This window comes from Bos javanicus, chromosome 29 (genome assembly GCF_032452875.1).
Source record: "Bos javanicus breed banteng chromosome 29, ARS-OSU_banteng_1.0, whole genome shotgun sequence".
NCBI classification, from domain to species: Eukaryota; Metazoa; Chordata; class Mammalia; order Artiodactyla; family Bovidae; genus Bos; species Bos javanicus.
In genome coordinates, this window is record NC_083896.1 from 48,811,258 (window position 1) to 49,055,050 (window position 243,793).

Here is a 243,793-nt window from a genome sequence, read left to right on the forward strand (position 1 = left end):
TGATGGTGGTGATGGTGGTGATGATGGTGGTGGTGGTGGTGATGGTGGTGGTGATGGTGGTGGTGGTGATGATGGTGGTGATGGTGGTGATGGTGGTGGTGATGGTGATGATGGTGGTGATGGTGGTGGTGGTGATGATGGTGGTGATGGTGGTGGTGGTGGTGATGATGGTGGTGATGGTGGTGGTGGTGGTGATGATGTTGATGATGGTGGTGATGGTGGTGATGATGGTGGTGATGGTGGTGGTGGTGATGATGGTGGTGATGGTGGTGATGGTGGTGATGATGGTGATGATGGTGGTGATGATGGTGGTGATGGTGGTGGTGGTGATGATGGTGGTGATGGTGGTGATGGTGGTGATGATGGTGATGATGGTGGTGATGATGGTGGTGATGGTGGTGGTGGTGGTGGTGATGGTGGTGATGGTGGTGATGGTGGTGGTGATGGTGATGATTGTGGTGATGGTGGTGATGATGGTGGTGGTGGTGGTGATGGTAGTGGTGATGGTGGTGGTGATGGTGATGATAGTGGTGATGGTGGTGGTGGTGATGGTGGTGATGGTGGTGATGGTGGTGATGATGGTGGTGATGGTGGTGGTTGTGGTGGTGGTGTTGATGGTGGCAGTGATGATGGTGATGATGGTGGTGATGGTGGTGATGATGGTGGTGATGGTGGTGATGATGGTGGTGGTCATGGTGGTGTTGGTGGTGATGGTGGTCGTGGTGATGATGGTGGTGGTGATGGTGGTGATGGTGGTGGTGGTGGTGTTGGTGGTGATGGTGGTCGTGGTGGTGATGGTGGTGATGATGGCGGTGGTGATGGTGGTGATGGTGGTGGTGGTGGTGGTGATGGTGATGATAGTGGTGATGGTGGTGATGATGGTGGTGATGGTGGTGATGATGGTGATGATGGTGGTGGTGATGATGGTGGTGATGGTGGTGATGATGGTGGTGGTGGTGGTGATGATGGTGGTGATGGTGGTGGTGACGGTGACGATGTTGGCGTTGGTGGCCATGGTGATGACAATGAAGATGGTCGTGGATGAATGAATGAGGATGGCAAAACCTGGATTGATACCCTGTTCTGACTCCAAAGCCCCGGCTCTTCCTGGAATCTTGACTCCAGCTTCTGTGATCCTCTGTGTCAGTGGTTTTCAAAGCTTTTAGTCTCAGGATTCTTTTCATTAAAAAAGAAATTATTGGGGACCACAGTGATTTGTTTCTGTAGGTTAGTCTATCAATATTTACTCTGAGTTTTAAAAAATATTCATACTTATCCCTTTAAAAAGAAAAATGAAAGACGCATTATGTTGATAACACAAATACCACATTATGTATGAAAACCAGCTATATATTCCAAAATATAAATAGTGAGTGAGAAAAGCAGTATTATTTGACATTTTTTTTGACAGTCTTTTTAGCGTCTGGCTTAACGGAAGCCAGTTGGAGTCTCACGCCTGCTTCTGTGTTCCTTCTATCGCAGTCTCACACGACGTAGCCTCCAGAAAGTTCCACTGTTAAATTGTGAAAGAATGAAGTGAAAAATGAAAACAGCATCCTCGTATTTTGGGAACAGTGGTTTTCATGTCTTGGACCCTAGAACAGTCTGGGGACCCACCAGCGTACCAAGTTCACACCATGAGAAGTGCTGCTCTAGGTCCTCCAAATCTAGTGGAACGTTCTCAGCTCCCGTTGCCCCCGCATTCCTGCAGGGCCGACAGAAATGCCTGGCGCCCCAGCTCGCTTCAGTGCGGACTCACATGTGACCTGGGTGACGGCCTTCCCATCTCCAGTCCTCGGCCCCCTGTACATAATATTGCTCGTCTTCTCCAAATTCTGCCTGCTGACCCAACCCAGCCCATAGGAGAGGGACTGGTTGGCAGTGGCCAGTGAGTGGGAGCAGGGCCTGAGACCACTGGCCAGACCCAGCCCTGCAAATCTGCAGGGCATCCCTGCTGGGCAGGTTTCCACGTCTTGAAATGAAAGGTCAGCGTGGCTGGCTCCACGCACAGCTTCCTGCGGGCAGATCTTTTGCTTCCGTGGCGCCAGGCAGCAGCCCCAAGCCCTCCTCCAGACATCAGAAGGGAGGATGTGCCGCAGTCCTTGCAGTCCTCCCAAAGTCGGGCTGGAGAAAGCCAGCCCTCAGCCCCAGCATGTGCTTGCCAGAACCCCGCGTCTCCTTCGGAACACTTCAGGCTGGCTGGAGATCACCAGCCCCAGAGGCAGCTCTCCACCAGGACTCAGGGCTTCTGTGTCGGTGGGGGTGGGGGGGAAGCCCTTGCTGCCCTCCCATCCTCTGTAACTGAGAACAAAGACAGACTTCTCACTTGGGACTGAGACCAGAAAGGGCAAAGCCCGGATCAGCTCTAGTCTATGGCTTTCAGGACCCTGATGCTGTGTCCTCAAATGAAGACTCAGAACAAAAGTATTTAGAACAGGAAAGAAGTTCAGCAAACTTGGGGCTGGCTCAGTGAAGCAGAATGCAGGCCTTCAACACGAAAGCAGATACAGGACGCCCGGGGTCCCTGCTGCAAGGGGTGAGTCACGCCCCCCAAAGATATTCCTCCCAAATCCACGCTGGAGCTGAGGGCTGGCTTTCTTCAGCCCGACTTTGGGAGGACCGCAAGGACTGCGGCACGTCCTCCCTTCTGATGTCTGGAGGAGGGCTTGGGGCTGCTGCCTGGCGCCACAGAAGCAAAAGATCTGCCCGCAGGAAGCTGTGCGTGGAGCCAGCCATGCTGACCTTTCAAGACGTGGAAACCTGCCCAGGAGGGATGCCCTGCAGACTTGCGGGGCTGGGTCTGGCCAGCCGTCTCAGTGTGGTCTCATATCCAAACCCGTGCCTGTGAGTGTGAGCTTACCCGCACAAAGGTTCTTTGCAGGTGAAATTGAGGACTTGTACAAAATCCTAGATTATCCTGCTGCTGCTGCTAAGTCACTTCATTCGTGTCCGACTCTGTGCGACCCCATAGATGGCAGCCCACCAGGCTTCCCTGTCCCTGGGATTCTCCAGGCAAGAACACTGGAGTGGGTTGCCATTCCCTTCTCCAATGCATGAAAGTGAAAAGTGAAAGTGAAGTCGCTCAGTCGTGTCCGACTCTTAGCGACCCCATGGACTGCAGCCTATCAGGCTCCTCCGTCCATGGGATTTTCCAGGCAAGAGTACTGGAGTGGGGTGCCATTGCCTTCTCCGTGGATTATCCTGGAGGGCCCTAAATCCAATGACTGTATCCTTACAGGAGAAAGGAGAGGAGAATTTGAGACTGGGACACACAGAAGTAGAGGACTGTGTCAGCGACTGGAAGGATGTGAGGGTGAGAGGAGCATGGAAAGGAGCCAGTGAAGACTGAAAAAAAGAAAGCATGATGTAAAAGCAGAGAACTGGGGTTTTGTTAAAAACATTTTTTGGCTGCGCTGGGTCTTCCCTGCTGTGTGCGAGTTCTCTCTCGTTGCCGGGAGTGGGGGGCTACTCTCTAGTCACGGGGCCCCCGCCTCTCACTGCGGTGGCCTCTCGTTGCAGAGCGTGGGCTCTAGGGTGTGGGCTCAGTAGCTGTGGCACACGGGCTTAGGTGTCCTGCGGCACATGGAATCTTTCTGGAGCAGGGATCAAACCCATGTCGCCTGTACTGGCAAGCTGATGCTTAACCACTGGAGCACCAGGGAGGTCCAAGAACTGTGTTTCATTTGGCACTGGGCCTTGACAGATGTAATTAAGTTACTTCTCTAAGAAATCCTGGATTATCCTGGAAGGCCCTAAATCCAATGACTGTATCCTTATAGGTAAAAGCGTTAGTCACTCAGTCATGTCCTACTCTCTGCAACCCCATGGACCCCTCTGTCCTTGGATGCTCCAGGCACAAATGCTTGGAGAAATGGGTAGCCATTTCCTTCTCCAAGGGAGTTTTCCAGACCCAGGGATCGAACCCAGGTCTCCTGCATTGCAGGCAGATTCTTTACCATCTGAGTCACCAGAGAAGCCCGAAAGTAGGCGGTGTGTTAGTTGCTCAGTCCTGTCTGACTCTTTGTGTCACACGGCCTGTCATCCACCAGGTTCCTCTGTTCATGGGATTCTTCAGGCAAGAATACTGGAGTGGGTCGCCGTTTCCTTCTCAAGGGGATCTACCAGACCCAGGGGTTGAACCTGGCTCTCCCACATTGCAGGCGGATCCTTTACCAGGCTCTCCCACACTGCAGGCGGATCCTTTACTGTCTGAGCGACCAGGGAAGCTTATAGGATAAAGGAGAGGAGAATTGGAGACTGGAACATGCAGACGTGCTAAGGACTTAAGCCTGGGGGACAACCTCTCAGACTGCTCAGAGAAACTGCTCCGAAGAGTTAAGGGAGCAGCCAGGATATATAGGAGTTTTGTGACAAAAACCAGGTAATCAGAACATCAAAATATTGCTGTTAATTTAAAAAAAAATTAGACATCTCAAGTTAAGGAACTTAGCAGTTTTCTGTGTGTGGGAATGTGCAAGAGTCTGGGCTCACTGGAGCCGTTCCTTTGATTAAACCTCGGCTGTCTGGGGCCAGCATCCTGCTTTTCTCCATCCTGAGTCCCCGTGGGGTGACAGTCAGGACAGCTGCAGTGGCGGGCGGCCTGGTGGCTGCAACATCCTTTGTCTGCCGATACGGCAGGTGACATTCTCTGTCCACACCAGCAAGCATGCGGTGGGCTCTGTCCAGCTCGGGGACCTCAGGCATTCCCCAGGCGTGTGCCCGCCCCCCTCACAGCAGTGCCCACCTCCATCCACACAGGAGGGCCAGAGGCAGAGTCTGCCGGCCCAGATTTCACCCCTGTGACCACAGGGAGGTCTGAGCGTGGGCACATGGCCATGTCCATGCGGCATCCAGCATCGCGCATCCCACACACAGCCTCTGGAGCCCACGTCAGTGGTTCCTGTGGAGTCCCTGAGAGTCTTGGTAAATAACACCTTCCTGTCCCTCCAGGTAGAACAAGTGCTGGGGTTTGAGTGTGTCCTCCTGAAGGACAGGGGTGCATATGTGAGAGAGAGAGACAGAGGCACAGAGAGGGAAACAGAGAGACCGAGAGGGAGCCATCCAGGCCAGGACGGCTCAGGAAGCCCGGGCCTGGTGCCCACATGACTCAGAATGCCCAAGGGAGCTTCTCCAGCTGAATTTCACAGGTTTCCCTGAGAAAGAGCAGAGAGCAGCCCCTCCCAGCCCCCACACCTGGCTCAGTGACTCAGCCCAGGAAGACAGTGTCTCCTGGGACGGAGCAGGAGGGACAGGCATAGGGGTGCAGTGCCTCTCTGCGGGAGCTGAGGCCGCAGGGACGGGGCTGGAGGATGACCCCTCTCGGCACGCCCAGCCCCAAGGAGGGGCACGGACAGCTGGCCTCCCGCACCTCAGCTAGACCTCCAGGCGTTCAGTCCTGCCTAAGCCTCTCCCGGGGCTTCCCTGGTGGCTCAGCTGGTAAAGACTCCGCCTGCAATGCAGGAGACCCAGGTTTGATCCCTGGGTTGGGAAGATCCCCTGGAGAAGGGAACAGCTGCACACTCCCAGTATTCTTGTCTGGAGAATCCCATGGGCAGAGGAGCCTGGCGAGCTACAGTCCATGAGCGACTAACTTTCAGTCCATGAGCGACTTTCCCTTTCAGGCCACTCCCGAGCTGCCTGGCCTGGAGCTGGTCACTTCACCTCGACAGGGTGGGGATGGTAACCCTTGTCTCCAGGCAGAGGAGAGGTTGCAACCTAGCATGCCCAGAAAGTGAGGACACAGCGCCTGGCACCTGGCAAGCTGGCGATCAATGCCGCAGGTGTTCTTACGATGGACTGCTGGGCTGTGGAGACCACACTGGGGCCTCACGTACCCCTCGCAGGAGAGTCACCTCAGCCCCGCTGCACAAGCGAGGAAACTGAGGCTCAGGAGCTGAGGGTCTCCTAGCAAAGAGGCTCTGAGCTGCCCCTGAGTGTCCAGCAAAGTCCACAGGCCGCATGCTAGGGATGGATCTGCTCTGCGGCCAGCAGAAGACAGCCGGCCCAGGTTGGCCTGTCCTGGCCGATCCCTGGGCCACTCCGCTGCTGCCCTGGGCCCAGTGAGGAGGCGGGGACCCAGCTGCACCCCTTATACCTGGGCCTTATTTTCCTTACCTGAGAAATGGGGAAATAGTCACTGCTGCCTCTGCCGCTCCGCAGGCATGAAAGTACCCAGCACCCACCTGGCTCAGGCCCCTTCCGGGGGGCCAGCCCAGCCAGCTCCCGCCGCAGCCCACCTGGGAGGCACCCTGTCAGACACCCCTGTTCCTAAGCGTTCTGGCTGCTCTGCCCTGCCCGGTGAGGCAGCCAATGCAGCGAGGGGACAGGGGCCCCCAAGGGTTTCCCTCTGGGCCTGTGGTCTTCTTCATCAGCAGGGTGGAGGGGCAGAGCTCAGAGGCTCAGGGACAGCTCTGGACCAGGCTGTGGGGAGCAAGAGCCTGGAGACCTTTTGCTGGCTCGGTGCCTCTGTCTCCCCGCCTGTAACCTGGAGCCTGTTAGGACCTGCCTTCTAGAACTGGGGGGAGGATTGGAGTCATCATTTAGAGCCCCTTGGCATGGCACTGGGGACAGGGTGGCGGTCTACCTGCAAGACCCGTGGGGGCTCCTGCAACCCCCATGGGTGGACCACCCAGAACTAAGAAGCGACCCCAAGGGTGACAAGCACACCCCCTCAAGAGCAGGGTGTCTTGGCCTCGGAACGGCTGACATTTGGGGCCAGACTGTTCCCACCGTGGGTCTCTCTCCTGGGTGTGATGGGTGTTTGCTGGCCACCCTGGCCTCCCCCAACTGGAGTCCAGGAGCACCCTCAGCTGTGACAAGCAAGGGTGTCTCCGGACACTACCCGAGGTCACCTCGAGGAGGAAGGCAAAATGCGCCCAGCTGAAGACTGGTGGAAACTGTGGAAACTGTCTTAACTTTAAACTGTGTTCACCTGAGAAAGAGTTAAGTCCTCCGTACCTGCTGCTGCTAAGTCGCTTCAGTTGTGTCCGACTCTGTGCGACCCCATAGGCGGCAGCCTACCAGGCACCACCATCCCTGGGATTCTCCAGGCAAGAACACTGGAGTGGGTTTCCATTTCCTTCTCCAATGCATGAAAGTGAAAAGTGAAAAGTGAAAGTGAAGTCTCTCAGTCGTGTCTGACCGTCAGTGAACCCATGGACTGCAGCCTTCCAGGCTTCTCCGTCCATGGGATTTTCCAGGCAAGATTACTGGAGTGGGTTGCCATTTCCTTCTCCAATGCATGAAAGTGAAAAGTGAAAGTGAAGTCTCTCAGTCGTGTCTGACAGTCAGCGAACCCATGGACTGCAGCCTACCAGGCTCCTCGGTTGATTGGATTTTCCAGGCAAGAGTACTGGAGTGGGGTGCCATTGCCTTCTCCGTACCTGCAGGGGGCCTTTAAAGAAATCTTACCTCTCCCAGGCAGATCATGGGAGATGTCCTAAACTCAGAACCAGGGCTGCTCTTCAGAGACCTGCAGCCCCTTCCTCTGGGTTCACTTGAGGGGTCTGTTGCTTCCCCGGGGACTCACGGAGTCCTGGCCCCTGAGACAGGTGAGGAGACCGAGGCGCAGAGCTGCACGGCAGCTCCTGGATGTGAAGCCCGCCCAGTGCGGCCCCACGGCCCCTGCGGCCAGCCCCCGGGCTTCTCTGCCCCACACTCGGCCAGGTGCCCCTTTGACCTCAGCGGTGTCGTTTCATAAACGTGAGCTGGCTTCAAGCAGCCAGCATCACAGTGACTGGAGACTCTCCCTACTTCAGGCCCCTGAGACCTCCACCCCAGGGGACGGCGGCTTTGTTTTCTTCCTCCATTCCCTGTGGGTTGGCCCTGACAACCAGCCATTGGCCAGGCTGCCGGCAGCCGCACCCAGCCCCAGGCAGAAGCTGTGAAGAGCCTCCAGGCTGGTCTCCTCAGCCCGTGTGTGTGGAGCAGATCCCACCCCGACGAAGCGGAGAGGTCCCATCATGGCCCTGAGCATCTTGTCTGAGCAGCTCTGCATCCAGAGGCCTCGCAAGGTGACGGTGAGGTGGGACGAGTCCCGGGGGTGAGGCCAGACCCACCCCGCACACCGCACCCCTTCACCCACTGTGCTTTGATGCCCTGGGGGAACCACCCCTGGCCCAACGGGGTGGCCATGAAAATGGCCATGGTCTGAGGCCACCCACCTGGCTGGTTGGGGCAGAGCTCTGGTAGGAAGTCCTGCAGCCGCTCCCCTGCGAGCCTGTTCAACTCAAGGGGCCGGAAGGGGCCTCTCTGGGCAGCCCCCCAGCTCCGCCTGGCAGTCAAGCTGCTTCCTTCTGACCACCAGGCTCAGGAAACGCTCCAGCAACATGGGGCGCCAGGGCTCAGCCGAAAGTCAGTCGTGCCCCTTAGAAGGGAGCAACTGAGACTTTGGAAACCCTATCTGGTCTGCCAGGCCTGGAAGTGGGTGGGCCTGGCTCCAGCTGGTCTGCCCCTGGGGGACAGGGTGAGAGGAAGACCCCAGCAGGTCCTGGGGCACCCGGGAAGGGCTGGGGGAGACCCCTGACCTCCTCCACTCCCCCTGGGGTTGTTTAGCAGAATTAGAGCCTCTTATGTGTACAAGAAGGTTTCAGGGTCTAAAACGGTCTCTGAGGGCAGAAGGGGTGAGGAGGACACAGGAGGAAATTCACAGGAAGGCAGGCTCCTGGCAAAAAATAAAAAAGAAAATAAATATATATATGTATGTGTATGTATATACATCCTGAGAAAGAGGTGCTGTTAGAAACGCCAGTGTGAAGCAGTGTCCATCTAACCACACACGGCGGACAGGGACAATGGCCTCGGAGTTCTGGGCTTCCTCTTAAGCTCTGGTGCCTTCCACCTGGGGGAGAATTGGTAAGAGCCTTGGGCTCAGAAAGAGAGGGGTCTCCCCACACCCTGGCTGGGAGCGGGGTGCTGGAGGCCTGCAAGCATCTGTGACCACGACGGGCCCTCCCACACCCCTCACCCTGGAGGCTGACCCCAGTCACCGCCAGCACCCCTTTTCCGGAGGAGGGTCCGCACCCCCGTCGCGGGGCGGGCTGGGGGTAGGGGAGGAGCCCCGCAGCGGGACGGGTGAGCGGGGCGCAGCCCGGCAGGGGCGGGGGTCCGAGGCGCGCCGGCTCCGCACTGCGATCCCGCCCGGGTTTTGCGGCCGCCGCGCCCTCCGTCCCTCCGCCCTGCCTCCTCTCCTCCGCCCCGCGCTCCCTCCCTCCGCTCCCGCGGTTGGATCAGTCTTTTGGCATTTCCTGCAGCCGGGCCGCGTCGCCAGCTGAGCCCCCGCGCGCCCGGCCCGGCCCGGCCCGGCCCGGCCCAGCGCGCCCCGCTTCTCACGGTAGGAGCGCCGCGGGCGGGGAGGGGGCGGCAGGGCTGCGGAGGCGCCGGGGAGCGGGCGGGAAGGGGGCCGGAGGGGCTGCGGCCCGGAGGGTCGGGAGCGTCCAGCCGGCCGCCGGTTGGAGCGGGGGCGGGCTGCGGGGTCGGGGGAACCCCGTGCCAAAGTCTGCGGACCCGGGGGACAGGGGCGCAGCCCTGCAGCCCCCGAAAGTGACCGGCCCTGGGGAGCCCGGGGTGACGCGGGGACGATCGCAGACGCGGGCGGCTTTGGGGGGCGGGTGGTGCTGAACGTGAGGTGCGTCGGGTAACTGGGCTCCCAGTTTGGGGGGCTTGAAAGAGGCAGCCTGGAGGAGCCGCTTCTGTGTCCCCGCTCAGCCCAGACCCAGGGAGTCTTGAAGGGGCAGGGACTGCGGGGAGGGCGCGTGCTGCCTTTGCTTGGGGTCTGTATTGGGGTCTGGATTGCGGTCTGGCCTTCCAGCTCCGGGCTTGGTCTGTGTTCCCAGTGAGGCTGCCTGAGCTCGGGAGTGGGGGGGGACCTTTGCTGTCCCCACCCCCCTCCTTCTCTAGACCACTGAGCCCCTGAAGACTCGGAGCCTCCAACATTGTTCCCGGGACATGAGTCTGCATGAGGGTCCTGTGCACCTGAGGATGCCTGGGTGTCGGGGAAGGGTGGGATGTGAGGTCGGGGTGCCAGCAGCCCTGGGGGGCAGCCACTGCCCCCTGGGACCCCCAGGGACAGCCTGGACCAACCCTCCACCCACCCCCCACCCCCGCCCAGCTCGGCAGTCTGCTGTGGAAGACCCTGGAATCGGGGCTCTGAGTGGCCCCCGGGGGGTGTGGACAGGCCCCGCCATGGGGAGGTGGGCTTCTCTGCCCCCAATCATCATGGGCCAGGCCCCGGCCAAGCAGCTGGTTGGGTTTCCTCTGTCTCACCATTTGGAGGTTTTTGCAACTCGCTACTCGGTCTGCACCAGAGATAATCTGCCGGAGCCCCTTCAAGGTGCTCTTTACAGGCTGACCTCTGTGGCTCCCCCTGCCCCAGGGACGCCCCCAGGCCGGGTCCAGCCGCAGTCTGGTCACAGCCAGGGTGGGGACCTGTGTGGGCCGGGTGGGCCGGGTCCCAGACGTCAGAGCCCTGCCCTCAACAATGGCAGGCAGAGTGGTTGGCCTGTGGCTTTTACCCATTTCCCTGGCTGTGTGAGGCCACGCCACTCCTTGAACTTGACGGGCTTTGTGGGCCACCTGCAGTTGGCGGGTGCGTCTGGACAGCTCCCCTCGGGCTCCAGGTCTGTGGTCCCATTGTCTGCCTGCACCCATGCAGGGCAGGGCCCGGCTGCCAGGAGGGCAGGCACTCGGTGCGTCTGTGTGGTCTGTCTTGCCAGCTGTGTTTAGAGATGGTGACAAAGCAGATGGGCCAGGTGGAGGCCCGCCAGCTGCCGGGAGTCCTGGGCCCTTCCTGGGGAGGCCGCAGTGCCGACGTGGACCCATGTGGGCAGTGAATCCTGGACACCGGAGAAAAGCCCCTCGTTCCTGGACCTGGGGGTCAGGCTGGCCTGAGTCGGGCTAAGGGGTCAGCTGAGTCTCCAAAGGTCAGTTCCGGCTCTTTCCAGAATGCCGGCCGCAGTCCTTCCCCCCTAGGATGGTCATTACGGTGCTCAGAAGGTCCGGGGGTCAGTTTCTGTCCTGAAATCTGTCTTCCTGGAAGCTTCCTGAACTGTGCAGTCAGGTGACACGCTGCACTTGGAGGAGGGAGAAAACCTGGGTGACAGGCCAGTGCTTTCAAGGTTGTTGGGTGTTTTCAGCAGGTGTTTGGGGGACTTGCGCTTCCCGCTGATGCCGTGGTTAAGCCAGAGTGTGCGCGTGTGTGGTGGTACACACACGCACACCCACACAATGCACAGGTGGACGAGACTGCACCCAAGGTGATGGAAGCGTGCCCGCCCCGCTTCCCGTTCACTCAAGGGACAGGTGTGCAGCCGTAGTTAGGAAGAGTTACCCGGGTGAGGCCTGAACCCTGGGGCTGGGGGCTGTTCAGGGGCGCATGGCGTGCGTCAAAAGGATCCCCATCTTTTGGATTTGAAGGGAGGGGTCCACAGGTCGGGTAGAACCGCCTGGCTGCTCTCAGGAGTGGTGGGGAGCCAGGGCGGCACAGTCAGGGAGTGGGGGCAGGGTTGAGTGGCCCCTCCGAGGGCCGGGCGTGCTGTTCGAGGCCGTCACAGAGGAGCAGAGGGCTGCTGTCGGGGCTGGACTTGCCCTGTGAGCCCTCGGGTCGAGGGAAAAGCCCCGGGGATGAGCTCTGTGCAGGTCTGCAGCTGGCCTTGGTGGCTCGTCACCTTCAGTGGCTGGGGAGCTGTGTGAGCAGATAGAACTCGTCCAGGGAATGGTGGTGTTGAGGACAAAGGCCTTGGACTTTGGATTGTGTGTCCTCCAGCGTTGCAGCTGCTCCAAGCCAGGATTCCTGTGTGCCCGTGGGTGTAGAGTTGTCATATCCTGGTATCCCACTAAGGGGAGTGGGCACCTGCTCTGTGGTCAGGATTGAAGTCAGGCCCCATCGAAGGCCAGGGCTTAGATGCGACTTGGGTCTGGGACAAAAGGACTCTGGCTTCGAGTTCTTTGTCCAGTGAGGTAGCTGGGGAATCGGCCGTCAAGGTAAGAAGCGCTGCACACCCAAGACATGGAGCCACCTGGAAGTGCCCCTGGGAGTCCCCGAGGACGGAATCCCTGCGCCCGAATCACAGGCCCTTGGAATTCAGAGAGGGAGGCTTGAGGACCGTTGGGAGGGGCCCTGGAACCACCCGGCCGGGCCCCGGGAAGCCGCAGGGCCGTCAGAGAATTGCCAAGGTTATCTGGGTCATGAAGCCAGTGAGAGACTGTTCCCACGGCGCAGGACACGAGCGAGCCTGGTTGGCCAGCCCCAAGGGACCCACTGGGCCCTTGGCAAAAGCCTCAGAGCCAGCACTGTGCTCACCTCTCAAGTCCACCCTCCACCCACTCCTGTCTCCAGACTGGCCTCTGTTCCTCCCTTCCAAGGTGCGAGGCTTCGTTTTCTCAGCACCGTGATCCGTCGTCTCTGAAACCATCTCCATCCTGCATCCGTTCAGTTGAGTGGATGGATACAGAGAGAGCAGCTGGGCCCACGGCAGGCAACGTGTTGGCATTTGGGTTATCCTTCACTCGTTGCCTGATGTACCCTGGGGCTCTGACCCCCAGCCTGGCACACAGTAGGTGCTGGTGTTCCCTGGGGCTCTGCCCCCCGGCCTGGCACACAGTAGGTGCTGGTATCCCCGGGTCTCTGACCACCAGCCTGGCACACAGTAGGTGCTCAAATGAAGCAGTAGAATCGTCTTTGCCCAGGGACACCCCATCCTGCCTTTCCCTCCTGGTCTGTGGGCCTCACCAGCATTGGCAGGTGGGACACCTGAGTGGCCTGTGCCCTCGGAAGGACGGACCCAGCCTGCCCCCTTCCCAGGGGTCCTGCCATTCCTGGATTGGAAGTATTGTGTGCAGAGTAGCTGACCTGGGGGAATGCCTGATATTTACTGGGTGAATGGAAGGGGGCCTAGGCTGCCCAGGCCCTCTCTGACCCTGGCTGAAATGGAGAGGGGGGAGCTGCAAGGGTGTCCAGGCCCCACAGCTGGGCAGTGCCACTCATAACCCAGTGAAGGACTGCTTTACAGGTTAACGAGCACATGAAGCGGGGGTTATGGGGCACCCCCTCCCACAGGCCGCTGGCCAGCCTGACTGTTGTGACCAGCTGGGGGTCACTTTCCTTTCTTCAAGGCCAGGGTGGGATTGGGGACCAGGATTAGACAAGTCCCCAGGAAGGAGGAAGGGGCGATGGCCCAGAGGAGATGAACCAAGCCAAGGGCCTGCTTCTGAGCCAGGAGGGAGGGAGCCTTTCGGTCCTTGACAGACAGTGGGCAGGGGCAGTGCCTTTGTCCCTTCCCTTGCTGGCTGGATCACAGCCAGCGCGGGCCCATTTTCAGCAGCTTCCACTTGAGTAAAAGTGCGTTTGCTGTGGGAGGGTTCAGGTGGCGGTATTGATGTGCCCGCCTATTGGGGTGAATACGGCACAGGGGAAGTGGCTTAAAGGGCCAGGCCTGTGCAGGGCGTGGGGAGGGTGGGGCGGTGGGGCAGTCTGTGCCCGCCTGTGCGAGAGCCCTACAGCAGAGCCCGTTAATGGGCCGGGGTCTCCCAGGGGTTTGTCACTGGGGCTGTGCTGGCTGCAGGGGCAGCTCCTCGGGGGCTCTCTCCAGCCTGCCCTTGCTGGGAGAGCCGCGTCCCCAGGAGGCCAGAGGGAGTGGCCGGAGGGTGAGTGGGAGAACAAGACCTGCCTGGCCTGTCGGGGAGGGTGACGCTCACCCACCCCACTCAGGGGTCACCGTGTGGGGCGGGGCGGAGCTGGGGAGGGACCGGCCCCTGAGGTCTGCAGACTTGAGCACGGAACCTTCCAGGTCAGAGAGCCCAGGGACAGGCCTCCGCTGTTATTTATTGACACGTTTGCTCAATGTGTTTTTATGGCTTTGCTGCTGGACTGGGTGTGGGGCGGGTGTCACAGCCAGTCCTCACTCACCCTCGGGGGGACACCCAGAGGTCCGGGGCCCTTGCACATCCTCCTGTGGACCTTGAGCTTGTGGGGCTCGTCACTCCAACCCCGAGGACAGGGAATGGGAGGAGTCCCCCTTCCCCCACCCCGACCCGCCTCCCAGGGGGGACCTAAAGGCCAGTGTGGCATCTGGGGCAGGGCTCTGAGAGTGTGGCCAGACGTGGCCACGGACGAGCCCCTGCCCGCTCGGGACGCCTCTATGTCCACATCCTCGGTGCCCCGGCCGAGGCCCTCTCTGGATCAGTGCTCAGCCACCCAGAGGGACAGGACAGGCCCTCCTGCATAACCCTGTCCCTGCGGGGAGTCTGGATCCCTGTTAGCCCGTCTGCCAGCTGGCCTGGGCTGAGCTGGCCGGCCCCCAGGGCCCTGGTGCAGGCCTGGGGTTGGAGGTGGGCCTGGGGTAGATAGCGCCAGGCATCATGGTGGATTTGGGGGCTGAGCCAAGGAAGAGGCTCGGGGATTCCTAGCCCAGGCCTTGGGGCCAGCAGTTTCTTTACTCTCCAAAGCTCCGTTTCCCCTTGTGTAACCCGGGCCCTCCGCAGTCCCAAGAGAAGTCAGGAAGTGGGTGACCATCGGCCACGTGTTGGTGATGTTGGCCAGGCACATGGAAGGGCCTGGGGGTCTGGGGAGGGCAGGGGGGCTGAGGCTTCATTTTAAAGCCCAAAGGTGAGCGCAGGTGGGGAGAGGACTCCTCCCGCAGATAGAGAGCTCCAGCTCCCTGCACCTAGATGGCCTTTAGCATTTAGCATCTCCTGAGTGCAAACTGACCCACAGAAGCAGCCTTTGTCCCGATGTCCTGAGTGAGTGCAGACACTCACCTGAGGCCTCCGTCTCCCCTCCCCAAGCCAAGCTGGGCTTGAGGGCCTAGGGCTCACAGGGTCCATGCAACTCCCACTAAAGAGACAAGGAAACCATTGCCCTGAAAATGCAGAGATCACCACATGTCCTCACCAGGCCTCAGTTTCCCCATCTGTGAAAGTGTCAGTCACTCAGTCGTGTTTGATCCCCATGGACTGTAGCCTCCCAGGCTCCTCTGTCTGTGGGATTTTCCAGGCAAGAATACTGGAGTGGGTGGCCATTTGCTTCTCCAGGGGATCTTCCTCACCCAGGGACCAAACCCAGGTCTCCTGGATTGCAGGCAGATTCTCTACTGTCTAAGCCACCAGGGAAGCCCTATCCGTAGGTCTCCCTTAAGACCCCCAGATCTTTGCCATCCTGTGTCCCACATTCCTGCCCGCCTAGACGGGGAGTCCCAGGGCAGGAGCTTGAGAGAGGGGGCATCCAGAGGCCCATCTCTAGAGGGCTTGGGTCCCCAGCACCTGCCCTTCCCACTGCTTTATAGCTGAAGGTTCCAGCAGGTTTTACGTGGAAGAAAGTGTTCACTCATTTTCAAAAGTGTGAATGCCATAAGACTTGGGGTTGGAAATCTCTCCCCGAGCCCCTCGGGTTCACCCAGGACTTGGTGTCACTGAAGCGGATCCCTGCTGCTGCCCGTAGTCTCTGCAGTCCTGGGGCAGGACAGGAGGGGGCTTTGCTAGTCGCCCACGAGGGCTGCCCCGAGTGAGCCCTTTGGGGGGCCTGGTGCCCCTCCTGCATCCTCCACCCGCTTCTGGAGCGAAGCCGGCAGCCCACTTTGAAGAGCCCTGACCCACTCCAGCCCACCCACACTGCTTCCGCTTGGGACCCTGCTCTGAGTTCTCCACGCTGCCTCTGGAACTCAGCTCCCGGCCCTAGGGACGGGTCCCCTGGGGGGCAGGACCCACAGGCAGGACCCGAAGGTTGAGTGAGTTTTATCTTTCCCCAGATCCCAAATCCAAGTACTGATGCTGTCGTAAACAGTGTGTATCGTGCCTAAAAACCGTATGAAAATCCTTTTACCGTTTTAATCTAGGTGTCTAACCAATGTATTTATTCTAATAAGTATACTCTCAAGCTTTTTAAAAAGAGGGGGATGGGAAGAGCCCCAGCCCTTGGTCCTGAGAGGCTAGGAGAGTTTGGGGTTGCCAAGGCAATGGCACCCCACTCCAGTACTCTTGCCTGGAAAATACCATGGACGGAGGAGCCTGGTGGGCTACAGTCCCTGGGGTCTCTAAGAGTCGGACACGACTGAGCGACTTCACTTTCACTTTCATGCATTGGAGAAGGAAATGGCAACCCATTCCAGTGTTCTTGCCTGGAGCATCCCAGGGACGGGGGAGCCTCGTGGGCTGCTGTCTGTGGGGTTGCACAGAGTCAGACATGACTGAAGCGACTTAGCAGCAGTAGCAAAGACGACACGTTGACCCAGAAACATCAGAATTCAGCCCCACTGGGTGGCCCGGAGGGTGAGGACAGTCAGGAATGGGGCCCGGTTGCTTGTCCATTTCAGTGGCCAGGGTGGGTCATCCTTGCTGGTCGGTAGTGAGCTCTGGAGGCCCCTGGAGAGAGGGGAAGGCGTCCCCCCCACACACACACCGAAGTGGAGTTTCAGTGCTCAGCTGGCCGCCGGGACCTCGGCCACGCAGTCCCGCTTTTTTTCCCACGCAGACCTTCCCTGGGCTGGGCGTCTCCCCCACCAGCAGCAGCGGAGGCCTGTCCTGCAGGAGAACCTTCCAGCCGCCTGGCGCTGGGCCGGTGCCCTCTCAGCCTGGGGCAGCCCCCACCCCCCAGCCCCGCCCTGCTCTTCCAGGTTGCTGGGCGCTCACTCTGATGTAATCGGCACCTCTGTGCCTTAGCAGGTGCTGAACCCCTGCCTGGAGCGCCCTTCCCGCTGGCCTGGCAGCACCCAGCAGGCCTGCGGGGAACACACCAGGCGTCTGGGCAGCGCAGCCCCGGCCCACCACCTTGTCTGCGGGCCCTGCATGGGTCCACCTCACCCCTTATCTGCGCTTCTCTTTTGCCCGAAATATACTATATTAAGGGTGGCTTCCCAGGCGGCGCTCATGGTAAAGAACCCGCCTGCCAGTGCAGGAGTCATGAGACGTGGGTTTGATCTCTGGGTCAGAAAGATCCCCTGGAGGAGAGCGTGGCAACCCACTCCAGGATTTTGCCTGGAGAATCCCATGGACAGAGCATCCTAGCGGGCTGCAGTCCATAGAGTCACACAGAGTCGGACACAACTGAAGCGACTTAGCACATATTATATTACATTTTATAAATATTTTTTAAACCGAGGTGATGCTGATTTACAAGAGGATGTCGGTTTCATGTGTGTATAGGATGTGTATGTGGTACTTCGAGCTCTGTATCCTCCGCGGCGTGCTCACACAGGGTGGTCTGCACCCCATCCGGCACCGATGACCCCTTTACCCATGTCACACGCCCGTGCCCCCCAACCACGGCCCCTCTGTATCTTTTTGGCTTGTTCACTTGTTCTGGCTTTTTTGTTTGTTGCTTAGATTCCACATACGAGTCAGACCCTGCAGGGTTTATCCTTCTCCATCTGACTTGTTTCATTTAAGCGTAATGCCCTGGGATCCATCTGTGTTGCCTCAAACAGCAGGCGTTGGTCTTCTCTCGTGGCTGAGCCGCGTTCCACTGTGGACACACCACCTCTTGGTCCAGACCATCCCTTCTCCCCTGGGGCTGGGGCGGGTCTCCGGGCCAGAACCCTGGGCCAGGCCCTCGCCTCCGCCCGCTTGCTGGGAAACTGTCCCTTGTTTCCTGACGGGTCAGTGAGCCGCTGCTCCTGTTTGTTTGGTTTGGGTGTTTTGTTTTAGGCGGTGGCAGGCGGGTCACGGGAGCTCATTAACCCAGATGCCCTGAGTCTACTGTGAGCAGCGCCCTGGAGAGGGGGCTCCTGACTTGCCATGGGGGTTCTGAAGCCTCCCGTCCGACCACATGGATGCCGAGCTGTGCAATGGTTGCATCGTGGGCTCAGTGGTCCAAGAACCAGGCGAGAGCCCCCCAGCTCGGACACGTCACTAGCCAGGGGGCCCTGGGCAGGTCCTGTAAGCTCCAGGCCTCAGTTTTCCCATCTGTGAAAAGGGCGCGGCAGCACTGGCCCCGGAGACGAGAGGAGGACGCGTCTGAAGCACAGAGCTGCCCCCCCCCCCCGCCGATGGCACAGCCGTCCGGCCCACGTCGGCCGAGGCTCTGCCAGCCGGGAGGGATCGTTCCTTATCTTTGATTTCAGTTCTGATTAATGATTAATGGCTGGGAAAGGTTTACACACAGAAACCACACAAGAGAATACAACCGATCCCGCCTCATCGAGGTCCTGACCTCTGGCTCCGCTTGCTTCAGGCCGGGAGCCCAGAGTTCCAGCGTGGGAACTGACCCCCGCCTCCGCGGTCCCCCCACGGGGGCGCGGAGCTGACGCCCCCCGTGCGCCCCTGCGCCTTTGCCGTATTGGGGCGAGTCCAGAGACGAGCGCAGGCCCTGTGGCTGCATGACAACTGTCGCGTGACAGTCACGCTGCCTTCACGCCCTTCTCGCTTCCCGTAATCCCGGAGTCATGGAGAAGGTGCAAAAACCCGAAAACGCAGCCTTTGCAGCTTCTTTTGGCCGTGGTGGTCTTGAGTGCCCGTGCCCCGTTGACTTTCCTTATTTTCCATCACTGAGGGAGCTCTTGGGCCTCTGCTGGCTCAGACCATAAAGAACCCGCCTGCGATGCAGGAGACCTGGGTTCCATCCCTGGGTCAGGAGGATCCCCTGGAGAAGGGAACAGCAACCCACTCCAGTATTCTTGCCTGGGCAATTCCGTGAACGGAGGAGCCTGGCGAGCTACACAGTCCATGGGGTCTTAAAGAGTTGGACACGACTGAGCGACTAACACTTTTCATAGGCCCACTGTTCGGTCGAGAGGCCTTGGGTCAGTTCCATCTGATCCCGTCTTACGCTGGGTCTCCTGGGGCACGTAGGCAGGCGCTCCTCTGGGGTATGGGCCTGGGGCGAGGTCTCGGGGTCCCAGGGGGAGCACATAAGCAGCCCAACTGGATGGGGCCATGTGCCTGCCATGGACACCCCAGCGCACGTAGAGGGGAGCCAGCCTTTCCCCTGGAGAAGGACACCCAGCCACGGGTGGTGCTGAAGAGTCATGGGGTGGGCGTGGGGACCCAGCCCGGGTGGGTAGGTTGGGGATGCGTCTCCTGGTGGATGAGGTCCTCGGCTCACTGTGCTGTCTGGGTTCAAGATGCCCTTTCCTAGCGCATCGCCCGGCGTTCCTGGCCTTGGAGACCCGCCAGGACTGTCTGTCGCCTTGAATCCCTCTGGAGGGAGGTCTTTCTTCCACCTCTCCGTGGGCTGCAGGCTGACAATCAGCTCCCAAGTGCACACACAGATGTCAGCCAGGGTCCCCCGAGGGGTCGCTCAGGGACCAGTCATTCTGTTAATTAAAAGCAAGAACTACATGTAAAGTGATGACTGTAGTTGATACACTGTTGTAGAATTGAAATTCACTGGGAGACTGGAACGTAACTGTTCTCATTAAGAAAAAAATAAATACCAATGTGAGCCGATGGATGTGCTAATTAACTAGACTGGAAGAATTCCCTCTCACTGAGACATGTATCGGATCAGCATGACCTACAGGTCTTTAAATGTCTCGCTGTTCTATTTGCTGATTATACTTCGGTTAAGCTGAAAAGCATAGACTGAACCTGTGACGTCAATGGTCCAGGGAGGGTGGCTGGCTGAGGGTCTGCAGGTTTTGCCTGGAGCTGGGTGGAGCAAGGAGGGGCCCAGGCTGAAACACACCCCCGCCCCACGCCAAACCTGGGACCCAGATGGCGGCCAAGACCGAGACCACGGTATTTCCACGCGGCTGTTCCGTGGAAGCAGATTGCTGGTGGAAGGCAGCTGCCCAGTCGTCTGGTCTCCTGGGGCCTGGGTGCAGAGGGCCATTGGTGATGCTGGTACCCCAGGCCTCTGGGAGCTGGGGGACACCCTGGGCCACGGCCACCAGCTGGGAAGTGTCCCCGGCAGGACTCGGGCCCCTGTGCTGGGCATCCACCCTGGGAGAGAAACCTCCTCTCCTGCACTCCCCGGGTGTGGCCAGGGAGATGCCCCTGTTCCCCGGGTGCTGGGTGCTGATCCATCTGTCTCGGGGAAGCCTGCTCGTGTGGGCATATTAGTCAGCTCTGGCTGCTGTAACGGACGCTACAGATGCTCGTCATCTCCAGTCCTGGAGGCTGGAATCCCAGACCCAGTGGTGGGCAGGGCTGGTCCTCCTGAGGCCTCCCCCTGGGTGTGCAGACAGCCGTCTCCTCCCCGTGTCCTCACAGGGTCATCTCTCTGAGTGTGTCTGTGTCCTGATCTCCTCTTCCTGTAAGGACCCCAGTCCTGTGGGATTAGGAGCCCACCCTAGTGACCTCATTTTACCTTAACTACCTTTTTGAAGACCCTGTCTCCACATACAGCCACATTCTGAGGTCCTGGGGGTCAGGACCCCAACACAGGGCTTTGGCTGGTGCAGTTCAGCCACGACCATGACCTTGGGCCCCCAGCACAGGGGGAGGACTCATCAGTGGGTTCTTGGGGTGTGTTTCTATTTTTATTTCCTGCGAGGCCCAAATGTTTGTAGGGAGTAAGATTTTGTGGTGATCAGAGCCTCTTCCACCCATAAATGTCTGGAAATGTTTTCAGACTTCGCTCCCTTGGATCCTGATGGTCTTATATCCGCCCGGGATCCCTTGGCCAGCATTTCCAGTGCCTGGACTTGGGATGGAGGCAGAAGCCCACACCATATGAGGTTCTCACACAAACACCCAGTCACGCTTATCCGCGTCTGAGCTCCACCTGTGGGCAGGGAGTCGTGGGCGTCTGTGGGGTCAGCACGGCTGCGGCCACCAGGTCCTACTGCTCCCTGGCCTCCCACCTGCCGGACAGCACCCCCTGCCAGCCTCAGCATCTGGGCTTCCCCTCCCCACTGCCTGCTGCCCAGTCCAGCAGACACCCTCCGTGTGGAACCAAACGTGGCCTTTCTGGCGGGCTGGGTGGCCAAGCGGATGCTGAGCCACCGGGCCATTCGTCCCGATGCTCGCAGACCTTTCTGTGCCCGCGGCCGTGTGCAGAGTCCTGAGGGCGGAGCGCGTGCTCCCTACCATGCTGGTGGGGGTCTTCCCTGGGGTCCCCTGCTCCTCCCTGTTACCAGACCTGATGGGCTCCTGGAGGATGCAAAGGGAAGCCCATGGAGACCTCCACCCAGAGCCCAGGAGGGGAGCAGACCCTTAGCTGGGAGTAGCAGACGCTGTTTCAGGGAGTGGCCCCGGGCGCACCTAATAGGTCTGACCTTATGGGCTTCCTACCGAGAGCTCCCAGTGCAGAGGGAAAAGAGGCTTCTTCCGTGCTGAGTGGGCCCTTGAGGGGCTTCTCCCACGTGGGGCCGCCTCTGGCCCCCACAGCTCGTGTTCCCACCAGCTCGTGTCCCTGCCGTCCAGCAGAGCTGCAGATTGTTTTTTAAACTGCGGTTTAACAAATGCTGGGAGGAAGACACACAGGCAAATGACTGTTCTCCCGCCTGTTCATTATTTTTAAACTGTGTCGTTTTCCAGTTTATTTTTAAATCTCAAAAGCATAAAGAACATGCTGTTTATCTCTGGCGAGCCTCTTCTGCCCGACGTGGCCATTCATCACTTCCCAGTCCAGTCCGGAGCATCCCACCTCTGGTCAGGCCCCAGTTGGCCTGCCAGGCAGGAATAACCCTGTGGAAACTGTGCCCCCAGGAACCCACTCCTTCAGGCCGTGGGGGCCTTTCCCCGGCCAGAGCAGCATCCCCTGCTCAGCGCCAGACCTTTAAAAGCCTTCCCACGTTCAAGGAAAATCTTTCTAAAATGCTTTGCACACAATGCCTTGCAGCCTTAGGTATAAATGAGAAATAATTTAACCCTTTTCTGGAGACTTGGGTCATTGTTGTCATTCATTCTCTAAGTCGTGTCTGACTCTTTGCAACCCCATGGACTGCATTACACCAGGATTACCCGTCTTTTACCATCTCCCTGAGTTTGCTCAAACTCATGTCCATTGAGTCGGTGATGCCATCCACCCATCTCATCCTCTGTCGCCCCCTTCTCCTCCTGCCCTCAGTCTTTCCCAGCATCAGTGTCCTTTCCAATGAGTTGGCTCTTTGCATCAGGTGGTCAAAGGATTGGAGCTTCAGCTTCAGCATCAGTCCTTCCAATGAATATTCAGGGTTGATTTCCTTTAGGGTTGACTGGTTTCATCTCCTTGCAGTCCAAGGGACTCTCAAGAGTCCTCCAGCACCTCAATTTGAAAACATCAATTCTTTGGCGCCCAGCCTTCCTTATGGTCCAGCTCTCACGTGACTACTGGAAAAGAACCATAACCTTGACGATACAGACCTTTGTTGGCAAAATGATGTCTTTGATTTTTAATGCTCTGTCTGGGTTTGTCATAGCTTTCTTTCCAAGGAGCAAGCATCTTTTAATTTTGTGGCTGCAGTCACTATCCGCAGTAATTTTGGAGCCCAAGAAAATAGAATGTGTTACCGTTTCCACTTTCTCCCCATCTATTTGCAGTGTTTTTAGAACATGGCTGAGTTCACTCATTTATTTTTACTTAAGTACATGTGCATCTATGAGAAACCTTAGATTGTCACTGCAACTGGAGAATCACCCTCACCTGTAATGAATAGCAGGTAATCTAAAAACACAGTGAGCTCGAAACACCAAATTATACCGTGGGTCACGCTGCCCCGTTTTGTCTGCTGCAGCTTTGCGCCCGAGGCTGCCCTGCTTCTGTTAAGTAGAGAGGTTCGTGGAGACGTCGCTGCGTAAAGACCCAGACTTCTCTCCCCTGACACCGTCAGGAGGCTGGAAAGTGAACTGGAGAGAGAGGCGCTTTCCCACTGAGACCCGTGATGACTCACGGTCCCCGCGTCACCCGGCTGCATCCGGCGTCTGCCCACGTCGTAGGAAAGTGTGATGTGCTCTTTTGGGTCTGGCTCGGGAGGCAGAGGGGGCTTCAACGGCTGATTCCAGGGGCTTCTGAGCACCGGCTCTTCCCTAGGAGTGGGCGGGGTGGGACGGAGAGCCTCCTGCTCGGAGCCTGGGAGGTGACCCCAACACAGCATCCCTGTTGCCTGGAGACCCTCCCCAGCGACAGCAGGCCGTTCTCCAGGGAGCACCGGCTTTCTCTGCTCGGTTTGGGCCAGAGTGGTGTGCTCGCCTTCAGTCTCGCTTCTCGTGGGAACAGACCAGGCAGGGCCGGTGTGGATGTGTCCCAGGTGGGGACAGGGGAGAGGCGCCTGGTCAGCTCCGTCTGAGGTCTGTGCGCTCTGCTGCGTGGAGAGGCCCCCTTCCTGCCATCTCAGCAGGGGGCCTGGGGGCACAGGGTGTCCCAGGCACATCCTCGGAGCGTCCACACTCACCTTTGGTTCAGGGCAGCTTTGAGCTCCTAGTGTGAGAGCCTGGGGCGGCCCTGACCAAGGACTGCAAGCTGGTGGTTTACAGCAACCAAAACGGACCCCCAGGTCCAGAGGCGGAAGCCCCAAATCAAGGCCCTGGCAGGACAGGCTCCTTCCCAAGGCTCTGAAGGAGGGGTCTTCCTGCGTCTCCCCGCCTCTGGGGGCCCCGGGTGTCCCTGGACTTGTGGCCGCCTCCCTCCAGCCTCTGTCTCTGTGGTCACCTGGCCTCCTCCTGGGTCTCTGTGTCCTGTTCTCCTCTTATAAGGACACGGTCGTTGGACCAGGGCCCCTGCTCCAGGACAGCCTCATCTTCACTCGGTCATGTCTACAGAAACCCTACTTCCTAAGGAGGTCGCCTCCGCAGCCCGTGAGGTTGGGATGTCCACATATCTTTTCCGGGGTGCCATCCTCCAGCCTGCCACACCCAGGAGAGGGTGGCCACAGTGGGCAGGGGCCGGGAGCTTGCGGAGACTCCTGGAGAAGCAATGGTTAGGAGCCGGGCTCGGGCTGACTGCTGGGTGGGAAGGGGATGGCGTTCCGGGGACATGGGGTGACATCCCAGGACCCAGCGATCCTGGAGGTGGGGTCAGGGAGCTGCCTTACTATACAGATGAGATAACCTGTATACAGATGAGGCCACCTCGGGGTCTCCAGAGAGGCACAGACCCCTCAGGTGCCTGGCTGAGCGCCGGGCCTGACCGCTGGGGGGACCTCCCCACCAGGGAGGGTGCGTGTTTGGCTTCCCTGGGCCAGCGTGCATCTCACGGCGGCCAAGCTCGCTGGACACAGGCTGCTGACCAGTGTCTGCAGGTGGGACACTGTGGTCCTTGGCCTCTGGCCGCTGACCTGCCCCTGAGACGTGCGCCCCTCCAGGCTCTCTGCTGCCTGCGTCCTGCGTCCTGCTCAGCTGGGAGACCTGGGCACACCAGGCGTGCCCGCTGCCACACACATCGCTCCGCCCGTCCCTGCCCGGCTGCCAGGCTCCCGGTGGGTCCAGGCCTGGGGAGTGAGCCCGGGGAGAACCGCTGCGCTTGCATCACCCATGCTTACCTGGGAACCGAGCAACACTCTCTCAAAAGAGCCGTCTCAGAAGGGGAAAGTGCCAGCCCCTCCCTGGAGCCCTGGGACTCTGGTTCCTGAGGGTGACTTGCAGCTGCCCTGAGCACACTGCCTGTAGTCCCACAGGCCTTTCTGCCCAGACTTGGGGCACTGGCACCCCAAGGCTGGGGTGACACTCCTGGGGGAACTGCTTCGTCCCTGATTTGCTTGTGTGTGTGTGTGTGTGTGTGTGTGTGTGTATGGTGAGCACTCAGGGTGGGAAAGGGAGACAAGGGCCTCGCACAGTCAAGTGCCAGCCCCTGGCACTCGGGGCACACTCGGCAGTGCCCAGTGTCCAGGCTGGTGGTGCCCCAAGCTGCCCAGTGGCTGGCCAGGGCAGTGACTGCCCATTGCCACGTCATTGAGAGCTAGGTCGTGACCAAAGAGGAAGGAAGGGAGTAAGGGGGTGGCCTTCACCCTGGGGAGGGCATGTGTGTGCGCAGGGGCTGAGGGCTCAGGCCACCGACCCACCGGCGTCACCTCCAGGCAGCTCCTGGCTTCAGGTCTCGCTGGTGGGGCCACCTCCTAGGAGGCCCCAGAGGTTGTACAACCCGGAGCCCGAGAGAGGCTGCTGTGGGCACCCAGCAAAAGCGGGCACAAGTGTGCTGTTCAGTTGTGAAGCTTCCCCGTGGGCTGCCAGGGCTCCGAGCTGGTGACCGGCCACGCGGCAGCCCAGCGGAGTTCTGGGGGTGATCACGGTGGTGGGGAGAAGGTGACGGGGGGCTGGCAGCCAGCACCCTCTGCCCCAGCTCACATCATGGCCCTCTCCAGGCTGCCCGGCAGGAGACACGCTGGACCAGTGGTCTCCCAGGGGTGACCACCCCCAGCCCAGGCCTCTAGGATCCGAGGGCAGCACCCGGACCCCGGCTCCCAGTCTTCGCCAGCTTCCCAGCTCGGGGTGTCTGGCGTGGTGTGGTTGACCTTGGGGAGCCATTGTGAATCAGGGGGCATATCTTGGACCCCTGGGAAAGCCAGGTCATCAGGCTGGAGCCTCCCAAAGGCCCAGGGCGGGGCTGGAGGCCCCAGGCCGCTCTGCAGTGGGCCAGGCCGGGGCCCAGCTCCGGGGGGTCCACGCTTTCGAGACTCTGCAGCCCACTGGGGGCCAGACACTGTGGACCCCAGGCGACGCCCCCGGCTCCTCTTCCCTCTCGTATCACTGCTGACGCTGAGCCTGCATCACTGTGTCTCTGGCCGTCCTCGTCTCGGGGGGCGTGCGGCCTCCAATCCACCGATGTCATCCGTTTGGTGTCCTCAGAGGCACCTGGCTTGTTGCGGGGGAGGATGGGGCTGTAATCTTGCGTGTATTTCTTCTCTCGCCTCAAGGCTTTTATGACTTCTCCCCTGAAGCCTTCAAGCGCGAGCTTTAAGGCCATCCCTTTTGACTTGGCAGCATGGAAAATGTGAAATATCGAAGCAGAGAGGTCAGTGTAACCGAGGCTCCCGCAACACCCCGTGGTCCCCACTGCCGCCCCCGGGTGTGGCTGCCTCTCATCTTCCTGAATTCTGGTTTAAAATAGACCTTTGTCTTCACCTCCTGCCTGGCGCCCCTGCTTCCTCCTGCTTTCGTTGCCAGCCTTTATAGCTGCCCTCAAAGCCCGCGTTTGTGGTGGGGGGTCCGGCTCTCTGGGCGGGGTCCTGGGACAAGGGCCCCTGGCCATCCACACACGGCCCTGGAGAGCAGAAGGCAGCAGGGAAGGTTCTGGAAAGTCTCACTCCGGACACCCCGTGACCTTGAGGAGCTCCTGGAGGGGTTGAGCCCACCTGGAGGGGTTGAGACCCCCCAGGAGAGACTCCAGCGCTGTCTTCTCCACACCTGTTGGAGCCCTGCACGGGCCTCTGGGCCATGCGTCCCCAGCCTCGGCCTCTGCAGTGTCCCCCGTGTCCTCCCCACCCCCTGCAGTCTCTTCTTGGCCCCTCGGAGCAGCTCCGAAGGTGGAGAAGGGGTCACGGCCTCAGTCAGCCGAGTCTGGTTCCTGGGTGCCTGCTGTATGCATATCCCTCTGGGTTAGATACCCCCTCCCACCCAGCGAACGTCATCGGTAGAATCTGCTACACACCGAACGCTCCCTGGCACTGGGGCTGCAGGGACAAGCCAGGGACCCCACATGGGCGCCCTGCCCCCAGGAACAGAGGAGGTTCTGCAGCAGAGATTCTGAGATGTCGGGGAGGGGAGGAGCGTGAAGGGCGGGATGGGGGAGCAGTCCTGGGCTGCCAGATGGGGTGCCAGGAGCTGATGGCCTCTCAGTGGGGCTGGCGTAGCCGCAGGCACCTGGAGAACAGGTCCTGATCCACTCCAGCCTGGAGGTAGGAGACCTGCACATGGGGCAGCTTGGGGGTTGTTGGCTGCTGAAGAGGGGGTCCAGGTGGACCCGATGGAGGGGCCCCAGGCCAATCCACACTCCTCTATGACCCTCAGCCACCTGCCCATGCAAAGACCATCTCCCCCAAGCCCAGCTCCAGGCCCAGCATCTTTGGCTTCTCGTTTATTTTCGGCCAGGTGCCAGCTCTGCTGGGGGCGTGCTCTGCAGTAAACAGGGTGTACGCTTGTCGTGGGGACGCATACAAGACTGAGAAGGTCAAGTGGGCTGTCTATCGTTTATGTCACCCTGCCCTGGAGTCGCCGTGTCATGGCCCCCTCCTCCATGCTGTGGCTGTGGCGTGGTCTCTGTGCCTGTGGCGTGGTCTCTGTGCCCGTGGCATGGTCTCCGTGCCAGTGGCATGGTCTCCATGTCCATGGCGTGGTCTCCGTGCCTGTGGCGTGGTCTCCGTGCCTGTGGCGTGGTCTCCGTGCCTGTGGCATGGTCTCTGTGTCCATGGCGCGGTCTCCGTGGCCATGGCGTGGTCTCCATGTCCATGGCGCGGTCTCCGTGTCTGTGGCACGGTCTCCGTGGCCGTGGCGCGGTCTCCGTGGCCATGGCGTGCTCTCCATGTCCATGGCGCGGTCTCCGTGTCTGTGGCACGGTCTCTGTGTCCATGGCGCGGTCTCCGTGGCCATGGCGTGGTCTCTGTGTCCATTGCGTGGTCTCCGTGCCTGTGGCGTGGTCTCCGTGTCCATGGCGTGGTCTCCGTGGCCGTGGCGCGGTCTCCGTGGCCGTGTTTAGCATCTGCCGCATCACCCTTGGTTTTCTCGCCTCCTACCTGCCGATGGGTGTTTTCACTCCTGAAAATATGCCTGCAGAGCGAATCCTCCTGCATGGCTCCTGCCACAGATATCGACTGTACGGATCTCACACCCTGTACTAAATTTCCAGAATCACCCTTGAGGGGTGATTCACGTTTGATTCACGCTCACAAACTACCTTCCAGAGGTCACACCTTGTCCTCCTTCCCTCTGTCCGTCTATCTCAGGGCCGTGTGCCCACAGGGTGTCTGTCGGGCTGACCCATGGGGCACAAAGGGGTGATTCCTGCCTACCGGCAGGCCACAATCTATCATCCTGGGATACTCAAGGTCAAGTCAGGTTGACCAGCAGAGTCCGAGGCTCTGTCAGCCATCTGGGGACATGGCATCCAACCCCGAGGGCTGCAGACAAGTGTCCCCTCCCCCCAGGCCTCCACGAGGGTCACCTGGGCCCTGCAGGCCCCAGTCCAGCCCCAGTCCCCAGACAGGGCCTGGCCGGACCAGATAGGCCTCTGCCACTCGAGAAGGCTTCCTGAGGCCACACGGAGGGCAGGTGGCCCAGGGCTCAGCTGCAGGATGACACCACCCTGGTGTCCTGGGGACCTGGTGAGCTGTCCGGCTGGTCCTACACCCGGCGTCTGCACAGAAATCACCTTCCCTGTGACCCACGGTCTGTCCTTCTCACTCTGGAGCTGGGGGAGGACTGAGCCCTCGGATCCGTCTCCCTGGTCTTGGTTCTGGAAAATAAAGCTTGGGCAGGACCCCCGGAGGCAGAGCTGGGGCCTGGACCCACCCCCACCCGCTGGTGTCCCCAGCCTGGGTCCCCTGTGCACACCCTTGCCCCCTGGAGAAGGACCCGTGTTCATCTCTGGGCGTTGAGGGGGCACCGGAGCACTGAGACCTCTCTGAGCTCAGCCAAGCCGTGTCTCAACTCCCCGCCCCAACCCACGCACAGGGCAGGGATGGGCAGGCAGGGCTTCAGGGTCACATGAGCAGTAGAGGCGCCGGGCCCCCTTGGTAAGTGGGCCCTACGCCCCAATCCTCTCGGGGTCCCTGCTGCTCTGGGCCAGGCCCTGCGGAGGCCAACGCCACCCTCTGGCGGTCCCAGGATCACCCCTCTCCCCAGGGGAGACCCACCCGCTTCCCATGACCACACGCTGGCGGCTCACAGGCTCTATAGAAACCAAGTGACCCAGGGCCCGAAACAGGCGGGCGGTCGGAACCAGCCAGGCGCTCATCCCCAGGTCCAGAGCCGTGCCCGTTGCCACAGCCCAGTGCCCTCTCACGCTGGGGTCTCACATTCATTCTCTCCCCCTCCCTCCCAGTGGCCCCCAGGTCTTTAGCGACCCCCTCTCCACCCTCCCACAGAGCGCACCGCTCATCCCCTGCCCCCCATGAGCTCCAGATGACTGTCCAGGGGTCTCCCCGATGTGAGCATCAGCTAGAAACGACCGTCCGTTGCTCTGGGTGCCTGGGGCCGAGGCTCCTGGGCTGGTGGGGCCCGGGCAGGGGCGGGCGGTCTCCTCCACCGTGCTCTAGCTGGGACGCCTGGACGGCCCTCAGCCCACCCAAACCGTCGGGGGGCACCTCTGGGTGATGCGACTTTCCCCTCGTCCCAGGAGGCCCACAGGCCCAGGTTCCGTCCAGCCTGGGTTCTGGGTCAGCCTTGGGCCCCCTCCCTGCCTGACCCACCTGTAAGTATGTAAGTAAGTGTTAGTCGCTCAACTGTGCCCAACTCTTTGGGACCCCATAGACTGCAGCCCACTAGACTCCTCTGTCCGTGAGATTTTTCAGGCAAGGATACTGGAGTGGGTTGCCATTCCCTTCTCCAGGGGATCTTCCCATCCCAGGGATCTAACCTTGGTCTCCTGCATTGCAGGCAGATTCTTTACCGACTGAGCTATAAGGGAAGTCCGACTCACCTGTAAAATGCCCCTCAGCTCTTGATGGGTCAGGGTTGGGGGGAACTTGAGAGTGTGATACCTCCCTTATATCTCATCTGTGACTCTCAGGCCCCCAAGAACACGGCCCTGGGATGTGCAGGCTCTGGGGACACGGCCCCTCCCAGCCTCAGGGTCCCTAGCCAGTGCTGGGCTTGGGGGCAGGGCTGGCTTGCTGAAAACTTTAGTGCGTGTATATGGGGGGGTGGGGGGTGAAACGGGGTGACGCCGAGCTGCATGCTGCGGCCAGCACCAGGTCTGGCGGGGAATGGAAGGAGGGGACATCCAGTGCCGGCCCAGGATCCAGGAGACCAGGGGCAGGGACGTGTGAGGCTGCCTGACATCTGGGACCCGGGGCCGGGGCCACTGGCTCAGTGGGAAAGCTGACACCTCCCAGGGGCTTGCGAGGGGAGGTTGGGGGGCACTCCATGTCAGGGGCAGGGCCGGGGGGTCTGGGGCTGGAGCCCTAGGAGGTTAATCAAAGGGCTGACGGGGTACAGGTGACAAGGCTGAGGGGGATGGGGACGGGTGGGTTCTGGTGGGCGCTGGCCTGACCCGGGCGCGCAGGAAGGGCCTGCCCAGGTGGGCGCTGGCCTGACCCGGGCGCGCAGGAAGGGCCTGCCCGGGTGCGGGCGGAGGGACAAGGGCCCCCGGGGCACCTGCAGGCCAGGCGTGGGCGGCGGTCCCCCTCACCCCACCCTGGGTCTCTGCTGGGCTGGGTCCCCCGGAAACTCCTGCAGTGAGTTGGATGGTGGCCCCGCTTTTGGGGTCTGAGTCCTAAACCCGGAACCTGTGAACGTGAGCTTCCTTGGAATTAGGAATTCACAGGTGTGGTTCAGTGCAGAGTCTCGGCCAAGGTCATCCCAGACTATGTGCTGGAGTCTTGAGTCCAGTGATTTAGGAGAAAAGGGAAAACGAGGGAGGTGTGAGACCCGCAGAGGAGGCAGAGACTGGAGGGAAGTTCCCGCAAGTCCTGGGGCACCTGGGGCCCCGGATGCCGGAAGCTGCAGAAAGGAGCCTCCAAGGACGCAGCCCTGCCCAGACCTTCATTTCGGACCCTGGGAGAGAATCCGTTTCTGTGTTTACACTGCCCACCTGAGGTCCTCTGTTGCAGCCGCCCCAGGACTCCAATACAGCCCCTCTTAGAGGAAACTTGCCAGTTCTCCCCCAAAAGCCTCAGGATCCAGAAGCCACCACTGTCACAGCCACCTCTACCGTCAGCAGGGGACAGGGGACCCTGGCTGCTGTGGCCCCCAGCCTGCGGAAGGAGGAAGGCCCTGCTGGGTGGAGCCACCCGGCCTCTGGCTCTTCCCACTGGCCTTCACTGCCCGGGGGAGGGGGATTGTCGAGCCTCCTGCCCCCGTCGGAAAGGACAGCCTGGAGGGGGTGGCCCAGCAGTCGCGGCACATGGGCCCCCCACACATCAGATAATCCAGGGCTCTGACCCCTCCTGAGACCAGGAAGGGCGCTGCCCGTGGGGTCTGGGTTGGGGCTGCCCCTTGAAACCAAGGGACAGCGTTTTAGGGTGAATGAGCGCCCAGAGAGCACCGACTGGCAGGCTGGGGACCCTGAGGTGTCCCCGAAAGGCAGGCGTAGACGAAGGGGCAGTGGGCTGTCTGGCCGCGGCCCAGCAAGCAGGTATCCGTAAAGCTCAGCCCCACCAGAGGGACGTGCTTGACCCTGAGCCGGCCTCCAAGCGGTCCCTGTGTCCCCCACCACTCTTGCTCTCGTTTTCAGCTGTCACTTGCTGCTCACAAGGCGCCTGCACGCCTCAGAACTTGTCATTTCATGGTGTGACCAGCGTGTTGGGAACAGACCCAGATTCAGGTCTCGGAACCTAAGGACATGCCCTGTCCTGTCTCCTCCCCTGGGTTCAGTGGGGGCATTTCTCAACCCCAGGGGGGGTTGTCAGGGGTCTCAGGACCTTTCTCCAAACCTCACTGGGGGCTCAGATGATAAAGAATCTGTCTACAGTGCAGGAGACCCACATTTGATCCCTGCGTTGGGAAGATCCCCTGGAGAAGGGAATGGCTACACACTCCAGTATTCTTGCCTGGAGAATCCCATGGACAGAAGAGCCTGGTGGGCTACAGTCCATGGGTCGCAAAGAGTCAGACACAGCTGAGCGACTAACACTTTCAGTGTCTCCACTGGACAAGACACGGTGGTGGGACTTGACCTGGGCGGCCGCCAGTGGGGTCTGCAGACCACAGGCCTGGTGAGGGGGCCATGGGTCCATGCTCCGGAGCTTGAGATTGGCCAGAGGCTGGAGGGGCCAGCGGCCCCTGTGATTGTGATCGATGAAAATCTTGAAAATTTGAGTTGTTTTTTTTTTAAAGAAATAGCATCCATCATTGCTTCTGCATCGGGCCGTCTAGGCAGCTCCTCTCGGCGCTCCACTCCTTTCCACGTCCACGAACTCTCCATAGTGCGCGTGGACCGCAGATGGGCTAGCCACGGGTCAGCTGACGGACGTCTGGGCTGCCTCCACGTGCTGGCCGCCGTGGGCGTGTGTGTGCACACGTTGCTTGTGGACGTAGGTTTTCATTTCTTTCTCGTTTTTCTTTTGGTCTCACTGGGGGCCCTTGGCGTGCCCCCCGCCATGTCTTGTGGGTCAGGCCAATGTCACGCCAACACGTTGGCCCCAGGAAGCTGGGTGCTTTCGAGGGGGGTTTGCTTGGGGCCAGACGGTGGGGTCCGTTGGAGGGTCCGGTGAGCGAAGGGGCTGCAGGTGAGACCAGAGGGCCTGCAGAGGTGGGGGCCACACCCCCGAGATGTCAGGTCACCTTCCTGGACCATCCCTACCGCGGCAGGATCTGTGGGCACCCTGGGCCCAGTGCTGGCCTGGTCCCACCCGGCTGGCGAGGCCTCTTTCTCCACGCGGCCGACAGAACTGGTTTCCCCAGAAACCACGGGGACGGACAGGTGGAGCTGTGACTGGGCGGCCCGCAACCTGACGAGGGTTCCCCAGGGGCTGCCCCCTTGGTTATCCCAAATGGGCCTGGAAGGCGGGGCTCCCGTTCCTGCCCAGGTAGTCAGCAGTGAATAAGGCCCTTGAACCGGAGGCTGGATGGGGCCAGGAGCCATGCAGGAAGAGCCTGTGGGCTCCCCACGGAAGTGCAGACAGCCCCTGGGCTGTGGGAGGACCAGGGCCGCGCACAGCACACAGTGGGTGTTCACGGATCGGGCTGCAGAGGAGCGGCCACCCCAGCCCAGGACCGGAGGCGAGAAGGGCGACCCGTTCACCCAGAGGGTCCAGGCAGGGCAAGGACAGATCACAGCCTCGTAAACATTCTCCAGAGTTCCTCTCCTGGCTGTCAGGGCAGCTCCAGAGTTCCTCTCCTGGCTGTCAGGGCAGCTCCGCCACGGTGGGGTGGCCCCCAGGGTGGCCCAGCACGCCTGCCCCGGGTGACCTGGGAGTCGGGGCTGGTGCCAGCCGGCCGCATGGTCCTGGGCGAGCCAGCTCACCCTCGGGACCTCAGTTACTGCATCTGTAAAGTGGAGAGAAGGCAGGGAACTGGAGCTTTGGGTCTTTGTTGCTTCCAAGAGCTAGCATCCTCCCAGCCCCTGCAGGGGGTGTCAGGCAGACAGGATGGGGAGGGGCTTGGTGCCTGCTGCCCACCCGCCAGCTCCTCTGGTATGGGGCAGGGGGTGATGCAGGGGTGCATGCGCCCTGGGGGGGCTGCCGCTGTCGGGGTATTAGGACTGTCCGGCAAGAGGGAGTTTTCAGTTTGCACAAGGATTCGCCCCTGATGTTAGAGAAGCCAGGCCCCCTCCTGTCCTCTTCTTGCACTCAAGTTGTGATGAAACCCCCCCAAACCCAACTCCTGGAAACCTCGGTGAGTCCTGCACCCCAGGGCTAGGTAGACTGGGCTCCAGCCCTACGGGAAACCCCACGGTGAGGGGCCACGGTGCTGGGCGGGAGGGTGTCGGGGGCCCACACCCGGTGCAGAACGTCCTGAAGGAAGCAGGCGACGGCTGATCCCAGGGGAGCAGGAAGCCCAGGGGCATTGCCCTCCAGAACTTGGGTCCCCAGAGCAACATCCTTCCCTGCCAGGAGCAGTCGTGACGTGGACCGCACCCTCCTGCTTAGTGAGTCCCCGGGACTCTCAGTGATGGGGGGACTGCTCACTTGAAGGCCTCAGAGGACGCCGGTGCCACCTCCGTAAGCAGGGGTGGGACCAGGGCTCTTCAGGGTCCCAGGAGGTGGTCATCCGAATGAGGCTCTGTCTCTCCTCCAGCCTCGAGGCGCTGAGGGCAGGGCCAGCAGCTGCGTCCAGGGTGGACAGGGGGCTCCAGCCTCGGATCTGGAGCCTTGTTCCCTAAAGAAGAGCGATTCTGGGGGCACAGCTGGGGAAGGAGGCTTCACCCCGACCCAGACAAGGCCAGGGAGGGGTTTTATGGAGTCCAAAGCCAGTTGGGCATTAAAGAGGAGGCTGTAGGATTGCATGTTAAGTGGGTGCCCTTGGACGTGTGGCTTCTACATTGTCGTTAAGTCACTCCGTCGTGTCCGACTCTCTGTGACCCCATGGACTGCGGCAAGCCAGGCTTCCTTGCCCTTCACCGTCTCCCGGAGCTTGCTCAAACTCACGTCCATTGAGTCAGTGATGCCATCCAACCATCTCATCCTCTGTCATCCCCTTCTCCTCTTGCCCTCAGTCTTTCCCAGCATCAGGGTCTTTTCCAATGAGTTGCCTCTTCCTATCAGGTGGCCAAAGTGTTGGAGCTTCAGCTTCAGCATCAGTCGTTCCAGTGAATATTAAGGACTGATCTCCTTTAGAATGGACTGGTTGGATCTCCTTGCAGTCCAAGGGACTCTCAAGAGTCTTCTCCAGCACCCCAGTTCAGAAGCATCAGTTCTTCGGCGCTCTCACGTTCTTAAAGGCCAAGGTGGCTCCTGTAGTGTTTGTTGGTTTTTTTAATTTCAGCTTTTAAAACTTGAAATACGGTTAATTTACAATGTTGTGTTAGTTTCAAGGTACATCAAAATGATGGTTATCCATACACATATGTTTTTCTACAGATTCTTCTGCATTATAGGTCATTCTAAGATGCTGAGCGTGGTTCCCTGTGCCACACAGTAGGTCCTTGTTGTTTATTTGCCTTATATATAGTAGTTTGTATCTGTTAATCCCAAACTTCTCATTTCTCCCTCCCCATTTCCCCTTGGTAACCATAGGCTTGCTTTCTGTCTGTGAGTTATAGTGTGTGTGGTACGTAGCTGGTTCTTAGCACAGTGAAAGTGAAAGTTGCTCAATTGTGTCCGACGTTTTTGCGACCCCATGGACTAACTATACAGTCCAGTCCATGGGATTCTCCAGGCAAGAATACTGGAGTGGGTCGCCTTTCCTTTATCCAGGGGCTCTTCCCAACCCAGGGACTGAACCCAGGTCTCCCGCGTTGCAGGCGGATTCTTTACCAGCTGAGTCACAAGAGAAGTACATAGTTGGTTCTTGGCGTAAGCTCAGTTTTTTTAACCCAGACCTCTGATCACGCTTCTCTGTCTCCGCCCTCCGGGGCCACACCAAATAGAAAGGGCTGCATGCCTTCTCTGTATGCCGGGCTGCGCGCCCGACAGAGCGTGGGAGGCAGGGAGGGGGATCGTCAAGAACCGATGCCCGGCTTTCCTGCACATCGTGTGACCTGATGCCCGGCTTTCCTGCACATCGTGTGACCCGATGCCTGGCTTTCCTGCACATCGGGCAGGGCGCTTCTGCCTGCAGTGTGGCCGTGGCTGGTTCTGGGAAAAACTGGAGCATAATTACTGCACGGCGTCCATCCGTCTGGATGCTCAGGGCCGTCGTGCAGACCAGCTGAGGTGCTGGCTGTGGCCCACGTGTGCGTGTCTGACTCACGTTCCTGTTCCGTGGCGTGGTGGCGTCCACAGTCACTCTGGTTCCTCCCAGCTCCGTCGGGGTCCCGCCTCCCAGCCCCTGGTGTGTCCAGCGCTTCAGGTCAGCAGCCAGACTCAGGCATGAGGTCACCTGGGGGCCCACGTCCACCTGCTGCTTCCAACGCTGGACTGAGAGCGGGCAGGCCGGACCTCAGCCCGGTGTCGTGCCCTTGGCCCTCTCCACCCCACCCCAGAGCCCCATCCCCAGGATGCAGTTTGCATCTGAAAATCAAGCTCTCGGTGGGACCGGCAGGCAGGGTCGGGGCGGGACGGCCTGGGATCGGGCCTGCCGCGGGGCCCACGTCGGAACAGGCCACGGTGGCCCCACTCTCTGGAGCTGGGCGGGTCGGCTCTGCCGCAGGGGACGTGCACATAGGCGGCACTGGCTGTGCCAGTTGGCCCGGTGCTGGTCAGGAGGCCAGGTGGGCGGTGCCAGGGCCTGGCCCTGCCCGTGGCCACGTGACCCGGCTGAGTCAGCCGAATGCCCAGGCAAGGAAGGGCAGGCCACTTCCGGCCCCTCTCCCCGGGGCTCAGCCGCTCTGAGGTGGCCTGTCCGGGAAACATCTCCCTGGGGGAGGCTGGGCTCCCACCCCGTCCCTTGGGATCCTGCCTCCCCTCCTGGTTTCTATCCCTGCCCTCAGCCGTCTCCGAGGTACAGGGGGGCAGGGGGCTTGAAGCTGTGCCACCTTGATGGGACCTTGGCCCAGTCTGAGCCCTCGGACTTCACATGGCGCTTTCCCCTCCTGGGACGTTGGTTTCTGCGCCTTTAAAATCGGGTCATGACATCTGCTCCCCTCATCCCTCAGGTGCCATGAGAATCGCATCGCGTGGGACAGTGTGTGAAAGGACCCCAGGGCCCTCGGGGGGCCTGTCCTCAGCACAGAGCCCGCAGGAGCCCCAGGTCCAGAGTTCTGAACGGTGGTGTGCCGTGTTGGGGTGCTCCCCCGTGTTCCCATGGGGGCTGCTCAGGCTGCCCAGTTTGAGCCCCAAATGCTGGGACCAGCCAGGGGACAGTAGGCAGGGTGTGTTTCTGGACCTTTATGAGGCTCCTCTCGGCAGGGACCCCATGGTCGCCAGCCTTGGGGCCCCAGCAAATTTCTGGAATGCAGATTGGTGTGGACACGGCGGCCGGGGTCCTTTCCCTGACAACTGCCATCCTTCCCTGGGCTCTGCTGACCCTCCGTTGGGTGTGCAGACAGAGAGCCAAGCAAGCAGGCTTCATCCTCGAGCTCATCTGTGATTTGGGGGCATTTCGCCCCTCGCCTTTCATAATCATTCCGTTCAAGCAGAAGTGGATGCACTGTGAGTGTGGGCACGTTGGTGGTGTGGGGGCCAGGCTGTACGTGCCTGCTTCTCCCACCTCCATTGATTCATGGAGAGCCCCCAGCAGCCCAGCACCGCCCCTCCACTGCCCAGGAACACCTCCCCTGCTTCCGCCAGCACAACTGGGCCGGCGTGACCCTGGGCCAGCGGTGGGAACGCTAACCAGGCAGCCGTGGGCACCCTGGGTTGGCCCGTCAGCCTCTGCAGGGGACTTTGTCACCTCCATTCAGAGCAACCCCCACCTTCACAAATAGGGACCTAACGGAGGCCACGCAGACATTGCAGGCAAGGCGGGATGCCCCCCACCCACTTCCATGCCGCAAAGCGGGAGGTGCAGCAAGCCCGGGATTCTGTGGGATTCCTTCCCAGAGCCTCAGCCCTTCCCACCTGCCCAGGCCACTGTGGCCCAGCGGATTCCAGCCCTGGAGAAGCAGGCTGCGCGTCCTTCCAGTGTAGCCGCCAACGCCCCAGCGACCTTTTGTCACGAGGATCGCGTTGTTCTGGCTGGAAAGTGGGCGTCGGAGGGTGGAGGGAGGGGACAGCGTTTAGAGGCACAGACTGCTCGGAAGGCAGCTTCCAGCGGGTCGGCACAGGCAGTGTATGGGCCCCCAGGTGGGACACTGTGGGCGCTGTGCCTGCTCTCCCCGCCTAGCTGTTGGCCACTCGGCCTTGGCTCAAGACAGAGAGCTTGTCACCTGCCAGGTGCCCGAGCCGGTGCTGGAGCTCAGAGACACGGGGCTGGGCCAGGCAGCTCAGAGCCTGACCTGTAGTCTGTCTCTGGGCCGGCACTGCGTGGGACCCAGCTGCCCCCGACATTGGGGAGCTTTCAGGCCCTGGGGGGACACGGAACTGAGGAGCCTGCTCAGACCAGGGCAGGTAGGGCGGGGAGAAGGGGCCGAGCCAGGAGTCAGGGCTGCCTCCCCTCCTGGGCTCCCCTAATGTCCCCCACCTGCACCCCAGGGCTGGGGTTCCTGCCCGCTGGGTGGGCCCCCAGCAGCACCCCCTCCACCCGCCGTGGAGGTGAGGTGGAAGCCTGCCGCACCTGCGCCCTCAGCTTTGCAGCTCGTGCCTTCCCAGGCCGTGGGTCCAAGCTGGCAGTGTAGTGGCTTCCCTGGGGGCTCCCGGTCTGCAGACCCCTCCTCTGCGCTCGGCAGGGATGGGCTCCCCTCCCCACCTCCGCCCCGCCTCCTGGCCTCCACAGTGAGCCCCCCTTGGGGCCCCCGGGGTCTCTGGACTGTGGCTCCCCTCTTGAAGAAATGCCCGAGGCTCCTCACCGGGGTATCAGGGCCCCACACACGGGCTGTGCTGGGGACCATCCCTCCAGGCCCCACAGTGTCCACTCAGACCCTTGGACTCCGTGATCATAAGCACCAGATGAAGCCACAGCCGGATGGTGGGATCGGCGTCCTTCATGGCCCCTGGGGAAGGACTTGAGGGCCATCGACCGAGGGCCAGCTGGGCAGATGAGCGTCGTCCCAGTGACCAAGGGCAACGGGAGGCTGTTACTATCACAAGAGCTCAGCCCGGCCCTCAGAGGCCAGAGAGGCCAACGAGAGGAAGGCGCACAGTGGCCTCGGACAGCCCAGGTGGGAGGAATCAAGGCTCCAAGTGCCCACGGCAGGGCCAGAGAGAGTGTGCCCTCCAGAGAGAGTGCCCTGAGTGCTTGGGCAGCTGGCGCCCAGGCCAGGACAGAGGGAGAGGGCTGCCCACCGTGGGTGTGGTCCTGACTGCCGCTGGCCCAGCTGGGAAGTCTGTTTCCTCACCCATCCATTCTTCCTTCCTCCATCCTTCTCTCCATCGTCACGGACTGGCTCCCATAGGGGTCTCCCCTTCCAGCGCTGCGAGCCTTCAGCTTTCCCCAGGACAAGGGGAACCACCGCCCAGGGCTCAGTCAGCCCAGCATCAGGCCGGCGGTCCTCCCGGCTCGGAGCCTCCGAGGGTCTGCAGATCCTCCAGGCGCAGCCGGATTCCTCCTGCCTCCTGGCGGTGCGTGGAGGGCAGGGCCTCATCTGCACCAGGCGTGGCAGGAGGAACTTCACCAGGGTTCCCGTGGAAATTGGCCCCAGACCGACCCTGACCGCCTCTCTGAGGTCCCCCCTCCATGGACCCGCGGAGGAGGAGGAGGCCCTAAGCCCAGGGGCAACTGGGCTGCCTTCTTCACCCCAGGTCCCAGGGTCTCCTTGCCCTCATGCCCCCTGCCAGTCCCTGGGCCTGGCTCTATGGAGACACAGCAGACAGGAGGGACAGCGCTGTCCCCTCCCTGGAGCTTGTGTCCTGTGGGGGAGGAGAGCTAACAGACGAAGGAACGCGGAGTGACACGGCAGCAACTTGGACTGCGCCGCGGGGACGTGGGGTCATGTGAGACGGGCGGGGGGCGGGTGGCAGCCTTCTGGGAAGTGACATTTGATCCAAGGGTGGAATTCGAGAAGGACCCGGCCACCCAGACAGACGGAGATGTGGGTGAGGGCGTTCGGGGGGGGCCGCGTCCAAGCAGAAGCCCCAGCAGGCACGGGCATGTTTGAGGAGCATAAAGGGGACCAGTGTGGCTGGGGCAGAGTGGGTGATGGAGCCAGGCAGGGAATGAGGTGGGAGGAGCAGGCCGGGGACCTGATGGTCTGGAAAACAGGGACCAGGAGACAGAGGCCGGACTGTGCTCCAAAGGCACAGAGGAGCCCTGGGGAGAGCAGGCCCGGATGTACCTCTGGAATGAACAGAGCAGCGTCTCCGCCTCCACGGCCTTAAAGGAGACCATGGATGGCAGCCAGGGGTGGGCACTGCGCAGCCCCTGAGGCCCTGCTGGAGAGGAGCCACCCCTGCCATCCAAGCAGGTCAGTGGGGGCCTGCGGAGGCCTGCGCCTGGTCTGGGGAGTCAGGACACAGAGCGGGTATCCACAGGTGCGTCCTGGCACTGCCCTCGGATTGGGGCTGTCTGCTCTGGGCCAGCAGTTCAGCCATGGAGATGTCACCACTGATGTGTCTGATGGAGAAGGCAATGGCACCCCATTCCAGTGCTCTTGCCTGGAAAATCCCATGGGCGGAGGAGCCTGGGAGGCTGCAGTCCATGGGGTCGCTGAGGGTCGGACACGGCTGAGCGACTTCACTTTCACTTTTTACTTTCATGCATTGGAGAAGGAAATGGCAACCCACTCCGGTGTTCTTGCCTGGAGAATCCCAGGGACGGGGGAGCCTGGTGGGCTGCCGTCTATGGGGTCGCACAGAGTTGGACATGACTGAAGCGACTTAGCAGTAGCAGGAAGGAAGGGAAGAAAGGAAATGAGGCTGCTCACTGACTATCTAGAGAGATTCACCAAGGGTGGTGGAGGGGAGAGACTGGATGGATGGATGGATGGATGGGTAGATGGGTGGATGGATGGATGGATGGGTAGATGGATGAGTGAATTAATGAACGGATGGATGGATGGATGGACAGATGACTGGATAAATGGATGGCTAGGAAGTTGGTTAAATGGATGGACAGATGGGAAGGTGACTGGATGGATGGGTGGAATAATGGGTGGATGTAAGGGAGAGAGGGAAGGTGGGAGGGAAGATGTTGTGGACAAGCAGATGGGGGGCTCCCAGACCAGTGAGGCCACTGGTCCCCCATTGTTATCTGCGCTGGGGGAAGACATGCCTTAGGACCTGAGGAGAGAGGCAGCCAGGGGCCTCTGTGCCCGCCCCCCAGTGGAGCCAGGGCCCGTGACCAGATTGGGGAGCTGAGGGCAGGAGCCCCTCTGCCCGCCCCCAGTTTGCAAGACTCAGCCCCTGAGAGACGAGAGGCTCCTGCTGAGGGCAGCCTACCCGTGTCATCCCTCATCGCACACCCTGGGCCCCTGGGCAGGACCACATCGGACTCACCTTGGCTGCCAGCCCAGTGCTTGCAAGAGCCCGGCTGCAGGAGTGGGAAGGCAGCGCCGCCTCTCAGGTGCTGGTTCCCTGGCCTGAGATGCACCTGGGCAAGCAGTGAGTGTTCACCAGGACTCCGACCAGCAGGGGCTGGACCCCAGACGCCCACCCTCACCTTCCCCGGCAGTGGGTTTGCTAGAAACCTGGCTGAACCGATGGGGGTGGGGGTGGGAACTTCAGGAGCCAGGTTTGAGATGATTCTCAGAAAAAAAAATACCCAACCTCTCTGAAACCAGTATCCCCATCTGTAAAACGGCGCAGGTAACCAGCTTGGCCAGGTGACACCACAGTGGTGAGGAAGGGGAGGCCACTAGGCCCAGCTGCACCTCGGGGGCCCCAGGACCCCTGGGCAGGAAGCACAGAGAAGGTCCTGGGGCTGCGGATGGAGCCCTGGGCCACCCTGCCCCTCCAGAAGCCCCACCCAGGAACCCACTGTCCCAGCAGGAAAGGCTGCTATCTGCTGCTCCCACCCCAGGAAGGCCCAGGGCCGTGGGAGAAAGTGGGGCCTTTGTTCTGGGCTTGGCAGGAAGCCATCGCCCACCTGGGGAGGCGGCAGGGGGCACCCCCAGGCTTGGAAGAGAGGTTTGTCAGCCAGCCTCCGTGAAGCACGTCCTCAGGGAGAGGACAGAGTGCAGCATCGGGCCCGAGTCCCCGCTCTGCCAGCACCTGGCGGCTGCGACCACAGGGCTCTGGGGGCCATGATTTTCTCTTCTGTAAATCGGGCTGACGTCCACCGGCTGGCCCTGGCCCTGCTCAAGGTGGGGCTGCGAGGGTCGAGGGGAGATGGGGGCGGAGCCGGGAAGGCGTGGTGGGGGCAGAGCCGGGAGGGCGTGGCCCGCCAGACCGGGAGCGGAGCGCGTGGCGGGCATCGCAGGGGAGCTGGGAGGCAGGCAAGTGACTTGGGCCGACCTCGCCCTAAATTCACCTGCACTTTCTCTCCAGGCGCTTTGGGTGCAGGTGTCGGAAACCCAACCAAGGAGCTGAAGCAGGGGAGGGCAGGGGGTGGTCTCACGGCGTCCTTAGGTGGGCTGGGCAGGCCGGAGTCAGGGCCAGCCCCAGCCCTCACCCACAGCCCCTGGCGCCCTGGGCCGCCTGTCTCGCCCTCCTGCGACCCCCTCTCGGGCAGCGCTCCGCCCTCCCCATGTGCATCAACGCTGACCCCCAACCCGGAGCTCCATCCCCAGGGAGGGGACGGCGGGTGGCCCACGCTTCGCCGTGTCCAGGGTCCGACAGGGCCGCTTTAGTGCCAGCCCTTGGGTGGAGGGCAGAGGGTCCTGCCATAGCTGTGATGGCCAAACTGGCTGGTCGGGGCCTGGCTTCCGACTCGGGCCCTGAAAAGCCTGCACTGTCTCGTGCGGCCTCCCTGGGTGACCGCCCCGCAGGCCCCTAGGGCCCTTCGTGTCCCGTTTGGACCTGACTGTATGATGGGGCCCTGACTCTGGTGTCTCTGGTCCCCTTGCCGGGCGGGTGGCGGATGCCCGCGGCCTCCAGGCCACAGGCTGTCCCAGGCTCGGCGTAAGGTGTGACCAGCGCCCCCCTCCTTCCTTCCAGAAGCCGCCCTGCGCCCACGCCATGAAGGAGGAGGCCTTCCTGCGACGACGCTTCTCGCTGTGTCCGCCCTCGTCCACCCCGCAGAAGCTCAGCCGGAACCTGCTCGTGGGTGGAGAACATGAGGTCGATGTGGGTCCAGGTCAGTGCCCATGGGGGGACGCGGTCACCTGGAGGCCGCGGGAGGGGCGGGGTCATCCCGGACCGTGTGACCTCGGACAGGTCCCTTGCCCTCTCTGTGCTGTCCTGGTCAGGGAGGGAGGGCATCCACCATGCGGGGTTAATGAACAGAAGGCTCGTAGGGCCGGAGAACTCCGTGACCTAGGAGGCCAGGTTTCGCCCACTTGGCTGTGGAGGTCGAGCAGGGGGCTCCCCGTCCAGGCCTGGAGGCAGATCCTTGTCCCTGCAGAGGCAGTGCGGTGCGGTGGTCAGGCACCCTGACCGTAGCCCCCACCCTCAGGCTGGGGGACCCCGGTCCAGCGACAGGGCCTCGGTTTCCTCATCTATGAAGTCGGGGAATATTAGGACCCGCGCTAGCTGCAGCAGAGTCCTGGGCCCTGGGTGGGGCCGGTTCAGACCTGCTGCTGTCGTGCTTGGAGATAAAGCGCGCAGGCCACCTGAGCCGGCCGCTGCTCTCACAGCTCCGGGCCTTGACCACCCACCCCCATCCCAACGCCCCACCGCCGCCCCCACAGAGCCCAGCGCGTCCTTCTGGTGGCCCCGAGGGGGTGGGAGAGGGGCCCCCTCTGGTGCCGCCCACCTACCCTGCTCCCATCACCTGCTTTGGAGCCGAGGAGGGGACCCCAGCCCCTCCAGCCCCTGGAAGAAGCACAGGCCCGGGTGGCAGGTGTGATGGGCAGGGCACGGAGGTGGGCATGGACAGGCAGAGAGAGGAGCCGGTGCCAGCCTCTGACTGTGGGGCAGCCCGCTCCCCACTCCCACGGGGCCCCTGCATCCGCCCAGCCCAGGTGGTAGCATCCACTCTGGGAGGCTGCCCCCTACAGCCCCAGGCCGGGTCCCCCACAACAGCTCCTGAATCCAGTGCGCCTGGATGACAGGGCCCCTGGGGCATGGAGGGGGCCCCCGTCAGCAGCCAGCCCCGGGCTGTGGTCAGGGGAGGGGACGCAGGGCCGAGTGCAGGGGCGCGTGCTGCTTGGTGACCTCTCTGCCCCAGCGCGCCTGGCTGCAGGACGGGCTCACCACTCCCCATCTCCACGCTGGCTTTTCTGCAGAGCGAGGCTCTCAGGCCAGGGCTGCGGGGAAGGGGGTCTGCAGACATTGCCCTCTGTGGGCCCTCCTCTCGCTTCCCAGTCAGCATGGTTCTCCCCTGGTCATTGCCATGTCCGCTCCCGCGCAGGGACCAGGCAATCAGCCACCAGCCGCAGGAAGCAGGTGGGAGTGTCGCCCGCTTCTTCCTGCCTGTAAACCTGGGCTTTAGAAACGAGCGGCGGGTGGGGCAGCCACTCCCCCCAGGATTGAATCCGGGCACCTCAGGCCCCTCTCCCACCTTTCAGTCAACCCGGAGAGGACTCCTGCTGGGAAGGGGCATGGGGACAGTATCCACCCACCCCTCTCCGAGAGGCCGGCACTGGGGGCACTGGGGCTCCAGCCGGAGGACTGGGCTGTGGGAGGGGGTCAGCTGTAGTCTGGGTGCCCTGGACCTGCAAACTGGGGCTTGCCTCGCAGAACCCCAAAGGCCAGGCCACCCTGGCCTGGGATTCCCACCCAGCAGTGACCCCCCCTCCCTGAAGTGACTCCCATCCCAGTGGTGATACCCCCTCCCAGCAGTGACCCCCCTTCCTCCCAGCAGTGACACCCCCCTCCCAGTGGTGATACCCCCTCCCAGCAGTACACACCCCTCCCTGCGGTGACACCCCCTCCTAGCAGTGACCCCCCTCCCAGCAGTGACCCCCCCTCCCTGTGGTGACACCCTATGTGGCTGGCTGGTGGTTATTAGATCTCTGGTTCCGCAACCGCCTCCCGGGCTGGCTTCCTGCCCTGCCCAGGCTGCTGGTGCCCGAGCCCTGCCTGCCGTGCACTGGGCAGCCCTGCCCCGGGCCTCACACTGGCCGCTCTTTTGCAGGGAAGGACATGGAGCCCCATGGCCCATCACCGACCCGGGATGAAGGGCCCCCAACCCCAGGCTCTGCCACAAAGGTGCCACCGGTAAGAGCCCGGCTGTGGGGGGTTCCGGGACAGGGGGCCTGCCCGAGGGTGGCAGGAAGTGCCCGAGGCATGGGCAGTACGCGCCTGGCCCAGCTGCCACCCCAGCTCTCTGCTCCAAATCATGGAGGCTCCTGGAGCCAGAGTCACAGCGTGTGAGCTGCCTTCTCCAAGCTGCCTTTTTGAGTGACACAGGACGGGAGATGGGGCCCAGAGAGGGCTTGGGGACAGAGAGTCACGGCACCAGGGGGCCGGGCCTGCTGTCATAAGGAACCCGCCCGGGGCTCAGCACTTCCCCCTCTGGCTTTGCCTGCACTCTGCCCGCGCCTGCCCCCTCTCAGGGCCATGCCATGATCTGGAAAAGCACACACATGGGCACACACACACAGATACACACAGATGCACGTACATAGAAATACATATACTACACACAAATAAACATACACACAGATATACACGGATGTGCCTCCACACACAGATACGCACACATACAGATACGTGTACTATGCACAGATAAACATATACACACAAATATGCACACAGATATGCATAATTATCTTCCCTGGTGGCTCAGACGGTAAAGCGTCTGTCTACAATGAGGGAGACCTGGGTTCGATCCCTGGGTCGGGAAGATCCCCTGGAGAAGGAAATGGCAATCCACTCCAGTACTATTGCCTGGAAAACCCCTGGATGGAAGAGCGTGGTAGGCTACAGTCCATGGGGTCGCAAAGAGTTGGACACGACTGAGCGACTTCACTTCATGCATACATACACAGATACTCACAAATACACATACATACAGATACATATACCACACACAAATAAACATATACACACAGATACACAGACACGCATCCACACACACACACACATACAGATACGTGTACTATGCACAGATAAACATGTACACACAGATGCGCACAGAGATATTCCTGCACACACAGATACACATACACACACATACAGATACGTGTACTATGCACAGATAAACACATGCACACAGAGATACACCTGCACACACACATACACACACGCATGTGGATGCCTGCGTGCACACACATACAGACACATACACTATGCACAGATGAACATATACACACAGACACACGCACACACACCCCACATGCTCCACAGCCCAGTGCCTCTCAGGGGGACCCAGCCGTACCCCTCCAGGCAGAAGCTTCAATCCAGGGAGGGTGCGGGGGCCCAGGCACAGGTGTGGGGTGTTAGACATGCGCTTCCTCCCCGCAGAGGGTCTCGGGTCAAGGGAGCTGTGGCCCCTGGCTTGGAGACCCCAGTTCTGGCTGTGGGGCTGGGGGCACACAGAGGCCAGTTCTCCCCACTCTGGCCTCCCATAGGACCCCGTGACTGCAGCCTGGCTCCTCTGGGACCCCATGCCCCACTCTGCCAGACAAGGGGTTCGTGGGGGACACAGCCAGTGTCCCCCACCTCAGCCTCCAGGGCTGCCCACTGCTAAGAGCACACTGGGAATGCCTGCATTCGTGTGGAATTTGTTTAATTTAAAAACTTGTTTTGATTACAGTGAAATGTATGTAGCGAAACGCACCATCCTAACCATGTCAGGCGCACGGCTCAGGGGCGCTAAGCACACCCGCACTGTCACCACCATCCCTCCTGAGAACCCTAGCATCTTAGAAAGCAGACGCCCTCGCCTCCGCCCCCACCAGCGCTCGCTCCCCGCCCCCTCAGCACTCGCTCCCCCCCAGCACTCGCTCCCCGCCCCCCCAGCCCGGGCTCCCCGCTCCCTCCAGCACTCGCTCCCCACCGCCCCCCACCCAGCACTCGCTCCCCGGCCCTCCGGCCCTCCAGCGCTCGCTCCCTCCCAGCACTTGCTCCCCGCCCCCTCCGCTGTCTCTGTCACTGTGAACTTGAGGACTTTAGGGACCTCATGTGGGTGGATTCCCGGAGGATTTGTGATCGCCTTCTTTGTGTCTGGCTTATTTCACTGAGCATCGTGTCCTCAAGGCTCGTCCAGCTTGTAGCTGTGTCAGAATTCTCTGCCTTTTTACGGCCGAGTAATGTTCCATCGTGTGGTCGGCCTATGTTCTGTTTCTCCAACCATCTGTCAACGGACACATTTATTAGTTTAGATGCAGATTCACAAAAACCGTGAAGACATGGTTACTTGCTGGGGTCCAGCCCCGGTGGATCCAGGGAATTCCAAGGGGAGGGCGGCGGCGAGGATCAGAAAACAATTGCTTAATTAAACATTAATTAAGGATATAAAGAGTGGTTAAATAAGGATAGCTCAATGAAGAAATTCAGTGGAGAAAAGAGGCTGAAATAAGGATAGCTCAGTGAGGAAATTCAGTGGAGAAAAGAGGCTGAATAATTCAGCCAGAAGGTGAGAGAAAGAACGACATGGGGAGACCAAGTTTTGGTGAATGGGGAGACCAAGTTTTGGTGAACAAGGCCCGCACTGTATTTTCCAAAGTAGTTTTTATACCTTAAGTTATGCATAGAGGATAATGGGGGAAGGGGTAGAGTCATGCAGTAAGCCAGGCTTTCTTCCTGCAAACTTATCATATGCAAAAGTTTAGGTGATTTGCATCATCTTCTGGCCTGGAAGCCTGTTAACATTTTAAGAAACATATTTTTCTCTAAAGGTGATTATTCTAAAGTCAGGGGCCACCCTCCAAAAGCATTAGATAAAGTTGCATTCCTATAGGGCAAAGGTGTGGTGGGCTCAATCAAGAAAAGAATTAACTCAAGGGTCCAAGGTTACAAACATTAAAGCTACTACTTACACCAATTATATTAATCAATACACTGCCAGGGACACAGCAGGTAAGGGATATGGAAACTTAGCAGCAAACATTGGCCCAACAAGTGAAAAACCCTCACCAATACAATTTCTAATCAATCTTTTAACTGCTCAAAGGAATCTGTATTCAGACAGTTTAGAACATCTCATGCCTCTCACAGTTGGGAGGCTCTGAACAATCACATGTGGTGGGAAAAACCTATTCAGGCAGGCTAGAGGACTTGCAAAGGAGTTTGTAGGTTGAAACACTGTCACACCCAGGAAGTATTAACTGGAGCTGTAAGCTAACTCTTTTTCAGAGAGAGGTAGTGGGGGACAGCCCCCCGTAAAGTCAGAGGTGTAGGTGAGAGCACAAAGCATAAAGTAGGCAGACTGTGGTTTTGGGGGCAGATGCTCGAGAATTTCCAGGGGGACTCCTGAGGTTCGATCCCGCCTTTGCGTATCGAGCTTCCTTCCTCATGACCTTTGCCAGGGGCGGAGCTCCTGCTCCCGGCAGTTACTCCTTCTACAACCCAGTGAAACACGAAACCCAGTGAAAGCACTTTAAATGCAGTCAGGAGCACTGGGTTCAAGTGTCAGATCTCACTCCCTCAGTCAAGACATCCGGGCATCCTGTCCAGGCAAGACCTACAGGTGCCAGGGACACAGTCATGGATGAAATGAAGTCCCGTGGAAGCAACCTGGGTGTCCATCGGCAGACGAATGGACGAGAAAGCTGTGGTGCAAACACACAGTGGAGTATTACTCAGCCATTAAAAAGAATGCACTTGAATCAGTTCTAATGAGGTGGATGAAACTGGAGTCTATTATACAGAGCGAAGTCAGAAAGAAAAACACCAATACAGTATATTAATGCATATATATGGAATTTAGAAAGATGGTAACGATGACCCTATATGCGAGACAGCAAAAGAGACACAGGTCTAAAGAACAGACTTTTGGACTCCATGAGAGAAGTCCAGGGTGGGATGATTTGAGAGAATAACATTGAAACATGTATATTACCATATGTGAAACAGATCGCCAGTCCAGGTTCGATGCATGAGACAGGGCGCTCAGGGCTGGTGCACTGGGATGACCCTGAGGGATGGGATGGGGAGAGCGGTGGGAGAGGGGCTTAGGATGGGGAACACATGTACACCTGTGGCTGATTCATGTCAATGTCTGGCAAAAACCACCACAATATTGTGAAGTAATTAGCCTACAATTAAAATAAATAAATAAATAAATTTTAAAATAAAGAAAATCACCCCCCACAAAAAAAGAAACGAAGTCCCCCTCTCCCGGAGCTTACGTTCCAGAGGGGAGATAGGCTCCAGACAAAACAAGTGAGCCTGGATACGTCCAGGGCCGTGGGAGGAAGGAAAGGACAGCTCTGGAAGCCCCAGGTACTTAAGAGAGACTCGGGGCTGCTATAGAGGGCGCAGTTCTGGGAGAGACACAAACTCTAATGTATGTATGATGATAAACAGAACGTTTGTTGTTGTCCAGTTGCTCGGTCCATTTTTAATATGGACACATTTTTAATTCATTAATAGTAGGTATTATGTTCATATAGAACATAATATAATATGTAATATTTAGTAGCATATTAAATATTTAGTGTATAGGTCTTTATGTATATATACACACGTGCACGGGTGTGCGCACAGTTACTCAGTCGTGTCCAACTCTGTGCCCCCACGGACAGTAGCCAACCAAGCTCCTCTGTCCATGTGATTTCCCAGGCAAGAGTACTGGAGTGGGTTGCCATTTCCTCCTCCGGGGGTGGGGCGGGGGGTGGTTGGTCTTTCCAACTCAGAGATCAAACCTGTGTCTCCTGCATTGGCAGGCAGATTCTTTACCACTGCCCCACCTGGGAAACCCATATATACGTACACACACACACACATATAATACATATATTATATGAAAAATAATTGTAATATATAGTGGAACCATATGTCACCTTGTTCTGTATTTTCCAGGTCTCCTGTAAATGTGTTAACATACATTCATAGTGTAGTGCTAGTCGCTCAGTTGTGTCCGACTCTCTGCGACCCCATGGACCATAGCCCTCCAGGCTCCTCAGTCCATGAGATTCTCCAGGCAAGCATACTGGAGTGGGTTGCCATTTCCTTCTCCAGGGGATCTTCCCGACCCAGACCTGCCTCTCCTGCATTGTAGGCAGACTCTTTACTGTCTGAGCCTCAAGCCCTAGATACTTCATAAATTTTTTAAAAATTAAAATAAAAATAAATATATATTATGTGGTTTTGCAGGATATAAATTCAAGTAATATGAAGTCAACCATTTTGAGTGAATAATTCAGCGGCATTTCTTGCGTCCGCACTGTGGTGCAGCCACCACCTCTGTCAAGCTCAGAAACGGTTCCGTCACCCCGGAGTGACCGTACGAGCGGTCACTCGCGTCCCATCCGCCACCCACAGCCCCGCAGCCTCCACTCTGCTTTGCGTGTGTACGGACTTGCCTGTGCGGTGTGGCAGCAGAGCCATGCCACGTGCGGGGCTCTGTGACGAGCTGCTTCCACCAAGCCCCGTCCAGGCTGTGCCGGGTGTCAGGGCTGAGCCATGGTCCACGGGCTGGATGGAGCCGGGCGGTTGTCCGCTCGTCAACAGGGCACACGTGGGCCGTTTCCCCGTGAACACACGCGTGCAGGTGTCTGAGTCCCTGCTTTCATTCTTTGAGTTTGTACCTCAGAGTGGAATTGCTGGGCCAGATGGCAATTCTGTGGCAAGATGGCTTTCTAGAAGATTCTGTATTTGGCCTCTTGGAGAAAGCGCCGAGCGGTCTTCCTCAGCGGCTGCCCCGCGTTACAGTCCTGCCGGGGGGAAGGCGGGCACCCGTGTCTCACACCCGCACCGACGCGGCGGCTCCGGTTCTGTCTGGAGTCGTCCCCGTGGCCGTGCCCATGGGTGTGAAGCGATGTCTCACCGTGGTCGGGTGAGCACTTCGCTGAGGACCGAGGGCGACGGGCGTTCTCTCACTGTCTTGTCGACCGCCCGAGAACCTTCTCTCCAAGCCCTCTGTCCACCTCTGCATCAGGCTCTTGTCTTTTGCCAGCTGCCCAGGTGGTGCTCGGGGTCAAGAGCCTGCCTCCCAGCGCAGGAGACACCACAGCCTTGGGTTCGATCCCTGGGTGGGGAAGATCCCCTGGAGGAGGAAATGGCAACCTCCTCCAGGATTCCTGCCTGGAGAATCCCACGGACACAGGAGCCTGGCGGGCTGTAGTCCATGGGGTCGAGAGCGACTGAGCGCACACCCACCCAGTTCAGCTCAGTCGCTCAGTCGTGTCCGGCTCTTTGCGACCCCATGGACTGCAGCACGCCAGGCCTCCCTGTCCATCACCAACTCCCGGAGTTTACCCAAACTCATGTCTGTTGAGTCGGTCATGCCATCCAACCATCTCCTCTGTCGTCCCCTTCTTCTCCCCGGTGTTCTTGTCTGGTTCGTCCCCTCCCCACCCCGGTGTTCTTGTCTGGAGAATCCCAGGGACGGGGGAGCCTGGTGGGCTGCCATCTATGGGGTCGCAGAGTCGGACACGACTGAAGTGACTTAGCAGCAGCAGTTCTTCACATCAGGTGGCCAGAGGATTGGAATTTCAGCTTCAACATCAGTCCTTCCAACTGTGTTGGAGTTCTTCCTGTGTCTGGACACTAGAGCTTTGTTAGATACATGATTGCAGTTGCTTCATCACGTCCTGTAGGTCTCTGTAAAGCACTTTTTTAAACGAGTTTTCCACAGCTGCACTTTAGTGGTCAGACCCCCACGTTCATGGTTCTGTCTCTTGCCCCTGAGGGCGCCGGTCCTTGCCCTGCTGTGCCTACACGTGCTGCGGCCTCAGGAGCCAGCAGGCGGGCCTGGCAGAGTCCCCATCCTGGCCCTTATGACGGAGGAGTGGAGGGCACTGCCCCAGCCCAGGGCTGCTGTGACCCAGCCCAGCAGCCTCGCAGGGCCCAGGAGGAGAGGGTGAGGGGCACGGACACCCCACCCCGTCCACTCCTCCCAGCCCCACGGCCCCCACACTGTCCCCTTCTCTTCCTCCGTCGCCCCAAACAAGCCCCTTCTAGCTGCATCTGGCGGAAAGCAGGTGGCCGGAAAGTGGCAGGGGAGGGTGTGTTCGTTCCTGCTTGCGTTCGCCTGATGTGCTCCCCAGGCTCCCAGCTCCTGGTGCCGGGGTGCTGGGCGGAAGCCGTCCACAGTGGAGCTCCTGGCAGGTCACCGAAACACGCGTGCGCCGGGACGGCAGGAGAAGCTGGGCCGGCCGGGGTGGGTGGTGTATCCGGGGTCTGATGCCAGCAGGGTGGTCCGAGCCATCTTCCTCCTGGGGAGGCAGCTCCGCGAGGCCTGAGGAGGGAACAGGGAAGAGCATTCGGGCGGGGGGAGTAGCATGGCATGTGCCCAGGAAACCGGGGCTCTGGGCACAAGAGCCCCCGCGCTCCAGGAGCTGGAGCGTCAGCCCAGACCCCAGAGCCTGCCGCCTGGCTCCTTGCCGTCACTCCTGCTTCAGTCCAGAGGTTTCCTCTGGACCAGCGTCCCCCAGGTGCCCTGACCATGCCCCTGGCTTCCCGGGCTCTCGAATGTCCTGACTGGTCTCAGAGAGTGCGCGCAGAGTGACGATGCCCGGGTCCAGCCCCCTTCGGAGCTGTGTGACGGCGGGCAGGTTCTGAGCCTCTGTGCCGCAGGGTGTGGCTGGGAGTGTGGGCAGAGCCGCCGTGATTCACACACACATCCGTCGTCTCCAGCGTGGCTCTCACCCCTCCTTACCTCCGTCCTAACCCCGCACTGGAGGCCCTGCCCAGCATGCGGTGCCATGGGCACAGCTGGCCCACTGGACAGCTCTGGTCAGAGCCCCGCCACCGGCTCCGCAGCCTCGGTGGGCACTGAGATGCCCAGTGACGATGGGGGTGGAGGAGGGCATGGCAGCCCGCTCCAGGATTCCTGCCCGGAGAATCCCACGGACAGAGGAGCCTGGTGGGCCACAGGCCACGGGGTCACACAGAGTCGTACACGACTGAAGCGACTTAGCACACAGCATGGCCGGGCCCGCCCCCGGGTGGTGGCCAGAACTAGGTGAACGAGGGTGGCTGCGGCCTCAGAGGATGGGGCAGCCAAGGGGTCCATGCCCCTCACCCTCTGCAGGGAGAGAGCCAGGGCCAGCCAGCCTCCGGGCCCTGCTCCCTGGCTTGGCGGCTCGGGGTGGGGGCACGCAGTCCAGCGGACAGCGCAAGGCAGGACGCCTCTGCAGGGGAGCAGAGAGGGAGCGTCTCCATCTCGGCGGCTGCAGGACTCTGTGCCCGGGGCCTGACGCGGCTCCTCGATCGCACGCAGCCGCGGATGGCGCGGAAGAAACGGGCATGGTCGGCGCCAGGAGAGCCTCCCTGGTGGATGCAGAAATCTGGACTGCGTGACTTCCACATCTCACCTTGATTTTTTTTCTTTCCCCCAATCCCTTAAAAATGTGAAACCCAGGACGTCCCTGGTGGTCCAGTGGTTAGGACTCCGTGTTTTCACTGCAGGCGGCCCGGGTTCGATCCCTGATTGGGAACTAAGGTCCCACAAATGCTGCCCCCCAGAAACGGTAACAGCCATCCTGGGCTTGCAGGCCTCACCTGCAAGCAGGCAGGAACCCGTAGCCTTTAGTCCTGACGTTTTCTCCCCACACCCCAACTCCGGCCTCAGTTTCCCCATCTGTAAAAGGACTGAGGGCCCGTCACTTCTGCGTCTGTGAACGCAGCTCCACCCTCCCCCCACCCTACAGCCTTGGACGGCTGGAGGGGGCCTGGGTGTTGCCCCCCGACCAGCAGCTGCTGTCAGGGCTCCAGGGACAGGGGTCCCCCTGAGCACACACGAGCCCTCCCTGCCCAGAGGCTGGGCGCACGACGGTAGCTGAGACGGGCGCCTCCTGGGCACCGCGGGGAGGGTCACTGCCGTTTGCCCAGTGTCGGCCCCCGGGGCCACCCCCCAGCTCCTGTTCATCTCCCCCTGGCCGGGAGTGGAGCGGGGGGAGCAGCGGGCTCCCACCTCCTGCTGCCTGCACCCCTAGCACCTCCCCTCCTGGACTGCATGCCCCCAACTTGAGTCTCTCCTGCAGGCAGAATACAGGCTGTGCAATGGGTCCGACCGGGAGTGTGTGTCCCCGACAGCCAAGGTCAGCAAGAAGGAAGCTCTCAAGGTGGGCCTGGGCCCGGGGAGGGGCCGCGGGCCTCATTTGCTTGATGAAGGGGCGCCTGGGCCAGTGCGGCCAGCCCCCACCCCCAGCCTGATGAGGGGAGGGGGGCAGATGGCACCCTGGCCCCCCCACGCCCCCGTTTCCTGTCCTCTCCCGGGACCCGTCCTTGTCCCCTAGCTGGACACCTGTGGGTGGGAGCCCCGGGGAAGGGCCAGTCCGGGGCCTTCTCCCCTGACCCCTGCTGTGCCCCGGGCCCAGGCGCAAAAGGAGAGCTACCGCCAGGAGAAGAAGCGCGCCACCAGGCAGCTGCTCAGCGCCCTGACGGACCCCAGTGTGGTCATCATGGCTGACAGCCTGAAGGTGAGCGCGGGCCCCCACCTCACGGCTGCATCAGGGGGCTGTCCCCAGGGACGGCGCAGAGTCACCAGCCCCTCGGGAGACGGCTGGGCGTGGGGGCCGCTGCAGGCTGTAGCCACGTCCTGGGGCAGCCCTGACCAAGGACCACAAGCTGGTGGTTTACAGCAACCAAAGCGGACCCCCAGGTCCAGAGGCGGAAGCCCCAGATCAAGGTCCTGACGGGACAGGCTCCTTCCCAAGGCTCAGAAGGAGGGCTCTTCCTGCGTCTCCCCGCCTCTGCAGGCCCTGGGTGTCCCCGGACTTGTGGCCGCCTCCCTCCAGCCTTTGCCTCTGTGGTCACCTGGCCTCCTCCTGGGTCTCTGTGTCCTGTTCTCCTCTTACGAGGACATGGTCATTGGACCAGGGCCCCTGCTCCAGGACAGCCTCATCTTCGCTCGGTCATGCCTACAGAAACCCTATTTCTGTTTAAGGTTGTGGGGGAAACCCCTGACCTGCGAGGGGCCCAGAGTCCGGTGGAGTCCCCTGCTGGGGACACAGGAAGGAGGCGAAGGGCTGGCTTCTGGGGACAGGCCTGGGCTGTGGTCAGAGGCCTGTGTTCAGACCTCACTGAGGCTGCGAGCAACTCCCTCAGCCCCAAGCCTCAGTTTCCCCCTCCATAGAGTAGGGATAAAGCTGTGGAATCCCTGGGGCTCCCGCCAGGGGCAGAGGAGAAAGCAGACTGGGGAGCCTGGGCGTCTGCAGAGCTCTGGGCCTTTGTGGGCTCTTTTTTCTTTTTGTTCTACAAAATTATGGATAAAAATTAGGTACAAAAGTGAATATTAATTTAGAATGAAAAAAGAAATGATCACAAATTTCAAAATCACAAGGCTGATAATTACAGCAGTCACCGCTTATTGCCAGTTCCTCTCAGGACTGGGGCAGGGCGTTGACCTTGAGGTGAAACTTGAACTTGAGCTCCATGAGCTTCGGTAAATCTGGCTGCAGCATCTTTCTTTGGATTCACCATCTTTTAGAGCTTCTGTTAAAAACTAAAAGAGAACCCTACCCAGAGCCTGGGGCCCCGTCCTTCTGCCCCTCCACGGCAGTTCAGATGCCCCGGGGTCCCCAGCCGGCGTTGACGGCAGTTCAGATGCCCCCAGGGTCCCAGCGTTGACGGCAGTTCAGATGCCCCCGGGGTCCCCAGCCGGCATTGACGTCAGCACCCTTCCCCCCAGATCCGAGGGACCCTGAAGAGCTGGACCAAACTGTGGTGCGTGCTGAAGCCGGGAGTGCTGCTCATCTACAAGACGCCCAAGGTGGGCCAGTGGGTGGGCACGGTCCTGCTGCACTGCTGTGAGCTCATCGAGAGGCCCTCCAAGAAGGACGGCTTCTGCTTCAAGCTCTTCCACCCGCTGGACCAGTCCGTCTGGGCTGTGAAGGTACCGCAGTGCGAGCCCCGGGGCTCAGGGGGCCAGGCGAGGAGAGAGCCCCACGGGGCGGGGGGTGCGGTGCTGGGCAGGAGGAGAGCATGGCCGGCAGTCAGGAGCCTCGTGCTGGGGCCCCAGGAGCAGGGGTCCAAAGCTGGGCTGACAGTTAAGGGTTAGTCACTCAGCGGCCGGGGGATCTGATGTGGTCAATGGTCTTCCATGTGGGACACACGTTGGGGTGGGGGCTGCTCGGGACCTGGGGGCCTGATGGGTTCAGATCACACGTCGAGCCCTGTCCAGAGGCTGGGGAATGGGGCCATGTGAGGGCGGCTGCTCCAGGCCCAGACGTCCCCCTTTGGAACCCGGGGGCAGCCCAGCCCGGGACCAGAGCGGGTCAGGTTGCCAGATGAAGTCCAGAATGCCTGGGTGCGTTCGGATTTCAGAGGGCAATCAAGAAGGGTTTTTTAGTATGTTGTTGTTCAGTGGCTAAGTCATGTCCGATTTGCAACCCCGTGGACTGCAGCCTACCAGGCTCCCCTGTCCTTCACTATCTCCCCGAGTTCACTCAGACTCACTTCTGTTGAGTCAGTGATGCTGTCTGACCATTTCATCTTCTGCCGCCCTCTTCTCCTTTTGCCTCCAATCTTTCCCTGCATCAGGGTCTTTCCCAGTGAGTCGGCTCTTTTTTTAGTATAAGTATGTCCCAAATAGTGTATGGGATATATTTAAACTGTGTATGTGTAATTTTTCTGAGATTCAAATTTAACCAAGTGTCCTGGATTTGCACGTGCTGATTCTGGCCACCTAAATGGGGTCTTAGGGAGAAAAACCCAGGGTGGGGCCTCCAGCTGAGAAGGGGGTCAGGGAGCGCCCACTCACCACTCTTGCTACCTGCTGCGTCTACATGGCCTGACCCCACCTGGGGGTCCCGAGGCCCCAGAAGCATCTGTGCATGTGTGAGTGTGGGTCCCCATGGCCGCCTGACCTGTGCCTCCCCCCGTCCCTGCACAATCCCTCGGGTGACACCGCCTCTCTGCCTCTCCAGGGCCCCAAAGGCGAGAGCGTGGGCTCCATCACGCAGCCCCTGCCCAGCAGCTACCTGATCTTCAGGGCTGCCTCCGAGTCTGACGGTGAGTCCCACCTGCCCTGCCGGTCTCCACGGTGACCCCATGTGAAGCACCCCCGCCCCTTGGTGGAGGGATCAGCCAGGTTCAGGGGACCCCGGTTCAGACCCTCCTGAAGCCATCCAAGGGGGCAGCCTGGTGTTGGGACAAGCCCACCAATCACCTGTTCCTTCTCTGAGCCTCAGTCTCCCTCATGGACAAAAGGGAAAGCGGTAACACCCTATCCTTAGCTGCTATGAGATCCGATGACCTTATTTAGCAGATAACAATGGCTGAGTGCCAGGCACCATTGAATCACCAGGTGCTGCTTTTACCAACCACCTGGGGAGACCTGTGGAGACAGGCTGGCTGAACTGCCCGTGACGGAGGGATGCGCCTTCCTGAATCCGCGCGTGCTTGGGGCTCCCTCTCGCGGCCTCCCCGAGTAAACGCCACTGTCTCCTGCCCCGGGGAGCCGGCGCAAGGCTCCCTCCAGTGGTCCGGGGCGGGCGAGGCGCTGCCCAAGGTAGCCTGGCCTGACCACGCGACTCTGGGCCTCCCGGCTGCCCCCTGGTGGCCAGACGCCGCATCGACACTCCTGAGGCTCTCGAATGCCACCCTCTGTCCCCAGCCCCCCTACTCGGTGCCACGCCCCTCCTGGGCCCTGGGATGGACAGGGCGGCCTGGGCTCCCATGGAGCTTACTACCTTCTGGGGAAGGCAAGCAGAGAACCTTCAGACAAGGCCAGCTCGGCTGAGGCATGAGCCGAGTCCCTGATGGGGCTGGGAGCCATGGTCAGGGAGGAGGGACGTCCACAGGCCCTGAGCGTATCAGGGTGGGCTTCCTGGAGGAGGAGAGTTAGGGAAGGAAACTTTCTGTCTCCAGGAGGGTCATACTTTAAAGGCTCGGAGAAGTAAAGAAATGAGTTCAAAGTGCTTGAACCCCAGGTCTAACCTGCTGGCAGCCTCCACCAGGAAGGCAGCAGGAGGCTGGGGATAAGGGCTGGGACTGGAGGCGGCTGGCTCCATCCTCCACCGCTCTGCCCTTCAGGTCGGCCCTCCCCTCGTCTCCCAGGGCTCTTCCAGCACCAGGAGCTGCCTCCTCAGCCTTGGTTCAGCAGGCCCCTCCCCAGCCTGCCACCCACCCTCCTGCCCTGAGCTCCAGGCCTGCTAAAGCCCTCAGCCGCAGAGGCCGGGCCCTGCCCTGACCTGTGGGAGTGGTTTCCATCTGGGAGGGCCCTGGCCCCGACTCCGTAGGTGGGAACTTGCAGGGCCTCTGGGTACAGAGGACGTCTCAGGGGGCACTAGTGGTAAGGAACCCGCCTGCCAGTGCGGGAGACGCCAGAGATGCGGGTTCCATCCCTGGGTCGGGAAGATCCCCTGGAGAAGGGCCTGGCAACCCCCTCCAGTATTCTTGCTTGGAGAACCCAAGGGACAGAGGATCCAGGTGGTCTACAGTCCATGGGGGCACCAAGAGTCAAATATGACTGAAGCGACTTAGCACACAGGGTCCTGCTTAGCGTGTGACCTTGAGGCAGTCACTCACCCATCCTGGCCTCAGTCCTCTGTAAGCAGGTGAATAACCACGTGCCAGGAGTAGGGGGTCCTGTGGGGGTGCCTCGTTGAGGAAGGGCAGGGTGGGCGTGGGCCAGCTCCCAGGCAGCAGGGCAGGGGGCTCGCCCGTGTGCCCTGAGTACCTCGCCCATGTGCAGCAAGCTAGGGGCCGCTCACCCCACCCTTGCCCGCAGGCCGCTGCTGGTTGGACGCCCTGGAGCTGGCGCTGCGGTGCTCCAGTCTCCTGCGACTCAGCACCTGCAAGCAGGGCCGTGACGGGGATCCCGGGTCCTCGCCAGATGGGTCGCCCTCCTCGCTCTGCGGGCTGCCCGCCTCGGGTGCCATCCATGACCAGGACCTGTTCCCGTGAGCAGGGGTGCGGGGGGCAGGGCCAGCCCCTCCCAGGAGCCTGGGTCTCCTGCCTGCTGGGGACTCCTGGCAGCAGCATGCAGGGTCTCCTTGTACGTGGGGAGGGGATGGGGAGCAAACGCCGTAGAGGTCTGGCCACCCACGCCCCGGCCCAAAAGGCAGGCCTCCTCCACTCCAGGTGGGCCCTGGAGCCTCAGTGTGTTCATCTGTGAACTGGGACTAACAGTATCCAGTGCCCATCGCCGAGGCTTTTAAACACGGGGATGGGGGTGAGGCACCCAGCAGGGAGGGGCGCCCCTAGTGGGCGTGCTGGGTGTGCGCCCAGAGGTGGGGGTGCCTGGCCTCACCGTGACCAGCCGCCCCCGGGCCCCATCCACCTTCCAGACTGAACGGGTCCTCCCTGGAAAACGACGCTTTCTCGGACAAGTCGGAGAGGGAGAACGCCGAGGAGTCGGATAACGAGACCCACGACCACAGCCGGAAGACCGAGAGCGGGAGCGACCAGTCCGAGGCCCCGGTGGGCCCCGGGCGCAGAGGGACCACCTACGTGGTGCAGGACCACGAGGAGCTGGGGGAGGTGAGAGCCCGCCCCGTCCAGAGCCCCCACCCCTGGAGCCGTGGAGGCAATGCCTGGCCGTCGCCTCCGGGAGAGCTCGTCGGCTCTGCTGCACCCGGAGGGCCCGGGACCGGTGGGCCAGGGTGGCGGGACTCGGGGAGAGCCCTGGGAGGGATGCGAAGGGCCCACTCGTTGGAAAAGACCCTGACGCCGGGAAGAGTTGAGGGCAGGAGGAGGAGGGGGCGGATCCTGATGCAGGGCAGGCTGTGGGCACCCCCATGCTGCTGCCTCCTGGGGAGTCAGGTCCAGCTACATACACCCCAGGACCAATACCTTGGATCCATAGGTCCTGGGGGTCCACAGGGAGGGGAGAGGGGCTTGGCATCACCCAGGGGCTTCGGTTCCCCAAGGGTGAGGGTCCCAGCCCTGACTGGGATCAGCCGTCCCACCAGCCAGCCGTCCTCAGACACCCACATGACCCTTTCTGAGATTGTTCTGCCCACCTGAGGGCCTGTGGTGGGCGTGTTCTGGGAGACAGAGCCCCCCACCCGGTCCCCAGCTTCCCTGTCCACCACGCCCTCAACCCCCTGCGCAGACAAAGCCCGAAGCTCCAGGGCTAGGTCTCTCCCTGGCAAGTGTTTGGAGCTATGGGGAGGGTGAGATGTCTCAGGGAAGAGAGGGGGCCCCCATGTGGTCCTGGGGGAGTGAAGGCCCCCTTCTGAAGCCGGTGCCGTCCCGAAGCACCGCTGTCGTGTTCCTGGGTGGAGACGGGCTGGGGGCAGGACAAGGTGTCTGTGAGCACGTGCCCCCTGCTGCTGCGGCACAGAAGTGTGCAAAGACAGGTGTCAGGCGGGGCACAGACTGGAGGCGCAGAGGGCGCCCAGGTAGTCTGGGCTGGCCAGGAACCGAGGCACAGGGCAGCTGGCCGGGGCCAGCAGGCGCCCCTCTGGGCCCAGGGGACACATGCCGGAGTAGGCAGGGGTCAGGTGGGGCCCGGACAGGCTCGCTGGGCATGGGGGCGGGGCTGGGGGGACCCCGAATGAGGTGGCAGTGCGCCCCTCGCAGCTCCCCTGGGCGCCGAGGCTCCCCGCCCGCCTGGCTCTGGCCTGACCCGGCCCCTCTGCCCTCAGCGGGGCGAGGCATCGCAGGTGGAGACGGTGTCGGAGGAGAATAAGAGCCTGGTGTGGGTCCTGCTGAAACAGCTGCGGCCAGGCATGGACCTGTCTCGCGTGGCACTGCCCACCTTCGTGCTCGAGCCGCGCTCGTTCCTCAACAAGCTCTCCGACTACTACTGCCACGCCGACTTGCTCTCCAGGTGTGCCACGGGGAGGGCCCGGCACCCGCCCCGAGGATGCAGAGCGTTCCGGCCCCTGCACGCTCTGCCTCCGAGGGGCCCCGACTCCGGGGAGGGGCTGCTGAGCCGGGAGGGCAGGGCCGCCCCATGTCCATCAGGGCCCCTGTCTCAGGGGAGCCTAGCACCCTCTGCACCTGAGCCCTGGCACTGTGCCCTCAGGCTGAACGAGGCTGAGGTTGGAAAGGGGCCTGAAGGCTCAGGAGCCCATGCACAGGGAGCTAGGTGAAGGGGAGAGCATCCCGGCGGTTTCCTGGAGGCGGCACCTTGCCAGCCTCGAGCCAGCCGCACCCTCGCTGCCCCGGTGGTGGAGCTGCCCCCGCCACCACCAACACACACACACACACACACACACACACACACACACACTTCCCATTGTCGGGACAGGGCAGCTTGGGAAGGGCCTGGGTTTCCAATAAGCCGATGGAGATTGAAACAGAAGGAGGGAGGGGCCCGGGGAAAGGGAGGAGAGAGGCCCAGGTCCCCGACCTGGAGTGAGGACTCCCCCGCCTGTGGTGTGGTTGCAGGGCTGCGCTGGAGGAGGACGCCTACAGCCGTATCAAGCTCGTGCTGCGATGGTACCTGTCTGGCTTCTACAAGAAGCCCAAGGTGAGAGCACCTTCTGGGGAGGCATGGGGGGCGGCCAGCGGGAGGTCCACTCAGCCCCACCCCCGGCACCCACCCCTGCCTGCAGTGGGGGGTGAGGGGCATCCTCCACCCCAGGATTGTCCCCGTAGGTCCTCAGAGATGGCGGGCCGGGCCCAGACTTCCCACCTAGGGACCTGCTGGTGGGGCCCGGCCCACAGGGTCGTCCCGATCCCTGAAAGGCCCGAGCTGGGCCCTCCGCACCTCAGAGAAACAGCTGCCACACAGCAGTGCCAAGAAGAGTATTTTGGACCCCGAACCTCAAGGAACCCTGGGGACCCAAGGGTTTTGGGCATGAAGCGTCTTTTGAGAACCAAATCCGGGTCTCTGATGAGAGCAGGGCTCCTCTGGCTGTAGTGATGGGAGGGGCCTGGGGTCCCATGGGACCCAGGATTCTAGTTCCACTGTGCAGGAGGGGAAACTGAGGCTCAGAGAGGGGAGGGGAAGGCCCAGAGTCACACAGCAGTTTGCAAATGGGACCAGGTCTCCCCACTCTTCCTGGGGCTTTCTGCATTCTGACGCAGGCCCTGGGCAAAGCCAGGTGTGCGCACGCTCAGCGGCCATTGGGACAGTGGGCGCACTCCAGAGGACTTCTCTGAGGAGGGGGCCCGTGTGCCAGGTTACCTACCCAGGACAGCACACTGGCTGCTGCAGAGTCGGCTCAGAGCTGGCTCTAGGAAGCTTGGGTCAGAGAAGGACTGATGGGCAGAGTGTGGAAATGTGGACGCGCAGGCACACCTCTGGAGGCTCTGCAGACAGTCACAGAGCCCCGGTCTCCAGGGTGAGACGCGAGTGTGCACACACAGCTGCAGTTGACGGACATCAGATGGGGAGAGGGGAGGCTGAGCTGGGCTACAGGATACTCGGGAGGAGGGCTCTCCAGACAGGGAGATTGTTCCCCGATGAACTTGGACTGTTTGGGGAGCAGAAAGGACGGGAGTGTGGCCGAAGCAGAGCTGGGGGCAGGATGTGCGGGAGGACTTGGGTCCCCACTTGAAAGGTCAGTAGAAGCCACTGGGGGCTTTGAGTGGGCGGCGCAGTGGCTTCCCGGGCGTCCCGGGAGAGTGTGCGGCAGTCAGGGTCTTGAGAGCCCCTCGGAGCCGAGATGTGGACATGCCACTTTGTAGGCTGTTCCCCCCGCCCCCGAATGGAAATCATGGGCAAAGCACAGTCTCCTCGGAGCAGGAGTGGGCTGTTGTTCCCGGACGCTGGCTGCAAACCGGGCGTCCCTTGTAGAGACCTGCCTGCCGGGGCCGTGGGCAAAGGCAGCCCCCTCACCGCCCCTCGGTCCTCAGCCCAGCCCAGCTGGCGTCCCTGGCCGCCCCCGCCCCCAGTGTCTCAGCCAGCCTCTTGTTCGTTGCCTGCAGGGCATCAAGAAGCCCTACAACCCCATCCTGGGGGAGACCTTCCGCTGTTGCTGGTTCCACCCCCAGACCAACAGCCACACCTTCTACATCGCCGAGCAGGCAAGGGCCACTCCGGTGGGCGGGCACTGGTGGCGGGTGGGGAGTGTCTCAGCCCAGGCCTGTTTCTGGGCAGCCCCGCCTTGGACCGGTGGAAGAGCTCTGGCCTCACTGCCGCCAGGGGGATTCTCCCAGGGGGTGCAGACCCCACCGTGGCTGTGACAGCCGTGTGTCCTTGGGGTTGCGGGGTGGGGGTGGGGGGGCCTGGGTGGGACACGGGGATGGCAGGCAGCTCCTGGGCCGAGTCCCAAGACGAGACTGTCCTCACGCCCGCTGCTGGGGCTGGAGGGATAGGGGGTGGAGGTTGCTGCCCGCTGCTGGGGCCTGGAGGGATGAGGGGTAGGCGGGGCCCAGAGGGTTGGGAGTGGGCAGGGCTGCCCACTGCTAGGGCCGTCGCATGAGCCGCCTCTCCATCCACAGGTCTCCCACCACCCACCCGTGTCTGCCTTCCACGTCAGCAACCGGAAGGACGGCTTCTGCATCAGTGGCAGCATCACCGCCAAGTCCCGGTTCTACGGTGAGAGGGGAGCGGCTCCCTGGGGTCTCCCCAGGGCCTCGGGGAAACGGGGTGGGGGGCAGGACTGAGCTCCAGATTCAGGGGTTACCAAGACCTCCCACGGGGGCTGTTTCGTGTCCCTCCCCACCTCTCCTAGCAGGGACCACGCGGGGTAAAGTGCTTAGAACCTGGGGTCTGCAGAGGCCCCCAGGCGGCTTCTCCCATCCCTCCCTCAGCCTTGGGGTTCACAGGGGTGCTGGGAGGATAGTGAGAAAGGAGCACGTGCAAAGGCGCCTGCAGGGCCGGCCTGCCGTCCAGCACCGCTGGCCGCACGTGGCTATTTAAAGTAATTCAGATGAGATGAAACGTACTGGGTGGCCGCTCAGTCACTCTGGCCACGGCGCAGGTAGCCACAGGTGGCCGCCGTGTCCCACGGCACAGGGTAGAGCAGCTTCGCCATCATAGGACGTTCCGTCCAGCAGGCCTCGAGAGCCTGGCACTGCGGGTTTCTCTGCATCTCTCCATCTGGTTGGCCTTGTCATGGCTCTCACTGGTGGAGAGGTGGACCAAGTGCTCTGTGTACCCAGCTGACTGCACAGGCCCTGCCCACCTTTTCAACCCCTGTGCCCCGTCACTGACTGTGTACCCTTGAGTGGGCCAGACCCTCTCTCCGGAGGTATTTAAAATCAGAGCAGAGGCCCTGGTTTGGAAAGGGTCAAAGCCTCCCCCTTAAGAATCCCTGCTTTAGTAACTGAAATAAACCCTAACACATGGCAGCTGAAGTAACTCCTCAGGATGAACGCCTTGTGCAACTTGGATGGGGCTTTCACAGAACCTGAGGCTCAGAAAGGTTAAGTGACCCACCCACAGTCACACAGCTCAAGGTGCCCGGGGCTCTCCCCACCTGTTGGAAGGGAGCTCAGGTCCTGTGACTTGGGGTGGGGGTGGGGGCTGAGGTCTCCAGGATCTGGCTCCACGCACTGTCCTTACCACCCCGTGTCTCTCTGCAGGGAATTCACTGTCAGCTCTGCTGGATGGCAAGGCCACCCTCACCTTCCTGAACCGGGCAGAGGATTACAGCCTCACCATGCCCTATGCCCACTGCAAAGGTGAGAGGCTGTGGTGCCCCTGCCCCAGGGGGCAGAGCCCAGGCTGTCACCCTCGGGGGAACAGCCTGGTTCTTGTCTGCTGAAGGGATCTGTTTCACACTCCCTCTTATGTGACTGTTCAGCGGGGTATGAACTTCTGGGCAGGTGGCCTGTCACTGCTCTGAAAGCTTGTTCCCACCTTCCAGCTTCCATCCTGCTTGGTGATCAGTCAGCGCCAGCCTGCTTGTTACATGATCTGCTTTTCTCTGTAGCTGCTTTTAGGATCTTCTCTTGTTTCTGGTGTTCTGCAGTCTCACTGCAGTAGTTCAAGGGTTAGAATTCCTTTTTTTTCCTGCAATGTTGTGTCAATTTCTGGTATACAGCAAAGTGATTCAGTTATAGGATTGCTTTTATTTTTTAATTAATAGGGTTTTTTTTTACAGTAGTTTTAGGTTTCCAAAAATTTGAGCGGAAAATGCAGAGTGCTCCATATCCCCCTCTGTCCCAACACATGTGCATGCATGCATGAGTATACACACACACACACACAAGTATACTCACACACAAGAATACTCACACACATACCTGCACACAGACACACAGGAGCATACTCACACACTCATGAGTATACACATACACACACGAGTATACTCACACACACAAGTATGCTCTGTCTCATACACAGACACTTAGGAGTACACACACACACACACACAGGAATTCCCTACTGTAAACATCTTTTATGAGTGTGCTACAGTGTTACGGTTGCTTAGCTGGTATTGACACATTATTATTGAATATCAACTTAAGTCTGTAGTTTACATTAGGGTTCACACTTTGTTGTGTAATTATATGGACTGGGACAAATAACTGTTTCTGTCATTACAAGATCACAGGATAGTTTCACCACCCTAAGATTTCTTATGATGGTTACACATGAATAGATGAATTCACCTCTTCCTCCCTCCCCCTCCCCCAAACCCCTGGCAACCACTGGTCTTTTCACTGTCTACATAGGTTTGCTCTTTTCAGGAGGTCAAAGAGCTGGAATCATAGGGTATGTAGCATTTTCAAATCAGTGTCTTTGACTAGTTTAGTTGAGTTCAGTCGCTCAGTCATGTCCGACTCTTTGTGACCCCATGAATCGCAGCACGCCAGGCCTCCCTGTCCATCACCGACTCCTGGAGCTCACCCAAACTCCCGTCCATCGAGTCGGTGATGCCATCCAGCCATCTCATCCTCTGTCGTCCCCTTCTCTTCCTGCCCCCAATCCCTCCCAGCATCAGAGTCTTTTCCAATGAGTCAACTCTTCGCATGAGGTGGCCAAAGTACTGGAGTTTCAGCTTTAGCATCATTCCTTCCAAAGAAATCCCAGGGCTGATCTCCTTCAGAATGGACTGGTTGGATCTCCTTGAAGTCCAAGGGACTCTCAAGAGTCTTCTCCAACACCACAGTTCAAAAGCATCAATCCTTCAGCGCTCAGATTTCTTCACAGTCCAACTCTCACATCCATACATGACCACTGGAAAAACCATAGCCTTGACTAGACAGACCTTTGTTGGCAAAGTAACGTCTCTGCTTTCGAATATGCTATCTAGGTTGGTCATAACTTTCCTTCCAAGGAGTAAGCGTCTTTTAATTTCATGGCTGCAAAGTCCCTTAATTGTCATAAATACATGTATGTTTATGTATGTGAAAGTGTTAGTCGCTCAGTTGTACGTGACTCTCGGCAACCCCATGGACTGTGGCTCGCCAGGCTCCTCTGTCCATGGGATGATCCAGGCCAGAATACTGGAGTGGGTAGCCTTTCCCTTCTCCAGGGGATCTTCCCAACCCAGGGATTGAACCCCGGTCTTACATTACAGGCGGATTCTTTCCCAGCTGAGGCCCTTTAACCCCGAGAACCACGCCCAATACCACCGTTTCCTTTACTCTCCTTTTGCCGAGGGTGTAGGGAGGTGAGAGCCCCAGTTTTATGGAAATGGCTCAGAACACACTTTCCTGGCTACTCTGGGGCAGCCCCTCTGTCCTGCTTCCCACAGGACACCAAGGGTCAGGTCAGCAAAGGCCTCGCTGCTCAGAGGACAGATGCTTCTCCTCCTCCCCTCCTCTTCTTATCTTTTTCTCCCAGAGGATTACTCTTATTTATTTATTTGCACGCTTACCCGTTCATCAGTGCATTTGTTTTTCATCAACTTTCTGTTACGGGAATCATCAAACACATGTGAAAGGACAGGGGTCGCCTCCCAACCACACCCCAGCACCCACAGCACTGTGTCGTGGCTGTCTTGCTTCCTTTGTTCTCACACGCCCCTCACCGCATTCGTTTGAAGTAGAGTCTAGATATCGCGTCATCTGCGCTTCATTTTGTCTCACTACACGGTAGTGACTCACTCACTACGATGTAAGGGTTCCCCTTCTTAGCCAGAACCACAAGACTGTCATTATGTACACAAAAAAAGTAACCAAGACTCTTTCCTTAAAATCATCAGATACACAGTCAGTGTTCAAAGACCCCTAATTGTCATAAATGCACGTATGTTTATATACATGAAAGTGTTAGTTGCTCGGTCAAATCTGACTCTTGGCAACCCCATGGACTGCAGCCTGCCAGGCTCCTCTGTCCATGGGATGCTCCTGGCAAGAGTACTGCAGTGGGCAGCCATTCGCTCCTCCAGGGGACCTTCCCGACCCAGGGGTCAGACGCCCGTGTCCTGCATTGCAGGCAGATTCTTTACCCTCTGAGCCGCCAGGGAAGCCGAGGTGTGTGTAGATACGCACACACATGTGTCGCAGTTCATTTGTTTGAAGAGGATTCCAGGTGAGGGTCACACTTGGTGCTCGGTATGACCCTGCACCTTTTTTTCCCCTCACAATGTATTTCTTGAAGGAATAAGATCATTTTCGTGTGGGGTTTCCTCCGGTCTGGATTTACTGGCTGTGTCTGTGGTGTAGCTGAACGTACTCTCTATAATCTGGAGGCTGACTTCATCCCTGGAGGCTTGATCACTTTCAGGCACAGTTCTTCCAACAAGACACCAGCAGGTGGTTCCCGCCTCCCCGCCACAAGGTCACGATGTCGAGTTGCCTCCATTTCTGTGGTAGTAGCAGCAGGGATCTCAAGGGTCTTTACCACTACCACAATTCGAAAGCATTAATTCTTCAGCACTCAACCTTCTTTATGGACCAACTCTCACATCCGTACATGCCTGCTGGAAAAACCATAGCTTAGACTAACTATACAGACCTTTGTCAGCAAAGTGATGTCTCTGTTTTTTAATACACTGTCCAGGGTCCTCATAGCTTTCCTTCTAAGGAGCAAGTGTCTTTTAATTTCTTGGATGTCGTTACTGTCCACATTGATTTTTGGAGCCCAAGATAATAAAATCTGTGACTGCTTCCATTTTTTCCCTTCTATTTGCCTTGCGTGAAATGATGGGACAAGATGCCATGATCTTAGTTTTCTGTGTTGAGTTTCTTTCAGTCTCTTCACCCTCATCAAGAGGCTCTTCAGTTCCTCTTCACTTTCTGCCATTAGAGTGGTATCATCTGCATATCTGAGATGGTTGATATACTGTTTCTCCCAGCAATCTTGATTCCAACTTAGGATTCATCCAGCCTGGCATTTTCAAAACAGTAATGAGTTTTCCTCCTGAACTCCTCCAAAGGTGGTCCTGGGTGAGGTCATGATGCTTTGAGCATGGTTTGATCAGAACATGCATAATCATAAAGAGTATTCCAGCTGGAATCATGCTGGCTGCTCCTTGTGTCATGTTGGCCGGCAGGCAGGCGCCCTCAGATTGGCCCTGGGACCTTGGTACACCCAGCCCGAGCAGCCTGCTTCCTCCTGCCGTGATCCCAGGAGACTCGGGCGTTTCCTGCTCTAGCCCATGAATCAGCCATTTCTCCAGGGAGTCTCTGGTTCTTTCCACTGCTGCTGCTGCTGAGTCTTTTCAGTCGTGTCCAACTCTGTGCAACCCCATAGATGGCAGCCCACCAGGCTTCCCCGTCCCTGGGATTCTCCAGGCAAGAACTCTGGAGTGGGTTGCCATTTCCTTCTCCAATGCATGAAAGTGAAAAGTGAAAGTGAAGTCGCTCAGTCGTGTCTGACTCTTAGCGACCCCATGGACTGCAGCCCACCAGGCTCCTCGGTCCATGGGATTTTCCAGGTAAGAGTACTGGAGTGGGGTGCCATTGCCTTCTCCAACTAGGAAGAGCTATTTTAGACTTAGGCACCATTGTCTGGAGGTGAGGTCTGCTTCCTATGAGTGGTCTGGTCTCTGTTTCCCTAGGGCTTTCCACTGAGCTGAACATAGAATGTTTTGTTTTGTTTTTTTAAGATTAAAACAGATGTGTTCACACTTACGTTTCCAATCCAGATTCAAGACAGTGGGTTTTTGTCCGCCCCATTTAGCACATGTGAAATGTCTTTCTCCCATACAAGACAGCCCATTTCCATGAGCCCACCACGATCACTTTCTATCTTATTCACACCCCACCCACAGCACTCACAACACAGCCCCGCCCGCCAGCAGGATGAAAGTTGCTCAGTCTTATCTGAGTCACTGCGAGCCCATGGACTATAGCCTGCCAGGCTCCTCTGTCCATGGGATTCTCCAGGCAAGAATACTGGAGTGGGTAGCCATTCCCTTCTCCAGGGGATCTTCCCAGTGCAGGGACTGAACCCGGGTCTCCTGCACTGCAGGCAGATTCTTTGCCATCTGAGGCCCCAGGGAAGGCCATGAAGGCAGCATGGGCTGTGATTTTTGCTCTCCTTCCCATCCTCGGTAGGTCCCACTGGGATCTGTAAGGTCACTGAATACTCCCCACTCAGGTCATGCCACCAAGGGACACTCATTCTGGGCTTTGGTTTCATTGCACTTTGGATTTTTAGGAATTGCTATTTCATCTTTAAAATAATTTTGTAAATGAAAACAGGTGCCTGGTTCCAAAGTCAAAACCGCAAAGCCGGCTATAGACAGTTCTAGGGCCTCTGATGCCTCACCGCACACACGGGGCCCTGCCCCTGCTTCTCTGACCCCACGCCGCCCTGTCCTGGAAAAGCGCCCGAGCAGTTCGGAGGCCCCTCCCTTCAGTGTGGCTTTTCCATTGGGTGCCTGGAGGATTTGGGGGTGATTCCCGCCATGCTGCTACTTCAATTAGCTTATGTTTTTTAAGAAGTTTCGAAAGACATATTTTATCCCACATCGCTAAGTGTCTTAGGGTGACAGTGATCCTTCCTTTCTTACTTCTCTTCTCCCCTTCCTTCCTCATTTCTTTCTTTCAGAGTAAGCCTTCCATCTGACCAGAAATAGAAGACTCATGCTTTCCTTTGCTAATTAAAACATTGACGTATTAAGTTAAAACAGACCCACGCAGGGCAGGGACTATGCAGCCAAGTGACCCACAGTGATGAGGGGCTCCTAGGGGACAGTGGGGCTCCTGGGAGCCTGGGACAGGGGCTTCCTGGAGGCGGTGACCCAGTAAGGGTGAGGGTGTCTCTGAGACTTAGCAACTCACACGAGCAAAGGCACTGGGGCCAAGACCCGTCCGCCAGGGGAGCAGGCCCGTGAGGAGCCAGCTCCGATCTTCACCCTCCTGGCAGCGCTGGCCCCCGGGAGCACCTGTCATCCCTGCTCCCTTCTCACCCTCGAGGCCTGACACACTCATGTCTGTCTCAGCGCTGCTGGGACTCCACCGAGGCCTGGGGCTCAGCGGGCCCCGGGGCAGCCCTGACCCCCGCCATGGCTTTATTGCAGGGATCCTCTATGGCACGATGACCATGGAGCTGGGCGGCAGGGTGACCATCGAGTGTGAGAAGAACAGCTTGCAGGCTGAGCTGGAGTTCAAGCTCAAGGTAGCGCAGGCAGCTCAGCCACCCCAGGGCTTTGGGGGGTGTGGGGCTCGGGCAGGGGAGAGGCAAGGCCTGGGGGGGTCCCCCACCACCCTCTCTGTGCCCAGGGATGGTTTCCTGAGCAGGGGCATACGGTGAGCAGCTCCTGGCCTTCCTGTAGCACAGCCGGGGCTGTGAGGGGTGCAGAGAGGGGAAGGGGCTGCCCGCAGACCACACAGCAGAGCCAGGAGAGGCCAAGGTCTGTCCCCACCACGGGGCACCAAGGTCTGTCTGGGACCTGCACCCTGGAGCTCTGGCTGGGCTGCGGGCGAGTGTGGCCGCCCCTGCTGTGCACCAGGGCTGGGAGCTCACACCCCCACGAGGAAGGAGCCCCTCCTGCTCCCCAGCTCAGTGCCCTCACCCGCATCCATCTCGGGCATGTCCCCACAGCCCTTCTTCGGGGGCAGCACGAGCATCAACCAGATCTCGGGGAAGATCACCTCGGGCGAGGAGGTCCTGGCACGGCTCACTGGACACTGGGTGAGACCCGCCTCTGGGCAGGCGCGGGCAGGCGGGCGGGCCTGGCTCCGGAGGCCACGGCCGGCACCTCTGACCCGCCCGGCCATCTGGGGCAGGACAGGGAAGTGTTCATCAAGGAGGAGGGCAGAGGAGGCCCCGAGCTCTTCTGGAACCCCAGCGAGGAGGTGCGCAGGCAGCGGCTGAAACGGTACACGGTGCTGCTGGAAGAGCAGACGGAGCTGGAGTCGGAGAGGTGAGGCCTGGGCGCTGCAGGACCCCCGACCCCAGCCAGAGCGGCCAGGCTGGCAGCTGCGATCCCCTGGATGTCCCTGGCACGAGGACAGACCCGAGGGGATCCCTGGTGGCAGAGGACACGTCCGGCTGTGGGAAGCTGGAGGGAGAGAAAGGGAGGCCTGGGGAAGAGCGAGCTCTGTAGGGAGGGCCCTGCTGATGCCAAGTGTGCGCCCAGCATAGGAAAGAACCATTTCATGGTAAATAAACAGTGCCCAGGAGAAATGGGCACCCTGATTATGTAGTAAGCTTCCTGTCACTGGAGGCAGTCAAGTGGAGGTTGCTCCGAGCCTCCCCTCTAGAATGAAGGGACAAGGCTGCCCAGGTCCCCTTGGCTCAGAGCAGGTGCTCCACTCGCAGGCTCTGGCAGCACGTCACCAGGGCCATCAGTGAGGGTGACCAGCACAAAGCCACACAGGAGAAGTTTTCCCTGGAGGAGGCACAGCGGCAGCGGGCCCGAGAGCGCCAGCAGAACCTGGTGCCCTGGACACCCCAGCTCTTCCACCTGGACCCTGCCACCCAGGAGTGGCGCTACCGATATGAGAAGTGAGTGCCAGCGGACTGGGCCTGGGCTGCGCGGCGGGCTGCTGGCAGACCCCCACTGTCCTGGCCCTGACTGATGGGGAGGGAGGTCCACGCGGGGGCTGCTCATGGGGGCAGGCTGTGGTCACTCCTCTGGGGGCTCCATCCCTGATGAGAGGCTGAGGGCTGGGCCGGGAGGGGGCCCCTCAGTGTGGGGGCCACTGCCCCTGCCAACCCACACTCTCTGGACGCCCCCAGCCACAGCCCCTGGGACCCCCTGAAGGACATCGCCCAGTTTGAGCAAGATGGAGTCCTGCACACCCTGCAGCGGGAGACCATGGCTGGCCAGACCGCCTTCCTGGGCAGCCCGGGGCCCAGGCACCAGGTCAGAACCACCCCGGGCCCGGCCTGGGCTCCTCCGCCCCCACTTCACACCCAGCTAACCTGGCCCTCCTCTTCTGGGTCCCCATCACACTCTGACCCACACACATCCCAGCAGGGTCTCCCCTGGTGTCCCCCTGGGTCCCTGTTTCCCACCCAGCAAGGGGCCAAGACCCCTGGACTTGCAGGACACGCAGTTCCTGGGACACCCCGATGTTCAGGGCACTGTGCTGGGGTGCACTGGCCCTGCCCCATCGCTCCCCAGAACCGCCCTCCGTGGTGTCGGCCAGGCGGTATCCCATTGTACAGATGAAACACTGAGCCTCAGGGCAGCCCAGGGGCTTGCCCAAGTAGCAGGAGAAGGAGGAGGTGGCATTTGCACAGACTCCTGGGCCTCTGTGGGTGGGTGAGGAGGGTGGGAGAGGCAGGGGGTGGGGGTGAGGTGGGGAGGACAGCCAGAGGCCCTGGGGAGCACAAGGGAGGAGCACTCTGGCAGAGGTGCCATTTCTGGGGGAGCCCAGGGTGGCCCCACGTGTGGAACAGCGTCCACTGGGCGCCCACTGTGCATACAACTGGGGGACACTCCCCCCTGGGCAGGGAGGGGTGGGCTCCCCCATTTTGCCCAGTGGCCCCAATTTCCCCAGCAAACGGGGACCGAGGTACCTCCTGAGCTGTGTGTGTCCCAGCCCTTCCCCCACATGCCACAGCCCCTCAGCCGGGGCGGATAGCCAGGTCTCTCCCACACAAGTCCCCTCGGGCAGGCCTCTTCACCCTCCTCCCTCTCCTCAGCCTCTCTGGTCAGCGCCGGCCCCACCACACCCCAAAACCTGCCTGTGTGGGAAGCCCCCCTGCCCCGGCTCTGACCACACTCATCGGGGCCGAGGGCTCCCATGCAGGGTGTCGGGCACCCCCCGGGCCCTCGCGGGGACGGCCTGCGGTCACGAGGCCACCCCTGTCCTCTGGAGGCTGCTCTGAGGCTGGCCAGCCCGGGGGTCCCTGCGTCCACGCTGGGGAAGCCCCGGCCGTCAGCGCACTGAGAGGGTCAGCCCTGCCGGCTCCGGAGTCCCACGGCCCCGACCCCGTCGTCTCCCCCTGTATTGGGGGTCGGGGGGTGGTGGTGGGCGCTGCGTCAGGTCAGGGCCAGGCCTGTCACCCGCCCAGAGCCAGCAGCCTCCGCCGCTGCCGGCCGCCTCTTCTACGGCACAGGTGGCCCCGCGGGTGCGGTGGGTGTGGGTGGGCTCCGGCTCAGCCGCTCCGTCTCCCCCCAGGGGTCCACCCCCAACCCCCGGCTCCGCAAGCCCAGCGACCAGCCTTCCGGCCACAGCCAGGTCACCGAGAGCAGCGGCTCCACGCCCGAGTCCTGCCCCGAGCTCTCTGACGAGGAGGAGGAGGAGGACGGGGACATTGTTCCGGGTGAGACCTGTGGGCCGGCCCCTCTGGCCAGTGAAGCCGGCGGGGGCGGGGGAGGGGGCCGGGCTCTGAGTCGGCCCTTGGCGAGGGGCGGGGCGCCCGGCGAGGGGCGGGGCTTGCCTGTCTGTGACTCTCCAGGTGGGCTCCAGCTTCCTGGTCCCCTGTCTTCAGGGACTGCCTGTCTCCCCGTTTGACCCCCCTGGACTTATCAGAGGCTGGCTGAGCCTGGGAGTTCCCTCCGGGGTGGGCACCACCTCCCTCTTGTGGCAGTGGCTGCAAGGAGGCGGGCCGTGGCCCCAGGCCCCCACCCGCCCATCCTCACCGCTCCCCGCTCCGTCCTGACGCCTGTAGGCTGCGAGAGCCCGTGCCCTCGGTGTGGGAAGGAGGCGCGGCGGCTGCAGGTGCTGCACGAGGCGATCCTGTCCATTCGGGAGGCCCAGCAGGAGCTGCACAGGTGGGCCGCCCTCGAAGGACCAGCTGGGGGGCACGGGGTCAGAGTGCAGGACAGCCGGGGCTGGTGAGGGGCGGAGCTAGATGGAAGCTGGAAGGAGGTGCTGGCGTCAGTGGCCCCCCAGCCCCAAGACCAGTAGGACCTCAGAAACAGCGAGTCATGTTGGGAGGCCTGGGAACATGTTGGGTTTCGCCCCCCGCGGGGAGACAGAGCCCTGCTCGCCAGCCCTGCCCCAGAGCCAGGCTCCAGTCAAGGCTGCAAGTCTCTGAACTGTAAAACCTTGGGCTGTCTGAGCCTCAGTCTCCCAATGTGTGGACTGGGATTGACAGCAGTGCCCCTGGGGCCGGAGGAAGGTCTGTAACGAGGCCAGCCCTACTCCCCTGCGACTCACCCAGGGGGGCCCAGAGGTGTTTCTCACCATTCGGTACCAGCTCCATCGCGATGCTGTGCAGGGCCAAGGGAAACGGAGACTCGACACCTTGTAAGAGTGGGGAAGGAACGTGGTCTCCATGATCAGGGAGCATTTCCTGGAGGAGGATGCATTTGGGCAGGGCGGAGCTGGAAATGGGGAATGCAGAGGTCAGTCCAGAGTGGCGGGCACCACAGGATGGCCGCTGCCAGGAGGAGGGGGAGTTGAAGTGAGAGGCCGAGACGGAGGAGCCGGGCCTGGAGGCTGTGGGAACCTGGAGGGGGCTTGGGGCAGCATAGAAGGAGATTTGCTGCTTTGCTGTGACTGAGGTGGAGGGAAAACAGCCAATAGCTTCTGCTTTTGGTCCAGACACAGTGATGTCAAGAGGCCAGGACGGGGCTGCAGCTTTCCTGGGCTGCCAACCAAGCCCCAGACCGGTAGCTTCAGATACAGACTTTTGCCCCTCCCCGGCTTGGAGGCTGGAAATCCCAGATCAGAGCAGGGCTGGTCCTCCCGAGGCTGCTCTCCTAGGCATGCAGACGACGGCCGTCTCCTCCCTGCGTCCTCACAGGGTTGTCCCTCTGTGTGTGTCTGTGTCCTGACCTCCTCTTCTTACAAGGACCCCCAGTCCTGTGGGATGAGGGCCCAGCCTAGTGACCCCATTACTTTATTTACCTCTGTAGAGGTCACACCTCCAAACAGTTGTGTTCTGGCTGCTGGGGGTCAGGACTCCAACACAGAACTTTGCAGACTCTGTTCAGCCCACAACAGTGGAGGTGGGAGGGGGGATGTGAGAGCCCCAGCTCCGCTAGCCCTGACCCCTCTTCCTGGAGGGTGTGCCCAGGGAGCCCCAGGCAGCCACTGTGCCCTGGGGCCCTCCCCTACGCAAGCCCCCCGGCTCCGTTTTCACCCGAGGGCCAGACTCCTTACCGTGCTGCTTGGCTGGCCTAGGCTGAACCGCCGCGCCCTCTCGTTCCAGGCACCTCTCGGCCATGCTGAGCTCCACGGCCCGCGCCAGGCAGGCCCCAGTCCCGGGCCCCCTGCACAGCCCTCGCTCTTGGTTCCTGCTCTGCGTGTTCCTGGCGTGTCAGCTGCTCATTAACTACATCCTCAAATAAGAGCCCGGTGGGGACAGCGTGGGCATTGTCTGCAGGACTAGGGGGCAGGGGAGGCCGAGCCTCCCTCCCAGGCACCTAGCACTTTAAGCCAGCCCCATGGAGGCAGAGACTCCGTGAGCACGGCCCCCATGGACAGAGGGACCCACGGCCGCAGGACAGCAGGAGGGACCTGGGGGGGTTGCCGCACGGGATACCCCTGGCGAGGCGCTGGCCTTTCCCACAGGGCCCTCCCCCCACGCTGGCCTTAATGCTGAAGCCAAATGCCACTCTCACCCTGGGCCACGCCCTCTGGCAGCCTTGCCTCATCACCCCCTCCCCAGGCAGCTGCAGGGGGGCTGATGGTGGAGGGGCAGGAGGGCCCCTGGGCTCCAGGTGTTGCCCCTCGGCAGGGGTGAGTGGGAGGCTCTGAGGAGCAAGCCGGCACCCCAGGTCCTCTTGGGGGCCCAACACACAGAGCGTTCCTTCCCGAGTCCCCGCCCACGCTGTCCTGGACGGGCTGCAGGTGGGCTCCGGGCGCCGGCTGGGCTGCGATGGGGCTTCCTTCTGCCCCCTGTGCTGTCTGCACGGTGGGGCCCAGTTCATACACTTCACAGGCCCGGCCCATCTCCCTCAGCGGGGACATGCCAAGCTGGGGCGGGCACAGGTGAGCATGGGGTGCCTGGGGGGCATCCCTGCCTGGGCCCGAGGGGGGACACTTTATTCAGACGGATGCACGATCTTCCCTTCACACACGTTTTTAATAAACGCAATTGCAATATTTTAGGCAGGCTGCAAACAGTGTCTGTCAACTGGCCTCTGTTCCTGTGTCAAATGCCGTGTGTGTGTGTGTGTGTGTGTGTGTGTGTGAAGCTCTGCACACGCAGACACCGACGGGGCCGTAAATTAAGCTGTGGTGGTGCCACCTGAGCTGACCAGTTTTGTACCCGTGTTCTTGCCCCTCCTCCAGTTTGGGGACACGTCTCCATGCATGAAATAAACAGACGCACGTGTGTGCTGCCTTCTTGGGGAAATTCTGGAAACCAGTAGGGTTAGGGTGTCTCAGGGGAGAGATTCGATGCCAGCAGAAGCTGTTTGGGGCTGGAGGGGCCCAGGGAAGGGTCGAGGCCTTGAGGATGGAGGGAAGAGGTCTGGCGTGGAGGGGCGTGCAGTTTGCAGGAAGCAGAGAGAAGCAGTCTGCCGTCCCCCGCCCCACCTCTGGGGAGCCAATGCAGGAGGCCGGGGACCCGTCCAGCAGCCGATGAGCCGGCTCAGGACACGGGGCCGCTGCCCACGGGGCACTCCAGGGGGCATTTGGTCTGATCCCTTCCCCACAATCACGACCCACTCCCCCCCTCTCCAGCTGCCCCCAGGCAGCCCCTCAGTTCCACTGTGGCCACCGTTCCCAGTACTCCTGGCCACCAGGTCCAGGGGAGTGGGCTGGCCTTTGCTGGGACAGCCCAGGATGCCCCTGAAGGGGCGGGTGGGGGCAGCTGCTGAAAACCACACCCCACAGTACAGGGAGACTGCAGCCCGGCCCCAACGGACAGGAAGGATACAAGCGAGAGGCCGCGGGACAGGATGAAGGAGGGCTGGGGCCGAGGAAGGGGCAGGTGTGCCCTGCCGTCCCACCCTCCCGCCCTCCCGCCCTCCCGCCTGCACCAGTCACATGGGACTCCCAGTACTCGCTGAGAGCACTGTCCCCACTGGCACTTATCCCTACATGGCTCCACTCCCTGTGGGGGGCTGGGGGGATACTCTCCAGGTTGAAGTGATCTGCACCTTGCCACTGGGACAGGCTACTCTGGACCCGACGCCCTGGGCCACCTGTCTTGCACCCTGGACCCTTCAGGGCAGACTGGGTCACCCAAGTGCAGCCTGACCCACCAGCCCCTCCACCCCCCGCCCCCTGCAGCCTCGGAGTCTCCTCCACAGTTCTCTTCATATCTTTGGTAAACGGAGAATTTGTCTAAGTCAACAATGACAAGAAAGCTGGGTGGGCATAGTCCCAGGGGAGCAGGTGGCCAGTGCCCAGACAGATGGTTACGACACGCTCCTGTGTCAGGCAGATCCTCCAAGCGGTGAGGACCTGGACTTGGTCTCTGGGTCCATCAGGTCAACTCTTGGGCATCCAGATGCTGGTGGTGAAAAATCTAGAATGATGTGGGGTTCAGAGCTGTGCTTTGCACCCCCCACCCCACTCAGCACCCCCTTCCTGGCCCATCGACAGTGGCTGGCCTGCCTCCCAGGGCAGCTGGGCAGGAAGAGGATGGAATGGCGGTCTGGTCAGGGAGGGTGGAAACTCAAGAGGGCCTGGGGCCAGGGCCACACCCTGCCCTCTAGGTTCCCCAGAGCAGCAGGAGGAACTTACACTGTGACTGTCGCCTCACCTTGTCACCCTTGGGGGAACTGACAGCAACTTCTAGTAGAAAGACTTTCTAGCAGACGCGATCCGGTCCGTTCAGGGCTCAGAGGCTCAACAGCTGGCCGGCCCCTCCTGGAGCATGGGATTCTAGGCGGGGGTGGGGCGCGGGACGCTGGAGGAGGTGCAGGAGTGAAGGGGCCTGACGCCCCCTGTTGATGTGCCTGGCTTGTATCCTGCTCTCCGCAGGAACTGTCTCCTCCCCTTGAACCCCGCCCCCACCCCCTCCGTCCATCTCACCCCTCCCCCACTCATGTGGCTCCCACGGGCTGCAAGATGCCACCGGTTGAGCAGGAAGTGGAGACAGACTCGCTTTTCGCGGCTGCTCATTTCAGTTCAGTCGCTCAGTCGTGTCCGACTCTTTGCGACCCCATGGAATGCAGCACTCCAGGCCTCCCCGTCCATCACCAACTCCTGGAGTTTCCTCAAACTCATGTCCGTTGAGTCGCTGATGCCATCCAACCATCTCATCCTCTGTCGTCCCCTTCTCCTCCTGCCTTCAATCTTTCCCAGCATCAGGGTCTTTTCCAATGAGTCAGCTCTTCGTATCAGGCGGCCAAAGTACTGGAGTTTCAGCTTCTGCATCAGTCCTTCCAGTGAATATTCAGGACTGATTTCCTTTAGCTTTGATTGGATCTCGGCTGTCCAAGGGACTCTCAAAAGTTCTCCAATACCACAGTGCGAAAGCATCAATTCTTCGGCGCTCAGCTTTCTTTACGGTGCAGCTGGGACAGCTCGCGGCTGCTTCTCGAGCCCAAGTCCTGGCCCCCAGAGCATTCGGGGGTAGGGCGCGGGAGCGCGCGGGAGGGCGGGAAGCCAGGCTGGCGGCGGCGCGCTCGCCAGGGAGGGGCTGCGTCTGGGGACCTGCGGGGGGCCGTGCAGACGCCCTCCCCGCCCCGCCCTCGGAAGAGACACCTAAACCTCGGGGCGGGCGGGGAAGGGCCGGCTCGGAGACCCCCAAGCCCGAAGCCCAGCCCGTGGCCCCGCCGCGGGGACGGCCAGGGCGACGCCTCAAGGCCTGGGTGTCCGGGCGGGCGGCCGAGGGAGCGAGGAGCTTGGTACCGACCTCTCCGTCCTCCTGGGGCGGGGTCGCCGAGGCCCGAGCCGCGGGAGCTGTCAGGAGCTGCTCTGCGGGAGGCGCAACTGACGAAGGGCGGCGCCGGGGCAGTACCTCGAAGCGAGCCGAACGCACGACGGGCGGCGCCCGCGCCCCTGCTATAAATGCCGCGCTCGGTCCCTCGAAGCACGAGGATGCCAGCGCTGCAGGCGGTGTTGCCGTGTCTCCTGCTCCTGAATCAGGTGGGACCGCGCTGCCGCGCCCGGCCTGGGCTGCGGGGCTCGGGTTGGGAGGACCCCGAGATCAGGGGAGGGGCGCGCGCCCCAGTGAGGCTGGCACTGGCAGGGGGACCCTAGAGGAAAACCGGATGAAGCGTGAGTTTTGAGTCAAGAAGGAAACCGGTAACACTCCGCACCCAGTTAGCCAGCTGGAGGAGGTCGAAGCGGGGAATCTTTCCCACCCAAACCCCCAGGCAGTGCGGGGAGGGCGGGGGCCGGCGGGGAAGGGAGCCCGACAGGGGAGGGTGGGGGGTCGCAGAGAAGAGAGAGAGGCGGGGGGGACGGAGGAGAGAAGGGACCGAGCGGGCAGGGGGGGCTTGCGGAGATTGTCTTTGCTTCTGGAGGAAGCAAAGGAATCCGTGGTGAGGAGCCCCCGCTCTCCCTTGAGAGTTTAGCCTGGTGTCCTGGCCCAGCTGGAGATCAGGCAGTTTACTGACCTCTCATAAAATTGGGTTTTTAATAGCGCCTGCCTATTCCAGCTTGACTTCCAAGATGAATTGAGTTATGATCATGTAGCTGAGAAACTGAGAAGGCAATGGCACCCCACTCCAGTACTCTTGCCTGGAAAATCCCATGGACGGAGGAGCCTGGTAGGCTGCAGTCCATGGGGTCGAGAAGAGTCAGACACGACTGAGCGACTTCCCTTTCACTTGTCACTTTCACACATTGGAGAAGGAAATGGCAACCCACTCCAGTGTTCTTGCCTGGAGAATCCCAGGGACGGGGGAGCCTGGTGGGCTGCCGTCTATGGCGTCACCCAGAGTCGGACACGACTGAAGTGACTTAGCAACAGCAGCAGCAGCTGAGAAAACCCCCACTACATCAGCACAGATGAGAAACCTGAACTTGTAGTGAAAATTTGTGGTTTTCTCTATCTGCAGGCAACCACTGATACCAATGTAGTTTCCACACAGGGCCAGGGGCCTCCAGGTTCCCAGTCCTGCAGCCCCAGGGAATACCGGGCAGTGGGCCGCTGCTGCAAGGCCTGCCCAGCCGGTAAGTCCTGGGTCCCATCCAATCCCGGGCAGGGTTCTTCCAACCCACGTCCCCAGGCCCTACCCAGGCCTGCAATGGGGGTCTATGTGTCTCTTTGCACTGATGGCCAGCGCATCCTGCAGCCCATCCTGGACTGGGGTCTTCCCCGTCTCCACGTGCTCTGCAAGAGGTGAGCCCTCCTGTGAGGGTCCACCTACTGTCCTCTTCCTGGCCCACTCTGCCAGCAGGGGCTGCACATTGAGCGTCCAGAAGCCTCGTAACTGTTTAGAATTCAAAGGATCCAGAAAAGCTGTTATATTCAGTTATGATTGCTTATGGCAAAAGAAGGCATGAATCAGTGTAGAGGTGGGTGGGTCCAGGATGTGGCACCATCTTCCAGCTATGCTCTCCCTGGTAGACAGCCAGGCCTTATTTAGCCCATACCCCTTGGGTGGCTTTGCATGGGCTTTGCTCACCTGAGCCAGGTGAGCAGGGTTTCCCCTGGGAGCCAGTCACAGCGGCATGGCTGCCCATCAGCATGCCAACAGCCCATGCGGCTGACCTTGAAGCCTCCGGAGGTCAAGGTGGTACAGTGTCGACCTGGGCTCTGAGCCTTCACAGTAAACCATGCCCGACCTGTCTGCCATGGTGTCTGTCAGCCCTCCGGTCCTTGCAGGGCAGCCTGGTGCGTTGTGTCATCTTTTCCAAGAGTGTGATACAATTGAGAGATTACTTTCATCAGAAGCGCCAAGACCTACTTTTTCCCATGTCCTCTTTGGAGCCACAGGTCCAAGGGCCTGCCTGGTGGGTGAGTGGCCCAGTTGCAGGCTCCGACCCCGCCCCTGTGTCCTTCCCAGGCCATCTTGTCGGTGAGCACTGTAGGAGGTCCCACTCCTGGGGACAGTGTCTGCCATGTCCGCCCGGGACCTTTATGGAGAGGCTCAACGGAATGGAAGCCTGCTTCAAGTGCTCCGCCTGCTCCAAGAGTGAGTCTGCAGCCAGAGCCCCTTCCTTGCCCTTCAATGCCCTTCAGTGCCCTTGCCCTTGAAGTCTGCCGCCCTTTGACCCAGTTGCAGTCAGGCCAGGAATGTGCCCTGAGAAGTCATTATGGTTGAGCCTACACATGCAGCCACGGACTGCTCTTCACCCACGAATATGTAGGGAAATGCTGAACACCTCTTCCCCCAGCATCTGAGAGAGGAAGGGTGATGTATCACAGAAGCCAGCCCTCAGCGGATACCGGAAGGATTTGGCCAGAGGAACTTTTATTGCTATAAAACACTATTTCCAAAGTGTCATGAAAATGGGTGGGAAAATGTAGAAAAAACCACAGTTACGCATAGATCTGAAGTTCTAAACAATTCTTTTTCATTGTTAATCTTTTTTTACCCCAGTTTTCAGGTTAATATTCAATTAGAGAAGTTTGAAAATACACACAAAGTGATAAGAAAAAAACTCAGCTCTCTGGGAAGAAACAGGTTTTCATGATGAAAAATTTCAAATGGGTACAGAAGTGGGAGGGCTAGGCAGAGGGCAGGTGTGTCTCCACCCTTTCCAAGGGAGCTGCAGATGTCATCGAGTTTCTCCCAAATCCCGCAGGAGGCATTTTCTGAGAGGGAAGGTACCCTCCCTTCAGAAAAAGGAAGAGTGATTCTCTAACCTTCTGTCCACATTCAAAGTTCCTGGGATCCAGGGCTTCGCAGGGGGTGCTAGCGGTGAAGAACTTGCCTGCCAATGCAGGAGACAAAGTTCCTGAGATCCAGTGTTTCTTGAAACTTTTCCCTTGTTCATCTTTGGAGAAAGAGGTGGAAACTCTGTCCCCACAGGCCCCAGGGACTGACTGCCAGGGGTTTAGCTGAAGCTGGATTTTTCTGTGACCAAAATGCAACAGTCCCCTGAGCTCGGGGCTGCGCTAGGACATCAGTGTGCCTGCTGGCCTGGATTCCATGAAGCTGACAAGTGAACAAGCTACTGGGAAAAGCGTTCTCCTGATTTTTTGTCTGCCACAAAGGGCTGCAATCCTGATAGTGTGGAGAAGCCAGTGAGTCAGATTAAACAGGGATCGGCCATAGCAGAGGGCTTCAGCCAGGGACAGTTCCCAGGGGCCTCTCTAGTGCGTGAGGAGGGGCTCAGGTTCCCAGGAGCTGAAGGGAGCTCAGGACAACAAGAATTAATATTCTCGGACCACTGTAGTGAACGGTGGTGGGCCTCACCCTGGTGATGGGTCTCACTCTGGTGATGGGTCTGCACGTCAGGACCACCTTGGGTGGAGGGCTGTGGGGGGCTTGATCTGTCTGGGACCCTTCTAGCAGCACCCTAGTCCTAGGCTTCTCCCTGGGGGTGGTGGGTGCACGTGGGGAAGGAAACCCCTGGCCAGTTCAGTGCTCAGCTCACCTGGAGGCTGGGTGCATGTGGGGAAGGAAACCCCTGGCCCACAGGTTCAGTGCTTAGCTCAGGGTGGGCCTCCCTGGGGGTTTCCCTTCAAAACACAGCATGGAGTCCCATGAACCACCCCTGACGGAACCCCCTGTTCCCTGGGAACCCCCCCCCCGCGCCCCCACCCAGACCTCCCTCTGCCCCCGGCCCCCCGTCCCCGACAGCCACCTCCCGTCCCCCAACCCGACACCCCCCTACACAGACAGCCCCCCACCCCACCCCCCCGCCGCTCCCCCGTTTCGAGGACTCCCTGACCAACTCCCGTCTGTCCGGCTCTGCAGATGAGGAAGTGTTAGAGGAGTGCACGCCGACCCACGACAGAGTGTGCCAGTGCCGATCGGGCTACTTCTACGCCCACGTGGGATCCTCTGAAAGCTGCAGCCCGTGTAGCACGTGGGTGATCCTGCTCGGGGGCCCTGGGTGGGGGAGGGGGCCCTGCGCCGGGGAGGGGGCCGTGGTCCCTCCCACCCTGTGTGCTCAGCCCAGCCGCAGCCCCGCCCACTCGGGGCGCGTCTTCGCTCCTCTCTGCTCACCTCCCCCTGGTGAGGGTTGTCTCCCTTTCCGGGTACTGCCTATTGTGGAAGCTCTATTTTCTCTGCTTCTTTCTGCCTTCGCAGATTTCTCTGCCTGCCTTTTCCTGATTCATGCCCCCCCTACCTCTTGGCACCACACTTTCTCCAGACCCTCTCGATCACGCTCTGTCATAACCTGCCATGAACACGAGGCCCGCGGTCATCAGCTAAACTCACCACGCTGCCTCCACCCTCTTGGGTTCTGCTCCCACCTGCCTCCGCCCTGCTCTGCTCCCTAGATGTGTCTAAGGGCATCACCCTTCCCATCATAGCCGAGGAGAAGATGCCGGGCCAGGCGGGAAGGCTGCCTGTGGGGAAGGCCGTGCTCCGCCCTCAGGTTATGCGGGCATCTCCCCTCTGCTTCAGGGCGCTGCTCCGGGGTGCTGTGGCACCTGCTTGCTGGGGAACCGCTAGTGTCTGGGCGCCGCGGTGTAGGCGGGAGTCAGGGCTCACGTGCCTGCTGTGGGCGGGGCTGGCTCAGTCACCTGGAGGCCGGAAGGGCCGGCCTGAGGGGGTTTCGCTTGCCTGCAGCTTCCTCAGCGTTTTCCGCTCTGTGATCCGAACTTTGGGGTCGAAGAATAAACGTGGTTTGTTCCCAGAATAGGGTGGGGACCTGGGGGATGGGTTCAAGCAGGGTCCAGGACATGACTTCTAGAGAAAACCACAGTCATCACGACGCAGCGCAGCGCCCAGAGCAGGGAGGCTGGAGAGCAAGTGAACAAGTCATCCTCCGTCTTGACAAACCCACCTGGGAATGAACACCGCTACAGTGGGGGATGATAAGCCTGTAATTTGCAGCCACTGGGGCAGAACTTTGGGTTCCTGAGCCTGTGTTAAAAGCAGGGCCAATTCCTTTTTCCTTGGTCCACATGCCTACCAGCAAGGCAACAAATATTCACAGAAAAGCCCTTACCATTTCGTTTCCTGTTTCCTCAGGGGACCAGGTTTATGGCATGCCCTCCGTCTCACTGGCAGGAAGGAACCCTACGTCTCTCTCCACCCAGGTGTCCCGCAGGGCACGTCATCATCCAGAGCTGCAATGCTACGGCGGACACGGTGTGCCGTCTGCCGGCCCCAGGTAAGAGTCATCCTTTTTTTTCTTTTTAAACCCTGTATCTTTTTTAAAGAGATGGAATTCACATAACGTGAAATTAACCACTTTTAAGTAAACTTGGTGGCACTCAGTGCGCCGCCTCTGTCTAGACCCAGCATCCACAAGACCCCCAAGGACTCCCTCCACCCCTCAGCCCTGGCCAAGACGGATCTGCTTTCTGTCTCCAGACCAGCCTTTTCCGGGCATTTTCTACAAATGCACGTGTCTTACACGTGGATCACTTTTGTCTCCGGATTCCTGGCTGCAGCACAGCATTTTCAAGCTCCATCCGTATTGTCACCTGGTTGGGGCTTCCGTTGTTTTTGTGGCTCCGTGAGATTCAGGTAATACTACGGATGTACATGAATAATATAAATGTACCAATTTTATTAGTCATTCATCTGTTTGCACTGTTACATTTAGAATCAGTCGGTTCATTTCACTCAGTCGTGTCCGACTCTTTGCGACCCCATGGACTGCAGCACACCAGGCCTCCCTGTCCATCACCAACTCACAGAGCTTACTCAAACTCCTGTCCATTGAGTCGGTGATGCCATCCAATCATCTCAACCTCTGTCATCCCCTTCTCCTCCTGCTTTCAGTCTATCCCAGCATCAGGGTCTCTTCCAATGAGTCAGTTCTTCGCAAACAGGTGGCCAAAGTACTGGGGTTTCAGCTTCCACATCAGTCCTTCCAATGAATATTCAGGACTGATTTTCTTTAGGATGGACTGGTTGGATCTCCTTGCAGTCCAAGGAACTCTCAAGAGTCTTCTCCAATGCCACAGTTCAAAAGCATCAATTCTTGGGCGCTCAGCTTTCTTTATAGTCCAACTCTCACATCCATACATGACCACTGGAAGAACTACATGGACCTTTGTTGGCAAAGTAATGTCTCTGCTTTTTAATACACTATGTTGGTCATAACTTTTCTTCCAAGGAGCAAGCATCTTTTAATTTCATGGCTGCAGTCACCATCTGCAGTGATTTTGGAGCCCAAGAAAATACAGTCTCTCACTGTTTCCAGTGTTTCCCCATCTATTTGCCCTGAAGAGATGGGACCAGATGCCATGATCTTAGTTTTCTGTATCTGAAAAGCCAAGTTTTTCACTCTCCTCTTTCACTTTCATCAAGAGGCTCTTTAATTCTTCTTTGTTTTCTGCCATAAGGGTGGTGTCACCTGCATATCTGAGGTTATTGTTATTTCTCCAGGCAATCTTGATTCCAGCTTGTGCTTCATCCAGTCTGGCATTTCTCATGATGTACTCTGCATAGAAGTTAAATAAGCAGGGTGACAATATACAACCTTGACGTACTCCTTTCCCAATTTGGAACCAGTCTGTTGTTCCATGTCCAGTTCTAACTGTTGCTTCTTGACCTGCATACACATTTCTCAGGAGGCAGGTCAGGTGGTCTGGTATCTCTTAAAGAATTTTCCAGTTTGTTGTGATCCACACAGTCAAAGGCTTTGGCATAGTCAATAAAGCAGAAGTAGATGTTTTTCTGGAACTCTCTTGCTTTTTCCATGATCCAGAAGATGTTGGCAATTTGATCTCTGGCTCCTCTGCCTTTTCTAAAACCAGCTTGAACATCTCGAAGTTCACAGTTCACGTATTGCTGAACCCTAGCTTGGAGAATTTGGAGCATTACTTTGCTAGCGTGTGAGATCAGTGCAATTGTGTGGTAGTTTGAGCCTTCTTTGGCATTGCCTTTCTTTGAGATTGGAATGAAAACTGACCTTTGCTGTGCGCCCGCTGCTCCAGAGACATTTAAAATAAATAGACGCATAGTCCTCCGGCCAGGGCTGTTCTTTCAATAAGCCCTTCGGTCGGTCGCTTCTGTGTCCCGGGCGGGTCGGAAGGCTGCAGTGCACTGGCGCAGGAGTCTCTCCGCGGCCTGCCTCTCTTCCTTTGGTTACACTCTGGGGGTGGAAGTGGTGAGTCTGTCTCTATTTTATCCTGTGGCTGCTGACCTCATGGGGTCTTCTGACTTTCCCCTTCAGAGAGGAGACACCAGCACTTTCTGCTTGGAAGCTTGGCCTTTGTCTTAGTCATGACGAGCCTGTGCTTCTGGGTCAGAAAACGAGCTGGACTCCCTAACGGTATAAGAGCACCCATGCCTGACCTCTGGCAGGGGCCAGCGACCACGTGGGGGAGGCTGAGTTCCAAGGACCAGGCCCATCGTCAGGGCCACCTGGTCTCCACGAGCTGGGCGGGGTCCTTGCACCCTGAACAAGCCCCTGCCTGGAACCTGGCACAGAGCTGTCAGCAGCTAGGCCAGGGCTGTGAGATGGAGGACCAGGGTATAGCCACACTGGCCCCTGAGGCAGCGGGTGTCGGAGGCCCAGGCCAGCCTCGAGGCCAGGCCGTGTGCGGGGCAGGCTCCGAGGGGACGCTGCAGGATCCCAGTAGTGGAGCCCAAGCCTCTTGGAAGGTTCTAGAAATAGCGGGGCCAGACGGCTGTGGGAAGGGAGGCGTGCCAGGCTCACTCCTGGGCGTCCCTGACAGGATCCCTGGGCCGGGGGAGGGACGCAGGGCACGCCAGCGGTGCAGGAGCCCTGGGGACTAGAGTAGAACCTCTTGCCCCTGGCTAACAGCACATCTGCTGCCTGTCTTCACAGGAGACGCTGAATGCGTGGAGATGGTGAGCATGGTCCCAGGCCGGGGGTGTGCCTCCTCCCTCAGCCCGAGCTCCATGCAGGTAGCCCCAGCTCCCCTCCCCTGGCCCCCATGGAGCCTTCCAATGCCTGCGCTTTCCCTCCTCTTGATTCAGCGGGAGCCATGGGCCCTGAGTTGGAGAAATCTTTGATTCAGTTCACAACGGGCACCCAAGCCACCCAAACGCTCTGTGTCCTGGCAAAGGCACCCGAACACTGGATCAGGGCAGAGCTGCGACCAGACCCGACCCATCGGCCCTGCTTCATTCTCTGCAAACCTGCCCTGCCTGAGCCTCCTTGGGACTCTCTTCTCCCCGGGGTCGGGGGACACCTGCTAAATCACACCTGTTAAAATATTTTCTTGTGTTTTTAGCTGCCTCAAAACTCAGTATCCAGCATGCCCTCAAATCAGGACGAAAGCGCAGAGTCTTCAGTACCTGCGAGGGGAAATCTAAACCAGCCCGAACACACCGTGGACATCCCGACTGAGGCCCCTGCCATCACCAGGGCCCTGCAGAGCCTGGCAGATGTCAACAGCCCACAGGCTGTGGCAGGTGAAGGAGCCCGGGCCCCGGAGTGGTCCCCACAGCCCGACCCCCCTGCCCCCGCTGGACCCGCGGAGACGGCCAAGCTCCCCGCAGATCTGGAACAGGTAGGACGGTTGTGAGTGTGGAAGTTAAGAGAGACGACAACAGCGTCTGTCCCAAATCTTTTAACTGAATCAAAGATTTCTCCAACTCAGGGCCCATGGCTCCCGCTGAATCAAGAGGGAAAGCGCAGGGAAACCCCTGCGGATATCCAAACCCTGATTTCAGGGGGGACCCTGCGTGCCCCGAGGTCCCCTGTGCTGGCCGCGCCCACCTCTGGGGAGCAGCAGAGCCTGGCCCGGAGGCCGCGTGTGCTCCTGGCGGTCCCCACAGTGGGGCTCAGGCAGTGTCGCTCCGCCAGCCCTGCTTGGTGTCCTCGCTCTGCCAGGACCGGGGGGCAGAGGGGTGGGTCCCTGTCCTTGGCTGCTTAAAACCACAGACACACACTGTCTTACCACCTGGGGGCCGGGAGTCTGAGATCGAGATTCACAGGCCTGGTCCCTCCAAGGCGCCCAGAGGGTCCTTCCTGCCCTCTCCCAGCTTCCAGTGGTCGCTGGTGGCCCTTGGCTGGTAAACCTATCCCTCCAGTCTCTGTCGCGGTCGTCCCATGTCCTCCTACTCTGTGTATCTGTGCCTGTCTCTCCTCTCTTGGGAATAAGTTGCTGCAGTTTGAAGCCACTCAGACAAGGGTGACATGTTCTGGAACCACTCACTGTGACACTGTGCAAGCTCCCCTCCATCTGCTGGCCCCTGTGACTTTGTCTGTGGTGTCCTTTTGTGAACAGAAATCTTGGTGTCAGTGGAATCGGGTGCATCAGGTTTGAGACTCACCAGCCGTAGGTTTTGTGTCTTGTTTGAGAAGCGCTTCACACGCCCCCGCCACAGGTCCGCAGCGCTGACCTGCGTCTTCCTACCCAGCTCTTTGGTTTTTGGTTTTCATTTGCATGTTCGATGCACATGGACTTCCCTTCCGTGTACTGTATGAGGTGAGTGTGAAAGTTGCCCAGTCGTGCCCAACTCTTTGTGACCCCATGGACTGTATAGTCCATGGAATGCTGCAGGCCAGAATGCTGGAGTGGGTAGCCTTTCCCTTCTCCAGGGGATCTTCCCAACCCAGGGATCAAACCCAGGTCTCCCACATCGCAGGCGGATTCTTCACCAGCTGAGCCGCCAGGGTGGCTGAGCCCCTAAGACGTGAGGTAGGAATCCACATGTACACTGGGCGCCTGGCCTCCATGGGGACACAGCCAGAGCACGCGTGCACACCAAGTCCTTAGTGTACATTAGGGCATACCCATTGTGTTGTACATTCTACAGGTTTAGACAAATGCTTAGGCCACGTTTCTACATTTACAGGGTCACAGAATGATTCACCATCCGAAGGTCTCTTAGGGTTATATGTAAATACATTAATTCACTTATCCATCCCTCCCTCTCCCCCCAACCCCCAGTAACCACTGATCCTTTTACGGGCTCCATCATTTTGCTTTTTCTCAGAATGTCACGGAGTTGGAACTATAACCAAGCAGGACCCTAAGGCCTTCCTAGAACAGACCCACCCCCAGGCACCATGTCCTCTACCTGTTCTCTACGCGGTGCCCTGTGTCACCTGTCTTGCATCCTGGACCTTTCAGGGCAGACTGGGCCACCTGAGTGCAGCCTGACCCACCAGCCCCTCCACCCCCCACCCCCTGCAGCCTCGGAGTCTCCTCCAGAATTCTCTTCCCATCCTTGGGAGGCCGAGAACTCGTCTAAATCAACAATGAAAAATGACAGGAAAGCTGGGTGGGCATAGTCTTAGGGGAGCAGGTGGCCAGTGCCCAGACAGATGGTTACGACACGCTCCTGTGTCAGGCAGCTCCTCCAAGCAGTGAGGACCTGGACTTGGTCTCTGGGTCCATCAGGTCAACTCTTGGGCATCCAGATGCTGGTGGTGAAAAATCTAGAATGATGTGGGGTTCAGAGCTGTGCTTTGCACCCCCCACCCCACTCAGCACCCCCTTCCTGGCCCATCGACAGTGGCTGGCCTGCCTCCCAGGGCAGCTGGGCAGGAAGAGGATGGAATGGCGGTCTGGTCAGGGAGGGTGGAAACTCAAGAGGGCCTGGGGCCAGGGCCACACCCTGCCCTCTAGGTTCCCCAGAGCAGCAGGAGGAACTTACACTGTGACTGTCCCCTCACCTTGTCACCTTTGGGGAAGTGACAGCAACTTCTAGTAGAAAGACTTTCTAGCAGACGCGATCCGGTCCGTTCAGGGCTCAGAGGCTCAACAGCTGGCCGGCCCCTCCTGGAGCATGGGATTCTAGGCGGGGGTGGGGCGCGGGACGCTGGAGGAGGTGCAGGAGTGAAGGGGCCTGGCGCCCCCTGTTGATGTGCTGGGCTCTACCCTGCTCTCCGCAGGAAGGAGGGGGCTCACCCCCTCGAATCCTCTCATCCATTGGAGGGCATCCCACCCACGTGGCTCTAACCTGCAGCTCGGAGGATCCGGGGGGTCGAGGAGGGAGGGGAGACACGTGAGGTTTGCAGCAGCCTCCGGGCACTCGCCGGAGCCCCTGGGGCATCTGGGCCCGAGGGCGCGCGCGCCGCGGGGACCGCCTGGGCGGGGCTGGGGGCTGGGGCCTGGGTCCCCGGGGTGTGCAAACGGGGGTTGGTGGCGCGGGCAGGGAAGAGAAGGGCCGATGTACGTGACCCTCACCCCACCCGCGCGCCCCTCATCCCACCCCCGCGTCGCTATCGCTGGGCTTGGCGAGAAGCAGAAAGGGCAGTTCTCTGCTGCTGCTGCTGCTGCTGCTGCTAAGTCGCCTCAGTCGTCTCCGACTCTCTGCGACCCCAGAAATGGAAGTCCACCAGGCTCCCCCGTCCCTGGGATTCTCCAGGCAACAACACTGGAGTGGGTTGCCATTTCCTTCTCCGGGAGGTTCTGGAGGACTCCGCAAACCGGAACCCCGCTCGCGATTGGGCGCGGCGGTGTCACGCGCCGGAGGGGGCGGTGCCCAGGTCTGCCTTCAATTGGTCGCGCACTTCCTCGGCAGCGTCACAATGCCCGGGATGCGCGCTGTGTTCTTGTGCTGGATCCTGATTGAGGTGGGACGGCAATGGCGGGGCCCGGGGCCTGCGCGGCGGGGCTCGGGGTGGGGAGACCCGGGGATGCGGGGAGGACGGTGTGCCGGGGCGCGCGCCCAAGTGAGGCTGGCACCGGCAGGGGGACCCTAGAGAAAAACTTGGACGAAGCGTGAGTTTCCTCATAAAGGAAACCCAATACCCAGCGGGGAATCTTCCCCATCCTGAGCCCCATGCGGGGTCCAGCCTGCTGCACCCCCTCTGCCTGCCGGGGAGCGCTGCGGGGGCAGGCGGAGAAAGGGCGGGGTGGGGGCCGGCGAGTGGGCGCGGGGCGGTGGGGCGACGAACGGCGCGCAGGAGACCGGCGGAGATGGGAACGGGGGAGCTGGAGGAGAAGGGGCGGCGCGGGGAGGGGAGCCCGGCGGAGATGAGCGCGCGGGTGCGGGGGGTGAGGAGGTGGGGGCGGGCGGCGGTGAGGCAGCGGAAACTGACCGCACCTTGCCGGCCAGCCGCGGCCTCAGCACTGGACGCGGTCCAAGTCGTTTTAAGTTTTAAAAGCTCACGCTGACTTCGTTGTGCTTTGGCCCCAGGGAAGATGCTTCGGTGCCTTTTCTTCTGCCTCTTGGCCAGGCATAAATCTTTCTTGGTGAAGTATCTGTTTTAATCTTTTGCTCATTAAGTTTTTTTTTTCTTTCTGATTTTTTAGTTTTAAGTATTCTTCATGTGCTTTGGATATAAATCTTTGATCAGATAGACCCTTTTAGAAGGTTTTGTCCAAATTTGTGGCTGGTCTCGTCATTCTCCTAACCGTATCTTTTGTAGAAATTCTCTGTTTTGATGAAATCCAGTTGATCACTTTGTCCCTCTGTGACTGTGCGTTTAGCCTCCTGTTTTCTCCTGGGTTTTCTCCCAGCAGTTCTTATAGTGATATCTTTTATTTTTTTAATTTTTATTTTATTTTTGGTTGTGCTCCCCCTTGTGGCTCAGCTGGTAAAGAATCTGCCTGCAAGGTGGGAGACCTGGGTTTGATTCTTGAGTTGGGAAGGTCCCCTGGAGAAGGGAAAGACTACCCACTCCAGTATTCTGACCTGGAGAATTCCATGGGCTGCATAGTCCATGGGGTCGCATCACTGACTCAATGAACATGAATTTGAGCAAGCTCCAGGAGATGGTGAAGGACAGGGAAGCCTGGCGTGCTGCAGTCCATGGGGTCACAGAGAGTCGGGCCTGACTGAGCAACCGAACAATAACAGCAAGGGTCTAGCTGCATTTTTTTTGCACGCAGATGTCTAGTTTTCTCAATACCGTTTCCTCGAAAGACTGTTCTTTCCCCATGAAATGGTCTTTGCGCTCTTGTCAAAAATCACTTGGCCACATACGTGAGGGCTTGTTTTGGACTCTGTTCTATTCCAGATACTTGTCTTATGCAAGTTCCTAAATGGAAACCCACTCCAATATCCTTGCCTGGTAAATCCCATGGACAGAGGAGCCTGGTAGGCTGCAGTCCATGGGGGCGCGGAGGCGGACATGACTTAGCAACTAGACAACTGTTTTGATCATTGTATCTTTGCAGTAAGTTTCAAAATCAGGAAGTGTAAGTTCTCTAACTTTGTTGTTCTTTTTTTTTTTTTTTCAAAACCCTTTTGGCTATTCTGCGTCCCTTGAGACTCCATATGAATTTCTGTGTGAATTTTCCTTTGTGCAAAAAACATTCATTGGGATTTTGAAAGGGATTCTGTTGAATCTTTCAATCACTTGGCATGGTACTGACGTCTTCACAGTGCTGAGTCTTCCAGCCAATGAACACGGGGTGTCCTTACACTTACTATGTTTTCTTTAAGGACTATTTATACTTGTCTGTGTACATCTTTCACCTTGCTTCTATTCATTTTTCACCGTCGTGTTTACTTTGATGCTACAGTAAATGGATTAAGTGTATTTCTTTTAATTGCTCACTGTCAGTGGATTGAAGTGCATTAAATGGATTAAGTTTATTTCTTTTAGTTGTTCACTGTCAGTGGATTGAAGTGCATTTAATTTCTTGTGTTGCTTTTGTACCCTGTAATTTTGCTAAATTTATTTTTGATTGCTAACAATTTTTTAATGTCACAAAATGACATATTTATGTTCTGTGCCTAAAACATAGACAAATAATTGCTTTATACATTTGCCTTTAAAATGTGTAGTAAAGTGGGGCTTCCCAGGTGTCTCAGTGGTAAAGAATCTGCCTGCCAGTGCCAGAGATGCAAGAGACTTGGGTTCGATCCCTGGGTCAGGAAGAACCCTTGGAGGAGGAAACTGCAACCCACTCCAGTATTCTTGTCTGGAAATACCAAGGGCAGAGGAGCCTGGTGGGCTTCAGTTCATAGGGTTGCAGAGAGTTGGGCATGCACATACAGCAAGGAATGATGAGGGTCACCAAAAAAAATAATTGTGTGGGAAATAAACGTTGAGTTACACAGCAATATTATAACACTGCCTTTTATAATGTCTGTGCATTTACCCTTTTTCTTTTCGTGTGGCCTTGAGTTACTGTGTAATGTCCTTTTGTTTCAACCAGACTGACTTTAGCATTTCTTCCAGGGCAGGTTGCATATCCGCAAACTCCCAGTATTGCTGGATATAGAATTCCAGGGAACAATATTTTTGTTTGTTTTTTTTTAGCATCTTGAATGTATCAAGCATATTGCCATCTTGAAGCCGTGGTTTCTGATGGGACATCTAGTAATCTGATTGAGGATTCCTATCATTTATCTTGCTGATTTCAAAATTTTCTTTGTCTTTGGACAGTTTGATTATACGTCTCAATGTGACTCTCTTTGAATGCATCCTACTGAGAGTTTGATTGGCCTCTTAGATTTATATCCTGTATCGAATGTAGGCTGTTTTAGGCCATCATTCCTTCTAATAATGTCTCTGCCCCCATTTTCTCCCTCCCTCCTCCACCGGGGCCTCACAGCTCGTGCGTTGGCTCCCCTGACGGGGGGCTGTAGGTACTCTAAGTGGTGTTTGGTGTTTTGAATCTTTTTTCCTTTTGGTTATCAAATGTCTTGCCTTAATGTTCTCTGACTCTGTCTTTGCCTGCTCACATATCCTTTCGAATCCCTCTAGTGAATTGCCCGTTTCAGTTGCTGCACTGTTTCACTCAAGGTTTTCTTGGTAACTTCCTTTTCTGCTTCCTCTGTTTTTGTTGATCTCCTTTTTTTGTTCATGTATTGTTCTGCTGACTTTCTCCCTGTTCCTTTGGCTCCTTAAGTATGTTTAAGACAGTTTTAGAGTTTTGTTCAGTAACTCTGCCCTCTGGTCTTGCTCAGGAATGGCTTCTATGGGGTTTGTTTTTTCCTTCGAGCAGGCCGTGCTTTGCTGCTTCTTTGAGTGCCTTGTGATGCTTTTGATGAAAATGGGAGGGGGCGGGGAACTGGTGCTGGTGGGTCTGCAGACCACCTTCAGATTTTTCCCAGTGAAGTCCTCGAGTAGAGTTGAGTCTTGCCTAAGCCTCTCTTTATCCTTTTTAATTTAACTTTAAAAAAGCAGCTTTCTTGACAAATAATGCACATATCAGGGCTTCCCTGGCAACACCTGTTCGATCCCTGATCTAGGAAGGTTCCACATGCCACAGGAAAGCTAAGCCTGAGCGCCACATTACTGAGCCCACGCTCTAGAGCCTGTGCTCTGCAATGAGAGACGCCGCTGCAGCGGGACGACCATGCGATGCTGCGGGACGACCATGCGCTGCAGCCAGAGAGCAGCCACCATGGGCATCGACCAGAGAAAGCCCACGTGCTGCGGGGAGAACCCAACGCAGCCCCAAATAACTAACGAAATAAAACGCACACGTCATACAATTTCACCCCTTTAAATACTTTTTTTTTTTTTTTTTTACTATTTTCATGATCTGTGTAACCATCACCACTGTCTATTTTAGAACATTTTTCCCCTCAAAGAAATCCCTTTTTTTTATCAACCTCTGTCTCCCCATTTTGTTTCCCTGGTGGCTCAGAAGGTGAAGAATCCGCCTGCAGTGAGGGAAACCTCAGTTCGATCCCTGGGTTGGGAAGATCCCCTGGGGAAGGGCTTGGCAACCCTCTCCAGTATTCTTGCCTGGAAATCCCATGGACAGAGGAGCCTGGCGGGCTACAGTCCTTGGGGTCGCAAAGAGTCCAGCACGACTGAGCGACTGACCACATCTCCCCATCTCCCCTCCGCCCTAAGCAACCACTAACCTACTCTTTGTCCCTAGTTTCCCGATTCTAAATGGTTCACATGAATGAAATCACATAATACACGAGCTTTATGACTGACTTCTTTTACTTGGCATGAGATTTTCAAGAGTCATTCATGTTTTTCAAGGCTCATCCATAGTATTCCATTGTATGGATTTATCCCATTTTGTGTAACTTTTAAACAAATCGGTAGGTAGAACTGTAGATGAAAAGAAACTGCTGTATCCATTTCTTCCCCTGTACGTAATGGTCCGCTCCCCCTCGCTGGCAGTTCCAGCAGTTTCGGTCCTTGTTCAGGCGCTAAGTCGTGTCCAAGTCTTTGCAACCCCGCGGACTGCAGCACACGAGGCTTCCCCTGTCCTTCACTATCTCCCGGAGTTTGCTCAAACTCATGGCCACTGAGTCAGTGATGCCATCCAACCATCTCATCCTCTGTCGTCCCCTTCTCCTCCATCTTTCCCAGCATCAGGGTCTTTTCCAGTGAATCAGCCCTTGCTGTCAGGTGGCCAAAGTACTGGATCTTCAGCTTCAACAACAGTCCTTCCAAAGGGTAGTCAGGGTTGATTTCCTTTAGGATTGACTGGTTTCTCTCTTTTGTCCAAGGGCCTCTCAAGAGTCGTCTCCAGCCCCACAGCGTGACAGCGTCAGTTCTTCGTTATGGTCCAAGTCTCACATCCATTTGTTTGTCCTCCACCCTGAGAGTAACAGGCATAGATTATTTATCTCTTAAAAATTTCAAAATAATTGGTTTATCCTCTGAAGCAGTCCGAAGTATATTTCTTCAGAAAGTAAAATTTCACTTTTGTGAGAACCTTCGTCTTGACACACTCCTCATCTTGATTGCGTTTCTTCGCATCCTGTCCTAACTGCCTTTGGGCTGTTTATTCCTCTCTCTCTCTCTCTCTCTCTCTCTTTTCTTTCCCAGCCTGTGGGATTCGTTCCCCTACTAGGGTCAGACTCCCCTCGCCCGCATTGGCAGCTCAGCTCTTAGCCTGGGAGTGCCGAGGAAGTCCTGTCTCTGACTCCCTTGACCTGTCGCTGTTGCCGGGTCATTACTGCAGAGTCTACCTCGGCAGGAGAATTTGCGTGACCAAGCTGGTGAGAGGCTCCGCCGGCTCGTTTAATGGTGCGTCCTTACCGAAAGCACCCTCTGTTCAGTTGCTCGTTGCATGAGTTGAATTTTTCAAAAGATGAATGAGCTCATATTTAACCTCCGTGGAACTAGCTCTTTATTCTGTAATCTTAGCACGGTCGAACGGCACGGACCGATCGTATAATAGCGTGTTTCTCAATTGGGGTTCATCTCATAGCTTCTCATTTACAGTGAACATACTGCCCTGGTGGTGGTGTGCTGTGCTCTAGCGGCTTAGTTCAGGCGGTGGTCGCCAGGCTTCTTTGCTGTGAGGTCACTGTCTTCCCTGTGTTGTTACCAAGTATCTTATGTGGAATTGCTTTGAAATCATGCAACTATTCTTTCCTCTCATACTTTCATTTATGAATGTTAGCATTTATTGATGATTCTTGCCTGAGAGAAGAATCATCGTTTACTTTTTTTGTAAATTAGATTTTCTTCTTTATTTTATTTATTTTTTATTATTTTTAAAATTTACAATATTGTATTGGTTTTGCCATATATCAACATGAATCCGCCACAGGTATACGTGTGTTCCGCATCCTGAACCCTCCTCCCTCCTCCCTCCCCGTACCATCCCTCTGGGTCGTCCCAGTGCACCAGCCCCAAGCATCCAGTATCGTGCATCGAACCTGGACTGGCAACTCGTTTCATATATGATAAAAAGCTATCCAAATACTTTTTCTCTGTGACTTTTTGCGTCATTTTTACTAAGGTGAAAAATAAATCAGAAAAAAAAATACAAATAGAGTCTTTGCCATTGGGGGCAAAAAAAAAAAAATGGATCTGGGAAGACAGGGCATAAGGGAAGCAGAAGTCGGAAAAGAAAGGGAGAAAAGAAATCACACAGAGAAAATGTGATATCAGGAACAGAAAAGGAGATGGTAGAAATTGACTGAGAGTACGAAGCCAGTGCATATAAATAGGCTAAACTCATTTATGAATTATCAGGATGAATTAGAAAAGTCTAGCGATGCGGCGTTGTTCAGAGCTATACCTAAGAGACAGTCTTACAGCAGAAACACAGCCTCCTGCAGTGCAGGCGGACACACAGAGGTATGAGCCAGGCGTATTCTCACTCACAGCCTTGTCACAGTCAGATTGGAGAGCGTGCAGGCTAGAAAGCGTCCACGACTCAGTGACCAGAGGGAGAAGCCTCAGAGGAAATAACCGCGGATCCTGCATTCTACTCCTCCCCTGTGATAGGATCGCTCTAGTACAGAATTAACCACACTGACCACACCCGGAAAGGAGACCGCGGTCCAGGCCCTGTGAGCCTCTGTCAGCACATTTTCACCAACCTGTCAATATATAATCTTGCTTTACATGTGTCTCTGTTTAAAGACATCTGATTTAATATATACTTAATTCACTAACTGGGAACTCACAGCCAGTGGCACTGTATGGGCTGCCTGTACAAAGTTTAAGATGCCTTTTGTCTACATATGTAGACACATCCAGCCTTCTGTCCTTCAGAACACCAGGTGAGACTGGCCAGGAGACCTTGCTTTTCTTTCCTTTTTGCCAAGCCACACGGCATGCTTGATCTTAGTTCCTCGGCCAGGGATAGTACATGCGCCCCCCCGTAGTGGAAACGCAAAGTCTTAACCGTTGGACCCTAGGGGACCATTTTAAACGTCAAAATCACCAACCAAAGACATGAAAACCAGGTGCAGAAATTCTGCAGTTTACACTGAGAGCTGGCAGAGGAAGGCAGCAGCGCCTGAACTGGACCTGTGTTTCCAGGATGTGTTGAGGGCAGACTCTTGCCCTTCTGTGCACGTCCAGGAAGGCATCAGGGGTCTTGACATTGGGGTAACGAACACATTTCAGCATGTAGGCAAGTTCAAAAACACAGAATTCAGCAAACAATTGAGGCTCAACTGTCCTAGAGAAACAGACGTGAAACCGTATGTAAACAGTAACACCTCAAAGTACAGAAAGCAAAGAATGATGTAATTACACGGTGAAGTCTAGAGCCCACAGACGTGGTATGAGAGCTTAGTATACCTCAAAGCCAGAAGTCAAGCAGGATAGGAAATCGGTGCGGATTTGCAGTTACTGGGACCTTGTGATCGATGGGCTCCGGTGTGTCCGCGCGTATGCACATTCATGGGCACAATGATGCACACATTCAGATACAGACGCTCAGATCCCCATTCCCAACACAGACGGTGTCCTCTCTTGACAAACTCTTGTGCACCTGCTGAAAACATGAACTGTATGCTAGAAGAAAATCAAAGACTCACTAAATGCCAAAGGCTCACGACCACAAAAGGTCTACTTCTGACCAGGCACAGGGAATAGACGTTAGCCACGGAGGTATCAACAGATGCACACGCATCTGAGGATGAAAGAGCGTATTCCCCACACAACCCTGCTCCGTACTGCGAGTGGGGCAGCAGGGAGCCCGAGGAAAGTCCCCGGCCTGAGCCTGCCCGACGACGTCCCCTCCCGAGGGAGGCCATACCCCGGGGGAGCTGACACTCCCTGCTCAGGGGTGTCGGTGCCTGCTCCCATCAGGAGCGGAGACATCTGAAAATGCCCGTGTCCCCTCTCTCATTGAAGGTGGCTGTGGCAACAGGGGAGACCTCCTGTAACCCAGGCGAATATGAGGTTCCAGGCGACCTTTCCTGTAGCAGATTCTGCCCGGCTGGTGAGTCTGGGGTGATTTCCAGAGCTTTCCAGGGAAGACTTCTGCTTGGGAGAGGGGAGGTCGGGGACACGTTGAGCTGAGCTAGGGGCAGCCTGCGGGAAGAACCTGCCTGTCTGGGATGGGGGAGAGTCTGTCCTTGGCAGCCACCAGCACCCTGAACCCCGCCCAGACACACAGACACACGCCCATGTGATCAGTGAAGTCCCTCCCCAACCCCCTCTGTGAGGGGCAGCTGGCCCGTCACCACGGGCATCCCGCCCCAACCCCCACACACACCTGCACACATGCCGTGCCTTCCAGGGGCCCGTGGTTCAGAGCCCAAGCACCTGGTACCTGGACCCGTAGCCCCATACCCTCCCCACACTCCCCAGCCCACCCACCTGTGCACACACTATAGACGTTCATACGCACACATCTCTGCACTCACACGCACTCCTGCAGGAACCACGTGTAGGGAGCAAAGGGAAGTCTTGTGACCTTGCTCCAGCGCCCACGCATTGCAGGGCATCGGTACAAGCTGGGGGTGATGTGGGTCCCTGGTCTCTGGGACGGACACCTGTGGCCTGGGGTCAGTCCAGCTGTTCCCAGGAGGCCGGGGTGGGTTGGGGGTACTGTGCGGGGGGTCTGGTCTCCAGGTGACTCAGGACCTCCTCCAGCCAAGGCCTCAGAGACTGGGCGGGGTCCCTATCTGCCCTCCGTGTCCCATCTCACGCAGGCTACTACGTAAGCAGACCCATAAACCAGGACCACCACATCGGAGCCTGCTCGCAGTGCGAGTCTGGAACTTTCAGAGCTCATCCCAACGAGCAGACACAATGCACGCCGTGTGCCCAGTGCAGAGAGGGTAAGTGGTGGCAGTCCCGCTCACGTGCCCTGTTGACCCGGCCCATGGGAACCTCCCCAAGGGCAGTGAACGGTCCCAGAGGAGCGCGGCGGGAGCCGTCGTCAGGGAGCGCTTGTTGGTCACGATGCGGTGTGTGTTGCCTGAAGAAGCAGCTGCAAGTCTTTAGGGTTTCAGACTTGCTGAGTATCAGTACGGTACACAGAAGTTCTTCTATCTCTGTGTATCGATGACATTGTTTAAATAGGTAATTTTCCAATTTATTTATCTTTAATTGGAGTGTAATTGCTTCGTAACGTTGCATTGGTTTCTGCTGCACAAAAATGTAAATCAGCTAAGTGTATGTTTATATCCCCTTCCTCTTCAGCCTCCCCGCCCCGACCCTTGAAGTGTAATTTAAAAATACCCACTTGCATTGGCAAAAAAAAAAGATTTTTGGAATAAATCTAGCAAAGCATGTATAAATATATATGTGAAAACACTACCTTTAATGAAATATAAATACAGAGAGAAATACCACAATATAGGAAACCAGAAGGCTCAGCGTTTTGCTTTCTTGTGCTGTGGCCGTGCTGTGTGGCTTGCAACATCTTAGTTCCCGACCAGGAGTTGAACTTGGGCCCTGGAAGTGAAAGCTTCCTAACCACTGGACCAGCAGGGAACTCATTTGGTGTTGTGTAAGGATCAGTTTTTCCTGGAATGGTGCTTAGATTTTGTGCATTCCCAATGAAAATTTCAGTGTATCAGTGTATAAATCAATTCATCTTGCCATAGATTTTAAACTGATACGGTTTTATTTTTAAGAGGTAAAAATAAGAGACTTCCCTGGCGGTCCAGTGGTTAACAATCACCTGCTGATGCAGGGCACGCAGGTTCATCCCCTGCTTTTCGAAGATCACACATGCCACCGAGCAGCGACTCCCGTGGGCCACAACCACTGTGCCCACGCAGCCTAGGGCCCGTGCCCTGCAGGAAGAGAAGTCACCAGAGTGAGAAGCCACAACAGAGAGTAGCACCCGCTCGCCACAACTAGAGTGTGCACACAGCAGGCAGAGCCGCACGGCCAAAAACAAATGCATTAGAAAAAAACGGTAAACACATCCCAGCAGGAGTCGTCATGAACTTGCTGTCCTGACGCCTGCTGGAACAGCTTCCTTCTTGGAAGATGAAAAAACGAGATAGCACCCTAGCTGCCCCTCGTCTTTGACTCAGCAGAGACAGTGAGGCGGAGTGACATTCACGTGGGGGCAGAGAGTTGGAACCCATGGAAACAGCTGCATAGACGTGAGGTGTGGGTGCAGCCCCAGGACCCAGCCCTTCGCAGGTGGAAGGGCGGAACCCTCCAGCGATGCTCGGAGAGACCGTGTTCCGTCCACACCGAGTAGGGCTGTTGTGACCTTCCTGGGGAAACGAGTGGACACATTGATTTGGGGTGTGTCTGAGCAGGTGGCCCTCTGCCTCCAGCCCAGATTGCCGGGGCACCCACAGCTCCTCCGCAGACACCCAGACGGCAGGGGTGAGGTCTGGAGGTGGGTGCAGGTGCTGAGCCTTTGACTGAGCCTGGACGTGGCCGGGGGGCAGGACAGAGTCCAGGCCCCGGTGACTGACCCTCGGCCCGCCTTCAGCAGATCAGGAAGTGGTGAAGCGCTGCTCCGCCACCAGCGACCGGGAGTGTCAGTGCCAGCAGGGCAAGTTCTACTGTGACTCCGTGGACTGCAGAGAGAGCTGCTTCCGGTGTACAAGGTGCCACCTAGCCGTGGGAGCCGGCCAACAGGCCCGGGCGGGGGTTCTCTTCTCCATTCACCTGTTTGGTTTCGGGTCACTTACTCAGCCACCCCCTGGCCGGAGCCTCTGTTTTCCCATCTGTGTAATGGGGCTAATGGTAACACCAGCCCCAGTGAGGAGCCCTGAGGATTAAGGCAGACGAGTCACCCGGAAGTTTCCGTGTGGGGGTGAACTGGAGTCATTGCTCATCCATTTCTTCCTCCTCTCATTCACTCATTAGTGCGTGACTGTGAGCCCCGCTGTGGTCTGCGGGGTCGTATTGCAGGCCTGGGCCCCAGCAGTGGTGGAGAGCCCCCAACATGTATGCAGTGATGGGCTCACGAGGGACAGAGAGGCTGCAGGAGACAGGGCCCTAGAGCGGAGGCAGGGAGGGCAGGACGCAGGGTGGAGCCGCAGGACGTCCAGAGGGAGGCCCTGTAGGCAGGGGGCGCCCCCCAGGCTCCGGGCCCGGGTGGGATGGCCAGTGCGTGTTTTCTGCCCCTGATGTTACAAATCACCTCGACCGGGAGGCTTTTGAAAAACAAGAAGAATGTATTCTTTCACAGTTCTGGAGACCGGAAGTCGGAAATCGAGGTGTCAGCAGGGCCAGGCTCCCTCCATAGGCTCTCGGGAGGAATCTCTCGCTTCCTCAGCTTTGCCGGCACTCCTTGGCGCTCCTCGGCTTGTGGACGCATCGCTTCCGTCTCTGCTTCCGCCTTCCAGGGATGTTCTCCCGTGTGCTCTGCCTCAGCATCTTCACATGGCCTTCTCTCTGTCTGCATACATCTTCCCTCTTGTGAGGACGCTGCTCACTGACAGGCCCGCCCTGATCCGGTGTGACCTCCTCTTAAAGGATTACATCTGCAGAGACCCTGTTTCCACATCAGGTTGCATTCTGTGGTTTCCGGTGGGCTTAGATTTGGGGCAGACTTTGAGGAAGACACTCACAGTGGTAAAGCCACTTGTAAAATCACCTGCATTTGTAGATTGTTAAATACAACCCAGGCCAGCTTGCGCTGTTGGCTGAGGAACCTGCCAAGTTCAAAGGAAGGACTGCCCCCAGGTCTGGGTCGGTCAGCTCTGGCTTGTCCCCTTCTCCACGAGCTTTCTCTCAGGCTGCTTTCCCTCCCGGTAGAGGTACGGCCACGTCAGGACCAGTCCCCGTGGCCACACACAGCTCTATTGGGGACAGAGACGGGGGCACTTCCCCCATCTATCAGAGATTCCTAAGTTTTCTTCTCATTGATCCAGTGTGGGCCAGATAGCCCGGCACATGCCAGACACTGGTGACCTGAAACCTCATGGGCCTGCTGAGGAGGTTGGGTTGGTCCTTCTAACCCCTGACCGGTGGGGTGGTGAGTAAGATTCTTTGGGTCGGCCCGAGTGAGGGGAAAGGATGCTCACAGTTTCTTTGTTCTTCTCTCAGGTGTGAAGGAGACAGTGCCGTCCTTCAGCCCTGCAATGCCACAAGCAATACCATTTGTGCCATAAATCCACAGTCAGGTAAGGGGCTGATTCCATCTCTTAAATTCATAAAGGCCAAAGATTGAGGCTCTGGGGGTCCCAAAGTCCCTGTTGTCACAACTCATCTCTGCTGCTGTAATGAAAGAAGCCAGAGGCTGTGATCAGAGGTGCTTGGCTACGTGTCAGTAAACTTTATTCGTAAAAGTGGGCTGTGGGCCATGGGTCATCGTTCATAGACTCCTGTGTTGAGTAAACAGAATCCTTGTGGACAAGTTATGGCTTCCCTGTCCTTGTCCCATGAGTTCTGACTGTGTGGGCTCAGTGTGAGCCCACCAGGCTGACCAGGTAGCAGGCGGAAGGGACTGACCGCCCTGTGAGACCTGTCCTTCCTGACATCCCAACACCTGGCCACGTTCCTGCTTGGCGGGACCTCAGATGGGACTTAGGAATGTGAGTTCGGTGCACGCCCCCAACAGAATTGATGCTCCACTACTGAGTATCTGTGCAAGACTATTTTCCTTTTCTTTTTTTAAATTGAAGTCTTGGTGATTTACATTGGTGCAAAGTGGTTCTGTTACACACACACAGATATGTACATGTGTGTGTATGCTAAGTCACTTCAGTTGTGTCCGACTCTTTGCGAGCACATGGACTGCAGCTTGAAGGCCACTCTGTCCATGGGATTCTCCCAGGCAAGAATATTGGAGTCGGTTGCCATGCCCTCCTCCAGGGGATCTTCCAAACCAAGGGATTGAACCCGTGTCTCTTATCTCTCCTACACTGGCAGGCAGGTTCTTTACCACCTACTTCCTCATAGCTCAGTTGGTAAAGAATCCGCCTGCAATGCAGGAGACCTCGGTTCCATTCCTGGGTCAGGAAGATCCACTGGAGAAGGGAAAGGCTACCGACTCCAGTATTCTGGCCTAGAGAATTCCGTGGACTTTATAGTCCATAGGTGGACACAGCTGAGCGACTTTGGCTCACTCAGCTCCACCTGGGAAGCGCCATAAATATATGTATACACATATCTAGTCAAAGCTGGGGTTTTCCTAATAGTCATGTATGGATGTGAAAGTTGGACCGTAAAGAAGGCTGAGCCCAAGAATTGATGCTTTTGAACTGTGGTGTTGGAGAAGACTCTTGAGAGTCCCCTGGTCTGCAAGGAGATCAAACCAGTCAATCCTAAAGGAAATCAGTCCTGAATATTCATTGGAAGGACTGATGTTGCAGCTGAAGCCCCAATACTTTGGCCACCTGATGAGAAGACCTGACTCCTTGGAAAAGACCCTGATGCTGGGAAAGATTGAGGGCAGGAGAATAAGGGGAGGACAGAGGACGAGATGGCTGGATGGCATCGCCGACTCGATGGACACGAGTTTGAGCAAGTTGCAGGAGATGGTGAAGGACAGGGAAGCCTGGCGTGCTGCAGTCCACAGGTCTGAAGAGTTGGACACGACTGAGCGACTGAACGACAACAACGAATACACACATATTCTTTTTCATATCCCTTTCCATTGTGGTTATTATCACAGGATACTAAATGTAGTTCCTTGTGCTATACAGTGAGACCTTGTTGTTTTTCTGTTTTGTATGCGGTGGTGTGTATCTGTTCATCTCTAACTCCTAATTTATCCTTCTCTCACCACCACTTCTTTGGTAACCATAGTTTGTTTTTGAGTCTGTGGGTCTGCCTTTGTTTCCAAAGTCAGCTCATTTGTGTCACAGTTTAGATCCTTGGATAAGTGATCTCACGGGGTGTTTGTCTGTCTCGCTGACATCACTTTATGTGACCATCTCTGGGTTCATCCAGGTCTCTGCTGAAGTCTTGCCCATTTTTATATTGGCTGTCTGGGTTTTTATTTTCTCATTTGTGATGCTTATCTAGAAACACTGATAATTGTTTATAAACGTGGGACACAAGCTCTTTGTGTCCAGTATCTGGGCCTCTTGTGGACAAAGTTCCTTCATTTTAACAAGTCAGGTTTGTGGCTGTTTTCTGCCAGGGTTGGTGTTCCTCCTGTCCTGACTGAGAAACTTTGTTCAGCTGGAGAGGGTGTTCTGTCTCATGAGCTGCCGGAAGCTCCTCTTTATCACTTACAGGACCGCAGTGGTGTCCGTGTGGTGTGAGGGAGGCGTTTTTCCCGCTGCACACACGGACCACACCGCATCGTTCTTTGGATCCAGTCTTCCCCGCCCTGAGTGTTCCTGGGTTGTCGTGAGCACCGCGGCCCCCGGGCGTCTCTCTGTTCCAGGGTCCGTGCCGCCTTCCTGCTGGCCTTCTCCTTGGGGCCGGAGTCCCCGTTGTCTCCTTCCCCAAGGTCATCAGGCCGTCCTTGGACTCAGCATAGACGTTTACATTTTAAAATAAGCTGCTTAATTTCCCTCGGATTTGAATAACCTAAAAGTGTTTGTTTTACTTTTTATTGGAGTACAGTTGAATTACTGTATTGTGTTAGTTTCAGGGGTACACCAAAGTGAATCGGTTACACATATATCCACTCTTTTTTTTAAAGATCATTTATTTAATTTTTTGGTTGTGCTGTGTCGTCTTTGCTGCACGCGGGCTTTCTCTAGTTGCAGAGAGCGGGGCTACTCTCTAGATGTGGAGTGCGGGCTTCTCATCGCCGTCGTGTCTCTTCTTGCCGAGCACAGGCTCTAGGGCACACGGGCTTCAGAAGTTGTGCTACATGGGCTTAGTTATCCTAGGGCATGTGGGATCTTCCCGGGCCAGGATTGAACCTGTGTCCCATTCGTTTGCAGACTTAGTTCTTATCCAGTGTACCACCAGGGAAATCCTGTATCCACTCTTTTTTAGATTATTTTCCCACATAGATCATTACAGAGCACTGAGTAGAGTTCCTTGTGTTACACCGTAGGTCCTTATTAGTCATCTGTTGTATATATAGTAATGTGTATGTGTCATTCCCAATCTCCCAGTTTATCCCTGCCCGCTGCCACCCCCCCCAAACACACACACACAAACACACAGATACTGGTAACTAGCAGCTTGATTTTGCTTCTGTTTTGTAGATAAGTTCATCTATAACCATCTTTTAGATTTCACATACAGGTGATAGCATATAATTGTCTTTCTCTTTCTTTCTTATGTCACTCAGTATGACAATCTCTCTATCCATCCATGTTGTTGCAAATGGCATTATTTTGTTCTTGTTATGGCTGAGTAATATTCCATAGTATATATGTGGCACATCTTTGTTATCCATTCCTCGTTTGTTTTTATAACTTTTCATTTTATATTGGAGTATGCATGCGTGTGTGCTCAGTTACTAAGTCATGGCTGATGCTTTGCGACCCCATGGACTGCAGTCCACCAAGCTCCTCTGTCCATGGGATTTCCCAGGCAAGAATACCGGAGTGGGTTGCCATTTCCTTCTCCCTGGGATCTTCCTGACTGAGGGATCGAACCCAGATCTCTTACTTTGGCAGGTGGATTCCTTACCTCTGTGTCACCTGGGAACCCATGTTGGAGTATAGCCGATTATCGTTTTCAGTTCAGTTCAGTTCATTTGCTCAGTTGTGTCTGACTGTTTGCAGCCCCATGGACTGCATCACGCCAGGCTTCCCTGTCCATCACCAACTCCTGGAGCTTGCTCAAACTCATGTCCATTGAGTTGGCGATGCCATCCAACCATCTCATCCTCTGTTTTCCCCTTCTCCTGCTGCCTTCAGTCTTTTCCAGCATCAGGGTATTTTCTAAGGAGTCAGTTCTTCACATCAGGTGGCCAACATTTTGGAGCATCAGTGTCAGCATCAGTCTTTCCAGTGACTATTCAGGACTGATCTCCTTTAGGATGGACTGGTTGGATCTCCTTGCAGCCCAAGGGACTCTCAGAGGCTTCTCCAACACCACGGTTCAGAAGCATCAGTTCTTCAGTATACAGCTTTGTTCATGGTCCAGCTCTCACGTCCAGACATGACTACTGGAAAAACCACAGCTTTGACTAGACGGGCCTGTTTTGGCATTACAGTTTCAGGTGGACAGCAGAGGGACTCAGCTATACATACACATGTATCCATTCTCTCCCAGTGGAGAAGGAATGGCATCCCACTCCAGTATCCTTGCCTGGAGAATTCTGTGGACAGAGGAGCCTGATGGGCTACAGTCGTGGGGTCACAAAGAGTTGGACACGACTGAGGGACTAACAGATTCTCTCCCAAAGTCCCCTCCCATCCAGGCTGCCTTGTAATACTGAGCACATTTCTCTGTGCTGTTCAGTAGGACCTGTTGGTTATCCATTTTAAATTATAGCAGCATATACATGTTGATCCCAAACTCCCTAACTGTCCCTTCTCTTCTGTCTTCCCCCACCACTAGCAACCATAAGTTCATCCTGCGAATCTGTTTGTGTTGTAAATAGGTTCATTTGTATCATTTCTTTTTAGATTCCATATGTAAGGGATGTCATACAATATTTCTCTTTCTCTGACTGACTGACTTCACTCAGTGTGACAGTCTGTAGGTCCATCCAAATTCCTGTAAATAGCATTATTTTGTTCTTTGTAGTGGCTGAGTAATACTCCATTTTAAGTATGTACCCCATTTTCTTTATGCATTCACCTCTTGATGGACATTGATGTTGCCTTCATGTCCAGGCTATTGTGAATAGTCATGCTATGAGCATTGGGGTGCATGCATCTTTTCAAATTAAGAGTTTTCTCTGGATATGTGCCCAGAAATTGGATTACTGGATCATATGAGAGTTCTGTTTATAGTTTTCTGAGGAACCTCTACACTCTTCTCCACAGTGGCTGCTTCTGCGGATACACATTCCCAAGACGAGTGTAGACGGTTCCCACTTGTCCGTGCCCTCTGCTGCATTTATTGTTTGTAGTTTTTGATGATGACCATTCTGAATGGTGTGAAATGATAGTTGATTGTAGTTTTGATTTTTATTTCTCTACTAAGTAGTGATGTCGAGAATCTTTTCGTGTACCTTTTAGCCATCTGTATGTCTTCCACAGAGAAATGTCTATTTAGATCTTCCACCCGTTTTTTGATTGCTTTGTTTGTTTTTTTTTTGGTGCAAACTGCATAAGCTACTTGTGTATTTTGCAGAGTAATCCCTTGTCTGTTAATTTCTTTGCAAATATTTTCTTTCATTCTGAAGGCTGTTTTTTTCATTTTGCCTATAGTTTCCTTTGCTGTGAAAAGCTTGTAAGTTTAACTGGGTCCCATTTGTTTTTGTTTTTATTCTAGGAGGTGGATCAGAAAAGATCTTACTCTGAGGTTTATCAACGCCTCTTCTGCCTCTGTTTCCCATAAGGATTTCATAGCACTCAGCCTTGCATTTCGGTCTTTATCCGTTTTGAGTTTAATAGAGTTTCTGCTCATTCTTTTGTATTTACCTGTCCAGTTTTCCCTTCACCACTTTTTAGACAGATTGTCTTTTCTCCATTGTGTATTTTTGCCTTTTTTGTCAGAGGTTAGGTGACCATAGGAGAAGGCAAAGGCACCCCACTCCAGTACTCTTGCCTGGAAAATCCCATGGATGGAGGAGCCTGGTGGGCTGCAGTCCATGGGGTCGCTAGGAGTCGGACACGACTGAGCGACTTCACTTTCACTTTTCACTTTCACGCACTGGAGAAGGAAATGGAAACCCACTCCAGTGTTCTTCCTGGAGAATCCCAGGGACGGGGGAGCCTGGTGGGCTGCCGTCTCTGGGGTCGCACAGAGTCGGACACGACTGAAGCGACTTAGCAGCAGCAGCAGGGAACCACAGGTGCTGGGTTTTCTCTGGACTTTCTGTGCTGCTCCATTAGCCTTTGTTTCCGTTTTTTGTGTGAGTACCGTACTGTTTTGATGACCGTAGCTTTGTAGTGTAGTCTAACTCAGGGAGCCTGATTCCTCCAGCTCCATTTTTCTTTCTCAAGATTGCTTTGGCAATTTGGAGTCTTTTGTGTTTCCATACAAATTGTAGAATTTCTTGTCCTGATTCTGTGAAAACTGCCATTGATAATTTGATAGGGCTTGCATTGAATTTGTAGACTGCTTTGAGGAATGCAGTCATGTTCACAATGTTCAGTCTTCCAGTCCAAGAACATGGGATATCTCTCCATCTGTTTTTGTCATCTTCTGTTTCTTTCATCAGTATATTATAGTTTCCAGAGTATAGGTCTTTTGCCTCCTTAGGTAGGTTTATTCCTCGGTATTGTATGCTTTTTAATGTGGTGGTAAATGGGATTGTTTCCTTGATTTCTTTTTCTAATCTTTCATTGTAGGTGTGTTGGAATGCAAGAGATTTCAGTGTATTAATTTTGTATCCTGCACCTTCACCAGATTCATGGATGAGCTCTGTTAGTTTTCTGTAGCATCTTTAGGGTTTTCTATGTATAGTGTCATGTCCTCTGCAAACAAGGACAGTTTCACCTCTTCTCCAGTTTGATTCCATTTATTTCTTTTTCTTCTCTGTTTGCTGTGGTGAGGCCTTCTAAGACGATGTTGAATATTAGCGGTGAGAGTGGGTACCCTTGTCTGTTCCTGATCTTAGAGGAAATCGTTCGTCTTTTCACAGTGAGTGTGATGTTTGCTGTGAGTTTGTTGCAATGACATTATCATCTTGAGGTAGGTTCCCTCTATAACCTGCAAACACTTTTAAAGGCTCTCTTAACAGCAGAACTAAGGCAGAATGAGGAAGGGCTACTCTGAGAATAAAGAAAAGCCTTTAAGCAGAGTGAGGGTGCTGCGTGGACGACTTGCTCCCTCCTGCTCGGTCCTTGGTGACAGACCACATCATCGCGGCCGAGCATTCCGAGCTCTGACGGGCCTGCACTGCACCCAGTGTCTGCGTGACCGCAGCTCCTGTGGGTGCTTGGAGCTCAGCAGGGTGAGGAGACACCCGAGTGCTCATGCCACGCGTCTCCCCGGGGCGGGCCCTGCCCTGCCCCTTGGGCCAGCGCGGCCCAGCCTGGGTGCCGGGAAGACGGGCATCTGCCCTCCCAGGCTCCTCCAGGCTCTGCCACCTGCTGGCCCAGGGGTGTACCTGTACCTGCCCCCACTCTCCCCTGAGCCTCTTGCTGCCCTGCTGGCAGGTCAGACCTGCTGCTGCTTCGAGGGACCAGAGCGAGATACCCCACGGCCTCTGAGCCCAGGGTTCCGTGAGAGCAGGAAGGATGAGCCTGGCTGCCTCCCACTGGGGAGGTCCTGGCAACCGTCAGCGGCGGGGAAGGAGTGCGTGGTGGTTTGGAGCGCATTGGTGCTGCCCCCACTCCTGAGATAGCAGGTCACTTGGGTGAGGAAAGCGTGCCTGACCCTGTGACCATGTCCTCTGTTTTGCCTCCTTCCAGGAAACTCGGGGTCATCACGCGGCGCCTACCTGGGTGTGAGAGTGGAGGTTTACATTTTCATCATTTTCATCCTGGTCATCGTGCTCATCGTGCTCATCGTCATTGGTGCTGTGTATTATTTTGTTGTCTACCTTGGAAGAAAAGGTTGGTCCGAGTCGTGTTGACCTGGAGGAAGCTAGGTCAACAAGAGCATCAGGAGCTCAGAGAAGGGGTCTGGGGTCGGTGTTACTGAACAGGAGCCTCTGGTATAAAATACAGATCAGTTCACATTCTAACGGGGCCTCACGTGTGTGTGAGCTCAGAGCCACCTGCTGTGTGCCTCCCGACACGCAGGGCTTGAGGCCAGAATCCCAGGTCAGCTGCTGGACACAGGGTGTCCTGGGCGCCCTGGGCCTGGAAGCAGAGAGAAACTGGTGCTTCTCCAGCCAAGGGGGTCCTGGGGGAGGCAGCCCTGCGTGCTGGGGAGGCTTACCGAGTGAGTGCCCCTCCTGTTTTCCCAGCTGCACAGGTGTTCCAGTCAATTTCTTTTTTTGCTGTAACTGTAAATACACTTTCTTTATTGTAACTTTAAAGTACTTCCTCTCGCCCACAGATGTCACTCTAATAGTTTATATGATTTGTTTTCATTTCTCTCTCCTTTTTGATCTGCAGGAAGTCGGGATAATCTAAGAGACTCTGTAAGTATTGCCCCGGGATTTGTCCAGGGGAGCCCCAGGAGACATCCCAGGTGGGCGGGACAGCCCCAGGCCTTCCCTCCTGCATCCACACCAGGCCTGTGCGGTGGAGTCTAGGCCCGGGGACATCTGTTCTGGATGACTTGAATTCTGCAGAAGCAAAGGGGGCAGGGGGCGCCCTGTGGGTCCCTGGGGCTGCAGACAGACCCCGATAGAGGGGGACTTAGAACGTGCGGCCCTTAGGACCGTTCCCACAGCTCTGGAAGCCAGAAGTCTGAAACCGCAGGTTGGCGGGTGGTCCCCTGGGTGCTCTGGGGGAGGGTTCTCCCTTGCTGCTCCTCGTGGCGGCTGGACGTGCCTGGCGCTCCTCGGTTGGCGGGTGATCGCTCTGCTTCTGGCCATCTTCCCTCGGCCTCTCCCGCTGTGAGCCTGTGTCTCTGAGTCTCTCCTTGTGAGGACACTGGTCTCGGAATGTAGGTCCCAGTCTTATGCAGTGGAACCTCAGCTTCACAGACGCTATTTCTACATAGGCCCTCTCACAAGTTCTAGGGGTGAGGATGTGAATGTATCTTTGGGGACCACCATCCAGCCCCCCACAGGTTGACCTGGGACCCCCAGAAGCTGGTGGCACAGAGGAACCTGACCTCCGGCAGTATTCCTTTCTAAAATTGCACACGCTCGCTTACCTGCCATTTATTCCCTAAAGTGGCTTGAGAAGGGCTTGGCCCGCAGGCTCCTGTCAACAGAAGGAATTTCTTTATCCTTTAGTCCCAAGGAATCAGCCAGTCCAGCAACCTTGAGAGGGGCCCACCAACCCCCAGTGACGACATCAGCCTAGAGTCGGTGGGGAGCTCAGCCCTGCTGGTCTCCACGGGCCCTGGAGGTGCTGAGCTGCTGCAGGGGGCCAACGGAAGTCTAGCAGTGCCAGGGGAGCAGGAGAACAGACCCGAATGCTCGAGACCACCGGGCCAGGCAGAGCCATCCACCTCCACTGATGGCTAGGAGCAGGTGCCTGGACTGTCCGGTGAGTGTGAACCAGGGCCCCGCCATGCGGCAGAGCGCTCTCTGAGGCAGGCCTGTATGGGGGGCTCCTGCCGACTTCCCGCCTCAGTCTCCTGGGCTGCTGTAACCACCCCACACCCGGGCAGGGAGTGGGTGTTCAAACACAGATTGTAGTGTCTCATGGTCCTGCATGGGAATACCAGACCGCCTTACCTGCCTCCTGAGAAACCTGTATGCAGCGCAAGAAGCACCAGTTAGAACTAGACAAGGAGCAACAAACTGTTTCAAAAATGGGAAAGAGATATGTGAAGGCTGTGTAGTCTCACCCTGCTTATTTAACTTCTGTGCAGAGTTTAACGTTATGCAGAATGCTGGACCGGATAAATCACAGGCTGAAATCAAGAGTTCAGGGACAAATGTCAACAACCTTAGATATGCAGATGATACCACTCTAATGGTAGACAGTGAAGAGGAACTAAAAAGCCTATTGAGGGCGGTGATAGAGGAGAGTGAAAGAGTTGGCTTAAAACTCAACATTCAGAAAACTAAGATCATGGCATCTGGTCTCACTTTGTGGCAAATAGAAGGGGAGACGAGGGAAACAGTGACAGACTTTATTTGCCTGGGCTCTAGTATCTCTGTGGACAGTGGCAGCAGCCACGAAATTAAAAGACGCTTGCTCCTTGGAAGAAAAGCAAACCTAGACAGCATGCTAAAAAGCAGACACATCACTTTGCCAACAAAGGTCAGTCTAGTAAAAGCTATGATTTTTCCAGTAGTTATGTACAGATATGAGAGTTGGACCATAAAAAGAAGACAGAGTTGGGAAGAATTCATGCTTTCGAACTGTGGTGCTGGAGAAGACTCTTTAGCGTCCCTTGAACAGCAAGGAGATCCAATCGGTCCATCCTAAAGGAAATCAACCTTGAATATTCATTGCAAGGACTGATGCTGAAGCCAAAACTCTAATACTTTGGCCACCTGATGTGAAGAACTGATTCATTGGAAAAGACCCTGATGCTGGGAAAGATTGAAGGCAGGAGGAGAAGGGGACTACAGAGGATAAGATGGCTGGATGGGATCACCGACGTGATGGACATGAGTTTGAGCAAGCTCCGGGAGTTGGTAAGGGACAGGGAAGCCTGGCTGCTGCAGTCCATGGTCTCAGGTCAAATAACAGGGAGGGAACACAGCCCCGCCCATCAACAGAAAATTGGATTAATGATTTACTGAGCACGGCCCCGCCCATCAGAACAAGACCCAGTTTCCCCCTCAGTCAGTCTCTCCGATCTGGAAGCTTCCATAAGCCTCTTATTCTTCTCCGTCAGAGGGCAGACAGACTGGAAACCACTATCACAGAAAACTAACCAATCTCATCACAGGGACCACAGCCTTGTCTAACTCAGTGACACTATGAGCCATGCCGTGTACGGCCACCCAAGACGCATGGGTCATGGTGGAGAGTTCTGACAAAACATGGTCCACTGGAGAAGGGAATGGCAAACCACTTCAGTATTCTTTCCTTGAGAACCCCATGAACAGTATGATAAGGCAAAAGGATAGGACACTGAAAGATGAACTCCCCAGTTTGGTAGGGTGCCCAATATGCTACTGGAAATCAGTGGAGAAATAACTCCAGAAAGAGTGAAGAGACGGAGCCAAAGCAAAAAGTACACCCAGTTGTGGATGTGCCTGGTGATGGAAGTAAAGTCCGATGCTGTAAAGAGCCATATCACACAGGAACCTGGGATGTTAGGTCCATGGATGAAGGCAGATTGGAAGTGGTCACACAGGAGATGGCAAGAGTGAACATCGACATTTTAGGAATCAGCGAACTAAAATGGCCTGGAATGGGTGAATGTAACTCAGATGACCATTATATCTACTACTGTGGGCAAGAATCCCTTAGAAGAAATGGAGTAGCCCTCATAGTCAACAAGAGTCTGAAATGCAGTACTTGGGTACAATCTGAAAAACAGCAGAATGACCTCTGTTCGTTTCCAAGGCAAATGTTCAACATCACGGTAGTCCAAGTCTGTGCCGCGACCAGAAACGCTGACGAAGCTGAAGTTGGGCGGTTCTGTGAAGACATGCAAGACCTTGTAGAACTAACACCCCAAAAGATGTCCTTTTCATTTTAGGGGACTGGAATGCAAAAGTAGGAAGTCAAGAAACACCTGGGGTAACAGGCAAATTTGGCCTTGGAGTACAGAATGAAGCAGGGCAAAGGCTAATAGAGGTTTGCCAAGAGAATGCACTGGTCATAGCAAACACCCTCTTCCAACAACACAAGAGAGGACTGGAGTGGAGTCCGTGAGTCGGGCACCCTTACGCATCGTCTCAGGGAGCCAGCCTGACCCCTTCTCCGATTCTCCAAGGGGCCTGAGACAAATAAAATGCAGAAGTTGGGACCCCCAGCTGGTGTCCGTGGGGGACACTGGGAGGGTCAGGGTGGGCAGAATGCCACCGTTTGAGAAAGGAGAAGCTTAGGGAGCTTTCTTGTGGTCTGAAGATCCACCTTTTCACATTCACCAGTGACATTGGAGCAACACTTATTTGTCAAATAGAACTTCTGTGGGGTTCATCAGGAAAAGGTAGATGTTGGTTTTATTTTATTATACATTTGTGGGGGGTTTTTTAAGTTTTGTTTTTTTTTTTTTAGTGTGGACCGTTTCTAAAGTCTTTTGAATTTCTTACAATATTACTTCTGTTTTATGTTTTGACTTTTTGGCCACACGGTATGTGGGCTCTTAGTTCCCCATCAGATGTCGAACCTGCACCCCTGCATTAAGAAGCCCCAACTATTGGATCACCTGGGAAGTCCCTACATTCTTGGTTTTAAGAAAAAACATGAGTCATGATCGGAATTCTTATCTAAGTGCAGATTATCAGGTCCCCGTTGGCTGGGTTGCTGTGTGCTCACTGGCACAGGAATCCACAAGAGTCAAGATTTATTGAGCACATACTTCCTGCCGGGTGCTTTTTATAATCTTATTCTCACAGCCCTGGGAGACTATGCCATCACACAGATTTAAAACATGACCACCCAAAGCTCAGAGAAGCTACGAAACTTGCCCGAGCTCTCACGACCTGACCTGGCCCAGCACGCACAGCAGGAGGCCTCCCCATCCCAAGCCCCTCAGCACATCTCTGGGTGGCAGGGCAGGGCAGGTGCCCACGTATGCTGCATCCGCAAGGCTTCTGACTTGCCTGAGTTTCCTTGGCTCCTTCTCCTAAGCTCACTGGCTCCAGTAATGAATGAGCAACGGACATGTAAGGAGACACGGCAGGTTGTAGCCAGACGGCCTCCTGGCCTCTTGGCTTGGTCCCTTCTTCAGGATCATCTGAGCTGGCACAAGGCCTCCCAGGTCATGGGCTGTGGTGTGCAGCCCAACGCCGAGCCCTTGGGGCAGGTGGAAACGCCTCTAGGAGTACTCTCCCAGGGCAGAGTCACTGGGTACTCTTGTCTTCCACGAATGTAAACAAACTCTTCCTCTTTTTTTTTTTTTTTACAGCCATCAATAAGAACTTGTGTGCCGGAGCCAGCCGGCAAACTCGATCAGGTCCCGAGAATGTGCACAACGCGGCTGAGAAAGAATACTACAGCAAATATGGGGTCGAGAGGCTCAGACACGTCCCCACAAAGGGAAGCGGTCTGAGCACAACTTTATACAGCATCTTATATTTTTACAGGAGAGCAAGAGAAAAACAAGACAGTTAACATTTTTCTTGGTTGACCTATACATCTTACAAAAAGTCACAAGAAATTTTGCTAGCATGGGAATGGCACCCTGTTATTATTTCTTAGACCAGATAACATTTCCCTGTGCGTGAGAAGTTTGCACAGAACTCCAGGTGTCTGCAGTTAATAGTCGCCTAATCTCTGGGGTGGCGGGACAGAGAGCTATATTTGCAAGCAAACCCTCAAGGACTGAGGCAGCTCCCAGGGCTGTGTCCTTTAGATAAAGGACCCCGTTCTCACGGGCAGCTCCCCGCATCTCCCCCTTTCTTTTTATATAGGCGCACGCTTACATTCTTTTAACCGCAGACAACTTCCATAAATGGAAGCTTTTATCATCTATAGATCATCAATCAGTTTTTTAATTAAACAAGGTGCAAGAAATAAAACAGTTAAAATTGTTAAGAATAGTCCTCCTATGGCTGCTTCCAAGTGCCAAATACTATTGGTGGTAGGTACATGTCGAAAAAGTTTTTTAACAAAAGACTCAGCTCTTTTTGTAACATCTAAATCAGGTCTGGGTGCATTTTCCATGTTTATTACTTTTTGATGTAGATGTAGCAAATCTAAGGAAATATTTTTATTATGTCAAATACTTTTTAAATGAGCTTTTACCTTATTTCAAGCAGTTATACTACCATTATATTTTTGGGGGGTAACACAGATCCATCGAAAATCGGCATGACATTGTACCCGTAATCTCAACTTTATATCTTGAACCTCTTTGCCTAAAAATTGTACAACATCATAAAGGGCATTTAATTGGTCCTCTAGCTTTTTGTCAATATTGTTTTTTGAGTCTCTAGGGTAACGGATACATTCTGTGTCAGATTATTAACAAAAGTTGCAGTTTGCACTGATTGTGCCAAGGAGACAGGGCTGCAGTAATCGAGGAGGCGATAAGGGTTACCAAAGCTATAAATCCCAGAATTATTAACCCTATTCCCCTGCAATAACACATTAAAGCACCCTCTACTTTTTTCCAAAGTTCAAGAGTTTTTTCATCATACCAAGACCCATTGATCTTTACAGGAATCATAACAAAAGCAGGCTGTCTTAAGACTAGAACCCTAGTTTGATTAGTAATTCTCCTAACGCAGTTAGATAAGGTACAATTGTTACAAGTTATATTATAATTTCATAATCCAGGTTGTACATTTACAGATCCTACTAGTAAAGCATAAGGGTGAGGCACACATGCACAAGGGTACCTCATGGTAAGATTTCATAAAAGACTGTATTTCTCTCTTGATCTCACCTGAAGATAGGATCCTTCACACCCAAGGGCGGCAGCTAGTTTCCAAATTTCTGTTTGAAATACTTTAGAGCCGCCCAAGTTTCAAATACGGGAAACAAAGTCTCTATTGTCCAGTTCCCGGGCTTTTGTCGAATCCAGAGACCAATCCCACAGTGACTCATTTGTCCCAAATGTTATACACCATAGCAGTTCCATCTCGACACAGTTTCCATGGTGCAGCGGTGGCTCTTCCCCTTGTTTCAGGGTCACAGAAAGGGATATCTAAAGGACCAGTTCCATTACGACATTGAGGAGTTCTAGATTTTTTTGTGACTCCAGGAATGTCCAGGTTCTAACTACTGTCAGAATTGGCATATCTTGCCTCCCCAACAAAAAGGCATCCTGTTGAATTAAAATATCTAGACAGACAGATAGGTAAACGATCAAACACTTCACAATAAGAGAAATTAACTTGATTAGGAATAATATGTTTTTCTGAAAAACCCCCCGAAGCCACAGTATCGTTAGTGTATATGGGAATGGACCGACCCTCCCAACCCACCGGTTGGAGAAGGGGAGGGTCGGGAAAATAAGCCCAGTAAGCACTTGAATATTCTTCAGAATGTGCAGTATTAATCTCATTTAAGATAATTAATAAGGTTATCAGGAAGCTTAAAGGTGATATCGGATCACCCTGCATAACAACGCGATTCTGTGCCTCTCGCATCAATGCCTGGAGTTGTTGCCGAGATGGTAATTCATCATGCTCTTGAATCTTCAATCTCCTCATCTGGTTTACTAGAGATCGTCTCCGCCGTGCGTACCAACCTTTCCGGCAGCCAGCGTGGCGCTTCAGCATCCTGTGGGAAAACACAAACATGCCCTCGTCCCCAAATTATTATAGGATCTGGTCCATACCATTTTCCTACAAGTGGGTCTTTCCAAAAGACTTTAGGTCTTATTGTTTGCGCATCAAAGTTCCAAAATCGCTGTGCTGCTGAACGGCCACGTATATCCAATTGTAAAAAATTTAGAACAAATAAAGCATGGTTTAGAGAGTTGGAGGGGGTATTGAGATACAATTTCCCCTTCTATAGTTTTTGTAATTGATGTTTGAGAGTTTGATGTGTCCGTTTAATAATTTTTTGACCTTGAGGATTATAAGGGATACCCATTTTATGTGAGATAGACAATTGTGTACAAAGTAGCTGAAAATTTTTAAACACGTGAAAAGATGCTCAACATCACTCATCAGAGAAATGCAAATCAAAACCACTATGAGGTACCATTTCACACCAGTCAGAATGGCTGCGATCCAAAAGTCTACAAATAACAAATGCTGGAGAGGGTGTGGAGAAAAGGGAACCCTCTTACACTGTTGGTGGGAATGCAAACTAGTACAGCCACTGTGGAGAACAGTGTGGAGATTCCTTAAAAAACTGGAAATAGAACTGCCTTATGATCCAGCAATCCCACTGCTGGGCATACACACTGAGGAAACCAGAAGGGAAAGAGACACGTGTACCCCAATGTTCATCGCAGCACTGTTTATAATAGCCAGGACATGGAAGCAACCTAGATGTCCATCAGCAGATGAATGGATAAGAAAGCTATGGTACATATACACAATGGAGTATTACTCAGCCATTAAAAAGAATACATTTGAATCAGTCCTAATGAGGTGGATGAAACTGGAGCCTATTATACAGAGTGAAGTAAGCCAGAAGGAAAAACACCAATACAGTATATTAACGCATATATATGGAATTTAGAAAGATGGTAACAATAACCCTGTGTACGAGACAGCAAAAGAGACACTGATGTATAGAACAGTCTTATGGACTCTGTTGCAGAGGGAGAGGGTGGGAAGATTTGGGAGAATGGCATTGAAACATGTATAATATCATGTATGAAACAAGATGCCAGTCCAGGTTCGATGCACGATACTGGATGCTTGGGTCTAGTGCACTGGGACGACCCAGAGGGATGGTATGGGGAGGGAGGAGGGAGGAGGGTTCAGGATGGGGAACACATGTATACCTGTGGTGGATTCATTTTGATATTTGGCAAAATTAATACAATTATGTAAAATTTAAAATTTAAAAATACCAATAAAAGAAAATTTTTTTTAGTGTATCTTGGACCATTGTCTGTTTTTATGGTCTTAGGGGTTCTCATAACAGCAAAACATTTAATGTAATGAGTTATACAATGTTTGTTAGCTTTTTTGGATTGTAGAGAGGCATGTAAAAAGCCGGAGAAGGTGTCAATAGTAACATGAACACATTTTTGTTTACCAAATTTAGGGATATGGGTAATACCTATTTGTCATATGTCGTTTGGCAACAGTCTTCGGGGATTAACTCTATAATGGGGGACGCTAAAAAATTGAGGACATGTTTGACATTGTTTAACAATCTGGCAGCTTTTCGAGTAATGTCAAATTGAAGTCTTAAGCTATTGTTGTTTTGATGGTGTAAGCTGTGGGAAGTTTTTGTCATTTGATCTAATGAAGGAAATATTGTATGTGTAGCTTTGTCAGCCAAAGCATCATCTCGTGTTAAAGGTCCAGGAGGCCCAGGGTGAGCATGAATATGACTGGAATAGCATTTATTAACTCTGGAGCCAATTAAATGCTGTGTATCACGAGAAAGAGTTTAGATAGTAGAATTCAGGGTACCAATAAATGGAACAGTCGCAATAGTGTTTAAGGCTTTTATGATATATTGACTGTCGGAATATAAATTAAACGGAGCAGAGATTTGTAATAGAGCCTGAAAAACGGCAAATAGTTTTACTTTTTGAGCAGACATAATTAGTATGCTGGGTGGCAGTTTTGTCCTGTATAATCAAACTAGCTATTTTATTAGAAGAGTCATTAGTAAATACAGTTAGGGTGTCGGCAAGGGGCTGAGAAACAACGATTTTTGGGAAGAGAAATTGGTGATAGTGAGCAAATTGTAAATTTTATCTGAGGGATAATGATTATCAAGCCGTCTACTAAAACTAGCTAAGGCAATAACCCAATTGTCACTAAACTGAAACAGCCAGTCCCGTTGAGTTTTAGAAAATGGAACACATATAAAATGTGGGTCTCTTTCTAGATATATAGTGGATTTTGACTGCCCAAGAGCTATTAGGGCAGCAACCAAATCATAATAGGGGGTTAGTACCCAAGAGGGAGAGGCAGGCAAGTGAAGCCATCTTAAAGGCAGTCTTTGGAATAAGACTGCTGTAGGAGCATGTTTAGTAGGAAGAATATATAAACCCCATTTTTGAGTATAGTCTCAATAAGTAGCTTGTTGTTTAGACAGGGCCTGTTCGACCCTATTTAAGGCTTGTCTTTTTTCCAGAGTCAGAGTTCGGGGGGAAGTCGGATCAGGGTCACTCTTTAGGATATCAAAAAGAAGCTTTGTTTTTCTTGTAGTTAGCTTTAAGTAAGGTCTTATCTAATTAATATCTCTTAACAGTTTTTGGAAATCATTTAAGGTAACCAGGTTATCTTTACGAATCTCTATCTTTTGAGCTTGAAACCATTAATTTTTTAGAAAAAAAAACCCAAATAAGAATGGGGGGGGAAGCGCTGCACCTTTTCTGTTGTGATAATCAAACCATAATCTTGTAATGCAGTTTGCATATAAGCGAATGTTGTTAATAGCAACTCTTCATCTTGGTATGTCAAAAGAATATCATCCATATAATGAATAATATATACTTGGGAGTACAAGGACCTAGTGGTTTTAAAGCTTGAGCAACAAATTTTTGACAGAGAGTACGACAGTTAGCCATTTTCTGAGGTAAAACCCGTCACTGATATCTTTTTATAGGTTTTTTATAATTTGTAGAAGGGACACTAAAAGCAAATCTTTGACAGTCATTAGTGGCAAGGGAAATAGTATAAAGCAGTCTTTTAAGTCAATAATCATCTTGTAAGTGTTTTTTGGAATGGCCATGGGGGTAGGCAACCCCGGCTGAAGGGGGCCCATCAATTCCATTGTTTTGTTAACCCTTTGTAGATTTTGTAATAGCCTCCATTTACCTGTTTGTTTGTTTGTTTGTTTTTTTTTAATGACAAAAATAGGTGAATTTTAAGGTGAATTTGAGGGGGCAATATGGCCGAGAGCAAGTTGTTCTAGTACAAGCTGATTGGCGGCCGTGATCTTTTTTACTGATAGGGGCCACTGATTAACCCATACTGGATCATCAGACTTTTTTTTTTTTTTTAGTAAAACATTTTTTTTTCAGACTTTTATTTTATCAGATCAGCATGGATTGCAGGACGATCAATGACCCCTCCTAAAAACATCATATCTTTTTTATCATTTTTAACTGTAGGGATCAGGGGTTGTAAAGGCCCTTGTGAATTTATCTCTAACCCCTGATGGGGTAAAAGGCCTTGGTCTAACAATTGATTACTAATTTGTTTATCTAGACTATAAAGATACACCCCCATATTCATCATAACATCTCTCTCCCATAGATTAACCGGCAGTCCTGGCAAAACATAAGGTGGAAAATGTCCTTCATGTCTTGTTTTGTTTCTCTGTTTTAAAAAGGTTGAACTCTGTTTTGGGTTATGTGATTGTCTAATGCCTTGTAAAGTAGAAATTACAACCTGCTTAGGCCATTCATCAGGCCAATGTTTTTGAGATATGACGGAAACATCTGTACCAGTATCCAAAATGTCTTTAAAGGGCTTTTCTTGAATATACAGTAGGAGCTCAGGGCGCTGTTTATTAATAGCCTGAATCTAATAAGTGTCTGAAGACCCGAAACCTCTGGATCTTTGTTCTCCCTTAACGGCTTTTTCAATTGGAATTGTAGGAAGTAGAATTAATTGAGTAACACGTTGACCACATTGTGTTACCGTTATGTCCTGTGGCGAATGGGCCATAATTTTTATCTCACCCATGTAATCAGAGTCTATGACTCCAGGGGCTACTAATAAACCTTTCATCGTAGTACTGTTTTTCCCCAATAGGAGGCCCATAGTGTTCTTTGGAAGAGGGCCAAAAATTCCAGTTGGTAAAACCTGCATGTCCATTTTTGGAGTTAATACTGGGTAGGTGGAGGAACTGAGGTCCAATCTTGCAGTCCCTGCAGTTGTTCTGAACAACTCGGTAACAGTTCTGTGTTTTGGCCCTGAAGCGTCTCTCATGTGGGCGGATTTTGTATCGCCCCATAACATTGTTTTGGGGCCTGGGGCTGGCCCCTCACCCAGTTTTCCGAGACCGGAGGAAGTGGCTTTCCCTGTAAATCAGTTTTAGAACGGCAATCTTTTGTCCAGTGTTTGTCTTTCTTACGCCTAGGACAAACGTTAGGGGTTTGAGCGGGACTCCGGGCCTGCTTTTGTGGGCAGTGGACGGCCACAAGAGAAGCAGCTCCCCGGCGGGCCAGGGACTCAAGACTGACCACTAGTTTTCTCGCTTTTGTTGTTGATACAGTACTTTTTTGACTGTCTTTCTTTGTAATGTCGCGGCCAAAGTTATGTCTTGAACGTATGAAGGGCCGATATCAGCGCAAATCCGTACATAATCAGATAAGCCTCCCTTTTTCCTGTAAGGTCTCAGGGCAGCTTGACAAGCCGAATTGGCATGTTTATAAGCAAGCTGTTTAGCCAACACCATTTTTGCCTGTTTATCTCTTATCATTTTACTAATTGTCTCAAGCAGGCGGGCAATAAAATCCTGATATGGTTCATCTGGCCCCTGGCGAATTTTAGATAAATCTTCGGTCTTTTTATCAGAATTTGGAAGTTTTTTCTATGTTCGTAGAGCCGCAGCATTAATCTGAGGGTACGCTCCAGGCAAATAATTAAGTTGATTATTAGTGTCTCGATAATCCCCCTCTCCCACCATCATTTTATAAGTGGTGTTCAGTCTCTGTCGCTGATTGATATCGGCTGTGATTCTATACTGTTCAGCAAACTCAGATTTCCATAGTAAAAAATCTCTTCCAGATAGACAAGCCTGAGCAACCTGTTTCCAATCATTAGGTGGCAGATTTTGATTTCTTAAAGCCTCTATAATAGCCTGAGTAAATGTCGCAGTTGGGCCGTATTGTGTACAAGCCATTTTTAACTCTTTTAGTTGTTTAAAGGGTAGCGGCTCATAATACCTCTGCTGTTGAGCATTTTCAAATACTGGATAGATTCTTGAAAACCCGGGAATATGTTCTCCTTCATCATTAGCTCGCTTAATCGTTTGTTGAAGAGGAGATAATATCTCAGTTTTTATGTTTTCACCGGGCAAAGAAGCAGGGATAGATAGAAGCTCTCGCGGTTCTACGAAAGGCGGAGGTGGGTCGAGCCCAGCAAAAACCGGGGGAGGATATGCTAGAGGCGCAGGCTGGCTGGAGTGGGAGTCTCCCTGTGCATCCATTTTTACTGCTATAACAATCTTCTGAATTAAATTTTCCAGCTGTTCTTCGGAAAGCCCTGAATGTTTTAATTCCCCTTTTCCTGAGGGGGATTGTATGCTAACCATCATCTCCCAAGGCATATCCTCTCTATGGTACTGAGCCGCTTGTTCATTTAACTCTTCCTGTTCACCAGAGCTTAACACATCATCACTCCCTCCAGCCTTACAAGCTGTTCCCTCAGGCACAGCATAAAGCGGCTCAGGTGATGGGGCGGAAGGCTCTGCAACTTCGGGTTTTGTGGAATCCCAGAGGGCCATTTGAATCTTACGTCCCTCATGTTTAAGATCCAGACAGTCTCTTATGAGAGTCCACAAAGAAAAAGTATCTACAGGGACACGATTGGGACCATGTAAGGAGTAATATGTCTGCAATTGTTTTCCTACTTTCTTACAGGTTTTTAGACTACCTGTTCTTTTCTCTGGGAACCAAGGACAAACTTTTTCTACAAAAAGTAAAAACTTTTCTAGCTGTAACTTATTTACATAAATTCCCCTGTCTTTTAACATAGTTTTCAACATATGTACAAATAACTGGCGGCTATTGCCTTGTCTCATGATTTATTACTCTCGACAATAACACTCCCTGTCCCTTCAATAATTAGGAATTCCTTGTTACTTACCTCAATCTTGACGGGCAGCGGCCGTCGTTACACTCCGATTTTCGAGTCCCTGTTCGGGCGCCACCTGCCAGAGCCAGCCGGTAAAGTCGATCAGTTCCTGAGAACGTGCACAACGCGGCTGAGAAAGAATACTACAGCAAAGATGGGGTCGAGAGGATCAGACACGTCTCCACAAAGGGAAGCGGTCTGACCACGACTTTATTCAGCATCTTATATTTTACAGGAGAGCAAGAGAAAAACAAGACAGTTAACATTTTTCTTGGTTGACCTATACATCTTACGAAAAGTCACAAGAAATCTTGAGAGCATGGGAATGGCACCCTATTATTATTTCTTACACCAGATAACATTTCCCTGTGCGTGAAAAGTTTGTCCAAAACTCCAGGTGTCTGCAGTTAATAGTCGCCTAATGTCTGGGGTGGCGGGACAGAGAGCTATGTTTGCAAGCAAACCCTCAAAGACTGAGACAGCTTCCAGGGCTGTGTCCTTTAGATAAAGGACCCCGTTCTCATGGGCAGCTCCCCACACCTGTGCAATTTGTCATTACTTTGCAGAAGTTAACTGGAAGATATTTATGGGCTTTACTGGATTTGAAGAAAATGACAACATCTGGAAAGACTCCTCAGGAGGAGGGATGGGCTGGCTAGGGAGGGTCATTTGTATGTTTTGTGGGTTTTTTTTTTTTTTTTGCTACATGGCATAGCATGTGGGACCTTCGTTCCCCCTGCAGGGACTGAAACTATGTCCTGCAGTGGAGCGTGGGGTCTTCACCCCTGGAACACCAAGGAAACCCCTGTGGAGAGATGTCTCTAAACTCCTGGCTGCCTTCCGTAAAATGCAGCTACAGATATGGTTGCAGAACGTTAGAAACAAATTGGTTGCTGATAACACCTTAGGTAGACCTGCAGAGATGGCCCAGCAAACACTTTTTTGGCCCGAGGTTGTGACTATAGCCGGTATCCTGGATGGATGGGATCTGAGTTTCTTTCCCAGTTCTGAGCCCATTGGAAACTTCATGAATCCCAGACGGAGCTGTGGCCCTTCTCCACACAGGTTCTCTATAACCTTCCGGTGGGGAGGTCAGCTCTGCATGTCAGCAGAAGCGCTGCTCTGCCAGGGCAGGGTGGGTCGGGGGCACTGCTTGTGGTGTGACAGAGCTGGATCCCGGGGGCGGCTCACGGTACTGGGTGAGCTCCCATTGGGCTGAGGCCAGGATCCCAGGGGGCGGCTCACTGTACTGGGTGAGCGGCCATTGGGCTGAGGCCAGGACACTTTGGTGGTTGTGACAGAGCTGGATCCCGGGAGCGGCTCACTGTACTGGGTGAGCTGCCATTGGGCTGAGGCCAGGACACTTTGCTGGTCGTCCCTCTGTCCCCAGCAACTCCTTGGTCTCAGAGTCACGGTGACGTCTCCATCACCTAGGCCTGGCATTGAGGAGGTGTCCATAGGTAGTAGGAGCAGTTGATGGCAGGCGGCCTGGCAGCCGCTCTGTGCACTCACAGATACTGGTCCAGACCTGGCGCTGCAGGCAGGCTATCCCAGTCAAAGATGGACACAAGACTCTCCTTAATACTCGGTGATGACCTATATGGGGAAAGAATTTGGACAGTAATGGATGCATGTATGTGTAACTACATCACTTACTTAGTGTGCTCAAGGACAGGCTGCAGAGCAGTAAGAACAACTCCCAGGGCACATGTATGTACATGGAGTATTCAGTTCACTTCAGTCGCTCAGTCGTGTCCGACTCTGCGACCCCATGAATCACAGCACGCCAGGCCTCCCTGTCCATCACGAACTCCCGGAGTTCACCCAGATTCACGTCCATCGAGTCAGTGATGCCATCCAGCCATCTCATCCTCTGTCGTCCTCTTCTCCTCCTGCCCCCAATCCCCCCAGCATCAGAGTCTTTTCCAATGAGTCAACTCTTCGCATGAGGTGGCCAAAGTACCGGAGTTTCAGCTTTAGCATCACTCCTTCCAAAGAAATCCCAGGGCTGATCTCCTTCAGAATGGACTGGTTGGATCTCATTGCAGTCCAAGGGACTCTCAAGAGTCTTCTCCAACACCACAGTTCCAAAGCATCAATTCTTCGGCACTCAGCTTTCTTCACAATCCAACTCTCACATCCATACATGACCACAGAAAAAACCATAGCCTTGACTAGATGAACCTTTGTTGGCAAAGTAATGTCTCTGCTTTTGAATATGCTATTTAGGTTGGTCATAACTTTCCTTCCAAGGAGTAAGCGTCTTTTAATTTCATGGCTGCAGTCACCATCTGCAGTGATTTTGGAGCCCAGAAAAATAAAGTCTGACACTGTTTCCACTGTTTCCCCATCTATTTCCCATGAAGTGATACGACCGGATGGCATGATCTTCGTTTTCTGAATGTTGAGCTTTAAGCCAACTTTTTCACTTTCACTTTTATCAAGAGGCTTTTTAGTTCCTCTTCACTTTCTGCCATAACGGTGGTGTCATCTGCATATCTAAGGTTATTGATATTTCTCCCGGCAATCTTGATTCCAGCTTGTGTTTCTTCCAGTTGAGCGTTTCTCGTGATGTACTCTGTATATAAGTTAAATAAGCAGGGTGACAATATCCAGCCTTGATGTACTCCTTTTCCTATTTGGAACCAGTCTGTTGTTCCATGTCCAGTTCTAACTGTTGCTTCCTGACCTGCATACAAATTTCTCAAGAGGCAGATCAGGTGGTCTGGTATTCCCATGTCTTTCAGAATTTTCCACAGTTTATTGTGATCCACACAGTCAAAGGCTTTGGCGTAGTCAATAAAACAGAAATAGATGTTTTTCTGGAGTATTGTATTATTTTCTTGGAGTATTACATGGAGTATTACTCAGCTATAAAAAGGAATGATATTAGGTCACTTAGTGATACACATAGTTATGTGTATAGACCTAGAATCTGTCATACAAAGTGAAGTAAGAAAGATAAAAATATTGTATATTAACACATGTGTATATAACACACATGCATATAACACATGTATATAACATGTATATAACATGTATACAACACATGTATACAACACGTGTATAACACACGTGTATAGAACACATACATGTGGAATCTAGAAAAGGTGCAGATGAGTGTATTGGCAAGGCAGGACTAGCGCTGCAGATGTAAAGAGCCGACGTGGACACGCGGGAAGGGGCAAGGTAGGACGAACTGGGTGACTGGGATTGGCTTGCTGCCATGTGTCAGATAGCTAGGCAGTGGTAAACGGCTGTGCAGCACAGGAAGGGACTTCCCTAGTGATCCACTGGCTAACACTGTGCTCCCACGGTGGGGGCTGGGGTTCGACTCCTGGTCAGGGAACTAGATCCCACATGTTGCAACTGACGATTTCTCACGCCACAACTAAAAGATCCTGTACACCAGAACGAAGATCGAAGATCACTACAATTAAGGCCCAGCACAGCCAACAAAAATATGTTAAAAAGAGCTGCCTGTAGCACAGGGAGCTGTTTGGTGCTCTGTGACTAAGGGGCAGGATAGGGTATGTGGGAGGGAGGGTCAAAAGGGAGGGGAAGTGTGTGTTTCTACCACTGTTTCGGTTTCTTGTACAAAAGAAACTAAGAATGTTGTAAAGTAATTATACACTTTTTTTTTTTTTAAGAGAATGACGTGCAATAGAGACCAGACTGTGGGTTGTCAAGGGGTAAGGGGAATGGGAAGGGGTGAAGTGGGAGGTTGGTGTTAGCAGATGGAAGCTTTTTAATATAGATTATCCACAGTGTCCTACTGTATAGAACAGAGAACTATATTTCCTATCATACTATATTTAATATGACAAGTCATAAGGGGAAAGAATATTAAGAATGTATATAACTGTCATTCTTGTACAACATTGTTAATCAGCAATTGTACAAAATGTTAATCAACAGTTCAGTGGCTCAGTCGTGTCCGATTCTTTGCGACCCCATAGACCGCGGCACGCCAGGCTTCCCTGTCCATCACCAACTCCCGGAGTTTACTCAAACTCCTGTCCATCAAGTCGGTGATGCCATCCAACCATCTCATCTTCTGTCGTCCCCTTCTCCCGCCTTCAATCTTTCCCAGCATCTGGGACTTTTCCAATGAGTCAGTTCTTCGCATCAGGTGGCCAAAGTACTGGAGTTTCAGCTTCAACATCAGTGCTTCCAATGAACATTCAGGACTGGTTTCCTTAACGTGAATAAAAATTGAGTAAAAAAAAATAAAAGATTCCCAGCATGCCCGGGGCCAGCGGCGTCTGCGCGCGGGTGGTTGCCTAGCGACCGGGCGGATCCCGGAAGGCCGGCGGCTTGGGGGCGGGATTTCCGGGGCGGTGGTTGCATCAGATTCTGGGAAGCCGCGGCGGCCTCCGCGAGTGCGGGATTCGGGTGATGGCAGGGTCTACCACGGAGCACGGTGAGCGCGCGCGAGGGGCGGGCGGGGCAGCCTGGGCCGCGGGGCCCGCGGGGCCACGCGGGAGCCGGGGGCGCCGGGTCTCTGAGGGGCGGGCCCCAGGGCGCGCAGAGGGCGGGCCCGGACCCCCGGGTTTTCCCGGCGGGTGCGCTCTTCCAACCCCGTCCGGGCCCTGCCGGGGCCGCCCCTCCCCAGGTCCTCCCAGACCTCGAGGCCTCCGGGTCCCCCTGCGCCCCGACCCCGGGGGCTGGTTCTGCGTTCCCCTGCCGGCCGCTGGGGCGGACCTCACCGCCTCCTGCCCCCTGGGATTTGGGGGGACAGGCACAGCCAGGGTCGTTTGGGGCCGCCCAGCCCCACGTTGACACTTAGGAACGTGGGGCCGAGGGAGCCGGACGCGGACGCACGGGAAGGGGTTGGGGTTTCACGAAGGCTGTCATCTGCGGCTGCAAGCAGTGGCCACGGGGACCTGCGCGGTCGCGGCGTTACTGCCCCGCCTTAATCGCCGCCCCCGGGGTTCCGTGAGCGTCTCAGGCTCTGTCCCCACGGGTCACTCGTGTCACCAGCCGGCAGACAGGCCGCCACCAGGCAGCCTCCGGGGCATGCTGGTTCCCTGCTCACCCTCCCTCCTGTAAGATCGCGGGGTGCCAGGCAGAGCGGATGTAGTCCCCGGATTCCGGAGTCCGGGGCAAGCTTTTCTTGGGAAGCACTCTCAGGGTGTCGTTTTATTCTCTGGCTGCCCTGCTTAGACTGTACACACTTCCCTGGCCTCTGGGGTCTCTCTTGTTCCTGGGGTTCCTGGCTGGGAGCTCTAAGCAGCTGGACCCGGTGACGTGGGAGGCCCCTGATGACAGGGTTGCTGGGGTACCCACCATCCCGGCACCCCACATTCCATCGGACAGGTGTGCCTGGATTCCAGCATTGGCTCCACCCACCCAGATCCTCGGCCTTCAGAAGTCCCCCCGGACTCCTGAAAAATAGCAGCTTGGTTGATAGCCCAGTCTCTGGGGCTGGCAGGGCTGGGGTTCCACCTTTGCCCCTTCCCCACGTGGGGCAGATTTAAAAAGTCGCAACTAGGAGGATGCAGTGAGCCTTATAGGGGTTGGTAGAGGTTAAGAATACTTGGCTGAAATGGGTGCTGTGTCCGGGTTGAAAGCCCAAGATTGTTTCTTTTTTTCCTTCCTCCGTCTCTCTCTTCCTTTTTCATTTGAGATCAGAAATGACATATTCAGTTTTTTAGTTGTTTTTAACTGCTTCAGAACTGGAGATTTTCATAGCCTTAGTAAGAATTGTCCTGTTTTTGGAAGATTCCTGCATACATTAAGCTGTCTGGGCGGCTAACAGGTTGTCCTGGTCCTAAAATTAAGGACCACGTCTCCTAGCCCACACTCTGCCCTCTCTTGTTTTAGAGCTGACGCCCCCCCCCCGCCCCCCAACCTTCCCACACACACCCCTTGTCTAGGCTTTTCTCAAAGACAAGAACCTCGCACCATCCCCTGAGGAAACAGGAAACGAAATGGTAAGGGCTTCATACAGCTTCCAGAGTTCTAGATGTTCCAGGTTTCCGAGTTCTGAATGCTTTTTCCCCATGAGGTTAGAATCATCGATAGTGACCATCTTCCCAGAATTTTTAAGGAGTCCCTCATTTAGAATAACCTTCCCATTCCGTATCGTCTTTCTTAAGTTGGTAGTCCCCTGCGATGCCACTGGGCTTAAAGCTTCTCCTTTGTACCCTGAACACAAGGCCCATTCCTGGGTGTTTTAGAAAGTTGAGTCTCATCCCTCATGACCCCCAGGGTGGACTGAGCACATCTCAGAGGCCTTGCCCTGCAGGTCAGGCCTCTTCGGTGGCCGTGAGTTAGGTCAGACCTGCAGTTTAATTTTTTGTACTGTAGAATTCCAAGTTGTTCATAATAACAGTTGTTCAGTCGCTCAGTCGTGTCCAACTCTTTGCGACCCCATGGACTGCAGCACACCAGGCCTCCACGATCTCCTGAAGTCTGCTCAAATTCTTGTCCATTGAGTCAGTGATGCTCTCTAACCATCCCATTACAATACAGGTGCATTTAGCATTTTTCTCAGCATGAGTCTGTGCTGAACACATCTGTGGGGGCCTTTCATCCTCAGAACATGCCTTCGTGGCTAATACTGCCCTTGCCGTGCAGACAGGAATCCTGAGGTTCAGAGCAGGTGAGTGATTTGTCTGAGGTCACACAGCTTGCCAGGGTCTGTATGACAGTAGCAGCAACCTTGACTACTCTGCCTGGGTGACTCTGTTCAGATTAGCACCAAATGCCCCAGTTCCAGAGTGGGTCACGGCAGACAAGGGGAGCAGGCTGTATTTTCTGTGTTTCCCAATGAAAAATGAAATGCACGTGTGTGTAGACTGCAGATATTTGCTCATCCATGCACTCACGTCTCCCGGTATTCCCAGTCTAAGGGTCAGGGGAGATAGTGTCCTTGGGTGGTGATGAAAGCGCCCAGTGTCCACGCTCCCACCCCACCCCACCCCTCCCCAGGCAGCGGTGCCATGCAGACACGTGTGTCCGGGCATCAGATGGTGATGCTCCCCAGGACCAACGAGTGCCCCGTGAAAGCTCACACCTGCTGTTTCGGGGGGAACTTGTCCAAGAGTTCTCAACAGTGTGCTCACATGGACGTGTCTCTTCATTTGTTCAGGAGACATGCTTCACAGCAGGGCACTTCCGTAGGTCTTGGTTCATTCGGGGATGTGCTTCAGGCACCGGCTCTGCCGGACGCTGCTGGGCGTGGGGGTGCGGCCGGGGGCAAGACTGGGCGTCGGGCTTTTGTGGGCTTAACGTCCAGCGGGAAGGGGTGGCCGGAGCGCAGAAGCCCAGTGCTGCCCCGGCATGGACCATTTCTTTCTTGGTCACTTCCCCGTGTGCATGCTGCTGGCTGGCCCGAGTCCGCGGAGGTGGTTCAGGGTCAGGGCCCCTTCCTCTGAGGCTGCAGAATCTGGCAGAACCTCGGTGAGTCCTCCCCTGCCAGCCGCCCACAGCAGGGTGGAGCACGGGTGATCACTGTGGAGACTCTGCTGGGCCAGGTCTAGACGCGGCGGGGGGCATCCATCCGTCTTCTGGCCAAGCCCAGCCCTGCAGCCCGGAGACGGAGCGCCGTGTGGACAAGTGACATCTGGACGTGCAGGGCTGTGCTCAGGAGGTGGGGCCCTCACTCCCGGGGGTGGGTGGCGTCGCCGCTGGTGCAGGAGAGCAGGGGTGCACGCGTCTCTCTGGTCCCCCAGATTCCTGTGTGTGTGTTGGGGGGGATGCTTTTGTTCCAGAAGGCTTCTCAGACCAGGAACCCCCTAGGAAAGAGAAATGGGCCTGAAGGGTCCCCCGGTGACAAATGGCAGCAGAGGCGGGTTTGGGAGCTGAAGGGGCCTTTGCAGGAAGGGCCTGACCCTCAGGGCGGGGTGCTCCCGGGGCCTCGCAGCCAGCGAGGGACGGGTGCAGACCCCCACTGCGCCCAGGCGGTCTTGGACAGAAACAGACCTGGCCTGGGCGCTTAGGAGGAAGGCAGGCCTGCGGGGAGGGGTCTGAGCATCAGCAACTGCCTGTGGGCTCTTAGCCACTGAGGTCAGCAGGGCAGGGGCCAGGGTAGCCGCCTTACCCCCAGGCTCTGATTCTGAAGGTCTCGGGAGGCCTGGATCAGGTGCTTCTCGTAGCTGGTGGTGCTGCCTTGGCGCTGGAGCTTCCCCAAGCAAGAGCCTAGCTGGAGCGCAGCAGGAGGTGGGGGGGGCTGTTGGCAGGTGCGGGCAGCTGTACACGCTGTGGGGAAGGAAGGAGCTGGGGCCACGGCCTGTGTGCCTTGGGCTCCTCACCTGGCTCTCGGATTTGTGTAAGCTCAGCTCAGCGTTTTCTAAACCGTGGTGAGCACGGTGCACGATCAGGGCCTTCCCACCGTTGGAAGCTGTGTGTCTGGGTGGCCACGCAGTGGGCTGGTGGATGCAGTGCTGGGAGTCGTGTGTGCGCGGGGCTCCCGGGGGAGGGGGGTCGGGGAAGCGATGGGCGCCCCGCTTCTGTGTCCACTCATTGCCTTTGGCATCACGGGCTCGCTGCCAGACTGCAGTCTGGCCCAAACCCACAGCCACTTGAAAGCTGACCTATTTTTAAATTTGTTTCCTCAAGTTAGGCTGGAACGCAGCTACCACAGTGACCTGATGACTGGCCCTCTGCCCTGCGGGCTCCCTGCTCCAGACGGGACTCTTAGTAATAAACGCGTGTGTGATCCCTGGGTAAACTCCTCCAGGGCCATTACAGCAGTAACAACACAGGAGCGAGTAAAATAATAATGATGATAATAATAGTAGCTGATGGGCGCTGGCTGTGCGCCCGGCAGTATTTCAAACAGTTTACAAGTGTAATCTCACTAACACCGCGGCTTTACGAGGCGTGTGTGTGTGTGTGTGTGTGTGTGTGTGTGTGTGCACGCACGTGTGCGTGCGTGCGTGTGCATCTGTTTACCTGGGAGGGGGTCCACCCAGCCAGGGAGGGGTGCAAACCCGCCGAGCCCTTGTCCCCTGACCTGCTTCGTTAGCGCTTTAAAGCCATCCAGTTGGTGAAACATTTGATGTGTTTTTCTTATTGTGAAAAGGACCTGTGCTTATTGCAGAAAACGCGGGCAGTGAGAGAAAAGAGGGAGCCTAAACGCCCCGGGAGCACCTCAGCCCAGGGCAGCCACTGTCCAGGTGGGCGGGTCCTAGGGGGTGCCTCTTCCCTGGCGTTCACCCGGAGTGAGGGCAGTCTGTCTGTCCAGTGCGATTCTGGGGGCACGAGGTGGGGGTCACGGGGGGCAAGGCTTCTTTGCGCTCCGGTCCCGGCCCAGGCGGCTGCAGCAGAGACGGGGAGGGTGGGCTTGGGGGGTGACGTGGGGCAGCCAGGTGCTCAAGGGCGATGTAGCCCCCGCGGGACGCGCACTGGCCCTCCCCCCAGCTCCATTCACCCGCCGGCAGGCCCTCAACGTAGCTTTCTGAACTGAGTCTCATCCAGCATGAAAGAGGAGCCCGCGGTCAGTGTAGGGAAGCGGGTGGGGGCGTCCGTGTGTCAGGAACTAGGGAGAAGAGAGAGCAGGAGGGGCCAGGCCCCGGGTGCGGCCGGGCCGGGCTCCTCCTGGCACATTCGGGCGCCTCCCGGCTCGGCGCCTCTGTGGAAGAAAGCGAGACCAGCCCCCTCCCCGCAGCCACGGGGCCTGTGCCTCCGCCTGCCCTGCCCCCCGCAGGAGGCGAGAGCACCGGACAGTGGCTGGAGCCGTGACACAGGGTCACGCAGTGACTGGGGGGCAGGAGCTGCGTGGCAAGCCGGCTCGGTGGGGTCGGGGCAGGATCTCAGGGTGGTCAGGGCCCAGGGCCTTCTGCTGGCAGAGGCTGCCGGCTGGTCCTCGCTCAGGCTGGGGTTCTGTCCTCCCACACCGGTCCTGTGGCTCCAGGGCAGAGCAGTGGCCTCGGGCCCCTGCCAGGGGCAGGCCTGTGCCAGGCGCTGGCCAGTTGGCTCCTCTCCGGGCAGGTGGAGCCGCCTCGAGCAGGCATTTCGGGGCGGGCTGCAGGCTCCTCGGAGCTGGGCCTTGGCCGCTGGAAGCCTGGCCAGTGCTGGGTTTAGAGAGCTCTGCATTTCTCACCGCTGCCCATAGCCCACCCGGCGTGAGGGGACCGGTCAGCACCGGCCGTCTGGCACCCAGTGCCTAGCAGGGGTGTGTGTGTGCACGCGCGTGTGTAATTGAGGTGAGCATCACCAGCCGTGAGGTTAGCCACCTCAGTGTGCAGCTCACGCATCTGTGACATTCACAGCCTCCTGCAGCCGCGTTTGTCTGGTTCTGAAACATCCTCGTCCTGCCTGGAGCCCACAGGCAGTTGCTCCACACCTGTCCCTGCACCCTGGGCTTCCGCCCGTCCTGGGTGTCTCCTGCCCGGAATGGGGAGCCCCGGCCCCGATCCTGGGCTCGCCCAGGTCCCCGGGCCCACTGACATGCGTCCTCTGTCTTTGCAGCTCCCGACTACACGGCCATCCTGGGCATTAGTGACGAGGCGGCCCGGTTGCAGGCGCTGGACGCGTACCTCAGCACGCGTAGCTACTTGCAGGGCTTTGCCCTGTCTCAGGCGGACGTGGATGCCTTCAGGCAGCTCTCGGGCCCTCCGGCCGACCCGCAGCTCTTCCACGTGGCCCGCTGGTTCCGGCATGTGACCGCGATCCTGGGCAGCCCCCCCGCCGCACGCCCGCCCTGCGGGCTCCAAGCAAGTGAGTAGCAGAGCAGCTTCTGGCCGTGAGACCCTCCTTGCTGGCCTGGGGGCCCTGCCAGCGCCCCGAGGGGAGGTTAGGATGGAAGCCGAGGCGTCGACCCCCAAGGATCACGACCCCGCACTGCTGTGGTGGAGCCGCTGGTGGGTGGGGGCCCGCCTTGGCCGTCAGCTCCCTGACCCCGCTTGGACTTGACTTGCTTCTCCTTAAGTTTCCCCTGAGGTCACAGGGGTGTGTGCATCCACCATTGGATCCTGAAGCAGTGTTAGTGGTGGGAACCCTGCGCACCCAGAGCGAAGGCATTTCTGGGCTTTGAGAGGAGGGGGCTCAGAGCTCTTGCTCCCCCCGCCATCCCGGTTGTGGTGTGCAGGGGGCGTCTGCCTGCTGGGTGGTCTCTCCCCTCCCATGAATCTGTAGATGAATCCGTAGTGGCCGGTGCCCTCGAGCAGCTGTCCCCCCAGCCTGGCTTGGGGTGTGCACCCCCTTGAGCGGGGGGCGGGGAGATCCACATGCCGTCTTCGTGGTCCCTGCTGGACCGGGCAGACTGCGGGGTCTTTTCTAGATCCTTCAGCGGGGACAGTCCCCTGGAGAAGGAAACGGCTACCCACTCCAGTATTCTGGCCCGGAGAATCTCATGGACTGTATGGTCCATGGGGTCGCAAAGAGTCGAGTGAGCGACTTGCACTTTCACCTGGACGTTGGGGACCTGCCCTCTGCCGGTCCCCTCTGTAACGGGGTGGAGGTGGGGTGGTGTTCCTCCTGGGTGGGGTGGGCTTTGGTTTCTGGGTGATCCTGCCGCAGACGCCCCTTCCCCAGTGGAGGTGGTGCTTCTCCCCAGGGCGTGGCCTCCCGGGTGGGGTCAGGGTGGGCGGGGCGCAGCCTTGGTGTGGCCATCTGTCTGGAGCTGCAACCTCCAGCCTGGAGCTTGTGGGGAGAGTGGCACAGGAACCCATTGGGAAGGGCGGGTATCCGCCCCTGCAAAGGAGGGAGTGGGTTCCCCAGGGCAGGGAGGCCTTCCTGGTGCCCCGACACGGATGCCTCCAGGGTGCCTGCGGGGACCCCGAGTGGCAAGATGCCTGGTGGACTGGGGCTCAGAACCCTCAGGGTCGGTGTCCTCTGCTGAGTCCCTGGGTGCCAGTGGCCGAGCGTCTGCCTCGCTGGTGCGTCTCAGACGTCCCCCAGCCTGTCCTGGGCGGGTGCCCCCCACCCTGGGGCGCTCTCTGTCGCCCCCCCACTGCCCCATCCCCCTCCCAAGAGGAGTTTCAGGGCCTGCTCTTGCCCACAGAGGGTGGCTCATGGCCCTGCGGGTCCCCAGGGTGTGACCCTCTGAGCCGCCCCTCTTGCGAGGCTGTGGTGCGTGTGGCGCCCGGGGTACGCAATCGCGGGCTGGCACGTCCCCTTTGTCCCCCCACTCCCAAAACCCTCCCTGCCCGGAGCCTCACTCTCCGGGCCTCAGTGAGCCGGGCATGCTGGTGGTGTGCTGGTGGGTCAGAGCTGCGTTTCTGCACGTTCCCGGACGGGGGTGCCAGGCGCAGGCGTGTGTGCTGTTCCCAAGCAGCCAGAGGAAGGCTGGGCACAGCTAGGGGGCTGCGCCCGGCAGAGACCATTGGTGCCGGGCGTGGGGCAGTGGGTCCCCCAGGGCCTCTGGCGACCCTCCCATCTCATTAAGCCAGGGCCCTGGGGACGCCTCCCGACTCTCTTTGGCCAGGGGATTTTGAGTGCCCATTTCTGTGACTGCTCACCAGCTCTTGGGCAGTAGCTGCTCTCCGGGGGACGCGGAAGTCCGAGTCTGACCCTGTGTCCTGGAGGGTGTCCCCCTGCATGTGCCCGCTGCTGGGTCCTGTCGCTGCCACCCCCTTGCACGAGCCTTCAGTCCTGCGAGCCCCGCCTTTGCCCCGGCTCCGGGCATGCGTGTGAGCAGCTCCGGCCAGCTCCCCGTCACCCCCGTGGCAGCGGCATCTCTTGTGTGGGGACCTGCAGCGTCTCGGTGGGGGGAGCAGCAGGCGGCGTCCCAGCGGGCTCTGAGGCATGTCTCCGGTGAGGCCTGGGCAGCTGCTGACCACAGGAGCCCTTCCGTGCGTCCGCAACTTGGGCCTGGAGTCGGGAGCTGCTGGGTGGTTCTGTCTGTCCCCCCGCACCCGCTGGTGTGCACACACGCACACACACACACAGCCGTCTCCCACCCCTTCACCGGTCAGTTGCATCCTCTGGGTGGCCTGTAGCCGGGCCCAGGGCTGAGTTCTCTGCGACCCTCGGGGAGCAGCGGGAGGTCCTCTGGCGGCAGGACGGTCGCCTTGCAGACGCGGCAGCGGGGTGGGGGTGGCGTTGAGACCAGGAGCCTGTGCCCGCAGGGGTGCAGGGGCCGCGCAGGCCGTTGAGCTCGGCCATGTTAGGCGTGCAGCAGTGCCTTGGGGTGGCAGAAGGGTCACTGGTGCCCCGAGTGGTGGTGGAGGGTGTAAAGACTTGGTGTCTCTCCCGGAGCCTTGGGACACAGCTACCCCCCAACCCCACCCACCTCCCAGGCCCTCGTTGCAGACCGTCAGGCCTGCCCTTCATGCAGTGGGAGGCTCGGGCTCACAGCCACAGGGCAGGGGAATGGCCAGGAGGAGATCGGGGTCAGGGAGGAGGGCGGGGCTTCCCTGGTGACTGTAACCTGAGGAGGCTGGGCTCCGTGAGCCCCCTCCCCGCCCCCGTGACATGGCCCGCGGGCTGTTCCCAAAGGCTCTGGGACCAGGTGGAGGTGCACCCAGGGTGCACATCAGAGCCATGCCTGGGAGCCTACATGTTTCGGGGGTGGGGAGCTGGCCGCCTGCTGATGGAGATGAGCCTGGGCTGCAGGCCATGCTACTGACCATCCACAGCCATGGGCCAGTGGCTCTTTCTAGCCTGATCTGGCTCCTGGGCCTGGAGATGGTCCCCATCCCCCGAAGCCTCCAGAGAGGTGTCCTCCTGGGGGCAGGCGGGCATCAGTCCAGCCGCGTGGCCTGCCTGTGCACCTCCGGCCTCACGGGTGCCCCGTGCTTGGAGCCAGCGGGGGGAGGTGGGTGTGGCGGGCCGAGGGGAAGGGGTTGTGGGACAAGCTACCGCTCAGACATGAGCAAGCAGAGCAGGGGTTTGGGTTGGTGGCACTGGATCGGGCCACACCATCAGAGCTCCGTGGTATCCCTTCATCCCGCACTGACCCAGCTGTGCTCTCCCCCAGCAGGCAGAGGGCGGCGTGCACAGCCCACATGGTCTCCTCCAGCTGGGTCTGAGCCATGCCAGCTGCGCCTGTACAACAGCCTGACACGGAGGAAGGTAGGGGGCTGCGGGGGGCAGGGGTGGCTCTGGAGGACCCCTCGGCTGGTGGGCGAGCGTCCTCCGCAGGGCTGTGTTCGGGAGCGTGCGTGCACACCCGTGTGGCACACCTTGAGGGGCTGCCCGTCAGCTTCCTGGCTCTGGGTGTGCTCAGGGCCAGGAGTCTGCGTGCCCTCTGGGGGACATGTGGTGGCATCTGCTGTCATGGTGCCAGCCAAGCGGAGCCATTGCTTTCGGGAGCCCGGCAGGTGTGAGTGCGAAGGCAGGTTGGCTCTGGACTGGCCAGGGCTTGCTCAGCGGAATCAGGGGCTCCAGGGGTTTTGCGCAGGGCTGATGGGTTTCTGTGGGCCAGCACCCTGAGCAGATGGGCGGCAGGGTCCCCCTTGTGGACTGGTTGGAAACAGCAGGCCCTGAACTGACCTGAGACCTTGGGCAGTTGGCAGGAGGCCTCACGCCCTAGGCCGGCTCCTCCAGGAGTGTGGGCCCCGGGCAGCTGGGAAAGGAAAGCTGCCTCCTCCCGTTGTTCTGGGAGTGAGTGCTGGACAGTCAGCGCGCTCGGCTCTGGCCTGGCTCACAGCAGGTGCCTGATGAACGGAGACTGCTCTCGTTAAAGCAGCAGAATCCAGACGCTCGTCTCCCTGACCCCCGGCCTGTGTCCGTGAGTGGAGTCCCAGGGAGGAGGGGGCCTGCTCCCCGGGCCCCTGGGTCGTGGAGCTCACTGTTAGGGGTCCGGTGCGGCGCCCCAGCCCTAGCCCGGACTGCGGCTTTCTGCGAGCTAAGCGATCCTGTGAAGGTGCGCGAGCCACTCATGGCCGCTGGCACTGGTCCTGCGCCCCTCGTGACGGTCATTCCCTCGTTTCCAACCAAGGACGTGTTTGTGCCGCAAGACGGAAGGAGGGTGACATGGTACTGCTGCGGGCCCACCGTCTACGACGCCTCGCACATGGGGCACGCCAGGTAGGAGCACCCTTGGGCTGAGCGGAGACGCGGTGCCCAGCTCTAAAGGTGGAAGCTTCTCATTCCGCTAGTACTCTAGAAAAGCTAGAGTCCAGGCAACCAAGCAGAAGTAGTTCCCGCAGCCCCAAGGCTGCCCTCTGGACTCTGACCAGACGCTCTCCTTCCTGCGCCTGAGAGTCCTCCCCACCCGCTTCCCTGGGGAGGGCCGGGCCCTTCTCCCGCCACGCTGCTGTGCGGGTGGAAAGGCGGGCTCCTCTACCCCCGCGCTGCTGTGCGGGTGGAAAGGCCTGCCTCCCGTCGCCGCAGGTCCTACATCTCCTTCGATATCCTGAGAAGAGTGCTGAGGGATTACTTCAAATTTGACGTCTTCTACTGCATGAACATCACGGACATTGACGATAAGGTAAAGGGAGTTCTTAGGATTAAATTTTAAATACAGTGGATGGCATGAGGGAAGAAATGACCTTGGGTGAGTTAATAAACCCATGTTGGCTTGAGCCAGCTCAGCTCAGTACACGCTGTTTGAACCCCCGGCCCCCCCCGCCCCGCCACGGTACTTGTATTGCGATTTATGAGGATGACGCTTTGTGTTAACCTGCTTTGATGCTGTTGAAAACCCCGCTAAATGTGAGCAACCCCCAGGGCAGGGGTCGGGGAGGGTGGGCTCAGGCTGACACCACCCCACCACCCCCACCCCCCACCCCGCGCTCAGAAGGGCGAGGGGGAGCCGCGTTCTCAGATATCGCCTGTAGCAGCTGTGCCCCCCGCACCCCGCACCGCCCCCCCCCCCCGCGTTGCCCTCTGCGCGGGCACCGAGCACCACCCGGCTGACCCCGCTTTCCTCCTCTGCTCCCAGATCATCAAGAGGGCCCGGCAGAACTACCTGTTCGAGCGGTACCGGGAGACGCAGCCCCAGGCAGCACAGCTGCTGGAGGACGTGCGAGCCGCCCTGCAGGTGGGTCGCTGCCGTTCAGGGTCCCCATGTCCCTCCCGTCCACCCCATCCCCAGCACGGGGACCGTCGTCAGCGGGCTCCGTCACACGCAGGGTCACGAGGTCACCGTCACGGAGCTCCTCCGGGCCGTGGGGAAAACCACCAGCAGAGGCAGAGGGGCGGGCGGGGGCGGGCGGCGGTGCCCACTCCTGCCACTTACGGGAGACGCTCAGCGCCGGTCACCCTGGTCAGCGCTGACCCGGGAACCTTCCACATGGAGTCACGACTGAATCAAAGGCGTGTGACCAAGAGGCGAAGCTGCCGGGCTTCTTAAGTGGGTGGTCCTGGAAGTTTTCACAGTTATCTGAATAAATTAGTTCTCTCCAGTCTAACATTTTGTTTTGAAAAAACAGTATTACAGATTATGGTTATTATATTTTGAGGTCAGATAAGGCAAGTTCTTTCTTAATCACCACCTTTAGTAATTACAGTAACGATTGCCCTTGTGCTTATGATGTATTATCTCCGCCAGAAAAAATAGGAATAAAATCAGAGCTTAGCAGTCATCCTCTAGGCTGAGCGGTGGGGCCTCTGTGATGGAGGCGTCGTGGGGGACACCTGTGTGTCCCGGCCGTGGCCTTAGGGCAGCTGCCTCAGTCCAGGGTCACATCAGAGGGACGGGCCCTGCGCCCTTAGCACCACCTGCCTGCTGGGGACACGCGGGATGACGCCCTCGGGACCCAGACCCCCGGAGGCCGCGGGCGGGGGGCAGGACCGGCCTTTTCCGCGTGGAGCTGGCAGGGAGCCCGGGGCTCTGCTGAGCGGGGCTAACGGTGTGGCCTCTCCTCACACACACAGCCGTTCTCCGCGAAGCTCCAGGAGACTGTGGACCCGGACAAGAAGCAGATGTTGGAACGCCTGCAGCACGCGGTGGCGCAGGCCGCGGAGCCGCTGGAGGGCGCGCTGCGGGCCGGGCAGGCCGGGCAGGAGCTGGACGGCCGCGTGCAGGTGAGGCTGAGGTGCGTCCGGTCAAGGCGGCGCCCTCGGCAGGCGCGGGGGGCTGGCTTCTCAGGGTTATTCCGGCCTCCTCGGGGTCTCTGGCCAGTGCTTGTAGCAGCACCGCCTGGAGAAGCCGAGTGGAGACGCCGCGGGCCCCCTTGGGTGTGAGCGTGGTCTGCTGCCCCTGAGGGCAGCGGCGTCCTTGGGCCTGAGTCGCACACCCCGTCCCCCTCTGCACACCCTGTCCACCTTGCCTTCGCACATCCCTTCCTCCGCGGTCCCTTCCTCCTCCGGCCTGAGCCGCACACCCCGTCCCCCTCCGCACACCGGGTCCCTCTCCGCACATCCCTTCCTCCGCAGTCCCCGCCTCCTCCGGCCTGAGCGCCCCCCGGGTCCCCCGGCCCTTCTCCTCGACTCCGGCGCCCCCTGCTGGCCGCTCACGGAAGGTGCAGCCGACCAGGCCGGGGAAGGTGCAGCCGTGTCGGGGTGCAGGCCTGCAGGGCCCCCGCTCCTGGGTGTGCATGTCCCGAGCGAGGTGAGGGGTCGGGGGCACAGGGTCATGGGGACGAGGCTTTCCCGCGCCTGCATCTGAGACCACACACAGGATCAGGGATGCCTCAGGCTGGCCAGAAGCTGGGTACATTTCTGTTTCCAACAGCGATGCTGGGAATTTTCTTCGGCGATTCCAGTAACGTCCTTATTAAAACTGTACAGTACGCGTAACATGCAGTTTCCCAGCTTAACCGTTTTTAAGCACATTCACGTCGTTGTGTGAACACCACCACTGCCCATCTCCAGAAATGTTTTTCACTTTCCGGAGCTGACATGCTCGCTGTCTCTGGGAAATGCTCACTGCTCGCCCACCCCCAGCCCCTGGCCCCACCTGGCTGCTTCCCAGCCCCGTGGATCCAGCTGCTCTTGGGACCTCACAGATGTGGGATCATTCGGGATTCTTCCTCTAGTGGCTGGATTATTTCACATAGCAAAGTGTCCTCAAGGTTCATCCAGGTCGTATGTCGGAAGGTCCTTCTGAGACTGAGTGACACTTCAGCTCGTGGGCTGGACCGCGTTTTGTGTATCCCTTCGTCTTTGATGAACGCTGTTTTCCCCTTTGTTGTGAATCTTGCTGCTGCGAACACGGTGTGCAGATCCCTGCTCTCTGTTCTTTTGTGTGTGTCCCCAGAAGCAGCTCGTACAGAAGCTCAGCTCAGCGTTCTGAGGGACCGCTGTGTTAGTTTGCAGTAGGAAGTGTTACTTCCTGGGTTTGCAGGACATGTGGTCCATGCCAAGAGGTCCTTGAAGTTTGGTTCCCTGATAGCTCAGTTCGTAAAGAATCCACGTGCAATGCAGGAGACCTGGGTTCTGTCCTTGGGTTGGGAAGATCCCCTGGAGAAGGGAAAGGCTACCCACTTCAGTATTCTGGCCCGGAGAATCCCACAGACTGTAGAGTCCACGTACAGTCCACTGTATAGTCGTGTGACAGTCCACGGCTGAGCGACTTTGACTTTCACACGTCCATGGCCATTCTTGGTCCATGCCAAATGGTTGTAGGTGCAGCCGCCCTTCAGAGCCTTTTGGTGTGGACCGATGCCTGCATGTGACTGCACCCTCCTCGCGTGTTCCCGTGTCCCGCTGGTGGGCCTGTACAGCAGCGCGCTGTGCGGCCAGGCTCGTCCCTGCGTGTCAGATGCAGACTGGCAGGTGGTGAGTCCCGCGGGGTGAAATTCCGTTTCTCTTGCCTCTTGTGGGACTGAGTACCCTTTCGTGGGTTCACTTCCTGGTCGTCATTCTGCACAGGCATCTTCCACGCCGTTTTCCCCTGGGCGGTTTGTCTTCTTACTGGTTTGTAAGCATGCTTATGTTTCCTGGACGCTAGTTGTTTGTCATTTAAATGTGTTGCAAACATCTTCTCCTAATTTGTGGCTTCTCTTTTAATAACACAGAGTCTTAGTTTTAATGCAATTAACTCTATCGAGCTGCTTCTTTTATCCTTAGCATTTTTGTCTTAAGAAATTTTTCTTACCCTGAAACACGACTACATTCTCCAGTATTTTCTTCTAATGAATTTAAAGTTGTACAGTTCACATTTAAGTCTTTGATCCCCCAGAATTTGTTTGGGTTTTGAGGGTTTTTTCTGTGTGTGTGTGTGTGTGTGTGCATGCGTGTGTGCATGCGTGTGCGTGTGTATGTGTGCGTGTGCACGTGAGTGCAGGCGTGTGCGTGTGTGTGCGTGTGTGTAGCTGTGCCAGGTCTTAGTTGCGGCACGTGAACTTTTTTTTAGCTGTTTATTTTACATCGGGGTGTAGCTGATTAACAATGTTGTGATGGTTTCAGGTGGACTGCAGAGGGCCTCAGCCATACGTATACATGTACCCACTCTCCCCCAACCCCCTTTCCTTCCAGGCTGCCTCACAGCAATGAGCAGAGTTCCCTGTGTCTGTCTTAAATACAGCAGTGTGTCTGCCTCAATCCCAAACTCCCTAGCTATCCCTTCCCTGCATTCCTTCCCCGGTGGTGACCATAAGTTCATTCTCTGTTAGTCTGTTTCTGTTTTGTAAATAAGTTCATTTGTATCATTTCTGTCTCGGTATAAGTGAGATTTCTGCTTCTCTGACTTCCTTCCCTCACTGTGACAATCCCCGGCTTCATCTGGCGGCATGTAAGATCCAGTTCCCTGACCAGGGATTGAACCTGGGCCTCCTGCACTGGGAGTGTGGAGGCTTAGCCACTGGACCATCAGGGGAGCACCCAGAATTAGTTTCGGAAGTCATCTGAGTAGGGATCCAGTCGTCCCCAAACATGGCAAGCCCCGCTGTCCTCGGGGACTGCATACCCGTCTGCTGCGTGTCGGGTCTCAGCTCTGCCCCTCTGGTCGGTTAGCCGCCCTGCATGAGTGTCGTGGTGTCTTGTCACTGATGCTGGGAGGGCAGGAGGCCTCACCCTGGTTTTGTTCTCCAGATGTGTTGTGAATGCTCCTTGGCTTGCCGATTCCCACACAAGACACCTTGGACTTTAAATGTTATGTATTGAAGGATCGTTTCAGAGATCCGCCTCTGGCTGTGTCGAGCCTTTCTTTCTGTTTCAGTAAGACTTTTAAAAAGAGTTTTTTCTTAGAGCAGTTTCAGGTTCCCGGTGAAAGGGACAGAAAGGCGCAGAGGTTTCCCGTGGCCCTCCCCGCCCCAGCCCGCCCCCACGCACACGGAGCCTCGCCCCCGTCAGCATGCCCCCAGAGCTGTTGTTTGTTACGGCTGGCCAAGCTCCACTGACACGTTGTCACCGCCCAGGGTCCCCCGTTTACCCTGGGCTCTCTCTTGGTGGTGTGCCTCGCGCAGGTCTGGACACGTGTGTGATGACACGTCTCTGCCCTCGTGTCCTCACACAGACTAGGCTCCCTGCCTGAAAGTCCTCTCTACTCCATCTGTTCGTCCCTCCTCACCCGCGAACCCTGGCGCCCACTGAGCCTTCTGCTGGCTCCAGAGTGTGGCCTCTTCTGAGTATCAGAGACGCGGACTGTTGCAGCGCGTGCCCTACTCAGATCGGCTGCTTTCACTTAGTGATACGAACGGGAGGCTCCTCCAGGTCTCGCGGGGGCTTGAGAGCTAGTTTCTCTTTAACACTCAAGGTTAGTCCACGACTGGATGGACTGCAGTGTACCATCCACCTACTGAAGGGCACCGTGCTTGCTTCCAAATGTTGGCAGTTACGCGTAATGCTTCTACGAACACCCACGTTATGTGTGGACATAAATTTTCAGCTCCTTTGGGTGAATACCAAGGCGCTTAACTGCTGGACCACGTGGTGAGAGTGTGTGTAGTGTGTTAAGAAGCCCGCAAGCTTCCGGAGCGGCTGCACCCCCTCCAGGGACGGTGCGAGTTCCAGTCACTCCAGCTCCTCGCCGGCACCGTGTCGTCGGTGGTCAGCGTCTGGCTGTTGCAGCAGCTGTGCAGCGGGCCCTTGGTTTCGTTTGTGTTTACCTGAAAACACGTGAGGTGGGGCACCTGTAGGGGTGTTTGCCGTCTTGTATCATGTTCGGCAGAGTGTCTGTTAGCATCTTTGAACCATTCTGCAATCAGGCAGTTTTCTCTTCATTGAGTTTTGAGAGTTCTTTGTTTGTTTTGGATAACAGTCCTTTATCAGACGTGTCTTTTGCAAATAGTTTCTCCTGGTCCGTGGCTTGTCTTTTCATTGTCTTGACAGTGTCTTTCCCAGAGCAGAAAATTTTAAAATCGTCAAAGAACCCAGCCTATCAATTCTTACTTTTCAAGAATCGTGCATTGGTGGTGTTGGGAAGAAGTCATTGCTGAACCCAAGGTCATCTAGGTTTTCTCGTGGATTATCTTCTAGAAGTATCATAGTTTCCCGTTTTATGTTCAGGTCTGCGTTCCAGTTGGAGTCAGCTCTCCTGAGGTGTGTGGCGGCTGGCTCTGGTTCGTGGTTTCTATGAGGTGTGTGGCGGCTGGCTCTGGTTCATGGCTTCTGTGTGGTGTGTGGCGGCTGGTTGGCTGTGGTTCGTGGTGTCTGTGAGGTGTGTGGCGGCCGGCTGTGGTTCGTGGTTTCTGTGCGTGCGGCCCAGCTGTTGAGCACACTTTGTCAGAGACCGTTTCCGCTCCCTTTTCCTGCTTTTGCTCCTTTGTCAACGAGCACTTGACTGTGTGTAGGACTCTGTTTCTGGACTGTGTTCTCTTCCATCACTTTACTTGTTAGCCCCACACTGTCTTTTTGGTTTTTTTGCTGCGTCGGGGCTGCAGGGTCATTCCCTGTGGTGCGTGGACTCTGCAGTTGTGGCACACGGGCTTACTTGCTCTGCAGCATGTGGGATCTAAGTTCCCTGACCAGGGATTGAACCTGAGTGCCCTGAATGGCAGGCGAATTCTTACCCACTGGACCGCCAGGGAGGCCCAGCGCTGCCCGTCTTGATTGCCTGAGCTCGACGGCGAGTCTTGGGGTTGGGGAGGGTCAGTCCTCCAGCCTTGTGCTTCTGCCTCAGTCTTGTGTTGGCTCTCCCGGGTCTTTCGCCTCCTGTCCTTGTAAACTTTAGATTCAGTTTGTCAATACCCGTGAAATGACTTGATAGGAATTTGATGAGATTGAACTGAATCTACAAATCAAGTTGGGAAAATCTGATACCTTGACGGTGTTGAATCTTTGTACCCACAGACGTGAACTCTCTCTCCATTTCTCTCTTCAGAGGTTTGTAGTTTTCCTCATGTAGATCTTGTACGTACTTTGTAAAACTCACATGTAGGTATTTCATTTTGCAGGAGCTAACGTAAATGGTATTGAGATTTTAATTTCAAATCCCAAATGTAGTCTTGGCATATAGTTCTGTCCTTTTCCCCAGTCGATGTGCAGGTTGTCCCCGACCCTGGACAATACGACTTTCCAGATTTTTTGGTTTTAAAATGGTGCAAAAGTGATAAATATCTGGTAGAAACTGAGCTTTGAACTTTGATCTTTCTCTGGACTAGCGGTAGGCAGTCTGCTGCGATCCCAGGTTGCTGGGCGTCAGCAGTGAGCCTCAGCTCCCAGCCAGCTACTCGATCACCAGGGTAAACAACTCATGTACCAGATTTCCCTGGCGGCTCGGTGAGGAATCTGCCTGCCGGTGCCGGGGACGTGAATCCCTGACCTGGGAAGGTACCACATGCTGTGGGGCAACTAAGCCCACGAATCACAACTACTGAGCCTGTGCTCTGGAGCCTGGGACCCACAGTGAGAGAAGCCACCGTAATGAAAAAGCCACGCACTGCAACTGGAGAGGAGTCTCCACTTGCTGCAACTGGAGGAAAGCCCGTGCAGCAGTGAAGACCCAGCATAGTTCAGCTCAGTTCAGTTGCTCAGTCGTGTCCGACTCTTTTCAACCCCGTGCACTGCAGCACGCCAGGCCTCCCTGTCCATCACCAACTCCCAGAGCTTGCTCAAACGCATGTCCATTGAGTCGGTGATGTCATCCAACCATCTCATCCTCTGTTGTTCCCTTCTCTTCCTGCCTTCAATCTTCTCCAGCATCAGGGTCTTTTCAAATGAGTCAGCTTTTTGCATCAGGTGGCTGAAGTATTGGAGTTTCAGCTTCAGCATCAGTCCTTCCAATGAATATTCAGGACTGATCTCCTTTAGGATGGACTGGTTGGATCTCCTTGCAGTCTAAGGGACTCTCGAGTCTTCTCCAACACCACAGTTCAAAAGCATCAACTCTTTGGCGCTCAGCTTTCTTGACAGTCCAACTCTCACATCCCTACATGACCACAGGAAAAACCATAGCTTTGACTAGATGGACCTTTGTTGTCAAAGTAATGTGTCTGCTTTTTAATATGCTGTCTAAGTTGGTCATAAATTTCCTTCCAAGGAGTAAGTGTCTTTTAATTTCATGGCTGTAATCATCATCTGCAGAGATTTTGGAGCCCAAGAAAATAAAGTCTGACACTGTTTCCACTGTTTCCCCATCTATTTCCCATGAAGTGATGGGACCAGATGCCATGATCTTCGTTTTCTGAATGTTGAGCTTTAAGCCAACTTTTTCACTCTCCTCTTTCACTTTCAAGAGGCTCTATAGTTCTTCGCTTTCTGCCCTAAGAGTGGTGTCATCTGCATATCTGAGGTTATTCATATTTCTCCCAGCAATCTTGATTCCAGGTTATGCTTGCTCCAGCCCAGCGTTTCTCATGATGTACTCTGCATATAAGTTAAATAAGCAGGGTGACAGTATACAGCCTTGACGTACTCCTTTTCCTATTTGGAACCAATCTGTTGTTCCATGTCCAGTTCTAACTGTTGCCTCCTGACCTGCATACAGATTTCTCAGGAGGCAGGTCAGGTGGTCTGGTATTCCCATCTCTTTCAGAATTTTCCACAATTTGTGGTGATCCACATAGTCATGGCTCAGCTGGTAAAGAATCCGCCTGCAATGTGTGAGACCTGGGTTTGATCCCTGGGTCGGGAAGATCCCCTGGAGATGGGAAAGGATACCTACTCCTGTATTCTGGCCTGGAGAATTCCATGGACTCCACAGTCCATGGGGTCGCAAAGAGTCAGACACAACTAAGCGACATTCACTTTCAGGACTTCCCTGGTGTCTCAGATGGTAAAGCGTCTGCCTACAATGCTGGAGACCTGGGTTCAATCCCTGGGTCAGGAAGATCTCCTGGAGAAGGAAATGGCAACCCACTCCAGTATTCTTGCCTGGAAAATCCCATGGATGGAGGAACCTGGTAGGCTCCAGTCCGTGGGGTCGCAAACAGTCAGACATGACTGAGCAACTTCACTTTCTTTTCTTTCTTTCTACACAGTCAAAGGCTTTGGCATAGTCAATAAAGCAGAAATACATGTTTTTCTGGAAATCTCTTGCTTTTTTGCTGATCCAACGGATATTGGCAATTTGATCTCTGTTTCCTCTGCCTTTTCTAAAACCAGCTCGAACATCTGAAAGTTCACGCTTCACATATCATTGAAGCCTGGCTTGGAGAATTTTGAGCATTAATTTACTAGTGTGTGAGATGAGTGCAATTGTGCGGTAGTTTGAGCATTCTTTGGCATTGCCTTTCTTTGGGACTGGAATGAAAACTGACCTTTTCCAGTCCTGTGGCCACTGCTGAGTTTTCCAAATTTTGCTGACATATTGAGTGCAGCTCTTTCATAGCATCGTCTTTTAGGATTTGAAATAACTCAACTGGAATTCCATCACCTCCACTAGCTTTGTTCATAGTGATGCTTCCTAAGGCCTACTTGACTTCACATTCCAGGATGTCTGGCTCTAGGTGGGTGATCACGCCATCGTGATTATCTGGGTCGTGCAGCTCTTTTTTGTACAGTTCTTCTGTGTATTTTTATCACCTCTTTTTAATATCTTCTGCCTCTGTTAGGTCCATACGATTTCTGTCCTTTATTGTGTCTGTCTTTGCATGAAAAGTTCCCTTGGTATCTCTAGTTGTCTTGAAGAGATCTCTAGTCTTTCCCATTCTATTGTTTTCCTTGATTTCTTTGCACTGATCACTGAGGAAGGCTTTCTTATCTCTGCTTTCTATTCTTCGGAGCTCTTCATTCAAATGGGTATATCTTTCCTTTTCTCCTTTGCTTTACACATCTCTTATTTTCTCAGCTATTTGTAAGGCCTCCTCAGACAGCCATTTTGCTTTTTTGCATTTCTTTTCCATGGGGATGGTCTTGATCCCTGTCTCCTGTACAATGTCATGAACCTCCGTCCGTAGTTCATCAGGCACTCTGTCTATCAGATCTAGTCTCTTAAGTCTATTTCTCACTTCCACTGTATAATGGTAAGGGATTTGATTTAGGTCATACCTGAATGGTCTAGTGGTTTTCACTACTTTCTTCAATTTAAGTCTGAATTTGGCAATCAGGAGGTCACCCTCATCTTCCACCATAGTTTGGCCCCAGGTTAATAGCAGGGCATGGCTTGGTTTCATTGAGTTAGACAAGGCTGTGGTCCGTGTGAGCAGATTGGCTAGTTTTCTGTGATTATGGTTTCAGTGTGTCTGCCCTCTGATGCCCTCTCGCAACACCTACCGTCTTACTTGGGTTTCTCTTACCTTGGACGTGGGGTATCTCTTCACGGCTGCTCCAGCAAAGCGCAGCTGCTGCTCCTTACCTTGGACGAGGGGCATCTCCTCACCACTGCCCCTCCTGACCTTGAGCGTGGAGTAGCTCCTCTCGGCCCTCCTGCGCCCATGCAGCTGCCTTTCCTTGGACGTGGGGTTGCTCCCCTCAGTGGGGTTGCTCCCCTCAGTGGGGTTGCTCCCCTCAGTGGGGTTGCTCCTCTCAGTGGGGTTGCTCCTATCGGCCGACGCCCTAACCTCGGGCGTGTGGTAGCTTCTCTCAGCCTCTCCTGTGCTGACGCAGCTTGGCGCTCTCAGTCGCCGCCCCCGACCTTGGGCAAGGGGTAGCTCCTCTTGGCCATGCTTCTGTGCAGTCCGTCTCAGCCAGTGTGCTTCTGTGGAAAATTCTGAAAGAGATGGGAATACCAGACCACCTGACCTGCCTCTCTGAGAAACCTATATGCAGGTCAGGAAGCAACAGTTAGAACTGGACACAGAACTACAGACTGGTTCCAAATAGGAAAAGGAGTACGTCAAGGCTGTATATTATCACCCTACTTATTTAACTTACACGCAGAGCACATCATGAGAAACACTGGGCTGGAAGAAGCACAAGCTGGAATCAAGATTGCCAGGAGAAATATCAATAACCTCAGATATGCAGATGACACCACGCTTATGGCAGAAAGTGAAGAGGAAGTAAAAAGCTTCTTGATGAAAGTGAAAGAGGAGAGTGAAAAAGTTGGCTTAAAGCTCAACATTCAGAAAACGAAGATCATGGCATCTGGTCCCATCACTTCATGGCAGATAGATACGGAAACAGTGTCAGACTTTACTTTTTTAGGCTACAAAATCACTGCAGATGGTGATTGCAGCCATGAAATTAAAAGACGCTTACTCCTTGGAAGGAAAGTTATGACCAACCTAGATAGCATATTCAAAAGCAGAGACATTACTTTGCCAACAAAGGTCCATCTAGTCAAGGCTATGGTTTTTCCAATGATCATGTATGGATGTGAGAGTTGGACTGTGAAGAAAGCTGAGCGCTGAAGAATTGATGCTTTTGAACTGTGGTGTTGGAGAAGACTCTTGAGAGTCCCTTGGACTGCAAGAAGATCCAACCAGTCCATCCTTAAGGAGATCGGTCCTGGGTGTTCATTGGAAGGACTGATGCGGAAGCTGAAACTCCAATACTTTGGCCACCTCATGTGTAGAGTTGACTCATTGGAAAAGACTCTGATGCTGGGAGGGATTGGGGGCAGGAGAAGAAGGGGACAACAGAGGATGAGATGGCTGGATGGCATCACTGACTCGATGGATGTGAGTCTGAGTGAACTCCGGGAATTGGTGATGGACAGGGAGGCCTGGCGTGCTGCGATTCATGGGGTCGCAAAGAGTCGGACACGACGGAGCGACTGAGCTGAACTGACTGAAATAGCAGGGAAGGAATGCAGTCCTGCCCATCAACAGAAAATCATTAAAAGATTAAAGATTTACTGAGCATGGCCCCACCCATCAGAACAGGACCCAGTTTCCCCCTCAGTCAGTCTGTCCCATCCAGAAGCTTCTTATCCTTCTCCATCAGAGGGCAACAGAATGAAAACCACAATCACAGAAAACTAATCAATCTGACCTCATGGACCACAGCCTTGTCTAACTCAATGAAACTATGAGCCATGCCATACAGGGCCACCCAAGACGGACGGGTCATAGTGGAGAGTTCCGACAAAACACGGTCCACTGGAGAAGGGAATGGCAAACCACTTCAGTATTCTTGCCTTAAGAACCCCATGAACAGTATGAAAAGGCAAAAAGATAAGACACTGAAAGATGAACTCCCCAGCTCGGTAGGTGCCCAATATGCTACTGCAGATCAGTGGAGAAATAAATCCAGAAAGAGTGAGGAGATGGAGCCAAAGCAAAATCAACACCAAGTTGTGAGTGTGACTGTTGATGGAAGCAAGGTCCGATTCTGCAAAGAGCAATATTGCATAGGAACCTGGAATGTTAGGTCCATGAATCAAGGCAAATTGGAGGTGGTCAAACAGGAGATGGCAAGAGTGGATGTCGACATTCTAGGCATCAGCGAACTAAATGGATTGGAAAGGGTGAATTTAACTCAGATGACCATTAAATCTATTACTGTGGTCCAGAATCCCTTAGAAGAAATAGAGTAGCCCTCATAGTCAACAAAATAGTCTGAAATGCAGTACTTGGATGCAAACTCAAAAACAACAGAATGATCTGTGTTCGTTTCCAAGGCAAACCATTGAATATCACGGTAATCCAAGTCTATGCCATGACCAGTAATGCTGAAGAAGATGAAGTTGAATGGTTCTTTGAAAACCTACAAGACCTTCTAGAACTAACACCCCCAAAAAGCTGTCCTTTTCATTATAGGGGACTGGAATGCAAAAGTAGGAAGTCAAGAAATACCTGGAGTAACAGGCAAATGTAGCCTTGGAATACGGAATGAAGCAGGGGAAAGACTAACAGAGTTTTGCCAAGAGAACACACTGGTCATAGCAAACACCCTCTTCCAACAACACAAGAGAAGATTCTACACATGGACATCACCAGATGGTCAACACCAAAATCAGATTGATTATATTCTTTGCAGCCAAAGATGGAGAATCTCTATACAGTCAGCAAAAACAAGACTGGAAGCTGACTGTGGCTCAGACCATGAACTCCTTATTGCCAAGTTCAGACCCAGCACAGCCTTAAATAAACAAGTAAATAAAAAGAACAGTGGTGCATTAAAAACCAAACCCTGACGCGCCTGCAGTGGCCCTGTGCCCACACACGCCTGCAGTGGCTCTGTGCCCACACACGCATTTTGGTCTTCGCTTTCAGTACAGCACTCAGTGCATGACATGAGGCATTCAGCTCTTAATTACAAAGCAGGATCGGTGTTAAGTGGGTTTCCAGCTGTGGCTAGTGCATTCCGAGCTTGTCTGAGGCACACCAGGCTAAGCTGGGACGTTTGGTAGGTGAGCAGTGTTAAATACATTCTTCAGCTTAATGGTATTTTCAACTTAAGAAGGATCTATAATCCTGTCATGAGTTGACGAAGATCTGTGTCTTTTCCCCCCCTTTTTCTTGACTGATTGCATCAGCGGGGACTTCCAGTTCGATGTTGGGAGAGTGATGAGAGGGGACACGCTTGCATTACACCTCCTCTGAATGGGAAGGCGTCACGTTTCTCGCCCTTACGTCTGATACTAACTGCGGGCTTTCTGTAGCTGTTTTCTGTCAAGTTGAGGAAGCGCCCCTCTCTTCCTAGTTGACTGAGGGTTTTTGTCGTGAATGGATGTTGGATTTTGTCTAGTGCTTTTTCTGCATTGATAGGAGACGATACTGATACTGATATGGTCATATGGTTTTTCTTTTTTGATCCGTTGGGTGATAATTTACAGTGTTTGATTTTATAAAGTTGAACGGGGCTTGCATGCGTGTGATGAGCTTGGTTGTGGGATATGATTCTCCTGATGCTTTTGTAGATTCAACTTGCTGTATTTTGTTATCGGTTTTTTCGTCTATGTTCGTGAGAGAGACTGTTTTCTTGTAGTGTCTTTGGTTCCCGTATTAGGGATACTGTCCTCTTCTAGCTTCTTAAGGTAAAATCTGATTTCAGGTATCTTTCTCTTCTGAGAAACGCATTCTGCGTTACAAATTTCTTCGGAACACTGCTTTTGCTGCGTCCCGTGAATGTTGATAAGTTGTGTTTTCATTCTCTTTGAGTTCTAAGTATTTAAAATTTTTTCTTGAGGTATCTTTTTTGGCCATTATGTTGTTTAGAAAGGTGTTGTTTAATCTCCGTGTGTTTGGGGGATAGTCCAGTTACCTTTCTGTTGTAGGCTTCCAGTTTAATTTCACTGCGATCTGATAACACACACTGTTTGATTTCTGTTCCTCTTAAGTGTCTCTGGGTGTGTTTCATGGCCCGAGGGCCCTCTGTCTTGGTAGATGCTCTAAGTGTCTCTGGGTGTGTTTCGTGGCCCAGTGTCTGCTTCCTCTTGGGAACTGCTCCACGTGACTGGAGGGGAATGTGTCTTCCTCCTGTTGGTGGGTGAAGCAGTCTCTTCACAGGTGTCAGTGACGTCCGGTTGATTGATGGTGGTGTTGAGTTCGGCCGTTCCCTCTGATTCTCTGGATCTGCGCACTAGTCTCCAGCCGTGACGCTGGATCCATCTGTTCTTCCTGTAGCTCTGTCCGTGTCTGCCCCGCTGTGTCTGATGCTCTGCTGTGAGGTGCGTACGTATCGAGGGTCACGGTGTCTCAGTGTAGAGTCGGCCCCTTTATCATCATGTGATGCTCTTCTCCGTCCTCCCTTACGGATCCACCAGGAGTGGTTGACTCCTCTCTGCGTGACACCCTTTCAGTCGTTGTGGGAACAGGGTGGCGGCTTTCACTGGGAGGCGGAGCTGGAGCCCGAGTCCCTGTTTCATCAGCCGCTGCCCCATCTCTGCTACCTGTTTCATTCTTTTCTCTTTGGGTTTATTCTGCTCCTTTTTCTCTCACCACTTAGGAGTTTAGCTCATTTTTTGGTTTAAGCATTTAAGGCCATAAATTTTTCTCTAAGTAAAGTTTTTGCTGCTTCTATCTACATTGACATTCTTTTGCTTCTCAATAGGTTTTTATTTCCCCTTTGATCTTGTGTTTTGAAACACATGAATAATCTAGGCGTTCGTTTGATTGGGACCTCCTTCCTCTGCTCTGTCTTGTTCTGTGTTGATCCTGCCGGCAGCGGTGGGCTTTCTGCCCCTTCACGTGGGGCAGGCCCAGAGCTCACTTTCAGCTGCAGCCTGACAGCGCCTGCCTCCCTGGAGCCCTGCCGCCTCTGCCTGCCCGCCCTGGGCACCAGCTGGGTCCTGGGAGGTTTCCCAGGAGCTCTGTCTGGGGGCTGCTCCGGGGCCGCCCCGCCCACCTCTGCCCTCCAGGGTCCCTGCTCCCTCCCTCCCGCCTTGTTCTGTGCCTGCGCCCCCGAAGGTGGAGCACAGACCTGGAGCACAGACTGCCTGCCCGTCTGCATACCCATCGCCGCTCTAGCTAAGGAGCCGAAGCCCTGGATCCTCCAGGGCAGAGCGCCGGGGCCGCTGGGTTGCTGGGGCTGGGGCGCAGCCCTGACGCTGTCTCATCGTGTCTCAGATGGCGGTTTCTGGGTGTGGCGTGAGGACCGCCGTGACAGGACGTGACTCGTTCCGATGCTGCGTCATTGTAGTCATGACGTGGGGCCTTCAGCTGATGGCACGTGCCCGGCAGGGCGGCCTGGGCACGGAGACCTGCTTCTGGATCGCGGCTCCGTCTGCTGCTCTGAACCTCCCCTCCAGCAGGCGTCCCGGCCGTCGGTGACCACACCGCGTGCCCTCTTGCCCTGCACCAGGAAGCCCCGACGCACTGCTGGGCCTCCCCAGGCCCACCCTGACCCTCCAGGCACACGGTCAGAGCTCCAGCTTCTGGACGGCCAGGCCATCCGTGGGAGCTCTGGGGTCTCCTCCCGGGTCGGGTGCTGGCCGTGCACGGCGAGTCTGTACGCGTGAGTGGACACGGACGCACGTAGACCGCGCCCGCCATGGGCCCTGGAACTTGCATGCGGGTGCACACATCCTGCTTCCTTTTCTTCAGGCGTTGCTGGAAGAAGCAAAGGATGTGCTTTCTGACTGGCTGGATTCCATGCACGGCAGTGAGGTGACGGACAATTCTATTTTCTCTGAACTGCCCAAATTCTGGGAGGCGGAGTTCCACAAAGACATGGAAGCCCTGAACGTAAGTGTCGCTCTGAATGTAAGTGTCGCCCTGAATGTAAGTGTCGCAGATGGTCTTGACCTTGGTCTCTTGGGCCGAGGGCCCCGTGACCGAAGGCCTCTCGGGATCCAGACCCTCTTCATTGCGTGTGCAAATTCATTTTGAAAAGACAGCGGGGCTGGGGGTGGTGCATGGGGGAGGGGCGGGGCACCGGGGCCCAGCGGTGCTCAGGCTTCTGGAGCCGGGCTTGCCTTGTCCCCAGGTCCTCCCTCCGGACGTCCTGACCCGGGTTAGTGAGTACGTGCCAGAGATCGTGGACTTTGTCCAGAAGATCGTGGACAACGGTTACGGGTGAGCTCAAGGCTCCAGGAAGGTGTGCCCAGGGGCGCGGGTCTCCGCTGGCTTGGAGAGGAGCAGGGAGGCGCAGGGAGCCGCCAGGGTGGTGGCGGCCCTGGGCTCCCGTCTCAGAGCTGCACGGCACGTGAGCAATGGAAGGGCCACCGTGCGGCTGCAGCGGTCTTGTGAGGGCACACACCCCTTGTCCCTCCCTGAGCCCCCAGCTCCTCTTCTTAAAAGGACACCAGTCTTGCTGTGTCAGGGCCCACCCTGGAGGCCTCGTTTTAACTCGAGCTCCTCTGTAAAAGCCCTTTTTCCAAATGCAGTCAGACAGCGAGGTGCTGGGGGTCAGGGCTGGCAGGCAGAGGCGAGGGCAGCATGCAGGGCAGAGTCACCCGGGCAGGGGGCAGGGCATGGGCCGGGCCGTTGGGGAGTCGGGGGCCCCCGTCCCAGCCACGCTCATCACAGCCCCGTTTGGCCCACTCGGTGGCCACGTTGGAACAGCCTGCTGGCCGGCCTGCTGCACAGGGTGCGGAGCAGACCCCTATGGCCTCTGGGTCCCCAGGCCGGCCAGTCGGGCAGCTCGTCACACCTTCCCCAACGGCTTTGTGTTCCAGGTACGCTTCAAACGGGTCTGTGTACTTCGACACAGTCAAGTTTGCCAACACTGAGGGGCACAGCTACGGAAAGCTGGTGCCCGAGGCCGTCGGGGACCAGAAAGCCCTGCACGAGGGGGAAGGTAAGTGGACCGGCTGGGGTCACAGCCCGGGGAGCCGTGGCCTCACCCCGCACGGCGTGGGGGCCTAGGCTCACGGGGACCCTGGCTTAAAACTTGAGGGATTTTAGGAGCTCTCTACACGGAACTCCTGAACTGCGTTGTTGCCTAGGGGACAGAGCAGTGAGCAGCCGCCGTGCGGCCCCGCAGAGCAGACAGGCCTCGGCGCCTGGGGTGGGGCCGACTGTTCTCTCAAGGGTCGGGTTGGGCCGGGCTGGACTCCTGCCCGGGGGTGTGGAGAGGACACAGACGGCGCCCTGCTGAGTGAGCGCCCGGCACCCTCACGGGGCAGCAGGGAGCCTGGGGAGGGAAAGCCCCAGAGCGCTTTGATGGAAGGCAGGCAGGGCACCCAGAGGGGCGGGAGACACAGGCTGTTCACTTACAGACCCCAGAAGGCGCCTGGGGCGGACGCCGAGTCGGGCAGGGCAGCCCCTGTCCCGGGACAGGAGCGAGCAGTCATTATCTGTATGGTCGCTGCAGGGAAACCAAGGTGGGGGACTTGGGCCACAGTCAGAGCCTGTTCTGATCTTGAAGGCTCAGCTCTGGGGGTCTGAGCACCTGTGTTTAATCCGTGTAGAGTTTGTTTGCGTTCCGTGTCATAGTATGCTTCAAGCATAGCTCAGTTGCAACGTGTATGAGACTGTCGTTTACACCAGGGATTGCAGTTAGTACTAAACCGTAGCCCGTCGTCCACCGTGATCACTCACACTGCCTACACGAGAGCCCTTGGGCAGAGCTTGGCAACAGGACGGCACACTGGAGAAGGCCGGGCAGCCGCTTGGACGGCCGTGTTGCTGCCACCGTGACGGTGACCCGCGTGTAAAGACAACCCCCCCCCGCCCCACTTAACCCAGACGTGTTAAACAGACACGAGACTTTTCCTGGACCACGCTGGGCTCTGTCTGTCTTTCATTCATAAGTGTTTTCTCCACTCTCACCCTCTCACACCACCAGATGCGCTTGTTGCTGCCAGCGTTTCTGGAAGGCACTGGGGCTGTAAAAATGTTTATCTTGCCTTTTTTTTTTTTAACCATGGATATAGTTTTCACATTTTATTGTCTTTACATTTAAACTTCACCATTAGCTACATGGAGCCTAAGTACATAGCGGACCCTAGTCAAAATTTTTGAAACGTGATGCTGAATGGATGTGTGGCTGTAAGGATTTATGACATATTGTAGAAGATAAAGGTTGTTAGTGGGTGTTTGCTTCTGTCTGTCTGCACTTGCAGCCAGGCAGACGTATGAGTCTCTGGGTCGTAGTTGGAGGAAGCACCGTCCAGGACTGAACAGGGGTCCCTGCTTGCTGACTGAGTCTCCACAGACTTGGGAGTCTTTGTCCCGATACGAGGGCGGCTTCGTTATGCAGGTTACAGCTTCCTCAACGTGCGACTTACAGTGTCATACGTTTGGGTCCAGTGACTTCTCCTTATGGGCTCTGTTGTAAAGAGATTCACTTCAGTCGCTCAGTCATGTCTAACTCTTTGCGACCCCATTGACCGCGGCACACCAGGCCTCCCTGTCCATCACCAACCCCCAGCATCTACCCAAACTCATGTCCTTTGAGTCGGTGATGCCATCCAACCATCTCATCCTCTGTCGTAACCTTCTCCTCCTGTCTTCAATCTTTCCCAGCATCAGGGTCTTTTCCAATGAGTCAGCTCTTTGCATCAGGTGGCCAAAGTACTGGAGTTTCAGCCTCAAAATCAGTCCTTCCAATGAACACTCAGGACTGATCTTCTTTAGGATGGACAGCTCAAGAGTCTTCTCCAACACCACAGTTCAAAAGCATCAATTCTTTGGCTCTCAGCTTTCTTCATAGTCCAACTCTCGCATCCATACATGACCACTGGAAAAACCATAGCCTTGTCTAGATGGACCTTTGTTGATAAAGTAATGTCTCTGCTTTTTAATATGCTATCTATGTTGGTCATAACTTCCCTTCCAAGGAGTAAGTGTCTTTTAATTTCATGGCTGCAATCACCATCTGCAGTGATTTTGGAGCCCCAAAAATAAAGTCTGACACTGTTTCCCCATCTATTTGCCATAAAGTGATGGGACCGGATGCCAGGATCTTAGTTTTCTGAATGTTGAGTTTTAAGCCAACTTTTTCACTCTCCTCTTTCACTTTCATCAAGAGGCTTTGTAGTTCTTCATTTTCTGCCATAAGGGTGGTGTCATCTGCATATCTGAGGTTATTGATATTTCTCTCAGCAATCTTGATTCCAGCTTGTGCTTCTTCTAGCCCAGCGTTTCTCATGATGTACTCTGCATAGAAGTTAAATAAGCAGGGTGACAGTATACAGCCTTGAAGTACTCCTTTTGCGATTTGGAACCAGTCTGTTGTTCCATGTCCTTCTCTAACTGTTGCTTCCTGACCTGCATACAGGTTTCTCAAGAGGCAGGTCAGGTGGTCTGGTATTCCCATCTCTTTCAGAATTTTCCACAGTTTATTGTGATCCACACAGTCAAAGGCTTTGGCATAGTCAATAAAGCAGAAATAGATGTATTTCTGGAACTCGTGCTTTTTCGATGATCCAGCAGATGTTGGCAATCTGATCTCTGGTTCCTCTGCCTTTTCTAAAACCAGCTTGAACATCTGAAAGTTCATGGTTCACGTATTGCTGAAGCCTGGCTTGGAGAATTTTGAGCATTACTTTACTAGCGTGTGAGATGAGTGCAATTGTGCGGTAGTTTGAGCATTCTTTGGCATTGCCTTTCTTTGGGACTGGAATGAAAACTGACCTTTTCCAGTCCTGTGGCCACTGCTGAGTTTTCCAAATTTGTTGGCGTATTGAGTGCAGCACTTTCACAGCATCATATTTCAGGATTTGAAAGAGCTCAACTGGAATTCCATCACCTCCACTAGCTTTGTTTGTAGTGATGCTTCCTAAGGCCCACTTGACTTCACATTCCAGGATGTCTGGCTCTAGGTGAGTGATCACACCATCGTTATTATCTGGGTCTTGAAGATCTTTTTTGTACAGTTCTTCTATGTATTCTTGCTACCACTTCTTAAAATCTTCTGCTTCTGTTAGGTCCATACCATTTCTGTCCTTTATTGAGCCCATCTTTGCATGAAAAGTTCCCTTGGTATCTCAGATTTTCTTGAAGAGATCTCTAGTTGTTCCCATTCTATTGTTTTCCTTGATTTCTTTGCATTGATCACTGAGGAAGGCTTTCTTATCTCTTCTTGCTATTCTTTCGAACTTTGCATTCAAATGGGTATATCTTTCCTTTTCTCCTTTGCTCTTCACTTCTCTTCTCTTCTAAGCTATTTGTAAGGCCTCCTCAGACAGCCATTTTGCTTTTTTGCATTTCTTTTTCTTGGGGATGGTCTTGATCCCTGTCTCCTGTACAATATCATGAACCTCCGTCCATAGTTCATCAGGCAGTCTATGTATCAGATCTGGTCCCTTAAATCTATTTGTCTCTTCCATTGTATGATCATAAAGGATTTGATTTAGGTCATACCTGAATGGTCTAGTGGGATTCTCTACTTTCTTCAATTTAAGTCTAAATTTGGCAATAAGGAGTTCACGATCCGAGCCACAGTCAGCTCCCAGTTTTGTTTTTGCTGACTATATAGAGCTTCTCTGCCGGGGTCCAGCCCCGGTGGATCCAGGGAATTCGAAGCGGGGACGGTGTCGGCGAGGATCAGGAAACAACTGCTTAATTAAATGTTAATTAAGGATATAAAGAGTAATAGAATAAGGATAGCTCAGTGAGGAAATTCAGTGGAGAAAAGAGGCTGAATAATTCAGCCAGAAGGTGAGAGAAAGAACGACATGGGGAGACCAAGTTTCGGTGAACAAGGCCCGCACTTTATTTTCCAAAGTAGTTTTTATACCTTAAGTTATGCATAGAGGATAATGGGGGAAGGGGTCGAGTCATGCAGTAAGCCAGGCTTTCTTCCTGCAAACTTATCATATGCAAAAGTTTAGGTGATTTGCATCATCTTCTGGCCCGGAGGCCTGTTAACATTTTAAGAAACTTATTTTTTTCTAAGGTAATTATTCTAAAGTCAGGCGCCACCCTCCAAAAGCATTAGATAAAGTTGCATTCTTATAGGGCAAAGGTGTGGTGGGCTATGACAAGAAAAAGAATTAACTCAAGGGTCCCAGGTTACAAACATTAAAGCTACTACTTACACCAATTATATTAATAGATACACTGCCAGGGACACAGCAGGTAAGGGACATGGAGACTTAGCAGCAAACATTGGCCCAACAAGTGAAAAACCCTTCACCAATACAATTTCTAATCAATCTTTTAACTGCTCAAAGGAATCTGTATTCAGACAGCTTAGAACATCTCATGCCTCTCACAGTTGGGAGGCTCTGAACAATCACATGTGGTGGGAAAAACCTATTCAGGCAGGCTAGAGGACTTCCAAAGGAGTTTGTAGGTTGAAACACTGTCACACCCAGGAATTATTAACTGGAGCTGTAAGTTAACTCTTTTTTCAGAGAGAGGTAGTGGGGGACAGCCCCCCGTAAAGTCAGAGGTGTAGGTGAGAGCACAAAGCAGAAAGTAGGCAGACTCTGGTTTTGGGCGCAGATGCTCGAGAATTTCCAGGGGGACTCCTGAGGCTTGATCCTGCCTTTGTGTATGCCGAGCCTCCTTCCTCATGACCTTTGCCAGGGGTGGAGCTCCTGCTCCCGGCATCTCCCCCTTTTTTATTTCTTAAAACAGCCAGATGCAGCTCAGTTGTGAGCTTCTGAATGTTCTGCCAAAGAATCCTGACAATACAAGGAAGAATGCTCATGAGAAGATTAGACAGAATGTTTTTTCCAGAAATAAAGTTAGAGAAGGTGTGAAAAAAGTCATTAGCTGTTCCAGCAGCCATAAAATCCAGTCGAGAGTGTTCCAGGGTCTGTATTTGATTATGAAGTTTCCCTCAGTCCAGGCCAATGTCAGAGCTGTTCCAAACACCTGAGATATGATTTTTGATTTTTTCCCATTCATAATCTGTCTCGTTTACCTTTAAAGATGTCACACATATCCACCGGTAATCAGCGTGGCAAGACAGAGCCATTTTCACTTTTAAAGCCTGTAATCAGTCCCAGTATGCATTATTGCCTCTTATAAGGCATCTACTCTCATCTCTAATTTCCTATCTATAGCTTCCTGTGTTGCTAGAGTTAGAGAAACATTTTTAGACATGGTATCAACATATTGGGCAGTATGCACTTGTTGAGTCAGTGATATTGCTGTCACAGTAACAGAAGCAATTGTGGTTATTAAAGCTGCTATTCCCAGGATAAGCAAGCCCACAAACCATCACGATCGCATTAAATCCTGTAGTTGTTGTAATACAGCAAGACCAAAATTAACATATCAATAAGTGGTTACATCATAAGATAAGGTGGATGTTGTTACACTACAAAGGAGCAAACATTATACTGAGGGTTTAAACAAGACAAGAGCATGCATTGTTCACAAGTCACTACATTGGGTCCACCAGTGAAAGTCACATGTACATTAAGTTTTCCAGAATCGTTGGTAAAGAGAAAAACAGAAGGAGAGGGTAGACAAGCCAAAACAGAATAAGTAGAATTATTTTCTGGTTGGAGTTCGCGCTGCAGCAGCCTCGTCAGTCTCGCCGGGATCTCGATGTTTATCTTGCCTCCCCTTCCGGCGGGCTCCTCTTTTGTGATCGAAGCAATGAGGGAAGCGGATGTCTGGGGGACTGCAACATGGTGAATCAGCCTGTCCCGGATCTAAATTGGAGAATCTGCATCCTGTGGAAAAATACAAGCACATCCTCGACCGCTAGTTAATAATGGGTCAAGACCCTTCCATTGTCCGGAGAGGAGGTCCTTCCATTTAACTAATGGTTTTGCATTCAATTGCTCGGGACACAAATGGCGAAGCATTGCCGTAGTTCTGGCTGAATCAGTATTTAAAATATTTATTACGAAAAGAGCGTGTTGCAAGATTTGATGGGGAAAACTATACTTAAACTCCCCTTCTTTAATTTTTTGAATTTGGATTTTTAATGTTTGATGTGCTCTTTTCACAATGGCTTGTCCCTGGAGATTATAAGGGATGCCTGTATTATGTTTAATTTGAAACTTTATACAAAATTCCTGAAAAGACTTAGAAGTAAAAGCAGGAGCATTGTCAGTTTTCGAAGCTTTTGGTAGGCTCAAATATGAAAAACAAGTAAAGAGATGCTGTATTACATCTTTAATTGCTTCCCCTGTACGAGCAGTTGCAATAATAACATGAGAAAAGGTATCTACAGTTACATGAACAAAGGACAGTTTTCCAAATGAAGAGACATGAGTTACATCCATTTGCCAGAGTACGTTAGGTTTGAGACCGCGAGGATTAACTCCCACAGGTAGACTATTATAAACAGTGGGGCAGTGTAAGTAAGAATGCACAATCTCTCGAGCAGTCTCTCTGGGAATTTGGAATTGATATCTTAAAGCGGTAGCGTATTGATGATGGAGTAAGTGAGAGGCTCTGGCCTCCTCAATCACAGTAGCCACTGTGTTTCTGGTTAACAAGTCAGCCAAATCATTAAAGGCATTTAAAGGGCCAGGCAGTCCGGAATGAGCCCGAATGTGTCCACTGACAAATATTTTATTTCTTTTCCAAATTTGTTGCTGTAATTTAGTTAACAGATCAAATATGGTAGTCTTATTTTCAGGCGAAACCACAGTTTCAATGTGTGGAAACAACCTGACAATATACTGAGAATAAAGGTTAAATTCCTCATCTGCAAACATAGCAAAGCCTCTACGACTGCTGTTATTTCAGCTCTTTGAGCTGAAGTTTTTTGTGTTTTTAAAACTTTTTGGTGATTTTTAGTAACTATGGAGGCTTTACCGTCTGTTGACCCATCAGTAAAAACTATTTGAGTGTTTGGAACAGGAGATTGTTTACGTCTGACAGGGAAAATAACTGGATGTCTGGATATAAAATTTAGCAAAACATATGAAGGTAAATGATCCAAAAATTTGACCAAAATAGTTTTTTATAGCAATCTGTCAATTTTTAAACATTAGAAGAGCATCAGGTTGTTCCTTATTATATGGAATTACAATTTCTGATGGCTCTTTACCAAATAATTCAATGCTCCGCTTTTTTCCTTTGATATCAAAATAGCTATCAATCCTGGATAAGAGGCCACTACTTTTTTAGTTTGAGCGGGAAGATGGACCCACTGTAGGGGGCCATCTTGCCATAAAACCAGTTTTTTGTCTGGTTACCCCAATTACCCCTATGGGGGTTTTATGGCAAAGGAATTGTCAAGCAGTTGTCAATTTAATTTTTAAATTTTTAAAATTTACATTTGAACAACATAAATTTAGAGATATGTTAATTTAGGTCTAATGTTTAGGTCTCGGTATAAATTTAAATAATAAATGTATAACCTCCTTATCTCATTTTGGTATACAGATATATCTAAATGCAAAATGTATTTATATTTGTATTTTTATATGGCAACAAGTATAAACTTATTGACATAATCAATGTACTTGAGTTAATCTTTATAATTAATACATTAATTAATATATATTACAGCAATACAACACGTACACAGCTAATACCAACCAACACAAACCAATGTACTGCAATAATACATGTCACACATATATAATATAATTATACAGTATATAGAACATGCATCATCACAGCACATCCATCCATACCAATTAATATCAGCCACACACACATTATATTACTGCAATATACATTTAATTATACAGTATGTATATAATATGCATATATAGTATACATATTAATGTATATACAAATTAAGTACAGATCTATAAATAGAATTAGGTATACCTTTATTATGTTTTATTTATACCTATACCTAATTAGGCAAACTGTAATTAGGCAAATATATTTATATTATGTATTTATAATAATATATAAAGTATCATTAATTGTACCGCCTGTTGATAACTAAGAAATTGAGAAAACCCTTCTCTGAGTATCTCCTATTTGAGACAGCACGTCCCTCCCCCATAGGGTAAAGGGGAGCGTAGGAACTACATAGGGTTGGAAAGTTCCACAGGTATCCTCAAACTGCCAATCTAACATTTTTGAACTTTTAACTACTGTGGGGGCTTGAGGGCAAATGAAACAAAATTTGACCCCTGAAATCTATCAGGGCAACTTGCCAATCATCACTATTTTGTAAAAGACTTGTAGTTGATCCTTATTGAATGGAATTACTATATTTGCTACTTCTTTTCTAAAAAGTTCCACACTTCTTTTTTCCTCCTTTTATAATTAATTGTGCCACCAAGCTGGGATAAGATAAAACTGTTTTTCTTGGGGTCACTGGTAGATGGAACCAATGGGCCTTTTTGTCACAATCACCCTGTAGGTGTATGTTTTGGGGCAAGAATAATTTAATCTCATCTTTTGGTAATATTAATCCTAATTAACTGATCATTTAAAGTCTCATCTACTTAAACAAGAGCCAACTCTGTCTCATTAGTCAACTTTCTCTTAGAACTGGAATTAGGATCACTTTTTAAACAATCAAACAAAGGCTTTAAATCTACAGTAGTCAGTTTTAAATGTGGGCGTATCCAATTAATGTCCCCTAATAATTTTTAGAAATCATTTAAAGTTATTAAACAATCTCTCCACAGCTTCAAAGGGGCATTATCAGTTTTCAAAACTTTTGGCAGACCTAAACATGAGAAGCAAGTAAAGAGGTGTTGCACAACATCTTTATAAGCTTCTCCAATTATCGTTTTGTAACGTAAATCTGGTCTATAGCTTTTTAGATGACAAACAACCATCTAATCTTTGCTTGAATACTTCCAACAACGGGGAACTCACCACTCTTCAAGGTTTTAAACTCTCCCTCACCTTTTTCTCTACAGCATTCCCACCCCGCATACCACTTTCTCTAATGCCACCAACTCATTTTCAGTAGTATGTGTTGGCCAGGAGCTGGGTCAGTCTTTCCCAGAAATGTTAAGAGACGTCTGTTCCTGTGTCTAATAGCCCTGACATTTTACTTTCTTGAATTAAAAGATCTTTTAAAGGCCTTGGAGCTGTAATTTCCTGCACCCAAAAACTAGATTACTAGATCCAAATCCTCTGGGGCCCCTAGCTTGAGAAGTCAAGGTTTTTCTTGTCTGATGTAAGGTAAAAGCAAAAACTGTTATTCTCTGACCTTTATTAATTTGCACAGTTTTAGTAGGCGGTGAGATCAAAACCTTTAATTTCTCAATATAATCAGAATCTACTACCCCATGCACCACCGAAATTCCTTGAAAAGAAAGCGAACTACACCCTAGCACAAGTCCTACAAGGCCCTCAGACAGGGGGCCAGCCACTCCCGATGGAATTGGAGCAACCAGCATGTTAGGGGTTAATACTGTTGCTAAATCCCCTTACCGTTCTGCTTGGTCATAAGAGAAACACTTTTTATTTGTAGAATCCTTTTCTATTACGATTATTTTTCTTTCCTTTTTTCTTTTTTTCACTTTTTTCTTTTTATTTTTCTCCTTTTTTTTTTTTATGCTTGGTTGAGGCCCCCCTGAGGGGTTTTTCTGCAAGGAGCAGGCTCTGTATATTGTGTATTCTTGAAAAGCTCCTTAGTTTAAAAGAAAATTTTTTTTTATCTTTTTCAGCCTTAGGCAGTGGTCTGGGAGGCTTTGGATGTAAACTGGGGAATTCCTAGGCCCTGGGAGGTGCAAGCGGAAGGTGGGGTAGTCGCCTTAAATCAGAAATTGTTGGATAAATTTTTAAAGGTTTGTGTAGAGGGGAAGGGGGCTCACCAGGGCGCCCGGCCGCAGCGTCCTGTAAGCCCTCTCACTCCTCGGGAGGTAGAGCACAGTCTCCCTCCTTTTCTTCGTCAATGGCAGAAAATATGATCTGCACAGAAGGTGGAGACCCACCACCATCCACCGCTATAGCCTCTCCCATAGGCTATCCCACAGCCTCATGACAAGGGTCCAGAACATTTTTAATCATATTTATAGGATAAGTTTTTAATTGTTTTTTTTTTTTGCTTTTGTTTTTTTTACCTTCACCCAAGTATCTAAATTAAGAATACCCTCTTCTGGAAACCAAGGACACTATTCTTATACAAATGAAAAAAATGATTGAATGGTAGATTTTTTTAACTTTGATTCCTCTCTTAATAACTGCAAAATTACTCCTATAAAGAGCTGTCTTTCATTTGATTCAGTGTTTGATTTCGGTGTTGACCATCTGGTGATGTCCATGTATAGAGTCTTCTCTTGTGTTGTTGGAAGAGGGTGTTTGCTATGACCAGTGCATTTTCTTGGCAAAACTCTATTAGCCTTTGCCCTGCTTCATTCCGTATTCCAAGGCCAAATTTGCCTGTTACCCCAGGTGTTTCTTGACTTCCTACTTTTGCATTCCAGTCCCCTATAATGAAAAGGACATCTTTTTTGGGTGTTAGTTCTACAAGGTCTTGTAGGTTTTCACAGAACCGTTCAACTTCAGCTTCTTCAGCGTTACTGGTTGGGGCATAGACTTGGATTACTGTGATATTGAATGGTTTGCCTTGGAAATGAACAGAGATCATTCTGTCGTTTTTGAGACTGCACCCAAGTACTGCATTTCGGACTCTTTTGTTGACCATGATGGCTACTCCATTTCTTCTAAGGGATTCTTGCCCACAGTAGTAGATATAATGGTCATCTGAGTTAAATTCACCCATTCAGTCCATTTACTTCGCTGATTGCTAAAATGTCGGTGTTCACTCTTGCCGTCTCCTGTCTGACCACTTCCAATTTGCCTTGATTCATGGCCCTAACATCCCAGGTTCCTATGCAATATTGCTCTTTACAGCTTCGGACCTTGCTTCCGTCACCAGTCACATACAAAACTGGGTGTTGTTTTTGCTTTGGCTCCATCCCTTCATTTTTTCTAGAGTTATTTCTCTAGAAATAACTGATCTCCAGTAACATATTGGGCACCTACCGAGCTGGGGAGGTCATCTTTCAGTGTCCTATCTTTTTGCCTTTTCATATGGTTCCTGGGGTTCTCAAGGCAAGAATACTGAAGTGGTTTGCCATTCCCTTCTCCAGTGGGCCACGTGTTTTAAAGACACAACAGATGACACAGAAACGTGGAGAGAAGATCCAGTGGCATGTCAGGCTTGGCCGCTGCGTGGGGTGGGGTTGTCGGGCAGACAAGTCAGACCACAGGGCACATGTGGGACCAGAAGTGACCCTGGAGTGGGGCAGAGGGAGGCTGGAGCACAGAGCTGGTGTCACGAGGCCAGGACACTGGGGACACGTGAAGGCTGGGGGAGGAGCGTGTGGGACAGAAGAGCCTGTTAGAAGCCTTCAGAGTTAAGTTTATAAAGTTGGAAACACTCGTGGCCACGTGTGTTATAACGAAGAACGTAAAGCCCCAGTGTGCGTTATCTGTCCTGGGAAGGGTGGGCAGAGAGGGTCGGCGCTCCAGGTCAGGTCACGCGTCTGAGAAACTGCCGACGCCGGGGTGATGTGATCACGGTGAGAACATGCGTGCGGCCCATAGGGGCACGTGTCCCGCTCGGTGGGCGCCTGGGCTCCCCTTCCATGGATGAAAACCCCACAGACCCGCACGTCAGGACAGCAGGGTGCCCGCAGTTGTCGCGTAGTTCTCGTCCCGGCGCGTCCGCCTGTGGAGTGTCCCAGGGGCTCTGTGTTTAGCGCCCGGCGCCCGGCGCCACCCCTTGGTCCAGAGGGGCCTCCGTCCAGCTCTTTTCTTAGCCGCTGACACGCTGCCTCCCAGGCTCCTCCTGCCGTGGCTGCGTTTGCAGCCTGGACATGAGAGTCCGTGTCACTCCTGTCCTGGAGTTTTCCACCAGGGACCTGGAAGACCCTCTCGGGCCGGAGTGCCTCAGCCAGCACAGCCCCGATCCCCAGGGGCACGCTCTACGTGCAGGCTGGGCTCAGGGCGGGTGTTATGTTCACAGCAGCTGCTGTGCCCATGTGGGCTGGGGGCTCTCCTGTGGGTGGGTTCCCTTCTGGGGGGACCGGCGGGGGTCCCGACTTGCAGCCTCCAGGCCCAGCGCGCTGTGCAGAGTGGCCCGGCTCACACCTCCCAGAATCCGGCCCAGAGGCCACCGATGTTAGTACAGGAGCCTGCCCACTCGAGCCGGCGTCCCCGAGGCAGGCACGCGGGAACAGCCCCTCACCCCTGCACCCGAGGCAGGCCCTCGAGAGCAGCCCCTCACACCTGTCCCTGAGGCAGGCCCGCGGGAACAGCCCCTCACATCTGCACCCAAGGCAGGCCTGCGGGAACAGCCCCTCACACCTGCAGTCCGCTCCATCATCATCCTGATGCAGGGGCTGCGGGGGTGGGGGGCAGTGGGGTGCAGGGGTGGGGGTCCAATAAACACATAACCCACACATCCCTGGGCTGAGATGATCCCACGCTCCCCACGTCCGCAGGCGACCTGAGCGTCTCTGCAGAGCGCCTGAGTGAGAAGCGGTCCCCCAATGACTTTGCGCTCTGGAAGGCCTCCAAGCCCGGGGAGCCGTCCTGGCCCTGCCCCTGGGGCAAGGTGAGTGTGGCTGGGGCAGGGGGGGAACGCATCCCTGCAAGGCCCACCCCCCATGGGGTCATCACCTTCCCCCTGTGGCCGGTGGGATGGGACTGGAGCACCTCGGAGCCCTGCATCCCAACCATCTCTCACCTGAGCTGTTGGGGGTGTCCGCCCTCTAATGTTACCTGTGACGACGGTCCTGGTGGCGCGAGCCACGGGCCAGGGGTGTCGGAGCAGGGGCCCGGCAGCGACACGGCCTCGGCCTTCACGGGGTTCGCCGTTCCCTGCGGTCTTTCCGCGTGTGGGACTCGACCCCCTGCTCCCGCGGAGCTTGGTTTCTGGGGGTCGCGGCCACGGAGGCCAGGCGGGGCGCTCCCTCACTGAGTGTGGGTCCCCAGGGGCGCCCCGGATGGCACATCGAGTGCTCGGCCATGGCGGGCACCCTCCTGGGAGCCTCGATGGACATCCACGGAGGGGGCTTCGACCTCCGCTTCCCCCACCACGACAACGAGCTGGCGCAGTCAGAGGTAGGGGCCTTGGCCGCTGTCTGGGCGGGTGGGTGGGCAGGGGGTGCGCGGCGAGTGCTCTCCAGCAGAGCCTGGCCTCCGAGTCAGGGGAGTGTGAATCGGATTGTTTGGTCTGATTCGCACATGAGCAGCCTGGCCTTCGCAGCGCAGGCCTGGACCCACCCGTCCTCACTTCCTGCCAGGGCCCTGCCCAGCACAGGGTCCCCCCTCTGAGGGCCCTGGGCCTGCGGAGGTGCCCTGAGCCCCGCCCCGCCCCTCCCGCCCGTGTGTGCAGGCCTACTTTGAGAACGACTGCTGGGTCAGGTACTTCCTGCACACAGGCCACCTGACCATCGCGGGCTGCAAGATGTCCAAGTCGCTCAAGAACTTCATCACCATTAAAGACGCCCTGAAGAAGCACTCAGGTAAGGAGCCCCCAGCGCCCCTGTCCGCGCGGGTGCCGCCGGCTGGGGCGGAGCCTCAGGCTGCCCTTCTGCCCGCAGCCCGCCAGCTGCGCCTGGCCTTCCTCATGCACTCGTGGAAGGACACGCTGGACTACTCGGCCAACACCATGGAGTCGGCGCTGCAGTACGAGAGGCTCCTCAACGTAGGTCCCGCCCCACGCCCCCCGGCCTCGCGAGGGCCTCGCTCCTCCTGGACAGAAGGGGATGTGGGTGCTGAGCTGGGGGGCGGCTGAGCCGCTTTGCCGGTGCGCCCCATCTCACCTACATGGGCACCTGTCGGCCACCCCAAGGGACCCCAAAGCCGAGATGGGACTCTGGTCCCACAGAGAAACCTTTTGGTCCCCTTCCTGCCCACTGCTGTGTGCGGGGCTGGGTGGTGCCCAGAGCAGCTCAGGCTCTTTTCAGAAATTCTCCTGAACGGGGTTTTCTAACTTCAGGAGTTTTTCTTAAACGTGAAAGACCTCCTCCGAGCCCCCGTGGAGGTGGCCGCTCAGTTTGAGAAGTGGGAGGACGAGGAAACGGAGCTGAACAAGAGGTGAGGCTGCACCTTCTCCCTGGGCCTGCACGGTCCCCCATCGTGCCCACTGACGGGGGGTGAGGGGGCAGCTGGTGACTCCGTCCCCGCTGTCCGTGCGGAACCGCGCTCAGAACCATCACGCTGCGGGCCGCCCCAGGCAGAGCTGTCCGGCTGACGGTGCCCCGCCTTCCTCTTCCTGCTCAGTTTTTACAAGAAGAAGGCCGCGGTTCACCAGGCGCTCTGTGACAACATCGACACGCGCACAGTCCTGGAGGAGATGCGGGCTCTGGTCGGCCAGTGCAACCTCTACATGGCGGCCCGCAAGGCCGCCCGGAGGAGGCCCCACCGCGTCCTGCTGGAGAGCATCGCCCACTACCTCACACACATGCTGAAGGTGAGCGGCCCGCGCCGGCTTTCGTCCCTCTTGTCTGGGGTTTGACGAGCAGAAGTACTTGCCAGCAGTCCCCAATGCCTTGTTCAGCATGCTCTCTCCCTGCTGATGAGTCCTGGGGGTCCCTGCAGGGGGCTCTGTGGTCCAGTGGCCTTGGCTGGGGGCCAGAGGGGTTGTGGGAACCGGACCCGTCCTGCAGCGGTGGGCGGACACCTCAGCCTGGGTCTCAGTCTCTAACTGCCCCGCCACCACCCGCGCCGGGTAGGGCCTGGGGCACCGCCGCCCACGCATCGCAGATGCGGTCCCTGCCTGCCGTCTCTCAGCCACGTGTCCTGCACGCTTGCTTCTTTCCCTAGATCTTCGGGGCCATAGAAGGGGAAAGCTCACTGGGTTTCCCCATCGGAGGAGCTGGAACCAGCCTCAATGTGAGTAAAGCCCTCCCGGGCCAGGACTCCCTGCTGCCCCTGCCCCCAGGACCGCGTTCCCTCCTGGATGTCTGAGACCAGGCTTCTATGAACCCCAGGCTCAGGCCACTGGGGGGGACCCTCTTACTGTCCTGCCTGTGCCGCCATGCGGGCGCCCCCACGCCTGTGGCCCCGTGTTGGACAGGCTCGCACATCTGTTGGCAGCCCCGCCCTGAGGCGCGTGTGCCGGGCTCTGACCTTCACAAACAGGGCGCTGGTCACAGCAACCCAAACGTTCTCTCTGCAGCTGGAGTCCACGGTCATGCCCTACCTGCAGGTGCTGTCGGAGTTCCGGGAAGGGGTGCGGCGGATCGCCCGTGAGCACAGAGGTGCGGTGTGCCTGGCGGGGCTCCGTGGCCTGGGGCGTCCGCAGGCTGAGGACTGGAGGGGTCCTGTCCTTGGCCGCAGAGGCCCGTGGTGACTGCACAGCGTCTCCTGGGGCGGCTCTGGAGTCTGCTCCGGCTTTGCTGTCTGCACCCTGCCTGCCCCTCGTGCTCGCCCGAGAGCCTGAGGATGGGGGGTTGCAAACATGTCCTCTCGGGCGGCTCTGAGCGGTTGTCAGACGGGCAGCTAACCGCGTCAGAAAGGCAGTCCGCTTCCCCCTCTGCTGGTCTGGACTCACGGCGACCAGCAGGGCTGACCTGAGCCTGCAGTGGGCAGCGAAGCCCCGGGCTGTGCAGGCGAGGAGGGGCGAGGCTGCAGCTGCAGGTGTGGCGAGCGGTCCTGAGACGGCCACTGCGGGGCGTGCTCCTTCCCGCCTGGAGCTGGGCTCAGAGCTTGGCACCTGCAAGGCCGAGAGGTGCCCCAGGGACGTCGCCTGCCGGCCCACGTCCAGGATGCCCATTCTCCTTGCTGGCCTCCCTGGCGGCCACGTAGCTGCATCCTTCCAGGAGGCCTGCTGGCCCCTGGCCGCCCTTGCTCTGTGCACAGGCTCCCCCACCCCACCTGGAGCAGGTCCGCCCAGTGCCCTGCACCCAGCCCACTGCTGCCCCAGACTCGTGGGCCGCTCCTCCAGCTTGGACTCTCCGGGTGGAAGCCTTGGCTTCACTCCTGCCACCGTGGCGGTGGCGGGGCTGGAAGCTTCCATCGCCACCTGTGAGCTTCTCCCCTCCCTGGAGGCCAGCTCCCCCTCTGTGCTCCTCTTTTAGGGTCGTGTGAGTTGTTCTCAGAAATTTGTTGCATACATTTAAGAGTCGGTTTATTGAATTCCTCGGAAATATCCAACTGGGGTTTTCCCTTAAAAAAATAGTTTATTGAGGTGAAATTCACATGACGTAAAAGCGGCCACACTGAGGTACCGTTCAGGCTCCCAGGGCCTTCCTGGCCCGTGCAGCGCCGCCGCCTTCCGGCCCCCAAACGTCCCCGCCCTCCAGAGGTGCTCCCCTCCCCCAGCTTCCGGCTGCCGCCAGCCTGCCCTCTGTCTCGGGGTTGTCCCGTTGCGGGCATGTTCCGTAAACGGATCACGCAGCAGAGGAGATGGTCGGATGGCATCGCCGCCTCAGTGAACGTGAGTCTGAGCCAACCCTGGGAGGTGGTGAGGGACAGAGAAGCCTGACGTGCTGCGCCCGTGGGTCGCAGAGTGGGATGCGTCGTGACAGCTGAACAGCAAGAACCGCTGCGTGTAACCTCGTTTGTTTGTTTGTTTTCCACGTTGTTCCCTGGGAAGTTCAGAGAGATGCCAGGGTCGGTAGACTCCCTGGGATGCTAACCCGGCGCTCCCGTCTCTTCAGTTCACTGTGTTCTCCCAGATTTCTCTTGAGTCTCATCCAGAGATAAAGATGGGGCTTTTCGCCAGCAGGGGCAGGGAGCAGACCCCTTCCAGCCTGTTCTTTGGCTGCTTTTGTCTGGCTTTTCAGCAGAATGTTTTCGAGGTTAGCCACGCTGTGGCACGTGGCCGTGCCCCCTTCCTCTTTAAATCTGTGATTCTCCACTGCACGTGCGTGCCGCCTTCTGTCCATCTGTCAGCCCTGGGTGGACGGATGGACAGTGTGCACCTTTGGTGCACAGCACTGCTGTGAACACGTGTGTGTAAGTGTCAGCTTGGCTCCCTGTGATCAGGTGTTTTGGGTGCACGCCTAGGAGAGGAGTTGAGGGGCCTTTAGTAGTTCTGTGTCTAACGTCTGTGTAGTGAGTATACTGAAAAGTGCTCAGTTGTGTCTGACTCTGCGACCCCACGGACTGTAGCCTGCCAGGCTCCTCTGTCCATGGGATTCTCTGGGCAACAATACTGGAGTGGGTTGTCATTCCCTTCTCCAGGGGATCTTCCCGACCCAGGGATCGAACCCGGGTCTCCTGCATTCAGTTCAGTCAATTCAGCTCAGTCGTGTCCAACTCTGCGACCCCATGAATCCCAGCACGCCAGGCCTCCCTGTCTATCACCAACTCCCGGAGTTCACCCAGACTCACGTCCATCGAATCAGTGATGCCATCCAGCCATCTCATCCTCTGTCGTCCCCTTCTCCTCTTGCCCCCAATCCCTCCCAGCATCAGAATCTTTTCCAATGAGTCAACTCTTAGCATGAGGTGGCCAAAGTACTGGAGTTTCAGCTTTAGCATCATTCCTTCCAAAGAAATCCCAGGGCTGATCTCCTTCAGAATGGACTGGTTGGATCTCCTTGCAGTCCAAGGGACTCTCAAGAGTCTTCTCCAACACCACAGTTCAAAAGCATCAATTCTTTGGTACTCAGCCTTCTTCACAGTCCAACTCTCACATCCATACATGACCACAGGAAAAACCATAGCCTTGACTAGACGGACCTTTGTTGTCAAAGTAATGTCTCTGCTTTTCAATATGCTATCTTGGTTGGTCATAACCTTTCTTCCAAGGAGTAAGCATCTTTTAATTTCATGGCTGCAGTCACCATCTACAGTGATTCTGGAGCCCAAAAAAATAAAGTCTGACACTGTTTCCACTGTTTCCCCATCTATTTCCCATGAAGTGATGGGACCAGATGCCATGATCTTCGTTTTCTGAATGTTGAGCTGTAAGCCAACTTTTTCACTCTCCACTTTCATTTTCATCAAGAGGCTTTTGAGTTCCTCTTCACTTTCTGCCATAAGGGTGGTGTCATCTGCATATCTGAGGTTATTGATATTTCTCCCGGCAATCTTGATTCCAGCTTGTGCTTCTTCCAGCCCAGCGTTTCTCATGATGTACTCTGCATAGAAGTTAAATAAGCAGGGTGACAATATACAGCCTTGGCGTACTCCTTTTCCTATTTGGAACCAGTCTGTTGTTCCATGTCCAGTTCTAACTGTTGCTTCCTGACCTGCATATAGGTTTCTCAAGAGGCAGGTCAGGTGGTCTGGTATTCCCATCTCTTTCAGAATTTTCCACAGTTTATTGTGATCCACACAGTCAAAGGCTTTGGCATAGTCAATAAAGCAGAAATAGATGTATTTCTGGAACTCGTGCTTTTTCGATGATCCAGCAGATGTTGGCAATCTGATCTCCGGTTCCTCTGCCTTTTCTAAAACCAGCTTGAACATCTGGAAGTTCATGGTTCACATATTGCTGAAGCCTGGCTTGGAGAATTTTGAGCATTACTTTACTAGCGTGTGAGATGAGTGCAATTGTGCGGTAGTTTGAGCATTCTTTGGCATTGCCTTTCTTTGGGACTGGAATGAAAACTGACCTTTTCCAGTCCTGTGGCCACTGCTGAGTTTTCCAAATTTGCTGGCATATTGAGTGCAGCACTTTCACAGCATCATCTTTCAGGATTTGAAATAGCTCAACTGGAATTCCATCACCTCCACTAGCTTTGTTCATAGTGATGCTTCCTAAGGCCCACTTGACTTCACATTCCAGGATGTCTGGCTCTAGGTCAGTGATCACACCATCGTGATTATCTGGGTCGTGAAGCTCTTTTTTGTACAGTTCTTCTGTGTATTCTTACCACCTCTTCTTAATATCTTCTGCTTCTGTTAGGTCCATACCATTTCTGTCCTTTATCGTGCCCATCTTTGCATGAAATGTCCCCTTGGTATCTCTGATTTTCTTGAAGAGATCTCTAGTCTTTCCCATTCTGTTGTTTTCTTCTATTTCTTTGCATTGATCGCTGAGGAAGGCTTTCTTATCTCTTCTTGCTATTCTTTGGAACTCTGCATTCAGATGCTTTTATCTTTTCTTTTGTCCTTTGCTTTTTGCTTCTCTTCTTTTCACAGCTATTTGTAAGGCCTCCCCAGATAGCCATTTTGCTTTTTTTGCATTTCTTTTCCATGGGGATGGTCTTGATCCCTGTCAAGACCATTACCCGTAGGGATAGGTCAGAGCTGCAGAGAGGGATGTGGAGGGCCTGTGGGCCCGGGTCTGCCCACAGCTGAACCTGCCGTGCCCCGGGGCCGGGGTCTCGGGCCAGAGGGTCTCAAGAGCAGCTCTTGGCGTCGGTAGGATATGGGTTTAGCTGGGGTGAATTTTTAGCCCTTACAAGGGCAGCTTGTAAGCAAGCCCTTCACACCTGGTGCAGACAGGCTGGCCTCTTCCCCCCAGCTGCGTCCTCCCTGGTCAGGGCGCTTCCTGCGGACGGGGCCTGGCTGGCGTTGGCACTTCGGGGCCATTACAGGGCTCTCACAGGGTCCCCCTGCTCCTGGGCCAGGAAGGGAGTGAGCCAGGGGTTGCTCGTGTTGCTTGTAGGATGAACAGAGAGACTAACGTGTGGGTTAGGATTGTCCGGACGTGAGGGGCCTGTCGAGGCCTTCCCAGGGCCTCCCAGGAAGTGTGCTTGCCCTGCCTGCTCTGCTGCTCTGAGTCTTTCTTACCTCCTGGGGGTCCTTCAAGCTGGGCTCTAGGTGGCCCCCTCCCTTGGGTGGGGTGGGCCCGGCCAGGAGAGCTGGTGCTCAAGGCAGAGTCAGGCCAGGGGGCCCTTTCCTGTCCCTTGCTCAGCCAGGATCTCTGGGTGAGAGGCGCAGGCAGCCGTGGGGGTCACCCCCACCTGCAGGCGCACGTCGGTTCCTGGAGAGCCCCGCCTCCACTCCCGCCTTTCTGGGTCCTGCCCGCAGGTCCCTGGGCCTGGCGTGCCGGCTGCTGTGAGCCGACAGCAGGGAGCTGGTCCGGGGCTGGTCGTGACCTCGGGGCTTGGAACAAGCCCCTGGTCCCGGGTGGAGAGACGCGGCTGCCTCTCCCAGGATCGCTGCGCCCTGGCCATGGGGCTCAGTGTTCCCAGGGGCCCCTCTGTGCAGCGGAGCCCTGGTCTCCCCGGGCCTGCTGTCACGCCGGGCTGTCCCCACGCAGGGTCTTCGGGGCCAGGCTATGTGCCCGCCACTCAACAGGGCCCCGAGCTGTGCCTGCTCTGCGCTCAGCGGTGACTGTGGTGTCCGTTTCGGCTTCGCCTGCCTCCACTGCCAGCGGGCAGTGCCCGGGCATTCCTACGCCCGAGGACTGAGCCGTGTCCTCTGCCCACAGTGCCTGAGGTCCTCCAGCTGAGCGACGCCCTGCGGGACGACGTCCTGCCCGAGCTGGGGGTGCGGCTGGAAGACCACGAAGGTGGGTCCTCTGGCTGTGATGTGGGCGCCGGGTGGGGGCTGCCAGGTGCGGCTGGCTCTCAAGAGGGGAGCTGCTGGGATGGGTCCGAGGGCACCGCGCCTCTTACAGGGTCCGCAGGGCCGGATCGTGCCTCTTGGACCTCACGCCAGCCCCTTCTGTCTGAAAGACGACATCTGGGGCTCTGCTCCTGTGGCCTGACTGCCCGGCACCCCAATTCTGCAGGGACCTGTCCCTCGGGAGGCAGCCTGTGTCGTGTGGATCGTCAGCGAGTTTCACAGCTTGTCTTTTGACTTGGCTGGGGTTTGGGCTTCACAGAAAATGATGGGGTTTTAAACCCTCAGGAGAAAGTCTCACTGTGATGCCTGGCTCTTCAGGCCCCAGCAGCACAGTTAACGTGTGGTCTCTGGGAGCAGTAACGGGGGTTTCCCTGCTGCCCTCTGGGGGCCCCGAGGGCAGGAGCAGTGGGCACAGGGCTGGGCTCGGGACTCCCACGGCCATTTGCCTTTCAGGTCTGCCCACCGTGGTCAAGCTGGTGGACAGAGACGCCTTACTGAGAGAGAGAGAAGACAAGAAAAGGGTGAGTGAGGCCGCAGGGGCCGGGCTGGCCGTGTGCTGGCGCGATGACCACGGGCGTGTGTGCACTGCACACGGAGGGGTCAGTGTTTCCAGTCTTACTAAGCCCCGGTGTTTGTAAACGTTGAAAGGGAGGACGAACAAGCTAGGCAACCACTTGGCAATTAAACAACAACAGAATCAGCTCCTAACGAAGAGCGCGGAGCGTGAGGGAAGGTCCGTTGCTTCTGGTGACCTGCAGACGTGTGGTCCCACCTGCCGGTCACCTGAAGTGTCACCCCGGCCTGGGAGTGAGCGTGTGCCCCTCCATCCTCCCCGTCCCCGGGGTGAGCGTGTCCCCCTCCATCCTCCCCGTCCCCGGGGTGAGCGTGTCCCCCTCCATCCTCCCTGTCCACGGGGTGAGCGTGTCCCCCTCCATCCTCCCTTGTCCCCGGGGATGAGCGTGTCCCCCTCCATCCTCCCCATCCACGAGGGTGAGCGTGTCTCACCTCCATCCTCTCTGTCCCCTGGGGGTGAACTCACCTCCATCCTCCCCGTCCCCTGGGGGTGAACTCACCTCCATTCTCCCCGTCCCTGGGGTGAGCGTGTCTCACCTCCATCCTCCCCGTCCCCAGGGTGAGCGTGTCTCACTCTCTATCCTCCCCGTCCCCGGGGTTGAGCATGTCTCACCTCCATCCTCCCCGTCCCCGGGGATAAGCATGTCACTTCCATCCTCCCTGTCCCCAGGGGTGAACATGTATCACCTCCATTCTCCCCATCCCCGGGGTGAGCGTGTCTCACTCTCCATCCTCCCTGTCCACGGTGGTGTGCTTGTCTCACTCTCCATCTTCCCCGTCCCCGGGGGTGAGCGTGTCTCACCTCCATCCTTCCCGTCCCCAGGGGTGAGCACCTCACCTCCATCCTCCCCGTCCACGGGGCTGAGCGTGTCTCACCTCCATCCTCCCCGTCCCTGGGGGTGAGCGTGTCTCACCTCCGTCCTCCCTGTCCCCCGGGGGTGAGCGTGTCTCACCTCCGTCCTCCCCGTCCATGGGGCTGAGCGTGTCTCACTCTCCATCCTTCCCGTCCCCGGGGGTGAACGTGTCTCACTCTCCATCGTCCCCGTCCCCAGGGTGAACGTGTCTCACTCTCCATCCTCCCCGTCCCCGGGGTGAGCGTGTCTCACTCTCCATCCTCCCCGTCCCCGGGGGTGAACGTGTCTCACTCTCCGTCCTCCCCGTCCCCGGGGTGAGTGTGTCTCACCTCCATCCTCCCCGTCCCCAGGCTGAGCGTGTCTCACTCTCCATCCTCCCTGTCCCCGGGGTGAGCGTGTCCCCCTCCATCCTCCCCGTCCCCGGGGTGAGTGTGTCTCACTCTCCATCCTCCCCGTCCCCGGGGTGAGCGTGTCTCACCTCCATCCTCCCCGTCCCCGGGGGTGAGCGTGTTGTCACAGCTCCCTCCGCCCCAGCACGCGTCCTTGTCACACATCAGACCCCCTAGACCTCTGGGAGCAGGATTGCTCCGTGAATCAGGACCGACCCTGCTCTCGGGGACTCAGTGTCCTGCAGAGAAATGGGACGGAGCTGGTGCCCTTCGGCAGCTCTGGGCACAGCTCATGGGCTGGGCCCACGGGGCTGTAGGAGGAAGCCGCTGTCGACCTGCATTTGGGGGCCAGGAGGAGCCTCCGCAGGTGTCCGGGAGGGGCGTGGTGAGGCAGCAGGGCTGCCTGTGCCCCGGGGCGCCGTCGTGGACGCCAGGAGGGGTGTACACGGTGGGGGACTCGGCAGACCCATGGTGGGCTCCAGGCCGCTCTGTGCGGGCATGGAGCCCAGCACCCAGGCCGCCCTCCCGCCCCCGGGTGGCGCCGCCCAGGGGGCTCTCCGGGCCATCCCTGGTCCCACCGCATGGCCGGGCAGGCCTCTGCTCCCTCCTTCATTGTGGTCGTGCTGAGGGTGACCTCACGTGTGGTGCCCACTCCCTGCCCTGTGTCCACAGCGGGCCGGGCAGGGGGCAGCAGCAGGGGGGAGCAGGGGGCTTGTCCCATTTCCCTCCCCCTCGAGCGGGGCTGGGGCGGCTCAGCTCACGGGAGTCTGCTGTCCCACAGGCGGAAGAGGAGAAAAGGAAGAAGAAAGAGGAGGCTACCAGGAAGAGACAGGAGCAGGAGGTAGCATCTGCCTGTGAGGGGGGCTTCCGGCAGGAAGGCACTTTGACCCCCACTCTGCCGTCTGTGTCTCTCACAGCCTAGCTGCCCCCCACCTCTGTCCCCCACATCCACGTGGTGCCCCAGGGAGGCGGCGGCTGCGGGCTGGCGCCTGCCACCCTGACCCTGCCGTGTGCCCCGCACCCCTCTGTCCTACAGAAAACCTCCACTTTCCGCCTTTAACTCCCTCTGCCTGGGTGTCGCCTCGGTCTTTCTGTCGCTCCCTGAACTTGGGGGCTGGCGTGGGGCCCCCCTCTGGGCTCGGAGCAGTGACCCCACGTGTGTGTTCCAGGCAGCAAAGCTGGCCAAGATGAAGATCCCACCCAGTGAGATGTTCTTATCGGAAAGCGACAAATACTCCAAGTTCGACGAAAATGTAAGAGGAGGCTATTTTTTCTTTTCAGGATGTTGTTAGACCATGAAACGGGGATGGCAGGGGTTTGAACTTGGCTAAGGAGTGTCTCTGCCCAGGAAGACGGGCTCGCGTGGGCTGTTAGGTCCAGCCTGTGTGCAGGGCTGCTCTCTGTCAGCGCGGGGCTGGTTAAGGGGTTTGCAGAGCCTGTCCCCGCAGATGGTCCGAAGGGCATGGCACAGCCGTGCCCCCGGCCAGGGCTTCCCCAGTGGGGCCTCCCGAGACCCTCCGGCCCGCTGTGCTTTTAAGCTCACACGAGCAAGGAGGCCGCCGACCCACCTGGGTGCCATGCCTCTCAGCCCGGGGCAGGAGGGTGCTCCCCAGAGGCCCCAGCGCCGCGGATCAGGGTGCTGGGTGCAGAGTGTGGTGTGGGGGCGGGGTGCCCGGGGTGACCGCCGTGCTCTCGCCCCCCAGGGTCTGCCCACGCACGACACCGAAGGCAAAGAGCTGAGCAAGGGGCAGGCCAAGAAGCTGCGGAAGCTGTTCGAGGCGCAGGAGAAGCTGCACTTAGAGTACCTGCAACTGGTTCAGAACGGGGGCCCCCCGTGACCCCCCCGGGACCCCGCCCGTGCTCCCGCCTGTTTACAGTGGCCCTTGGCCCCGAGTGAAGCGCTCTGTCCACAGAGGGCCGGGCCGCCTCCTGCTCTGAGTCGTCAGTAATAAAGTCTTCCCAACCGGGGGCTGGGCTCTGTCTGCCGTCAGCCTGCACGGTCAGCGCGCGCCGGGCCGGCGGGGCTGCTGGGTCAGCAGGTCACGACTCGGGGGCTCAGACCGCCGAGTGGCTTCAGCCAAGGACCGTCCCCCAGCACCCCCCACCCCGCCAGTACTGATGGCTATCAGCTAATCTCTGCTGTATGGGCGCATTGGGAGGCATTTGAGCAAGAGAAAGACGGGCTCAAACTGGCAGAGCCTGCGGCGCCGCACACAAAGCCTGCCCGGCCGGGCACTCGGGTCATGCTAGCTCAGCTCGCCGCCCTGTCTCCACCGCAATCCTGCGGGTGAGCGGGCGGCAGGGCCGGCTCAGCACCCCCAGGGTGACATTGGGGCCGCAGCGTTCCCGGGTCCCCGCCCGGGAGCATGTCCTCTCCACCCCCGTTCACGCGTTTTCACTCCCGGGGGAGGAGAATCCCCACTGAGCTCCACGGTGTGTCTCCAGCCTTGGTCGAGGCAGGGGCACCGAGGGGCCAGGTGGGCTCCGCGTGGACCATGGTGGGGTCCTCGGGGCCGGGCCGACGGGCTGCAGGTCGTCATCCTGTTCTCGTGTGGCAGTCGGTGGCGTGACCCGGCCCATGGTCGGGGGGTGTCGGCCATGCCCAGGGCTGGGCATGCTCACCCTGCACCCTGCCCACAGGAGCGCTGCTGGCAGAGCAGGTGGGAGCACGTGCCCTCCCGCCCTGGCTGCACTGGGGGGCCCAGCCCCGTGGGGGTGCAAGGGTAGGACCCCCAAGGACAGGCTCTGGGCATCGGTGTTGGTATGCATGCTAGGGCGCTTCACTTGTGTCTGACCACAACCCCCTGGGCTGTGGCCCCCCAGGCTCCTCTGTCCGTGGGATTCTCCCGGCAAGAATAGTGGAGTGGGTTGCCCACACAGCACATCCTGCAGGGGGTCTTCCCGACCCAGGGATTAATATGTTCAACGACAAAAAACATAAACACCAGTAAGAAAAAAAGGCCCAGAACAAAGTGAAACAAGCCCAGGCTAGTTACACGGTGCTGCCCCGCAAGCCGCCCCCACTCTCGGTGCCGACGCGACAGTGACCGTATCGTTGAGCCTGGCCCCGCCTGGCGGGTCTCGGTCAGGGCCCCCACTGGGTGCGCTCAGGGCGGGATCTGCGCTCTGGAGCCGGGGTGCTGGGTGGGGGCCCCAGGTCCATGGCCTGGGTGCTCCCCAGAGAGACACGCACCACGTGCCCTTGGGTGTCTTAACTTCAGAGGTCTCAGGGCGCCCCCCATTACCCTCCGAGGCGGGGGGCACGGCGAGGGCGGGGAAGAGGGCAGCAGCCGTTTAGGAAAGCGCCCCTTCACCCGGTTGCAGCAGCTCTGTGGGTCGGGGTGAGAACGCACCCCTCTGCTGCACGTCGTTGGGGGATGTTCCGAGGCCAGAGCAGGAGTCACGTGGGACCCCAACGCTGTGTCGCTGCGCAGAGCACCACGTGGCTGTCACCCCCGCGAGGTGCGGGGACAGAGCTCCGAGGGAGAGGAGGTGTCCCGGAGGGAGGAAACAGCAGGCGCTCACCCTCGGCTTGTTGACACGGTGCTTCCCAGCCCTGCAGGCTGAGGGGCTGCCCTGGTGAACGTGAGCACCCAGACTGGTTCCGGCTCTGAGCGGCAGCCCCCTCCTGGGAGGAAACGTCCTGTAAGGAAGGAAGGCACGGGGCAGACCAGGAACCACACAGTGATGGGGGCTCTCCAGGACATCAGGCAGAGGGTCCCGCATGGTGAGATCCAGTGAGATGACCTCCTCAAGAGCCCGGAGGTGCAGAGCGCACCTGGTGGGCCCGGGGTGGGGGCTGGCTAGAAAGGGCAGCAGGAGGGGTCTTCATGGTGGCGGGCGGTCTGGACCCCTCACCCCTCGGCCGTGGTGGTGGCTGCAGGAGTCCACGCCCAAGGCCACGTGCCCCCAGGGCTGGTCTCCGGGCACTGATCGTGGGTGAGACGTAAGCACCAGGAAATCATGTGGAGGGCACAGGGACCCTTTTGCTGCAGCTTCCTGGAACCTCTTACTGTTTCAAAGTCAAAAGCCTCAGCAGTCTCCCCCAGCCCAGTCTGGGAAGACCTGGGCACTGAAAAGAAGGAGCCGTTGAAATCCGGCGTCCACACTTGCCCTCGAGGGCAAAGAAGACCAAGACGTCATACCTGTCACCGTGGGAGGGGACATCTGCCCCACAAACTTGGTTTTACTAAGTGGCAGGATTAAGCATCTCTGCCCCCATGGACACTGCGCTTCAGGGCCCCCAGTGGCTCCACCGAAAGGGACAGCAGGCCAGCGGACGGGACAGAAGCAGACGGGACAGAAGCGGACGGAACAGGGCGGTTGGAACAGGGCGGTTGGACAGCCTCTGTTCCCGGGCCCTGAGTGCGGCACTGACTCGGGCCAGGGCCATCGGTGGGCTCAGCTGAAAGTTGGGAGCTGACGGTTCTCAACGATGGTGGAGCGTCATCCCGCAGGTGGCTCAGAGGTGACAGGGACCAGGAAAGGTGTGCTCTGCCCGTCACCCTTTCCCGCATCTCTCAGTCTCCGCATCCCCTGAGAGGGACACCGGGGTCTGAGGGGTCCCCTGTGGGGGAGAGCCGGGCTAACCTGCACAGAAAGGTTTTTCCACTAAGAACATAGAGTCAGCACCGAGTGAAGCTTCCGGACCCGTGCCGCCCAGGCAGACCCTGGCTGGGACGTAGCTGAGGCTGGAGAGCGCACCGCCCCCAGTGCTCGGGTGAGGCCCCTGCCCCTGTTCGGGGGCCCCTCCTGGAGGCCTTACGTCCTGCTCACAGGCTGCACTGGGGAGCCAGGCACAGGCAGGCGGTGCCCACGGAGGCGGGGCCCGAGAAGTGCCAGCACCACCCCCAGCGTGTGGGCCTTGATGGTGCCGAGCAAACCTGCCGCAGAGATGTCCGGGGACATTCACGTGTGGACTGGGTGTGGCGTGACTAAGGGGTTCTCGGTTCTGTCCGTGCAATCGTGCGGGCTGTGTCTTCGTGTCTTAGTTTAGGGCAGCGCGGTGTGAGGTCCCTCATGGAGTCACCTTTGGCCGAAACAGCAGATGAAGCCAATCAAGCACGCGCTCGTCACATCAGAGCCACCGGCGTCTGTCCCTAGGTCATCCTCTCTACCTTCCCGTGTGCGAGACTCTTCACGATCTGATATTCTTTGTAACATGCCACCAGGGAATCCTCTCGTCTTTATTTTATTTATTTGCTTATCTTTTTGGCTATGGCCGCACAGCATGCAGAGTCTTAGTTCCCTGACCAAGGACTGAACCCACGGCCCCTGCATTGGAAGCATGGAGTCTTCAGCACTGGACTGCCAGGGAGGTCCTTCACCCTCTTGTCTTTAGTGGAGACCATGAGCCCTTTGCCAGCTGCAAAGGACGGTGGGGAGTAGGGACTGGCCCCGGCCAGGGTGCCTGCAGAAGGTGTGGGACCCAGGAGGCTCCCCACCCCACCGCAGCCTGGTCAGCAGAGTCCTCGCTGTCCGCTTTGCGTTTGGCCTTTGTACCCTCACAAGCCACAGCAGAACCTTTTGGAACAAGATGGGGTGAAAAACTTTTTTTAACTTGGAAAGTATCAATTCACTAGTAAAATTTTGTTTCTTTCATGTGTGTGTATGAAACCTCTTTCCAGCTTTAAGAGCCAGAGTTGTCTTCCTGGATGGGTGTGTGCTCATCTGCTTCGGTCACGTCCGACTCTGCGACCCTACGGACCACAGCCCGTAGTCGCCTCTGTCCATAGGATTCTCCAGGCAAGAACACTGCAGTGGGTTGCCGTGCCCTGCTCCAGGGGATCTTCCCAACCCCGGGACTGAACCCACCTGTCTTACGTCTCTTGCATTGGCACCTGGGTTCTTGACCACTGGCACCACCCGGGGAACCCAAAGTCTTCCTGTTTCTCTCCAAAGAGAAATCTTCCAAGTTTTCATTATTAAAAAAAAATAATTACAGATTCACAATTTAAAAATCAAATCATGGGACTTCCCTGGGGTTCAGTGGTTAAGAATCTGCCTTAATGCCAGGGGATGTGGGTTCGATCCCTAGTCGGGGAACCAAGAGCCCACGTGCTGCAGGGCGGTTGAGACCAGGACAAAACTGAGGCTGCGCGCCACGACTGAGACCCGACACGGCCAGATATGTTTTTTTAAAAATCAAATCATGCAGCAAACTACCAGAATAAAATCGCAACTGTCTCCTTAAGGCCATCTCTGAGTGAGCCTGTAACACTTTGGGCACAAGCTCCCGGCTCCTTCCCTCTAAGGGTGTGCGTTTACAGACACAGCCCGCGTCAGGCGCCCCTCGCTCTGCACGGAATAGGCAGGACGTCTTCTGGTGTCAGTATACTGCGGTTTTCTACTTCCTCTGTGTGTCCACGTGTCTTGTGTCACGAGAGCATCGTGACCTGGGTGCCACCACCCTGGGGAGGCACATGGGTGCTTCTGGGGCCCAGGCTCCCCCTCTCCCCCTCTTCTACCAGCCCTGTGGGCTGTTCACTGAGCAGTGGTCCCCCCAGGCGGCGAGGACCAGGGTCCCCCCCAGGGCCAGGTTGCTTAATTTAAATCCATCTGTGGCTGTGATGTGAGGAGCGGGGCAGAAAATACAGTCAGAGTGCAGGCAGGTGAGGATGGCTGCCTGATCTCAAGAGAGACGTGGAGAGACTGGGTGCAGTTTCCAAAGAGCTGCTGCGACGAGGCCAGCTGCAGGGGGTTCTGGTTCCCGCTTCTGTTGGGGAGTCCAAGACCCAGTGCCTGAGATCTGAGATGTCAGACCCAGGCAGGGGGCTTGGGATGGCAAGGCTGGCATCACTCTGAGCCCGACACCTGCCCGTCACGCCCACGGGCAGGCGGGGACACGGCATGCCGCCTGGCCCAGCGAGTACCCCGGGGCACCGGCCCCAGCTCACCTCCCAGTGGGACTCCCAGGCACTATCTTTAGGGCCATGAGCCACCCTGAGCTATTTGCAGGTCCTGGAATGCGGCTGGGGTCATCAGAACAGACACTTGAGCAAAATGTTTTTATATGTTAATACATTGCCTGCATTGAACTGTATTCCCTAGCATCACACAGTGTTAGCACTAAAAGGTTATCTGAAAGATCACTCACCCCCTTTAGTAGATGAGGAAACTACTGTCCAAGACGGTGAAAGTCTTTCTCAAGATCATAAATCCAGGACAGGCTGACCCTCTGGATGCTTCATGATTTACAAGGAACAGTAGTCCAACATCAGCAGGTAGGACGAAAGTTTGGGGCCTCCCTGGTGGCTCAGAAGATAAAGAATCTGCCTACAATGCAGGAGACCTGGGTTTCATCCCTGGGTCGGGAAGATCCCCTGGAGAAGGGAATGGCTACCCACTCTAGTATTCATGCCTGGAGAAGTCTATGGACAGAGGAGCCTCGCCGGCTACAGTCCATAGGGTCGCACAGAGTCAGACAAAACTGAGCAACTTAATACTTTCAGGACAAAAGTTAACACTGGACAAGACTTTAAATCACTCCTAACGTGCAATATAGACACACAGCATCCCCACGTGAGTCCAGCAGAACATTTTCATCTAATAGGGAAACACTGCTTTTTCTTCCATCGAATCCCAGATAAAGCCGTTGGCTTGTTTTTAAGGGGCTAAGTTGCATGGGGGAATGGGGAGACAGAAAAAGAAGTACCTTTGACTGAAGGGACTTACACACACACACACACACCCCCCTGGGTTGTGGGGAAGTAGCACTGTTAAGATCTTTGGATGTAAAAAGTGGTTTGGATAGCCCACCTTTCTTTTATACTTCTACTTGTCTCCTAGTTGTGTGCTTTTTTTTTTTTAAGATTTTTTTTAATGTGGGCCATTTTTTAAAAATACTTAATTTTTATAATCCTGCTTCTGTTTTATGTTTTGGTTTTTTGGCTGTGAGGCAGCTGGGAGCTTAGCTCCCTGACCAGGGGTTGAACCTGCCCTCTCTGTGGTGGAAGACAAAGTTGTAACCACTGGGCCACTGGGGAGGTCTGTGATTTCCACTTTAATGTATTACTATCACATACAAGTTGCACAGTCCTTGTTGGGCTTGATGATTTCTCTTATTGTCCCTGCTGTAGTTGATTCTGCCGATCATGTTATCAGTAAGTCTTCACCTTAACTAAAAGCAGCCACAGCAAAACCAGGATCAACAGAAACGCCACACCCTAGGCTGTATGTCTCGGGACTGTGCAAGAGTAATGACAAGGAACTACTCATCAGACCTAAATTTGGATAGTCATTTACACTTAACTGGATTCTGAGAGTGTTGTATTTGTTCCAAGGTAGCTCAAAAACCTTTAAAAGTGCCCTTGAGGAAGTGGGAAAAACAACCTCATTGTAACAAGAATATACACAGGGACTTCTCTGGTGGTCAATGGATGAGCCTGCCGGCCAAGGCAGGGGACACAGTTCAAGCTATTGAGGGAGTGTGCCACAACTACTGAGCCGGAGCTCGAGGGCCCACGAGCTGCAGCCTGCCCTAGAGCCTGTGCTGCACGAGAGGAGCCGTCGCAATGAGAAACCCTCACCCTGCAATGAAGCGTAGCCGCTGCTCACTGCAGCTACAGCAAGCTCACACACAGCAGCAGAAACCCAGCCCTACCAAAAATAAGTAACATTTTAAAAATTACATTAAAACAAGAATATATATACAGATGTGAAACAGGGAGATAGGGGATCTGGAAAACTGTGATGGCCCTCGCCTCTGGTAGCTGAAAATACAGAAACTACCTGCAAGAATAGGGGCAAGAAAAGTCAGCACAGAGAACCCTTTAAATTCAGTCATGGTTTCCTTTCCAAAACGGAATAGACTCAACTCCTAGCAGTTTTGCTTCTTAAGTAAAGTGGCCTCGAGAAAGCCCCTTCACCTCCTTCTGTAGATTTATCTGTTACCAACTACAGACGCTATGCCATGTTAATACATCTCTTTATTTCATCAGTGACGACAGCAAAGTTAGGTGTCCATCCTAGCACCTAAAACTCTGGACTAAAGAGTCCTAATTAAAAACAGTCATTAAAAAAAAAAGTTTCATGTAAAGTTACGCAGGGACCCTAATGCAAAAGTAGTATTTGAATTCTTTAGAGACAAATGCAGCAAAATGTGTCAGTAACTAAGTTGCATCCTTTGTAATTCAATTTTTTTGTTTTTATATTTCAAAACAAAGTCCTTTGTTTAGCTTGTGGGCAGAGTAATTAGATAATGTTTCAGATATCATTTTTGGAGCACAGGACTAAATAACAACTAACTATTATATGGGACTTATATGAGGGTAATGTTTTCTTAATACATGGCTTCCCAGGTGGCTCAGTGGTAAAGAATCCACCTGTCAATGCAGGAGACACAAGAGACCGGGGTTCCATCCCTGGGTCGAGATGATCCTCTGGAGGAGGAAATGGCAACCTGCTCCAGTATTCTTGCCTGAGAAATTTCATGGACAGAGGAGCCTGGTGGGTTACAATCCACAGGGTCACAAAGAGTCAGAGGCGACTGAGTGCACACGCATGAATTGTATTTCTGAACTTGAGTAGGGATACTTTGAACTGTTTGGTCATATGTTAAATAAAATATTTTGTGTTTTTAAAAAGATTCCTGATATTACTCGATTCTTTCTCATGAGCCCTAAATATAATTCTGACTTTATTTCTCAGAACGATCTTCGTCTTTTAGTGGAAAATGTCACTTCATCAATCCGTTAGCAATTAAACTCCTGCTTTGGCTTGATTTTATTTTTTAAAGAGGATCTATGGAGACAGAGAAGGCCATGAGATGCCGCCACAGCCCAGAGCCCCCAGAAGCTGAAAGAGGCAGGAAGGATCCTCCCTGGGAGTCCCCTGGAGGTAACTGAGCCCTGTGATACCTTGATTTCTGCCTTCCAGCCTCCAGAACCGTGAGAGTACACAAGGCTGTTGTGTTTTCTAAGCCCCACAGTTTGCGTCCCTTTGTTGTGGCAGCCGGAGGAAGTTGGGACAGCATTCTCAGTCCTGACACCAACAGAAAGGCTTTGGACAAGGTCGTCCACCTTCCCACCAATTCACTAAAGCGACCCGGAGAAGGACAGGCTGCCTCACTGCAGCCAGTGGAGCGAGGACCAGGTCCAGTGGTCAGCCCACAGCCTGCCCAACCAACTAGTGCTGGTGTGGTGTGGTGGGTGGGGGGCTCCACCAGCTCCCTGCCACCTGCACTGACCCCCAAATATCTGGGCAGGGCCAGACCCGGTGGCCTCGTGAATATGAGTCTTTATTAAACAGGAGGAGGAAGACCCCCTCACCTGAAAATTCTGGGGTTCTTTTCTGTTGCCGTTTACGCCTCCTCCCCCAGCTCTGCCCCATCCTTACTGAAAGCAAAGCAAGGTCACTGCAGAAAAGTCAGAAAAGCCAAGTAAAGCTTGGGATCCCATACCTGCTCCCAATACAGATGCAGGTCCCCACGTTGGGGGTCACATTTGGGCACCCACTGGCCACCCCGTGGTTAGTGACCGTATGTCCTTAATAGTCCCTCCAACAGGAGCCTCTAGATGGTTTCCAACTTTCGCCCCATGAAACTTGCTCAAAGTTAGAACCTGTTTCAGGAGCAGGCTCATTCAAAGACAGGCAAGTTTCGGAAGAAAGGGACAAAAACGACCCCTCAACTGAAGAGAGCGCCCAGAAACACACTCTGAAGCCCGGGCCTGTGGCATGTGGGTTTCCACCGAACTGTCATCTCATCTCACTAAAGCGCTTTTTAAGTTTTCCAGGAACTGTGTTGTGGGGAGGCCGGGGTCGGTACCCCAACCCCAGCGGCCCAGCCCTTCCTCTGGTCGGGGAGGTCAGCCAGGCCAGAACCAGTCTGAGACACTGGGCACGCGGGCCTGGGCGCTGCCCTGGGAGAGCCCGTGAGTGTGCGGGGTAGGGTGGGGAAGGAAGAGGGGACCCACGAGCCAAGCCGTGCAGGCAGGACGAGCCTGGGGACCTGAGGGGGTAGATCTGGGCCAGGGGGTCGCGGAGGTCGGCGGGGTCAGCGCGCGTTCCTGGGAGTGGAGCTCAATCCGAGGTACCAGGGGGCGCGGGAGGAATCCGAGACATTGCCCAGGCCCCCGGGGGGCCGGGGAGGGGAAAGGGGTGCGCCCGAATCGGGGATAGGGGGCTGCACAGGCCAGGGGTTGGGCGATTGGGGTGGGGAATGGACTGCGCAGGCAGGGGTGGGTGGGTGAGGGGGCGAAAGGGGTGGCGCCCGGGTTGCATAGAGAGGTGCGCAGCGGCAAGCGTCCTCCACGTGGGCCCCGCGCGCCCCCGCCCCTTAAAGAGGCGGAAGGAGCGCGGCCGCGCTCCCTAGTGACGCCACACGCCCTTATTTGCATGAGCGCGCGGGTCTCGGCGCCGCGTCCCCGAGACGGCTTCCGATTGGCCGTCGCCGGCGGCGCCGAAGCGTAGCGGACTTGCGCCGCACTGGTCCAATAGCAGCCCGCTTTGCTCGAGGAGGGCGGTGACAGCGGACTCGGCCAATGGGCGGCGGCGTTGTTGGCGGCCACGGCGGCGCAGTCCCGGAGCGAGCGAAGCCCAGACGGCTGCCGCTACTGCCGCAGGAGGCGCGAGGTGCGGCGGCGAGGGCTCGGCCGGGTAACGCTTTTGTTGGGACCGGCGGGGCCGGGGCCGGGCTGGCGGGGGCCGCGCAGGAGGCCATCTCGGGGAGCCGCGGTGCCAGGGGCGGGGCCGGACCCGGAGTGGGGAGCGGGCGGGCGGGAGCGTAGCCCGCGGGGAGGCGGGCGGGGCCCGGCGGGCGGCCGGGAGGCGGCGGCAGGTGTCCGCGCGGCCCGAGGGTCAGGAGCGCTTTGTTCCCGCGCGGTCCCCGCCAGCCCGTCTGCCAGCCCTGCGATGTCCCGGGGGAGGTTGAGGCCGCGGGCCGGGCCGCGAGCGCCCGGGGGAGCGCGGAGCCTCCCGAGGCCTTTGTTTTCGGCCCCGGAGCCCTTCCCCGGGGCGGAGTGACCGCGATTCGCGGCCGCCGGGGGCTTCGGGCCCGGGTTTGCTGGCGCGGCGGCACTTTTAGCGGCCCTGGCCGTCGTCGGGGCCGGGCGGCCGCGTCATTCTGCAGGCGGGGAAGCGCGGCCGGCCGACGAACCCAGCGCGGCCGGAGACGGTGACGGCAGTCACAGCGGTGTGCCTGTTGGTACCTGACTGCCTACCCGCGTTCCCCTCCCTCCCCAGTCCTCTGTTTCCCGAATGCTTTCTGTGCGTCCCAGCAGAGGGCCGCCCGGTCGCAATCAGACTTCCTTTCCACCGTCCGCAGTGACTCCGGGTCTGGGTTCAGCATGAAGCCTTTTGAGCCCCGAGGAAGGCGGGGGTCGGGTTCCTGGCCAGGCGTGCCCATACCCTCCCTTGTTTGCGGGCCTGTGGTTCATATGCCGCACCCCCCCCCCCCCCCACCTTAACCTGTCCTGGTGGTTCAGTGGTGAAGAACCCATCTGTCCGTGCGGCAGGCCCCGATTCGATCCCTGGTCCGGAAGATCCCCTGGGGAAGGAAACGGAAACCTCCCTCCAATATTCTCATCTGGGAATTCCCACGGTCAGGGAGGCCTGGTGGGCCACAGTCCACGGGACCGCAAAGAGTCGGACACGACCGAGCCGCTGAACAACAGCAACGCTGTGAAGTATAATAGGCACCCGAAAGTTCTCGGAATGAGTCATTGAACTAAGTTGTCTTCTTTAAAATTACTCTTTTTTTTTAAGTAACTGTTCCTCTTAAGTGATTAATAGTTGTCCTACACACCAGGACCTCTGATAGTCTCTTGGCTTGCGTTGACTCATTTCAGAAGTCGAATGACTTTTGAGGTAAGCACTGTTGTTTTCCCCTTTAACCACTCAGGAAGCTTGAGGCCCTGAGAGGGTTAAGTAAAGTGGTGTTTGCAGGGTGACAGAACTTGGGTTAAAACGCAAGCAGTTAGGCCTAGGGGGTCTTCATTGCTGCACGAGGGCTTTCTCTAGTTTGTGGGGGAGGGTACTCTAGTGGTGTGCGGGCTTCTCACTGCAGTGGCTTCTTTTGCTGTGGAGTTGGGGCTCTAGGGCACACGGGCTTTGGTAGTTGCGCTTCCCAGGCTCTAGAGCACAGGCTCAATAGTTGTGGCACACGGGCTTAGTTGCTTCACGACATGTAGGATCTTTCCAGACCAGGGATTGAACCCGTGTCTCCTGCATTGGCAGGTGAATTCTTTACCAGTGAGCCACCTGAGAACTTTGCCTAACTTTCCAGCTTCTCTGTAGAGAGGATGAAAAGTTTTAATAAGCTGTTTTTATTATTGCAGTGAGCCTAACTGCGGAGAAGGCAATGGCAACCCACTCCAATACTCTTGCCTGGAAAATCCCGTGGACCGGGGAGCCTGGTGGGCTGCCGTCTATGGGGTCGCACAGAGTTGGACGTGACTGAAGTGACTTAGCAGCAGCAGAGCCTAACTGAAGTCTAGGTTTTGAGAATTTAAGCTGGTTGATTATTTCCAGCTCCACATTCTGTGATTCCACAGAATGCTAAGTGCTCTCCATAGTAGAATCTGGAAATGATTACAGACAGCGATTAATGATAGCTAGTGGGATTAATAATATGCTAACATAAAAAAGACTTTGCAAGAAAGAAAGATGGTGTTACGAGTAGGAATACATTTAAAAGATTGAGTGCTAAAGTGGAGGAAGGTGGCTTAAACATTAGCGTTATCTATTAGCGGTTAACTTGTTAAGATAGAGTTGACAGGAGAAGGAAATTGTAGAAAATGAATTTTCTCAATTTATTAGCTGCTTTTTTTTAAACTTGTTTTGTGACGGAAATTTTTTTCTTTCATCTTTCGAAGGTAAAGTATCCTATTTGTTCTGAGATTTGGGGATTGATTGAAGACTTGGTCAATAAAAATACCATTGCAAGACTTAATTTCCTATAGAATGAAGTGACAAAGGGAGATTGTTTTATAGATAAAATAAATCGTGACTATTTTAAGTTTATTTAGGAAAGCTTTCACTGGAACTTTGAGGTCTCTTCTCATGGAATGATGACAGTAATTATTCTCTAAATAGTTATTTATAATTATATAAAATAATTTGAACACTATAGTGCTGTCTTAAACAGCAGTTACTACTTTGTAGTCTTTTTTTTGACCCATGTTACTAATTTAGAATGTCCACTGTTATTTGTGCCTCTGTATTTCAAATCAACATCTAAATACTTTTGTGACTTTTGCATTATTTTTGAAAATACTGTATAGAATGGTGATTGGAGACATTGAATTCTTCCCAATAGTTGATTCTTACCACTTTCGGTTTGATAGCTTTAGTAAACCGAATTCTGGAAAGGATACTTAGGTTTGAGGACTGTTGCCCTCTATAAGTGTACAGATGCTGTACTGTGAATTGACCATTAAGATTATCAGACCTTTCTGTGATATTTTCTGTTGAGAGATTTTAATCTGAGATCATGAATTTGTAGAAATTGAGGGCTTAGAGTTGGTATGTGTTCGTCAGTGCATTACAGCCTGTGAATTCTTGCTTGAATCTTTAGTTAAACTATTTCCATTAATCTGTCAGGATTTTTGCCAGCTTCTTAATATTGAAAGCATTATTAATTCTGTGTCTGCAACTTGTGGCCAACTAGGGTTGAAATTGAAATCCTTCCTTTTTTTTTTTTTTTTTTTTTTTGAGCAAGTAGATAGTCTTCTAGCATCAGGAGGTGTGACCTGAAATGTAAATCCATACATGGACTGATAGAGTTCAAAATTACTTACATTCAGTTACTTTTCTTCCTTTTTGTTCATTGTCCACAGTTTTTAAATGGTTTAAGATTGTTTTGATTGTGTTGTACTTTTTAAAAGTTTTGCCAGAGAACCAAGGGTGGTTTTTTGTGTTTTTTTACATGGATAGTGTCTGTGACCAGTGGGTGGTTTAAATTCCCAAAGCCCTAAAGGGCCACCAGCTATATGAAACAGGGAAGAACTGGTGCTCTGAGTGATGGCGTGTTTGAATAATAAGGCGGTGTTGAGGAGCTTGTTGGGAGATTGGTCTGGGACTGCTGTTTGGGGAGTGCTTACTTTTTTGTTTTTTTAAAGGAAGAGGTGTTTAGGCAGACAGTATTAGGTGGGTGCAAAAGTGATTACGGTTTAATATTAGTTTGGTGCGAAAGTAATTATGCTCTTCATTGTTAACTTTGCCGTCTGACACTGGTATACGTCCTAAGCTAAATGTGGTAATGTTATACATGATTTTAATGTGCATTTCTTGCTTTATGTTTTTTGCTAATGACTTATTACTTGTGGTTTATTTTATATTTAGACTGTAGAAATACTAGATAAAAAGCAAATTTGAGAGTTTTTTTTTTTTAATTTGACTTCAAATGGGCTGTAAAGCAGCAGAGACAACTTGCAACATCACCAACACATCAACAACTAGGAAGTGCTTCCGAGCACAGCGCTATGCTGGTTCAAGTTTTGCAAAGGACACCAGAGCCTTGAGGACGAGGAGCGTGGTGGCCGGCCATTGAAAGTTGACGACTAGAGTTAAGAGCATCATCGAAGCTGTTCCTCTTGCAACTACATGGGAAGTCGCTGAAGAACCCAGTGTCAAGCATACTGTAGTCATTCGGCATTTGCAGCAAACTGGGAAGGTGAAAGAGCTCGTTAAGTGGGTGCCTCATGAGCTGATTGCAAATCAGAAGAAACACAATTTTGATGTGTTGTCTTAGAATGTAACAGCAACAAACATTTTTTGATCAGGTGAAAAGTGGATTTTATACAACAACTGGCTATGACCAGCTCAGTTGGTGAGCCGAGAGGAAGCTCCAAAGCACTTCCCAAAGCCAAACTTGTACCAAAAAAAGGTCATGGTCACTGGTAGTCTGCTAATCCACTACAGCTTTCTGAATCCGGACGAAACCATTACATCTGAGAAGTACGCTCAGCAAAACTGCAGTGCCTACAGACGGCATTGGTCAGGAGAATGAGCCCAGTTCTTTTCCACAACAGCTTCTGACTTCACGTTAACACAGCCAACACATCAGAAGTTGAGTGAACTGGGCTACAAAGTTTTGCCTCATCTGCCATATTCACCTGATCCCTCGCCGACTGACTACCACTTCTTCAAACATCTGGACAACTTTGCAGGGAAAGCGCTTCCACAACCAGCATTAGGCAGAAAATGCTTTCCAAGTGTTGATTAGGTCCTGAACACAGATTTTTTTACTCTGGAGAAATAAACCAACTTATTTCTCGTTGGCAAAAATGAGTTGGTTGTAATAGTTCCTGTTTTGATTAATAAAGATGTGTTTGAGCTTAATTATAATGATTTAAAATTCAGGATCCAAGACATCAATTACTTTTCTATCAACCTAATAAAAGGCCGATATTACTTAGACTGCTCTACCACTGGGGTGATTCCAGAAGCAGAAAGGAGCTGGTGCAGGGTCACTGCAGGAAACTGCTCTCCTCCAGCCGTGCTTAATCTGCACACTGCCTCCTGGTCCAGTGAGCATGGCTTCCTAGACTGCACTTGTGAGGTTTTCTTCTTGAGCGCTGCGCTTACTAACGGGCAGCAAAGAGTTTTGTGTTGGACTGTTAGTGGGATTTTCAGGAGGTAGTTTATGATGCCGTGTATTTGTTTTTGTTTGACAGCTTTTGGTTTTCTTCCCCGTCCTCTTCAGAGAAAGCAGGACTGCTTTACATTGTTTGCCATTGAATTTTAAATTTCATGAGTATTTAGTAATCGGAGAGGTGGTGTATTTCTATAGGGACAAAACTACAAAAGATCACTTCGTGAACTCTACCTTTTCATCTTGGCAATTCACTGTGTAGCCTTAATTTTCCTCTTAAAAATATACTTTGTAAGCTGTTACGAAAGGTGCTTCCGTTCTGGATCTGTGGGACTTTTTTTTTTTTTTTTTAATGAACGGTGCAGAATCTGCCTGCGATGCAGGGGACCAGGGTTTGATCCCTGGATTGGGAAGTTCCTCTGGAGAAGGGAATGGCAATCCACTCCAGTATTCTTGCCTGGAGAGTTCCATGGGCAGAGAAGTCTGGTGGGCTACAGTCCGTGGGGTCACAAAGAGTCAGACAACGACTGTGCGACTAAGAGACACACACACACACACACACACACACACACACACACATACACACTGTGCATTTTATTCTTATCCCCAAAAGCCTGTTCGAAAACAAGCTAAAATGATTTCTGTGTAATAGTTGTGTGGAGTGTTGGAAAGAGCAAGTGTACAATTTAAATATGTGCACAGGTTTTAAGAATGAAGTTGGGGATGTTCTAATTTAAAACATTAGTACTTGTTTATCCAGCTTCACAGACACACACACACACACACACACACACACACAGTGCATTTTATTCACAGGTTTTAAGAATGAAGTTGGGGGTGTTCTAATTTAAGACATTAGTACTTGTTTGTCCAGCTTCCCAGGTGCTCAGTGGTAAAGAATCTGCCTGCCAGTGCAAGAGATGCAGGTTTGATCCGTGGGTCAGGAACATGCCCTGGAGAAGGAAATGGCAACACAACCCACTCCAGTACTCTGGAAATCTCATGGACAGAGGAGCCTGGCAGCCACAGTCCATGGCGTCGCGGGAGAGTTGGAGCCCAACTTAGGCAGCAAACAGCAACGACAGCAAGCGCTACTCCCCAGTTACCGTGAAGTAGCTTTCCCTGATTTTCATCTGTCTGTTCGTCCGTGAATGCCATCTCTGCTAGGTAGTTCTAGGGTTCTGGATCCTGGGGTGTTTTATTGCACTGAATAAAACAGATGAAAGACCTTGCCCTCACCTGTTTCCACAGTGGGAGACAGTTACGTTATATAGGGGTCGGTGCGTTTGAAAACAGGAGTAGAAAGAAGGAATAGGGACTTGGGTGTTTGCAGTTTGAAATAAAGGAGACAGTGTTACTGACAAGGTGACAAGACCTTGGATTAAGAAGACTTGGAAATGTTTGACTCATTCATTCATATACAAAGAATTGCAGAGAAGAGAGTGTGGAGGAGGAAATTGGAGCTATAGCAATGAAGAACCACTGTGCCTCCAGTAAAAATAGGCTGTTTTGGTTAAGGAAAGGAAACTTTTTTACTTTCTTTGTGAAAACTGAGGGCTTGGTCTGGAGCAAGCTTCTAAAGAGACGGTCTGCCCTTGTCTCATGGACAGAGGCAACTTCCTGTGTCTTGAGAACCTGCCCAGGAGAGGCTTCGAGTGTGCAGGGTCCCTGCTGTTGTGCTGTACTCGGGCAGCTCGTGGCGGACCGTCCCTCAGCATCGGGGAGTGGTTGAGTGCAGTGGGTTGCCTGGTCCTTGTCTTCTGCCTAGTCCTGTGCTGGACCCAGGGATGGCTGCGTTGAGCAGGTAGATAAACCTCGGCCTTCGTGGAACGTAGTCTTCAGTGGGAAGGCAGACATGGGTCATCTGTCAGTCGCCGAGTCGTGTCTGGCTCTTTGCAACCCCATAGGCTGCAGCTCGCCAGGCCCCCCTGTCCTTCACTGTCTCCAGGAGCTTGCTCAAGTTCTTGTTCTTTGAGTCAGCGATGCTGTCCAGCCATCTCATCCTCTGTCATCCTCTCCTGCCCTCAAGCTTTCCCAGCATCAGGGTCTTTTCCAGTGAGTTGGCTCTTTGCATCAGGTGACCAGAGTATTGGGGCTTCAGCTACATTGAATCATTTATCTGTTCTTTTTCTAAAAAACATGCAAGTAAAAAGCTTCAGACATTTACAGAAGTTGTGGTTCCCGCATACACCACTGACACTTGGTGACAGAAATTAGAAATTAACTACTTGCCAGTTTTAGTTCATCTGTAAACATGTAATACATACGGTTTTTTAAATAATTTTTTGATCATGACAAAAGAAAAAGTGCATGTAAGATAGTTGTTACACATGTTTGAAATCAGTTTGAACATAATTTTAAGACTACTTGTATGAGTGTAGGACATGGACAGTTTTTTTTTAACTGCTAAGAGACTACAAGTATACTGAAGAGTATGTTGATTTACAAAGACGTTTTCTATTGTTCCAGCTATTTACATTAGTGATCTGATTGTTAGCTCTAGATGTGTTTTCACTTAGCGGCTGGCACAGTGAATCCAACACAGTTAACTCCCCTGAACTAAGGCGTGCAGTGAGAGACTCTCCTGGTCCGGCTCTGTACAGGGGCCAGGGTTTGTGGGTGGAGGCGTTAGGATGTCCTGGGGGTAGCGTCCTGATTCCTTCTTGGAACAGAGTGGCTTCTCTGCCCTGGGCCAGAACGTGGCCTGGTAACCCTGGAGACTGATCGGGCTCCCCCTCGGGTGGGTAGAGTGGGGTCAGCAGCCCTCAGGCTTTTATGTGAACCAAGTGCTTGTGCTGTGGGGTTCATTTGACGGCCACGCTAATTTAATAAGAATTGTGGACTCTGGTGATATTCCGAAGTCTTACAGAAATACATTGATCACATTTAAGTTCATTTTAATCATTCAGTTATGGGGAGATACTGAAGACCTTTGAGTTAAGATAGGTAATACATGTGTAAACAGGTTTGGTTATGTGAGGGCTGACCACATTCCCCAGTTCACACCTTGTCTCTTGAGAGTGGCCCAGTTTGAAATTACGAAATTACTCTCTAACTATGGGCTAAATGTTGTCAGTTAAAAATTAAGAATTTAAAGTTACATTGGATAATTTACAACCAAAATATTTTCCCCTATGAAAAGTTTGGGGTAAAAAAATAAGTTTAATCCATAAATAGAATTGTGAGGTGTCTTATATAAATAGCAAAACATTCATTTGTGTAATCATGGAAATTTGCATGCCAGTCCAGATTTAGAGTTAGAGGCTCAAGGTTTTTGTTTGACCCTGAAAGGGAACCTGAACTGCTATGTTCTTTTGAAATTTTAGAATATTCTATTGCCTGGTATTCCTTTCATATTTCAACTTAGTTGCCTTTTAAAAGTAAGAGATCCTTTTGATGAGGTTTGGAGCTGAGTTTTCATGAAATTAATATTAAACTCAGTATGCTAACATTTGAAACAAATGGATGGTTATATTTCTTAAACCTGCAAATTTGGTAATTCCTTATAACTTTCTTTTTTAAGAAAGTTTTGTTAAAATAGTGGTGATGAAGGTTGACTAACTGAACTCCCGCTTGTTTGTAACATGTCACCACACTAGGTGACTGTTTCTTAGATAAGGGTAGTCGTGTTTACAGTAACCTGGTTTGTATGTTTTATGGCAAGCGATAAGTAGGATCTAACAGCATATTGTAACAGCAGAGGGAGACCCGGAGTAGACCATGTACTGGGCCCTTCTGGGTTTCATCCCATCTTCAAGGCCGCTCAGGTAGGCCCTGGTTATGGATGCTGGAACCGAGGTCACACAGCAGGAAATGATAGGAATGGTTTTCAAACCCAGATCAAAACCAGATTGCTGTGTGTGTGCTCTGTGTTCAGTGTGCAGTTCTGGGTTTGTGGTGTGCTGTGTGTGCGCTCTGTGTTCAGTGTGCAGTTCTGGGTTTGTGGTGTTTTGACCTCGAAGTATTTGACACTTTTTTAAACTCATTATCTTCTTTGTTGTTCTTTCCTTGATTCAGTGCCTTCTGGAGGCATGGGGAATGTTCTATTGTGTTTAATTCTAACTGCTGGGTGGTTGCGTCACCCAGAATATGGTCTCTGTATCAGTGTGGTGTCGCTTTGGAGTGGTGGCATCCCGGGGGGAGCCAAGCATCTTTGGCCTCTGTCGTCAGGAGGGCGTTTGTCCATGACCAGATGTTTATCGTCAGCTGCTGTCTCAGTCCTTGAGACTTCGGTGTGGCCGGCAGGACCTGGGGAGTGTTTCACACTCCGTCTGTGGAGGGAGGTGTGTTGGGGTGCTGCTGCACTGCTGGCCCCGACCCTGACTGAGCGGTGGGTTGTCACCTGTTCCAACAGTAGCAGCTGCCATGTTGAATTGAGCAGTGGGAGTGGCAGCAGAAGTGAAGTCTGCGCTGGGGGTGGTAGGGAAAGGTCACCAGGGTCTGAATTTGAAATCTGCGAGGATTTTCATCTAAAATGGAATCAAAGGATACGAATGGGAAACTCATGCCTGCGCCCTCAGGAAGATGAAAGTTAAAGACTGTGAGACTGATTTCCCGAAATTGCTCGATTCACAGAAGATCGAGCCTTGTGCTCTGACCAGTCGGCATCTGCCAGCACTCTGTCCATCTTCAAGTCAGTGAACTTCAAGTATGTGAACTCCTCACTGGATTTTCCTCTTTTGCACCCTGTGCCCACAGAAGCAGCCTGCCCTCAGCCTTCAGACTTGCTGTCGCTCACTTCAGCTTGCATGTTCCACATGCAGTTCCTCTGCTCTCCCAAATAAACTTGATTTCTGGTAACTTGAGCTGGCCTCAGTTTGCCTCATTTCTGGTAGGTTGTCATTACATGGTGTGAGAAGTGGGCTCCAGAGGAGACACCCGCCAAGGAACGACCCCTTCCAGTGAGCAGGGGACCCCAGCGAGCCCTTGGTGCCCTTCGTCCCGCAGGCCTCCGTGACTTGGTCTGGAAAGTCTCCTCTCGGATCCAAAGCCCCTCCTTTTGGATGAGCTCTCTGACTGTATTTGGGGTCTTGGTAGGGACAGGTTGTCTGGGGAGGGCTGTTTCATTCTGAAGTCAAAAGCAGGATCCGGTCATCTGAAGGTTCTAAAAGTGGCCCCTTCAGGAACTCTGATGTGTTTAAGGGTCTTTCCACTTACAAATGTGCAGATTTTTAACTAAATGGATCAGTCTTACTAAGGATAACTGAATTCCAAGGAACCTTTGATCTCCCCAAACTTGTTTTTCTCCAAACCAAGTTAGAAAACTGCAGCTACCAGATGAAGCCATCCACATGGAGTAGTTACGGTAATTGTTCTCTGGAGCCTTCTAAATGTGTTCGGGATCATAAAATTGCCTCCTTACCAAATACTGTTTCCAGATGGAACCTAGCAAACAAGAGGTGGGGCTGTAAAACGCCGGAGGCCTCTTCCTCGGCGTGAGCTGAGGCCCTTCCTATCCTGCTGCTCCATCTCCTCTGTATCTCTCTGCTCAGTCGTGTCCGACTCTGACCCCATGGACTGTAGCCCACCAGGCTCCTCTGTTTGTGGGATTTTCCAGACAAGAAGACTGGAGTGGGTTGCCATTTCCTTCTCCAGTATCTCTCTTTGCTGCTGCCTCCTTATCCTCCCGCCCCCTCTTACCCGAACTGCCTTTCTTTCCTGTCACTGAAACCTCACCAGCGAAGCCCGTTAAGACTTACCCTTTCAAAATTAGACCTGAGGATCCTACTAAATCATAGCAAGTTTCCTACACCCCATGGGCACAGGTTAAGCTTAGGGCTGCATGGACTTTCCCAAGGTAACAGCATCCTCATAGACCCGGGGGAGGAGTTCAGTACTGGGTCCCCGATTTGCCAGCTTAGCCCTCCGGCCTCTGTCAGTCAGGCCATGTGCTTGTCTCGGATAAGTCAGGCCTAACGCTAGACTAAGGCAACCAGCTGAGAAAACCCTGAACGATCCCTGAAGCTTAAATGAATCCAACTGCCAGCCCTTTGATGTGACCAAGCTGCGGTACAGCCGAAAACGTGCATGGAGCCTGGAGCCGGCCCCCAGTCCCTGGGCTGGAGTAGGCAGGTGTACCCCCAGAGGCCTGCCGTGTCCGTCCGTGGCTATTACAGCAGGCTCCAAACTGTTCTCGGAGGCAAGTCAGGCTTCTCTGTACCAATGCTGAGTCCACAGAGGTGGCTTGTAATTCCGTGTTTGTAAGTGACCTAACCGTAGGCTTACCCTGTTGGAACAACCTGTATAGAATTGGAGACAGTGTCTGCCTTGGTCTTGTCAGTCTGGCCAGTCAGTTGGCCTGGATCCCTGAAGATGACACCAGAAGAAAGACAGCTGCAGTAGATGGAGACTCAGGGCGGGTCTGGCCTCCAAGAATCCACAGCCAAACCCACCCATGCAACGCCTCCGAGGACACCCGGGCTGCCCCGTCCCGCCGGTGAGGAGGCGGGGAGACGGCCTTCCCCGCGCTGGTGGGCCCAGGGCGGCTCTGTCCGTGCTCAGCAGCTCCCCCTCGCAGAGGTGCAAGCGTTCCAGCAGGACCCGGTTCTGTCCCAGACTGGGCCGCGCACTCGTCCTTGCCGTGCCCATTGACCTACCAGAAAGCCGACGGCCCAGGCAGGGGTGTGTCCAGGGCCTTGGGCAGCGACAGCGTTGTGACTCCCTGCTGCCCGCGTCCCTAACCCCCACGTGCTGTTGGTGTTCATCTCTACTGGAAGCAACTTTTTCACTGTGGGCGACTTGTGTAGTTTTTTTTTTTTTTTTGTATTCCTGTTGATAAATGTAACTTCCTGCCTTTACTTGGGAAGGACAATATACCTGGACAGTCATGTATTGGGGGCTTTACTGAGGTTCTTTTTCACAGATTTTTTTTAAGCTGTTTTTAAAACATTGTGTTTTGGTGGTACTGGGTCTTCATTGCCACTCACAGGCTTTCTCTGGTGCCAGTGCCTGGGGGCTCTCCTCGTGGTGGTGCCTGGGCCTCTCGTTACGGTGGCCTCTCTTGTGGAGCTCGGGCTCTAGGCTCAGGGACTCTAGGGGCGCAGGTTCAGTGGTTACAGCTCGAGGGCACCGGAGCGTGGGCTCAGTAGCCGTGGTGCACAGGCTTAGTTGCCCTGTGGCCTGCGGAATCGTCCCAGTCCAAGGATGGAACTCGTGTCTCCTGCGTTGGCAGGCAGATTCTTAACCTCTGGACCACCAGGGAAGCCCTTCTCCCAGGTTTTAAAGGCTTGCTTAAATGACATAGAGTTCTCTGGAGGTACCACCTTACTGTTAATATGTAGATGGTTTGCTTCTTTGCTCACCCTTCCAAAATTTCCACACAAAGACATTGTTCACCTGTTAAGAATCTTAGCCATTAAGGGATATAAGGTCTCAGAGGAAACACTGCAATTTGTCCAAACACACATTTGATATCTAGGACATGTAATCTCAGAGCACAGAATACACCTAGATCCTGATAGACCTCCAGGCATTTTAAAACTCTCCAGACTCTTCAAGTGTCAGTTACAGGGTTTCCTTTGGTTAGTGGGTTATTGTTGCTGTTGGATTCCAAACTTCTCTTTAATGACTGCCCCTATATGCCTTTTTGGGCAAGGGGCGGGAAGGGGGCTTTGCCATGCAATTTGCAAGATCTTAGTCCTCTGACCAGGGATCAGACCCACACCCCCTGCAGTGGAAGTGCGGAGTCTTAACCACTGGACTGCCAGGGAAGTCCTGTATGCCTTTCTAAAGAGCAGCAAATCCGGCCTTGTTCGGGGTGACCAGGGTAGTTCTGTTGTTGTTCAGTTGCTCATGTCTGACTCTCTGCGACCCCGTGGACTGCAGCACGCCACACTTCCCTGTCCTTCACCATCTCCCAGAGCTTGCTCAAACTCATGTCCATTGAGTTGGTGATGCCATCCACCCATCTCATCCTCTGTTGTCCCCTTCTCCTCCTGCCTTCAATCTTTTCCAGCATCAGGGTCTTTTCTAATGAGTTGGCTCTTCGCATCAGGTGGCCAAAGTATTGGAGCTTCAGCATCAGGCCTTCCAACGAATATTCAGGGTTGATTTCCTTTAGGATTAGCTGGTTGGATCTCCTTGCAGTCCAAGGGACTTTCAAGAGTCTTCTCCAACACCACAGTTAGCCTTTGAAAGAAAGTTTAATAAATTCCACTGAACCTTGGATACCCAGATTATCAGCTACCCCTTTTCCTTATTGTGAGTGAGAAGGAAGGGAATGCCCTCGGGATTTTATCCAAAACTGACCCCTGGGTTACTGCCACCCACAGTTAGATCCCTGGCCTGAGGATATGGCATGTCTTAGAGCGGTGCCTGGTGCTGCCCTCTTGGTGAAGGCTGACATCTTTGCATCTGGCACTGCTCGGCTGTGTGGCGTCCCCTCCATGCCGCACCTTCCGGCAGGCCGTGTCACCCTCTGGAGTCTTCCCAGTCTCTGCGCGCATCACTCACTCACTGTGACAGTCTCAGCCTGCCCCGCATCTCCCCTCCTCCTCTGGTCAAGTTCCTGTGACTTGACTTGGGTGGCGTCATAGGGACACCTCATAACTACTTACAAGCATGTCCTAACTGAGTCTTGATCTTGCGTAGTTTGCCAGCTAACTAATGGTTCTTAACTGAAGCATGCAGGGGGTAAATCCTGTGCTGGGTGTGAGGTTGTTGAGACTGCCTCCTCCCCTTTGGCTGCTTCCGCTCAGCCAGCTGAACCGCACCGCTGTGCCTCGTCCTGTGGTGCTTCACAGACACTGTGCTCCTAAGTGGAAGGTCTGCGGCAGCCCTGTGTCCGCAAGACAACTGATGCCATTTTCCTAACGGCATCTGCTCCCTTCGTGGGTCTGTGACGTTCCGTAATTCTCACAGTATTATTTTCTTTGGTACGGTGATCTGTGATCAGAGATCTTTGATGTTACAACTTGCTGAAGACTCGAGTGACGGTTACCATATTTTTAGCAATTAAATATTTTTAAATTAAGGTATGTGTTATGCCAAAGAATGTTCAAAATTGGCAAAAACCACTACAACATTGTAAAGTAATTAGCCTCCAATTAAAATGAATAAATTAAAAAAAAAAAAAAGAATGTTCAAATTACTGTTCACTTGCACTCATTTCACATGCCAGCAAGATTATGCTCAAAATCCTTCTAGCTAGGCTTCAGCAGTACATAACAGAACTTCCAGGTGTACAAGCTGGAAAGGCAGAGGAACCAGAGATCAAGTTGCCAACATACGCTGGATCATAGAAAAAGCAAGGGAATTCCAAAAAAAAATCTACCCCTGCTTCGTTGACTATCCTAAAGTCTTTGTGTGGATCGCAACAAACTGTGGAATACTCTTAATGAGATGGGAATACCAGACCTCCTTGCCTGCCTCCTGAGAAATCTGTATGCAGGTCAAGAAGCAATGGTTAGAACCAGACACGGAACCACAGACTGGAAAGGACTGTGTCAAGGCTGTATATTGTCACCTTGCTTGTTTAACTTATATGAAGAGTACATCATGCGAAATGCCGGGCTGGATGAAGCACAAGCTGGAGTCAAGATTGCCAGGAGAAATATCAGTAACCTCAGATATGCAGATGACATTGCCCTTATTGCAAAAATTGAAGAGGAACTAAAGAGCCTCTTGATGAAGGTGAAAGAGGAGAGTGAAAAGGCTGGTTTAAAACTCAACATTCAAAAAATTAAGATCACGGCATCCAGTCCCATCACTTCATGGCAAATAGATGTGTCAGATTTCATTTTCTTGGGCTCCAAAATGAATGCGGACAGTGACTGCAGCCACAAAATTAAAAGACGCTTGCGCCTCAGAAGAATAACTATGACAAACCTAGACGGTGTGTTGAAAAGCAGAGACATCACTTCCTGACAAAGGTCTGTATTCATGTATGTCCACAGTCATGTATGGATATGAGAGTCGGACCATAAAGGAGGCTGAGTGCCAAAGAATTGATGCTTTTGAACTGTGGTGTTGGAGGAGACGTGAAGAGTCCCTTGGACAGCAAGGAGATCCAACCAGCTAATCCTAAAGGAAATCAACCCTGAATATTCATTGGAAGGCCTGATGCTGAAGCTGAAGCTCCGATCTTTTGGCCACGTGATGCAAGGAGCTGACTCATGGGAAAAGACCCTGATGCTGGGAAAGATTGAAGGCAGGAGGAGAAGGGGGCGACAGAGGATGAGATGGGACGACAGAGAGGATGGGATCTACCGAGGGCTTGTTGCTGTGGGGTGGAGTAGCTGAACTTAGAAAGGTAATTAGGAGTCTCCTGATTCACAGCTTTAACTTTTAATGCTTGTGTCAGAGCGTTCCAGTATCAACAGACCCATGTAGACAGCCTAGCAGAATTGTCTTTCAAAACTACCGAGCCCCAAACCTCCACACTGCATAGTGTGGGGCATTTTTTTTTTTAGAAGTTGCTTCACTCAAGGTAATTTCCTTATTAACAAACTTGTAACAGGTATGATAATATTTAACTTATATTAAACCTAGGTACAATGAAAATATTTTACTTAATGTTATTCTAAGACATGTTTATATTAGATAGGTTAACAAACAAACATTAATATCAGGTATTTAATACTGAATATTTCCCAGTTCACATGAACCTGGAATTTATTGTTTAATTTAGAATTATTTGATTTGTAAGCTCTTTTCTTTAAGCCAATTAAATAGAGCTCATTTACAAATTAATCTCAAAAATATCCAGAGACAAAGACATACCAAGACATATTTAGACAGACACAACACAAGATCTAGCTTCATTTTCTAAGTTTAGTCATGAATTAGGTATTACAATATAAAATTTACTAGTTCATAAAAAAACAGTTGAAATAAAATTTTTAAAGGCTTTTCCCCATTTTCCCTCAGTCTCAGGGGTTAGAGATGGTCTGGATAAGTGTTCCTGAGAGCCCTGGTCTCAAGGCACAGGGAAAGAAGATCAAGTTCTAACAAAATGGCAGCAGGTCTAAACCAAATGGTGGCCAGACAAAGCAAAATGGCCATCAAAAATCACAACACAGAACACAGAGTTAAAACACACATGTAAACCTGGCAGTCCTCATCAGACACTCCCTTAAACACAAGAATACAGTCTCTCAGAAAACCTCCTATAGAGACACAACTTCAGATCCAAGTACTAACAAAGGAAAATATCTCAGGTCTTCAAAGATTTCAAAGGGAGGAAAGGAAGCCAGGTTGAAAGAAGAGGGAGGAGGCGGGAGAGCGGGGCAAAAGGGGTGGCCTTACAGACATCTCCTGCCACCTACAGACACCTAGGCGTTACGGGACTTTACCCTGGGCCTCTGGAGAAGGGAGGACTGGAACTCGGCCCTACCAGCAATCAGACCAGACCAGAACCAGAATTCGAGTTCTCTGCCAAGAGGAGGTGATCAGTCTCCAATCGTCATCTCGGGCTGAGGCCCTTCGACCAGATTCCTGCGTCCAGAATCGGGGGACTAGAAAAACAGGGAAGGATAGGAAGGGTTAAGGAGAGGGAAGGGGAGAGAGGTCAATAAAGTCTCTTATTCCTTACCCAGTCAGGGCACTCTGGCCAGTTGTCTGCGTCAGGAGGAGACCAGGGACAAAAGGGTCCCAGTTGTGGCCGCTGGGTCTGGTCCATTGGCAGGCAAGCTGGCCCCTGAGTACCCTGAGTGGTCAGGATGTCAGTCTCAGCGAAGAAGAGTCCAGATTAGTTTCCGGGTTGTCCTTAACCAGTCATTCTGACTCGGAGACCTTCCTGGTGGCGCATGCCTTGTTCAGCCAAGATGGATGTCAGAGAGAAGGATTCTGGGAGGTGGTCGGACATGTGTCTCCTTTTGACCTTTCCCGAATTCTTTCGGTTCGTGGTGGCTTATTAGTTCCATGTTCCTTAGCAGGACCTCTTGTAAAACAACTCATGCAGATGGTTACTATGGTGCCTGGCCAGGGTGGGCAGTTTCGATCAGTATGCTTCCCCTAACACTTCTAGATTGACAGAAACACACCGTGCTAGCCATGTGACCTCGGGTCAGGCACCTCAGCTTTCCCTTCCTCAGCGTCGTCCTCTGTGCCCCGGGGTGCGCCTCCTTGCTAGAGTCCGTGTGGGGAGGCGCCTTACGCACGTCCCTCGCCAGCACGGAAGGGGTTGGCATCAGGTGTGGCCTGATAGGGTGGTGAAAGTGGGCCGTGGCTGTTAAGCCGGCAGTGAGGCTGCTGCAGCAGGGAGCAGGTGCTGCGTGCGGTCTGCACAGAAGGGGTTGGTGCATGTGTGTGTTAGGCGGTGCAGGGTTTACTTACGTAGCCAAGTGATCATTGGTTTCAGTGATTAACCAACTTGGCAGTAGGTGTCAGAATCCTTTCCTAGTCTTTGGCCCAGGAATCCTGCAGTCACAATCTCCTGTTGCTGTGAAGACTAACCTGGGATGGGGGAAGCCCTGTAAACTGAGATGCCTTCATGTAGACACTACCAGAGGTACATCCTGGGGGAAAAGGCTTTGGTATTTAACAGCTGGTAAAAGCTAAGTATGTTAGCTTTTAACATGTCATCAGATGTCGTTTTGAAGGCCTGCCTGTCTCGTGTTTTGCGTTTATAGTATGTGAAACGGCAGAATATAAGCCTGGGAGTAGCCCGGGTGCAGCTGTATACATGCGGCCGACTGCAGGGGAGCTGAGCTGGGAAGCACGGGGATTCGGGTTTCTGTGTGGGGTGACTGTGGACTCAGTAGGAGGTGATGGGGACCCTTGGAGAGTGTTTTTCCATTGCTGGTTTTCATTTGCTTAAATCGTTTAGCTTTTGAAAAAGATAATGTAACATTTATGTACTATGTTCAATTCTTAAAATAGTTGGTAGTAGTTCAGTTGCTCAGTTGTGTCTGACTCTTGCAACCCCGTGGACCCGCCAGGCTCATCTGTCCCTAGGAGTTTCCAGGCAAGAATACTGGAGTGGGTTGCCATTTCTTTTTCCAGGTGATATTACCGACCCAGGGATCGAACCCAGGTCTCCGGCATTGCAGGCGGATTCTTTACCGGCTGAGCCGCCACTAGTTAGCATGTTTTATTTTGAAACAAGATGCAGTTAAAGCAGTTGTAGCTCATAAATTCCAGTTGGAGCTATTTTTCCTAACTAGGAAGGGTTATTGTTCTCTTTGACCCCAGGGCACTGATTAAAGGGTTTCTGCTTTGTTCAGATGCCCAGGAAGGAGACATCCACCAGCTATCAGCCCGAAAATGCCCCTCGGAGCCCCGGGATGGGGGGGTTGTTGCTAAACGTAGGACTAAGAAGGTTGATCACCAAGCCCGACTCTTTTTACCTGTGCATTTGGATAGGGTTATTATCAGGGTCTCTGAGGAGTAAAGGTCTTAGAACCCGCCTTTTATGGGTAGACGGTCCCCTGATGTGGAGCTGGTCTTGTCTTTATGTCTCTTGTGAGAGTGGGATCATCCTGAGTGTGTTACATGGTGCTTTCACACAAGCACTGCATCTTCAGTGTACAACTCGTAGATTCAGTCCCAGACGGTTTCAGTTTTGTGACAGAGGAAGTTCCTCAGCCTTTTTATGCCCATAGCGGTAGTACCTATTTTACAGAGTGGTTCTGAGTATTAAAAGACCATCCAAAATAGATGTGCCTTGCCAGGAAAAAAAAAAAAAGACCATACGTAATAAAATTTTAAACTCATCACGTAAGTTGCAGTTTAAAAACAATATGAACACCAGTAAATGCTTTGAATTACTCTGCAATAATTGGCCTACCATAAATAAGTGTTCCTGTTTCTAAAACTTGCTATAAACACAAGTTAAAATTGATTAATTGTCATTATTCTGAAATCTGGTCGTTTTAGTGCGAACAAGAGAAATGTTTTATGAGCGAAATGTGCTTGCACTGAAACGCATATAGTTTGTATAATTTGCTGAGTTTCGACAAGTGTATGTATCCAGGTAACCAGTACCCCATTCAAGGTCTGGAACGTTCCCAGCGCCCCAGAGCATTCCCTCCCTGGGAGGTCCTCACCCTCATCTCAGAAAGTCACTGTTAGAAGAACGTGTTTGAAATGCTTTTGTTTGTGAATGTTTGTAGTAATGTTGTGGTAATGTTCATTCTTTTTTAATTTGTAGGAGATAAAGACATTCAGATGGCAGATAACAGGTAAGGCAGAGCGGTCTCTGCTTGCTGGAGTGTACATTTTAGTTGGTGCGCCGGGGCCAGGTGTCATCAGGTGCTGCAGCTGACGGCTCTCGTTAGATAAGAAAAATGGCCCGTGTTGTCTGTCTTGAAACTTTGTGGAGACTAATACTTTTAAATATACGATTTTAGTTTTTCAGATGGGGTTCCTTCAGATTCCTTGGAAGCTGCTAAAAATGCAAGTAATACAGGTTAGTGCTGCGTGTGGGAGGGTGAGCCTCTGGCGAACTTGCATGCAGAGTGGGGGCTCCTACTCTTGAACCTTTTAGTAAAATAGAACAAGGAATTCAAGTTCTGGGTTATTGTACTTCAGAGGCTTTAGCGGAGTTAGAATGATTAAAATGAAGGCCAGCGCTTCATTCAGACCTGGCAGAAGTCAGGTGACCAGCAGGCACCTCAGGCTGACGGGGGAAGCCTGCGTCCGCCAGTCTCTCCACTGACAGGGACCTTGTAGTCACCAAGCTGTCAGACACCTCGTTCTGTGGGCCTCTTGCGTACCCTGAGACGCTCGCGTGGGGATTCGGACAGCACTGATGGTCCTAGCTGGATCGGGGATGACCTTGGTGGGCAGCAGAGGGTGTTCTCCTGCTTCTGTCAATCTGACTGACAGATAACATCCGTAAAGAAGCACTTCCCGTTGTCCCTTTCTAACATTATGTAGACTCATGGGTTTGCTTTTTGTTCTGTGTTCTATTATTTGCCATCGTTATTCTTTTTGGGGTGCAGGTTGTCCCATGTGGCCTGTGGAGGCCCCTTAGAGCTGGCCTCCGTGCCCCTTTGCTTCGTCTCCATCCGTTTTGGGTCCTCTCTGCCATTGTGGCACAGGGGATGTTCCACTGTCTGTTGAGCTTTCCTTGCCCCAGACCTGAAGTCCACATTTATGCCAGGAGCCCTGTGTCTTTTAGTGGGGACAGAGATTTAGAAACCAGAACATATGTGCTGTCGGTTTATAGGCCTTTCGGCGGCTGGAGCCAGAGCTGTGCGTCTGTGTGTTCAGTATTTACGTGCTGTGCGTGTGTACAGTTCTACAGACACCCAGTCACATCTGTGTCATATACGTGCACAGTGCTTCACGTTAGCCACTGTCCTTGTAGTTAAATGTTAAAAGAGAGTGCCTGCTGTCGTATTCAGCTTGCTCTCGTCACCGTCTTACAGAAGGGTGGGCAGTGCTCTGGGTCTGTGCTTCCTCTCGAGTCAGGTGAGGACGCGGACTCTGGGTTTCTGTAATGTCGCTGAGGGCTGGTCGGTTCAGGGCAGAGCGTGTGTCATGAACCAGGGCTGTGCTGGTTCTCAGGAGGGCTGATGGCCCTCAGGGTCCTCTGTTCACTGGGGGTCAGCACAGCGTGCGTGTGACTGGTGACCATGTCCTCGCTGGGAGGTGGGGGCTTCCATCGCTCAGGCGAGGGCAGGACCCTCGAGCGCCCTGTGTACGTTCGTAACCGCCCACTTGGTGACTGACGTAGGTTATACCTTTAAAACCCTTTAAAAATAAGTGTTTTGACACTTTTCACTTTGTCACAGCTCTGTGTGCCGTGGTATTTTGTTGTTTAGTTGCTCGGTTGTGACCCCATGGACTGTAACCTGCCAGGCTCTTCTGTCCATGGGATTTCCCAGGCAAGAATACTGGAGTGGGTAGCCATTTCCTTCTCCAAAAAATAATTATTTTTGAAAAAAATGTTTTTTACTGTTGACTGTTGTGTGGTGGGTGTATGTTATGTTTTTTTGGCTTTGTCTTTTTTTTAACTCTTAACAGAAAAGCTCACAGATCAGGTAATGCAGAATCCTCAAGTTTTGGCAGCTTTGCAGGAACGACTTGACAACGTCTCCCACACTCCTTCAAGCTACATCGAGACGTAAGTATGCCCTGAACGAGACTTGATGCAACTTTAAGAAACAAAGAAAGAAAACTCTTTGGGTTCTTAAGATTAACAATAAGTATGCTTTCATTCAGTAGACCTTGCCTGCTGTGAGAGCAGGCCCTGGGGCTCCAGAGACGAGCGCGGGTTAAAGCCTGGCAGAGGACGCACGCCTGTGGTGAAGGTGGTGTGGCGGGTCGGGCTCCCTGGGCCATCCTGGAGCCTTGAGAGGACTTCACCTGTGCAGGAAGGGCCGGAGGGGGGCCCAGGGAGCCCGTGCTGCCTGCTCGGCCCCGCCAGCCTGTGGCGCCAGGCCTGCTCACTTGGGCAAGCCCTGTCCCAGGCGTGTGAGGACGCCCGCGCTTGGGGCCTTTGGACGGCCTTCGCAGGGCAGGGCTGGGCCTCAGTGTGTCCACCGTCTCCACGGGCGCCCCCGCACAGAACGGGGTGATGTCACAGGCAGGGCACGCTGGGGGTCTGCTCTGCCCAGAGAGAGGGTGTTCCGGGAGATGAGCTCGAGGGAGGGGTTCTGTGAGGGGCTGCAGACTGGATCGGTGTGTGTGGTGGTAGGCGGTGACCTGGGGTGAGCTGGGGAAACGAGCGAGAACGTTGGTTTCTCCTTTCCCGCTGCAGACCCTGGGCGCATGGGGGCGCTGGCTGAGAGGAGACGGGAGCGGCAGGCGGTCCGTGGGGTGGAACTAGCCCCGTGTTGCGTGCTGCGTGTGAGGTGCCTGTTGTGGGGACAAGGCTGCGCGGGTGCTGCCACTGTTTGGAGGCCAGCTGGGAACCGTGTCGAGTCCAGTTGGCTTGAGCCCCGTGTTGTTCTGATTTGAAGAGTACGAAGTTAACCTCTAAGTTGCGTAATTAGTGTGGAAGAGAAGCGCAGGTGTTGATGTGTTCAGTGCCATAAATTCCTGCCCTGCCTTCTCCGGGCATCTTGCTCAGTTTCTGTGGTTGGGAGCCTGGGGTGCACCACCTCTGTCCACACTGCACTTGCCTGGTTGTCCCAAGATGGGGCCTCTGTGATCGAGGCTGTCCCAGGACACTAGGCCGTCCATATCTGCAGATTCAGCCAACGGAGGATCAAACATTGGGGGACAGAATTTTTCCAGGAAGTTGCAGAAAGGAGAACTATTTACATAGCATTCACGTTGTATTTACAGTATATGGAAGGACATGCTGAGGTTATATGTGTGCACACGCTGCCCTCTTATACATAAGGGACTTGAGTGGGTTTTGACGGCCATGGTCCCGGCCCCCTGGACGGCCGCACCTTCTGAGCAGTGCCGTGTTGAGAGCTGCGGGCGCTGTGTCCTCCTAGCCTGATGCCTGCCCCCCCCTGGAGGAGGACTCCAGGCAGGACCCAGGCCCGAAGCAGGGGCTGTGTGCATCTTTGAAGGCCCAGGAGTCTGCTGTTTTTTCCAGGTTGTGACTCAGGGCTTTGGGTTAAATACATGATTTTGATGGATTTACAGTGTTTTTTTCCCCCTCTTATGATTTATAACAGTAAGGCACCCAAATGAAGCTACTTGTTAGAAGGTAAAGAGTGCGGAAGGGCTGAGGCGCCCGTCGCGCTCTGGCTCAGCACGACGCCTGTTGTCTCTGGTTTCTCCTTTGCTGTGCTGGTAGCAGCACTGATTCTTTGGGAACACGTTGTACACCGGTCCTGTTTTCATCCTGTTCATCTTGTCCCTGTTCCCAGTCTTTAACTTTGACATCAGCGGTCATCCAGTCCATAAATATTTGGTTGTTTTCTTAGACTAAATTCTGAGGAGAAGTTGAGACAAAGGATATTTTCAAGGTTCTCATTTGTCCTTAAGAAAAATGGGTCAGTAAGAGGGCCTCTGCCCTCAGCTTCATCAAACCTGGGAATTTTTTTTTTTTTAATTGCCAATTTGATAAAAGATAGCAGTTTTGTTTTACTTTCCATTTTATTGTTAGTTTATCTTCTGCCGTGTGCAGGCTTCCTTGAGTCGCGGGCAGCGGGGCTTCTCCTGCTCAGGAGCAGGTTCGGTAGTTGTGGCACACGGACTAGGCTGCCAGTGGCATGTGCGATCTTCCCAGACCGGGGATCGAACCTGTGTCCCCAGTATTGGAAGGTAGGGTCTTACCCACTGAACCATCAGGGAAGTCCAAGACAGCAGTTCTTTTAAATTTAAATTCTTTTGGATATTTTGTGAGATTGGGCCTTTCTGCCGTGTTTGATTATTTGTGTTAGGTTGGCAAAAGAAATTTCAACTTCTTCCTGTAAGATGGTTCTGGAAGTGATGGTGGTTGTCCAGTCGCTCAGCTGTGTCTGACTCTTCAGCCCCATGGACTGCAGCACTCCAGGTTTCTATGACCTTTACTATCTCCCGGGGCTTGCTCAAACTCACGTCTATCAAGTCGGTGACGCCATCCAGCCGTCTCATCCTCTGTCCGCCCTCTTCTCTTCCTGCCTTCAGTCTTTTCCAGCATCAAAGTCTTCTCTAGTGAGTTGGTTCTTACATCAGGTCGGCTAAGTATTGGAGTTTCAGCTTCAGCATCAGTCCTTTCAATGAATATTCAGGGTTGATTTCCTTTAGGATTGACTAGTTTGATCTCCTTGCAGTCCAAGGGACTCTCAAGAGTCTTCTCCAACACCACAGTTCAAAAGCATCAATTCTTTGGTGCTCAGCCTTCTTTATGGTCCAGCTCTCACATCCGTACATGACTGCTGGAAAAACCATAGCTTTGACTAGATGGACCTTTGTGAGCAAAGTAATGTCTCCGTTTTTTAATACTTGTCATAGGTTTCCTTCCAAAGAGCAAGCGTCTTTTAATTTCATGGCTACATCACCGTCCACAATGATTTTGGAGCCCAAGAAAAAAAAGCCTGTGACTGTTTCCGTTGTTTCCCCATCTGTTTGCTATGAAGTGATGGGACCAGTTGCCATGATCTTAGTTTTTGAACATTGAGTTTTAAGGCAGCTTTTTCACTTTTCTCTTTCACCTTCATCAAGAGGCTGTTTAGTTCCTCTTCGATTTCTGCCACAAGGGTGGTGTCATCTGCATATCTGAGGTTATTGATATTTCTCCCGGCAATCTTGATTCCAGCTTGAGATTCATCCAGCCTGGAATTTCACATGATGTACTCTGCATATAAGTTAAATAAGCAGGGTGACAATATATGGCCTTGACGTACCCCTTTCCCAATTTGGAACCAGTCCGTTGTTCTTTGTCTGGTTCTAACTGTTGCTTTTTGATCTGCATACAGACATCTCAGGAGGCAGGTCAGGCGGACTGGTATTACCATCTCTTCAACAATTTTCCAGTTTGTTGTGATCCACACAGTCAAAGGCTTGGGCGTAGTCAATAAAGTAGAAGTAGATGTTTTTCTGGAACTCTCTTGGTTTTTCACGGATCTAGCAGATGTTGGTAGTTTGATCTCTGCTTCTTCTGCCTTTTCTAAATCCAGCTTGAACATCTGGAAGTTCTTGGTTCATGTACTGTTGAAGCCTGGCTTGGAGAATTTTGAGCATTACTTTGCTAGCATGTGAGATGAGTGCATTTGTGTGGTAGTTTGAACGTTGTTTGTCAGAGACAAAAAAGGATTTGTGCAATATATGGAGAGGGTGCTGTGACTGATCAAAGTATCAAAAGTGGTTTCATGCTGAGGTTTCTTGCTGGATGACGCTCCAAGGTCGGGTAGACTAGTTGAAATTGATGGTGATCAAATTGAGACGTTAACTGACGGCAGTCAGCGTTACCGTCTGCAGGAGGCAGCCTGTATCCGAGTGTCCACATCAGGCACTGACAATCATTCGCACAAGTTGGTTACGTTAATCACTTTGATATTTAGGCTCCACGTAAGTTAAGTGAAAAAAACCTCGACATGTGATTCTCTCCTTAAATTAAATGGGCTTCCCTTGTAGCTCAGTCAATAAAGAATCTGCCTGTAGTACAGGAGACCTGGGTTTGATCCCTAGATTGGGAAGATCCCCTGGAGAAGGAAATGGCAACCCACTTCAGTATCCTTGCCTGGAAAATCTCATGGACAGAGGAGCCTGGTGGTCTGCAATCCATGGGGTTGCAAAGAGTTGGGCACGACTGAGCAACTAACACTTCCTTACCTTACTCTACCTAAATGTGATGAGAACGTTTTGTTTTTAAAATAAATTGTGACGGGAGATGAAAAGTGGATAGTGTACAAGAATGTGGAATGGAAGAGATCATAGGGCAAGTGAAATGACCCCTCACCAGCCCCACCACAGACCAGCCTTCACCCAGAGGAGGTGACACAGTGTGTATGGAGGATTGGAGAGGCGTCCTGCGTCACGAGCGCCTTCCGGAAGACCGAGCAGTTAATCCCAACAAGTACTGCGTCACGAGCGCCTTCCGGAAGACCGAGCAGTTAATTCCAACCAGTACTGCGCCCACTTGGTGCTGCTGTTAAGTCACTTCAGTCGTGTCCGACCCCAAAGACCGCAGCCCACCAGGCTCCCCCACCCCTGGAACTCTCCAGGCAGGAACACTGGAGTGGGTTGCCATTGCCTTCTCCCAGTTAGACCAGCTGAAAGCAGCATTCGACTGACAGCGTCCGGGGTTAGTCACCAGCGAGCACGTGCTCCTTCGTCAGGATAGTGTAAGACCGTGTGTTTCTTTGACGACCAGGCAAAGGCTCAGCTAGGAAGTTCTGGTTCATCCGCCATATTCACCAGACCTTGCACCTTCCAATTTCCACTTATTTTGGTCTTTACGAAATTGTTTTAATGGAAAAAAATTTCACTTCCCTGGAAGACTGTAAAAGGCACTTGGAACAGTTCTTTTGGCTCAAAAAGATAAAAAGCAGCTTTTCTGGTGGCACAGTCGTAAAGAATCTGCTTGCCAAAGCAGGAGATACAGGTTTGATCCCTGATCCGGGAAGATCCCACACGCCTCGGAGCAGCTAAGCCCACATGACCCAGCTCTCAAGCCTGTGCTCCAGAGCCCAGTAGCCTCGACTCCTGAGTCCTGATGCTGCAACTGCTGAAGCCTGCGCTCAGCAATAGAAGCCCCTGACCTGAGGGGCCAACTAGAGAGCAGCACCTGCTCGCCAGCCAGAGAAGATTCAGTGCAGCAACAGAGAGGCAGCAGAGCCAGTGAATAAATAAATGGAGTTATGAGGTTGCCTGAAAAATGGCAGAAGGTAGCAGAACAAAACACTGAATATGTTGTTCAATGAAATTTTTGATGAAAATGAAAAATGGCTTTTATATTTACTTAAAAAGCAACAGTTAGAACTGAACATGGAACAACAAACTGGTTCCAAGTAGGGAAAGGAGTACGTCAAGGCTGTATATTGTCACCCTGCTTATTTAATTTATATGCAGAGTACATCATGAGAAACGCTGGGCTGGAAGAAGCACAAGCTGGAATCAAGATTGCCGGGAGAAATATCAATAACCTCAGATATGCAGATAATACCACCCTTATGGCAGAAAGTGAAGAGGAACTAAGAAGCCTCTTGATGAAAGTGAAAGAGGAGAGTGAAAAAGTTGGCTTAAAACTCAACATTTAGAAAACGAAGATCATGGCATCTGGTCCCATCACTTCATGGGAAATAACATGGGGAAACAGTGGAAACAGTGTCAGAGTTTATTTTTTGGGTCTCCAAAATCACTGCAGATAGTGACTGCAGCCATGAAATTAAAAGACGCTTTGCTCCTTGGAAGGAAAGTTATGACCAACCTAGATAGCATATTGAAAAGCAGAGACATTACTTTGCCAACAAAGGTCCGTCTAGTCAAGGCTATGGTTTTTCCTGTGGTCATGTGTGGATGTGAGAGTTGGACTGTGAAGAAAGCTGAGCGCTGAAGAATTGATGCTTTTGAACTATGGTGTTGGAGAAGACTCTTGAGAGTCCCTTGGACTGCAAGGAGATCCAACCAGTCCATTCTGAAGATCAGTCCTGGGTGTTCTTTGGAAGGAATAATGCTGAAGCTGAAACTCCACTACTTTGGCCACCTCATGCGAAGAGTTGACTCATTGGAAAAGACTCTGATGCTGGGAGGGATTGGGGGCAAGAGGAGAAGGGGACGACAGAGGATGAGATGGCTGGATGGCATCACTGACTCGATGGACGTGAGTCTGAGTGAACTCCGGGAGTTGGTGATGGACAGGGAAGCCTGGTGTGCTGGGATTCATGGGGTTGCAAAGAGTTGGACACGACAGCGACTGAACTGAACTGAAAAAGCAATGGAACTTTTTGGTCAGTCCAGTATTTTTTGTGAATTATCTTTTCAGCTTCCTCTTCCCCTACCACCCTGCTCTTGATGGGGGTGGGTGTTTGTTCTTTTTTTTTTTTTTATGTTATACATCATTTTATTGCACATTTCTCATTTTATGTGATAATATTTGCTGTTTATATTTATTTTAGACTATGGAAATGATGTAAGACAAAAAACAAATTTGAGTGATTTTCTTATTCAAGTTCAAGATGGATAGTTAACAGGGGAGACAACTCATAACATCAACATCACCTCTGGCCCAGGAACTGCTAATGAATGTACAGTGCAGTGGTGGTTCAAGAAGTTTTGCAAAAGAGACGAGAGCCTTTAGATGAGGAGAGTAGTGGCCAGTCATCAGTAGCTGACAGCGACCAACTGAGAGCAATCATCGAGGCTGATCCTCTTACAACTGCGTGAGAAGTTGCCGAAGAGCTCAACGCCAACCGTTCTAGTCGTTTGACATTTGAAGCAAACTTGTTTGTTCTTAATGATTTTTAGAAGCTCTGTTTCATGGTGGGGATGTTAATTCTATGTTAATATTGTAGTAAAAAAAAAAAAAAGTACTTACTTCGCATTCACCTGGATTCTTTTCCCCTCTCTAGTTTACCTAAAGCAGTAAAAAGAAGAATCAACGCATTGAAGCAGCTCCAGGTGAAATGTGCGCATATAGAAGCCAAGTTCTATGAAGAAGTTCATGACCTGGAGAGGAAGTACGCAGCCTTATACCAGCCTCTCTTCGACAAGGTCAGGTGCTGTTAGTGAGTTTCAGATCTTTCTCCTGGAAAGACATCCAGAAATACCCGGGGATCACTGAATGTCTGACTTTAAGCCTCAAAACTTAGCATCTTAAAACAAGCTATGCTATGCTATGCTATGCTAAGTCACTTCAGTCGTGTCCGACTCTGTGTGACCCCATAGACGGCAGCCCATCAGGCTGCCCCGTCCCTGGGATTCTCCAGGCAAGAACACTGGAGTGGGTTGCCATTTCCTTCTCCAGTGCATGAAAGTGAAAAGTGAAAGTGAAGTCGCTCAGTCGTGTCTGACTCTTAGCGACCCCATGGACTGCAGCCTACCAGGCTCCTCCGTCCATGGGATTTTCCAGGCAAGAGTACTGGAGTGGGGTGCCATTGCCTTCTCCAAAACAAGCTATAAAGGCATCCAGTTTTCAGTCTTTTCATTCACATTATTTACAGGTTCATTGTCTTGACTCTCGAGTTTCTGAATAACTGTAAGATCTTATTTTTTACTCTTAGAGAAGGGAATTCATCACTGGTGATGTTGAGCCCACAGACGCAGAGTCTGAGTGGCACAGTGAGACTGAAGAGGAGGACAAGTTGGCCGTAAGTTTCTTCTTCGTGGGCGCCACTGGCGTTCTGTTTCAGTGCTGCTGCAAACAAGACGGCCTTGGGTGGTGGTCTAGTGGTTAGGGCCTGGTGCTTTCTCCGCCACGGCCCGGTTCTAGTCCTGGTCTGGGGAACTGAGGTCCCAAGCTGTGCAGTGCAGTGGGGGATGGGTGAAAAAAGAAATAAAATGGTTTTCCTCTACGCAGAGGAGCGCTCCTAACAGCAGGCGTGGCTTCACCCTTAGGTTGAGTGTTCAGGTGTCTTCAGGACGGTGAAACAGGGCTGCTTGCAAGTCTGGCGTCTGACTGGCCCTGGCAGTCACCAGACACTGTCCCCCTTCTCGGCCGTCGGGCACCCACGTGTAGTGCAGACCGTTGGGGAGGTGAAGGAGGCAGAGACCCACGAGGGCAGAGCACAGCGCGCCTGGTGGGGCAGGCCCTGGAGGCAGGGCTGCGGTGGGCAGAGCACACAGGAGCTCAGTGCTGGCGGAGTGGCCCTGGTGCCTCTCACCGCTGGACGCTGGAAGGTGCTCCTCGGGCCACGTGCTCTGACCCCCCTGCTGGCAGCCTTCTCCTGGGGCTGGTGACGGGCGCCAGTCCAGTGCTGTGGGAGCCCCAGCACGATCCGGTGAGCTCTGTTGCCCGATAGCACATTTGGAAGTCGTCTTTCTACCCCATAGTGTAAACGTTCAGAGAGGTTTTTTATGTTATTTTTGGTCGCTGTGTGTCTTTTTGATCATTTACAAACATGTCAAGTCTGATGTAGCTGAAGCTGTGCCTGTGGATAGCTGTGCATCAGGTCTTCACTATGGGAGGAGAATCTGCCTCTGCTAGCTTGAAGACCCCTGTCATCATTGCCCCTGAGAATCACGCATCAGGGCTGTGACATAGCAAAGACTCCCTTCCTCTCGGGCACAGCACCTTCCTCTCACCACCCTGCTGTTTGCACGCTGCCTCTGTCCCTACACCCCTGCAGCTTGGGTGTGCAGCGTGGCGGGCATTTCTGTTGTGGAGGTCCTGGAGTGTCCTCTGCTGGTGATTGTCCCGGGTGGATGGCGAGCCAGCGCTGGGCGGCCTCTCCCTGTTGGGGGCCTGTGCCAGTCCCCAGCTCTGCTCCCCGTGGTCTAGAATTATACTGAGGAATTACATCCGGATATGGATGCCTGAAAGGCTTTGTTTCTCCGAGACATTTGAGTGTGTGATGGCACAGTGGTCCTGGAGATGCAGATTCAAAGACAAGGAGTTTGATAGAGGTTTTAATGGGATTCTGAAACTATATTCTGTATTAAATAAGCCACTGCAAAATCTGTAAACTTGTTGCTTCATAATAAGTATTCTGTTTTGCATCTTTGTGTTTGTAGGGAGATATGAAAAATAAAGCAGTCATAGCAGAAAAAGAAGCAGCAGCAGCAGAAGAGCCCGCCCCCAGAGGCATTCCGGAGTTCTGGTTCACCATTTTCAGAAACGTGGACATGCTGAGCGAGCTGGTGCAGGTGGGCTCACGGCACCTCCCCCTTGGGCAGGCGAGCTGGCTGTGAGCTCGCCGCAGGTGTTGGCGGCGGTGGAAAGGCCTCTCGTGTGGCCGTAGCTTGGCGGAGGAGTCAGCGGGGCCCCTGACTCCCTCGTGCCCTGGTCCCCTGGGAAGGCCCACCTCGAGGAGCCTCTGCCGAGCCTGAGGTAGCCGTGCTGCTGGTTGCAGCCTCGACCCAGGAAGAGAATGAGCAGATCCCGAGCCTTCCTCGCTTCACTTACATGATGTGGACACGAGAGAGGCGTCGGGGCGCGGGCCCAGGTGGAAGTGCTGGTGCTGAGGGGCCCAGTGTGTGCACACACACGTCTGTGCACGGTGACACGCGGGCGCATGCTGACTGAGTTGTGGCTTTTTTTTTTTTTTTTCAGTTTTTTAAATTTGTTTAGGTTTATTTGATGGCTTGGGATATGATCTTGGTATGTGTTCATAGACCCTTTAAAAATATATTTATTCTGCTGTTATTGGGTGAAGTGTTATAGTTGATTGGACATTGATGTTTGATGGTATTGCTGATTTCTTCTAGATCCTTGCTGATTTCTGTCTAGTTCTCTCTATTGTTTAGAGAGAGATGTTGAACTTTCCAACTTTAATTTTCAGTCTGTCTATTTCTCCTTTCAGTTCTACCAGTTCCTGCATCAAATAATTTGCAACTCTGTCATTTGGTATATAAGCACTTAGAATTGCCATGTCTTTTTAATGGATTGATTCATCAATATATAATGTTTCTCTGTGTCTCTGGTAATTTTCTTTGATATGAAATCAATTTTACTTGATATTAATATAGACACTACTATTTTTTTTTTTTGGTTACTGTTTGTGTATCTTTTCCAATCCTTTTACTTCCAACTTGACCATTTTATTTCATTTTCAGTAAGGTTCTAGTAGATAGTTCATGATTTTTCATACTCTGGCCATCTCTGTGCTTTATTTTTTTTTTTTTTATTTGTTGGTTATTCAGCAGCGTGTTGTTCAGCCTCCATATGTTGGAATTTTTAATAGTTTTTCTCCTGTAATTGAGATCTAATCTTACTGCATTGTGGTCAGAAAAGATGCTTGGAATGATTTCTATTTTTTTGAATTTACCAAGGCTAGCTTTATGGCCCAGGATGTGATCTATCCTGGAGAAGGTTCCATGTGCACTTGAGAAAAAGGTGAAATTCATTGTTTTGGGATGAAATGACCTATAGATATCAATTAGGTCTAACTGGTCTATTGTATCGTTTAAAGTTTGTGTTTCCTTGTTAATTTTCTGTTTAGTTGATCTATCCATAGGTGTGAGTGGGGTATTAAAGTCTCCCACTATTATTGTGTTATTGTTAATTTCTCCTTTCATACTTGTTAGCATTTGTCTTACATACTGCGGTGCTCCCATGTTGGGTGCATATATATTTATAATTGTTATATCTTCTTCTTGGATTGATCCTTTGATCATTATATAGTGACCTTCTTTGTCTCTTTTCACAGCCTTTGTTTTAAAGTCTAATTTATCTGATACGAGTATTGTGACTCCTGCTTTCTTTTGGTCCCTATTTGCATGGAGAATCTTTTTCCAGCCCTTCACTTTCAGTCTGTATGTGTCCCCTGTTTTGAGGTGGGTCTCTTGTAGACAACATATGTAGGGGTCTTGTTTTTGTATCCATTCAGCCACTCTTTGTCTTTTGGTTGGGGCATTCAACCCATTTACGTTTAAGGTAATTACTGATAAGTATGATCCCGTTGCCATTTACTTTATTGTTTTGGGTTCGAGTTTATACACCATTTTTGTGTTTCCTGTCTAGAGAATATCCTTTAGTATTTGTTGGAGAGCTGGTTTGGTGGTGCAGAATTCTCTCAGCTTTTGCTTGTCTGAAAAGCTTTTGATTTCTCCTTCATACTTAAATGAGATCCTTGCTGGGTACAATAATCTGGGCTGTAGGTTATTTTCTTTCATCATTTTAAGTATGTCTTGCCATTCCCTCCTGGCTTGAAGAGTTTCTATTGAAAGATCAGCTGTTATCCTTATGGGAATTCCCTTGTGTGTTATTTGTTGTTTTTCCCTTGCTGCTTTTAATATTTGTTCTTTGTGTTTGATCTTTGTTAATTTGATTAATATGTGTCTTGGGGTGTTTCTCCTTGGGTTTATCCTGTTTGGGACTCTCTGGGTTTCTTGGACTTGGGTGATTATTTCCTTCCCCATTTTAGGGAAGTTGTGGCTTTTGATCAGTTTTTGAAATCTGAAATGGCCTGTCATGCACTCTTGCTAATTGTACAAATATTTAACAAGTTGCTGTTATTCTTCTAATAATTTTTCTTGAAAAAGTCTTTTTTTTTCAATGGCAATGGCCAAGCTCTCTGTCTTGCTTTATGGACCTTTCTAGAGTGAAATGGTGAACCACTTAAAAGGTAACAAATGTGACGTTCCCTGAGATGAGTTTCCAGAATTCAGAAATTAGTACTGCTCAGAAGTCCACAGAGAGGGTGGGCTCTGCATTTGATTCGGGTGGGTCGGCACAGTGCTTTCACGTCGGAGAGCTTGGCCGTGGCGGGCGTGCAGACGGCTCTCGCTGCTGCAGCTCCTGTGCGATTCCAGGGCGGCGGTTGTTGCGGTTCAGAAACGCGCTGCTTCGCCGCTGCCTCCTGCCTCTTTGGACCCGTGTCTGGGCGCCGGAGCCTGAGAAGGCGTGGCAGGAGTCTGCTCCTGCTCTCTGTCCGGGCTGGGGGATGTTTCAGTGTATTAGAGTCGTCTGTGTTCTTTCTTTCTTAATATATATGTTGTGTAGAAGTATAGTTGACTTACAGTGTTTCAGGTACGGAGCCTGGTGATTCTGTGGTACATATACAGACTCCCCATTACAGATTATTATAAGATAATGACGGTAGTTCCCTGTGGTATACAGTAAACCTTTGTTGCTTGTTGCATATCTTTTTTTTTTTTTTTAATTAGAAAGCAGTGGCACCCCACTCCAGTACTCTTGCCTGGAAAATTCCATGGATGGAGGAGCCTGGTAGGCTGCAGTCCATGAGGTCGCTAAGAGTCGGACACAACTGAGCGACTTCACTTTGACTTTTCACTTTCACGCATTGGAGAAGGGAATGGCAACCCACTCCAGTGTTCTTGCCTGGAGAATCCCAGGGATGGGGGAGCCTGTTGGGCTGCCGTCTGTGGGATCGCACAGAGTCGGACACGACTGAAGTGACTTAGCAGCAGCAGCAGCATTCTACTCAGACTAACTCAAACAAGTGGAAGCAAAATGTCATAAATTTTTCTGACAGGCGAAAATTTGTAAGTTTTCTAAAATATATATTATACATGTTATTATATATATGTATACAAAAGCTTTTCTCCTATGTTTGATAAAGACTTGAGAAAGAACATCAAAAAAAAAAGAGATGGAGAAATGGGAAAACATAAATGAAATGGGAGCACTGAGCGTGAAACAGAAAAAGTGAAGCAGACGTGATAAAGGGTCAGACAGTCCAGTTGTCTCTGAGCATGGCTGCTCAGCAGAAGCGCAGCTGTGGCTTTGGAGAATAAAAGCAATACCTGGGCATTTGTATTTTTTCAAAAATTCCAAGATTATTCTGATATACATCTTGTTTACAGGTTTTTACAGGTGATTGCAGGCTTTTCTCAGAGAAGGCAATGGCACCCCACTCCAGTACTCTTGCCTGGAAAATCCCATGGACGGAGGAGCCTGGTGGGCTGCAGTCCATGGGGTCGCTAAGAGTCGGACACAGCTGAGCGACTTCACTTTCACTTTTCACTTTCACGCATTGGAGAAGGGAATGGCAACCCACTCCAGTGTTCTTGCCTGGAGAATCCCAGGGGCAGGAGAGCCTGGTGGGTTGACGTCTATGGGGTCACACAGAGTCGGACACGACTGAAGTGACTTAGCAGCAGCAGCAGCAGGCTTTTCTATTAAATGGTAGTCTTGGTGATACAGGATTCTATTGTTTTTCTGTTGACCAATCATGATACAATGATATTAAATGAGTAATAGTTACGAAATCACAAAAGCGAAAGATGTGTTTATCAGTTTTTACAATCAATAGCCAGACAAAAAATTAAAACTAATTACAATTGCCTGCCATAATGGGAACATGATTAGCCTAACAATAAAAAATAATCATTCGCAATTTGGGGGGTCAAGCAGAGTGATAGGGTCAGTGGAGGTGCATACACGAAAGCCCATGCAGACAAGCGAAAGTCAGAGAAGTCCGCCGCGCCAAACCAGCTTTAGGACAGACGCTGAAAGAACTTCTCCAGGCAGGAGCACGAGCCTGTGTGTTCTTACCCAAGCTTCTCTTCCATGGGGAAAGCTGTGGTTCAAGAACAGTAGACCATTAGGGATTCCTGGCGGCCCAGTGGTTAGGGCCTTGTGCTTTCACTGCCAGGCCCAGGTTTGACTCCTGGTTGGTAACTGAGATCCTGTAATCCGAGTAGTGTGGTCCAGAAAGAGAAAAGGGAGAAAGAATACTGGATCGTGCTTTTGAGAGTGCCGTGAGCCAGAAATGTATTGAGAAACTTGAGCAGTACATGCTAGAACCAGATTCTCACTGACTGTTAGAGTCTCCTGGGCAAGTTTTAAAGGGAAGTCGCAGCATCAGTGCCTCCCACCCCCAGTCAGTGAGGGTGTGAGGTGCTTGTAGAGGCTCGGGAGGTTCTGACTGTCTTCGTGACTTTGAAGCTTGTGGGGAGCAGCTCTAAACCGGCCCTCGAGTAGCTTCTGCCGCTGGCGCTTAGTTTTGGACCACCGTTTAGGCCACGGGACGTCCTCGCGCTCCGGTGCTGATCCATGGCTGGTTGCGGAAGTGGAGGCCATCCTGGTTGTTTGTACATGTGGCACAGCCCTGTGGGCGCTGCTGGTCTGACTGAGGGTTCGGGGGAGCCCCAGGCATCACTGTGGAGCCTTGCTTTCTGCTTCTGGAATTTGGAGTTGACGTCTCATATGGATGTGGCCTTTAAGAACTGTTTTGAGCTTACCTTTTGTCCAGAGACGTGCAAGGTGCCTTTGATATTGCTGGTTTTATACAGGCTGGCCTCAGAGACATTGTGCATTTGGTTCCAGCACCCTGCAGTAACGTGAACGTAGCATTAACGTGAGTCATGTGAATGTTTTGGTTTCCCAGTGAATAATAAAAACTAGGTTTACACTGTATTATAATCTGTACGTGTACAATAGCGTTATGTCTAAAAAATGTACATTTTTGTTGTTGTTCAGTCACTGAGTTGTGTCTGACTCTTTGTGACCCCGTGGACTGCAGCTCACTAGGCTTCCCTGTCCATCACCATGTCCCGGAACTTGCTCAAAATCATGTCCATTGACAAAAATGTACATACCTTAATTTAAAAATACTTTATTGCTAAAAGATGCTAACCGTTGTCTGACAACCTAGGGTTAAGAGAAGCCTTCACGTTGCAAAACAAAACCCAGAATATCTGTGAGGTGTGTTAAACGGGGTCTGCCTGTGATGCAGAAAGAACTTAAAATAGGGGAACGGGAGTTTTCAGGCTTAATGAGCCTCAGGAAGTCCTTAGACTTCTGGGGTGAAGAAGTGACTGTTCTACACATAAAGCACCTTTCCTTAGTATGTGGTCTCTGGGTTTCGGGTCTTGTGATTTTTTTCCCTGAGTTCTTCTCAAGTAGCAGGCGTGGTGGACTTGTGCGTTTGCATAATGATGACTTGTGAAGCCTAGAGCCGCCGTCAGACGCGCGTCTGTAGTGCCCATCGTTCAGGTCTCGGGTGCGCTGTGTGAGTGGTCTTGACTGAGTGACTGGATCCTGACTGCCTGGTGAGGGGATGGCTGCCCAGGTCAGTAGCTTGTCCAGGCGTTTCTTCTGATCCTGTCTCTCTGGGGATGTGAGGACCATCAGTCTGCACTGGTGGCGTTCCTGATTCCGTCTGCACTGACAGCTGGGGGTGGTGTGAGAGCCGGCACGGCTCCTGCCCCCCGGCCCCTCCCTGCGGCCACCCCGGGGCTGGCGGTGAGTGACAAGGACAGAATTTCTGCAGGGCTAATGACCCAGAGTCTAGGGGGCGATGAAGCAGCGGCGCAGTGGGAACAGGTCTGTCGTCTGCTGCCACTCACCAGGGCCTTTTTTTTCTCTTTGTGATTAGGAGTACGATGAGCCAATCTTGAAACACCTGCAGGATATAAAAGTGAAGTTTTCGGACCCTGGACAGCCTATGGTGAGTGCTGCTTGGTGTCAGAGGGTCAGGGCCCTGAGGGTGATGGGCTGGGAGCCAGCGAGAAACGCGCCCGCTGCTGGGTGCCTCGAGTGCCGCGCCCACTCTCAGTCTCCCGCCTGGCTCAGCAGCGTGCGGGCCGCCTGGTGACTCGGTGGCAGGCGCAGCGGTCGGCCGGGATGCGCTGTGCCGTGCTCTGCTTTCTGAGCCGGTTTGTTTCCTGCGTCCTGTGGGTTGGTGTCAGCCTTCTCTCAGGTGCCCCCCAGGGTTCTGAGGACAGGATGTACATAGAGCGGGTTACAGGGGCGGCGGGCGCATCCTCAGGTACATGCAGTGCTTTAGCAGAGGTCCTCAGGGCTGGGGGAGGCCGGCGCCCTCGGTTTTGAGACTGACTCTGGTGGGTACGATGGAGAGGCGTTCCTTTGCTCCTTGAGCTGTGCTTCCCAGAATTCTTGCTTCTGTGGGCTGCGTGCCAGTGAGTGAGCCTGCCAGTCCCGCTCTCTGCAGCAGTCTCAGCACGAGGCTGCCTGCGCTGGGTCCTCTGAGAGTGCCTGGTGGGGCCCATGCCAGCGCCACAGCAGCTGCAGCGCCACCTGCTGCCCGCCTGCCTGCGGCTCTGCATTTCAGGTCTTGGAGACACGGTGCCTGCGGACCGCAGGGCTTGTCCCCTTTCCTGTCCAGTATGTGGCCTGTGGGGCCGCACACCTGTGTCTGTCCCTTCCCTGCTGGCTCCACCCTGGAAAGATGTTCTGACACCCCTCTGCAGCTGGGGTGGGGGCCCTTCTGGTAGCGAGGGAGCCCCCTCTTTCCCGCCACACCCCACTCATCGCAGGGCCTTCCTCTGTGGCTCTCTTCCAGGTGACACTCTTCCCCCGGGTGGGGCTCGCACCCCTAGAGGCGTCCTGTGGCAGTGAGCTGAGTGCGCTGCGACGACTGAACCCTTGTCCCCTGGGGTGGTGGGGTGTGCGTGCATGGTATATGTGTGATTTGATGATTGCTGCCTTCCTCAGCTTCCCAGTGGGTGCTGGAGTGCCTTGCCAGGTGCTCCTTCAGGGCACCTTCCTGACTGCAGGGATCGAACTCGGGTCTCGTGTGCTCCTGCTCCTGCAGGTGGACTTGACCACTGTGCCACCTGGGAGGCTCAGAGTTACACACGCCCCTCCCTCGTGCGTCTCCCTCCCACCCACACCCCCACCTTATTCTCAACTAGACAGAGGCCTAGGAAAGAAGGAAAAGGAGGAAAATGTGAAGGAAGGAAGTAACACCCTCGGCTTGGAGAGATGACAGGGGAGAGAGAGAAGTGAGTAATTCTGTCCATTCAGCAGTAGGGGGTGATGAAGGACAGTGGAACAGAGCTGTTGGTTAGTCCAGCCCAGTCCCCAGGGTGGCCCGTCCACGCCTGTGGTCACGACCCTCAGCAGTTCTGACGGAAGAGCGTATGCTGCTGGAGCCCATCGTGGAGATGGGTTTCTGGGGGACAGGTCAGGAGAGGCCTGGGGAGGGTCCCACTGACGCTCTCACTGCCTGTAGCTGCCTTCCTGTCTTGTACCAAAAGTTTGACTTCAGTTTTAGATGCAAAGGATTCAACAACAAAACAAACCTCTTGTTACACACAATTTCAATTTTTTATAGAAGGTTATTTGACTTAATTTAATAAATGGTCATTAAAAGAAAAGAATAGAAACGACAGACAGAAGTGACCGTGCGTGTATCACCAGGTTGGGCCCACAGCCCACACCCAGACTCCAGCAGGCTGGGGTCCTGACTGGGAAGGGGTCCTGGGAGGTGCGTCTGCCCCATGGAAGATCTTCAGATGGGAGTTTGGGGGTTTCCTGTTTACAGTCTCAGGCCACGAACCGATACCGTGATCAGTTTGTGCACAGAAACGTAGCTCTGGTTTCACTTTAGCTTTCGAAATGCTGTTTGTTTCATCTCTAAGATCTATTAGACGTGAGGGGCTGGCCAGGCCTCCCGGGCCTAAGATTCCGGGAACCGTCCCTTCCTTATCTCGGGCGCCACCTGACTTGCTTGTGCTTGCAGGAGATGCGGGTTTGATCCCTGGGTCAGGAAGATCCCCTGGAGGAGGGCATTGCAACCCACTCTGGTATTCTTGCCTGGAGAATCTCATGGACAAGAAGAGCCTGGCGGGCTCCAGTGTGTCGGGTCACAGAGTTGGGCATGACCGCGGTGCATGCTTCTTACCGGCTGTTTGTTTCACCTCGTGCGTCATAAGACTTCTTAGACCCCGAGGGGCTGGCCAGGCCTCTGGGCGCTTAAGAGATTCCAGGACCCACTCCTTTTCTTATCTAGAGTGCCACCTGACTCACTGAGCTCGCGGGCAGGCCTGGAATCCGGGCAGGTCAAGAGCAGGTCAGAGCCCTGCTCCCCGCTTCTGAAGCCTGAACAGGACGGTTCTCTGTTTGTTTCCTTGATACTGTCCTGACTGCGGTGTGGTCTCCCAGAGCCGTGGTGTGTGCTTGTCGGCCTCCCTTCCCTGCTGCCTGGTCTCTGGCCGCCTGTGTCTGCCTCCCAGGCCTTCGTGGCCCTTCTCTTCCTCCTCCCCTTGCTGCTGCTAAGTCACTTCAGTCGTGTCCGACTCTGTGTGACCCCATAGACAGCAGGGATTCTCCAGGCAAGAACACTGGAGTGGGTTGCCATTTCCTTCTCCAATGCATGAAAGCGAAAAGTCAAAGTGAAGTCGCTCAGTCGTGTCCAACCCTCAGGGACCCCATGGACTGCAACCTACCAGGCTCCTCCATCCATGGGATTTTCCAGGCAAAAGTACTGGAGTGGGGTGCCATTGCCTTCTCCACCTCCTCCCCTTAGTTTTCCTAAATTACTTTCCCAGCTGATTGTTGTACTAACATTTAACTGGTAATGCCTGTGACCCCGGCTGCCTTCTGACTGCTCCTGCAGAGTAATCCTCGGGTGACCCATGGAGAGAGGGGTTTGTGATGCCGTGTTACAGGCGAGGAAGCAGAAGCACAGGGAAGTTGAGTGACTTCCCGGAATCTGACAGCGCCGATGGACAGAGGCCGTCCAGGCCCGGAGTGGGTTCACTGAGCTCTGGGGAAGCAGGGCTGAGGGGAAGGCCTGCACACGCTGCTGCTCCTGGCCAGTGTCCTTCTCAAATAGAACACGTTCCTCAAAACCGGATTATGGAGTCCCAGAGCGTTTCATTTTGTTAACGTTTGGTATCGCCAAATTGCCCTTTGCAGCACACGAGTGCCCTTGTTTCCCAAAATGCAGGCCAGTGCTGTGTTCCTGGGACTTCTTACCCAGAGAGGGGGTATCTCATTTTTTGTCTGTTTTGTCCTGTGGGTACACATGTCTTCTTTGTTGCCATCTGATTTGTTCCCACTGCTTTGTACCCCCTCTTGTCTGTTGAGCGCTTTGTGAGTGAAGGGTGAGCGCGTCTGTGGTGGGTCCCAGAAGGCTTCTCTGCCCACGTGGAGTCTTGCGCTTTCACTGTGGGGCTGGGAGGAACTGCTGTGCCTGAGAGGGGCGGAGTGGGGGCTGGGCTGCAGCTGACCTCCCCCTCCAGACCCCCGCCTGCTGTGACCGTGGGGCTGGGGTCCTGGGCAGCAGGCCCACATGCCCACATGTGCACTCAGGCTGGCGGGGGTTTCCCTGGCCTGGCCTGGGCTCTACCTTTGGGCTGGTGGTTTTGCAGTAAAGACATGCTCGTTATGTGAGCACGCCTCCTGAGCTCTTCGGTATTCTGCCTTAGGGAGCGGGGTTCCAGCAGGCACTGTGTGGTTGGTAAAATCTGTCCCCAGTTACCTGTAGATTTTAAGTGGTGTTGACCCTGAGTTTTTTTTCCCAGTCTTTTGTATTAGAGTTCCACTTTGAACCCAATGACTACTTTACCAATCCAGTCCTGACAAAAACGTACAAGATGAAGTCAGAGCCAGACAAGGCCGATCCGTTTTCTTTTGAAGGCCCTGAGATTGTTGACTGTGACGGGTAAGAAAATGCCATTAAGCTTCTTTTTCTGAAACACACGAGATGGTTTTAAAACGTCACAAGTAAGGTGGAAGTTAAGAATAAAGCAGGAAGCCTTTATCTGTTTAAAAGCCCAGCAGACAGAGAGGGAAGTCAATGAAAGAGTCTCTCCTTTTGGGGATATGACGGCTGGCGCTGGGAAATGTATCCTGCGGTTCCCTGGGCCAGCCTGTAGGGTGGTGGCCCAGTTTCCCCAATTTAATGCGGGCCTTGGGATCCTCAGTCTCCCAGAGGGACGCAGAGACCATGAAGCTAGTCGGCTCCTCTTGGCAGGGCCCTGCTGAGTGAGTGGCTGGGCGGTGCAGGGCCGCGTGAGCACGCGTGGCCTCGGGACCCAGCGCTCGGTGCTGTGGCCTTTGGACCACGGAGGAGAGCAGCTTAGAACGTGTCCTCTTGGTTGGTTTGAGACAGTTTGGGAAATCATTTTATTCCTGATTGAAGCAGTTACTTACTGAACCAAGGACTTACCCTGATGCATTTCTCTGTGTGAGTGAGTATACAGAGCTTGATTAAAATTCTGCTGGACTCAGATGGCCAGAATGCTTTAGAAAGATTGTTGCCCAGGCCCAGGCCACCGAGTGAGGAGCCTTCCTCTCCGCACTCTCTCTGTTGGCCAGGGTGACTCAGAGGTCAGCCCCACCGAGGCCCGCTCAGCACCCCGGAAGCCAGATGTCCTTCACCAGCCATCGGTCTTGGCAGCAGCCGGTGTGCTTTCCCCATCTAGTCCCGCTCACTTAGTTGCTGAGACCTTGTGCCTGAGCGGTGGCTTCCTGTGCACTGTGGGGTCTGTAAAGGGGCAGCGGTGACAAGCTGCTGCCCAGGCGCGGTCATGGGAAGGACCTGGCGGGACCCTGCAGAGTGTCTGCAGGGCCGCCGCATGGCCTCCTGCGCCTGCGGCCTCCGCCTCCTCGAGGCGTGCCCAGTGCCCACTGGCAGGTGCTGGCGTCCGGTTCCCGGTGAAGCGCCGGGCTGGGGCCTGCTTGCCAGGCACACGGTGGTGACGGTCTTACCCCTGTAGGTGCACCATTGACTGGAAGAAAGGAAAGAACGTGACTGTCAAAACCATCAAGAAGAAGCAGAAACATAAGGGCCGAGGCACCGTCAGAACAATCACCAAGCAAGTCCCCAACGATTCCTTTTTCAACTTCTTCAGCCCACTGAGAGGTGAGCAGGCCGGGTTGTGGCTCCAGTACAGGTGCGAATGGATTGCCAGTGACCGTCAGGGTGTCCCCCGGTCCTCTGGCGAGGACGGTGCTGTGAGTTGCCCTGTGGCTGCGGCTGTCCTGGGGGGTCCATGGGTACCCGTCCTGGCAGGCGGGGCCCACGGGAGCTCTGACACGCGCACAGCTTGTAGACCGTCCACCCCCCCTCAGACTGGGGCGCGGAGCGGCGCGTGGGCCTCAGGTGGGTGACAAACGTGGGCGTAGGGCAGAGGCGGGGCCGGGCGGCGGGCCTGTCCTCCCCCAGCTCCGAGCCCGAGACGGGACTCGGGGGGCCGAGAGCACGGCCGCATGCCGTCTTCACGTGACTTCCTCCTCCCGAGGATTCGACAGCCAGGCCTGCCGGCCGTGCTGGAGTACGGATGTGAGGGGAGAACACTTTATTTTCTGTGAACAGGAGCCAGTGCGGAACGGCAGCCCCGCTCCAGGTGATGGCGGCCCTTCGGGCTGTTTGTAGAGGCCGCCCGGTGGCGTCACTGGGCTCTGACCCCAAGCCGAGGGGCAGGCTGCCCGTCCCCACCCGGGGCCTTGTTTTTCACTGTTGTGGCTGTTGTCTCGGTTTGTTCTTGAGCCTGAAAGGTCCCAGGGTGTGTCAGTTTAGGGGATAAGATCAGCTGTAAACATGAGTCTCAAATTTCCTTGTTTGGAAAGATCCCTTTCAGAGCCTCACTTGGGAATGCTGGAGGTTTCCTGTGTGAACTCACCGTGAAGAAGAGGGGCTTTGAATCCTAAATTCACTGAGCTTGTTGGACTTCCAGATAATTAATAGCAATTAAGATGGCATTAAGTGGACTTGAGGATTTGGGGGCAGTTTAGCAGGGTTCAGAAACTATTCTGATATGGTGGTTCCGTTGCTCAGTCGTGTCCAGCTCTTTTCAACCCCGTGGACCGTAGCACGCCAGGCTTCCCTGTCCTTCCCCATCTCCCCACGCTCACTCAGACTCAGGCCCATCGAGTCGGCGACGCCTCTGACCGCCCCACCCGTCGCCCCTTCCCTCCTGCCCTTGAGTCGGCGACGCCTCCAGCCGTCCCACCCCTGTCGCCCCTTCCCTCCTGCCGTTGAGTCGGCGACGCCTTCAGCCGTCCCACCCCCGTCGCCCCTTCCCTCCTGCCTCGTGTTGTGGTTGCACAAGTCTGAAGGTGTCAGAGGTCACTAAGTCGTGTATTTGAAGTGGCTGAGTTTTAGGGTGTGTCACTGTTGTGAAACAATATTAAGTGATCCGCTCTATGAAAACGAGTAGAGGGTGACGGTGGGGGAAGGATGGTGGCGTGGTCGAGGGAAAAACTAAGATCAGTAAGAGGCCTTTTCGGATGTAGGAAACCCCCTCTGCTGGTCCAGCGCCCCCGTGGTCTCAGTGCAAAACGGGCCAGCAGTCGGGCAGCAAGCCCTTGTGACTGCTGCCCCAAGGCCAGAGTCCCAGAACCTGCATTTCGCTTGCGTGTGAGGCTGGGGGCCACCCTGGGGGTGGGGCTCACACCCCACTGGGACAGACCTCACAGCGGTGGGGCGCCGGGGAGGTGGGGGACAGCGCGTGCCCAGCAGAGGTGACTCACGCACCGCGTGCACATCGCCGGGCCCTGCTGAGCACGGGTTCAGGCCCGCTCCTCTGTCACGCTCAGCTCTGTGCTGGGCTGTCCTGGCGTTTGGCGCTGGAGGCTCCGTGGCTCAGCTTCAGTGCAGGGTGTGGGGCGCTGCCAAGGGCAGCGTCAGTGCTGGCACCCCGCCCACCCGGAGCCGTCCCGGGAGGGGCGGTCAGCACTGTCCCCTCCCTCCTCCTTTGCAAGCAAACAGAAGTAGAGCCCCAGCCTAGCTGAGGTGTAGCGCCTCAGTGCCATGAGGACTTCCAGGGACTTAGAGTTTCCTGTTTTCTGTTGACTCATCACACGGAGTTACACGAGGTGAAGCGCCGCCCGAGGCACATATGCACTGAGACCCGCAGTCTGGCTCCCCGTGCACCGTTCCACCCACGACACTTTAACCCTCTGCCAGTTCTCTTCTGAAAGTGGCCTTCTCCAGCTGGGCCTGGGGGCTGGGAGACCCTGGGCAGCTTCAGTCTGCGGTGGGAGGAGAGCAGGTGGGGGCATCCCGCTTTGGCAGTTTCTGGTATACCATGCTGCTTATCTGTCAGCCGAGCGTCCGGGGGGCTTTAGAAAGGTGGGTTATCTGTGTAATCAGATGTTTTCTTTTTTCTAGCATCAGGGGATGGAGAATCACTGGTAAGATTTGCATTGTTACTAAGAATCTATTCTGCTGTTAAGGCCTATCTCCTGACTACTTCGCTGCTTCCTTTTTAACCCATTCCTGCTCCCCTAAAAACCAGGGGTGAACCTGTATGCATTGCACCGCGGTGTGGGACAGGGGCGTGCTCTGTGGGTGGGCTTCAGGGGCAGCCGTGTCCTTCAGCCTGCACCCAGCACTTACCTGCCTCTCCTGCAGTATGGCAGCGCCAGTGCCCGGCACCTTTAAACCAGGTCCCAGGCAGTGGGGTGGGGTCTGGTGAGAGAATGTGACATTTACCCCGTGGAAACAGGTAAGCACTGAGCTTCCCCTCCCAGGATGAAGACTCCGAGTTCACGTTAGCCTCCGACTTTGAGATCGGACACTTCTTCCGTGAGCGGATCGTGCCGCGCGCCGTGCTCTACTTCACGGGGGAGGCCATCGAGGATGATGACAACGTAGGTGGTCTGGGGGCGGGTGGCCTGGGGGGCCCTGCAGGGGGGCGGTGCTCTCTGGAGCCTGGGGCAGAAGGCATGGCCCAGTGCCCGAGTCAGCCTGTGCAGTGACGCCTTTCAGGCTGTCCTCTCCAGACCCACAGCTCACTGCTGCATGCGAGGTGTGTGGCTGGGGTGACCTCCGGACGTGGGGACTGTCACTCAGCGCCATGTGGGGACTCTCAGAGCCGAGTCGTGCTGGCATGTGCGTGTTGACTCCAGAGAGAGAACCCCACGCTCCACAGGAGGACGGCCCCCTGGGCCAACCCCTTCCGTTCGGCCTGGAGGACTTGGCCTCTCGCAGGCAGAGCTTGGGAGCGGGGCCCCTGAGCCCGCCTGGCCAGCTGTCCCTGAGCCGTCACCCGAGACCATTGTCCGTCGTGACCACGGCCCGGGTGCCGCCAGCCTTCTTGCTGTGTGGAGGGGAGGTGTGCGTCCTGTAGTGTTGCTGGGAGCGGCTTAGTTGCCGTTTACTCCCTCGTGTTGAGCACTCGGAGGGGTCCTCTCTGGTGAGGTCTGTGGGGGCTCCTGGCCGAGCAGCGGAAGCTGGGCGGGCCTGCGCTGCTCAGCACCCTCCTGTGTGCTGCAGGCCCCGGGGCGGCAAGCGTGGGCCAGCTCGGGTGTGCGGCTGCATCGCCTGAGACCAGTGGGCTTCTTAGGTGCAGTCTGCCCCAGGAGCACGGACACGCCCGGCATGGCGTATCCAGGGGTCAGGAAAGCGCCCGGGTCATTGCTCAAGGATCAGCTTAGGAGACGCAGGTTGTACAGATTCTGATCCGATGCCGTCCAGTAGCACCTTCTGCAGCGAGGGCACCGTCCTGCACTCTGTCCACTGTGGCAGGGCTGGCACTGCATGACACTGGACGATGTGAGATACGGCCGTTGGCAGCTGAGGAGCCAGAGGATTGGATTTATCTAATCTGGCCAAGAAAGATCTAGTGGCTGCACACTGGAAACGCCCTCCAGACGAGGGTCCACAGGCCTTCTCGTGATCACATACCCACCACTGTAAACACCTAACGATGCCGCGTGTGTGTTTATTTACTCACAGTACACGCCAGGCAGCTCCTCCTGGTGACGTCTGTGTCTGTTTTCACTAGTGATGCCATCGGCCACACCGCAGGTTCACGGTGTGGTCCAGGGGCTCACTCGGCCTGCAGGCCTGGAGCCCCAGCTCTGCAGGGGCCCGCGTGTACGCTGGGGCTGATGTAACCACTCCAGCTACTCTTCAGGCTCCTGATCGAGGAAGCGCAGGGTGTGGGGACAGGCGTGCGAGCCCCCGTGTCAGACCTGCTCAGAGCAGCGCAGGGGCTGGGCGTCATAACGGGGTGGCGTGCACGCAGGCGTTCGGGCTTGGGCTTCCACATGCTCGGAGCCTTGGCTCTGCCAGAATTTGAGGTGGCTGCACAGAGCTCTCAGAGGTCGGTCCAGGGTGAGGCGGTGCCTGTGGAGCCTCAGGAAACCAGCATGTGAGCGTGTGCAAGGCTGGTTCCCGTGGGACGGGCCGCCCACACTGTCAGAGGCTGCTCAGGACATGGGTTAGGAAGGAGCGCGCGACGTCCCCATCCTGCTGCTGCTCAGGCCAAGGGGATGTGCAGACCAGGCCCATGCTGCGCTCTGCTGAGTGCCTTTGAGCTGTTGATGAGGACTTTGGGAGGGGGGCTCCAGGAAGAAAGACCGTGAGAGAAAGCCTGCTCCATCTGCGGGTGCCTTGTCAATGCAGCCGACGGGAATGAGGTTCATGTAGTTTTGTTTGCTTCTGGGAGCAGCCTAATATCTGGGACTCGGCTGGGAGCCTGACCAGCGGTGTCCTTGGACACATGAGAGGTTGGGTCCAGACGTTCATTCAGCCACAGTGTTGGAGTTTCTCCTGGCGTACTTTAAACACCAGGTTTTATTACATTCCTAGGTACAGATGAACGATTTCCCCTTGTCTGAGATGTAGGGTGACACTGAGAGTCCTGTGTGTAATAAACCATGCGGCTGGTTGACTTAGATCAGCCTGGTTCCCGGTTGGACACGGCGCAGCCCACGCTGACCGGCTCCTGGGCCCCAGCCCCACCCATAGTCTTTGTTTGGGGCGGTTTTCAGATACCTGGTGTCCCACGAACATGGCAGGACACGGCAGGAAGCTGGCTTCTGCTCGGAGGCTGGGCCACTGTGGGCACGGGGCAGGCGCTGTGTCTGGGTCGGGCTGCCACTGTGCTTTGTAAAAACCTCTTTCCTTCCCTTGCAGTTTGAAGAAGGTGAGGAAGGAGAAGAGGAGGTAAGAGCTGGCTCACGTGAGACGCCGTTCCCCGAGGTCGTCCTCGGCCCTGTCTCCTGAGTGGACGGGGGCTGTGGGGTCTAACTGGCCACGATACCCTTGTCTTGTGGGGACCTGCCCTGGAGGCCCTCGGCCCTGGCGAGCGCTCGCTACGACGCGCAGATGGGTGGCAGTGTCGAGTCGGACCCTGCAGTTGGCTGACGAAAGTGCGTCTTACAAAATAACCATCGATCAGACCAATCCACTTGGTCAGCAGTGTGTTTACTTCAGGGTCATCTGTGAGAAAAGTGGCCAAAGGAGGGATTTGGTTGAGTGTGGGTGATCGTGATTGTAGCCAGTTTCCTTGTGAATCAGAGGAGTCCTGTCTGCTCAGCGCGTTGTCTCTCCTTTTGATGCAGGAGCTAGAAGGAGACGAGGAAGCGGAAGACGACGATGATGCCGAGATTAACCCCAAGGTGAGTTGTCGGGAATCCCCACACCTGTGTCTGCTGTACTGCTGAACTTTTAAAACACATTCCTAGCTTTGAGCCGGGCTGTTATGAACATGTGCCTGTCATTTTCTAATTAAAAAAGTTAAAATTGTACCAGAAATATACTCGGATGACGAGCTGTTTAGATACCTGATAAACAATTTGAGTGTTAAATGGCTTTCCAGCTCTTTCTCAATCTGTGTCTTATTTATGTAAACTTATTCTGGAGAGCAGCTTTATGTTCTTTATCTTTATGGTGTAGTTGGCAGCGTGAATAAACCTTTTTGTTTTGTGTTTGTTTTTGGAAAAAGTACAGAGATAGGGTTTGGTTTGTCTTGATGACTAGAATAGAGGAGCAGCAGGCATAATTTTACAGTTGTAACTGTACTGAGACTAGTGAGGAGATACGTCTCAATAACTTAGATAATTTGAAATAAACCAGGAAGCTTTGCAAAAACCAACAAAGAAGCACCTGATGGGGATGAGTGGCAGTCCCAGTGATTTACACGTAGTTAGGTTTCACCTGCCGTCTCAGATGAGCTTACATCAAGGAGCTTGCCCCTTGGCGCGTATTTTAAACACAGAGCTGTGTTGCTGCTGCTCTGAAGCTGCACTGAGAGCTCTCTTGCGTGCTCATAGGAAAGCTATGGCTCACCTGCCCCTTAGGACTAAGGGTGTCACAGCTGTCAGAAGACTAGCTGTGCTCGGCGCTGTGGGCTCTAAGGAGACGTGGTTGTCTGTCTCCCCAGCTCGGGCCCGAGGCTGGCCATGGGTAACCGGGTCTGAGTGTTCCGTGGCACCAGCTGTGTCTACGAATGCACGCTCACAGTGGTGCTTCCTTCTGGGGAAGGGTGTGAGTGCGTTGACCACCTCAGCGTACCATGCAGGTACTGCTCTGGGCACGGACTCGGACACGTTCATCTTCTCTAAGCCAGCCTGTCCCTTTCATGGTGGAACCGTGCACACCAGGGCCCCAAGTGCCTCGCCCTTCGCCGTCAGGTGAGGAGCCGTGCCCTGCCTGCGCCCAGGTGTATGTGCCTGGCTGCTCTGCAGCCCTCAGGGGCTGAGGCACACGTTCACAGTGGGATTCCAGGCCAGAGGCAGATGGCTCCAGCGGCTGCCTCCGACTCCAGGGCCCACCTGCCGCCCGTCCCGCACGGCACTGAGGCTGCTCACTCCTCCTGTCCTGTCGTCTCCCGTCGTCGTCGTCCGCCTCTTCTCTCCATGGCCAGGCCTCCTGTCCTGTCTCATGTCTGGGCCTTCTAGAAGAGCAGCCTCACCTGGTGACCACAGAAGGAGGGGATGGCCAGCACTAACCATGAGGGCTTGGGTGTGTTTTGCTGGTCGGGGGCGGGCGAGAGGGACCGGGGCTCGTGGTGTGCGGGGCCCCTGTCAGCCTCGCCGCAGGGTCCGGTCTGGTCCTCTGGGGCCGTGAGGGGACGGCGCTGTTCCTGCGGTGCTCCTCTTCAGAGGACTCTCAGGTCAGTCTGCCACGAGCAGAGGGCAGTACGGAAGAGGGGCTGTTTGGGCATTACAGGTGCAGGTCTGCGTGTGAGGTTTCCCGTCGTAGGGTTGATACTGTGCAGCCCTTTGGTACCATGGGAAATTGTGGCTCTTTCCTCCTGTTTAATCTTGTGCATTTCATTTTCTCTCATGCTGATGGTTCCTTTCAATTTTTTTCCCCATTTAGGTGTAATTTTTGTCTGTTAATCATTCATGCGTTTCTAGGTAAGGTGGAATTCCATTCATTCATACCTTCCAAACTTGTGGTCTGTGTTTTGTAACAATGCCACGTTGTGACGGGTAGCGTGTCCAGGGCCGCTTGGTGTGTGCGGGGCTGGACAGGGCTTTCCAAGAGCGGGTGTCTGCTGTGTGCACTTTGAAAACCAGCCGACAGAAGCCACGTCGGGCTCCTGCTGGCGGAGCCCAGGGTTTGTTGCCAACCAGGTAGTGGCAATGTCACTGGTGTGACGCCTCTGTTGACAGCGGGGCTGCCCCCCTTCCCAACCCTCCCACCCCCTGCTCCCCACCCCGAGTGAGAGGCTGGACCAGGATGCCCAGGCCCCCCCAGCAGGGCCAGCCTGCTGCCCACTGTGACCCGCCCCCCACAACGTGTGTCTGCTGCCCGTTCATTCTGCTTAAGTTCAGGTGTTGTGCAGACCGGCGGGGAGTAAAGGGTGGACGTTAATGTGCCAGAATGTTCTGTCTTGGGAGCTGCTGGCGCCAGCATCCCGTGGGTGTTGCTGAATGCTGCGGAGGTTGCCGAGGCGTGTGCGGCTCGACTAAGAACCAGCTCCAGACTGAGGCCGTCCGCCCCGTCCCCTGCGGGGTCCCCTGCTCGTGGCTCTGCCCGTGTCACGAGTCCCCCTCATGGACGCTGCTGTTGGCTCCTGTGGGAAAGGGAGGGAGGTGCGAACAGGAGACCCGTGTGAAGCCGGGGTGACAGTGTCGGCATCCAGGCGGGAGCAGGGCTCCCCAGCCTGCGCTCGTGTGGGGGGCTCCCGGAAGAGCAGGGCTGTGTCTGCACCTCCGAGCTGGAGAGGGCGTCTGTCTGCACCCTGTCCCTTCGCTCTGGCGGGCTGGCTTTCTCAGGAAACCGAGGCAGGCAGGCGGACGGGGCTACAGAGGCTTTTGGTGGGCGGCGTGCACGCCCGCCCGGGGCTGTCTGAGGGTTAGGGCGGTTGTGTCGGGTCCTGTCTCCTTGCGCTTGGCCCCCGCTGCCCATGTTGTCCAAGGGATGGCACCGGGCCTGTTAGGCCCGAAGCCCCTCTGCTCCCCGCCCCTAGTCAGTGAAGCGGGCCGTCCGTGAGCAGCCCAGCGTGTCCTCTGGCAGAACCAGTCACGCTGTTGAGCGTCTCTCTCCAGGTCCGGAGCCCCTGTGGAGGAGGCCGCCCCCAGGACTGGGCCACCAGCACTGAGGCTAGGGCGGGTTGGTGGGGGCCTGCCCTCTTGGGCAGTTGCTATCTGTGAAGGGCTTTCTCCTAAATGCCCCCAGCTGGCAGGGTGTTGGTCCTTTCATCCCTTGATGACCAGGCTTCTGACAGCTCGTAATGTGAGGGCGGGAGTTCCTGCAGGTTGTTTTGGGCTCACAGGCCAGAACCTGGTGTCTTGTTGACAGTTCACTCTCGGGACTGCAGGGCTCTGTGTCAGTGCTCCAGCCTGGAAGTTGCGTCTGTGTGGACACTGGCCCAGGGTGGGGCTGTGTTTGGGGGAGGCAGCGTGCCGCAGGCAGCCCCGCTCCCCTGCCCGGTGAGCTCTCCTCCGCCTCCCCCACCGCCACCCCCACTGCCAGTCCTGGCCTGGGGACAACCAGTTCCCTCCAGTGTCTGCAGCCCCCGAGGTGAACAGTTGGTGATGCACGCTCGTGGCAGAGAAGGTGTTGCCCCGGAGACGGTGCGCTGAGTTGCATGCTGCTCCGTGTGACACAGCATCCTGTCTGTCCTCTGCGTCCATTTCCCTGGAGGGGGGTGGTGCCATGTCCTGGTCCTGAGTCTCCTGCCCGGGCCCACCTCCTCAGCCTCAGCTCTCCAGCCTGGAGATACACGCCTCCCTTTGTCCCCAGACGGCTGCACGCCACTGCCCCAGGCCGGAGCACCTCTGCACACCCAGTGAGTCTGGAACCAGCCTCTGAGCCCCGTGGCCACGTGTCCGGGCTGCCTCCAGGCCCCCTTTGAGATGACAGTTTGAATTAGGTCTCTTCCAAGTAGAACTTCTCGTCGGGGTGCTCGCTCTGGGCCCAGGCTCCGGGTGTATTCCTGGGGAGTGTGTGATGCGGTGCTGTTAGCCCAGTGCTGGGCGGGCCCGAGGCCAGGCGTGGAGCGAGCGTCCCGCTTGGCCCTGTGCTCACGCACTCAGCCCGGGGCCCGCGCTCCCTGTTTTGTCTCTGTGCATCTTTTACACGTGGGCTCTTCGTCCCACACGTGTGCTGAGGATTAACAAGCCGGGCACCATCCCACAGGTGCCCGGCCTGTTAATCCTCAGCATTGGTTGTATTATCCCAGATGTTTCTTTTAAACTGTGTGATGCTAGTTTTTCTTAGACTCTGAGACATGCCAGGTTATATTCAGAGTAATTTGTCATCTTCCCAGCCAGAAATCATGGGTTCTTGTTGAGTAAATCATTGGCTCAGAAGTATTAGTAAAATCGTTGTCTGTGTCTGAGGCTCTGGTGATCTCCACACAAAATTCATGGGGTTGCTAAAGAGGTTGAGACGCTGTGAGCTGTTCTCCGTTAGACTGTAGTCAAGTGAGTCTGCTCTGGGGAGGGTCTCCCCTCCTCCTCTTCTGGAAGGCTCGCGTGCTGGCTGCGGGGCTCCTGGGAGGGTTGGGCTTTGTCTGTGGAGCTCTTAGTGGCCCCTCGTCCACTGTCATGGCCTTGTCCCCATCAGTAAGCGGAGCTCTGAGGCCTGGGCTTGGGGGCAGGTGTGTTCCAGGCAGGGCCCTGACGCCTGGTCCATCCGCGCTGTCCCAGAGCCGGGGCCTTCCAGCTGGGGACGGGGTGCTGCTCTGTTTAATTACTCTGTGCCACTGAAGGACCTCCCCTCACCCTGAGATCCTCCTGCTGACAGTTAGGATGTCTTTAAACAAGAAAAGGCAGCCCCACTGCGCCCTTGTTTATGGGAAGTTAGCTTATTTTTTTTGTTACTATTTTCAAAGTGTATGTTAGCAACCAGTTTTTTAGTAAGAGCAAGTGACGTATTGAGTCTTTGTTGTCGTTGTTGGATGGAGACGCCTGCTGATGGGTGGCCCGGTTCTCTACAGTCTCGTTTTCTCTCGTTGACAGAAGGAGCCCAGCCAGCCCTCGGAGTGCAAGCAGCAGTGAGGCGGCCGCGTGGACAGCGTCACGCCTGACTCGTTTTCAAGTGCATGGTTTTCACTTAACTTCTCCTTTTACTTTATTATTTTGCTTAACCTGTACAGCGGCAGCTCAGACGCATTTCAGAGATAGGAGGTTTAATTCCAGCACCCTCTACGGCCTCGGGCACAGCTCAGTGGACTCCCCCAGCCCGGCCTTGGGGAGGGCCCTGCAGATCGCATTGGGGATCCCTGGACGCCAGGGGCACGTGTCCAGGGGTGTGGTTCCAGGGCATCTAGGACTCGCTCACCCTTCCGCCATCGGACAGGATGCGTTTTGTCTGAAGACGCCCACGCGCTGTCGCCAGTCCCGGCAGCGCCAGCGGGGGTAGGCGCCCTTCTCACCCTGCTCCTTCTTTAGTTCTATTTTCCTCAGGACTGACCCTGAGGCTCCCGCTTTTGTGGTTCATCTCGTATTTATTTACCTTTCACGCTGGGGACGGCTGGGGGCGTGCTCTCTCGCTTGTCCTCCAAGTTTCCGAGACCCTGTGGGGACCAGACACCCGGTGCCCTGAGCCGGAGGTGCTGGTCAGGCTGCAGACCCCGCGGAAGAAGCTGCTCCCTCAGGACACGCGGACCGTGCTTGGCCTTGGGGACGGGGGTGGGGCTGTGGGCAGAACCGGGGTTTGCCAGGCTTCGCGGGGAGGGGCTCCGGCCGGCAAGCACGGCTTTCCTCCGTAGTGCCACACGTCTTGCTTTCTCGTAGCTCCCATTTCTTGGCCCCACACTCATTTTGTCTTAAAAGCCTTGGGTTTCGAGCGACCTGTCCTTGGTGGCGTGTGGGTTTTGAGTGTGTGACCTCTGGCCCCGGGGAGTTCAGGCTGTGGCCAGGCTGTAGAGTGCTCAGCCTTACTTAACATTTGTAACTGAATACAGTGTTTTCAATTTGTACAGAATAGTTAGAATATTCTATTAAAGTTGTGAACCATGGACCCAGCGCGTGTGTCTTCCTTGGGGGGCCGCGGCGGGCGGGGCTGCAGGACGCCGCTATCTGGGGCGCTGCGTGTGGGCAGGTCCAGGGCTTCCGGACTCCTGGGGTGTGTGTTCCTGAGGCGCGCTTCCCTGTCGATGGGTTGGGGTCCCCGGCTCCGAACCCAGCAAAGAGTCGTTTCTGAGCATTTGCAGGTTTGCACCCTCTAGGTTGGAAGGTTCCAGAAGGGACGCTTCCTGAGAGAGGGCCGTGTGCCGTCGGTCTTCTCGCCGCTGCTTTCCCGGGGTTTCCTCCCGCCCCCTTCTCAAGAGCAGGAGCTCGTCCCAGAAAAGACGCTTCCGGCGTGAGGGCCGCGTCTCGTCAGGCCTTTCTGGTTTCCGGTGTTTGCTCCACCCCCTTCCCAGAAGCACCTGCTCCCCAGGTCTCTTGCTCCAGCTCCACAGCTGGGACTCTGCCGGTGGCGAGGTCGCGGCGCCCAGAGAGGGAGGAGGCGCCAGGGCAGGCAGGCAGGTGGCTGGCCGCCTCCCGTCCACACAGGCGTCCAGCTCACCCGATGCCCGCCTGCCTCCGGGGCTGGCGTCTCATGAGAGCGGCCAGAAAGGGGAGGGCACTGGTGGCCATGAGGCAGGGTGGGAGGCACAGAGCATGGCTGAGGGGTGAACCTGCGTTCCGGGACGACTGTAGAGCTGGAAGGTCTTGACTGAAGTGTCTGCGGCCGAGCTTCAGACCCCCCAGCAGTGGAGGGGGGGCCGTTGCCCGTGCCCGCCCCAGAGGCCATCAAGGAGAGGCTGCCTTGTTCCCACCCACACGTAGCCAGTACCTCATCCTTGGGGAGTGCGCGGGGCCCCCACACCCCCGCCCTGTCCCCTCAGGAGCCCCCACTCTAAGGTGGTGGTGCAGGGCACTGCCCGGGGGGGGCTGCAGGAGGCGAGCAGACGGCATGGCGCTGGGGGCACCTTATCTCGCTGCCCCTGGTCCCTCTCCCACTGTCCTCACCAGTGGGAGATGGACCCGAGTTCACATCCGAAGCAGCAGTTCCACCCTGAGGGTGGAAGCTTGCTAGGTGAGTTAGGCGAGCAGCTGCTCTTCCGTACGTTGGTGGGCACTGGTGAGCGTCTGGCAGGTTGGTGTGACGAGAGCCAGAGAAGATGGTTAGGTTCTCTGCCCAGCACCTTGTAGGCTTCAGGAGAGGAGGTGCATGTCACCTGGGTGCGAGTCTGTGGACATGGTTCTCGGTTTGAGATGGCCACAGGGTGGGGCGGCCTCTCACTCACCCCCAGGAGACAGGAGGGGTCGAGTCCTCTCCCTTGGCGAACTCCTGGCCACGATGGACCAAGGCACCTCCTTGCCCGTGAGGAACATCTGCCGTGTGTTGGGAGGAACAGAACCTATGTGGTGAACATACTTATGTGTGAGTGCACACTGGAGCATGGGAACACCTGTGTGTGAGTGCACATAAGTGCATGGGAACATGGGTGTGAGTGCAACTGGTACATGGGAACACCTGTGTGTGAGTGCACACCAGTGCATGGGAACACCTGTGCGTGAGTGCACACCAGTGCATGAGAATATCTGTGCGGGAGTGCACACCAGTACATCGGAACACCTGTGTGTGAGTGCACACCAGTACATCGGAACACCTGTGTGTGAGTGCACACTGGTACATCGGAAGACTAGTGAGTGCACACCAGTGCATGGGAACACGTGTGTGAGTGCACACCAGTGCATGGGAACACCTGTGTGTGAGTGCACACCAGTGCATGGGAACACCTGTGTGTGAGTGCTGAGTCATCCCATGTGGAGGCTCCCAGCTCAACAGGAGGCTGGACGGAGGCGCTGCAGATGGGGAGAGGCACTGGGATGGCCCCTTTCTGTGTGCGCTCTGGGGAACCATGTGAGGGCCTGGGCAGACGAGGTGGGTTTACCTCAGGACAGTCAGGGCAGAGGGCGGCATGTTGAGGTTACTCAGAAAGCAGCACTGGGTTTTGTCTCCCCTGTGGGGTAGGAAGGGTGGGCGAGGTAGGAAGGGTGGGCGAGGGTGCCCGGCGCTGGGGCCTCAGGCTGCCGCTTGGCTGTTCCAGGTACACTTGGCAAGACTGCCGTGTGGAGCCCTGCAGCTGTGCCCTCCCCACCACGCACTGGAGCTCTGACCCCATGGCCAGGCCCTCACGGGCCCCCGCGTTCGGCCAGGCCTTGCCATTGCAGCTGGAAGGTCGCAGCATCCAGGAGGCTTGCCCAGAGCCATCAGCCTGGAGGCAGCGGGCTGGTGGCACTTGTGGCCTGGCCAGCATGCCCGGCTCTGCCTGGAGCTGCGGCTGCCTGGGCCCAGCGCTGCCTGTGCGGACAGGCCT

General features: G+C 54.8%; 4 protein-coding genes across 9 annotated transcripts; all 4 read left to right on the plus strand.

The window, feature by feature from the left end:
- The first annotated feature begins 9,228 nt into the window (after positions 1-9,228).
- Positions 9,229-75,323, plus strand: OSBPL5 (oxysterol binding protein like 5). The gene is made up of 22 exons (XM_061407340.1): positions 9,229-9,331; positions 42,111-42,249; positions 44,191-44,273; positions 53,150-53,230; positions 53,486-53,587; positions 54,799-55,002; positions 56,036-56,120; positions 57,841-58,012; positions 58,400-58,592; positions 59,702-59,886; positions 60,450-60,531; positions 61,935-62,033; positions 62,451-62,547; positions 63,537-63,635; positions 69,374-69,471; positions 69,898-69,987; positions 70,083-70,219; positions 70,618-70,803; positions 71,038-71,164; positions 72,429-72,573; positions 72,922-73,024; positions 74,410-75,323. Exons 2-22 carry the CDS (start codon positions 42,132-42,134, stop codon positions 74,546-74,548), a joined length of 2,625 nt encoding a protein of 874 aa, XP_061263324.1. The 5' UTR covers positions 9,229-9,331; positions 42,111-42,131; the 3' UTR covers positions 74,549-75,323.
- A 10,731-nt stretch (positions 75,324-86,054) lies between these two features.
- Positions 86,055-114,502, plus strand: LOC133241599 (tumor necrosis factor receptor superfamily member 26-like). Of its 3 annotated transcripts, none has more exons than XM_061407341.1 (9): positions 86,055-86,664; positions 97,581-97,668; positions 98,384-98,512; positions 100,135-100,252; positions 101,700-101,776; positions 109,043-109,186; positions 109,694-109,719; positions 110,485-110,740; positions 114,234-114,502. In XM_061407341.1, the coding sequence occupies exons 1-8, from the start codon at positions 86,410-86,412 to the stop codon at positions 110,716-110,718; spliced, it is 1,071 nt and encodes a 356-aa protein (XP_061263325.1). In that variant the 5' UTR covers positions 86,055-86,409; the 3' UTR covers positions 110,719-110,740; positions 114,234-114,502. The 3 variants fall into 3 exon arrangements, with proteins under 3 accessions (XP_061263325.1, XP_061263326.1, XP_061263327.1); XM_061407342.1 differs by having other exon boundaries at positions 86,062-86,664; positions 100,138-100,252; XM_061407343.1 differs by lacking the exon at positions 86,055-86,664 and adding an exon at positions 89,576-89,681.
- Positions 114,503-127,034: 12,532 nt separating this feature from the next.
- On the plus strand, positions 127,035-179,142 carry CARS1 (cysteinyl-tRNA synthetase 1). Of its 2 annotated transcripts, none has more exons than XM_061407344.1 (23): positions 127,035-127,144; positions 133,141-133,389; positions 136,592-136,686; positions 137,555-137,643; positions 137,950-138,046; positions 138,500-138,598; positions 139,435-139,584; positions 153,753-153,893; positions 154,135-154,223; positions 154,826-154,947; positions 167,384-167,496; positions 167,877-168,005; positions 168,280-168,409; positions 168,488-168,591; positions 168,886-168,983; positions 169,170-169,359; positions 169,713-169,781; positions 170,068-170,149; positions 175,222-175,302; positions 175,812-175,879; positions 177,956-178,015; positions 178,344-178,427; positions 178,878-179,142. In XM_061407344.1, exons 1-23 carry the CDS (start codon positions 127,120-127,122, stop codon positions 179,010-179,012), a joined length of 2,499 nt encoding a protein of 832 aa, XP_061263328.1. In that variant the 5' UTR covers positions 127,035-127,119; the 3' UTR covers positions 179,013-179,142. The 2 variants fall into 2 exon arrangements, with proteins under 2 accessions (XP_061263328.1, XP_061263329.1); XM_061407345.1 differs by having other exon boundaries at positions 136,595-136,686.
- A 9,497-nt stretch (positions 179,143-188,639) lies between these two features.
- Positions 188,640-241,443, plus strand: NAP1L4 (nucleosome assembly protein 1 like 4). Of its 3 annotated transcripts, XM_061407349.1 has the most exons (16): positions 188,640-188,769; positions 207,795-207,825; positions 207,994-208,052; positions 209,615-209,714; positions 216,547-216,688; positions 217,198-217,284; positions 218,648-218,779; positions 224,917-224,988; positions 228,812-228,951; positions 230,009-230,154; positions 232,405-232,427; positions 232,767-232,886; positions 235,159-235,188; positions 235,587-235,643; positions 237,349-237,386; positions 240,441-241,443. In XM_061407349.1, exons 1-15 carry the CDS (start codon positions 188,655-188,657, stop codon positions 237,352-237,354), a joined length of 1,260 nt encoding a protein of 419 aa, XP_061263333.1. In that variant the 5' UTR covers positions 188,640-188,654; the 3' UTR covers positions 237,355-237,386; positions 240,441-241,443. The 3 variants fall into 3 exon arrangements, with proteins under 3 accessions (XP_061263333.1, XP_061263331.1, XP_061263332.1); XM_061407347.1 differs by lacking the exon at positions 237,349-237,386; XM_061407348.1 differs by lacking the exon at positions 237,349-237,386 and having other exon boundaries at positions 188,640-188,745.
- Positions 241,444-243,793: the final 2,350 nt, after the last annotated feature.

What these genes read in the sequence shown, in the direction of transcription:
- OSBPL5 (XM_061407340.1), top strand. Translation starts at nt 42,132, where the DNA reads ATGAAGGAGGAGGCCTTCCTGCGACGACGCTTCTCGCTGTGTCCGCCC. An exon ending in AGCTGGAGTTCAAGCTCAAG is followed by an intron (nt 69,472 to 69,897) that starts GTAGCGCAGGCA and finishes ATGTCCCCACAG; the next exon opens with CCCTTCTTCGGGGGCAGCAC. An exon ending in GCCCGGGGCCCAGGCACCAG is followed by an intron (nt 71,165 to 72,428) that starts GTCAGAACCACC and finishes GTCTCCCCCCAG; the next exon opens with GGGTCCACCCCCAACCCCCG.
- NAP1L4 (XM_061407347.1), top strand. Translation starts at nt 188,655, where the DNA reads ATGGGCGGCGGCGTTGTTGGCGGCCACGGCGGCGCAGTCCCGGAGCGA. An exon ending in GGCGGCGAGGGCTCGGCCGG is followed by an intron (nt 188,770 to 207,794) that starts GTAACGCTTTTG and finishes TTTAATTTGTAG; the next exon opens with GAGATAAAGACATTCAGATG. An exon ending in CCATCGAGGATGATGACAAC is followed by an intron (nt 232,887 to 235,158) that starts GTAGGTGGTCTG and finishes CTTCCCTTGCAG; the next exon opens with TTTGAAGAAGGTGAGGAAGG.
- LOC133241599 (XM_061407341.1), top strand. Translation starts at nt 86,410, where the DNA reads ATGCCCTCAAATCAGGACGAAAGCGCAGAGTCTTCAGTACCTGCGAGG. An exon ending in TCCCCGCAGATCTGGAACAG is followed by an intron (nt 86,665 to 97,580) that starts GTAGGACGGTTG and finishes CTCTCATTGAAG; the next exon opens with GTGGCTGTGGCAACAGGGGA. An exon ending in AGCTGCTTCCGGTGTACAAG is followed by an intron (nt 100,253 to 101,699) that starts GTGCCACCTAGC and finishes TTCTTCTCTCAG; the next exon opens with GTGTGAAGGAGACAGTGCCG.
- CARS1 (XM_061407344.1), top strand. Translation starts at nt 127,120, where the DNA reads ATGGCAGGGTCTACCACGGAGCACG. An exon ending in AGGGTCTACCACGGAGCACG is followed by an intron (nt 127,145 to 133,140) that starts GTGAGCGCGCGC and finishes CTGTCTTTGCAG; the next exon opens with CTCCCGACTACACGGCCATC. An exon ending in AAGACATGGAAGCCCTGAAC is followed by an intron (nt 153,894 to 154,134) that starts GTAAGTGTCGCT and finishes CCTTGTCCCCAG; the next exon opens with GTCCTCCCTCCGGACGTCCT.